Below are 288,358 nucleotides of genomic sequence, written 5' to 3'. Positions count from 1 at the left end.
CTCTGTGTGGGGCCTAAAATAGACAGGAGCCACTATCACAGATAATGGCAGCCTGTAGCCACACGAAGGGAGAAACTAAAATCCATTTCACTTAGACAAGAAACTGCAGTCTGATATTTACCTGTGTCCATCACTTGTGAAAAGTGTTTACTGTGAATTATCCAAGAGAAAAGTGCAGGTTGAGGGGTTTCATTACCTATCTGAGAGTAGTTCAGATCACACATTAAACACAAGAAATCACAGGTAAATCTTGGATTGGTGTCTTGGGTAGTCAAATGGATTCCTGCTATTCATCTGAGTATCTGCCTCCTACAATTGCTGGAGGCCAATGAACAGAGCACTGAAAACATGTGCAGACAAAGAAAATGTGGAAGTAAAACAAACAGAGCGAACTTCATGTTATTTTTGAAAACAAAGATGACTTTAAAAATAAAGCTCATTCTAATGTCAAGGAAAGAGACTGCACCTTTCACCACCAAAAAGCACAATGTACAGATAGATGTGTTAATGGCTGCTCTACAGCCTTCCTGAATCTGGTAGAAGTAGTAAGAAAGAACCCTTTCTAGCAATAGTTGGAATTCCTTCCAGGTATATTGTCATATTTTCACCTTTTCCTCATCAGAAGAGATAATAAAATAAATATGTTTCTTAGCATCACTTTTGCATCTATGACAACATCTTGTAAGTGAAGCACAAGAGACTCTTTAGAGATTTAGTAATAAAAACTTCTAAGTTTGTAAGTTTGCCCAGACTTTGAATATGTGTGAGAGAGATTCTTAAGTCACAGGTTTCACCAAACGAAATGCTGACCTCCCAAGCACTCTCAGGTTCCATGATTCAAAGCTAAAGCACCTGAGAAAATCACAGCCAACTGAATGTCATATTATTGTTTCAATGTTTGCTACTAAAAGTAAATGGTAAGCTTTAAGTAAATGTATTGTGTTACCAAATCTTTCCTTTCAAACAAGCACTTCTGTCAGAAGTGTCTTAATTTCTTATCACAGAATTTCATCCGCACAAGAAGCAATAAATAATTCATGTTCCTAGCTCTTTGTTGTGTGTCCCTGAACTGCACAGAGCTGGAAGGCTGACAGCTGTGTCAGGACAAGCACCAAAGATCTGACATGACAAGTGACTAACAAGTTTCTTTCAGTCTATAGTGAAAGAAGACAATGGCATAAAGTGCAAAAACGAAATCCTGAAACAAAATGAAACTGTTTCTTTCTCTTTACCTAAGTGTTTGCTATGAGCTTATTTCCGACCCATAACCTCTGGTCATTTTATAGTACTGCCCAACCCCCTTTACTCCTCACATTCGCCTGGCCATTTACGCCTGTCCACGGATCAATATGAGCAATTCTTGGAGAAATACGATGTCTCCATGACAACCAAGCCACAAATTCTCAGTGGAAAGCAGTGAGACCAGTAGTGAAATCTCCTGAGGTTTTCAGACCTATAAGACAAGATGTCTTAAAATGCAGGAATGGACAGAAACAAAAGCCAGAGTAATTCATTGTTTATTACTAGTTTAATGATGTCAGATGGACCGATTGGAACTCAGTTTTTAAGTTTGGATGCTTTATCAACATGTATTTTTGCCAGTCAATATTCACCTCCTGAAAGGCTTTTATTCTTTTCATTACTTCATATAGATATGCAGAGTGAGGAATTGGATCTGTAAGTTCCCATCCAAACAGGTACACTTTGCCAGAGAGAATTAATTTAAGGTTAAAATTAGTGTTATCTTTAAGGTACATTATTTCTCCCCTGAACACTGTAGTGCCACCTTGCTTTAATCCTTTCTCACTTCAAAACTGATCAAATCTTGGACAATCCATATTTCGGCCCATAATTGTTGAAATGACTACAGATGGTTTCTTAAGGAGATACTAAACACCACAGATTGTCAAACCTGGCTCCTTTCTGAGTAGATTACCTATTTCTTTCTTAATCTCATGCTGGTTTCTGCAGGACAACAATGAGTCCAAGTCTATGTGGTTTTAAAATGAATAGAGATTTACAATTCATTGGTTTCAATTATTGTAACATATACTGGTGTTCATTTCTCTGGAAAAGATGAAAAGGGAATGTAGTTCAAATCAGGTGTATGACAGTAGTTGAACTCCCAAGGAATCTTGGAAGAGTGGAGTGTGCTGAAATATAATCCCCCAGACATGGGTCCTATCCGGGTTCTGAGATGACTTAGGGGACCTGACATGGATTTCAGACTGCACCCTTTGACTGAAAATTAAATCTCAGCAGTGTTCCTTGGGGAAGGATCAGGGGACTGTTGGCAGCTGCCCCCTGTCAGCACAGGCTGCAAGATTTGGAAATCTCTTAACTAAGCTGACAGGCCGCAGAGACGATGAATCAAAAATATGATACACGGATCAGCACACAAAGATGCAGGAGGGTACAGAGAAACCAGATAAAACAGGAAGGAAAATACCAAGTGAAGAAAGACGTTTAACTCTTTCACTAATGAGGACTGTGTGCAGGTTATGTGTGTGCTGTATATGGGTCAAGCTCACAGTTTGCTTAAAAGATCTTGGTATTTAGTCGCACAGAATGTTTTTAATCAGCTGTGACTCGATACAATTTATATTTAATTGTTTCCTTTTGGGATTCATTTAATAAATTTCGTAGATGTTCCATAACGAGAAAGATAATGAAACTACATGAAGATAAATCTTTCGGTTACCAAAAAGGATGCACTTTATGGATGCTCCTGTATTTAGCTGAATCAATGTTAAGAGTCATTAAAATGAAATAATGATTGTGAGCTGATTTAAAGGAAAGAATCAAGCTATTTAATGCCACCAATTTGCTTTCCTCCAGAGATACGGTGTTTGAGTGTCCACTGCTGCATTCAGCTGCAGTATATACAGTACTTCTAATTTTTCATAATCTCACGCTACCTTCAAAGGGTCAGACATTGTACATATATTAAGTAAGCAGTGTAGTCCAAAAGTAATTATAATGAACTAGTAGTGTCAGCTTTCTTTTTGGTCATAAAGCCTTTATCCTTTTTCAGACGTGAACTCCTGATGAAAGAGGAAAGGATAACAGCTCCACACTGTGACCCCTGGAGGTGACCATTAATTTGACATTGCAGCTGCTAAAAAGGAAACAGCATTACAATCTGCTTTTTTTACAGACCCAAAAGCTGTGTCAGATTTATCACTTGATACTTGGTGGTTGTCTTTAAATGCCTCTCACCTGGACTCTCAGGCTCTTCCAAGACATATCTGTCAGACGTATCCTCCACATCTTGGAAGTTTGCCGACTTGGAGCTCTTGTCATGCTTCAGCACACTGACTGCAGCAATAAGAATAAAATACAGGGAGAAATGTAATGTATGCAGAAATCAACACTTCCTGCTTTTCTGCAGAGCCTTCAGTGCTGAAGATATAATTTGTAAACACAAATAACACGTTGAAAAAAAACCCCAGAAACACAAACTACTTATATGTAACCACAGGACAGTTGAAAAATCTAGAGACAAGAATGAATGCAGGGTGAAGTTTAAAGCATCAGCTTAAATGAGGTCCCTTTGAAGTAGTAAACCACTTTTTTCTTACAGAATTCTAAAATAATAAAATAATTAAGAAGTCATAAAAAATGATAGTCTGTGTCACCAAAGAAGCCAGTAAACAACATAAAGGATCAATCAGATGGTTTTGTAATTATTGGAACCATTCAGCAGGGAGCAAAATGGTGTATGTTTTAAAATGAAAATATGTTGTATACAACAAGCTGGAATGTGCAAGAAAATTACTCAAAATTCCAAAATGCAGTGAAACCCAGACTGAGTTGCAGTTTAAGGATTACCAAATTTGGTTATCTGTTTTACTTAACTGCTAAAAACATTTCCATTTCTGAGCATTCAAATATCTTCAGGGCAACATTTACCAGTTTATATATGACTTTTTAATTCACTTGGCTTTTGAACAAAATCCCACGTAACTTTTCTTGAGGAGAGGTGCTTCCCTTGTCAAAGTCCATTTCCCTCTATTCTGCTTAATACCACTACACGGAGCCGCAAATACAGCTTGAAGATGAAGTACAATTATAAGTAGTATATTATAGAATAATAGAACAGTAAGGACTAGATCTCGATTTTTCTGTCCTGTTAAAACTCTTAGCTGATCCTATTTCCTAAGATAATAGCAGTGGCTAGAAAACACTTCTTTTTTTTTGTAATATCTAGAAAACGAAGCAAAGTTCGAAACTTTTGGGGGATGGGGATACCAATGGCTATGCACAATCTCCATGTTCTTCTGTCTTCTTTTCAAAAGAGAAATTCCTTCTCCTTTAAATTTTGAAAGATTTTTTTTTTAGACCAAATGAATATTTGCTGAAGGATTATGTAATTTGAACACCTATTTAAATTTTCCAGGATTATGAGTGAATCAACAAGGCCTCAGGGCAGTATGCAGACATGAGGAACTCAAAAGACACATATTCCACTTCAGTGCTCTGTGCTTTCCATTGGTTTGCAGCTATTGATCCCAGGTCACCAAAAGGTTCCATCATTCTTGACTCTTGCAACTACACAGAGTCTGTTCGAAGCAATCAGGGCTTCAATACTATTGTGGAATTAGAGCCTTGAAAATGTAATATTAAAACATAATATATAATAAAATCTATTATAGTGATACCATGCATTTCACCTGAAAAAACCAAAAAACCAGTAAATTTTGCTTAAAAGGTTTGCCTTGGATAGCAACAAATCAGTATGTAAAACCCTGCCCAGGTAAAGCATGAAGTGTTGATAAGGTAATCTGCATGGGCTGAGTTGACACTGAAGAACGATTACAATAACAAATAACAAATGTTCTTTTTCGCACATAAAAAACCTATCATACGTAAAGGAAGAAATGTCTTTAAAGATATCTGTGCTTTTCTCTTTTTACAACATTTAAATAATTTTCAAATACACTAAGTGAATATTCCCCCTTCAAAAGAAAAATTGGAATATACAAGTATTCATATTATATTTAAAATCAAAACAATTTTATGCCAAATTTTTAGAGCACTTTTTTCTAAAACAGCTCTTCATACAGTGGAGTCAGCTGCACTTTGCTAAGTGACAGATTGAATCATTACAGTTGCATGAATTTAAAAGTCAGAACTACTCTGAAGTAGAACAATAGGAAAATTTCCAACAGAGTACCCTGTGATGAGAGAGAGAAAACAAAAAGTACAGCAATGCCTTTGGAAAGAAAGCAAAAAAATCACAAGACCTGTCTGTTTTGGTCTAATAGTAGTCACCAAAAATTCAGAATCAGCCTTTCAAAATGAGTTGTGTATTTTTACCCAGTCAAGAACTCTCATCGTGAACCAAAGAGGGAAGACAGTTCCACAGCACCAGAATCAGTCCCAGGTAGGAGCTGGGAGGTTTCCCTTACTGGAAGTCTGTGCTGCAACTGCCTTGCATGGGACTATAACAAACCTGCTCAAGTGCTCTGCTCCTTCCCAGGCCATGTCAGCACAAGTCAGATAATTTCAACTGACCAGCTGGAATTTACAACAGTACTGAACAGTGTTCTTACAGAAGATACCAGATACAGCCGAGTGATAACTCAGAGCATAACAAATAAAACCTAGTCAGAAGCAGGTCCATACACAGATGAGGTACCTCACAAGGAAGGTGTGAAATGAACAAGAAAGAAACCAAGACAGGACAGCAAGATGCTTGGACAAAGCAGGAGGATTTTCAGTTGGTGTATCTGAGAGATACTGCAGAGATTTGGGGAAATCTGGGAGAGGATGGAGTCATTAAAAGCCAATAAATATATAAATAAGAAAAGGAATGACAGGCAGTGCTGACAGAGCTGAAAAATGCCAAAAAGCATGAAACGCTTGCAGTAATAGCTGGTCATAGGAGCAGTTTAAAGGGAGTGGACAGCAGGGATAGAAAGGGTTTTCATGAGGACAGACAGATAGAACTCTGGACAACTTGTGCAAAAACAGCTGCCAAAGAAGGTAGTTCAGCAAGTGTGAGTGAAAGGAGGGAAGTGCTTGTTTCAGAAAACCAGGAGACAGGCTGGGATGGGGTCACTGGTGCAAGTAAGGGAAGTCTCCCTCAGCACTGTCACCTGCTCACAAGCACACCCACCTCCCCAGGCAAAACCAGGCAAATAAACTTCACAAGACCCTGGTTTATGAAGTTACATAATAAGTGCATGCAGTGAGCAAGAAAGGGACCAAGGCAGGGACCTTCAGATCTTTCTTTTCTGAAACATCACGTTATATGCTCAACTGGAAAAAAAAGGTTTCTTAAAAATACCATAGAAGAACAAAGGGAATTGAAAAGTTAAAAATAAGGAAAGTACAGTCTGGCCCAAATAAAGAGTGAAAGTAAAAATGGCATTATATAATAAAGGAAAAATAAAATAAAAAAAATCTCAGCACTAACACCTATTTTTCTGCATGTTCTCTTAGGGGAAGAGGATTTTATGTACAAATATCAGTCAGAGAAAGAGTGTTCTGAACTGCTTATACTGAAGATGCTGATGGAATTTAAGTTATTTAAACATAAACAGTGTCATCTTTATTCAGAAGATACTCTGTCCTACTTTGGGTTTAAATGGACCTTAAAATTACTTTTGCTTCCCTCTGAAAGGTAATCTCTGTACTCAAAGTGACATAAAAAGAGTATAAATGAGCCCCAAATCAACGAGTCCTAAGCAAGTTAAAAATTATATCTGATAAGTCCAATAACATTTTCTTTCTATTCAGTGCAGTGTCATTTCCATTGTTACATGGACAGTAGCTTTGTTAGCATGGAAATAAGGTAAAAGCACATATTTCATTGAAGCAAATGACCTTGAACTTAGCATACAAAGATGACATAAATCTTAATTGCACAGGATCAATCTTGAGAATTGTAGTATTTCTTTCTGATGCTTCTTATTGAGCTCCTAAGATTTGTTTACTGAATTTGATACCCATTTTCTTACATTACTGAAATAGAAAAAGTCATTAACACAGATATGGGATTTAGAATAGTAAAGTAATGTCATAAGATAGTAGCATTTAATGAAATATATATGTATCTAGTTTCAAAATATTTAAAACTATTCCACATCATAAAAGCAAATAATTTCCAAAAAGATACCAGTGATCAGTCTTTAAAGAACAGCCTCTGAACAAACTGTTGAAGCTGTTCTTTGTGAACACAACCTAATCACGAAATACAGCAACAATTCACCATGGTCATTTATTTCTACACATTTGGTTGAAACTCTGAAAAGCCTTGTTCCACTCTGTAAATATCCTACACTAAAGTTTAAAAAACATGCTCTGCATACCAATTTTTAGAGGGCAGACACACTGGAGAAAGAAGTTTGCATAACTCAGGCAAATAAAACATTTAGCATTTTTCTGATAAGATGCCTGTGTTATTGATAAGGTGGATTAGAGACTTAAAGACAGTCTGTCTGCAGGGAAAAAAAGAAATTATTTGTCATTCAAAATGACTGGATAGGGCAACAAAAATTATTTTTCATTCGAAGATGTTAGGCAAGAGAGCATTCAGGTGATAAATATATTTAAGGTTCAATATGGAATACAAAGCAACCTAAATCTAAATAAAACTGCATGGGAAAAAAAAAGCTGTAAAAGGGAAACAAAATGGTGGCATTTTTTTGTTTTTGTAAATGGATAAAACAATTGTGCTGCAATGTGACTTCTGAGCTGTTTGGCTTCTAAAGGCACTTACTGTATTATACCTAAGAAGCTTGATGGAGCAATAAATGCTTTGAGTACTATTTTAAAAGCACACTTCATAGATATCATAAAAATATAATGTAAAGTTTAAGAACAGCCATATTTGCTGAGACTAAAAATTATCAGTTTAAGAGTCCAACAACCATAAAAAAATACTTCATCAGAAATTTCCCACTCTGAAACTCAAGGAATTACAAAGAATTTATGCCCCTCCTGTAATACCTCACATTAGTTACCTGTTTAACAAATTTCTCCAGTTTCTCCTTAAATGTGCAATTTTTGCAACCCTTAACCCCTATACCCTCACTCACTTTGAAATGGCAAACTCCATAGTTTACTCACACAGAGAGGCACCTCATTTTGTCTGTCTGCTTATTCCCTGTTGGCTTAATGTGCAACTTCTTGTTTGAGAAAAGGCACAGGTATGAGCCCAGCACACTCTCTCCATACCCCTTGTGGCTGAAATCTTGAATTTTCTCTCTTTTCCAGACTGATAGTTCCTAATCCACTTTGCTTTCTCCGTGTATTTCCAGCCAAACTAAAAGGGTAAGATTATTTCACAAATATTACAAGAAAAGCAGAACACATTCAGGAGCTGCCAAGAGAACTATCAGCAGAAGCTCTGCAGTCCAGAGGCACAGGCGAGGCAGACACGGAGGTGACACGGCTCAGATGGAGCTCCCAGCCCGCCCAGCAGGGTCCCAGCAAGCAGGAGTCTACCCGGGTGGGGCTGGGCCCCTGGTGGCACCAGTGCTGAGCATAGCTCAAGGATCACTCACAGGTTTTCCAGGTGACACTCCCCGGTGTGGTGCTTGCCTTTGTTGCCACGCCAGGAATGCTGTTGACTCATGCTCAGCTTGTGATCCAGATTCTTTCCTGAGAAATTGTTATCTTGCTTTTTCTTCCCCATCCTGTCTCTTTGCAGAAGATTAATCCTACCTCAATCTAGATCCCTGTCCTCATCCTTATTGAATTAAACCATATTTTCTTCCTAGGCCATTTCTCAGGCTCTACAAACCAAAAATTCATTTCACTGACAGAAGACATCAGATGCTGGTCATTTCATTAATTTTAGTGTAATTTGAAAAAATCTGCACAGATGTATGTAGTTGTCATTTAATTGAGAATGGCTGGTTTTTATCTTCTGATGATTAAATACCACATTGGCCCAATTTCGATTACATTTTAATGAAAAAAAAAGGAATATATTAACCTAAAGAAACATATTATTATTCTGAAGTGAATGCTGCAGTACATGGAAGCTGAAATGAGCCAGTAGGGAACCAGCCTAACTGGAAGGTCCTGGACTTGAATCCATTACAATGAATGCAGAAGTAGGCCCTGATGGCAGAGCTCAGTTTGCAGAACCACCAACCCACGTACCTGGGAAGCCTGAGATGGCTCTTGCACTTCAAAGGCACCTGCAAACAGCTCGTGCCACTCGCCAAGTGAATTGCAACTAAAGTACATTTTTCCTTCTGTATGTGAGAGAAGTTTTAATATATCAAAAAAAACCTCAAAAGTCCATTTCCCTTTCTCCCTATGTCTGTGAGGGCAGCATTCATCCAAACAGAAAAATTGAAATTTTCAGCGATTCTTTTCCCAATATACCTTGAAGTTTTATTCACCCAGAGGGACTTCTCTACTTCTCTCAACTAAAATATAATGGCATGTAACAAATTATGCTCTCAAAGGACATCCCATTTTTGTTTCATTAGTGCAATGAAACATTCACTCAATTTTAAAGCAGTTGTCTTGATCTTAGTTGTGATTTATAGCAGATTCTGTCCATGTATTCTGTGTAGTATATATTATAAAACACCTAACTAGTTAAATTTGTCTCTGTGGGTTCTGCTGCAAGAAATAAAATACTTTCCCATAAAATTCCACACAGCATCTACTGCACAGCTCTGAAGAACAAGCTTCTGTAAAACTTGGGAGGATTTTAAAAAGGAAACTGCAAGCCCAAACTGCTTTTTATTAATTCTTCTATTGTTATATACTGTTTCTTCTTCTCAAAGTCCTCTCCGGATAGAAAGACTAAAATTCTCTTTTCCAATTTCCCTAAGTGTGTCATTTAATCAAACATGATGTAAGACTGAATTATTTGATTAACATTGTTTATCCCTCTCTCATTTTTTCCAACCAGTAATTGGGAGACAATAGGGAAGAAAAATTTGATTACAGAATTAGTAAAGAAAGCCAAAATCTGCTAGTTACTAGATAATCAGCTCCTTTTTAATTAAAGTATATAGTATTTCCTCACCTATCCAAATTTCTAAAAATATCACAGAATATGCTGAGATGGAAGGGACCCACAAGGGTCATCAAGTCCAACACCGGTCCTGCGCAGCTCCATGCCCAAGAATCCCACCCTGTGCCTGAGAGCATTATTCAAACTCTTCTTGAGCTGTTTGGTGCAGTGCCCACTTCCCTGGGGAGTCTGTTCCAGTGCCTGGCCACCAATTACCAAGGATGAAGAACCTTTTTCTACAGAAATACAGCAAAATTCCCCCTGGTTTCTGTACTTTAGACCAATAGTGCTGCAGAGCACACAGTGCAGATTTGAATCCTAGCAATGTGTCAGTAGCACCTACAAAACCAACAAAGAAATACTTCCTATTTTTAAAATTGCATACTTGACAGCATTGATATTATTATTTTCATGATAGTAGATTGATTTGGTATTCAAATATAAAATCATAAATCAGGAAGCTTGCAGAGTATTCTGGTTTAGTTCCTTTCTACAGAGAAATTCTTGTTACAGATTGCATCAATTTGCTTTTAAAACCAAAACTAAATGAATGTGTGCAGCACAGTTATGACACTGACACATCCCTGTGCATAATATGAGTGTTACAGCTTTTATAGTTTTCCCATCTCTCGATCAAAGCTGTCCAAATAGCTTAATCCATGGGAAAAAAAAATACACAGAGCCTCTTTATTAACCTCTTCTGGCCAGATTATTGTTATTCTTTTGCATTATGGTCTTGGAGATGTATTACTGATAGGGAGGTAAAGCCAACTGCAGCACAGCATGACTCTGCTGAATGGCTGCTGTAGGAAAGTGGAAGTACTTATTTCCAAGACATTTCTGTGATGCTCCCTACTGTTAAAATGTTATCTGACTTTAAAAGATTTTCAGTTCAATTGTAAGCAATAAGTAAACTCAAGCAGTACAGAACCGTATACTGAAGAGTTTCACTAGCTGGTCAAACAGGCATTATTCCAAGACACTAATGTTGTATAGGACTGCTTCCTGGTGGCTGAGACCTCTGATTGGCAAAAGACAGTGGACTTTTCAGTCAGCAAGCTAGTTACCCATGGATGTGGCTCAAGGCTGACACACAGATTGACTGGTTCACACTAATTTACTTCACACAGATTCCATTTATCTCCTAGAAGATCCCCTGGCAGCAGCTTATAATGGCATATCCTAGGATGCCTGCCTGCATGAGTTTTTAAAGCGGCAGAGCTTGATGAATCTAAGTTCAGAAAACAGTTCACAGATTGAGGACTAGGTGCAATCAAAAAACATCAAGTAGCACAGCTGGGACTTGCTAGCTTGCTTGACTGGTTTGAGCAGCTGAGCATTAACTACGCTTGCTTTCCTGCTGGCAGCCCTGTGTCACTAGGACAAATCGGAGCACTACCCGACAGAGGAGCAGAAAAGAGATGGAAAGGAAAGGAAAGGAAAGGAAAGGAAAGGAAAGGAAAGGAAAGGAAAGGAAAGGAAAGGAAAGGAAAGGAAAGGAAAGGAAAGGAAAGGAAAGGAAAGGAAAGGAAAGGAAAGGAAAGGAAAGGAAAGGAAAGGAAAGGAAAGGAAAGGAAAGGAAAGGAAAGGAAAGGAAAGGAAAGGAAAGGAAAGGAAAGGAACACAGATTATCGCATTGCTTGGCTACTATTTATAGATGCAGGAATAACTCATTAGTAGATTTAATTTTTTTCCAACCCTAGGATTATTAAAGTAAATAATGCACTGTTACAAAATAATGCATATTTTGAGGCTGTAAATTTGGAAAATTTCCTTTTGGTCATTGTGACAGTTCCTAGGAAAAAGACCTGAATGAAACTAAAGTTGTTCTCATTTCTTTCTTATTGCAAACAAAATATATTCAACGTACAATTCATGTACACTGAAAATTAGTTACCAATATAGCGAATTATTCATTACAGCACTGTGAGCTACATGCCAATGCATTGCCTTGCCTTGATGGAGAACAACAGACGTTAATAAATGCAAGTTTGTAAACAGTATTTTTAAAAGGACTAAAAATAAAAGGACTGAAAATACAGTCTTACACTCTAGCTCTCCAAACTCAGATCAACAGAGCCTATTCTAAAAGTACTTTTTAGAAAGGAAGCAAAAATTAATATTATCAGAGAATAACATTTGACAGCAAATGTATTGTGAGAGATCCAAAGCACATTTAGTACTTAGAAGGTTAAAGACTCAGCTGTAGTGCTAGTTGATGAAAAAGTAGGATTAAGGCTTTAGTATGAGTCTTGACATGATCATGTTGTCTGCCTGCTGTCTTAAGCTTTGAAAAACAGCTGGGATCATCTTCTTATAAGCTCCAACTCAAAGATGTTTAAGCAGTTCCAAATCCAATTAAACAGAGGTAAATATAAGGAAGGGCCCTACTGAGCCAAATAATCTTATTTTTTTAATGAAAACCAGCATAATTGCAGGTTACACAACTCCTTAATCTCACTTTAAACCTAACAGACTGCTGCCTTGCAGTGCACGTGGCAAGTCCAGTTAACCCAAGCATTCTGTATTGGTGCGCTTAATTTTTGATCATTATCCTTTATTATGTTACCTGTAATCCTAAAAGCCTATGACTGTGTCCAGATATTTGGCAAGGATTGTACCTGGATATACAGGGATTCCTCTTCTAAGAGTAATGGATTAATTGGATAGCACGGTATGACTAGTAGATGGTTTGCAGTGAAACTGCTGTGCAGTTTTTAATTTGTGAACTCCACTTCCTTCTCCTTCTGTGCCCAACCCTTAAACAAATTGCCTTTTTGAACATTAGCAGTGTTGCTGGAGTAGCCTATCTATTCTCACCCCTAAGGTGACAATGGATTAGCAATAACACTGCCTTTTGGAGTGGGCTGCTTACTAAAATCCTCTTCATAAAAATTAATGGAAGATATGGAAATGGTATTTTTCACAGGGAATTGCATATTCAATTTAAAAGTAGCTATCTTATGAACATGACCCAATCAGAGTATGAGCATTAGACCCTTTATTTTCCATAGAGTCAAAAGATTTTTGAAATGACCATACTGTACCAAGGTATGTATTTCTTACATTAATACATTTAATACCCTAAAAGCAAAAAACACACACAGGTAATCCTTCTACTTTGTCCTATAAATATGTACAAGGACATTCTCCAAGGATGAAAAGGCAAAATCTCATCAGGGACTACTTCAAATACAAGCTCCTCATGTCGGTAAGAGCAAGAAGGAAATTTAAATGATCAGGAGCGGACTGTTTGCAGTAGTTGTGTTACATTATGCATGATTCTTGGCTGCACAGGATTTAATTAATGATTTCCAGTTACATGGCTAGGATTTGTAGCGAATTAGTGTTTAGGGCAGCAAACTAACATCTCACACCATAATTTTGTGATTTTTCCCAAACACCAGTTACTAGGTATTGCCGTCCCCTTTGTTATTTTGTAGCTGAAAATCAGTTTTGTATATATGGGCAATAATTGCGGGCTCTGTTACAGAAGCATGAGTTTAGATTTAGATCAAAGCAGTTATTCTCCTGATGCAACTTAGAACAAAATCTGGACTTTGCTATTTTCTGAATTAATGAGCAATATCCGTTGCTATGTGTAAATATCAGAAAGGTGCTTGTTGAACTGTCAGGTGATACATAGTTATACTGGTAATGAACGTGGATCATCTGCTGCAGTTACCACAAAGCAGACAGGTTTGGGAAACAGGCTGTCCACTTTAAGCACCACTGGATGTATCTCCAGAAAATGAATACGGCACTCCCTCAAATGAATAGATAGCAAGAATCTGTGAAGTACTTAATGGGTAAAAGATGACTGCTGCCAAATACTGCACCTTCACCTGCACTCAGCCCTATTCTTCAGGCCATCGGCAAGACTAGCTGTAAGTGAACAAAAGAGCCAGGAGCATCTCCTTTGAGACAGGTAATAAAGAGGCAAGACAGACACCACAGGCACTTTCAAGAAGATGGACATCTAATGAGGTGACTGACAACTGTCTCTGTGCTCCAGAGGCTGTGTGAGACCACATGTGCAAAGAACTAAAAAGCATGGGTCCAAAAAGGGTGGCTGATCTGCCTTGCCAGGTAAGACTTTGTACAAGATCACATTCTTATTGGAGCTAAGGACCATGGTGGGATTAAGAGCCAAGGAGTAACCCAAGTGTGAGAAGTGGCAGAATATTTTAAATATTTTAAAATGTCAAACTCACTGCACTTTGCTTAAATAACGTTGGTCTAATGTAACAGGTAGATTCTGCTCAATGCTGCCAAACTGAAAAGTCTGTAATCAGTTTTGGGATTGCTCACTTTCAGTGTAGGACTCAAGCCTCCAGAGGTATTAGGTTAAGAAAAAAAAAAAAAAGAGAGAAAAAGAAGAAAAGTTTTTTTAGCTTCTGTTTTCACTTGTTTTTTAAGTATTAGCCTTTTTGGGTGTTGAGCCTTTATTCCTCAGGAAGAATAATTTCCATAGAGCAATAATTGCATACTATCACTTTGCCATATGAACTGGGACTTTTGGGAAAGAAACACACAAGATACCATAAGATTTACCATAAAATTATGAGGGCTGGTGAAATATTACATTCACTGGCTGCATTTATATTACCATGGTAGCCAAATCACCAATTAGAATTTTTTTTCATTAATGTCTGATCATTACCTTTTGTTAGTTCTGAAAATAAACATTTCTATCGCTTTTTTTATTACACCTTGTCAAAAGTATCTGGAATATCTTTATTTAGGTGTTCTGGAACTTAAGTTTACTAGGGTGTTGTTTATTTATGCACATCTATATTCCAATTCACACATAGAAAAGGTAGGTATACATTGATAATTGGGAAATTATCCAGTCCTCCATAAGAAATTCCACATGGAAGTGTCATACCAGTCTGCTGCAGATACTTCCAATTGTATTGCTGGAATTTTTCTCTTTTACTGGTTGATTTGTTTCTATTTCCTTTCAAGTACCAACTTGTCTGCACATTCAGAGGTGAATCAAGGGACAGTCATATATATCCTTGTTCATATGGAAGGATAAAAACAAATTTAGTGTTTCAGGACACAAAACTGCCAGTTCAGGAGATCACTAAAGGTTGCACTCCAGCTTGTAAGATGAGTGAAGTGGAAATGCCAAAAGGGCTCCTGCACAAAAAAGGTACAAATGTGCAGCAGGACCTTGACTGCAGTTTCAAAAGCACTGTGCAATTGCTGTAGCATAATTAACAGAAAGCACAGCAGTCTTGTAAAATAAATCACAGAATGCTCACTCCCTTCTTCACCTCTGTGTTGACTAGGTGCACTTTTATAAAAAGCAATAGAGCTGCTCTTGATTTAGCACAATCTGAGTTTGGCCAAGGTGACCGAGATGAAGCAAGCAGTGTAGAAATTCTAAGGGATATGTGAAAAGGACAAAAACAGGTACTGTAAGTGTAAGATGACTTTTCATAAGTACATTCAGAAGAACAGAAGACAAGTTCACTTGCAACTGGCTGCTTAAGGAATCTGCTTAATCATTTCCAAAACAACCTAAGTAAATTCTAAGCTTCAAAATAGAACTTCAGACTTCTTATTCCATTGATTTGAGACTGCACAGCTGTAGCACCACAGTGTAACTGCTTTCAATTGTTAATTAAATACACAGAGCCCACTGAAACTCACAGGCACCCCAGTCTTTGCACATCTTTTATCACAAATGACAAATGCAGGTGAACCTCTAGCCATATACTGCTCCCACAACCCAAAGCTTTTTCCAAAGGAGAATAGCCTTCCTCTGGCAAGAGAGCTCCACATTTTTACATTGCTACAGAATTGCAAGAACTCTTGAGGCAGTCTGTGAAAAAAAACCTACAGTGCATGTGGCCTGTTATACTTCAAGAGGGTGCAAACAGATCTACAGCTGCGTAAGGCATCAGTACCTAGGAGTATTAACTTACTTAGAGACATTATTTTTCCTAGAAAATATGAAAGGCTAAAAACAGATTTAAATAATTCTTACAATGGGAAATAGTAAATTCAGTATTAAAAAATTGGGATCAGAAGTATTTACCATACTGTATTGTTATAAAAAACATTACCTTTATCTACCTGACACTTGTATAGTTGTACACACCTGCTGCCACCTCAGGTTCCAGTCCCAGGGAATTGCTCATTCAGAGCTAAAGGAAAGTGAAAATGTGGTTTAGAGGAACAAATTACTTGATTTGTTTCAGCTCATGAAGACAGCTACAGAGTGTAAATGAATAGGTAGGGCTCACTTTCCTTCTTGTCTTATTTTTTATTCTAACAGCGTCACCTCCTAAAAAGCAGATTTTTTAATTGGTTTCTTTTAGACTACACCCTCTTTTACATACATATGTTCTGCATGATAGTAAAGGCTGGAATAGAATCCAGGGTTAACTCACATACGGCAGCACATGGCCATGTTTCTAGAAGATTCAGAGGGAACACTGAGAACTCTCCACACAGCTCACCTGTACTAAAAATAGGTTACTTGTTTGGGAGCACAGTGTGCAGGTAAAAGCAAACAAATATGATATATAAAATTACAGAATACTTGCAAGATACAGACATTACTTATGAACAAGAGAAACTCTGCACTTCAGAAAGTCACAGGGCAAAATTCTGCATTTCATTAATACCAAATGGCTTTAACTCTCAGTTTAAAACAATCCAACCACAAAAACCCTAAATGTGCAATCAAAACTGTAATGAGTACAAGACTGTTCTTAAAGCTAAGGAATTTGTCAAAAGGACTCCTGCACCCTGTTACAACTCTCCCCACAACAAGCAGACTTTCAGCTCACCATAGTTAGAAGAAATAACTTCATTCCAACCAAACGTTATGCACACCTTGACATCTCACTAGTATACATTTTTTCTCTCCTACAAGAAATATCAAAAGAGGAGGGCTGATAACCTAACTGAATACTAATGAGTGACAGAGCTGCATTTACAAAGGTGATTGACTACAGGTATTTGAAACACTAGAAACATCATATTTGCAACAATTCGAGTACCTACACAAATACAGATGTTCAGGGGTTTTTTAATATAAATCTATCACTACTTTTTCATAGCAATTTTCTTCATTTATATGCATATGATTGGTCATATTTAAGATAGGTACAAATACTATTATTTAAAAAATTTATTTTACAGCAACATCTAAGAAACCATAAATTTATGTCAGTATTACTAGAGGAAACCCATTTCTATGAAAGCTGTATATTTGCAATACATTGTTGAAGTATATATTGCATTAATACTTCACTGTGCTTCTAAGCGTTAATATAGGTTATTTGTTTATTACTACGTCAAGGTTATTCATCATATGCAGTGTCAGAAAGCACAAGCTGACATCTCATATTGTCTGCTTCAAGGGCAAGACCAATGTGACCTTTGGCTCCTTCTTTTAAAAAGGATGAAATCATTCCAGAGGGATAATGCTGAACTGCACAGCTCCCTTTAAGAATCAATCTGCCATTTATGGTTTCCAATTTTCCATACTGTAGTATGGCTTGTTAAGATCTCATGGCTAATTTTCTCTTCAAAGTTTAGTGTTCTACAATTCCTCAAATATCTTTCTTACTGCAATGTCACTTATGCTTCCTATTTTAATCATCACAGAATTAAAATTTCAGATCATCAGTTCTTTTTAATTTTGCTAGGATACTTCTGGATTCTGTCTGGACTAAAATCATGCTGGTCAGTGACTTCCTAGATCTAGATCACACCTTGAATCAAAAAATATTTTAGACTCAATGTTTCTTCTTTCCAGAATCTGCTAAAATCTCAAAGAAAGTCTTCATATTTATTGACTTTTCTTGCTTTACCCTGCTTCTAAGCTCTCCTATATTCAGCTGACACAGGTGTGCAACTGATGGTAGAAGATACATTTACCAGTGAAAATACGTCAGAAATAGAAATAGTTAATAGGTAACTGTGCAAAAATACGGGAGTGATAAAAATGAGAGGTCATCTGTTAACTATGGAGCTCTGCCTTCAGCTGCCTCTGTACTATGCCAGGGGAAAGCAGATGCACAATCAAATCATGAGCTAGATGTGAAGCTACGTGTGTTATTTCACAAGGATGACAAGGTGCCTCCAGGATCTTGAAACATATTTGTACAGGCAACTCTTCCAACTTCATCAACCTCAAAGTGAGTACATTTTTGGAGAGAGAGGGATGAGATTAACATGTATTGGTAATTTTATTATCTGTGCGTGATACTGATTTCACTATAAAATTCAACCAAGGAGAATGCAGCATTCTTTGACCTAGCTGATAAAAGGTCAGAAAGCAATTTTGAATAATAAATGAGACCTGCTGACCTCATGACCCAAGTCTGGCAGGGTCAGCAGCAGCCCTCTCACCAGATGCTGATGGCAGATATACAAACGCAGACAGCTCAACTAATGAGCTTCCCGGATAAAGGTTTTAGATCCAGTGACATTTAAGTGCAATGCAGTATATAAAATAAACTTACAAATAATCTGTGCCATAAAAAATTAAAGTGATATTTACAGTGAGGTGCAATATGACATACTTTGTAATCTTCACTACAATGATTATTTTACTGCTTCTCCTAGGTGGCCATTAACCAGAAAATATAATACCTGACTAACATTTCCTCTAAGGTCTTTTCACGCTTATATGGTTCCCATTCAGTGGATGTACTTTGAAAAGATAGACTTTGATAGTACATTTTCTTGTCACCTCATTCAATAAAAGTCAACAAAAATTACTTTTAAGACAAGTTTGAATTTATTTTATTTAAATTCAAACCAACATATTTCTTCCTAGTGAGTAAAAGACAGTCTTAGGGTATTGCAAGACCAAGAACTATTTTCTTCTCATTGCTTTATGAACACTTCCACACAGAAATGAGTTACACAGTACATGGTTCATGGAGAGGGAAGTGTGATAAAATTCATTCTCTCCCCTACCTTGTATTTCACTCTGCAAATGTCTTATTCCATTTCAGACCTCAGAAATCCCAAGTTTCAACATCACCCTGGGTGCTGGGTCTGAGTTCCACAAGCTATCATCTCATTCCTCAGGTATATTACCACTGCTTGTTTGAATTTGTAGGAATATAGCTATATATTTATGTTCTGCATGAATTAGCAGTATAAGGCCAAATTTCTAAATATCATTTTTGAGAACTGATTTGTAAGGAAAGATAATTAATTAGGTTCTCTTCATCTGCAAATAATTCACCGTGAATACAATTAACTACACCAACCACAAAAATTAGCTTTTCTGTCTTTTTAAAGTCACTATTATTAATTCTATGGAAGATGTCTTTTAGCCACTTACTGAAGTCTAGAGACTATATTAAAAATGCTACAGAAAAATTATTGTGCTCTATTCAATTCTGTGTTCCTTTGCATAACTAGTTTTAACTTATACCACTGGTGTTTAAGAACTCAGAAAAATTAAAATACTAGCTGGAAATTGAGGAAAAATACTGTCCCATTTCAATGAAGGGGAATCTGAGACACTAGGTTACATGAAGAAATATTTTCTTTTAAACTTTCTAAAGTTTCAGCCTTTCAATTTAATTGCATTCCTGCATGGTCTTGAATTGTGAAAAAGGATAAAGAATGATTAGTTGATTTAATTTTGTCAAACAATATGTATACTTCTACAATATTATTTCCCATTTATCTCCTCTTTCAGCTAACCGGCTTATAAAATTACATTTATATTGTTAATTTTTCTTGCCTATCTCTAAGGTGTCCTCTATTTAGGCCATAGCTTTTCAGAGTCATTAAAAAAGAACACGACCTCTCAAAAAGGCCTCTTAATCAATGCACACAATAAATCTGTAATATTTGCAGTATTATTTACATTCTTCTTATATCTTCACAGTACATCAGCTCTTCTGAGTGCCACTGTATAACTTTTGACTGAAACGTTACCCCTGACATTTATAGATGGAATTTACCTACCCAGTGGTGACTGGCATACCACTAGGGAGAGAGCATCTGTATCCTTCTGATCCAGGCGCTGCCAGGAGCCATTTAGATCTTTTAAATCAGTGCTGATTAAAGCAAGTCAGATGACTACCCTCAAATTTATCACTGCTTCTAAAGACCTTGTAGCTGCCAGTAGCTTGGGTAGCTTGCGCAAGGAATTGTCTTGGCCACTCGCCTTCCCTCTGCACTTGTGAGGACTTTGCAAGGGGAATTACACACTGTCTCTACATAATCTATCCCAATTTTTCACTGAGTCAAGTGTGTGCCCAGAATGCAATTTTGGGACTTCAGTACTGTGTGTAGACACCAATTAAACTCATTGTTAGTGAACCCAGCTTCTAAATCTTAGTGCATTCATTTAGGGGACCAGTAACAGTAACCAGCTCCTGCACTCTCAGCCTGCATGCAATTGAAATAGAATTTGATTATAAACATATTAAATTATAAAAGTTGCTCAAAAATCTGCCTGTAGCTTTGCCTCATGTATTTCAAACAGCAGTAGCTTCCACTACCAAGAAAGATTTTCTTATTGTATCTAGTGCATCAGTAAAATGTACTCAGTCTTGATGCTTTGATTTCTGTCTTGCCACTAGACAATTATGTGTATTGTAAGTCTGCTAGATTTCCTTCAAATATTACATTCAGTCTGCCTTAAAACGGCTTCTCCATTTCATAACTGTGAGAGTACAAGGAATTTTGGAAGTCAAGAATTGTTCACAGTAGCTTCATACCAATTTTCCCAGAACAAGACACTACAAAGCTGTGCATCAGCAGAACCTTCTGCCCAGCAGAGTAAATTTTTCATTACATAAATCAGCTGGACTTATGTTAATTATTTACTGGTGAAATAGTGCAAAGCAGAACAGTGCAATCTGGAATTAGATTCAGGGTTTGGAGATACATCTCTTAATGAACACCTAAAAATGTAATCAAAGAGAGAGAGGAGGACTCATGAGATCCATCCAGTGGGATCATCTATGAGCAGAAATTCCATTTAGCTTTGCTCAGCAAGAGAAAACAAATTCAAATAAGAGTTGATCTAACTATAGGCTTGCAAGGATATATGTATGCAAAGGAGAATCAGAAAAATTACTGTACCCAACTAGTACTGTAATAACAGGAAACTGTTCTCTTACAGAAAACCATCCTAGATAGGTAACACACACTAAAATTGTTAAACAAATCTAGCTGTGTTTTGATGTACCCTCTGCCCCTGCACCATTGTAGTGACAGCTAATGCATGATGGGCAGCTCTTTTCCACTGCTTGTTCTTCTCTTCATGCAATACAACACCACCATCCCATTTCATTTTTTATTCTGCACATTTATGCTGTGACTACATCCACCAAAGGATCCATTTTACCTCTGTACTCTAAATGAAGAATGTGTAAATTAGTTCTGTCCACTAAAAATCAACACACTTTTCAGAGTGTACAATATTTATTCTTTTTAACCTGGAATAGCTTATTCCCAAAAGCAATTAACATGCCTTATGCTCTTTCCTCTCCTCCTCCTAAAATCACTACAAAGAAAACTAGAAATTAGATTTTCACCTTGGTATGTTTTTTCCAAATACAGGCCAAAAATCAAAGCCCTGGTTGCTGGAGTTGTAGCAAAATTATGCTTGAGAGGAGCCAGGTTCACTTATACCAGAACAGCTTCTGCTGTGGCTTTCATTTTCTTTTAAGTAATTACATATGCCACTTTTCCTTGAAAAGATTATTTTATTCTGATTCTGAATGTGTACTGCAGTTTTGCAACTTGAATGAACTAATCAGTTGTGAATTTTCAAAGTAGAACTTGTACATTATCACAGTAATAAACATACTGTAATAATTTTTCTTTTTTTAATTTCAAAGAAACAGTTTCTCTGCATATAGGTTCCAAGATATCTAACAACCCAAAACATAAAGCTTTTACTTGTATTCTTGTTTAGGACATTAATTACTATGACAGATTTTATAAACATTTTGTCATAAGTCATCATATTTTCTCAATCCTTAAACTGCACTTAATTTTTAGTCTTCTCTTTTGAATTTCACTTAGGACTGACTCACATACATACTGGTCTTCATACATCTAAAAAGAGATTGATACTTCCTGTTCATACAGATTCCCTTTAATTTTATTCTTTATACTAGGCAGCTTATTCACTGAGTAAAATCTAGTTTTCTTGGAGTCCATTGTATGTAGGGAAGCTTTCAAATATTACCATGGCCATAGGATAATTAAAAAAAAAAAAAGATAATCAGAGCCTCTAGAATAATAATGTAAAAAAAATGTTTCTGATGAAAACAATTAGTTACAAGCACTACGAGTTGAAATTCAGTTCAGTGTTAAAGAGACAGTTGAGAAGCACATGGTACATTTATCACAGCTCCACAGACAAGTTATTGAGCTGTCTGTGAAAAACAGAGCCAAACAGGAAAGCTTTCAGCAGAAAGCAGTGGTTGAGGTCCTTGATTGATAGAGTTAGATGATGCAAAGCTGTCTGATGGCCTTTCTGCAAAATAAAGTGAAGGAACTCAAGGTCTTTCATGACGATCTCTGACCACAGATGAACAGCTACTTTATTACAGCACAGATTGAGGTTGCACCTTAGTCCATAGTCTGCCACTTTTGGATGCACACGGTTAACTTTACCAACAATCCACTGTGTTTAACATAAGTGTCTGCCATCTTTATACCATTTTAAAAGGGCAGCAGATTGCAGTAGTTAGAAGCTTAACCTCTTTTCTTTTTAACTGTGGTGATTGAAAAAATATAATCAGTTTTATCACAGGGTTCTTATTGCAGTGATATGGCTGATTGTTCAGAGGGAAGTGCCTCATCTAAAAGGTAAAGATAAATCCCTGCTATGTGTAAGAGCCAAAATCTACTGGTGCTTCCTCCCTCAGAAAGGAACTAATTTAGTTTTTCCAAAATGTAAATCCTATCTTCCTAATGACTTGGGGGTGATTCCAATCTTCACTGATGTGATGCTACAGATATCATAGAATACATCTTTGCAAAGCCTGAGAACAATTATAGCACATTTGTTTTCAGCAGAAATTGAATACTTATCTCCATGATTGTGATGTTTAACAAAAATTTTTTTAGGAAAAGATACTACACTACCTGACCAATATAAAGTACTTACAGTCACCCAAACAACTCTGACTTGGGGGGCACAGTTCAGACAAGAGCAGTGACTTCTATTCACAGTACAAATTGAGGATATTTTGTCTGGGGTTCTCACATCTGCCTGTGATTCACACTAGTTAAGGCTGCACTGACTCTTTCATTTCGAAGTACAACCTGGAGACAAATACTATGACCCAGTCACTTCTACACTTACCACATTGACTGACACTTCTGATTTTAGAAAAGCAAAAAATTCCACAAAGAATTTTTGAGTACATGAGTTTGACTCTAGGCTATATTTTAGTTAAAGTTTCTATTAGCTTAATTAGCTAATGGGGTCGCTAAAGCAACTTTCCAGAAGTTAGTCTCCTTCACTCTCTTCAAATGTCCTTTGAAGAAAAATGTTTTCAGATATTTAAAGTCCTTTCTCCTTAATTATAGGTCTCTTTCCCTCATTGACAAGGCCAAAGTAGTGTCCTGAACTAAACAATTGCTGTAGGCTTGTTCCAAATGAACTATTCCAGTCTAGTGCAATTTATATTTGAAATGCTTCAATTCATCCTCGCATGCATTTGTAACTTTGTTCTGGGTTCACTCTCTCAGCTCTAGTGCTCCACTGTGAGCATCCTCAGAGCAGAACAAGCTACAGTAAAGCAGTAAACATCTCTCCCCAGGAAGTGTCTCAATAAGGAACCAAAGTGTCATTGACAGCAAAAACCTCAGTTCTAACAAGGACAGGTTCATATATTCAGACATTGTCTACAAGAATTATTCAGCTTTCTAACATTTTCTGTCCTGCAGTGATGAGTCTTGCTAATACCAACACATCTACTCCCCATGTGTTTGACATCCTTGGTTTTAAAGTCAGTGTTAATCACTACTCCCCAAACTCTTTTCCTCAGAATAGCTTTTTTTCCATTACCTTAGTTTAATATTTACTTTGGAGGCTGCTGCCTAAATTGTCTGGTTATGGAATTCAGTGTGTCATCTATCAAAGGACTGACAAGAGGAAGTCTGCCCTGAAATTCTGACTTTTGAATTCACAGAACTGCCTAGCTCCTTTTTCATGGTTGAAGTGGTATACAGATACTATGACCTATGTACCTAGCTTTCAACTCAGTTATTTTACCATTTTTACAGTAACATACACCAGTAGTAGTTTTAAATTTTAACATTTTAAACACCTCGCTTGATGTTATTTGGTTGGATCTATTCTGACTGCTGAAACAAATGCTGCAAGTCTTACAGGATTTTTATGCAAAGTGAGAGAGTATTATCCAGGCTTTTCCTCCTGTATCATATAAAAGACTCCTGAGCACAGTGCCACCTAAAACTTCCTAAAAAGGAAGACGCTCTCAATTTCCTAGGTTTGATACTGGTCCAGCAGAGTTGAGGAAAATAAAAACAACAGTGAGTGCTGTCAGTAGAGACAGGCACTGGGAAATAAAAAAATATTTCAGTCTTAAACTTTAAACTGATACATGTTTCTACCCACAAAACTGTAAACAACTTCTAAAGCATTTAAGACAATCTCAGAGTAGTCTTTCTCTCTGATTAACATTAAACACAATGTTTTGACATACTAGAGGCTGAACTATGAAAAGGATTGCTTTATTACACCTTGGTTGCAGAAGTTCAATCTTGAAATAAAAAACCCTTTAAAAACAAAACACCATGTCTGGTTCATATAAATAAAGGTGTTTTAAAAACATGTATTGACTTTTCCATGTTATTAAGCTTTTTAGATGAATCAGTTGTTAAATGGTTGTTCTAGTAACTGGCCTGTCATCTGGAAATGTTCTTAGATTGTTTTTTTGACACAATGTCCCTGCAGAAAGTTGGGCAGTGTGACACAGAGAGCACAGGTTTGCCTATCACACTGATTACTTGATGTAATAGTAAGCAAGCTTAAGTGAACTGTGTGTCTTCAATCTTTCCAATCACTTAGGGATGGGCACCAGAGGATACCATCCATCATCCATGGCCTGAAACATATGGTGCATCAGCAATCTTAGGCTGACCTAAATGATAGTAAAAGCTGCTATGCTGTTCACAATACGGAATTGTTGTCCACTGAATTACAGGATTGTGATTAGATTGCTAACATGGCCAACTTGATGTATAAGTGAAGTGTCCAGGAAAGATATTCCCTAGGATCCTTTGAAGATTAATTTATATCCTTGAAATGTGCACCAATCACAGAATGAAAAAATATGTCAAGGTATTTTTCTTGTGAACAAAAAAAGCACTGCAGTGGTAACAGCTATTAATTTATTTTTGGCAGTTTTAGCCAACAGAATTCAATAAACAAGGTTCTTAAAGGTTTTTGTTTTGTTGCAAGGTTTTTACTGCTTGACTCCTAAAAGCATGGAGTTCTACAACAATATCTTTTATAAGGGGGTCACAGTTCCCCTCACATTCTATTCTAAAATCTCATAAAGAATTCTAAGTATTACACAAAGGCAGCAAGAAAAAGACTGAAAATTCTTCATTTTGTATTATTGTATTACTACGTAATGGGCATGTAAATACACTGCAATATTATGTACCTATTTTATGATAAAAAACATACACACTTGACCACTGATCCCAAAATTATCAATTTTGTCTCTCCATAAATTAGATTATGCTTGTCATGTTACTCATTCATCAATTTAGGAAAAAATAACCCACATCACAGAGCTAAGGCTTTAACTGCAGTATCAACTTTGGTGTGACTCGGGGCAGGGGGCAACAAGGAAAGGGGGGAGTTATTATTCTAGAGTAGCTCTATCCCTTAAATCCTCTTTAGGTAGTAAAACAGAGATACTGAAAAGCACATTTTAGGAAGCACAGGTAAAGAGTGAAGAAGAACATTATCTTATAACAGCTATGAGCTGTATTAGAACATAACTAAAAACCAGCATACATTTGTGCTGACCATCCAAGACCATTCAAAAACCAGCTTAGTCCAGGCTGAAGTAAATTACTCCCTTATAAGATATAGAACTTTAAAGAAATTGTTTTGCAAATATGTCTACTATATGCAATTATCATGAGAAGACTGGAAACAATGTTCTTTTCTGTCCTATCTTCCAGTCTATTTTCTTTTTTTGGTGACTTGCTTTGCTTTTCCTGGAACGCGTGAGGCAGGTGTGCCTGCTGTGCCTGTTAGCTCAGACCTTCTGCTGGTGTTTTTACTTTATTTCTAATGTACTTGTAACCAGTGTAAGTCCTTAACCATGTACAAGTTCTATTTTAAAACATTCCTAACCATACAACTAAACCATTAAATTTCATTACATAAAAGCACAGGTTTAAAGTCATGGACATTTTTTTTTTACTATTCCCCAATATAATCTGCTGACAGAAGCATAATTCATATAATACACTATATATCACACCTTGACACAGATAACAATGGTCACTAGTGAAAGGGGGCCCTATTGAACCTTTCAAGGGGACATACTAATTAAATAATAAATTCCTTCCTGTGCATTGAGAATGGCCTTAATCTGCTAAAAATATCTGAGACACACCTATTAGAACAATTTGCCTAAAATACCAAAATGCTACTTTTTACTGAAAACACAAGCTAGGACCAGTGTCTGCTTAACTTACATTTTAAAAAAAAATGTCTTTTCGGTCAAGACAAAGACTTATGTTCATTTCCAGCATTAAACTCGACAATTTGGTGAGATGCAAAACCCTGACAGCACTTAACGTCCAAAAGAAACAATAATTTTTAGCATTACCATATTATTAGTACATTAAATTGAGTTTGCATGCTTTAATTATGTCAGATAGGTTTTGCTTCTCTCTTTTTACACTTCTGAAGAGAAAAAGAAAGGAAAAAAAGAAATCCAAAACCTATTCAGATAAATGAGTGGTAGAGAGGAAAGAATACACAGACGAGGTACTAATTATTCTACAGGAAATACTTCCTGGATTCAGGTTCCTGCTTCACCCTCTTCACTAGGCTATCTGAGCATCTCCTAGTAGTGCAGCAGGTGATGTGACTAACATCCATCATAGGAGAACAATACTGGCACCTGGTCTTTAGGGAATTAGTGATACATATCTTCAGTGTGATATAAGTTGGATTTTTCCAAGAGTAGGGAGAAAAAATTCTTCTGCTGAAACACTTGGAATTTGACAAAAAATTTCCTCAAATACACCAGAAAGCTTTCTGTATTCTTTAATTCTTACTTCATTTGAATAGTCATCTTTACCAACAATGCAACTGAAGAACTAAAACATGATGCTAAAGCAAGATAGGACACTTGGTGGACATAACTTTGGTCCTTAAAATAAAGCATACAGGGAAACATTAAATAAGAACCAGCCATGAGAGAATGCTGAACAATTAAAGTTTCAAAATCTGGAATTCATTGTGTGCTGATTGGTTCCGTGCACCATGCAAATATGAAATATTATTTCTCTTAATGATGCTCATTTGTTTTGAAACAACACTGAGTTTACTTTTATATAACAAAGAGAAACAGATTCTGTCCACATAAGACAGGAAATACAAAGAGATGCATTAAGCCTTCTAAAAATGTGTACAGGTGCAGAAGTGCACCCAGAGATGAACACATGGTCCATCCTGAAATTTAACAGCTCTGTTGAGATACATAGTGGTGATGGATATATGTACCTCCAACTGGTTCAATATTTCCTTGATAAAGAATACTTTTCTTGGTAGGAAAGAAAGGCTTATTTTGAACTATTTCCATTTTTTGTTTGCTGAGACAGATGCCTTGATCTCATTATTAGAGACAAGCACTGTTCAGTTGTGTCAATCTGCTGTGTGTTAGCTGGGAATCTCTACTTCCATACTAATAATGACTTGTATAAATAAAGCAGTTTTACCTTTCAGCATGTTTTTCACAAAACACATAATGAAAAATTTCCATCTTACTGAAAACTATTAGGAGCAGCTTGAAGTAATTTCTCTTTCTGCAAGGTTTTTTTAAAAACAAACAAAACTATTAAAACGTTTAACTTTTCTTACTGCCAGATAATATTAGTAATTCTGTTGGTTCAATATTTGCATGATTAATTCTTATAATTTCATTCCAAATATTGTCTGTTATTCTGGAATTCAAGGACAAAAACATTTCAAATATATGTAGTTATAGACCAAGTTCAGGAACTCATTCTCTATCTCCTAAAATTTAAAAAATATAAGATGCAAAATTCAAAGGTACCTTGCTTCATATATCTTCAAAAAGAATCCCTTCAATAAATTGTATTCCAATTACATGACAGAAAACTAACTAAAGCATGACAAAAATTGTTAACTGCACACTGCAGATTGTTCTGCCTTCACTGCTGCCCAGTAGAAGCCATAGGTAACTGCAGTCAAAATGTCTCAGAAAGACTTTATTCCCCATAATAAGGAAAATTCAGACAACAGAGCCCAAAGAAATCATTGCCAAACTCTTGCAAACATGTTTGCAAACATGGCAGCAATATAATAACATATTGTTGAGAAGAGAACTTCTGCCTGGGGGTCATCCCTTTATCCATGCTGTTCTGAACCACTCCTCTCTCAGAAAGACATCCAGCTCTACAATTCTTCTAGGGTAGAACCTGTTGAAGTCTTTCCTGCCCTATGTGTTCCCATAGTATCATACATGAATATCGAACAGCAAAGAAATTAATAAAAATAGTATCAGGAGATTACAAAACATCAATACAGCACAGAAAAACCCTAGAGGGTGTCTTATAAATATGAACAAGGTATTCTAATACTGTGTTACCTATGGCTGTTAGCACAGAGCTCAGTTTCAGTGTTAATTATAGACTATACACAGTACTACTTTTTCTCCCACCTCTGCCTGCCTCTCATATTAGACCCATCTAGAAAATCTCCAGCTTTGCAAGAACTATTTGTACAAAAAATTCTAGGGGAAGTGCTAGAATTTAAGTAATCTATTTTTGCTATTTTATTCACAAGATTTTACAGAGGTTGGGTGAGCAAAAAAGCACAGAGAAATAGGGAAACATCACTAAGGCCATCACTCTGTCCTCTTTATTGTCTACACTCCTCAACAGTGTAGACAATAAAGAGGACAGAGTCTGAGCAGTTAGAGATGGATTATTACAAATTAAAATAGTAGATGAACAAACTTCAAAATATAACCTAACCAAGGTGAAAACCTCCAGGTTTTGTTCTTTCTACCTTTGTGAATAAAATTAACACTGTGTTATACAGACACAAATGGATTAAAAAGGAGAGTATGACACATAAGAAATGAAAACATTACTTTGTAGCTTATACACTTATTTCTTATGCTATGTTCAGATGTCTTCCAGTTGTAAGGGTTTATTGGACCTTTGGCTCTGTGACAAGAAATCCAAGACTCCAACAAGGATTTCAGGTTATATACTCTTGGCAAGTCTGAACACTGTGTTCAAGTAAGAACAACTATATAGGCAAGAAGACATTCAGACTAAGGAAACAAGATGTGACAAGGAGTGGCTCCTCAAAAAAACCCCAAACTAAACAAACCCCTAATGCAACAAAAGAACAAAAACAAACCAAAAACAACCAGTAGAAGACAGTCTTAGAGGAGACTAAGTAACAGGGACTATTTGCAGTTCCTTCACTCATTACTTTGAAGCCCGAAGTCAGAACTGTGAAATCTTTCTAAGATGAGTATTGCACTTCACCAAATGAACTTCTAAATAAACAGAAGAGACTAAAAATGAACCAATGATAATTTTATATGTCTGTATTAATAGCTCCTCCCCTCCCAAAGTATTTACCTTTAAAGATTTAAATAGAGCCTTAGAGATACTTTGCATTCAGTAAACACTGAAAAAGCACATAGAAACCAAAACTGACTAAAGTTTATTCCGCATTTGAATTTAGAATATATGTGATCCTTATGCCTCCTTGACCAGTGAATCCTATCTATCCTAATGTTTCGTAGGAGTCTGAGATGGCGCCTTTTGAATTTGATTTTGTGTAAAAATACACACCAAATCTGATTTCTGCTACATTAAGGAGTCCTCTGGTAAAATATATGACGCATGGAATGAAATAAGCTGTAGTTCTAGAATGAGTCTTTAAGCCTACTTCCTTTAGTACCTGACCACTAATATTAAAGACTACTGGATCAAACTACAGTTTTAATTCGATATATAGGACATGATACAGTGGTACAGTTAAACTGCAAGTTAGATGCTAAAATACCGCATTGATTTGTATTCTTTTACTGGAAATATTTGTAATATGAAACTAGGATACAATATACTCATTTTTAATGCATATTCCGTACAGAGGAAAGCTACTGCTGTCACCAGGTTATGCCCAAAGTACGTTCTTCAAATAAATGTTAGATGAATTGGTTTGCTGTTTCTCAATCTAAAATGAGATTACAGATGAATCTAATTCACATTAATAGTGATGAAATGTTGATTACACAATTCCTACACTGCTTATTGCTAATGCACACACAAAAAACTGGCCTGCACATCGTTTTTTAAAATAGCCTGATGTCCAATAATTTAATGAATTGTTACATAGAGGAACTTGCCCAAGAGCACAAAATACCAGTTCCACCTAAAAACTTTGTCTTATTGGATGAAATGTTTGTGCGAATAAGAAGACCAGATTGGATAAAGAAATTTCATTTTGGAGATAATTTACTGATTCCCGAGATTCTGTTGGAGTTTTCTGGACATTTAGTATCTCACCAGAACACAAACAATATTAATTATATAAATGTGTTTATAGTTAAAATGTGTCAATGCATTTACCCCCCAAAAAGTTACTTCCTCAGCAGCCAGGCAACAGAAGTTTTCATTAAAATCTTGTGTAACTTTTGTTGGCAACAGTGATCCAAATAGGCTAATGCTCCAAGTCAGGATTATCTTTTGGGTCTTGGATTGTTCAAATACAGAGTCAGAATGCATATCTGGACTAATATGAAAAGACAGTAGGTTATAACAAGATGACAATGTGAAAGAATATATCAGAGACCAAGCAACCCTCCTCTTTCACTGCACTTCCTTGACAAAACCTTCAGACAGCAAGCAGGCAAGGAGTTTCATTTGCTATGTAGAAAGACAGACACAGAATTACTTCCTAAGAGCTGCCATAAAAAAGTCATCTGCAACTGGACAGATTTCTGAAAGGCTGACAATGGAAGTGTTTAAAGCCCTGTGCCGCAGGTCACTATTCCTCTCTAGTGAGCAGGAGCTGTTATATCCCGCCCTGCATTGATTTACCATTACTGAACTGATTCCTCATTTTAACAAAACATATCGTTAGATTCTAGGTAAGTCTTTGACAATTCTTTTCACTGGCCTATGGAATTCAATTGCCACGATTAATTTCACTCTGGTATTTATCAGCAGAAGCTTTTTTCCTGCATGAACCAATTTATTTAATTGAATAGTTTAAAGGGCTCCAAAACCACATACAAAAGATGAGGTTATAGCTAACAGCTTTCAAATATACTTAAAAGCTTGAATCATTAGCAGTTGCTTAAACTAGGAATTTTTAAGGGCAAGGCAGAATTTATTGCCAACTAGTCTCAGTGCTGTGATTTTTTCACATTTCATTTTTTCACAAGTACAGGAGGCAGTTAAAATATTAAGCTGTATTTAGGAATAACGCCTGTACTTTGCTGTCCTTCCATTTTTCCAGTTTTTGGCATTCCAGGAGTATCACATGCATCCTTTCCTCAATTTATTATCTGAGTATTAAGTTCTTAAACACATTTATCCCCACATTTTTTTTTTAATGGTAAATAAATCCAGTTCATCAAATTTCACAAAAAACTGAGGCACACAATTCCAGAAAAACTGGAATGCTGTAATGCTGTTCCAGATAAGAAATTTTGGCTCCCTGTGTATTAGAAGAAACAGGCATCAAAGGATAGCACATGAGAAACTGTTTCAGTGCAGTAGCTATTGGGAAATTGCAGTCCTACACACAAAATGCACCTGGAGGTGAGAGAATCTCATTTCTAGCTCTTAACTGTGCAAATATTTTGATATTTCCACAAAAAAAAGGAAAAAAAGTCTGTAGATGACTCATTGCTGAATGCCCTAAGGATAAGCAATGAGTTACCACTGAGAAAGATACAGGTTCAGATCTACTCCAGGAGGGAATATCCAATTTCTTTGTGTCCAATCAGTGGGCTAGGGAATGACAACAGTGGTATTATCCCCACACTTCCTCTGATCAAAGAAGTTCTGCACGTGACCTGGTATGGATTAGGTATGTACGTCATAAGATCAAACACTACAAATGAAAAATGAATGCCAGCATAGTTCCCCTTAGCTTTATGTTATGTGGATATAAAAGTGGATAAATAAATTTTTAAGACCTGAAAATCACTGCCTGTGACTCACATGAGAGTAGAAAACAACCATACTGACAACCTGTTAAATAGTACTATTAACCTGAGATTATTGCTGTGTAGAAAAAGGCACAAAGGGATAAAGTCCAATATACATTTTCAGAATTATGATGCATGTCAAAAAAATTAGGGAAAACCTAAGCTTCTTTAAAGAACTGAAGAAAATCCTGCAGAAATCAATAGTAAGATTGCTATCAATATGTTTGGAACAGGTCCAAAATTATTATCTCTGACATTAACATAAAGAAATTGCAGCTGTTTGCATTTATAATTCCTTTTAGCAACAATGGAAGAATGTACTAGGACAGAATAGAGTTAACCCTTTCTCTGGTATGCTTTACATGCACAGTTTGGGTTTTTTAAATTCCTTATCTTGGTTTCTGGAGAAATATAAGTTTGGTGACTTGGGTTTTTTCTTTTGTTGTCGTTTTTGTTTGTCTGGAGTTTTTTATTCAAATAAGCAATTCTGTCTGTATGGAACCACAGAAAAATATGGCATTTTAAATTATTCATCAAGTGAAGCTGTTGTCTACATTTGATCACCCTTAACCATGAAGTAAGGATGTAGGAACTTCAAAGGAATAAGTACCTTCCTGAAAAAAAAAAGCCCCAATTATATAATATACTATGAACTTCAAAGATTAAAAGAGAATGGCAAATTCTGAAAGTTTGTATTTTAAAAAACCAAAAAAACTTCTATTCACTTCCGTGGAAATTTGTTGAGTTAAATAAGATTAAACTTCTCTAGATCTAACTTAATTCCAAGTAAAGCAAAATGCAATGCAATACAAAACAGTGATGATGGCAGCCAAGATTCAGATTCTTTTACTTTGGATCAGAGGGCACAAAGCCAGTCTTGAACTATAACTTAAAAACCCAAAACAATATTTAATCTTTACCTTGATATTGCACAAGATGTCAACTACTGTACAGCTCATAAATACAGAATATTTAGTAAATTATGACATGCCTATTAGATAAATTACTAAATCCAGATAAACTTACCTGTCTGAACAATTACACTGGTCATGGACTTACTCCTGCTTGGGTTTGTAATAATTTCTGCATATCATTTCAAGACACAAATAGTTATACTCTTTCATATATTAGAAATCATAAAATTATTTTTTCAATTCCCTATGAACTCATCAAGTTTTACAATACATATGACAAAGCCTTACAAGCCAAAACAAGAATACATCTGCTATTACATATTGTGATAAATAATGCAACAAACAGAAGTGGAAATGAGAACAAAAAGAAGTCTAATATAATATTAAATACAGTACAAAATCCCTTTTCCAATCATTCTGTATGTTTTCTGCCTCTTTCAGACTACATTAAATTCTGAATATGTAAAAACATCCACTCTACTTTGCAGCATGTATTTATGTAGTTCAGATCATGGAGCATGAAAAAGTCATAGCCAGTACAAATGCTTATGCATGTTGTTCTCCTAGCAAAGCAACTTTCTAGATGTTTTTTGAATAACCATCTTAGGTTAAGAACAAAACTACAGTAAAAACTATCTGTTACTACACATACAAAAAAATTCCCTTTTCTGAGAGTGGAAGTAACTCCCCATAATTCATAACTTGGTTGAGACTTAATTAGAATTAAACATCAATTGACTACTAGAATCATACCAGCACTTTTTATGTAACAGAAATGTTTTTTTCATCTAGTACAGAAAGTTTTGAAATAAACCCAAAGATCTAAACACATTTGGACTTTGAAGACACCTGCATTTGCAACTTTCAATTAGTTCCATTTTAGCTGTAAATCTCTGTAAAAATACATCATTGAAATATGCCCAGAAAATTCAGGAAATTGGAAATTAGGTCCATACATGAACTTTACAGCTGGGGCTGCTTTAGTTACAATGCAGGTTGAGCCAAACCACATCAACAAAATGATTTGAAACAACATTAATTGTAAGCAAAGTATAAACTCATATATGACAATCACTGAAAGTGTTTTTCATTTCAAAATTATAGAGACACCTCTTTGTATTGTGGCCTGAAGCAAGTATCACTGATCATTTTTAGTATGCTGGAACAAGATATTGGTAACAAATTTTCATGACAGACACACACACTCAATGAGATAATAAATTAGTTTCCCAAGTGAAGGCTCACTAATAAGATTGGATCTAAAATTTAGGTCACTTAATTTTAAGACTCAGCTAATGGGCTAAAAAAAAAAAGAGTATAACTTCATAACATAAATTCAGGTTCAATCTTTTTTACCATAAACATTAGCACCATGGTAAAGTTGCAAAGAGTAAGCTTCTTGAAAAATGAAATGATCTAATTGTAAAATGCATTTGATATCTCCTTGCATGGAGGTTATTTCTAAAAGAAAAATAAAATATTCTGTATTACATTATGAAGTTATAAAATTTAAGCAATTAATTTTTAGTGCTGTGTAAGGTCTGATGTCACTGGAAAGATAAATTTGTAAAACTTCTTTCCAATATGATTTATTGATTCTATTTCAAATACAGTGCTTCTTTTATTTGCAAATACCAGACCTATTATACAATCAAAGAAACTTTACCTTTTCTTCTTTAGTATTCAGAGATGATGAGAGAGTGTGAAAATCCTTTAACTCCTTAACAATCATACAAGAAAACTCCTAGCCTTATAAAGTCAGAAATAGGCCATTTGGCTTATCTCACACAGAAATACAGTATTGTGAGCTCTACTCCCAGCTTGCTCTGCTTTCTAGAGGAAGTCCTTTTAAAATTATATACCAACAAATTTTCCACTTACAAAGAAAAGAAAATTTTCTGAGAAGGATGTTTTACAAGGTTGTGTAGTGATAGAAAAGGGGCAGTATTTAAAGTGAAAGAGGACAGATTTAGCTTAAACATAAGGAAGAAATTCTTTATTGTAAAGTTTGAGGCACTGGAGCAGGTTGCCTGAAATTGTGGACGGCCCATCCCTGGGAGTGTTCAAGGCCAGGCAGAACAAAGCCTTAAGCATCCTGGTCAAGAGGAAGGTGGCCCTGCCCATGTCAGGCAGTTGGAACTGGATGATTTCTATAAGGTCCTTTCGAACCCAAACCACTCTATTATTTTTAATGTATTGCAAATCCCTCTCCTCAGTCTTTGAGAGTGTCCAAAACTTACCATTTCCATTCTCTACTATGGCCGATGGCTCTCTGCAAATTGCTGTCTTTCTCAAGGGATTAATAGTCCTCTGAACTTCTGCCAGCAACACTGCTTGCATTGCTTCAACAATCTGTCATAAATGCAAAGTATTATTGGATGATATCAGTACCTCAAGTATTTATCAAAGTATTTGACAATTTTAACCAACTTGCACAAACTCTGGAGACTGTCCTGGTGAATGTTATTAGAAAAATAAGTCTTTCAGACAGTGATAATCATGTGTCTCTACATGCACACTGAGGAAAAAAAAGGTTAACTAGATGGCAATAAAATAGTGTAAGTTGTCAGTCAAGACTGCTTCCCAATAAACATTAATTTTCTTTAATGTGAAATCTAGAATCAGTCACCTACTGCCTCCTTGATTTCAAGGATAAACAATTACTAACAAAATATGCTAATAAAACACAAGGTGATAACAGCTAATAAGTATCTTCATTCTTTTTTTCTGATGTGTGCAAAAGTGCTTGATAGACTGAATAATGATCTTGTTATCTTGGGGGGACTTGGTTTTGACTATTTTAGAATTTCTGGCATCTAATGTCTCTGATAAAATTAAAGAATGTTTTGTTGTTAGGAGTGATGCTCTATTCCTCTAGCTCAAACATAATACCCCCAAATTTTTTGTCTAACACAGAGAAATATCATTCCTCAAACCCGTCTTACGGAAAAGAAACATCCACTGGAGTTGTGAGCAGCCTGTAAATGGCACTTGCAGTAGCTGATGTACCTCATGTGGGCATTAGGACAATGCAGTGTGGACACTGTCTGACTGAATTAATACTTCCCTTCTCTTTAGCAAAAGGGTGCCATAGGAACTAAGGACATTTTAAGATGTAAAGACACTTATAAAGCACATGAAGACCTTAGACAAAAGACTCCAAACCTTTGTAATTTTTAGTCTAAATTTCAGCGTGGTGTACCTTCTCTGCATTTGGTATTTTCTTCAGAAAAGGAATACAGTTTTTCCCATTTGGGAAGGTATTAATTCTCAAGTACAAGAAATTTCCTGAAAAACGGGGTGAATCTAAGGTTTCAACCTCAACTTAAATATGAATTTAAATGGAATACAAAAACTTTAAGTTTAATATATGTTATTATAAACATTTTCAGATTATACACTATTTAAATTATTAAAAAGCTATTAAAATTATTTAAGTTTCACATGGCTAAAAGTTGATATGCAGAATCCTTCAAACTGCCTGGAAGAGAGATCGTTTCAACTCACTAATGAAGTACTTGTCCTCAAAAATACCTATAACTGCCCTTGTAAATTCAAATCATTAAGTGGAACAAAGGCTGTGGGAGTCCTTTGTGGCAAAATCCTTTATTGTAGACAAATACACCATAGTCAGGTCCACAATGTAAAAGTTCACTGCAAGTGAACCCAGCCCTATGTGATTCAATATAGCACAAACCTTCATCTTGTTATAATAGAACTTTATTTTACAGGGGACACCAAAGGCAGTTTCCAGTTCCTCACATCTATACAGCCCTGAGCTTTGGGGATTGCAGATCCTGACTTTGCAGCAGACTCTTACAATATATCTATAATAATTAAGAAAGAGAAAGAAACACGGACACATTTTCATTGTCCTGGGGAAATTTTTGACAAAACAATTCTTACAGAGTAACACAAAAGAGATCTGCTAAGAACCTGTCACTAATCTGGATCAGATGCTCTTTACTTGTATCACAGCTGTGCATGCCAGGCAGCCTCTTAAAGCAAAAAACTAACAAATGGCACAACAAAATCTTATTGTAGAGGCACCTGTAGATGTCTCTGCATGTTACTTGACTGTGTCTGTATCTGCATTTCCACACTGCTTGGTGTGGTTTCATGTTTAGTTTTGTCTTCTCATGAAATCTTACTCCAAAATTTATATACCTCATCTACCCTTATCACCAAGTTTAATGATCTCCAGTATTTTCCTGTTTCTAACATGTAACAAATCTACATGAGCACCTTTCATTTTCTCTGATCACTTTCACTTTATCTTTAGCGTCCTTCTAGATATAAATTTGCTACCTTATTGACTACATATGCTTTCATTATTTCCCCTATAATCGTAATTGCTGTTGAAAATACAATGTGTTTTTTAGTTTGGATTATTAAATGTGACAAATGATACTGCTTCTTTGACTGAGGACGTATAAATAACATATGTCGACCTATAAATACTGATATTAAAAGTGAAAGATAATTGGTAGACTCTGAAGCAGCAATAATACAGAGTAATGCAAAAAGACAAGTGAACAAAAGTCGACATAAGTTGTACTGTTACATCCATACTAAGTTATCCTGGCTTTCCTTTCTACACTTTATCAATTACTTCCAAGGATTAATATTCTCTTTCTGATGAGTGTGTTTAAGGAGAGAAGTCAATAGATATCACTCCTGGTTACTGCTCAGGCCATAACCTCTACAGGTGTGAGCATTGCAGAAACTGCCTCCCAGGTGCCTCCGTAACAGTCACATCATGGGGCAAAAATGCACATCAAAACATCAACTGCAATGATCCAATCTGCTTCACTCTAGTTCTGCACAGTAATTGTCAGGACAGTTGTCTAGATACTTCTACTGAACTATATATTTTTCTCCATATACCTCTCTGGAAACATGAACACACAAGTCATTTCTGGGTGGGATGGGAATGTGGCAAGGAATGGCTCTATTTTATCTGAAAGAACAATAAAACAGATGAAGATGATCCTTCCTTTCAAATCATCCAGGAAAAAGAAAATACAAAAAAATATTTTAAAAACATACACATTTTTGAAATTCCATTCAGAAAATGACCTCCCTACAGTCTTCAACTTCCAGAAGTCAGTAGACCCTAGAAAAAAAATTAGCAGCAGGTTTTTTCATCTCCTTTGTTTGCACAGAATCTGTTACAGTGCTGTAAGGAGATGAGGAACCAGTAACCGGTAACTCCTTTGTGTCATGCTTGAGAGTCAGTATCCTTCACAGAAGATCACAATAGAAAAAGTTTTTAAAAACAGCCTAAATAGGGATGGTTTTGGTAAATGTACATGAGTGCTTAATCAGGCTGCTCAGGATTAATAAATTGGGCATTAAACTGTGATTACATAAGTAAGGTTTCAACAAAACCATCTTATTGTCAACAAAAACTATAGTTTCATATAAACTAGTGGTCATTAAATATCATACCTACTGCCAATAATTTTTTTTTTTAATCTTAAAAGTTTTATAGCACTTTGGTGGCAAGCAATCTAAAATCTGTGCTACTAAGTGGGTTATCAAAGCTTAGTACAGCTAGAATGCTGTACCTGAGTAATGTTAAAATTTGAGAAGCATTAAGAGCGTGATATTTGCAGTACTTGACAATTTCAGTGTCTTACATTTAAAGTCTCTTCAGGTGAAAAATTGTGAGGCAGCTTATTCCATATCTTATCTTTCAGCACACTAACCTCCTGTGCTAGATGAGACCAGTATCATTGCATACACTGGTCATTTGCTAAATACACTCAAAAATATAAATACATAATCTCACATAATCAGTTATGCTACAAACACAACTTCATAAATATATTAACTACTCTCTGAAGAGTTCCAGTGGCTGACCAGGTCAGCAAGAGATTTTATGCATTCCACATGACAATTGCAATTACTGAAGTTTGAAAAGGAAAGGAAAAAACTCTTTTTGTAAGAGAAAGGGGAGAGAAAAAGAATTCAGAAGTAATATGGAAGATGTGCAGACAGCAGGAATATAATAAACAACTGATAAGCTCAAGATGAAATGCTGGAATCAATTGAATGTGAATATTTGCAGAAACTATTTTTGTCTAACAGAACAGGGGACTATTACTGGAGCACCCCTGCAAAACTCAGCTCTGGAAAATATTCTTTGCATTTGAAGTAGCAGAGAGTTGCATTCAATTTCAAAAGTAATATCATAAACTAGATTTGTAGCAGGTATTTGCCTTTTCTGGAATAAAATCCATTGTTGTCAGAGTATAACATCTTGAGTTTTGGATCCCTGAATATTAACTCACTCAAACAACAACACAACTTTATTTAAATGCATATTTCTAAAATGAAAAATGGTCTCTAGATTTCACTGCTTAGATTGTTTCACTGCTGCCTGTCAACTCCCAAAAAGTAATTTATCTCTCAAGAGTTCAGATTCTTCACTAATAATAGGGATGAGCATCATCTGACCTGAAGAACTCATAATTACATAACTTGCAAGTTGTTCTTAAAGACTGTTGTAATAATTAAAGACTCAGGATTTTTGCTCTTCACTAAGGCATTTTCAGTCTCTTCTATAATAATACATTAATAAAGGACACTGTTCCTATTTTGGCCTTTTGTTTTCCTGGAGCCAAAACTGGCATTTTTGATGTAAGTTACATGTGGTTGTTAGGGAAAAAACTCATTCCTTAAATAAATGCTATGAATAGGAGCACTTAGATGAAAGATTAGTAGGAGAGTTACTTTGTCACATCTAAACATTTACTTTAAGGCATACTTCATACTGTAATACTAATCTGCTTTCCACAGACCTGAATGGCATGACTTATGTAATCGTTTCCCCATAAATTATAGCTATTAGGTCACATTACTGATCCCAAATACTAAATTACAGCAAACGGCACTTAAGGATAACATTGCTACAACTGACACAGGCTATTTCCCACCTTTACAGATTGGTCGTTCCAACAACAAATGAGTTTCAGCAATGAAATGCTCCCAAAGTCTGGGGAATGATATTTACTCTTACCTGAAAAACACAGATAGTTTATGAATTGACAATATATAGAGAAGCACACAAACAGAAAAACATTTTAACATCTTTAAATTTTCAGCAACATACCTGAAAAGATCTGAAAAAATGTGATTTCTTAGAACATGCTCTCATCCAATATAATAAACACAGAGTGTTCAGACAATCTATTGCTTTAACATTTATTCTCATCCCAAATTAAATTAGTGTTGGGTTTTGGGGGGATTTTTTCTGGGTTTTTTGTTTGTTTGTTTGTTTGTTTTTGGGTGGGTTTTTTGGGTGGGGTTTTTTTTTGTTGTTTTTTTTAAAACAGAACTGATATCCCATGGAGTATTCTTTCACCACAACTTTCTAAATACATTAAGAATACTTTCTGTTTTGGACTACTTACCTATGCATTCCCTGTTCTGCTGTCCAGTCTGTCCTTGATGCTAAAGAACAGGCTGTTCCTAAAATCTCTGCTATCTACAAGTCTCAGATCAGATTTTAATTTGTGAATCTGAACAACTGTATGAACTAGGAGATATGGCATATAAATTAGATTACCTTAGAATTTTTAGGTCACTCAGTAAATCTATTTTTATGTTCATTAACATTTTAGTCACCATTTCCATGCATTTCCCCTACTTATTTTCTACTGTCATTTGATTTTATGTTCCATCTCTTTTTTCCAATAGATATTTCTGCTGTCATTGTAAGTTCGACAGCTGGGGTGCATATAAGACTCAGAGAAGGAAAGGTAATTAGTTTTTGATGAAGATATTAAGGTTTACCTACACAGCACAGCATCAAGATTTGATGTCAAAGAATTTGCATTTTCAGTCTAGACATAGCTTATTCCATAAGAGGAACATTGTATTTTTCAGGTAATATGTACTGAAAAAATGTCCATATTCTGTTTAGGTTTTTATTTAAATGTTCTTTGGTTAGTTACGTACTGCAAACAAACCAAGGCTGGCTTGCAAAGCCAAGATTGACGAGCGATGGCCTGTGGGACATCAACAGGAACAGATTACTTTATTCTGCCCTGAGCCAGAAGTCTAAAGGCATTATTGAACAGTCAGGATGGCTCTTGTATTACTAAGGCAACAGTTTGCTTGAAGGGCTGTATATATTATTGGGTGGGCACGTAATGGTGATGAGGGAGGTGGGGGAAGGGGTTGAAGTCAGTGTTTATCTTATTACACTGCTGTTTTTCTGATTGCTGGAAAGTGTCTTTAGAAACTCAACTAAATGTCTTATCATAACAGGAAAAATATCATTGATTCCAGTTAACACTTTGTTTACACATTCTTCATGATATTCACAAAAGAAACAGTAATTCAGTTTCTCTGTTCGCAGACTGGACAGCATAAAGAGCAGCATTTTTTATCATTGTTGAGATTCAATTCTATATTTTAGCAACAAAAAGCATGCAAAACCAGAACACTTAAAAGTTAATACTTCCAATTCACATACTTACTGCTTGGTAATTCTGCATAAAAATTGGGGCATGAAAGTGTTATGGCTTCTACATTTCGCCATTTGTCATGTACAGATTCTGGTTTCTGTGGACTTAAAGAATATGAAACCATTAAACAAAACCTGAACATACATACAAGAAATCTTATGTATTAAGGTAGGGTTGGGGTTTTTTTACAGTAGGTACTCTGATATCAATTACTATCAATGCCAATTAAGTTTCTCCTCAGAAGCCACTCACATTCTTTTGTCTACAACTTGGCATTGAAACATTCACAAATATACAACACTGAAAAGTCTGATCCAAGTGCAGGAACTTAAGCCTAATAAACTTTGAGCCAAATGTGAAGCTGTATTTTGCAACAAAGAAAGAAATTCATATGTAAAGAACTGAATTAAAATAACATTTTCACAAAAGAATTTGTCTGGGTTTTTTCCTAATACACAGGACAAAAGTTCAAGGGAAACTAAAAGTCTTTTTTTATAGGTTTCCCTTTTTTCCACAGTGGTAAATAATTCAGAGTATCATTACAATACCTGGGATTTCAGTGGATGGCTAGCATGTACATATGCTTGCTCTTTCTGAGTCAATAACTCAGCAACCTAACCCTTGAAAACAAAGGATATGGATGGCAGAGAAAGTAAGTAAAAAACACACTCAAAATCCTTGCACAATTTAGAACTATTTCTTTTAAATAAATCACTATAGTAACCTGCATAAACTACATTTGTGTCATTTTAAAAATAATATATTTGCCTTTCAAATTCACTACAATGAACAGTGAGTTGTAACATTTCAAAAGACTTTACAATACCAAACCACTCTGAAAGCTTTCAGTTTGAGAGCTGTAAGTTGGAGACACAAATGTTAAAAAGCAGGAGAAAACAAATTCATTGAAGATCTTTTCTTCCCAGCTTCTTCCTGTCTCTGTCCCACTTTTATGATCTGACACATTTTGCTGCAGGTTCCTTTATTTTCACAGGCTGTGTCAAGTTGCAAAAAACCAACAGATAGACAAACATCATGCAAGCTGTGAGAGCTGTCCTACTAACTGCTTCTGCAAATACTGTGGTGAATTAGAAATCAGTATCTAGGTTTCTTTTCCCTTGAGCATTCTGCAGTTTTGGATAAAGCAACTGTCCAGAGATTTGGCTGCATACTGTATTTTTTGAAGGAAAACTCACCAAAATAACATTTATTAAAGATGGCAGGATTTATATCTTCACATATCCTAGAGAAAACTTAAAAGAATATAGCATTGTTCTGGGGGGAAAAACAAAAAAACAAACAAAAAAAAAAGGGATTTTTTTTTTCCTTGCAGCAGGATGTCCATGTCTGGCAAAAATGCTTGATTTTGGTATCCTAATTCATTTCAATTACACAATGTCTTTCCAAAAGAGTGCTTTCCAAAAGGCAAGCATAAAGTACTTTTTTGCATGGAAAGGAATTCATGCTCAAGCTGGAATCCTGAAACAAGTATTAATGTAGGTGTTCGTATTGAATATGGACCAATAGGCAACACGATTAGCAGCAAAAGTAAATGAGAAATGTGCATTTGTCCTGCAGGATGGTGCACATGTCTTGAGAGAGGCTGAGTGCCTGGAGCTTTGTGGGAGATGCAGATATGTGCTGCAAGATCAATATTTTCTGTCCCCCCTTCTTGCCTTGGGGCCATAGCATCACCAACACTAAAGTTAATTGTCCCTAAAAAACTAAATACAGACCAACACTATGTTTGCCAAACAAAAAATTCGTGGACAATATCCATTGCCTGATTAGCATGCTCTATTTGGCTTGGTGAAATAACGTTGAGCGTGTTATTTTTCCTTTAATGCTGAAAAAGCATTTAGTCAATAAATTTGCTTTGAGTAACATAAATGCTATTGGAGATGGTTTTCACAACATAAGGGCTGATGAGGCATTCACTCCCAGGAGCTGCCATCATTACTGGGGGCATTGTACTTCAGACAGTATAACTAGGGCAGACTATTCTTCTCTCTTACGTTTTATTTATCTGTGAAGTCAAGGCTTCCATGGCAAAGGAAGTATATTGCTTATAGGGAGTGGAAGTTTAAACAGCACAAATGTGCTTAATGCACATCTCGCTATGTGCCTAAAGAGACCTCATTATTCTACTTAGTTTGAACTGTAAGGAAAAGAGTGATCTCTGAAAAAACTAGGTGTAAAGCCAGATAATTCAAGCTCTTGCTCTTATGAAAAAAAAATCTTGCATCAGTTCTCATTTAAACAGAAAAATGTAAAAATTTCATCCTGATCTCCTTTTCTTCAAAGAACATCTGTCAAAGAGCTCTAGAGAAAGAACACAAGCTCCATTAAAGTACATATTTAAGAAAAGTTTGTTTCATTTTTCATCGCTACAAAGGAAGAGAAGACTCAGACTATTCTTAGCTGTAAGGGACACAGAAGGACCACCAAGCCCACCTCTTAAGTGAATGGTCTATGGAGAGATTGGACCCACGACCTCAGTGATATCAGCACTATACTTTAACCAACAGAGTTAACCTCAAGAGTCCTACAGAAGGAGTGCAGAAGCTGAAAGTATGGAGACTTTGTTGAAGATCCTCTTCCCAAAAAGTATGTGACTGTGTGTGTTACCTAATAAGCTTTTCAGAGATAAGGTTTGGGGTAGGAATAATACCAATTCAATAATTTATGCTTAGAGATTACTCTGCTGTGTTTGATTACTCTGTGTTTTTGGAACAGAAAAGTATAACCAAGTGCATTAGTGTGACTAGGAGGAATTAGATTTGGATGTAGAGGCATTAGAAAATATAATCCACTCATAATGAAGAAGTATCTTACCTTTCAATTTCATCTGTAACTGCTGAAGGTGTGTTAATTATCCTGTAGATTAAAGCTATTCTGCTAAATAAGAAAAACACTGTTTCCAAGTCCCTTGTCCCATAATCATTATTCTCATGTCCATCCTTCTGTCCAAATTGTCCTTCAGTTGCAGCAAGGTACTTGTTTGATAAATCAAGGACTCTTTTTGAAAACAAGTTGAAAACTCCATGTTCTCCTAGCACACCACAATCAGTACATTTCCATCCTGGCAACATCAGTGAGAGGTGGTTTTCATCTGACACAAGTCCAAAAGAAACAGGACACTGAAGCCTCAAGATGTTCAGGTGTCTTGCACAGAGATTGTCTATCTCTTTATCTACACCCCATGGTAGGAGACATGACAAAAGCAGTTTGGCTGTATCAGTTGCCATGTTCACATCAATGTTTCCTGATGGCTGCATTCTGATCTTTCTTGAACTCTTCATTTTTTTCCATCTTTTTATGCCACCACCTTCTTCCATAGGCCTAGCTGCATTATTATCCCTGTGAACTTGGTCTGAACAAACAGTCTCTGCCTGCCCATCTGCTTGAGGTACAAAGGCAGCAGTTTTATTTCTTTTTAATGTCAGTGCCCTTTTCTCAGTAGTACTTTTAGCTCTTTCTAGAGTGTATTGGCCGTGGAATGATTTTGATGACTTTAATCCATTGAGTTGAGATGAGAGAAGTTCCTCAAGTTTTTCCAGGTCAAATAAGAGAATATGAAAGTTTGCATTATTCCATTTTGTCTTAGCTGGTAAAATAGCAAAGGGCTGTTGGATGCAGCTGGTATCAGTCAACTGAAAGAAAAATATTAAAAGTCTAAACAGTTCTTTGTAATTTTCAAGATATCAGCATAGAATTGCCTATGGAATAGAGAAAATCTATTAACTCCATTAAGTTCAATTAAATTATATTTACTCAGTTTTGATTAAGTAAAAAAGATTTGCTTCCAAATAGCTTAAGACACCCAGAGGCATCTGTGTGTAAATACTATAAAGCAGGCTCCTTCAATTACACAGCCATACTGTAGGTAGCACATATCTTTGCAAAAACTCTAGGCTGGTATTTCTTCCGCTAAGTCTCATTTCAAGTTAAAAGGATTTTTGGAAAACTTTAAAGCATGAAACCTTTTTTTTCAAAATAAAGCTAGAGAAGCAAATTCTACAATGCTGCAGGATTTTTGCAAACCCTGAGTGTCTATGCCTTTTTATAATTTGCTACATATATATATATATATAGAGAGAGAGAGAGAGAGAGAGAGAGAGAGAGAGAGAGAGAGAGAGAGGGGATGTGTATGGAATAAAGACTACGCTTTTGCTATTTCAAAACATGCAAAGCTACCTCCTTCTGAGATAAATCACAAAGCAAGGACAATAAGAGACCTAGGTAAATAAATCTACACACAATTAATTCACCTTAGCTCCTCAGCTAAAAATAATTAAGAGAAAAAGTTTAATAAAATGTTTGTGAACATCTAACTTTATCTTGTGCCACCCTATTTCCTACCTGCATCTTTTCTAGAATTCTCCATACTTTTCCCCCAACTTTGAAGCCCATTCACAGCAATGGCAATTCATAAAGCATAATTTCAATTCTACATACTAACATAATAAACACACATGGCTAACTGCTGTTGTTAATAAATGACCAAAGAACATAGTTTTTGAAACCAGAAGATTTGAGACGAGCTACAGCTTCTCTCAACTTTAGAATCACATGTTAAACTGTAGAAGTAACTTGATGATGATGAACTGTCAGCTGAACATAAGGAAATGTTCAAACATCCTCACAAAAAAAATTAAAACTTACTCCATTTTAGCCTTGCAGTTTCATTATTTAAATGATAAATTGTCATTAAGAAGAAAACTTTACATCTTTTCTTTTACCAGTGCCCTTGGCACAAGGTGGACACTATGCTGTGACAAACTCCAGTGGAAGGGATGTCTCCAGGCAATTTGAAAATGACCTGATGAGTTCAGAGTGACACAACATCTTATATCATAATCCTGCAGCATCTACCAAAGTATGTTTTACCTTCAGGGAAACACCAGAAGTGAGGGAAAATAAACTCCTTGTTGACACTTCTGCCCTTTTCTTTAAGCATTTACGACTGGTATGTTTTTATTGTCCTGCACAAGCTTATGCTCTGAGCACCATGCTCAGCCTATTTCACCTTCACAAGCAGAAAGACACATCAAGAAGCAACTTTTCACCTCAGTAATACTTCTGCAAACCATCATGCCAGCTTCCATATGCCAAATGATACAGAATTTTCCAGATCACTCTTAGTTTTAATTTTTCTCTGATAATTTGAAGCATTCCACTAATGCAAAGAACTTTCTGTTGAACATAGTTAAATCTCAAAATAAACCATCACGTGTTAGTAAACAGAGCAGCAACCAGCTCTTGCTGGAACACAACGTTGTTTACCTCATCTTTCTCATGACCACCTTACCCAACTTCTTTTACATTACAAACTATGATTTTATAGGATTAGCTATTTTTAAACTGTTAATATTTTAGTACAAATAACACAAGGAAAAAATTGACTGCATAAACTCTATGACATGCGACTATTTAGTTTTGGGCAATAATATAATTTGGCTTTTTGTTATTTAGGGAATGATGCTCCCAACCAGATGAGAATGTACTCTAAATACATAATCTCATTTAAAGATCTCCATAGGGAGTCATAAGTAAGAGATTATAAGTGCTTGTTCAGTTTTTTTACCCTTTTCCTTTTTTAAAAAATAATACATTGCAGTTAAGTACTAGGATTATTTTAATCTTTAATTACGCTGTTTCCTAATAGATAGGGAGAACCCCATGGAATGTAAATACTGGAATTCACAGGCTAGCTTTGACATTAATTGAAGCTATTATTATTTAGCTTATCATTTTCTACACACTTATATTTGCTTGTTTAACATTTGGAAACCTTTAGTGAAATCAGCATCCAAACAAAGGAAAACACAGTGACAATGGCAATCCATTGAGACATCTGGCGATGCTACTACATGTGAAGTCACAATCAACATTCATGTTTTATTGGCAATATGAAAGCTTATTGGCATTAATCCTAAAACTGTCTGCCAAGTTATCTTAGCTCTCTGCCACAGGCATTTCATTCCAGTGCAAGAAGGTGGGCATCTAAAGCTTTAGACATAAAATGCCATTTAGGACACATAGGCAAGCTATTCTCTGTAATAGAAGATTACAGAGAATGGAAAGACACCCATAAACCTAAATACAAACCAGAGAGCTGGAAACTGCGTTTTTTGAATATTGAAAATCAGATGAACAGATATTTGCATTATATATTGTACCTTTCCTTTCCTAGTTTAACCATTTCTAGTTTTTAAGTTTATTTTTGACATGAACAGCCTACTGTTGGCTTTAAAGAAGCAAAAAAGGCTGACTACAGACTAAAATTACATCCTGACACTTGTGAACCTCTTGTACATCAGTGACCCACAGCAGAAAATGCTTTCTATGTCCAGGAAGGAGCAAGATTCAGGGAGGCTTTGAAAAGCCAAGCTATTTTCCATGTATGGCCAGTATCCCCTAACATCTCTCCAGCTTGCCACTAAAGATGTTTGAGCCAGGATCAGACAAGAGCTAGAATAAACTACTTCATTTGGAAGGGAACTACAAGGATCATTTAGTCCAACTAGGCTCTCCAAATGCCCCTTAAACACTCACTGGCTTGGGGCATTATACACATCTCTCAGAAGCCTGTTCCAATTTTTTAGCATGCAATTCATCACTGCTCCACAAGTTACAACCCTGTTCCTCTACATCTTTTCCCCTTTACTCATTCTTAGCACCCAAGGAAAAGTTTTCCTTTGACTATGGGGAGGGGGCAGCAGGGGGCTGTGCTTCCTGTGGCCCCCAACTGCATCAAGACATGCCATTATCTTTAACAGACACATCACATAAAAATTTTATGGGAAGTACAATTCAAGTGTTATTTTACCTAGCTGCCTTCTCATCTCTAAAGGCCTTTTTCCACCGGGATCCAACTTGTTCTGGGAATGGTATTCCACTTAAAATATACACTTCCATTAGCTGACAGGGATTCCCATACTTTTTCAGCTCCTAATATGTATGCACTTTCTCCACATATCTGCTTTCTTTACCAGAAGTATTCTATTGTGGGTTTTGTACTAAAAGCAGATTTGACAGGAATGATCTTGACATTCATTTTAAATAAAGGAAACAAAGTGGTAAAAAAATCACAAGGCAGAAATTTGAGAAGGCAAAATACCAGCACCAGCATTCAAAATATACTTAGAAGCTGCTTTGATACCACTGAATAGAAATTGCTCAGTTCTCACAGCACAAGTAGTACCAACTCCCATGCCAAGCAAGTCCTGAAGTATTAAATGTGTCTTTTCTTCTAGACTTACAGACTTCCTTATTCATTGCACTCTTGCTTTATCCCAAAACATAACAGGATAGAAGCGACAGAAAATTCGTCCCAAAGTTCCCAGTGCCTGCAGAAGGAATCATGATGTACAACCCTAAGTGGGAGCTATCCTGTTGATAGCTCATATGCTGATTCTAAATAAGTTTTCTTAAATTATGTAATATTTAAGGGGTTTAATTCTGTTCCTTTGAGCTTTCCCCTTTGAAAGAACATCTTTTGATTCATAAACATTGAACAGGTTCAGTCCCCTCCTTTATCCATATCTTGCCACCTACAAAGGCTTAGAAAAATATTAGACAGAAGTTGAACAACTTTAATGGGAATTTTTAGGTAGATTAGGCAGGGGGAGACTGTAGTGATGTGTGGAGCTTACATGAAATAATGCCAAAGAGACTGGAAGGTTGTTTCATTCACAGAAGGTGCACCGCTGTTTTATTTTTCTTGAGGCCAGGGATTTTCTACTTCTGATTTGCTTGAGAGGTTTTTTTTAAGATATATACCTTTATATTTTGACAGCAATTAGGCCATTGGCTTTTAATACAGATACAACAGCTCACTGAAGGACATGATAAAAGAGTAAGTCTTACCCAATGGACTTTTAGAGTGTTTCATTATTAAATATATTTACTATCAATAAATTAATGCCAACTTAATCATTAAAATACCGGCATCCAATTGTTTGCTCAGTGGAGCTATTCTGTGAATATCCAATTGTGTGAGTGTCAAATTGACATATTTTCAAACAAGATTTTTTAAACAAAACCCAACATGGAAGCATCAAAACCACCATATCTTATAGACTCTAGGAAGTTTTTTGACACGATAATTTTGGAAATATCACAATGATGTTTGATAATATCAATATGTTTATTTCAATGAAATTAACAATTGTTTTTGTTATCTGTCTTCACTGTGGTCTTTTTATGACACTAAAAAGAAAATAGAAACTGTAAAAACATATATAATGTCTGAATCAGTTTCATTAACAGTACACATTTTGATTTTAAGAAACTGAATTAAGGAGAACCTGCTATAGAAATGAAAGAGGAGGGTAGTAGAATTTGTCAAACAAAATTTATTGATGGGTGAGAATTTTTTGTGTCTTGATCAGGGCAATCACTGGATTGTCAACAGAAGTTCAGCAGTCATAACTTCTCAGAATCCCATCTCATCACTGATCTGGCTCTGGGCTCACAAAAAATAAGTACAATCACACATCTGCTTGTAAAAGCTACTTAGGTACTCCTACCCTCCTGTTACATTTGCACTTTGGGGAGATTGAAGAACTGTTAACTGAAGCATGGTTACCACACCTAAGGGTCTTATACATGATATTGCCAATGACAGCTCTATTTTATTCTACATAATGTTTTATCCTTGATGGTGGGAAGGAATATGTGTGTTAGTTTTTGCTGGATTTGAATTTGCATTTTTCAACTGTTTTTAACTACTGAATGGGTTAAAAAAATCATCTTTTCTTGCAAAAATTTTTCTCTTCAACCTTTTTAATGGAAATAGTAGCATAAGAGTACCTGCAAATGTGTCCCCAAAACATAAATCTATCTCAAGCATAGTTTTGCAAAATAGGAAACTTGTAACTGTCTCTTGAATTGTCACAGAAAACAAATACATAAACAATGCACAAAATGGCTGGCACAGTGTAAATTAAAGCATTAAATTTATTTCTAAATCCTCTGAGCCCTCAGTTGCTAGAGATGGTAGTCAATAGGAGTAAAAAAAAATTGCCTCCTTGAAATGTGCTTGGTGAACAGCAGCTTGATGATTGGCAGCACAAATAGAAGACAAACGAGAAAGCCTTCAATCTGCAGCTGATGCACAGGAAGAACATGGGGAGCTGAGTTTACAATAGAGAAAACATTACCAAGCTAATGGCACAGGCAATCGTTTGACCACCATGCATCTCTGATAGCAGCAGGGCATCCATTTTCAGTTAAGTGTTAGAGTACCTTTTTGCTTTCTCTGACCACTGCAGGGGTAAAACAACCCAGTGCGTGAAACCCACTGACTGGTAATAAATTACTATATTGGATACTTTTTGTTTTCTTTCAGCAATGACTTTACTGTGTGTTCTTGCTATCATTACCAATTAAAGTGGAGCCCACGTTAGCAAGCTGTATCTAACTGTATATCAGTCCTACGCTCCAATTGCCTTGGCAAGAACCACAGGGTCAAGAGACTCCTTTGACCTTTATCAGCTACGTCTCTCTGACCACTCACTATTTCAAGCAATCTCGACTGAACAGATGGACACTTTTGCAGACTCTATAAAGCTTAGAATATAAAGATAAACGGAATTGTGTTTGGGGCTTCAAACTGGTTTATGAGCATAAAATACAGTTAGCAAGTTCCACAAAAACCTCAGATTTCAAATAGCACATCTTAAACCTATGCCATGAATGGAACACCTCTTTATCTACTGGGAAATTGTATCTTTTGGATGTGTCTTCTACATATAAAATGAAAAGCTTGATGTAACTTATGTGTTTACTTAGCATTAAGTCACTTCCAAATTTAGGAAGCCTAATTTACTTTGATACTAAAAGACAAGCAAGAAGAAAAGCTACTATAACCTTTTCCCATGACAGCACAGCATACAGCACATGATCAAACATCATTCAGTGGAACAGTACTAAGAGAGTGAACACCACTCATCTATTTTATGACTAGAATTTTGATGCAATAATTTAAAAAGCAAGTTCTTTAAGAAATGTAAGATAGAGAAATCTGAAATGGGGCTCCAAGTTTTCCCTAAAAGAAACTTCAAATTCTCAAGGTCATGCTTGAAGAACTGTTAACACTTAGATAGAAATATGGTATTTCAATCCTATTTAGATATTTGTAACATAAAAATAATCTAAGCATTGAATGATGTCTTATTTCAGGTAAATCCCATCAGCAGACCTGCTTTCTTGAGTTCATAATCTTTTTGCAAATACACAGCTATCTTATTTTCTTGCTCTTTTGAAAGGACAAGCAATCTAGGATATGTGCAAAGATGCATTTATTCAAAAATAGTTACAAGCAGCAGGTATATAATGGAAATAGCACTTAAACATACAACATACACCATCTCTAAAATAACCTGCTGAGGAAGAAAGGATGCAAATTATTGGCTACACTTTCATCTCCCCATAAAAACCATATCCACTTCCTAATCCAATATTAGCTCCTATCAGCAGCCCGCATATCACACCCCTGCCTAACCCTGCTCACCTCCCGAGCTTCCAATTTAGGGAGCACGTGATGAGTTTCTGTCAGTAAGAGTATCAATGGTCTCCCAAAGGGTACAAAGAGGCCAGCCTACCTGCCAGAAAGCAACACTGGCTTCTTGCACAGGGTGAGCATCACACAGTTACAGTGTCACTATCCCAAAGTCATTCATATTCCTTAAGACACCTCACCTAGTCACAGGACAGAGGATCCTTTGATGGGGGCATTCAGAACTTTTTTCTTAATCATTTACCCTTTTATAGCTCAGTACTCACATATAAAGGACTATCTGTAAAAAGCCTGGAGTCAGTAGTAGTGTCCCAGTTTGCTTTCACATGCAATTTATGCTCGAACTGAGGCTTCATCATTTGGACAATGCAGTCTTGAACAAATGTGTCAATTCATGATGAATTTTCCTATATGAACTAGTATAACAAGCTGTTTTGAACTTACCTCACATTACTTTTATTATGGTATTCATTACAAGTCTGGTCATATTACTGAGGATACCCAGATCCTCCTAAGAATCCAGCTCCCATGAAGAAAAGGCTACATTATTTTTTGAGTTTGCACCAGTGTTTATCTATCAACTTAATTGCAACATAAGCAGAGTCACCCTCTTTCCTCCCAACTCTGTAATCTTTCTTTTTTCTTTTGTTAAGTCCCAGTGGAAGGCTTTGCTACCCTCACAGCACTTTGAACAGTAACTGTAGCATCACTGCTGATGCATCTGTGGCACAATGTAAGTAATTAAGCCAAGGAGTCTTCAGACTCAAGCTGTGTGATGAATAGTCTAAGCAACTGAATAAACCCTCTTTTTATCATGTATGGAAGGCCACTGTCAGGCAGATTGTAGTCCAGATGGATCTACTGGGCACAAAAATTTCAATTGTTCAGGAAGAATTGCTAACACATCTATTGAATTGCTCAGTGTGGAGGTCTGGTATCAAAATTTAGTGTTTCGCATATTTAGTTTTCAAGCTAACATCCTCTCTCTCTGTAACACTCATCTTAGAGTTTTCTACTGGATTTAATTAAAGTGTATATATAAAAGTGATTCTGGAGACAAATCTTTAAAAGATATCAAAGAATAACAGGCAAGTAAAACTAATACCCTGAATATCCTTCACAACTTTTCAACACTAGGAAACAAATCTATCCTTTATTTTTCAGAAAAAAAATTGAAGAAATGTATGACTTTTTTACGGACAACTTTTGCTTTGCTCTGGAATTCACATCTCTGGCTGTCTGGGCAAAATATCAGGCAATTCTAAACACAACACTTTTGACAAAGTCTTGTCTAATAATTTTATCATAGAAAGAATATAAAAGTAAACTGTAAATCCACTCATCTCTAACATCCATTTCTGGCATGAACAGTCTTGGCTGTGAAAAGTTTAGATAAAATGAAGGAATAAGATGGTGTTTAAAATTAAGTATTATTTATACATTCAATATTCAAATACTCTGCCTACATCTTAATATATTTCCTAACCATATCTTTAGAAATATTTACAGCCCAGTGCTGCGTGGTAGTGAAAAATTTCTATCCTCACTCAGCACTTTAGAAAAAAAGATAGAACATCTCCAAAGTTGTCTTGATCATCAACTAGATAAGAAATGCTACAGCAGTCCAAAGCCACAGACTGCTGGCTCAGGATTTAGGAATTATCATATTGAACAAGTTACTGGATGAATGAACATTCTAATATCTGTGAGATATAATGCTGAACATAGAGACACTGCCAACAGGACCTTTGCAGGAGCTTGAGAATATTGCTTTGTCCTAAGGACAACTGATGTATATAAAAATTAAGTTGGCAATATATGTCTGAGTGCTGACTCCAACTGAAACAACATATTTACCCTGGGCTGTTCTGAGTGCATTTCCCATCTTGAATTATAAGAGTCCCACCCAGAAAATTTATCTACATAAAAGTTCTAGATCAATTCATAAGCAAGTGACTTTCTACTAAAGAAAAATAACCAAAACCCAAAAAAACCTGTGTATTCTAGAAAGTGTCATTTTTGAGATTTTAAGAATAGGCAAGCTGGACTTTCCTCAGATCCTACAGCATTCTGAGATATATCAGGATGGCAGCTAAGTTTCTGTACTCATAGATTTCATGCTGTTCTTTCCTTGCAAGCTGTTCAGTCTTACTGCAGAGGCTTCCAAAAGGACAGGTTTTGGAAACAAACATTCTCAGGTGTCTGCTTGGATGATTCATCCTTTCCCATAAGTACTGCAAGAACCAAACCTGACTACTGGAACAAATTAAAGTTTGAGTATTAATATACAAAAATAGATATCAAGAGAATGGATGTATAACCACTGCTGTTGCTCTGTTTGTTTGAAATCAAACCAAACGTTAGCCAAGGATTTTATTTGTGGTCTATAACTAAGAGTTTCAATTAGCTATCAGAAGGAAGCCAGCAGATAACAAGTCTTTCTTTTGTGTGAAAGGTTTGCTTGCTACAATTTCTTTTTCTAAGTTGCATGTAAGATGATGTGCTTCTGAAAAAGTCACTGCTTTTTTTTTTTTTTTAATAGATGTGTGAGGCAGAAACCTAGGAAAAAGTCTCACACTGAATTCACTCTGAATTCTTGCTAATAGTTTTCTTCACTAAAACAATACTAATTAAACTATAAGAGGCCAGGGAATTAATATTTAGAATAGAAAAGTGATTATCAGACCTGCAAAGATTACACCATATCACTATAACAAATAGTGAAGAATTTAAAGAACACCATTGAACAACATGAAAATATAAAGGTTAAAACAAAGATGTGATTTATTCTAGAATTAGGCAGAGCACTTGGAAGGAAAATCAGTAAGGCTGATCTACAGAACAAGTCACACCTTCTAGACTACAAAAGTAGTAAAGGTAAAATCCAAGACAGGAAAACAAACTGTGCCCAGTTCCACAAACAGACCTAAAAGAAACAGTCCTAAGTGGCAAATGTGATATAATGAACACCACTTCCATAAGAGAGAAACTGTATGTTTTTAACTATAAATCCCTAACCAAAATGCAAACTTTGCAAAAGATTCCAAGAGACAGAAGGGAATTCTAGCATGACAGAGGGATGGGAAAAGACAAAGACATCAATAGCTAGGTTAGCTTCAATAAATCATCCTTCAACATGAAATACTTCACAAGGACTGTTGATATTGACCTTAGATTTATTTCTAGTAGGATACTACAGCAGCCTCTTTAGCTTTATCACACAGTCCAATTAGCTGTCTAGGAAGGGAAAGAAATTTTAAGTCAATCACCTCCAGTATAGTCGCAGAGTAGAAAAGAATCAGTGTCAGAAGTGCTGAAATAAGTAGTTAAGACATAAGATTTCTGACACCCTGTGTTAATTGCTATCCATGTGTGTAAGATTAAAATGCGCTACAATATCACAAAGGCTTGGTTTTGGTTTCATTTTGCTTTGAGGCAATCAGTGGAGAAAACACAAATCATCAAATTCTTGACTTGGTGTGCCAATTCAAAAACTACACTAACTTCCATAAAAGATGGCATGTGGTCAAAGCTATCAATATCTCTCAGGATCATGGTTCTTTCTAACTGCTCCCAATTTAATCTCATAACTCCCAAGTTATTACTTCACTGTAGTTATGTTGCTACCTTGGTCCCTTGATAAAATACTTAATTGTAAAATTTCACAGGAAATGTAGTACTAAAATGTTTTGTAACTGAATTACAGAGAAAAAAACCCCTGCATATATTGAGCCCTTTTTCTTCACTCATTTTCCTACTACACTTAATAAACTACTAAATATAGCCACAGAACACTAGTTCCAGAAAAAAAAACAAAACAAAACCCTTGCAGCAGCAATATGACGTTACCAACTTTAAAGATAAATACTCTACTACTTTCTATTTTGCTTTGTCCTTAATAATCCATTCCACATAAATCACCAAGATCTGTAATTCCCCATAATAATGCTCTAAATATTATAAAAGGAAAGAAATTAAAGGAATCCATGCCTGTGACACCATTGTTAATGGTACTGCTCCTGATTTCCTATTTGCTAAGTATTATTTTGTATTTGTGCTTGTATCTTATTTCCATTTTTCTATCAATTTTGCCATCAGTAAGATTCAACTAGCAGTGATTTTCCAGACTTCCAATAACAATTTTCAAACTGGTTTCCTTGCTATACTAAAACAAATAGCTGCTATTATCCTACAGTCTTCATTTGCCTCTTACTTATTCTATGCAGCAAAGTAGATCTTTCTTTTATTATTTACAACTTCCGGACATTCTTCCCTTTATATATTTTTGCTCAGAGCAGAATATGTATACTATTATGTAAGTGAATATCAAGTTCTAAAGGACTCCTATTACAACAGATTTTAAGAAATTGCTGAGTTAATATATCAAAAAATACATATAACAAGTCCACATATAAATGAATGTTTCTCTGCCCCATCTTTGTCTTGTCTTCTATACACAGTAAAAAAATCTCTCTGATCTAGATTTTCAGTAGTATAATTTAAGAGTTCAAGCTTCAGCAACCATTGCACAGATTTTATAATCTTCCCTCCAGTGTTTTTACCCAGACCATTCTGATTACTGAAATCACTAGAAATGTTAGTGCATGATAAACACAGGCTTATATCCAAAATATTGAAGCTGAAAAGGTAGGAAACTTTCCAACATGAAGAGTTTCTGGAACATCAGGAAAACAATTCCCAGACACATCCAGCTTTTTATGTGCATCAATGAAATCTTCATATGATGCACTGGAGCATTTCAATTCTTTTTTTTTTAATCAGTTTTTCACAGAGCTTCAATTTTCAAGCAGGACTATGACTTAAAGCTATAATGAGAGCTAGTTCCATATGAACACCATGAGCACAGTCTAGTGTGTATTCTATTGTAATTAAGAGCAGTGATTCAATACCTATTGCTACTGGCTGGGTATCATAGCAACCTCGTGTCACTGAATACTGCTGGAAAACTGTTCAGCACTAGCAAGACCATGCTTCAGGAAAATCTACAATGGCACTACAGATTGTCAACATCTGTGGGGGTTGTTACAGGGAGAGCAACAAAGAAACCTGCTTTAAAAAAAACCCCTATACTTAGAAAATTGACAGGGATTCTACAGTAGCACTACAAAAAGAAAAAAAACACAGAGGAAGGAAAGAACATTTTTTGTCATTAGTTACACAACTTATGCGCCCACATCCTAACATCTACCCCTATAAATAGAGTTGGAATAATGCTGCATCATCACATTGTTTATGTATATCCCCAAAGCACTGCCTTTTACTTTTTAACTAAACACAGGCATCATTCACCACCAACATTAACCTGGAAATAAAACAGCCTCACTTTCAAAATAATATTTAAACTTTCACAAATGAACTCTAGATAGTCTTGTATAAATCTGCAAAAAAAAAAAAAGAGAAAACAGGTTACTATGAACAAGAACCCAATATTGATTTTTCTGCGGTGCAGTAAAGCATCTCCATTCTATTTGGCTGCTGTCAAAGCCACTCTTTAACAGCTGGAGTCAAATTGCACTATTTACAGCAAGAGCCCTTGTCAAGTGGACCATAAGTATTCTAACAATACACTATTCAAATGGCACTTTGCCACACAAATTGCTGACTTGATGAATACCCTATGTCAATGACTAAGGCCAATATAAAAGTTTCATTTTTATGAGAGGTTTTACATTCACATATTAAGTAAAGCTTCCTTGAAGAACTATAAAGCTATATATTTTGGGTCTTTTGGCATTAAAAATAATTAAAATCTGTTTAAATATATCAAGGGGATTTGACAACATTAATATGGATCTTGTGTTAACTGCATTTGTCACAGTCATCTGTTATTGGTACTCCCACTGGCACGTGCAGCACAATAAAAGAATTAAAATGGTCAAAACACCATGAAATCAAAACATTCTGCTTTTGTATCCATGATTTACATGATGGCAAAAGTTTTGAAAGAAAGCCTTTGGAGCTGGATTACTATGTGAGGATATTTATCTTTTTTTAGAATGGAGGAAAGAGACCATTATTTTGAAAACATTCTTTCATCTTAACTATAATAGGAAGGGTAAAACTATTTAAACATGGCAAGAACAAATGCTGAATTTTACTTGCAATCTTCATGTGGATCACTCATTGTACAAAAGGATCAGTCATTTACAATACCAACAGGACAGAATAGCCACTCATTTTTCCTGTCAGATACATCTTCTGAAATTGAGTTCCTTAATATATACTAAAATTGATGATAGGTTTTTTTGATAGAAAAGTTATTAAAAATTTAGTATGTTGTTAAATTTCTAATACACAATTTGCCAAAGAAGGAATTTGATAACAAAACACTCATTCTATATTAAAACCCTCTGATAATCTGAAAGTTTTTTGATATTTTTACGTGTGTAGTAGTTATATGCTTTAATTAATAGGGGATGGAACATTGAAGTCTGATAGCCACAGTCCAGTCACTAATTAAATGGGATCTGAATTTCTAGACTATTTCAATATGCTAAAATACAATGATGTAAAAGACTCAATAGAGCCCTTTTTGTAAAACCTAATAAAATATTTTCTACACAAAACTTAAGAAAAAAACCAGACTTCATAACAAGCCTTCAATTTAGCAATAACAGACCAGTGCTAAAAAAGCTGCAGAGTTCCACGCTCCTTTTGTGTAGCCAGCACTGGGCTTCTGCAATAGCACTAAGGGGACTTCCATTATATTTTTTCCTGGTTCAGCTACACTAAATACATTTAGGCTCCAACATCTCCCACAGCAATCTACAGAACCCTCTCCAATGCCGATGCAAGTGGGAAGAATCTCTGAATGTACTGGATGACACACGCTTGATGAAAGAAAATTGCTTTCCCAAACACAAAACCTAATTTATTATGAATTTAGACAAACCTAACAGGTCTGTAGTGACAAAAAAGAACATGAAACAAAAAAAAGAGATTTTGACATAAAAATTCTAAGAGACGTCAATAGTATTCTTAATAAGTTTGCATTTGGACAAGGCAACTAAGAAGAAATATTTAAACACAACGATAGAATATTATTTTGCTAAATCAGAGCAGACAAGATGTATATCAAATCAAAAAAAGCACTACAAATTACTACATTTCCACAGTTTCCTGTTGTGATATTTCTCCCAATTTAAGATCATAATTCACAAAGCATGTTAAACTCCACATTTTAAAGTCTACAAAAAACTCTTTTCCCATATTCCATAATCAGCATATTTTCATTCCTCCCACCTTGTTAAATCCATGCAATTTTCAATTTAATAGACATACCTAAAACTACTTACCAAAGAACTACCAAAACTTTTTTCTTTTGTTCCTATTTAAGAAGGCAAGAAGAAACTATTCCTTTTAACAAACTAACAGGGAGATCAGATTCTGTGTCAATGGCCAACTAGTGCACCATCTGCCCCACAACATGCTCAGCAGGATTACACGCTAATAAGACTTTTCAGAAAATGAGATCAAAAAGAACTTTAGAAATCAGACTAAGGTTAGTAAAAGGTCAAAAAAAAATTAAGAGTTAAACTACAATCATTAGAAACTCAATGTAATATGTAAATTTGATGATACAATGAAGAAAACTTAAAATTCCAGAGTAAGGACTTGGATCAAGCTTTATCAGTTTTGCAATACCTGCTACTTCATCTCCTATAATTAATAAAGCTGCAATAAAGGCCAGAGACCATTCTGAAGGCTGTTTCTATGTGTGACTGAGGGAAAGCATTTTTTTCTCTCAATACTTGTGATAAAATACCTTCTATGTACACTGAGGCTTGAGGAATAGCAGACATGACTTCTGATTGTTGCAGAGAACGGAATTCCCAAGACCCATTAATTAAAAAGTGGTAAGCAAGAACAAACCACAGAAAAGCTGTATTCTTAAGATACACTCTAATCAAGGGTTCAGTGAATATACTACCTCCTGATGCATATAGAGGGTTTAAGAAAATAAGTTTGTACTATTTTTTCCCTATATCCATCTCATTGAATTTGAGATTATAGTAAATTAGAGACAGTTAAAATAATCAGTTTTAAAATTAGCAAATACTACATTAAATTTTAAATATCTACAAATAACTGATAAAAGTATAGATTTATCTAGGCCACAAGAAAATAGAGTGACTATTACATTTTTAATCTTCTCATGATTTGATGTCTCAGTACTCATTTTCTCAGTTTTAACATCACATTAACACCCCTTTAAGCACGTTATTTCCTTCTATTACTTATTCAAAACAAAAAGGAGCGCATCTTCTCCATCAGTCTCAATTAGTTGGTTTAATGATTTTGGTAGGAAAGTATTTCTAGATAAAGCTAAACACAAGCCTCTCCCTGGCAAAATCTTTCCTGAAAATGATCATATCCATTTGCAGCCCAGTACCACACATGAGCACTAATTTAATCACACTAATAAAAACATAAGGCACTTGTAGTGTATTCTGTGATGATGCCAAGAGAAAAAACACACCCAATAAAAACTATCTCTAAATGACAAGAGGGATCTGTGGTCTCATTAGAAGAGCAATAAGAGAAAGTCCAACAGCATGGGATCTCTATATGCTTGTTCTCAAGACATACTCATTTGAATGGGCACAATTGTGGTGTATTCAGTTGCTCTCAGAGTACTACTGACAGGTGCTGTCACTGCCAGAGGCATGAGGAAATAGGATCTAACTACAGGTAATAAGGTCTGAGAAAATCCGTTTGAGATCAGCTACTAATGACCTTGCATAAGGTCCTCTGCCAATTTTCCTCATTTATCTGTGAAATGGGGTTGAAGGCATAAAAACTGGGCCAGCCAGAAGAGGCCTTTATAAACTTAAAACCAAGCCACCATCCCATTTACTCATCAGTGGGTGATAGGGTAAAGAACTGGAATCACCACTAATTGCTCTGAAAAACGCTCTACTCTTCACTCTTACCTTATCTGAAGATTTCTCTGCATGAGCTGGATAAGGGCCCATGCCATGCTTATATGAGCTGGAGTGTTTGTATCCAGAATTCTTGTTCCGTTTTGAGTCCTGAGACACAGGAAGCAGAGCACCTGCCACTAAGTATTCTGAATCTTCAACGGCAGTAAGAATTGCTCTTGCTGTGTCACCAGTTTCGTGTCGTTCCAGTGTGCCTAGAAAAACACAACAGAAGTCATAACTTTTTCAATGAGCTATCCTATCATATCTCTATCTGAGTATTAATATAGTACACTACATGTAAGCAAATAAATCACAAAATATTTACAGATGAGGCAAATAACACCTCTTTTTAAAATTAAAAATGTATTATACACTATTACTACTATTAAAAAAATGAAGCTTAATTTCTAAAGAAATCACTGCAGCAAATAACTTTGTATCAGACCACAGGCAGCTCCAGATATTTTATACATTTGGAGTGAGATGCAGTTTTCAAAGAGAGCCAAAGACATTCACAAAAATATCACCTGCCCAAACTGTTCAAAACAAATTTGTTTTCTCCTAACAAACCCCTCCCAGAGCATCTATATCATTAACAGTCCAAACAACAACATATTTATGTAATATTTTAGTGCTGTCCTCTAGTGTTCTGGATAACAAATAGCAAGAGATAGCTCAATTTTCTTTTCATTCCATTCCTAAAAATTGTCAGACATAAAGAAGGTTTATACTTAATATACATGTAGCTTAGTCATCAGGGATATGTGCGATGTTTCAGAGACTAAGTCATCACTTGTGTGATTGTCTGGAACCTAAATCCTCCAGATGTTATAGCCAGTTATATTACTTTAGTAAAAATTTTATCTAGCAATAATTTTAGTAATACTATTTTAATTATAACTAACATTAAAAACATCAAAACTGAGCTTAAATATATTTGAAATGAGCTACTATTACATACTACACATTTCCTATAGGAATTAAAAGAAATTGCTGAAATAGCATGTTTCCTATAAATATCAGAGATAAAATACATCTGAAGGGTTTTTCAAGTATTAAATATCAGCTATAAAATGAAATGTTTTTCCCTTAAGTTTGAATTCTTTCTACCCTCAAGTAATACAACATGAATTTTCCCTTTCACTGCTACAAGAAAAAAATGTGTAACATTGAAGTTCTATCAGTAACACCTGCTAAAAATATTGGACTGGGATTGAGGGATCTCATACAATAAGTGTTTGTGTGTATATGTGTGTATAAAATCTCTTTATCTGAAATTATTTCTCTGAAACCCATCCATTTCTTTTCACTGCAGTATCACCTCTACTACTCATATGACAAAGTCTTTGAATTCAGAGCAGAAGAAAACAGAGCACCTGATTTTTTCCCCCTATAAAAATCAGTTGAACACCACAGATGACTGTAATATTACACTGAAAGAAATAAGAATCAGCCCCAATTGTTTTTAATGTGCCATTTTCTTAAATTCGTCCCCAGGACTTGCAGCCAGTGCCAGGGACCACTACAGAGCAGGATGGTTACTGAAAGGAAAGTAAGTTGCCCAAAAGGTCTTCACAGTTAGACTGTCTAGAGAGCTCCCAAGCACTGACACATTCCAGGAACACGAAGACCATGTTTATAGATGCCTACAAGGGATGATTGTACAGTTCACGCCAGACATGAACAAACATTCTTAAAAGTACAACAGCATTGGCAAAGTGAAGAAGTTTGGAAATAATACAGTCACTCAGCTAATATTATTTTGGCTTCTTTATGCATATAAAGTAGCCTTTCAAGCTATAAACATGCCACAGAACTATGTGGATTATTCAGAGTTCAATATGAACAAAATTCAAATAAATCATTTTTCTTCTTACTTTTAAGTGTAGGGGCCAAAGCTTTCTCTATCCCCTTCTGTGGCAAATCCACTACACAGTGAATATTTGTATGCGTGTATGCACACACATTTATCAAACCTTGTTTTCTGTAACGCTTTTTTCAGTGCAATTCACTGCTGGAGTCCTCAAGACTATCATAATATCTCTGTGAAATTACCAGGTCTCATGTTCCTTTTAAGAGAAATTACAGTAAGTTTTTAATAAATCCAAGACTTTTGGGGGCATGGTATGAAATTTCAACAACCTGACTATGTATAGTCTTTGGTATTAGACAGAACTTCCAAACACATCTTGGTAGCACCAGATGCATATGAGTGCTTCAGCAGCAGTCATTCCCCAGAGTCAGACCATTCTGTGAGATAATCTAGTGGATATATAATAGAATATAATTTAGTTAATGCTATAATACTACAGACAGACTTGGGTTATTTTCCATATATCAGAGCTTTTCTCTGGCAACAGCTTCAAAGCCAATTTTTCAACTTCTGGTTGAAGAAAATAATTTCAGTTGACAGAAAAAGAAACATACCAGAAGTAGTAAAAGGTACAGAAAATCTGACAACAGAATTTAACCTTGGGAGGCAATGTCCTGAAGAGAATATAAAGGTATTCTCAATGTACATTAAAAGTGTATATTTAACACACATCTTATTTCAAACAGATGACAGATATGCTTCTATATATTATAGACTTAGCAGATGCAAAGTGAGACGCTACCAAAAGGTTGTTGGGTTACTGAACATTTCTGCTGCTAACAAACTCTTCTCTAAGTGCATCAGAACAATGCCATTGAAAGTATGTAATTTTTGAGTAGTTTGGAGAAGAGAAAATTAACATATTATCAAGTGAAAAAAAGCCCTTCTGGGTTTTCACTAAGCAAGAAACAGGGCTTGGCTTCTCACATAGAGAACTTACAATTGGTTTGTTTTTTAGATTTTTAATGCACATTTATAGAGAGGAACACTGAATAGCAAATGCCCTGGACAACCAGTTTATTTTCTTAGTAATAGAACATTATGACACCCTAAAATCAATTTGAAAAACTCCTGTTACATCTTTAAATCAGTTATATATATCTCATAACAGATATCTGAAATGCCTTTTAAGTAGCACCTTCCAGAAGATGTCTAGTTTCTTTAAAAAACCCCATCCTTTCTTGCATATACTGCCCAATCCTGTTCCCTATTATGAACACCTGTATATACAGGTTTATGTGTACAGCTGGAGCTGCAATAAAATGGCACAAAGTGCATAGGAAAACGTGTGATCATGAAAGTGTTATTTATATTATATGCTTAACTTTACTCTTCTGAATAGCCCAAAATACTCATTTACACAGCAAATAGTTGGCAGAGACAAAATAAAGAGATCTGTATTCTGTGGTGCCTGAACACATCTGAGAACCAAACAGGGAGGAGGAGGGGAAAGGATTTAGAAACCTGTATATATGACAAAGACTTTCTGACTACTGCAAACAGGCAAAATAATACTGAGGCAGGGTGCTTATTGTTCAGAAACTGTTATTTGTTAGGAATATGCTTAAAAGAAAATAAAAATAAGGAGTAAGAAAACACAAAGGTTGTAGATGAGAGTACAAGAAAGAGGACAGAAACAAAATTCACTCTCAAACCTGAAGTATTTAAATACAAAAAAGTCTAAAAGATTTTGACTGAAGAGCATAAAATAACAATGGATGAACAGGAAGAGACAGGGGTGTCTACACAGCAGCAACACCACTGCTATGACCCCCTACTATACATACAAAATACAGGAAAAGAAAGTCTTTATCTCTCTAAAGCTGTGACCATGGCAACCAAGTCTCAGGAACAGACAAGAGTGGAGTATTTCACTCTCCTGGGCAGCTCTGGACCACCAGATGTGACTGGCTAGAGACTGCTACAACATCTTATTCTTCCTGTGGACCAAGTACTACAAATTGTGTCTCTTGGTGTTAGCGCTGTCCACACAGTTCTCTGGGTTCTGCATACTGAAGGATGCATTTTTGCTGGAGAGGTCACACAAATCTTCCTGCCTGAGATGAGGCATTCACTGCCATCACATGACCAGTCACATAATCAGGCTCCAGTGCTCTGTGTTTGCTGTCACAGCTAAAGTATGGAAAATCCTCAATATTGCACTGCTGCTGTGACCTACTAACTCAGATGACTCTTACAGCATAACAGTGCTCTGTGAATGAGAAATTATTTCAGAATTGATTGTATTTAAAAACAGCACATGCTTGAGAACAAATCCTTTTCTTTACTAGTAGTCAAAACAGAAAACTCAGCATTCAGACCAAGTACCATCTGTAACATTAGTTGGTTTATTTTCTGTTAAGATCGTCTCTATAAATACAAATTTCACCTGAAAAAACCTCTCCCAACACACTTTCTTCTATGATGGTAGAGTAAGGCATACAGAAATGTTATGTTCCTTGCTACAAAAATGCTTGAATTTTACAATACTACAATCTTGCTCCAAGACAGTTGGCAAGCACTTTGTTTGAAAAATTTCTCCTTATTGCTAGTGCTACCATTCCAATTGGCCCAAAACAGATGGAACAAACGTTGCTTTAAGAGTATATGCTCTAAACAATACTAAGACAAAAGCAAATGCCATCTAGCAAATAGAAATGGGATAGATTACACATAATCCAGCCTATTAAAATACTCTAATAATATTTTAAAAGCTATTTTACTTTGAGGATGAGATTAAAAATGTAGATGCCCTGTGATGTGTCTTTGCAGCCCCTCCTTACTCATTTGTGCGTTTGGAAGATTTCTGTCATGTCCAACTCTGTGTGTTATTGACATTCTTCAGAATACACACTTTCAGAAGAGCATTAGCAAACTACTGTCAATACCCTTTGGCTGAAAAAAAGCAATGAACATCAACACAAAGAAAACCACGGATATGTAATTTATAATGTTAGTTTATATATGTGGGTAAAAAGAGCAATTCCCCAACACAGCCAGTCCTTACAGCAGGATTTCTGATGGAGGCACAAGACGCCAAAAGAAAGGACACTCCCCTGTTCTCTCCCTGACTCCATCTAAACTATTGCAAACAGTAACGGACAACAATACCTTGAATGAATTGTTAAGACATAATAAATGTACTAAACTGGGCTGAATGGAAGAAGTTACCAGCTCTGAACTTTGAAGATATGCAAGTAGTTTCTATTTCCTCATTTATCACAACCTGAAAGATGGAATGAGACTCTATCCCTTACTGTCTGGAATGAAATGCCTCCCTGTCATGCACTCTTGTGACTGCACTGGATCATAGCAGTTTTCAGTTACACTATATATATGTACATACATATACACACATGCAAAAAATCTTATTAAGAATAAAGATCAATTGCCAAGTGGAAGGAACAGATACAGCTAAATCCCACACATGTTCCACCAAGTACACATAAAGTACATAAACGTACATGTGTGTATGCATACATAAAAATATAATGGTACACTCTTGTATACTGGCAAGAGTGATATCCTCAGCTTCTGCAAACTGGGGAGAAGATGACACTGTCTTTTTTTTTACCCTGAGACATACTTTCCCAAGCTCCACTACCTTTTATTATTCTACATCAATAAGTATTTACTGAACAATGACTCAAATTTAGAGAGCTATGAAATATTCAAGTACAAGCTACAGACTGACCTGAGGCTTACACATATAAAATATAAGATGCAATAAAAAAAGGCAAAACATTAGTTAAGTTTTACCTTAAGACTGACAAATTAAAGCAAACGAAAAAAGGCCCCAAACCCAAATGCTAAGTTCCACAAGGCATATATATTCATTTTTAAATCTTATTTTGAGATTTGCAGATCTTGAGGCTATGCAAAACTCATTAAAAAAGAAACAAGAAGGTAGTGACTGCTATGACTTTGACCCTACATCATGGCCTCCAGCAGATGAAACACAACCATGGGATTTATCAGTTAGGCCACAATCACCCACTGAGATCTAATTCTGACCAATGACCTGAAGAGAAAAAGAGAACAATGGAGGGACAGGGAAAATGAAAAAGAAATCAAGAGAGACTGTAAATCACGAAATTTTACAAGGACAAAAAGTCACAAAAAACAATTATTCTTGGTTCTACAATTATCTAGGCATAAATCTTAAAGTAGTGACCAAATTTACTCCGAGTTCAATGTTTCATTAAAACTATACAACTTATTTTCTCACAGCCACCTGATGAAATCTAAGCCTTAACTTTCTAAACAGTTTAATCCCTAATTTCTGTGCAGGATGAGAAAAGCTGTCAGATGTATTAAATAAAGGCCTACTTAGGAAAAAAAAAAAGCCAGCCAAACAACCCAAATGCTGACCCTCACATTCTTCAACTCATGTGATACTTGCTGTTTACTACAGGTTTAGAAGTCTATAATTGTTGGCAGCAATTATAAAAATATTGGAGCATATATAACTACATAAAAATATCTTTAAATAGTGTTTGAAAACCTTCCAGCATGTTTTATCATCAATATGATCAACGGCTTGATCCATTATATCACTATCTGCAGAATAATTTCATTTTCTCTATGGCAGGTGCAATTCTGAAGCAGCAGAGGTTTTATGTAACATTTAAGCTTATCAATGTGGTGTTAACACAACAAGAATTACTTTCAGAGTATTTCTGAACTCTCTTCTACTTTTCATAAGGTTTTTTATGATCAGACAGATGGATTTGACCAATTTTAGACACTGCATATTTTATTAGGGCTGGAAAACTCATTAAAAGGCTGGTTTATTTTATTGATACCTCTGTAGCTTTTAAACACTTGAGGTAAAATTTTCCATGATTGACAGCTATCTTAAGGTGGTATGATTTTCTTTTCTTTCTCAGCAGAAGTGTCTCAAGCCATTAATCATTCTTAAAAGTGTTAAAGTCACGAAACACAAGTGTTTCAGAAAAACTTCATGCCTTCAAGTATGGACTCAAAGCTGAACATTCACCTTCTGTGAACTGAGCCTGCAAGCTGACACCTTGCTCCCACCACAGTGACAGCACTGCTTGAAGCACTGTTGCTTTTCCTGCTTGCTCAAGCATGAGAGGTCCATACAGACCATTCCACACGGTGACAAAATCTCCTTACAGTGAACAGACTTACCTCTACTGAAAACCCTGAGATAAATACATCAGTATCATCCTGATGCTAAATTTGCAAAAACAGGTGGAAATAGCAAAGAAAACCTCTGAATTGAGGTAGCAGGTACTTCTATGTACACTCTCTGGTATACTCAATACATCAAAATATAGGGGGTTTAAAACTACATACCAGCTAGAGTGTTCTCAGAGTAATTCTGTATATAACTGTCATTCTTAGAATTTCTGGTTTATTTAGATGCAGACGTAAGAAGCCAAGACAACTGTAACGCTTCTGCACTTATAAAAATGGCAGAACTATTGTTACTAAGCACTCAGATACTGTGATAACAAACGTGTCAAAATACAAGGAAAAGTATTCTATTCAGAAAAGGATTTAGGTACAGCAAAAATAGGGAAAGTGATACATGAACAGTGTGGATAAAACAAAATACTGTATATTTAATTATTGTCTATCATTTATTGATGATTTTTGACCTTTTCTAGCAAGGATTGTAAGCAGAGTTAGTTTTGACTAGTCAGGAGATCTGACCTCATAAAAATATTTTTAGGCATATGTTTCAATTTTTTTTTCATGTTGGAGCTAGTAGCATGTAAGATAGCTCTGAAAATTTGCACTCCCTGGGGGAGTGTGAAAAAAACACAGCATAGCCAGTGTAAAGCTAAATATGTAGCATGAGAATTGAACAATAAATTGAAGTTTTATTAAGTGATGCTATTCTATCTTTAAACCCAAACTAAACATAGCATTAATAAAACAGAGCAAGGCTTGCAAGGCAAAATAAAGTAACAGGAAATTACTAAATGATTCATTCTGCAAGTATTATGAACTTCAAGGAATAAATTCACTTCAAACTCATACTAATTGAAAAACAATTTATCACTGAAAAATGAAGATTATTAACTCTGAGCAAGGAAGATTGCTATTTAAAGCCCACCCATTCATTCCGCACTCTTAATACATATTGGATCTAAAGGCAGCTTGGTAGACATATTCCCATATGCTGTACACAGCAAGCAAAAATCCTTTGATCCTTTTATTACTGTATCTTATTGTAATAATATTTACTTTTCTAAAAAAGCAAAGATACCAAATGGTTAGGAAAATGTAAAAGCAATTCAGATAACAGCTAATTTCCTTATTGAGGGGGTTGGAAGAAATTGGAAGAAATATTCTGCACTTTAATTAGAATAAAATTTGTTATTGATTTTCATATTTGTCTTCTAGAACACAAGTTTGGAGAATATCCTGTACACATACTATATTAATATTCCAAATGTATGATTAGATCAATATTCATTGTCATGGAAAGATATTCCACTGTAATGGAAAGTTGCCGTATCCATATATTAAAATTTAGGTAAAACGCATTAAACTACACAGATGATATTTCATGGCCTCTGTGTTGTTTTCTATATCACTACCCACAGGCAGATGCAATATCAACATTTAAACTTAGAATAACTTCACTTTGCTCTGTAAATCAAGGGAATAAAGGATATAAATAAATTTATCTAATTCTAGACCTGTAAGAGCAACAGGCAGTTATCTTTTTCCTTTTTATCCCCCACCTTTTTTACACTTGTCTTGTAGTCAGTGGAGAAGAGATACAGACTTAAATTACACTTGACATCAACTATACTCCTAGTATTTAACATTTCAGCATGAGCTATGCTGAAATCCTATTTTAGAATATGTGTAGACAACCAGAAAACCTTCCAGTGGTCACATAAAATAAGGCCATCTTTGTAAATCTCATGGAAAGAGGGTACAAAGTTGTATACAAAGTAACACTGGTTTAGAGTTTAACCTAGGACACAAAGTTTCTTCTGCCTCAAAGTGATCATTATGAAAGCTTGTTGAGACAAACATTTTTAGGTCTTTTGGAATGCTTTCTGTACAAATGTGTCAACCTCTGTCACAGGAAACTGGACAATGAAATGCATAGCAAAATCTTCCATCTGCTCTAGCGGTTACCCTATTAATTACCTGATGGAAGAACCATTCTAGAGTCAAAGTGGTACTAAGTCTCTAAACTTTCCTAAAGTCACCAGTCAAATTCAACAGAATTATTGCTGACTCTACAACAGTGTAAATACTGAAATATTCATAGAAATTTTTTAATCCACAGCCTGAAATTCTAAACAGACTGGCTGTTTTCCCAGCTATCCATTACCTTTTGCACAGGAACACTGTTCAGATCCCTGTTTTTAACTGCAAACAGTGGTATATGAGTCTGGCACAACACTGCACTGACTTTAACTTAGAGGAAAAGCCTACATCATGAAACTAGCTGCATAGCCAGAAGAAATATAAACACTTTTTGAGTGCAGAAGCAATAAAAGCTATCTTATGTCCTTTCCCATAACAGAATTCAAGCACAAGGCTACCACCCAGATTTTATCCTATTTAACTGAGATAGGGAACATGTTCAGAGGAAACTGTGTAGGCAAGTGGGACTATGTGTGGTTGCCCATTTACTTGCCAACAGACGAAATCCTAATGAAAGGCGCTGTGCTCCTGCAGAAGTACCTCAGTGATGCTGTGGCATCTCTGTCACACATCTGAACAATGCTTTGTCTGCCTGAGTGCCACTGAAGTATCTACATAGCTCTTGATCTAGGTCAGGCCAATTTCAAGGATCAACGCCATGACCTCTTGGGTTCTGCTGCAATACAGATGTAATTCAACATTAAAGCAGCTACAGTATATCCTACTAGGCTTTCTCAGGTATTGACCCTAGATGGCACCTTTTAGTCAGCAATGTATAACAGGAGCAACAGCAAAAAAGATTTGTTAATTGCTACTGTAGAGCAAATAAAAGCATCTCTTCCTGTGTGAGGTGGTGACTGTGGCACTCATGCTTCCTTGATACTCATAAAGACACACTTTTAGTCATCTGTACCCTGTCTGAATATGTAATATGCATGAGCAGTGGTATCAATGTTATTTCCTCTTGAATCTTGAAATAGGCAATGGTTTTATGAGTAAAGGAGGGACAGTTCAAATATACTCTGATTTTTCCTGTTTTGTCTAAAGCAAACAGTGTAGATAGTACTTTGAAATAACCTGTAAAATAAATTGTGATCTCAGGGGTCAGTTAGTAGAATTGCATTTTGATACAGTTTTAACATGCTGTGCATTTCAGTGGCTCTGGACTCAATGCACCTCCCTCCTCTCAAGACACACAGATCTGAATTGCCTGGACACTCACAGTGTCTAATACCATTATAACACCTGACAGTCCTGTCTGTCCAAGCTCAAGTAAGTACATTTATTACCCATATGAATCAGCATTTCATTCTCAAATCACCTGGGAATCTACCATTTAACCTGAAAACACTAACCTTTAGTTTTGCTGTCTACACAGTTATGAGCTTTGCAATTATGTTCCACTATTAACTGATCATCAATTAAATCGAAAGATCTCAGATCATGCATTTTTGGAAGAAAGCATAACTTTGTGCTCCAACCTGGGACAGTTTAGACTGAAAACAGTCTTTTTAATAAATTTGATTTTTATTTATAGCTCCCAGGAGTATTCTACTCCATTCACTGCCACATCAGCTAAACTTCTGATTATCAGGATAAGACTTAAGACATTCTATTTTACTAGTGGCATACCTTGAACTGTAAGAAAATTCTTTTTTTCTTGCTTATATAAACATTGAAACTCTCCCATTCATATAATCAATGTGTTAGCATTTCTACTAATGTTTTGGCCTTCTATAAATAACACCATGGGACAGAAAAACCTTCAGGAAAGTGACCAAAACATCAAAACAAATAGGATGACCCCTTTGCGTTATTACCTGTTTCAATTTCCCAAATATAAACTGAATTGTCTTCACATCCAACAATTAGCACGTTCTCAAGAGGGTCAAATTTTATCTTCTTCACAGGAAACAGATGCTTTCTAGCATGTAAGAGACATTGTCTCTTCTGGAGGTGTAGAATTGCTACTGAGTGGTCACTGCACACACAGTACACTATACTCTGGTCTTTTAACTGCAAAACAGAAAACTCCAGTTTCAACACGGCAATCACTATAATTCATAACAACATCATTTAAAAAGGCCGAGGAAGAGTATTCCAGTGGTTTTCTTCCCAGAACATACTCATTTTACAAAATTATGTTTTATGTCAGCCAACATCTTCAACTTGTTGTCAGCAGGCTGGCTATACAACTAATTTCCTCACAGGAAAACATACCTTCACCTTTGTTTTCCCAGTATTTTAACTATAATAATTTAAATTGCATTTATTCACACTATTTAGCATATCAAAGCAGTGATTATATAACCAGCTATACAGTAGCAGTTTTCCTAGAAGTAGTAAAAAAATTACCTTAAACCAAACTGGTGTTCATGTGATATAAAATTATGTCAGGTCTAAAAAGCCAAGAGTAATGTATTTCTAAGAAAAAAATGAAGTTACAAATTCCTTTCATACTGTATGGATCTGATACTGCAAAACTTTTCTTTCCTGCAAGTAATTTTTGGTGACACACAGAGGAATTGCCCCACAGACCAATTCAGTTCTTTAAACAAGACTGAAACACAAGCCAGGCAGGCATTAAATCCTCTTCAGTTTTCAGAAAAAAAGATGAAAAGGAGCTTTACAAATACTAAAAACTTTGTTATTGCAAACAATTTTTTGCCTACTTTATTTTGGCATGTAAGTGAACTGTGAGTCATTCCTAAGTAATCAAATCTGTCTTTGCAGGCTTTGTAAGAGGAAAAATGGAAATCCCAGCCCCACAGAATACATAGTTCAAAAGTTACATAGAACATTCAGTACAGTACACTTTCACCTAAATTTAACTTCAAAATTTAATTAATTAGAACACAACTTTAAATTATTCTAAATATCATAAAATGCAAAAATATAACACAACAAGGACCAAAAAGATGTGTCAGGAACCAAAATGAAGTGTATATATTTTGAACCAACAGAGAAGATTAAAATACTCTGTTCAAGCTCCTAGCCTCACTGAGTAACTCCTCCTGAAATTTAAAAAACTTAATCAGATTGACATATAAGTCAATAATCATGATAATAAAAATGGTGAATAGAATGCTAAGAGCTTCAATTTAATATGTTACAAACTCAAAAACTCAAATCCCTGCAATTAAAAGCAACTTTCAAAGACAACAATTAAGTGAATGTAAATTAAACAAAGTAGTGTGGCTAAAGTACTGCCAGATAGTGTTTTATTTTCTCTTGTATATAAATATATACACACACACAGATAGGTATACAGAGGGTTTTTTGAGACATCATTTTCTATGCTTTTACTTACCCTGTAGTGCTCTGGAGATTGCAAGAGCTCTGTCACTGCAGCAGACTGCAGATCAAACTGCTGTAGGATGCCTCCAGTAAATATATCCCAGCAGATCACAACAGAATCCTGCCCCCCTGATAACAGCCAGCTGGGATCAAATCTTACTGATTTGTCATGTGGATAAAGTAAGCAAGTGACTCTGCTACTGTGACCATTCAGAACCTTATAAGGTAGATTATCTGAAACAAGATGACACGTTATTTTTGCTCTTTAAGGATAGGAGTTCCATATTTTACAGCACATTTCCTGAAAGTCAGGATAAATATAACCAGCCTTTACATGTTGTCAAAGAATTTTGGACCTGTTCCTAAAAGGGACAACAAAGGCCTGCACTCAGAGCTTCACTACTGAGATGTACCCTTTATGTTCCATTCAGTGGAATGATATTTTAGAGAGCAAATGAAATAGAAAACTGCCAATACAGTGACATGCCACATATCTCACTTCTAGGGGCTATCCAATCCCACAGCCATTCCCAGATTCCTACTACTGGAAAGCACCTTGGTAGTACTAAGCTGTACTAATAGATCAGTTATGGAAGGAGAAAGATCATCATAACCTTCCATTTTCCTCATTCCATTCCTGACTGCCAGCCCTACTTTTCAGAGAATTTTTGCAAGGATCACTGGAAGTGATGCCAGAATTATGAAGTCTCCTGTGTTTGAGATGAATCTGAACAAATTGTTAAAACTTACCTTTAAGAAAAGATATGTTTTCTAAAAGTCTTGCTCTTGCAGTTTCTAAACCTAACGTTACAAAGATTTTTCCATTGTCACATCCACATACAAGCTTATCAAGACCAGGTATGTACACAGAGGAACTGACAACTGCACTTCCAAATCCATCTTCAGATCCACAAAGTTGATCAATAATGCCCTCTGACATGGAATGATGTTTATCAAAATTATCCTGAAGAGTCCACATGGTTGTAATTGGGATCTCTAGAGGGTAAGGCAAGAAAGGATTTTTTTATTTATGCAAAACAAAATTTAAAAAGTCAAACTAAACAAAGTACACCCTTTCATCTCTTGATCACTTCCCTTAACTTATCCTTTCTGCAGTCTAGGGTTGGAAAGCCAGCAGCTGCTACTCTTCCTAACTTCAAGCAATCACTATACAATGAATAAATGAGCATCACTTTCTGGTGTAAAAATTTTTTTATGAGAAGTTTGATTTTCATGAAAATTGACTCCAAGACATAATGAAATAGATGGTAGTAAGGAGCCAGAAGTGTCAAACCTTTTGGAGAACCATCAAATGTTGACACAGGAACATCAGGAATGTGCCACAAAGTGATCCGTCCTGAAACTTCACCAGAAAAAAGAACCTTGTAGAAAGGCTCCTTTCTTTCATTCACAAAGCCCATGACAGAAGGAAGACTCTGTCAAAAACAACAGTAACTCAATATTTGGAAAGAAAACAGATAAAATAATATAATAATTGTAAATGTGAAGGGGGTTTCTTTCATCAAAAGCTGTAAAAATACAGAACAAACCACAGCTGATTGCTTATCTGCCACTAAATCCTGCTCAGACCAAGTCTACTCTGCCTGGTATAAACACCTCAAGGATCACCCCTGCTTTGAAAATATGCTTGGCTAAACCCCTATCCTAAATGGAAAAGTAGACTGGGAGGTCTCTCCAGGTTTACAGTTTCACCAGCATAAGGACCAAGGGCAGGCTGAAAAAACAATGCAGTGAAATATTGATAATCTTTGCATCAAAACAAATTCAGTAAGGCTTCAGTCATCACAGGTTGCATGACTACAAATAATGAAAGGTAAGAATTATACTTTTACACAGGTAATAACCTACAACACCATCATTCAGTCATCAGGTGGAGCATTCCCAAAGAGCAATGAAGCTGCTGAAGGGTGTGGAGCGTAATCCTGATGGGGAGCAGCTGGGGGAGCTGGGGTTGTTTACTCTGGAAAAAAGGCTCAGAAGAAAGCTTATCACTCTCTACAATTACCTCATATGTCAACAAACTTATTTACAGTTTTACAGATTTATTTTTTTACAGATTTTTGATAATCAGTTCCAAAATAATTAACTGCCCTATAAAATAGTTTGGTTTATAGTCTCAAAATGGAGTTCAAAACAGATCACACAGATGATTTGGGTGTCTCACAAATCTGCTATAAAAACTATTCAGGCAGTAAGACAAGTATTAAAGCAGAAATATTAAAAAAGAGCAGGTCATTATTTTTTAAAAAGCATATATTTGAGGGGAAGCATATCTGAACTTTGTACCACCACCATAACCCTATTATTTGCTAAGCCATGTGTTTTGGCTACTTCTTTTCCCTCACCTTTCCTGACCTTTTGGCATCCTTCAGCAGTTATCCTGATTTTTAGATCACAGCATTTGGGGAAAAGCTGAATGGCTTATGCTATTTCCCTTCAACTGAAAATTAAATCTGCCAGGCTTCACAGGATAATGCAACAAGCATGCTTTCTAAAAGCCTGCATTTGTCAACAGAAAATGCTAGAAAACCTCATACAGGTATATATTTAGCAATGTTTCTAGTCAGCTACAAGTAAAAATCTGTTTCTGTGGAATATTTTCAGAAACTGCTTAACAACCTGCTTGAGCTGTCACACAAACACTCAAACGAAAGCAATTTCAGCAGGAATTAAATCCACATCTTCCAACAATTGCAACTTCATTAACAGCATTAGCAAAAAAAAATAAAAATAAACCAGAACCAAAGCTACACAGAATAATCTGTTCTATTTGCTCTGGTTCATTTTTTGCCCAAATAAGAAGGCCTCCCACATATCCTTCCTGCCCTGCATTCCCCAGCTTCCTAATTATAATGAATTTTCTTCTTTCCAAACTATCGGGGTTTCCTTATTTATTTGTGATCACACAAAACACAACATAAAAAGTGAGTGAAGATGTAGGTTTTCCAACACAGCTGTGTCCATTTGAGATACCTGTCTACACAGTTACTTCAAATTTGAAATTGGTGCGACATGCTCTGCTAAATATAAATTCTCAAACAAAAGCTGATCTCTATCAGCTACTTTTTCATCTTCCTCTTTTCTTAACATTAGAGGCTTCTTCAAGCCAAGACCATATGAAGAGAGTCATATGTGTCTCATTTTATGCACTCTGAGTACATCAGTCTGCTCACAGTCCAAGAAAGTTCTGCATGTGATTATGCCTCTGAAGGCTGCAGCCAGCAGTATTCTGGATAAAATGCCACAGATTCAGACCCCTTCAATTTCAGGTGGATACACAACCTATTTATATAGTTACTTGAAATATGTATACATTCCTTAATAAGAACTAAGTAACGTGCTCATATTTTGCTCATGGGTAATCTTTTTTGATTTTGGTTTTATGGTATAGTGGTATTTGTTGGGAGATTTTATTTATTTTATTTTTATTAATTTTTATAGATTTGAAAGTAGAAGCTTCTAAAACTATTTTAGACCACATCTTTGTTTAAAAATACTTTTCGCCAAAATTAAAGAAAAGAAACAAGAACCAGTCTATATACAGTCAAAGATAAAGGCATCTTTCCACTGTGAAAAAAACCTAAATATAGCCAAAAATCAGGCAAAATATGTTATGAGCCTCTTCAAGTTTCTAAGCAACAATTTTAAAATGAAGGAATAAATATTACTCCCTGTTTTTATGGAATAATTAAATCTGTTGATGAATTCATATATTCTTTTGGGATTATTCAGGTTATGGCAAACAGACAATAAATAAACTTTCAAACAATTATGAATTTACCTTATTTTCCTTCATACCAGTAAAGCTGAGTAAATGAGGATAAACTGTTTCCTTCAGTGCCTTCCCATCAGCAGGGTACATGCTTTTAGAAAGGCCACTATATAATAAAACAAGAAATTTTAAACATACAAGCTTTAGAAAGTAATTTTTTAGAAAGCGGAACAGTAACATCCAAGATTCACAAGTTCAATTAAAGGTAACCAAATAAGTAATTACAGGAGACTTTTTGAAATCACAGCACCAGCTGCCCAAGTTCTACATGGCTAATCTTATTCCTATGTCCCCTGCTGTGTCAAACAAAGACTGAGGGCTGTCAAACTCAGGGTAAATCTTTGAGTGCCAGAGTGGTTTTGTTCTGGTTTTTGATCATTTGCAACATGCAGAGATTTTCCATAGTAACCCTTGCAAAGTTCATCTTGTACCTGAACTTTTTGTGTGAATTTCCCATCTGAGCCCACCTGTTTAGCAGCTGGTAGATGTAACTGTGGCCATCTTCGGTCCAGATGATAAGTCTGTAAGCTGCCAGCACTTCCCCACCAGCAAAGCACTGACCACTCTTACAGAATTCAGTACAAAGCAAGGAGAAATCACAATAATCATAGACCTAATTCAGAAAAAGAACAAAACATAAACAAATAGCATTGGCAATTTCATTTTAACCTAAACTGGGTTTGGGCAGTGAATCAGGAAGTAGAACATGAGTTCAACTCTTCATAGTTGAACTATTTTTAAAGCCTAATATGTTTTGATAAACTACTGCAAAGTCAGAGTCAAACCATACAGTTCAAAGTTAAAGAAACTGACAGTTAAAAAAAAACCCAAAAAGTAGCACTAGGGTCTTGTAGTCTCATTATAGAAATTAATAGAAAACAATGCATGTTACAGATATTTTTCCATTAAAAGCGGAAAATCCATTCTACACATGAAATTTCTCTATAAATGTTTTTGTTTAGAATTTAAGTAGCCCAAGAGACATGTCAAGGATAGTCTACAACTACATTATTTGAAGTTGACCCAGGTATATGTGAATTTTTTTGACCCATTCCTGTCCCCACAGGGATGATGTAATCAGGTATACATGTTAAAATAAACCTGAGCGATTAATGCAAGTGAAATTTTGTAGCACTGCAAAAGAAAAATACAGATTTTTTCAGTAAGTTTCAGTTTAAACACATTATGTTTTCTCTAAAACTGTTATTAAATTTTTTAAAATTTTAGTTACTTTATTATAGCTTCAAGAAAAAGCAATATAGCCTGGGGTCTTTAGTTTTGCTGCTATCAACAAACAAAGGTCCCAGACTACTGAGGACTTGCCAACTGTGAGTACTTCTGTCATACTTAAACAGGGATTTTTATTCTTTGTCTCCCTTTCAAATGCACTGTGGAGGGGACTATAATGCACTCAGTGCTCTAAAACTGTCCCTTACTTAAATCCCCCCTCTAGCCAGCCAATTTGGAGTTAAACTTTTAAAGCAGAAATACATTCATAAAAAATAAAAGCTTCATCTCTTTCACACAGTAAAGATAAGCCAAGAAGTGTTGCAGGCATAATTATATTTGACAATTTGTGAATGCTTTCTTTAACCTAAGGAGATAAACAAGTATCTGCATGTAAAAATCATATTAGCTTTTCAAAATTAACAACATTAACAAGAAAGTGTAATTCTCAATAATGTACCTGCCAGCACATGGAGGACACAACAAGAAGGAGCCTTTCTGTGTAAGTACAAAATCTTACTGCTTGACAGTTTATACAGTCCAGAGATTTTGATTCCTTCTCGCACACACTTTGTTTCTCCTTTACAGCACAGAGGGGAAAAAAAGCTATGAAATTTGTTTCAGATATCTGAGTGAGCTTTTAGTATAGAAACAACCCACTGAAAATAATTTTCTGTTAAGAGACTTTCAAAATTCAAAGCAAGGTATAATTCTCAATTAACAATAAAAAGACAACAGGTTCACAACTAAAATGTAAACAGAAGAATGTTAACATTTGTGTGGCTCAGACTGTGATCTCACTTAAAGAAATGATAATGAATGTGGAGAAGGACCAAAGGCAGGCCATAAATAGAAACTGCTGTAATGAGTATCTGCCAGGTATTCTTCAGTCAAAAAAACCAGTTACAACACCTATAAAACAGAGGATCAGATTCAGAAAAGCTGATGAGTATTTTACTTTCCCACCCATTCTCATTGGAACCAGGACAGTCTGAGATGCTGGTGTTGCCATATGCCCTGTTTGCTCTTAACACCTTTAAAAGGCAGTGTAAAAGTAATTCATTTTCTTAGCTTTGTATTGCTAAATGTACTGTTAAAAACAATGTATGTATTTTCACACTTTTTGTGGGAATATCAGACATATTAAAGTCATCACACTCAAAATTATTCTATTGGAATTATATTTATTAATTATTGATTAAATCACTTAAATTGGATGTTTTCTGTTTTTTAAGACACCAACAGTCTCAAAACCTCTCAGAGAAGGGCTACGTATGCTTGGAGTCATGGCTATAAAACTGAAAGCCATTTTCTTATGACATCTTGCAGCTTCACTTAATTCCAAGTAAATCCAACAATATTTATTAAAATGCTGCTCTTTAGAATTTAGCTGGATTGTTACGAACTCTGCAGCAGTCCCTCCACAAAAGGTGCCCCCAGGCAGTAAAAAGACTGCACCACACCATATGTTCCTCTGACATCTGTAATCAGTTGTTAGAATCCTCAGAATTTTTACAACACAGCAGTGGGGTTTGCTCTAGGAATGTTGAAAAGATGCACCCCAAAACACCACAGATAAATCAAAAACACCAGGATGGTATCAAACTTGACAGACTCTCCTCAGGGGCCTGATTTGACCTATAAACAAGTAGTGCTGCCTACACCCTGCAGTTTGTCCAGGCAGTGGGTGAGTTACCAACATCCAGAGAAGTCTGTTGATATTTTGCCATTTCTGTCTCACTGTAGAAGCCCCTTCGTGAATCTAGCTTTTAGAGTATAACTAGAACACAAAAATTGCATCCCAATTCTAACACTTGCTCATGGAAGGTGACAGCTGCTGAGAATATTAACCCAAAAAAGAGTGAGCTTGAAGGTAGAAAAATAGGACACTTGACACAGCAAGAGACTTGCTGCGAAGACAGCATTGTGAAAAGCAGACCGAGGAAAACAAAATCTAAAGGACCATTTTGAAGAGAGTAACAAGGGTGAAGAGGGAGTACAAAGGCCAATATTGAAGAGCTTTGAGTTTAAAGGACAGAGTGAAGGGGTTCAAAGACATTATCAGGATAGCAGGAAAGCATTGCAACTTAAGCATCCTGGAATATGAAAAGACAAGAAGCCTGGCCTAAAGGTAATGCAGCTGTCAAGGCAAGAGCTGTCCAATGGGCCAATTTTAAATAATGCTATGAAGATATGCTTTCAGAATTTTCTAACAAAAGTAATAAAATCTATTTAATACACATCCAGAAGATGGAAATTTATTCATATTCTGCTTCAATGTAGCCTTTACTTGAGAACATTCATGTTAACACTGACCTGAATGCTATTCAGAGATGAAGAAAGGTCCCATACTTTGAGAACTCCAGCTACAGACACTGCAACTAAAGAGTCCTCTGTGAAAAGTTAACAGTGAGATAGTCAACATGAAGCCAAGTTCAAACAGCCCCTATCTGTTCAGCACTAAAACAAGGATTCTGCAGGGCACTGCTTAGATGAAATATCAGTTTTACACACAAAAGTAAATTATATATAGAAATACAAAATATGTAAGCAAGTAGTGAATAATGTATTAACAGAAGGCACAGAACTGTGGTATTGTGCCTTTAATTTATCTGATATTACACAACTTATTTATACTTAAATCCAAGAACTGAGCTGCTTACAGCCAGTATAGGTGTTTTTTTCCTCTAAAAACATATTAAATAAAACAGGAGCCTTAGAAACACCTCTTGTGCTATCAATGAAACCTTAACATCTTCTATATAACAGCTCTGTGAAATAATTCGATATTAAATAAAACAGGAATATACCATCTATACATAAATATTTTATCACAATTTAATGTGGCTATATAAATACATGTGAAACATATACCTTGAATTCTTGCAGAGTGTACAATACACATACATTTTATCCAATCAGAAGACTGAGATGATGATAAAGTGTGAAGAACACCCAAAGTTTTAGCATCAATAATAAGAACATCTTGATATTCTCCACAACAAAGAAGCCAGCCTTCACCTGTCATTCGGAATGAGCAATGGTAATACTGTCCAAGTGGAAAGCAGAGAGTCAGCACACAGATACACAAATGGCATGAAGATTTTTCACACTGAACATGTCATAATCAACACTTGAAGCATCACTAAAAAAATCTAAGGTATGTGAAACCATATCCAATATTACTAGTAACAGTAGAAAGGCACACAGCTTAGTAAAAGGTGCTTCAGACTGAAAGCAGCATCTGTCCTTCCTAAATATTAGGGTTTTTCTAATTTTTGAAATAAAGTCAGGTGTTAATTTTCCCTATAAATTGCTAAAGAGTGTGAGACTTGTTTCTCTGAGAGGCCTCTCTCCAAACACTTCATAAACCTCCTGTCATCAAGGGTTGTATGAAAAGGAAGAATCAGATGCAAAATATTCTTAATTAAATTTTTCATAATTACTGATTGCCTTCCAGGAAGAACTTCTACTCCATAGGATAATCTTCATTCTGACATGAAACACCCTAGTGGTTCAGAAGATTCTTTCTCAGCAATCACAAAGGGAAAAAAACCAAAAGACAAAGCAAACAGAGTGACTATGAGGATTTTTTTTTTGCTAGGTGTTCTGTATGTGCAAAGACATCTGCATTGTATGTCCAGCTGTAATCGCAAACAATTTCTACAAACGAGTAAGCAGCCACCTCAAAGCCAATTTACATTTATTGCTAACCTTAAAGGGAACAATCATCTAGTCAGACAAAAATATCAGACAACCCAAAAAGCCGCACCTCATTTAAAAATTTTCTGTACAATTTTGGTTATATAATAATTCTTGTTTTTTTAGTAAACTAACTGAAGTGAGTAATAAAAATAACTGGAAATAGGATAAATAGTACTACAGATATTATGAATAAACATAGGCAGAAAATGTTAGAATTTACAATTACTGTTACCATTAAATTAGGCTTGAAATAGAGGATTTGTATAGTCAGTAATTCCTCTGAAAAAATTCCACACTGGTTAAGAGACACAAATGTTTAAGTGTTGACCCTGGTGTTGAATTTCATTTCAAATGGCAAATATTCAGTTTGCACTACTTGACATCTGCCATTCATAGTTAAATCATCTACACTGAACAAAAGGAACCTACTAGAGCAGATAGGTTAGCAGTTCAATTAAAACCAAACATTAACTACAGCACAAGCAACTGTTCCCCATGGAACAGCAAGGAAAAAATCTAAAACAAAACACAACAGGAAATCTACAACAGAAAAACACAATTTATTATAGTTATCAGAAGGCTTCATTTTAAGAATAGTTTCCCCTCCCAGCAACACCTACTTTTCCCTAAGCTTTCCTGTTAGGTGTTCCTGTTTTCTATCTTGCCCAAGTTATTAACCAAATATAATTATTAGCCACAATTAGGTTTAGCACATTTCTAATAGAGACAAACTACCAATTTTCTGCAAGTATTTGCTACACCTACTTGAAGGGTAAGAATGAATATTCTCCCCCTGATCTCCACAAAAAAATGTACAGATTGTCAGCTAGGACAGATTTGCCTACTTCCCTGCAGAACTTATCTGAAACTTCATCTATTAAAATCTAATTAAGCATTAGAACATAGCAGGTCAAATTATAATTTGAGGAGCAATATAAGTATTTTTTTGTTCATGTACATACACCCATTTAAGGAATATAAACACTTTAAGCATATGCACAAATAAAAGTGTAGAATAATTCTTAGCTTATACAATTTTTATACACATACATATATGTAAAAAAAAAGTTAATCTTCCATAATTTTTGTTGGCAATATATCCAAGCTTTTCCCTCCTCCCTTTACAATGAACAACTATTTGAACAACTATTTTGTATTTGAACTCCTCATATCAACCAAAGCAGTGTCAAGAAAAAGATCTGGAAGGGTTAAAAATCTTTGATTCCAAATTGGCTGTGCTTTGCATTTACATGAAGTCTCAGATACCCATCATTTGGAGCCTTAGTTCCACCTTAGACTTCCTCACTGAAGAAAACCAGCATTTTAACTAACACAGGAACCCTGAGCTTCTCCTCTACTAACATATCCAGAAATAAGCCATGTCCCAAAATCAAACCCATAGATGCTGGGGCCCTCAATCTCACTCACATGTGTATTTCAAATTCTCCCAGACTCCAAAATCTAGATACTTATTTTACCTGGACACAGTTTCAACCAGAGAAACCAAATTATCTGAAGCAATATTGAAAGTCTCTGAAAATAAGGGATTTGTCCTAAAATTCTGCAGCGAATGAAAGTGTATTTTTGAAAACGGGGTGAACTCTTTTGGAGGTCAGGAGCTCAGCACCAAAACCATTCAAAAGCTTAAAAATAAGTCTTTCAGCAGACTGTCTCACAATGTTTGGTCAGATTACTTGTACTTTTTTAAAATGTCACAAAAAAGCCAACATCAAACTTGAAGCTTCCTTGCAATTGTAACAAGACAAGAGCAAAGATTAAGACCATTTCACTTGGCTACCTGATACACAAACAGTAAGTTAATCAATACTGCATTTCAAATATTTGCAGCTTAAAGTAATCAGTCTGATTTGATTAAGGAATGCAGAGGAACGTAGAAGTCTCAATTCTTTTCTTAGAAGAAAAAAAACTGAAAAAGATAAAAAATACTTATTTTATGACAGGGTCTTTTTTTCCTACGTTACAAGCTATACATTTAAAACTGTTTCTTAAAAATATCATGTTAATAAAGCAAAACTCTTGTAATGAACAGAGACCCCATGAAAAGCTGCTATACTTACATGGATTGCTGTATGCCTATAAGGAAGCTTTGCGTTCTCAATGCACTGTCCACTAGTGACATTCCAAACACACATCTCCCTGCCAAAGATAACTTCATATTATTCTCTGTCGTTTCCACTCAATTGGCTGGAATAATTTTGTGCCCCCAAGTTTTTCTCTAGTGCTGTATTTAAGTGTAGTCTGGTCATTTATAAAGCTTTTTGTTACAGATTGCTGGGTAAGAAAATGTAGTCATTAGCAGGGGATGACATACAGTATCTGTTTCTTTTTGTTTTGGTAATTACACCCTGTTGCCTTGCAACCAACCTCACTTTAAGACCAAGTCTGGTCTACAACAAATTGTAGGTATACTGCCATTACAGCTCGTCAACATGTCACTGTAACTATCTGTCACTGGAACTACATCCTCCTGAAAATGATTCATTTCACTGAACTTAAACCAGACATTTCGAAAAGCATCATGCATCTTCTCCCACATCAGACTTCAGTTCTTGAGAGGAACAACGTTTGTTAAGAAGAAACAGTGCCATCATGAGGCTGTTCCCAAAATCTGCTCTCAATACACTCAACCACCTGAGTACCTGTGCAACACCACAGCCACACTTGGACACACTTAAGGTTGTTTGAGGAGACTTTGGCACATATTCCTTATCTACACATTATTCAACATGCAGTGGGACTAGATTACAAGAGAAAATCAAATTAAATGTTGTAAATGAGGCTGTATGAGATATCATAGCTCAGCAACTGAATGGTAAACTTTGATGCATTTAGATTTTATTAAAAAACAAACATTACTTCCAGAACTGAAACACTCATGTCATTATTTCTCATATTACATTGTAAGAAATTTTCTGTATCTAGACCTAAAGAATGCACTGCAGACAGCATTTTATTATATAAGAAATACTACTTAGTGATTTACATTTTAACCTACCTACTTTCCCATTTGATGCTAAACTCAAAGCATTCCTTCTTAGTATTTTTCAGCTGAGCAATAGCAGCATCAAAGTTGATAGATCCAAAGTCAGAAATTAAGCGAAAGCTTTATACTGTTTGTGAAACCTTTCAGAGCAATGCTTTTCTCCTTGTTTATATCAGAACTTTACTGCTTTAGCTACATTACTGTGACACATACATACCTACAAACATGCACAAATGAGACCAGAATGTCAGAATGTAACTTCAGCTTCTGGATGATGTATTCAGTTTACTGTGTGTACTAATAAGGAGTGAGCAATATCAAACATTCCACACATTATGTGCAGTACGACAGGTTTGTCACTCATAGGACATCACTGAACTCATGAATCATTAGAGATTCTTTTATGAACTTTCATATTAGAAGCACAAAAAATAACATTCAATGCTCGTTCTTCTGGGCTTAGTCAGTTATAGAAACTCTGAAAATAATCTGAAGTGGAACAGTGAAGCTTATCATAGAATCATCTTCCATAAGATTTCTTCCATCCTCACTACAAGGAAATGGAAGCTTGAAAATGGCAGAAGTGAATTATTCACAAGCCAGAAAATGCATTTTGGCAAAACCTCCATCTCCTGAAGACAAGGATTCCTATTTGTAATTACCTCAACTTCATGTTGCAACCTTGCAGGGATCAGTGATGGATGCTTTGCACTTATGTAATACAGATGGGAAGTCAGGAGTAATTTGGCAAAAATGAACATTTAAAGGGGCCAGAAGACAGTTCAATCCTACCTATACACATTCCAAACAAGTCTAATGATCCCTTCAGAGGTATAATCTTTAGGATGTGAACATCCCTGTGTGGTATATCTACAGCAATATCCTCATTTATTTCTTAACACTTTCCATCCCAGTTTTTTTTTGGAAACACAGCATCTTTGCTCCCAGTATGATCTGGAAGCAGTATTGCACTAACAGAACTTCAGAACAGAGAAGAAAAGCAGCTTCTTCTCAGAACCCATGAATAGAACTGTAGAAGGGCAATACAAAACTGGTTGTAGATTTCTCACCCTCTCTGCACATGAACAGTAATGCTTACCACCACCTGTCCAGTGAGGCTGTCTAATCTTTCAAGGTTAAGAAGCCTGAAATAGTTTTTTTGCAGGTTATCCCTTTGTAGTACACTCATGATTGAATGAGAGAATCAGCCAGGGATCCTAGCAGCCAGAAAGGATAAATAAGCAACTCAGTGAGAAGATGCTGGAAGGTACAGCTTGAAGGACAATTGATAGCTACTCTTCATGGAAAGCCATTTTAACAGCGCTGTCCTGTTAATTAGAAACCATGAACTCAAAAAAAAAGGGGGGGGAATATAATTAAGCAGCGAGACAAAATTGCTTAAGAAAAACCTTAAGGAAGCAAGCAGCTAGCCCCAACTGTTTCCAACAGATGAAATCCTAACAGGTCTTCAAATCCTAACAGGTCTTCAAATCCCAGCTGAAAATGTTATCAAATATTCTTAAGTGTAACCTAGCAGAAATGCAGGAAGTAGTTTGACTCAAGTGACAGGCTATGTCATAACACCCACATAGCAGACAAAGTGCAAGATCAAGGCCCTCTGAAAGGATATTCTCCAAAACAGCACATCAGATGTAAATACAGAAAAGGAGCACATATGCCTTTAATTCATGCCCATTCTGTTTCCATAGGTACTGACTGAGGAACCATAAACCTGGATCAGGGTACATTAGCTTCTTCTACTGGTTCAGTTCTCAAGTCTGAGCTCAGGAAGAAACAGAGAAAAACACCATGATAGTCAAATGCTGTTGAATTGCTGATGCCCCCCAATAACCCATTAATTTCTCTTTGAATAGGGTTTAGTCAACCCCTTGGACTAATTCCTTTTTTCTGAATACTAAGTGGATATGTGAATCTGCCAAACCTTTCTGTTGTCCGTGGGCCAAGCTCTTAGTTGGACCATTGTATATTAACAATGTAGTCACTACCCTAAGTAGCTGCTATCATTTTAATATCATGGAAGTGGATTGAAACATTTCTGCAAATGCATAATCTGACCTACACTTGACACACATTTCATAATTTAAGAAATGAATAATTGAATATTCAGTTACCTACCCATTTTCAGTAGCACTTACTACATATGGCTGTTTCTCAAACTCTCTTGCTTTTGCCAAACAAGTTACAGAAGCAGTATGGCCAAAGAGCATTTCTTTAGATGAAATCTAGGAGAATAATATAATGATTTATCTTAAACAATTTCTATATAAACTAAAGATATCTAAAACCAAGAGAATATTACTTGTCAATCTATATAATTGTCAATCTGCTTCATATTCTTATGTTCTTCCATCATGTTTCTGGAATGCAGAAAGATGTGGAAGAATTCTTATGGAGTTTGCATAAAAGCTAAGTTTTTGTATTCACTGCATTCATCATCTGAATAATGTATGGAACATCAAATGTTATAAAACAGGCAAAGTGCAGGACATCTCTGGCCTTCACCCTACAGCATGCACCAAAAGTGGCACAGTGAAGTAGAAACTGATAAACCAAAGCTCTTAAGCACATGTTTCATACCACACATTTAAATAACCTAATTATCATCACTGCATGCAAAGGTCTTAATTGGAAAAGGTAGCCTCATAAAAGGGCAAACTTTCAGACTGTGTTTGAGTCCAAATGGGGCAACTAAATATAAAAAATATAAACATAGTTCTAGAAACACAGAATAAAAAAAACAAAACAGGAAGTGTTTTGACTCTGCTCCATTGTGAAGAAAATAAATAAAGCAATAATTTGCATCTTGGTTACATCAAAAATAAAAGTTCATTCTTGCTGCTTCCATCTTAGTAGACAGATTTGGTTCTATAAATATTTTTTCTTTAAATGACAGGTCATGCTTAGCAATTGATTTACAAAAGAAAAAAAACCTTCACAAGACACAAATCATGATAATTGTATATATTTACTTGCTGTCACTGCTCAGAGCACAAAGTCTCAACTTATAATCCACTAGGCATGCTAATCTGTGAAAAATTCTCTAAAGTCTGCAAATTACAGGTTGCTTTTACAAGCATTTCACTTTCTGCTTCGTGAGATTCCTATAACAAATATCACACTATCTTTTAAAATTCATCTAAATAAGCACAAGTCTGGGTAATCCTATTGCCAATACTAAAAGATAAAATGCCAGTCTATATAGCAAACTGTAGCACAGTGGACACAAACCTGTAAGTCTGATGAAAGATCCCAGAGACATATTTGTCCTTCCTGGCTCCCTGTAACTATGGTCTGCTGGTCATCTGTGATCATCACAGCGGTGACGCTGTGAGAGGGAGCTGTTCTCCCCCACACAGCCACAGCTGGTACTGATGCCTTCATGGTCAGCGCCTGAAAACAAACAAGTCATGATGATCCTGAGTAGGATTAAACATAAGGAAAAAATCACCTAAAAAAAGGGGGAAGGTAATCAACAGCTGGAAAGGGAAGATATAAAATATTGCTGTAAGACACTGATAAGGCATTGAAACATTTTCTTGCTATTGCCAACATCACACTAACAATTTCAGGGACCAGTACTAAGAGAATACTGAATCATCAGCAGCAAGAGTTGTGTGCTGCTCCACACAGCCTGGCTTAGCTCTGATAGGCTCACGTTGTTCTCCCCAAATGTGGCTGGTGGAAGACACAACACTTCCCCTGTTCCCTCCAACCAGCAGCTCTGCTCACTGGCAACAGCAGGAGCCAACTGCTGGAGCAGAGGTGGCATAAGAGCAGGGTGCCAATAAAGACTCTGATTTCAAAGAGGGAAAGACAAGAGAAAGATAATATGGCCAAAAGGGGAGAATGGGTGGTGGTGGGTCAGGGAGGAAAAGAAAAATGAGGCCCAAGATGGCAAAGCTATATACCTAACCATATAACCAATCATTCTGTGGCACATCCTAGAGACAAGAACAAAAAGTAAGGTGGCAGCAGAGTTGCAAGTTGAGAAACAGAGAATGAATAGAATCTGTTGCTCAAGACATGAGTTCTTTGCCCCAAAAAAATTATCTAATAGATTTGTCCCTATTGAAAAAAATTGATTTAATGGGGTTGTCCATCTGGCTGAGAGCAGTTTTGACTCCCATCAGCTGGGCAATAGACAGACAGATTGACAACAGCTAACAGACTGAACAACATCAAAATTGTTTGTATACATCAATCACGCCGTGTCAGTGAACAAGAAAGGACAGATTTTAAGCTATTTCAGATTCACCATTATCTAAGGTCACTTAAATAAACCAATATTTTAATTTTTCTTTTCAAAAGTACTGTACGTCACCTATGTCATCTTTCTTTTAATCCAGACAGCAATAATACGATTGAAGGCATATTTCAGAGCAACCACTTTGTAGCCACCAAGCAAAATTCAGCTTTCAGAGGAGGTGTGCTCCAATTTGTCCTGGACAAAGAAGAGACACCAGAGTCCTTTGCACATCCTTAGGAAAGAGGTTCAAAATTAAACAAGATGATACAGTAATGCAACTGGGAGAACTCAGTCAAAAAACATGACAGCAAAGCTGAGCTTTTCTGAGGAGACAGGAAGTGGGCAGGACAAAATCCATGACAGCCAGTGAGGCAAAGGAAGGAACACACGAATGATGAGACGTGACATGAAGAGCAGTTCCTGTGATAATTCAGAAAAGACCACAGAACAAAAACGGAGCACAGAAGCAGCCTTTTAAATTATGCTTAAGGAAACTGTAACCCAGCACAACCGCAGTTGAAAGCAGGGACACGGACAAGAGCTATCTACATGACTACTACTAAAAGCCTAAAGTGACACAGAACTAAAGGAACGGTCTTGCTTCCTGACAAGAAAATGAGATAAAGGGCACAGCTACTGAGAAAAAAAGGCTGAAAAGACTGGTATGGCAGACTATTGAGGTCCTGTCATATAACCTTGACAGAATGCTGAGGGCAGAGGAAGAAGAATCTAAGAAAAAAATTGAGGTCATGAGTTCATTAGGCTAAATCCCACTTAGTTCCATATAAAAACTCCTTGTGGATATATAAAAATACTGAGACATTTTATTGTTCCCAGCATTAGAATCTGACTTTTCTAAAACTTTTTTTTTTAAATCTCTAGTCATATGAAGCTAATGGTGAATACTGAAATCCCTTTATCCTGCAGTTTATGTCCTGAAATAAAAGCTGTTCTGGACAATCTTTAATGACACGTTTTTAGTTATCAGGTAAGCTAATAAAGGTTGCCATTGTCATAGGGCTTATAAAGGGATGGCTGCCAAAAGAGTTTGACAAGCCAAATCCTGCATCTTTAAAATGCATTTGCTTGCATATCACGTAGTCTTTTATACTTGTACCATGGGAGTGTTCAATTAGTGTAAAACAACACAAGGAAGCACAATTCAGGTTTGTTCAGCATTGAATATTGAGTCATAAATTATATTTTCTTATAAGGGGAACATAGAACCAAGCTCAATATTCTTAGCCAAAGACCTACTGCCGAGCAAGTGATTTGAGAGAACTCAAATCAGCAGATGTTAAAAAGAAAACAAGCTGATAGAATTTGCTAATGTGGAGATGATTTATCTGCAGACTGTTTAGTTGCTCATGAGTAACATGAATAAAAAACTACTGCTACTGACAAAACACTGGTTGTAAGAGAACTAATTTAGACTGAATGTTACAGGAATATTTTGTATGCTTTCCTTTACATTATGACTGAAGCCCAAGAGAAGGAAAGCAGAAATTATATGAATTTTTGCATTAATAAAGTCCTTAACTTTTTTCTCCACTTGCTTCTTGGTTTTTTGGATTATGATATTGTGATGCACAAGCAGTTTGAATGAAACCTTTGCTTCTCAGTGTAGCATGACTTCACTAGAAATACAGCATATCTACATGGACATTTGACAATACTTAGCTTTACCAAATATTTTAGTGATCCTGATGGCACCTAAAGCAAACTTTTTTGAAACAAAATCAACAGATATTTATCAGACTGTTCCTTCTAAAAAGGTAAAAGCTGTTTTCACAAAGTCAAATATTGCCCAAGGCATATCAGAGCTGCATGTAGCTTATCAGCACGTGTCAAATTCCTCCAGCTCTGCCCACTCAAGCATGTCTGATTTGCAGTATTAACCCATAATTCAACTAGAAATCACATTTCTCAGACCTACTGCCCATTTCTCCCTGCTTACAGCCTAACAAGCTTAGTTGTGCTGCCCTTATAAGCATACAGTGCTCTCTCATTACTGAAAAGCTCTGGTTTTAGTTAAAACCATGCCAGCCCATCTCACCAGTAACTTTTTCCATCTCTACTACTCTGTCTCTAGTTCCTTTCACTCTGAAACCACACCACAAACCATTGTTAACTTGCAAAATCATCCAAATTCTCACAGCTTCAAGGACTTTGGTTGTACTACTTTAGTAACTTTGGACCATTTGCGTAGTATTAAATCTTAATTTGGAAAGCTGAGTACACCATCTCTTATTCTACAGGAGCCATGAGATATTTAAAAGTCTAATCAAAAGCTTTAAGAGGCCAGAAAGCTGAAGGTCTGACCTTGAATGCCTTACTAAGCACATAATTATGCAAGGTCTTTTCCTCATCACTCAGCTTTTTTGACTAGGACTGGTCATGAACTGATGAGAATGAAAAAGGTCAGATTATACCACAAAGAATCAGTGCCATCATAACTTAACATACACTTTCCCCATATACACTAAGTGTATCTTGACTTTGACTCCTCTACTGACCTTAAAACAAAATGAAAGAATTGTTAGCGTCTCTATTGGGCTCATCTCAGACCTTCCAACCACTGCTACATAATTAGTGCTTAACCTCAGGCACACATCCCTTCCCTGAGCTGCATTTTCTTAAAATAAAAATTATAACCTTGAAGCCAGTGGCCTGGGAACATAAAGGGTTAGAAGGGCAGAGTGGCTGAGGTCTCAGGAGCATGCACACCCAGGCACTCAGTGGTCTGAAGTGAGAAATCTGGGGTCTGTTTTGCCCCACTGAAGACTGCAGCACACATTCCCTATTGGTCCCTTGCATTCCCAGCACTTGCTCAAGAGCCTAAAGGAAGCTTTACTGAATGACACATCCTTTAGATGTTAAACTATTAGCTACAGTTGTAAGAATGACACTTCTTGATAAAGAAAAATACCCTGATGTTTCAATGAATTCAGAAATAACACTTCTGATAAATAATATAATAACACTTCTCATAAATATATATACACCAAGGTCCTTAATATGAGGAGCTAAACTCTCCCCAGGGACCAAATCTCAAACAGTTCACCTTATAAAATGCTGGTTGTGACAAACTCCTTTCTCATCACTATAACCCATAAAAAACCTACCAAATGCGAATTTATAGTTTATTTATACAAGGAGAAAGGCTTCTTGCAACACAATATCCCTTTACAGGTAACAGTTAACCTGTCAAAATAACATTTTTTAATTTATAGCCATACTCATTTCATGTCTCCTACACCTTCCAAGCTGTCAACAGAAGGTCACTTTCTTAAAAGCCCAGTTAAATGTCTGGCAATCAACACAGGCACTAAACAAAACCGTGCAGAAATTTGCTTATAGTCCTGAAAATATTAAGATAATAGCAGAATTTGGCTGTTTGCATTAGATTCAATAAGTTTCCCCCCTTGCACACCTCATTATATTCATCTTTGTTGTAAAAGAAATCTTAGGAAGTAAAATTTAGGTGGAGCCTAAATTTTTTAATGAGCAGTTCCTATGGTTTTTGTGCTTTTAATCTATCTCATTCTCCTGTTCCTGTCTGTTCTTTCATTTAATCTGACACATTCTTTGTTTCTACACAAGAAAATAAATATTGGTTTTAATCTTAGTAAAAAATTAATAATTTTTTTTAAAAGTAGCTTTGCAGTCTGCTAGTCCATCCTACACTGCTTTCACAACCTTCTATATTTTGTGATGTAAATGCTGCACTCTCCTTAAGGCTGTTGCACACCATCTCTGGTAATCCATTTTAGGATATGATAGGACTTTCCTCAAGACCTGTTGGACTACACCCTAGAGGGCTGGAGTCACTGCTGAGTGACACCCACAGCTCCCAGGGGATGGGGATGTCCTGCTCCTGCAGTCTGAGGGAGCAGGGCACTGGGACCAGCAATCGATACAACCCATTTTAACTAGCAAGAAGCACCTGGTAATACCTTGTTTGTATTTCTTGAACGAGTGACACAAGAAACACTTATTTCATTCCACACAATAATTCACCACAATCAGAAGGAGCACAGTAAGGGCAACACCATCTCCCAGCTGCTGATTACATCAAAGGTTTGCAGCACAAATTCAATTTTATGATGTTAATCTCAACCTGCCACTCAGAAATTTTCTCTGAGGGATATGACTTTTTTTCTCTGGATTTCATTTTAAGAATGATTTTCTTCTTCTACAATCAATAAAGATATGTTTTCATCAAAAGATTCTATCTTGGCAGAATTCAATTGGCCGTCTCAAAACCTTTTGGTGACACAATATTAATTAAGATAGTTTATGTTGCACCTAAGCTGGAAAATGGGGCAGTTGAAAACACAGCAACTCAACATTTCTGCTTTTCACACTGTCATAAGATACAGTAAAACCATCTTCATTTCCTTGAAGTTCTTTTTTTACCTCATAAACAGTTACATTATATTAAGCTCCCCAGGTAAATATCACCACATGCTTTTTTTACTAAGTAGATAAATCAAAGTGTGTCCAAAATGATAATTTTCCACTTTCCTCAATGGTCATTAAAGGTTTCAGCAACATAATAGCTGTTTAAACACGTTAAACAAAAATTAATGCGTGTGAGCAAACTTGGTTTTAAATCACATATATCAAGGATATAAACTAAGTTTAATAAAGAAATATATATAATGCAAATATGTGTGTGGATCTGTAAAAGACATCTTCTCTTAAAGAAAAAAAAAAAACACATTTACTGTCTGAAATATGGTGTCTGAATGTCCTATCAACTACAAGAATGGCTATGTCCAGGAAGTTAAACCTTGCTTAGGCACTATGCAGAACCACACACATGTGAGTTATCTGTCACTCCTAAAGCATCAAGCACTGAGAAAGTATCACCTTAAGTCATCTCCAGTGGAGTTACATCCAAATGGTGAAATGCTTTGCAGCAGCAGACTTTCCATCAGGTTTTAGGGCAATCACACATCAATTCTCACAGGAAAGCACACGTGACAGGAGAGGCCATCAGTGTCTGCAGAATGTAAGCTTTGATTTCTATGAAATTGCATCTTATTCAAAGATTTTACCCTCAGTTCTATACACATTCAGTCATGCCTGGGTTTATTGAAAATAACAATTTTCCCTGCAAGAAAGTGCTCCATCTTATGCTAGTAAAGGAACAGCTCCTTACATTTTCTTACTTATAAAGTGCTTTTTGAGCAGAAATGCATTTATGCCCTTTAAAGAGTCAATGATCCCTACATAATCCCATGTGAATACAAAGATCTACTATGGTAATGTCATCTCCAAGTTTATGGCCTCCAAAACTTCAAAAGCATAGAGAGTGATAAACTTTGAGTCTGTGTCAAAATATCCCACAGATGTAAGCAAATTCAGTTGTAAATGACAAAAGCTTGATTGACTTGCATTTTTAATGGAATATCACAAATTATGGCTAGTTCATTACAGAACAAGCCACAATGACAAAATTCATTTTTATTTACACTGTTATAACACAAAAAAACCATGCAATCTGGCAGTCAAGACACATGAAAGCTAAAACCAAAATTTACAAAGATCTCAAATTGACAGGCAGGGAATATGAATCAAAGTTTTAAGTCAAAAATTTCTTCTTCCATAAGTGACCTTGAATTCATTTAAGATAAAAAACCCTGTTGATCATAGAAAGGTGATGTTTTTGGTTCAGCTACAGTGTACTGCAGGATGTTTAAATAACAAACAAAATTGGAATCAGATGGCTAAAATAAAACAACCAGAACATTTCTCCAGCCCTTGCTTTTTCAATTATCATGTAATAATCATTAATCAGTGGTGTAAGCAATTGCATAACAGTGAGGATTTCTAAACTCTGACATGTTACTTTTTTGTCAGTTTTACTCTTTGGATACTCTCAATTAACAAACAGATCTCTCTACAGTGTTCTTTGCTACAGGTCATGCAGCTGTTTAGTGTAAACAACTACGAATGACTTGTTATAGACACAGTCTAACCTGCTCTAGTAAAAAGACACTGTTTATTAGGAAGCAGGATTGAAGTCCAAAACTTACTCAATGTAATGCAATGCATGGATTGCAGTTTTCTTGACTGTGAACTTCAAACTCTAGCACTGAAAAGTCTTGAAACAACAAAAACCCCTTAATGTCATGTAATCAATCCTACTGACACAAACCTTTTGAGCAGACCTACCTCAACAGAAGAGCCACTTTTGCAATGAGTAATCCCAAAAAGACCATAGTTCTGTGCCAGGGACATCACTGACATTTTAAAATTTCATTATATATTAAGACAACTACTACTATTTCTGGCACCAACTAGGAAAGTAATCATCACAGAAATGCCCCAAGACTTTAAGTGAGCCATCCTAATTAATTTTTAATTGAGCAAGTCTCAAAAAAATACCACCCTTCAACCAGAACTATTTTGCAAGAGCAAATGAGACTGTTGGAAAAAAAAAATTTGTACACTAATGCTTTGCATATACCCAGTAAGAAATACTCAAAAAATTAATCACCAAAATAGTATAAAAGCCGTTTCACACTTCAAGGAGCTAACATTTTGCACTGTATATGACCTAACAGTACTAGCTTTCTCCAATAAACTCAGTGAACAGATACATGCCGAGGCAACGGATGGAATCTGTGAAATTCACAAAACTACCCTGAAAACAGAAGTAACTGACATCTTACCTGACATAACAGAGCTGAAAGTTACAAAGCCGATGCTCCACGTGCAGCAGGCCAACAAACCTCCCAGAAACAATGAAATTTACTCAAATAAGAAAGAATAAACACTGCACCGGCTAAAAAGGCTTCCCACCCACTAAAACAGCTCTGGGGAACTTAGTATTTCCAAACCTGACCTGAGGAAGTGGAGCCTTACGGCCACACAGGGCACCCCTAGAGAGATGAGGGGCTGAGGGGCTGCAGCCCCCGGCAGGAAAGAGAGGGGATGAGGGGGGATGAGGGGCAGCTATCCCGGCAGGAGAGAGAGGGGATGAGGGGCTGCAGCCCGCGGCAGGAAAGAGGGGATGAGGGGCTGCAGCCCCCGGCAGGAAAGAGAGGATGAGGGGCTGCAGCCCCCGGCAGGAAAGAGAGGGGATGAGGGGGGATGAGGGGCAGCTATCCCGGCAGGAGAGAGAGGGGCTGAGGGGCTGCAGCCCGCGGCAGGAAAGAGGGGATGAGGGGCTGCAGCCCCCGGCAGGAAAGAGAGGGGATGAGGGGCAGCTATCCCGGCAGGAGAGAGAGGGGATGAGGGGCTGCAGCCCGCGGCAGGAAAGAGGGGGGAAAGAGGGGCAGCTGCCGGGACCTGCCCTTACCTCCAGCGGCTCCCAGGCACCGCGCACGGGGCAGCGAGGGTGCTGAAGGGACGAGGAAACAGCCGGGACAGGTTTTATCCCGCTCAGGAGCGGCAACACCCGGCACAGGCGGCGCGGGCCGGATCCGGCTGGCGCTACCCAGCGGCACCGCCACCCTCAGCCCGGCGAGCGAAGGAGCTGCCGCGACTATTCCCTGCCCCGGCTGCTCGGGGCGAAACACGGGCTGGAGTAAAACTGTGCAGGGAAAAGCCGGGCTGCAGCCACTGCGCTCCCCTCACGGGGCCGCACCCAGCGGGGACCGGCAGAGCGGCCCAGCCTGCCCCCTCAAAGCTACCCTACAGGGCCATGAGGCACAAGAAACTTCTCCTTTGCCCGCCCTGCCTTAAATACCGTGGAAAAGAACATTGCCGCTGGGAGGAGGCGGGTGAGGTGTGATTTCCCGCAGGTGTGGGAGCAGCAGCAGCTGAGGGAGCTCGAGGGCCGTCACCCAGCGCGCTGTGTGCGCACCTGGCTGCGTGAGGGCTGTGTATGGGCCAGAATGTGTCTTGTAAGTTTCTCTTTGAAAATAATTCACAAACTGCACCGAATTAATTCCGTGAGAATGTGAAACGTGATGTGTGTTCAGTCTTTTTCCTTTTTGTTCAAAGGTCAGTCCCAGAGAAGCTCGGGTTTGCAGGAGATTTTTGTGAGGAGCAGAGCTGAACGGGCTGTGTGGTGCACAGGTGAGCGCATCTTAACCACAGAATTATTTATTCACAGTCTCATCTCGGGCTGCAAACAACATAATGAGACTCATTATAAAAAAAAAAAAAACCAATCTATTCTCTAAAATCATGTCTGTGTACATTTCTTTGCCTAAAATCCACAGGGAGTTGGATGTCAGGAGATTTAACTATATTTTTATTGCCTATAGTTTTCCTATTTTAATATAATAAATGTAGTAGCTAAAGTATGCAATATAGGCTTTTTAGTATTATTGAATTCAGATTTACACCAAGACTATTTCCTCTAGATATCTGCCTTGACTTAAATAGTAATGTTCTCAAATATGCTAATGTGATTACAGTCTGCATCAATAGGTTATGTTTTACAGGTAAGAGAATGCAATAAATAAAGACAAAAGCATGTAAAGTTTGTAATTTGTTGAAACATATTTCTTGCAAACTTTTTTCTTAGCACTTCTGGAGTTTGGATTTCAAAATATTTTTAGTACAATAAAATAAAAAAAATTCAAGATTAGACTTCTTAAATCACTTCACCATATGAATCATTTATGTAGACAAGTTATAAGTTATGAAAATAGAGCTTTAATGTAAAGGGTGATATTTGATTAAACTGCATCAGGCCAAGTGCTGAACACTAAAATGTGGTATGCCCTTTGAAAACTTACAAAGGTACCTCTTTTTGTGGGCTTGCTTATGGAAATTTTAGTAACAATCATATTGAAAGCAAAATGAGATGGTACAAGTCAACTTCCTTTAGGAATCTTAATACTATTTTTCTCAGGAAAAGTGAACACTAGCCCTTTAAAGTCAATAGTGGTAACTGGAACCTCAGCTAGTTTTTGTAGTCAAAAAATGCTATCAAGAAAGTGAAACAATTGTACAAGACCAAGTAACCTAACGGATAAACTAGATATTGCTTGTGCTTTTTGACACTTCATGTGAGTCATGAATTCTGCCTGTGAACCTAAATAAATTATTTTGACAGCTTCTCCTTAATCATTGATACATGGAGGTTTCTATAACAGAAACTGTCACATATGTTTTAGCACAATTTGACACAAAGGGAAGGTCACACCAAAGACCTTAATTGCATCTTCTGCTCAGACAGGGTCACAAAACTGTGTGATTTCTATTTTGTCTTTCAGTATGGTAATAGTTGTCTTGGGAAAACAACTCCCTCCATAACAGTAGCACACATTAATACCATAGAAATGTATTTCACACAATCCTAGAATGGTTGGGATTGGAAGGAGCCCTAAAGACCATCTAGTTCCAAGCCCCTGTCATGGGCAAGGATGACTTCCAATAGACCAGGCTTCTCAGAGCTCCTTTCAACTGGGCCTTGAATCCTTTCAGGGATTGGGGATCCACAACTTCTCTGGGCAGCCTCTTCCAGTGTTTCACCACCCTCATAGAAAAGAATTCTAGTTCTTTTCTTAATTTTTAGTCTGCACACCACTTCATCTCGTTTTATCCAAACATAATTCTTCATAACAGAATGTGTAAAATGAAGTTTTGGTTTGGAAAAGTATTTTTCAGATTCTTTTGTTGAAGAATTTTTATTTTGGCTTGATGACCTACTGCTTGATTCAGAAATGCAATGTTGCACTGCAGACTTGAGTATTCTTATATTTGGGAAACACCGTGCAGCATTTGCACATTTGCCCATCAGTGGTCTACTTTCCCCATCTCTAATTTAATAAAACATTACATTTACTTCCATTGCGTGTAGGGGGATAGAATATAAGAAAATAAAGATAGTGTAGAAAGGAGTTGCAGCTGGGCCAATTATCAAAGATTAGGAGCAGGCCTGACTTTAACAGGCCACAGCTGTGACCAATGAGAAGAAGATGCTATAAGAGAGTGGGGTGGCTGGGTGAGAGGGGAACTGGGGTCAGTTGGCTGCTTTGTGAAGAAGAAAGAGTCAGTGCTCTGTGGAGTTGCCCATGAGAAACACCAAGAAGGTATGAAACTTCTGTGATAAGGAGACAATAGTGTGGAACCCCTGCAATAAGATAACAACAATTGTGGAAAGCTTTGGTAACTATTAAGGAAAAGCACTTTAAACCTTTGAAAAAATCTGATACAAATATGAAAAACTGAGCTTGTTTCTTATGATTTGTGGTTCTATAGGTACCTGTACATTCATACTTCTCACAAAAAATAACACTTACTATTTTATTAATCATTCAGACAATATATTTATTTCGACCTCTGTTTTTATTGTTATAATCACCCAATAATTTATTTCTCTAGTTTTCTTCTCTTCATCTTCTTTTAAACGTTTTTCTCTTTATCTGATTGGGTGCCAAAACAATTTCAATGAAGTGAAATATTTATCTGGCCTCAATTAGCAATTAAGGCATGTTTCTGAGATGAATAAAAGCAATTAGTGGTTAACAACATTGTTGACATATATCACATACTGAAATATGAAACAGCATTAGTTTAGATTGCATTACAGGATAGTTGTCAAGTAGTGAGAATTTATTGTATTATCTTATGTATAATGTGATGAAATATTGATGAAAAAATGTCACGTTTCATGTCAATGGAGGTATTGTTTTGCAAAGATAAGCTATGTGTGTGTTCACCGTGGGCTAGTCTTCTGGAGAATGCTGTTGATTAAATCAGCAAACCTTTATGAGAATAAACGTAATTTCACAAATTGCTGTCAGATAAAAGGGTGAGATTAGCCTGTACTTGTTATATTGAGGAAATAAAGCCAGGCAATATTATGTAATACAGAATTTAACATCTTAATAATTTTCTTATTGCGTTTACAAACTTTAGTTTTCGTTTGAATTTTTCCCTGAAAATGGCAAAACTGCAGACGCTAGATACGTCAAAGGGGTAGGTTCACAACGTTATTAATTTTAAAATATGCGTAATAAATACGGGTTTGTTTATTTATTGTAATTACCAAGGACTGTCATACTCAGTTTTAGCCACGAGAGGGAGCCAAGTGCAAACAGGGAGGAAGGTAAAACCCTCATTAATTCTTTCTGTTCGCCTGCATAACGTGATCGGCTATTGTGGAATTGCAGTGTAACGGCATTCGGAGCTCGTAGAAGTGACTTCCTTGCTTTGTCCTTCTCGTAAATATTTTTGAGCGCTTTTTCCTTGCTATAATTCCTCACTTCACACTTTTGCCTTGCAATACTGTATGTGTGAAATTGATTTATTATTCATTCTTTGTGCTTTTCTGAGGAAAAGTGTGGAAAGGGGGAAAATATAAGGGAATTTTTGTAACAACTTTTCCCAATTTTGAAAATGTCTCATTATAAGGATCATGATCATACCTTTTCTAGTACTCTTGATCCTGTAAGGCCACATGTATTTGTTTCTAAGAATTCCTTTCTTAATACTTTTGTGGGACATGAGAATCCAAGAGAAAGATATTATCTATTGGTTTTCTACAGAAATGGGATGGGAAATATTTGGAATTTTTGTAAGAATGTATTTAAGGTGGCTTTAGGGTATAAAGTATTTTTTTTTAAATAAAAGGCTGGAAAAGCTGAGCTATTATGGGCACTTAAAAATATTAATTTAAATATTTCCTGTGTATTTATTTAACAGATACAGTAAATAATGACATCCCAGTTTATTATTTTTGCTATGGTTTAATGGCTTCTTTTTAATGTAAATATTTTAAAGTAAGCTGAAGAGAGCATTATGATAATAAAAGTATGGGTACAGAGCTGATGTAGATTAAAAGCATACATTGAGTGTCCCAGTAATTGAACATTTTTGAAAGCATTAAGAAAAGGTTTGTTAAATTTGAAGCAGATGTAACAAATAGTAGACTCATAAGATTAGGTGGGTTAATTGGGTTTGAAAAAATTCTGCTAAGTATCTGAGTAATCAACCTCAAACGGTTTGTTTGCTTAGGGACTTTTTTTTTTCATTTATGATTGGAAAGGAAGTAATTACTGAGCCTTACCTAACTTTTTGGTAGGGGCTTTTTTCTGCTGACTTTTTTCACATACAGAGCAATACTACTGACACCAAGAGAACTTGTTAGTTACAAGCACTCCATTAAATCAAAAGTTCAAAGCAATGTTATGTGCAAACATGCGTTTGAGATGATTAGGACAAGATACAGAGGCCAAAGTAATCAATCTAGTGCGCAGGATGAATAATTTTGAAGTTTCTGGAGAAAAATAATTAAGGTACGTTTCCTATGGTATTAAAACAAAATAGACATGTTTATTCCCGTATGAATTTCAAAAAGAATTAAAAAAGGGGTAATTTATGTTTTTGTTGTCTCAAACTTTTCATATATGCTATGAAATACAGTTCTGTGTTTTAGTAATTTCTTCTGTGAAGTTAACTGTTTACTATGCTATGGTTGGATAGATAAGATCTGGAAACCCAAAAAGTTGATTTGGAAATATGACGTCATTGCTGCTTTCCAGAGCAAGTCAGACACAAGCCACTAGGTGTCCCTAAATGTAAAATAAAAGCAGTCAAGAAGGTAGGTGAGGCCCTGTAAGGGCACATGGAGCAACAATGAAAGAGACTGACAAACATTTCCTTTCATAGGGAACAAACTGACCATCAGTTACTGAGCACAAATGTTTGGTTTGGCCTCTGATAAGCTAAGTTTCTTTTGAAACTTATTCCTTCTTTATTAATACAAGTACAGTTTAATTTTTGTGTGACAGCAAGCAATTATACATAAATCATACCAATGAGTAGCAATGCTAACAACTCTCGAAAAAAACTTCAGAAAATCTTGATTAACTTAAAATAGGTTGTAAAAAAGAAAATACCTATTTTTACAAGATTTCTATTTCCTTGCATTATTTAAGGTCACTTTTTCTGAGCTGTCTTGCTGCACAAAGGGGTCAATGCTTTCTGGGCCATGTGAGGTCAGTGGTCCCAATGACTGCATCATTGAGGAGACAGAGGTCGCAGTGGGGGCAGAACTGTCCCCAAATGTAAGGACCATGATCACATACTGTATGAGTAGGTGATCCTCTGCCTGGTTAGCGTAGTGGTACAATGACAGGTTTGTACATATTCAGTTTCTATTTATGCAAAATATTAAACATGCTTTTCTTTCTTTTCAATGCATTCTTGATTAGAAGATCCAAAACCACTGTACAGATAGTAATTGCAACACTATTTGTAAAAGACAGATAAGTGGTGGTTTTCTGAGTATTTTTCAAATTTAAGTCAAGGAAGGAGAGATGTGAAGTGACATGCAAAATTTGTACCCAAAGCCCCTAAGGTTAATGAATGAATAATCTATTTATTTCTAAAGTTTAGGAATAAAATAAAAATTATATGGTCTTCTCAATGCCTCTAAGTATTCAATTATACAAAATTCTAAATTTGAGGCACTTATTTTTAGTTTGAATACCACTTTTCTGAAATATAGTGACAAACTTGTGAGAAGTCTATTTGTAGTCTAACAGCCTATTATCCCCTATTTGTGACTATCACAAATATGACAGGTAGAATATCAATCTATGACAAGTTCTTGTATTTTTGTTTGTGTTAAAAGTTTAGAATTTTTTATTGCTGTGGCTTGACTTCACTACAGTTTTGGAGATTAATAACAGATGCTTAAATAAAGTTTATATTCTTGATGTTTAATAACACATAATATTTTGAAGGAGGGCCCTTCACCTATTTCCTCTTGGAAAAGGGTCAATGGAGGGCTTTAAACTTATTTATCAAGGTGATTCTTGTGAAGCCCAGAATACATAGTTGTGCCTATCTTTTAGAGGCAAGGACAAAACTGGTCTAATTTGTAGTTCCTATCTTCAATATTGCTCATGGTATTTTAGGGTCAGAAATCAACTGATTGATTTTTCTGCTTATCCTGTCACTTTGATGATGCATCTCTTGATAGCATATTTTGTTACAGAGTTCATTATTTCTATCTTTTATCACTTATGAAGTCTACTGAAAATTATAGTATACACCTGGGAATGCAGAATCTATATCTCTGAAAGGTAGAAATGAACTGCCTGGGAAAAGTGATTTTTTTTTTCTTGCTTTGCTGGTTGAATTCCTGTTCATGGGTTTCAGGTTTCTGTGTCATAAGGGTCACATAATGATAATATAGCTATTTATCTTTGAATTTGATCGGAAGAGTGTGTCATTTTTTTATTCATACTAGACAAAAATCTTCTCCCGCTAGTTCTTATTTTAAGCCAGTAACTGGCTTCAAGGGGAATGCAAAAACCACTTCATGACCCACTCTCCTCAGGTGACTGGCATATTTCTTCATGGGCAAGTGTTAAGGAGGTTCTGATGAATTTTGGTCAGCTGAAAAATTCACTCTCTGAATTAATTTGCAAAGGAGCAAATTTGCTTTTTCCTCAAGGGAAGAATTTCAGAAAAAAGATAGTTAAAATATTGGTGTTCCAAGGCCATAAATTCTTTAAAACCAAACATGGGTCAGCATAAACTTAGCCAAGAAAAGAGAGCTTCATGATGGTCTCAGACAAAAATGTAAGGGATGCAAGGAGACTATTCCTAACATTCAGTATTTGTAGTAACAATTGAAATTTGGAAATTTTTTTCTCACCAGGGTTTTTTAAAATATTCTGTTCTATGACTGAAATATCTCTAAACAACAATAAGCTAGGTTTTCCTTTTCCTGTGAAAACTGGGAGATTGTCTTCCACATTTTTTTTGCAATCAGTATTCAACTGTGCTCTGTTTTCCTTTTGCAAAATAGCATATTAGAATCTATGACTTCATGACTTAATTATTGCATTACAAGTATCCTGTAGAGGAGAAGCTTCCTGAAAAGAACAATATGTAGTTTTAATGCCAAATAGGTGAATCATCAGAGTTGAAACACCCTAATAACAGACGTCGTTAAAAACAGCATTGTACCTAATTACTCTCTTCTGTGGAATAGTGAACTGAAACTACAAGCAGTTTTGAGGTAGTTTAGTTAAAAATGCAATGTAAACAATTAATTTCACTTTTTTAAAAATTTTTTTTCTAAATTCTTGATTCTGCATATAGGTCTGTAATGTTGGGACCTTTTAACTGAAGTCAACATGTGGGACTGAAGTGTTACATCAGGCATTAAATAATAACTGTAATATTGAAAGGGGAAAACCTTGGGGAAGGCATGGCAGAGTGATAGGGTAAGTACTTGAGGTACTGAAGCATGGATTTTGTCCTGCAGCTTCTACTCTTATGCCCTTTAGCCAAACACTATCTTGACAGCTTGTTCCAGCACAGTGCTCCTCACTATTCTTTTGTTAAATATAATAAATGCTTTTTCCAAATGAAAGAACATTTGTGCCTGCCCTGTTCCCAGTCCACAGTGACCTTCTGCCTGTGTTCAGGTATTCTCTTCCAATTTCTTACCATAAAATCATAACATCTTTCTTAATTGCTTATGTAAAAAATAATCATGGCATCCCAGTAAAGTAAATGAACAATAATGGCCACAGTTGCAGCTGCAATCCAAGGATTCAAGGAAGAAATGAGCATTCCATATGATGGGCCCTGGTATCTGAGAATGGGCATGGAAGAAAAGAAGAGCCAGGTTTGCACAGTACCAGATGGATACAGACATGCACCTGTGTAAGTCTGATTCCTGCTAAGGCTCACTGTGAACTCTACTTACCTAAGCTTACTAAGCAGGGATTAGGGTTTTGTTCCAAGTAAATATTGTTTTTCATGGGATCCAAATGCAGCCTTGGCATCAGTGCCTCATCCTGTGTGTACCAGACTAGCTTTGGTAACTTCACTAGAGCTCCATTGTTTGTGTAAAGTGCAAACCGGTCTCTAAGATTATCAGTCTGCTGTGGGAGACTTGTTCAGAACAGAACTCAGAAGAAAGATATACAAATATATTAAAGCACAAGACCAAAATGTAACAGGTTAATAAATTCATATTATGGCATAGTAGCATGACCCTGAAACAATATAAGTGCTTCTTATGGCATTTCAATAGAGGGAAAAAACCTACACACATTATGTATAGAGTCTGTAGGCTTTCATGATCTCCCAAATTAAATTTACTTCAGTGTCACTCTTAACAATTTGACCTTGTGGACTATCACAGAATCCCAAGTAAGGAAACTCTCAATATCATCTAGTCCAGCATCCCTGCTTAAAACAGGGTCAGCAAGAGCAGGTTGCTCAGGATTGGGTTCAGTCATGTCTGGGATATTTCCAAGGGCAAAAAAAACTCCACAGCCTTTCCAGGCAACCTATTTTAGTGTAAAACTACTCTCACAGGAAAAAAAAAAGGTTTCTGTGAGTTTCAGTCTGTGTCTCTGGCCTGTTCACCTGTTATTAGATAATAATCAGAAGAGTCAGTCTTGTTTACACCTCTCATCAGGTTTTTATAAACATTGATTAAACTCACCCCACCTCCCCAAGCTTTCTCATAGCCTGGCTAAACCATCTCAGCTCTTACCTGTATTTTGGGGTGGGACATCTTCCAGACCCAGTTTCATCGAACTGCAGACAGCCCCTCCTGAACTCCCTCTGATCTAAGGACACTCCCCTACATGAATTCAAGACCTCAGCCTTCAATTATAATATGATGGAGACTCAAAAATTTACAAAGGAAAATATTCTGTGTCTGTGGAAATGTATATGCTGTTACCCACAATTAGAAACAAAAAACAAAAACGGACAAAAAAAACCCCAACACAATATAATGTGAACAAGTAGTCATGAACGCCATGGTTTTTTTTGAGTGCAATAATTTGATATTGTTGTAAAATGTTTTAGCATTTCATGAGAATGTTTATGAAGTGCTGCAATAGAATGAGCCATTCATTAAGGATAATAAAATTCAATTTTTTGTGCAATACTTATACTATTTCATAAAATTTACTTATACTATTTTATAAAATTACTTACATTTAGCTATACCATAAAAAGTGTTCTCTGTAGCTCTGCAGTAAAAGAAAAAAGCCTTAAACTTTGTGTGTTCCAAATTGGTCACTTTGCAAGTATCAAAATCAAAGCTTAAGTGCTCCAAGAGTGTGTTCTTAATAAAATAGTTGCACTGAGTTTGTTACTTCTGGAAAAGATGCCATTTGGAAATGTGTTTAGACTAGAGACAGCTGCATACAGCAGATAGAAGCTGAGGAAATGAGGGTAAGGAAGCAGTTGTAATATTTCTCCTTTCCTCTTCCATGTCTGTGTGTAAAGAGGGAGAAGCAATTTGTCATTTCTGCTCCATCAGTTGGTTGGCTTCCCTCCATGTGAGCCATGGGAGGAGCATACTGCAAAAGTGAAACACATGCAGGGAGGGAGCAGCACCAGAAGAGTAACTTAATTCAAGCCAAACTATTTCTTTTCCTTTTGTATTAAAAAACCCTGAATTTCAATGTTCGGTCGTTAAAATATTTTTTCTATTGGAATGGAACTTCTCTCTGTAAAAGGTAGGTTTTTCTTATCAAGCTCCTTCATCCATGTGACAAGTATTTAGTACGTAGCTATAATAAGTAACTTGAGAGAGTGGAGTTGTGTGTTGCTAATTTATATGAGAATAGTTCTTGCAGTACTTCCTCCAAGGGAAGTGTGTAAATTGTGCTCTCTCATAGAGCAGTTGAATTGCTGAAGTGTTTGGCCTCTGTAGCTCAGCAACTCTTAGGCCCCTCAGCATTTGTGTTGAAAGTTTCCTGAGCGTGAGACATGATGGAATTATTCAGGCTGACAGATATTCTGCCAAATATGGTGCAGTTCCATAGAGTTCTTAGGGATATTTAGGGAGAGATGAAAGCAAGAATAAGTAATAGAAAGTACACGTGATTAAATAAATGGAAAGGATATTGGAAAACAATGGCAATCTCTTAGGAACCTTTACATTGTAGAGTAGAGGACTCATAGTTATGCTTTATTAGCAATTACTAGGTCCTAAGTATAGCAATAAAGTATATGATGTATATATGAATACATTCATAGAGCAAGTTTAATTATTGTAGGACTACAGTGATGTTTCATTCAGATTAAACTGAACTGTGGTACATGTATTGACACAGCAGGGAAATGGAAAGAATATTTAGTATTGTTTAAAAGACTAAATTTACTGAACTTTATTAGTCAGATATTTGATACAAAATTTTAACCTGGTTAAATTTTCATACCTATGACTACCTGAATCACAATCCTGTTAGGTTCAGAGCATTTTTCATTAATGGAAGAAATATTGTAATGTGGAACTTTAAGTTGTTGAGCAAAATCAGAATTTGAAGTGTTCACTTTTTATTTGGTAAGGTGTTTACACAAGTATGTCCTCTCTAATGGGCAGAATAAATACACTGTAATAAAGGATTCATTGTAAACTTATAGAAGTTATTTTAGATTATATATAGTCTTCTGGGATTATTATAGGGAAGAATTAAGAACTGGCATTATGAGGTGATGAATAATAAGCATAATACCCTTCCTGGACACCTGACCTCCACTCTGCCCTCTGTGTTTATTAAGTTCCTGTGAAGTACAAAGAGTTTTCACACGTCTTCTTTCCCAAAGAATTCCAAGCAGTCATATTATCTTCCAACAGTGATGCTTTTTTTTAAGATTGCTTGTTTTCATTTTTGGTTTAGTTTTTTTATACCACATAAATCCCTTAGATTTTATTTTTCATAAACTTGTTGGAAAACAGTGTTAAGGTATTATCTGAAGCTAATAACGTGGTCTATTTGGTTTTTTTTTTGATACAGTGAAAAAAGGAAGGTTGGATAAAACAACTGGTGAGTCTGATTCCCTCTTCAATTTCTGCTTTATGTTTTTCTTTCTTAGGCATGGGGTTCTGTATTACGCTGAAGAATCATTTAAGGTTGGGACTACTTTGGCATGTTGGATCAATAGTACTGTACAAAACAAATGTGTAAAGAATTATGCATATATTTTAAAGATCAAATTATCAACCAAAGTTGTGACCTCAGACAATTTTTAATTCCAAATTATGAAATGTTATTGTCTTGCAAGCTAGTGATATTTAAAATATATTTCAACTACAGGAAATTTTTACATAATTTGATTACCTAAATTGGTCAATAGAAACTTTTTTTAAATAAGGAGAGTACAATATTTTAGCTTGGCCAGAGTGGGGAGGAGAAGGTGTCTGAATTTTCCAGATGAGAAAACACAGACAGGAGACACTGATGGACAGTTATAGTAATCAAGTATTACCCTAGGCAATAAATATGACCAAAACCAAGCTGCCCAGGACTACATAAGTCTGTCTCCAGGACCAAGACAGCTGTGGTGGAAAAGAAACCCTGTTTTGGGTGGAAAGCTGAAGATATAAGCAGGTGGATATCCTGCCCTATTTCTTTTCACAAAAATTGCATTATGTGCCTCCAGTTTTTGACAGGTAAGGGGTTGGAAGTTGCAATAATGGCTTTGTGGAAACAGCACTTCTTATCATGTAGCAAAATTAACATCTCCTCTCCAGTGCCAGGGTATTGTAATGATATTCACCCTTGATAGTGTTATTCTTCAAGGAGGTTACATATTCAGTTATTTAAAAGGTAGAATATCTACATTTTCTTATTTGACATAATTCACAGCATTTAAAAAGAGTGAATTAGTCAAAAAGTACTGAATGGTAAGATTTAGATCCAGAGAAGAGCCAAAGAGGCTAAGGAACTACTGGAGAAGTAGCTATTTTAAAAAGGAGATGACAGGGTTTCAGGCAACACTATAATGCAGGCAGTCCAAGATATTTTTTTTTTTCGTGCTAGAAAAGGAGCTGCAAAAGGATACCAGGTGATTATATTTGATCATCTAGTGTGGCACAGAGTAACGTGAAACTTACAAATGGAAAATTAGAGTTGAATATGAAATAATGCAACAATGAAGCAGATTACCACTAAAATTGTGAGTGTAAGTTTCTGTCTTGTAATTTATGGCTTCATTTAAAGGAGATTCCTTTTATTTATGAGGGAAGCTGGTATTGTAGTTTTAATTTACATGGGTGCTCTAAATGGCTGAAGTTAAACATTGTAGGTTGCTGTTTTTCAGCCAAGCACTTTAGAGTTCTTCGGAAAATTTCTCAAACTTTGAGTTGCAAGTTCTCCCAACCATAAAAAAGTTTTGCAACTAAAAAATAGTTTGCAAATTTTTTGTTTGTTTGCCTCAGTTACGCAGAATGGTGGTGTGTGAACCATGCCTTGTTGATGCCATTTCTCACACTTAAGTCACCAGACTCCTAAATTCATATTGACTTTGTCACGTTCTTTTCAGTAGAAAAACAAAGTTGTGTTTGAGAAGACTTGTCCACTGAGTTATAGAAAATAAATAGATAACATTGGGCACTGTTGACTTTTTTTATTAAAAAAATCATTTCCGTTACATGATATCTTTAGTTCTTTGGTCAAATATTATAATCGGTCCTGATAATAAGATCTACATCCAGGATGTACACAGCCTAACGCCTCTCCTTCACATCTTTTGTTAAGTGCAGTGTAATTTAATACAACCTATTCAGCGATCTATTGTAGACACTGACAGCTTCCCTCCAGCTCTGAGTGTTTGATTGACCTCTGGTAATACAGACAGTTCACAAATTCTGTTCTTGGCTATGTCTTGTTTATATGTATTTTGGCAGTGCTTGCATTAGAAGTCTTTTTTTTCAGCCATGTGTCAATGTTAATCCTTGCCTAGGATGCTGGAGGGTAGTGAAGGATGCATGCAAACTAAAAAGCCATGTTCATTGAGATGATAGAATGTGCCTTTGCAGCCTTAGATTCCTGTGTCAAGTCCTATAGGATATGGTTTTCCCTCAGTTCTGCTTTTTTCTGTCAGTTATATTTTCAAACACTTTGGAATTTTGAAAATTTTATACTTTTTGCTTATTAGGTCTGATTTTATAAATACTCACACTGTGCCTTTACAAAGGCATGAGTTCATTTGGGACTGCACCTGAAACCCATTTTGCTGCTACATCTATACACAGAACTCAATTCATGCACAAAGACTGAATTACATGTTACAAGTCTATGGCCTTGCTATAATTGGACATAAAAACCTGTTAGCTGTCCCCAGTATAATCGTATTGATTAAAAGGCAAAAAAAAATCCTAATTTGCAGAAAAGGAGTGTGCGCTGGTTTCTTGTGAGAGCTGCCAGAGAGATTCATGAACAGTAAAAAGCTGCATCTGGAAGCTGATCTTTAAAATACTCACATTTAGGATTATGTTCTCTCCCACCTATCATGGGCAGAGATTTTCCTGTCATAGTCCTACTAAAACTAATAAGAATTTCCTTGTTCACATCCACGTATTTGACCCACACCAGTGGAGGTGTGTATGAGGGATGAGTTAAACCCTTGCTGCCATATGATTGTATTTTCATCCTCTTGAAAGAACTAAAGTGGGGTTTAACGTGCTGGTTATTTGTTTTTCAGACACATCCAAAACATACGTTGTTTTAAAAGTCCAAAATTTAAAAAGCACTACAGTAGATCGAAGAGGAAGGGAGCCTTGCTGGGAACAAGACTTCATGTTGTAAGTAAAAAGGAATTCTTATCAATTGATTTTATTGTATCTTTGCTGTATTTGTATAGTGTAAAACAATTTAGTGCATGTGAGGTCATGTACAGAGCACAAAAGCAGGGAAAAAGTATCCAGCTCAGAGAAAAGGTGCCAGACTAATTCTGGGGAACACAACTAAAGTTAGTTTTGAGGGTGTGTAACGTAACCTCTAAGTTTTCCTGAGGAATGTGTTATATTGTTATTTAAAATATTTTATTTGCTCTTGTTAAATGCTTTTGTTCATATGATATGTAAATGAGTGTCCCATGCCATCATTAAAAATGACCAATTTATAAGGATTATTTTCTTAATTTGTAGTGTATTAATTACCAAAGAATACTAAACCACCTTTGTAGCAATTGCATTATGAAGTTGCTGTAGCTCCATCTGCTGCCTACTCATCTGTACAACACAGCAGACTTTGAAAAGGGATTATAAACAAGCATTTACAAATATATTTATCTAGATTTTAGTAAGTATGCTATAGTTCATTATCTTAAGGACTCTCACTTCATGTCTGCCAGTAAAAACTGTTCCATTACTTGCAGACATTACCTGCTTGCATTTTAAAAGTTGCATATTGCCTAACCTTTCAATCTGCAGTTTCACTATTCAGTTGTCAGTTTAAAGGTTGTGGTCTAAAAATACTAGAGCATAAAAATGTGCAATTGGTCTTTGGTAACATATTTATAAAGAAAAAGCTGAATAAAACAAAAATTCAATATATCTGTTCAATTGTGTGAAGCAAGTACAGCAGAAAATTAGAACTTGATGCAGGATAGTTTTTGAGAGCAATGTGATGATTTAAGTAGCTGTCTCAGAGGTGGCACCTGCCATTCTCTGATATCATTTGTTCTTTTCCTGATGACTTTAAGTACACAGTAATGCTTTGTGGTACCCCACACAAATAAGTTGAAGATGAGTTTTGCTACTTAAAATTAACAGAGATTATGTAAAGTTAGTCCAGCAGAGACACCAATACCTACTTTATTATATTCTTCATATTTACAGAACGGGTCTGTAATGGGGTGCATTCCCTGAGGAAATGACCTCTCTCTTAATATTAGTTCACTGTCATGAGGGAGTGATAAGGCCTGGTAAAAGCTGATTTTGAATTCTTGCAAAATATGGTTGTGGTATGGTATTTTTTTTGTCAAAACCAGCGAGTAATAAAATGCATGTATCCTTTAATTATAACTAAAATACTGTCTGGATCTGCAGCTTTTGAAGTTGAGAGATGTCTTCTGATTGCTCCAGCAGAACTGTCCTCATCATTTCATAAGGGCAATCCTGAACAATGAGACTTGAGATTTGACTTGTTCAGTCTCACATTTGTGTTCATCCTGCTAGTTTGTATTTTACAAGTATACTGAAAAACCCCCACCTCTGTATCTCCTGTAAGATAAGAATAAATTGCTATGATAGATTGCTGAGCAGTTGAGATTACATTTTCATTTTAATGATCTCTGTATTCATTCTTTATAGTGAAATCAGTGCTGGTGGAAAGGGCTTCATTGTAGAGCTATGGAAGAAAGGCTTGCTCTGGGATAGCATTTTAGGAGTTTTATGGATTCCCCTTGCCACTGTGGAATATGCAACAGATGTAAGTTGACTTTCTGTGGAAATATAAAGCGCTGAGTAAAATCCAATAAATTTCCCATTCTTGGACTCCCTGGATAGCAACATTTGTGATCAATGTGTACTTCTAACTCTTTTGCTTCAGTTGTAATATTAAGGCATAATGTACATGTGGCTCTCAAAGTGACAACTGGTGTGCATCAGCTGTATGCCCTGGAGAAATGGCTCAGATCCCAGGCCAGGTATAACACAGAAGGTAAGTTAGGGTTCAGCAGAAGTTAGGAACGATTAGAGAGGCAGGCATGTTTGGTTTATATGATTAGAGTGAAAGAATTTTAGATCAAGTTCCATGGTCTGCTCTTCATTTTGTGACCTTGGGTAAATCTCTATTAAAATGGGCAAAATATTGTTGTTCTCTTTCTCATGGGAATTGACCATGGTCTCAGAGAGGAAAACAGAAATGTGCCCTGTGGTGCTACAGAAGAAATTAATAGTACAGTGAGGACAAAGGAAAGGGTGAGTGAGGAAACTGGGTCAATACAGGAGTTACATATCCACCATAGTCACTTGGCCACCAGAATGACTATACTTGCTTTCAGTAGGGAGTTCCTATTTTATAAAATAAAAACAAAGATTTCTAGGAGTGTGAAATACTGAAGCAATCTGCAATTGCTGCAAAATTTTAAAAATTTGGAAAAGGTGAGAGGCAGTCTATTCTGATAATCCACAATTCTCCCAATCATAAATATGCTTTCATATGCATAGTCCCTGGGGGCTGTTTTTAAAGAAGTAACTGTGAATTAGAGAAGATTAAATTAATCCTTGCAAATATGTTTGCCTTCTTTAGAAAACATAAAAAAGGCAATTGAAGATAGGGTAAAGGTAAGGAAATCAGGGAGGTAACTTCATGCAGTATCTCTTATCAGACTCTATAGCCATTTCTTTACAGGAACTAATAAATATTAATATATACATTGAACTGACATTTCAATGATTCTTCTCAGAAAATGGAAGCAGAGGAAGAAAGTAATTCCTGCTTAAATTAGAAGAGACTATCACAGCTGCCAAGTGCTATTTCAAGCCCCAGGGCAAGTTGTTCTGCTCTGCTGCCCAAGCTGTTGCTGAGTTACAACTTGCTGACACAGAGGTTGTGGCTTGCTTGTAAATACTGAAACTTTAAACAAACAAAGATGCAAGATAAGAGATTGTTTCTTAATTTCTTCAGATCCTCTAAACCTTCATTTATAATTAGTCCACTGTGGAACATTGCTAGTTATTTATCTTCCTGGTCTTAACCCTGCAGTTCTGTTCTGGGCTTTATAACTCAGAAATAACCTGCAAGGGAGTGTTACTTAAGAAGCTCTTTTTTGGCTTGGTTATTTACTTAGATAGATTGTTTCGGTCTTGCTAGTGTGTACTTGTTTGGCACCAGTTCAAAGGGAAACTGGAAAACTCTGTTGATAAGAGTAATTTTCAATATTCATATTTGTTGTGTCTTAATCATCTGACAATCTTAATGTCTATCTGTCTGTATTGTTATGCAAATGTTATATTTTGAATTTGATGACTGAGAAAACTTGAAGTCCTGACTAGTACATCAACAAAAGCTGGAAAATACTAAAATGGTGTTATAAAGGACCTCATACTGACGTAGGGGAAACGTCATTAGTAAAAAGTGGGTAATGCTATAAATCCTGCCCAGGTAATTTCTGTAACCTGTTTTTCCTAGGAAGGCCCGGGTTCCTGGTGGAGATTGCATTCTGAAGTAATAAAAAATGGAAGTGAGATTCAAGGCACAAAAACACCAACTTCTCATGAGATCTTACTAGATATCTACTTTGCATTACCATTTGGTGAGTTACAGATTAAGGTCCAGCATTCCAGCCATTCTGTTTCTCTCTAAGTTCCTGTCATTTCACCCGAGTTCCTGAAATACACCAAAAAATAGCAATTTTTCTATAGAATCCTAAATGCCTCTTCATCACTAGAGTATTTTCCCAGTCAGTACTGGTCATTGTTACTGGTAAGTAAGAGCCACATCCCACAGAGAGCTGGATGAGCAGTTTCAGTAGCTAGTGGAGATCCACATGTGGATTCAGAGCTAAAGAAGAAAGTACCTCCTTCAGGGTCAATGCTAGAGCCTGTGTGTTACAGCTCTGCAGCACATCAGCTTTGACCAATGCACAGTGCGAGTTTTAATAAAATCCAGGCCTTCACAGCATTTTTTACTTTCCTAGCAAAGGTTGTCTGCCCTTATTTTTAGTGCATATGAAGATGGAAACTATTTATATTTCTATATATATGATTGTGGTGTAAATGAGGGTAGAAATTGAAACTGAACTTCAAATAATACATCACCACGCAATACTTCCAGCTATAATACAATGAGATTGATTTTACTAAGATTATCAGTCCATCCATATAACTTGGTCTATCTCCAGTTAAGGTCACAAACATAATTTAGCTTAACATTTTACTCTTTAAATAGTTTAATGAACTGTGTCTGAAAAGATTAATCCTAAAATTTATGTAAGAATAAAGTAAAAAAGTGAAGAAGTGTGAATAATAAACTATATGAAAAGGAGGTCTAGAAGTTATACCAATAATATACTCTTTGATTGCCTAATTTATTTTTAAAATGCATTGCCTTTGATTAACCTTGGTAAATTGTTTTTTGGTGTAGTCTGCATGACTTCACTCCTGTTAATACATCAGGTGGAATACATATCTTTTTACCAAGTGCCTGTGCAATATTTTTTAGTTTCTTACAAGCTACAACATACTCTACCTTTTTTATTTCCCTTTCCTTTTCTTTTTTTTTTTTTTAACAAAATTTACTACTTTGCTACTTGGCCAAAAATTTTTGAACTATAACCTTTTTCTTAGTTGCATTCAGGTTTTTGTTTGCTTTGGTTTTTTGATATGTTGAATTAGCAGAATGTTTTATGTCCTTACATCATTCTCGTATCTAGAAACCTAGTGTAAATCTGGAACAAAAGCTCTGATTGTGTGTTTGCAATATGTAAATTCAGACTTTTGGTTATTTCAGGCTGCTGCTTGGAGACAACGTTGGTTTGTATGTTGAAGCTTGTATTCTGATTTGAAACAAATGTATTTTAAAAAGTTCCCAAGGCAGGCCCTGGGACGGTAGCCACAGAGTGCTGTCAAGATCCTGTAGAGGTCACTCTTACGCTGTAGTTTTCTTCATAGAGGCAAGAGCTCAAAAGCATTATGTCTTCGTTATTGAGAAAGCCAGGATTATCATCCACCTGGGGTTTGGTGAGGGCATTTTCATTGCTTGTCCTATTGAATGACTCAGCTCAGTTATGAGCACCTGAGAATCTCTCATTGACTCTTGGAGTCAGTGCAGCCTCTTTATTATAACAAATTACACTGGAAAGGTAGAAGACTGCTGTTACTTTTGACAGTTCCTGGAAGATGTTCATTTGAGAATGCCTGATAATGGGCAGAAATATAAGAGCCTCCCATGCTCCTTTAATAGTGTGACTTCATTTGGACTTGAAATCCTGCATGAAGTACCATGGAAATGTGTTCTCATCAGTAGTTCAGTGCCTTTTCTAGAAGTATCATTTAATGTCAGTTATGGTAGCAATAAAGTTGACATTTCACTGTTGCCAGCTAGACTGAGCTGCATTAAAAGGCTGTTAAGTAAAATGAATACCTACTATATTTAAAATTTTGCAAGTCACAGTAATAAAGTACTGACTTTAGATAAACACTACAGTTGAATTACAAACATTTTACATGTCTCTAAAAGTCAAATTTTTTACAGGGTAATCAGGGGTTTGTGAAATAAGATAATTGCCCTTCAAATTTTTTAGGTCTTTCTTTGTATGTACGCAGTTTTTGGTAATTGGGAATGGGGCTGTGGCCCAGCCTCATCCCTAATGAGCTACAGCTGTGAAAAGCAGGTGAGCAGCATTGCCAGCAATGAGCCATAGAGTGCCCAGGGGCACTGACCAACCACCAAAGGGAACAGAGGGCACACAGGTGCAGTGCATCAGCGTGAGGGGTATAAAAGGTTGGGCTAAAGAACAAGGGCAGAGGCTTGCAGCCTTCTGAAGTGGCATGGAGTTACTCTGTATGGGCAGAGGCCTGAAGCCTTCTGATGAGATATGGTGTTACTCTGTATGGGTGAATGCTTTAAGCCTGCTGAAATTCTATGGTGATATTTTGTGTATCGTGCTGTCTCAACTGTGGCATTTCTTAGAAGAGAATTTAAAGGACAGGTCTTTTTTTCTTGAATTCAGCATTAGAAACAGGTAACTTGCTCCTTAACATTTTTATACCTTACATAAAGAGTAAAATCTAAAGAAATTCAAGGTAATTTTATTGAAGTAATTGATAATAGCTTTAATTTGGAAAATCATTCATGTGTCTTGGGAGCTAAGACGTCACTTTGCCAAGTAGCCTACTAAAAGTTGACAGAAATTTTACTTCATTAATAATTTTGGAAAATACCATGCAGAACTCACATCTTAGCCTTGCTTTTAATTCAGCTCATTGTCACAAATTTTGTATACATTAATTAGCAAGTGAAGTAACAAGAACAAAGTAGCAATTATGAGATTTAATCCCTGTTTCTGCATTAGTCACCATACTAATGCACTGATATGCCAAGGGATTAGCAAGTGAGAAAATTAATTGTTTTAATACACCTTTGATCAGCAAAAACCAAAGTCCTGAAAAATCATAATATACTGACTGTGAAAACTCATGCATCACTGTATAGAATTCTAAGCACAGACCACTTTAGTTAGTATAGTAGTTCACATATACTTACAATTTAAAAGTCTGCATTAACATATGCAGTAGGAAAACTGAAAGATTGTTTTCCAAAGTGTTGTCTTTATTTTTTGCATGTTTTGCAACAGTGTTGTGTTCACTTTGAGCAAAAGATGTGACATAAGTTTCTGGCAGCTTACCTAGTGATGGTAAATAAAACATCGTTCCCAATCTGTAAGCAAAACTTTAAAAATGGAAAAAAGAGGTGGGCACACAAATTTTTATCATCATCGTGGAAGAAAACTTCTTCACAATCAGGGTCAGATCATGAACCCTTTCCTCTCAGTAAAGCAAATAGGATGATTTATAGAGCAAAATGTTCTGTAGGGAATCAGTTTGTACCTCCAGTTGCAGGCTTGTCATGTTTCTCCCAAGAGCCTAGAGCTGGGAGGAAAAAAAAAGCCCTCAGTTCTAGACCAATAGCATATGGAATTAAAGTAGAGCCTGATTCCCTCCATAAAGCAAATACACAAAAACTCCCACAGAACCGAAATCCAATCAAACAAAAAAACCTAGATCTCAGAATGCTGTGCGTGGAGCCATAAAAAATACATGTTAAGTTGAACTGGAAAATTTGAAAATATCATTTCATTTTCTTCCTAATCAGCAATAGGTAATTTTTTAAGATGTAAAATTAACTTTGTATAACAAGAAAGTAACTGGTCTAGGTCTCTCAAAGTTTTTAGAGTGCCAATCAGAAGATCATCTTAAAACTCTTTCTGCTGTCCTTGTAACAAGTGATTTCATCATTACAATGTTCGCAATTGATTTGATAATTCCCTGTTACTATAGATTTAATGAATTAAGATAATTTTATATATTGCTTCCTGTTTTAGAAGTAAAATGGGCTGAAAGATTTCTAGCAGCTTTTTCCCTCTCTACAGATACCCACAGAGATCTAGATTGCAGAGACTGGCACAGAGAGACAGCCTTCCAACGTACAAGATATTCACATCAAGATGCAAATGACAGTCAGACGTTCATGGAAAGTGGGCTCAGCATACAAGAAAGCAAACTCAGGTATTTTACCTTGTCACATCAGACCTGTGTGATATTTGTTGATTTTAATTTTTTTGAAATATCTGAATGTCAGCATGATACATACAAAACTATTTTAAGCAGGAATATGCAAGTCTCTTAAACTTGTAAAGAAAATGCAGGTATTTATTAGCTTTTCTATGTTCTTTTATGGCAAATACATACGCACCTCTCCTGTTCTTATCCCTGGGCATATGTCTACATAGGGTTCAGCGACTCCATAGTGACTTCTTGGAATACTTAGAAAGGAAGGGAAGCAACTCCTGACATGATTTGGGTATTGTAACTACTCTATTTCATCTGGAAAGCAGGAAAGACATTTGATTCCATTTTTGAAGCTAATGTATTTTACCTAGACAGGCTGCCTGCATTTCTGGAAGTTTTCTAGAAGAGAATTAATATTTCCTATCTCTTTCTTCTGAACGACCAAGAATGCAGTGGAAAAAAAGAAAGGTGGGGAGAAGAGAATTGCTGTCTTTCTACTTCTGTGAATGTGCAAAATGATGATCCATAATGGTGGAAGGGGCAAGGAATAAGATGGCAACAACTGCGTTATTTCTCTGCCATCACCTTCTGCTCAGTGGAGTTGAGTGCTCAGGAGGGAGCCCTGCCAGCCTCTAAGAACGCTCAGCAGTGGTCTCTGAGCAGGGAGAGCTTTCTCTGTGTTGGAATAATCACTTCACTTCTTTTGAAAGGCAAACTGGTGAGAAAAAAATTCCCTCTACTGCTCATTTTGGCTTTCATAGCACCTGTCACAGACTGTATTACATTTCATTCATGGTGTCTTTTATCCATAGCAGTGCAGGAAAGGCACTGTGAGCAGCTGACACTCCAAAAGGTGTTCTGCCTTGATGAGGGGTAGAAAAGGCTCTTGGGAAAGGCAGCAGGAATATTTGGTGTGGCAGGCACTTTGCTCCTGTTTAAATTATATCTAACAGCAGTGGTACTAGAAAATTAACTCAAACATGAGAGAAAATACAATAAAAACTAATACATTATTAAGTTATGTATTCTCTGAGGCAATAACATCTTGATGCCCTTAAACCACCTTTTCATGTACTTTTAAAAAAGCAGGCAGGGTCCTGGTGCATGTAACTTCTACACAAAATTAGGAAATAAATGAGTCTACAAAAAGCTCAAGCTCAGGGATGCAGTTAGGGACCGCATGTGGACAGGGTGCCACAGCATTGCTTGGGTGCCTGTCAGCCTCACCGTTTACATTTCCCAGACAGCCCTTGCAGGGTATTTACAGAGAAGTACAAGTGCTTCCTCAGGGTGAGAGCTGTCAGTAATGGCAGCACTCAAGAGCTGTTTCTCTGTGTTGTTCTAAGCACATGTCCAGTCATTAGCATATCATCTGTGCTGACGTGTCATTTTCAACAGAGATCTGAGCCTCTGAGCAGGTTAAGCTAAACCAGAAGAAGCTAACCCAGTCTGACTATGGAATTCTTTACCCTCCTTGTACCAAATAATTTTATTGAAATTCAATGAGCTCTTATAGTACTAAATTGAGGGTCAGCACTAAACTATTCTTTTTAGATTAAAAGTTCCTTTATCTATATTTATAGGTATTTATAGCTGTATTTATATAGGTATAAATATAGATACTTACCTATATTTATAGGTATTTTATCTTATATTTATAGGTATTTTCAAAGATTCTGAGCAGAAATATGATTGTTTTAAAACTTAGAGATGTGCATTTATTCCAAATAACTGCATTTATACTAAAAATCTGGGATGTGGATGGGGCTATTTCTTTTGAATAACTGCATTAAACACCAAAATTAACTGTCCTGTAAACATTTAAGTATTAATATGTTCCAAATTTCTTCCCTACGTGTTTTTTTTAGACTGATATTATTCATAAATTCTTTGGTTATGTACATAAATCATATTTATAGCTGCTGACTTTAGATGTAGACTAATGACTAATTAAGTGTAACTGAGTAACATTTTCCCATAAAGCAAAAGGTCACTAAATCAAAATTTGAAGGATGTGGTAAGTTAAGTAACCTCTTATTGGAACAAAATTTTTTTCCTAGTGGCTTAAAAGAACAGACTGAAAGAGAAGGGTAAATATTAGTAAAAAATACTCCAAAACCCATAAATCATCTGAGTTTTTCTATAATGTAATTAATGAGTTGAATCACTGTGAATTTTTAAAAATCCGCAATCAAGTATTTATTGTATACTTCATTGCACCTCCCCATAGTAGCCATAGGATAAATCTGTTGGTTCACTCTTTATGCATTATTACTATCCAGTGCTGAATGCTACTACTTGTAGGAAAAATCATTTCATGGTTAATCTCTGGTACCACTGAGGTAGAAATAATGTTGCTGTATATCCAGGATAGCCAAAAATGTACAGATATACCTGTTAAGCATAAACTAAAGTGAATGGCATAAATTTGATTAGGGGCATTTCCAAAACAAGCAAAGTGGAGCAAATATTTCTTTTAAAAGCAACCTACTAACCCCAAAACCTAAGGAAGTACAGCAACAGGTACAAGGATCTTTCTTTTTAAAAAAATATTGATTTGTCCTGTGATACTTGTTTTCTCTGTAGAACTGTAAAACAATCATTGAACAAAGAGAAAAAATATTGCATTAAAAACAAGGCAACTAAAAATCCATTATTTAGATGTATAATAAACCATATATGTTTATTTCTTTCTACCTTCACAGGCAAGCAAATAGATGTCATGTATACCTACACAGGAAGGGATATGCTGGCCACAAAACTATGCTAGACATACATAGATTGTATTGACAAATTTGGGGTTAAATATCTTGTTCTTAAGTGTTTGGCTTTAACAGTGCTTCCTCTTTTCCAGTGGCTTGGGTGCTGTAACTGCTGTGTTAAAAGGAGATATATTACTAAAACTGGACTTCATGGCCTGCAGCCACTAGCAAAGTTGATTTTTATGTAATCATTAAACTGATATTAACTAAAACAGTGATTTGTGGCAGTAAAATGCGTATTTATTTTCAAATGGATGAAAATAGAAAAGAAAGTTTCAATGTGATAGTATTAGAAGTTTCTTAATGCTTGAAACATCATGGGCATTCAATGGCCTCTTAAAAATGTAATTAATCTTTCCTGGTTTTCCATAGAGAGAGAAGAAAACAATTGCTGAGGTCTAAATTAATTTGAGGTGATCAGTTTACAGCCATTTTTCCAGGGATCTGTTTCATTATTCATGCCTAGATAACAGAAAAAATGATAGACAAGCATAAAATTATTTCTAAACCATGAAAATTTCTGCCTCCACCTCTTGGCTACAGGTTATGAACTCCTTAAACTAAAGCCATATTTCCATGCATAGCCATCTATTTAAGCAGATAGTTTTTTAGTGTATATACATTTGTTTTCTGTTGTGATCATTCACTAAGAGAGTCCTCAAATTTAAATTACAAAATAGGTAAGCATAACTGATTTTCTATAACATGTTATTGCTTCTTATTTACTGCCAAAACAAATAAGGTCCAAAAGAAAAAAAAAAAAGGCATTTAATAAAAGATGTCTATCACATGCAAGGCTTTTGGCTATGAATATCCCCTGGCTCCCAGCTTTCAGAACTGGCAGATTATTTTCAAAATATAAAAAGACATTGACATTATAATTGGTGATTGGTGGTTTTGCATTTAATTATTATTCATAGGCTGTTCTCTAAACTGAAGGTGGTTTAAGTCATATAAACGCTTGTGTGTTCCAAAGGCAAGGTAAAAGGATTTTTTATATCAAAACCCATGAACCGAGGCTTCCCTGAGTCTGAGCTATTTTCACATATTAAAGAGCATTCCTCTGAGCTCTTTGGCCTCCTGGACAGCTTTGTTCTGCTTGAGTTACAGAAAGCAGTGTGGGTAGGAAGGTATTCAGCTTGAGGTGATGTTTACTCTTGTATAATAGAGCAGTCATTTAAAATTGTAAGTAAATGTTGTTATTAATTTATATAATTACAGTAAGGCAGACCTTTTCAGTGAGAGTCTTATGTAAAATTAAACCCTTTGTGTACCAGCACAGTGCTGAGTTCACTCCACTGTACCCCAGGCTTAATTCTCATCTGTCACTCAAACTCACATGCTCACTGATAAGCCTTCTTGCTCTGCTGCCCTTTCCTATTTCAGTTCCACCCTCTTGCCTTTCTCAAATGTGTTTCCTTCAGACCTTCTGTGGCCTAAAACTATTGCCCTTAATTCCATTAAAAGTAGTACTTTAAAAGACTATTTAAAAAAAAAAGTTTCTAAATAACTGTAAAGACTGTTACAGTAGCTCTGTACAGCAGAGGACATAGAAAAAAATTTAAAAATCAGAGATGGAGAATGCTAAATCTCATCCATACAGTGAATTTGAAGTTTAACCAATTTTTATGGAATTTTTTATGTCTCTATAACTATGACAACTTTACAATTGTTACCCACTTAATTAGTATATTTTAAAATTTTTTGAGTAAAGTGGTAAAGGAGGTAAGTTAGCAGTTAACAATATGGAGAGAAAACATTTTACTTGAAAGAGATTGAGAGAAAGGACACTGAGATAACTGAGCAAAATTTAGGGAATTGAAGATTGTGTCAAAAAAAACCCCAATTAATTACATATGAAATTGTTAGGAAGTGTAGTATGGAACCAAACAGATTTATTTTGCAAGGCAATTTTCAGTTTAGCACAAGTGATGGTGAGCTAATGTGATGTGTTGATGTACATTTTCTTTCCTGAAGTTATCCCAAATAGATTTTGGTAAGTTATTTTTGTTTGACTGGTTTGGAAGTCAAATGCTTTAACAGACATCCTGAAGTTCTCAGTAGAATTTGTTTCAAGTTTTCTGGTAACTGTGAAGTATGCAGCTATGAATGCAATCTTTGTGGCACATCTAAAAGCCAGACTCCTCATACCTAGCTGGGTTTGTGCAGATGTGCAGGATTGAGGCTGTAGGTAAGTGAGGATGAGCTGCTGCTCCCAAGGGAGAGGCAGTGAGGCAGGATAGCACAGCAGGGCAGGGCCAGGGCAGGCAGTGCTCCAGCCCAGTACCCCAGGCAAGCCTGGGAATAGCAGCAAGGGTCAAAGAACAGTGCAGAAGCCTGTGCTGATGGAACAGCTCTGAGGCCAAACTGGCAACTCCTGGAGCTCAGAGTCAGAGCCGGGGGTGCAGCCAGGACAGGGCACAGCAGTGAGCACCAGGCAGGTACATAACAGCACAGCAGGGTCAGAGTCAGGTCTGTAGTGAGTCCAGGACTGGGGGTCCTGCTCAGTGGGTACATAGGCTGTGCTCTGCTTGAGCAAGTATTCCAATCTAGGAATGAGACCATCTTGGAAAAACTCCCAATTAAGGAGGGATAGTATCTAGCTCTAGCTCAAAACATACAGCCAAATTTTATGTCCTGCTGTATATATGAAATAACCTACAAAACCCAATTATAAAATGGATTACACATTAAAATAAAATGTAAATATCTTTGGCACATAGCAGAAATTACTTTTGGTTACTTCTAGTATCCATCCCCACCAGTCCATACTGTTTAGCTCGTTCCAGTAATCAGATCTTATGAGGTTCTTTACCTTCAGTCTTTTCACAAGTGTCTGTTTTGTTTGTGGTTATTGGGAGTCTTCTGATGATTGTTTAGCATCCTGATATGAGCTGATACTAAGCTTTAATTGACTCTTTTATTAATATTCATAGTTTTATACTGTCTGCTATGTTGACAACTTTTCATAATAAATGAGAAGTCATTATGATGCTCCCTGAGTTTCTGTGTAATGTAACATTATTCATGATAAACTCTTTAGGCTTGAAAGGAACAGAAAAGGCTTTTGAAGTTTTCTTTTACCTAGATTAATTAAGTTCTATGCCTTCTTAGAGGTTTCTGATATCGTGTAACTGTATGAAGTCTATTACTGTTATGCAGTTATCTTGGGTTCCCAAAAGGTTTACTTGCTATAAAGGTTAACACATTTTTCTTAGACCTTACATAATAGTAAATTTTTAAGGTAACTTTGTTGGCTTCTGGGAACTAGTTTATCTAATTAATGCTTATAGCTGTGTGTAAAAGATTGAAAAGATTCAATCTCTGTGAAAGTATTCCCTTGAAACTACTAGAAAATTTTTTCATTTACAGAAAAGCTAAAATAGTTGTCAGGCATCAATTCTTCTGCAGAGAAATTCCCTTTCTCTGTATGACTTAAAGTCAAAAAAAACCCAGCAGCCATTTTAGGTGGAAGCATGAGAACTCTACATAAAGAGCTACACAAAGAGAGAAAAGAGAGTTGCTGTGGGAAAAGCAGCAAATGTTTACGAAAAGTTTGATTGGGCTCCTACTGCTGTATCATATTTCATCTATGCACTGCTACCCTGAAAGATACCATTCTATTCAGGAGCAGGGTGAACTTCACTGGAATTAGTTTATTATACTTGCATAGCAATTTATTTTGTTTGTTGCATGCATATTAAATCAAATACTTTTATAATACTGATTTTAATGGCTTTTTAATAAAATTGAAATATTAGGCATTGGTTATAAATAGAGAGATTCTGTAGGAGAAAATTGAGTTTAGTTGATTGAAGAAATATGCCTTTTCTGTATATATTGGGGGACAAAATACAGATGCTTTTATTTTTTGAGTTGGGTATATTAGAAGAAAAACAAAAATTAATTAATTAACAGTATTGAAATAAGTGAGAAATTGGAGACTAACAAATAGCTGCGTAGTGGCAAATCCAGGCAAAACCTGGAGAAATTCACAAAGTTTCTCTTAGTGTCAGATAGACATTGTTGCTTTCTGGGTACAATCCAAGATGACACTTTGACAGATTCAAGATTGATTAAAAGCTGCAACTTTAGTGGACAGCAGAACAATGTCTTGATAATGTCTTATTCACATCAACATGTGTTTCCTTGTGTCACCTGTCTCCTGCCATAGCCTTTGGTCTTGTCAATCAGTTTCAGTCCTAATTGCATGTTCCTTTTGTTCAGATAAACATCTTGTAGTTTGGAAATCACTAATGTAGCTACTGCAGCCCTGAGGAGATAATGTATCTTGCAGGGGTTTGTCAGGTAGCAGCATCACATTGTAATACCTCTAAATCCATCAGAAAAACCTGGAAGTTACTTTGTAAAATGTTGATTTACAGTCTTGGCAGGCCTTAAAAAATAGAATCTTTCTCCAAAGCTTCTGTTCTATGGCGACATAGAACATAGAAAGATGAGTTATTATCTACTGGCACTGCATTAGGTGTACGAGATGAGTATCACAAGCTGTAGTTTTGATAGATCTGAATGACAGTTTACAATCCAGTTCAGAGCTGAGTGGTAAGAATTGCAATTTTAAAAGTTTAGGTATGGATTACTGTAGTTGTGGTGGTTCTTTAGAAGACTGTTTAATAGAAGTGAATAGATTCCTCCAATCATAATGGAAACAGGATATCACCCTATCTTACAAACTAAATCTTTCAAGAAAGGGATATATTAAGGTTTGGGAATAATAGTTAATCAGATAACAAGAAAATCCCACAGTGTTAAATCCAAAATGCCTCTACATATTTTGAAGTTGAAACATTTGAAGTGGCCTAAAATAGAGTAGATATTAGTTCCTTTTCCCAGTACTCATTCTCAGCTACACAGAAGAGTTTCCTATTTCTCCATCTGTGATGGAAAAGAATATTTTTTAAGGTGATATTGTAAGTCAGAACACTAAATTAATATTACTGCAAAGTAACTGTTAAAGCAAGCTGGGACTTTGTGAATAAGTTTTAGCAGAGACAGCAGCCTCCCTTCAAGTCATGCTATGGTCAGACTTCAGACCCATCTAAGGAGTCAAAAGACACGAGGGAGACGAAGGTACTTTCCTTGCACCAAATTTTTAATTGTGCCCAGGGAGGGGAGTGGTGGTCAAGCTGCAGTAATTGATGGCTTATCTTTAGCAGCTGTGCAAACTTGGCTCAGGGGTATTTCTAAAAGCAGGCAGGGACAGATCTTTTTCTTCAGGAAGACATGAAGATCAACATCAATGTGGATTATGCCTATGAAAATATTGTGAACAACTGGAGAAAAAATTTGAAATGGGAAAAAATATGAGTCCTGTTATGAGGGTTTATGCATACCTTCAGGCTTTTTTAATTTGCTCTATAGGTGAGTCAAAAGTTGTAGCTCTTATAAAAGACTTAAATTCTTAATAATTAGGTAAGTAACCTGTAAAAGAGGGCTGGAAGAAAATATGCTTACATATCTCCTTTACTTCAGTTTTATTTTCTGTTCATGCATTGCTAAATTTTTGAATCTGAATGGCTAGAAAACAGATGTTATTGCTGTATTATGTGTTTTAGACACTTAAACAAGGTTATCTCTAAGAAATCAGAAAGTGTTATTTTGTTACAGTAGTAATGTTGTTCTCAAAATTCAGGCTTATAAAATTTAGTACCTTGTCCCAAAGAAACTAGGAATTTGTAATTTTAGTTTCAAGAACCACCAAGAACTCAGAACTGTAAACTATTTTAAGTGAAAGCAGTAATATAAATGTGTGATTGAAGATGATAATATAGCTATGGAAACTTACTATTTTAGACAATAAGAAAGCAAAATGAAAAGAAAAATGTGTGCCCAGATTTAAAACTAAAATTTTACTGTAGGGATGTGTGACTGGTTGCTGACCTATAATAAGTTTTGTTATCTGTACTGTTAGTTTAAAAAATAAATTTTCAAAAGCAACTTGAACTTCTGTAAAAGGGAACCTGTGTAGGGGTATAGATTTAGTGCTACCAGAAGAAATATCTTGGAGGAAACTTTGCTTTCTTTTGCCACTAGCACACAAAAATAGCTATATGAGGCAGTTGGATAATACTCAATCGTATTAATCTATGTAAGACTTAAAAAAAGTCTTACTGTCGCCTCGTTAACTGTGGAATGCCTAGATCACTTAATTTTGCTTTGCAATTTTACCACATCATTAATTTCCTTTAAATGTGATTATAGCGAAGATGGACGAGTACTGCCTATAATTCTTAGTGTTTTACTAAACTGCTACTTATTGCACAGCTTTTAAGTGTTATAATTATTCTTTTTTCTATACTGTATAATTGAGGCCTATAAAAATTTAAAATTGAATTACAGTTTTATAGTCTAATAGTCCTTGATGGGATACCATTTCTATAGTTCCATATCCCCCAGACATATTTTCTAATAAGAATAGTGTGTCCTTCTACCAAGTGCATGAATTGAGCTGAAAGCCTAGGGTTGTAAAGCACCTTGTTTTAAGCTGGAAACTATTTCAGAGCAATCAGCTTCAGCTGATGACCAGTGCTGGAACAAGGACAGGCTTTTGTAGCTCAGGTGTATGGAAGATTGCTCACATGGCTTTGGCCTGGTGTGCAAGACTGTGATAGCAACCACACCAACAGATATTTCCAAAGAACTTGTGCTGCTGCAGTCTAAATTAGGAACAAGTGTGTAAATCCTCACAGAAATGTTTGGGGGTATGTTACAGACTTACTTCCAATGCATGCTAAATTGTGCATGTTGCAAAAGTTACAGTACTGGAAATGATACACTTGAAAGTACCATTCTTGTATTCTAAAAATCAGAGAAGCTGATATTCATCTTTCTGTATTCTTTTCTATCCCCCTCTTGAGCTATAAAAGAATGCAGAATAAAACTCAAAATTATCAGCCTTATCACATATTTGTACAAGAATGACCATTACTGGAATATTCTGAAAAGGACATTTAAAGGAGAAAAAACCCAAACTTTTTTTGTGGCAGTATACTATCCAAGTGTAAGTCTGCTTGGTATGTCTATTGGAGATTAATTTAAGCACACAATTTTAGTTTCAGCCTGACTGTTGCCAATGGGGAGTGAAAATTGCCAAATAAAAATGTCATAATAGAGTGTAATTATTTCAGTTTTTCTTCCACAGTTTGTTTCAGTTATATTCAAAGCTGATGAAATTAACTTTAGTGATGAATGCATAGAAATTAATGCAGATGTTCAGGATTGCCTATTACAAACAAATAAGCATTCAGAACATGTCATTTTTTGTCTGTGTGTGGCCACACTACAACTGCTCTATAATTAACTGCCTTTACACTGAAGTCTGTAGTGAGATTAATTTTACAGGAGGTGCCATGAAAATGCAAATCATCGCTGAAATGCTAGAGCAATTTTAATGTATTTGGCCAGCAAAATTAAGAGGGAAAGCATTTATTAAATAAAAGTGTCAGTGTAACTTTTGCTTTCTATTAAAAATCCTTAGCTTTTGACAAACCAGACTGAAAAGCCCTTGTGTTTATGCAGCCTGTGCATTCCTTTGCACATACCTGTCATTTGTTGGCAAACCACTGTAACAACATTGGTTATTTTGATCCTTCTGGCTAAGAGATGTGAAAGCCTGCCGAGTTTGATGCACAGTGCATCAAAACTTTGACCTGGGCTGCTTGCTGAGCTGACCAGCTCTGAATATTGCTGTACTGCTCCTGAGGTGTCTCTTGTAGTTCTCCTCATCTTGTTGTTCTTGTGGCCTGCACAGCATCAGGGAGCACAGCTGGGCATTATGTTGTAGGGGTGGTGAATCAGTATGATTTTCAGGCACTCTTAAGGCATTTCTCATTTGTTTTTAAACTTTTTGTTGTTCAATCACTGGGAATATTATGCTTTTCTAGTTATCAGATATGATAATACAATGGATAGGATGGCCTTGTTTTTCACCTTAATGCTTGTGTAAAGTTCCCAAATCTGCTGTTTATGTTGTTTCAAAAAATTATAGCGATGTATTTGCCTGGCACATATGTTCCTTGTGACAGTTCAGATAGCAGGACAGGTGATTCCCAGCAGTGTCTGGTGGCCTTTGTTACCTGGAATTCCTGTAAAGCACATGTCATCAGAAGCTTTGCTCAGTATTGATAAAGCATCTTCTGCCAGGTAACTAATTAGTTTCACTAAATCTGAATAGAGTATTAACAGCCATTTGTCCAAACTGGACTCATCACTGTGTCAGCAGGAAGTGGACAGGTGGAAACTGCTCTTTGCTGTGTCTGTCTGTGCTGAGTTTCTAAGTGGCATAAGAAGCGTATTCAACTGCCTGATCTGACTGCTCAGAGATTGGTGACTTCCTAAAAGTACTGCAAACCAGTTAAACCAGTTTTTGTCCCCCTCTCTACATTATGCCTCAAAACTTAATACTCTTTTCCCTACTTACTTTTAGGGAAGGCAGAGAAAGCTGTTTCTCTCTGTTCCCTCTGAATCAGCACTGACAACCCAATCTCCAGCTGAAGTTAATTACCTTGGTAATCCCTAAGGTTAATTATTACCCAGTATTTCCAGTCTAGTTAACAACTGCAGGGTGGGGCAGACCGATTACTAGTATCACTTAGTTGATTTACCTGAAAACAAAAAGCCAGTTGTGGAGAGGGAAAAGGCTGGGCCAGCAAACATGCAGCCTCAGAGATGAGGGCAGAGGAAGGCAAGCCTCTTCATACTTAGTTTGCATCATGTGCACTCAGCTGTGCATATCAGAGGGAACATTTTTCTCCTCAAATAGAAGAGCACTGTTCCAAAAGTCCAAGATAATTAAATAGTAATGTGTTAGACCAAGGGATGGCACCGATGTATAATATAAATATAGTGCAAAAACTTCGCTTAGTAAACAGGCTTCTACTGTCCTCTGTAAGTTTTATGTGTAGAATTTTACTGTATAATTTTTATATACAACTGCAACTTTACTGGTATTGTACAAGGTGGTGGCTTTTGAATTACTTAGTATCTTGCAGGAGTGGTGGAGTCCACACTAATTATTTTAACCTGTGCTAAACAGCCATTAATGGAATTAGTATTTTTCAGTTTAAACCAACATTCTTCACAGGTGTGTGAAATAGCTGAATAATGAGCCCTAATTACAATTGGCCTGTGCAAGTGTGCAGCTTCTGTGTGAGGGCAGCCAAATATGCAACAGATTGTATTACTAAGATTGGTTGGAGTAAATGTTAGTTTTTGTCCTGTGGTACTTTTTGGGGTAGAGGGAATATTGTTTTTATGTTATTTGGCTTCTCAATAACTCCTTAAGTCCACTAGGCAAAGTCTTGGTGACGGTGTCTCTGCCTCACAAGGATAGGCAATAGGCCTTTACTGAGGAAATTCAGAGGTTTCCTTTTTATTCCACTGTCTTGGTGGTTTGGATTTTGTTGTTGTTTTCTGCCTCTCCTCCCTGCTATTTGATGTTAAAGACTTTGTAATCCTGATTTATGCGCCACTGTAACTGGGAAATACATTCCTTTGCTAATGTTCTTTTACACCTTGATAATATGAGGAGCAGGGGTTGTGTCTTTTCAAGCCACTAAACTCTTAGCTTTAATGGAAACCCCTGTAATCCAAAGGTGATATTGTGAGTTAGTGATGGATCTGACTTTGATCCACTCATCCATAGATTTATCAGATTTATTTTAATTATTTATTTTCTTACTTTTCTGTTCTGAGTACTTCTTTTTTTTCCCTCCTTCAGGAGAAATACCGACCAAGGTAATGGAGGTAATTTTGCAAAAGCAAGATGGGCCAGGGCTATCCAGAAGGTAAGAATGACCCTTAAGACTACTGATGTATCACTGTAATTTAAAAATTTTTCTCAGTGTCAAGGAGAATTTGAATTCATGTAAGCAGGGCCTGAGGATGTGACTGCCAAGTTTCTGGTAGCTGAGACAATTTCTTCCATTGGTTCTTAAATCTGTGCCATTCCATCACCTCTGGATTTTTTTTATTCTGGAGCACAAAAAGGATGAGAGTTCGAGACTTTCTTTAGTCTCAGAGGAGTGATTGCAGTTTGGCCATCTTACAGGTATTGCATATTAATCCAGATACCGTAACATCACACATCTTTGTCTAAATAATTTTTGATACTTAGGAAGATCAGTACTTCATTGATAATTAATAAAAATTGTTTGAAGAACATTTTCTCCCAGAAAAAAACCTTGTAACTTCTACTGATGATATCACTGCCTCAACTTGGACTTTTTATTAGGTGTGATAATTAAGGGAAATTAATATGAGCACTTGGTATCATTATTGACCATATAAAAGACCAAGTATTTTCTTTCTCACTGTTGCTGTTAAACTGCAAACCACTACCTCGCATCAGTTGTTGGGAATTCACGTGTTGTTAGTTTTTGCCCAGTCTTCCTGCATAGACTGTAGTGCAAAACTATTGTTGATAATTTCTGAGAATCACAGCAATTGTCTTTGGTGTGTACCTGTGAGAAACTGAAGAATCACAGACTTCCTGTTTCATTTGTGTGTAGGCCTTTTGGAAACACTGCTTATTCTCAAGTGATGTGCTGTAAAATATCTCTTCTGCACTTTAATGGCACAGCCAAACTAGTTTAGTGTAAATATGAGTCAAACTCCATCTAAAATACACCTTCGTCAGTTCATTTTGAGCTGGTTTTTTTCCTGCTCTTTGGAGACAGAGTCCTATTTCTTTTTTACTGAATTCTCTTGTCTTTATGATAATCCATAGACTGTGCCTGTGTGAAAAGAGTGGTGGGGGAAATCTGTTTATACTGGGATGTGGTGGGAAGAGTACTTACCTGATTCACATGATCTCAATTCACATGCATCCAATTCTGTCACTGGTTTGATGTTTTCCTTTTTTCTGCCAATGGTAGCTCACTGAAGGAGACAGGCAGGAAGAATACTGGTGTCTAACCAAACATAATGGTCAGGCAAGTCAAATAGTCCAGTTTTTTCTTGCAGACAGAGGTTGCAATAGCCTTAAGATAAATTCTTCTATGAGGAGTTTTCCTTCAGTGTGTGCTTAATTGCCTAGTCAGTGGGTTAAAGTTATTTCTGAGTTTAAAACCAAATAACTAATGCCATACAGTCAGCAACTTTGACTTGATGAATCAGATGAATTTTGTTCAGATGTTAAAAAAGTATTGGAATAAAGCAATAGTAGAATTGCATTTCTTCCCACTGCTGTTCTTCAAAGTAATTTTGAGGTCAGGAATTAAAAGATGGTAAAGTAAGCGAGTTAATATGCATTAGCTGGCATCTTGGGCTGTCACTGTGCCATTAAGTCGTTTTGTGTAACAAAGTAGTCAAAATATCTTGGTGCACTGAAATAAGAGCAGATTGCTCAGCAGATAATCCAGCATCAGTATGGGGCTGAAAGGTGTTGGCAAAGTTATTGTGCGACTTTTAAGAATTTGAAGATCAGGTGGATGGGAGATGTAAACACATACCTCATGTGAAACTCTTTTTGAAGAGGAAAATTTCTAGAAGTATTTAAAAGGCTAATTTAATTCCTGAATAATTATTTCATTTTATTTCATAAGAAATTAATTTAGATAAGGTTTTTCTTCTGATAAAGTTATTGTCCCTGAAATACAGTTATGTCTTTAGTTCTTTACGCTTCAACCTTGTGGGTTGCCTTGGACTTTTTGCTTTGTCTTTTCTCTCTGAAGATAAACTGGTTTTCAGAAACAGTACATTGGTATTATCTCAGCATTGATTTAGCGCAATTGATGTGATATTAAGTGCCATTGTTTGCCCAGAAACTCTGAGATGTATGAAGGATGAATCTCTGCCAATGCCTAATCAAAATAAACTCCACACTTGCAAATATTGTTGGGGCTTTAAAAGGCCATCAGTAAAAAGAAATCCTATGCAGCACAACAAGATCAAAAGACTAAAAAATCCTGACATATTTTGAAGAAGATACATTACTCACATAGCCTCATAATGGAGGCATGCAAACAGATAAATTAAGTAGTATTCCACAAAAAGCAATCTCTTTATTTAGGTAACTGCTGTAAGATACAACCACATGGACAGAACTGTCTCCATCCATAAGGAGCTGGAAAAATAAATAACAACCTTTAGTAACCATGAGGGAGATTTTTAGGCGTCAAAGCAGGCTTAGATAGGGAACCAGTCCCTGGAGGCTTTTAAGAACAGAGGAGTAACAATTTGTGGGTTTTTTTAAACTATTCTTGGAGGTTTAGGGAAGTGGCTTTAGCTTGGAACAGGGGCAGGGAGAGTGTAGTTTGTTCAGGTTGATGGCCTTCAGGTATTTCCTCACAGGTGAAACAAACATGAATTCTTACTGTGATAGAAAATATATTTGTGGCTGGGGTTCCAGTAATAATATTTGGAATGTATGCTTTTAATGATAATCTATGGAAATATTAAATTGAAATAAGCTATTCTGATCAAATATGAGATGACAGCCCAGTGGTTTACCAGAGGCATTGTAGCTGATGAATATTTACTAAACATTGACTAGATAGGAAAAGTGCCAAACTGTTTTGGAGACTGTTTCCTTTTAGATAATGAATTGCCTTGGTGCATATTTGAAATAGTAATAGTTAAGCCTTCTTCAATACATAAGATTTAAGAGTGCTAAAATAAAAGCTTTAGGGAAATCCTTCCTCTCTTTGAGAGGGGGGAGAAATTGAGAATTTGAGGTAAAATTTAATATAAATAAAACTTAATATAAATATAAAACTTAATAGCTTTTTAAAAGACAGTGCAAAACTAGATAGGGTCCTCTAATTGTGCTTCTGCTGATTGATTTAAAAAAATCCAAACCACAATTCTTTTAAAATAATCCCCTCCCACTGTCTGGTTTTCAGTTTCATATTCACTGTTTCCCAGGAACAGTGAAGCTTTTATTATTTGCCTTAGTTTTCTAACAGCTTTAAAATAAATGCTATGAAGTACTGACAATAATTATGAAAAGATGCACTGGGAGAGTTTTTTTTCTTGTAACTCAGTGTCAGCCATGAGTACAATCAAATGGGTTTTCCCCTCTCTCCCCTCCTACCCCAGCTGTATGTGTCACTTTGATTATATCTTTAGCTACTAATCCTTAGTGAAGTAGAGACTGTTTTGCTGCTGAAATATATTGGAATAAATAAATGTCACCTCTCTGAGATGGATATGCTTTTTTAATCAAATACAAAGCATAGTAATTCATTCCTAAGGCTAACATTAAGCAGGATACTACTCATGTAAGTTACCCTTTGTATCATTCCACAACTGTATTTATTGACAACAGTGAGTGTTGGAGACAAAAAAACCAGTGACATAGTGGCACTATATTGACTGGTTTTATAATTTGGAGATCAGCAGTGAGAGTGGCACAGATCTGCCTTGGTAAATCTTCCCAACATACATTATTCCTGACTGCACAATGAGCACAACACATCCATAGCTCACTAATTATTCAATAAATTAAATATATTGGTGAGTTCCAAAATTTAAAAAATATTAGGTAGAATTAAATAGTCTCTGTGGGTTGTTGTAATGCTGTTCTTTGTGATTTGTGGTGAATTACATGATGGATGCAGTGGTGATGCTCAGTGTGAGAACGCTCACTAATAGAAAAGTTATCAGCAGCTTCATTTTGTCAGCTCTATTGATTTACTGTCTTATTCAGAAACAGAACTTGATAAACTAATACTAAAGCAGATATTACACAATGACAGCAGTGGGAATTTAGGGCTGGGAAAGCAGAAATCATTCTTTGTTTAGAAGCCACAGGGCTATGAGATTAATGCCAAACTTCTCTTTAAAAGATATCAATAGACCCAAAGAATTTTTTTTTTCTTTTAAAAAGCAATCTTTCAGTTGAAAAAATTTTTGTATTCCAAGTAATGCAAGCATGTCTTGGAATGGAAACAAACAAGTATTTTCTTTTCATAAAGTATTAATAATAGATTATTTTGCATCTTGATTCAACTAAAAAGTAATTACTATGTTCAAGTGGCAATCAGCATTTTTATTGGGTGAAATGACTGTCAGCAAAGAAGCTGCTTTTTGTAGTTTTCTAGATTTATTTCAAGGATTAAATATTTAAACAAAAAGTGATAAACTGACAATTGTTAAACAGAAATGAAGTGCACTTTTCAATTAAATGAGTTCATCATCAGTGCAAATTCGCCAAGCTGCAGATATTTTGACAATGATTTGAATGTTAATTGGTGCATGAGGAAGCTCAAAATATACCTGATAAGTTAAAGGAATTTTTTGGGATGTTTTTGATTTATAAATCACATTTTTAATATATATAGTATGTGAAGAAAATTACTAATGGGTTACATCAAGCTGTCCTACTTCTATAATACAAAGAATTTTGACTATCTTGTGTCTGAACTCTGAGTTTAAATGAAGAAGGTACAAAGGTCAGTGTGGGGCAATTAGACCAGCAGTCCCAAGATCACTTCATAGTTGCCTTTAAGGCTTTCAGAAAGTGGTGTTTAGAAAGTTTACTTCAACAAAAGGATAAAGGCAGAAGTTCAAGACTGTGTTACACATCAGTTCTGAACAAATTGATTTTTGTTTCCTCTATTTCCTATCATTTTAGGTTAATTTTGTTTTTCCTTTGCCCTCTGAAATGACAGCCTCAAAGTTTCTCAGGGAGAAAATATTTCAAAATTTTATATAATTGCGATGAAAGCAAAACAGATATCTTTTTATCTGACCAGAGTTACAGTTAATTTACTTGAAGACTTATTTTAACTTAGATCTTCCTACAGTATTGTGAGTTTAGATATTCTGTGTTTTACTCCCTGCCCTTCCTGCCTTAAATCAATGTGAAAGTTCAAAATTGCTTTCTTCAATTAATTGAAGGCATTAAGTCTTATGGACCCTGGGAGAAATCTTTGTGAGCTGCTGTATCATTGTTTGAGGATTCTGTTAGGCAAGCTCAGAAAAAGAATTATCACTGTTTTTCCCTTTGAAAGGTGAGATATAATGACTCACAATAGAGGATAAAAAATCTAAGCTTTTACTTTTGACCGTTATTATAGGAAATCAACAAACAGAAATGTAATGTGCTCTCTTCCACAATTAAACTTCAGTTGTCTCCTTTGCTTCAGAGCTCAAAAGGGCACCATGGTAACATTTTTTCTCTTCTGGCTGTTTCAAGTAACCATGTTTTAGCATTTTGCATGTTGTATTTGGACTGATGTTAAATTATTTATTACTGGTTTCATTGGTAACCTGTGTCTAATTCAATGTGTTATAGAATTAAACAGCTCCTGGTGCACATTTGTGATTGAATTATCGAGTGTTTTGTAAGCATTTGAGGGAATGCTTAAAAAAAATGTTTCCAAAGACTGAAACTCAACGGGGTTCTCATCAGAGAAAGTTTACAAGGGACAGTGGATATTTCACATGAAGCAGGAAAAATAAGCCAGTTAGTATGAATGAGCTGGACTGATCTTCATGGGCACCCTTCTGTGGAGGCAAAAGCTGCCTTTTAGAATGTAGTGAAGATAAATAGGATTGTGAAGGCAAGAATGCATTCCATTAGAGAGAATTAGGATTGTTAGTTATGAGGACTGGCAGAGAACCTCTCGCAGTGCAAGAAAGGCAAGCAGGCCCTAGGGTGAGGAGAGAGAAATACTGGGATAACCAGCAATCATTTCAGTGGGAGATGTAGGATAGGGGAGAGAGCTGAGAGCAGCCAAGAATGGAGCACTGATGAACTCTGAATCCTAGCACAAAGAGTGACAGGTCATACACGGAAAAACTAATGAATTCTATTGATGGAATCCAAGCAGTAGCTGGAGGGAGAAGCCTAGGGGAAAAAATATCCAGGAGAGTAAATTGCCTTGCTTCCCAATGCATTATAAAAGATGTGACTTCACAATTGTTGCAATCACTCGTTTTCTTGAATCCTTACAGCATCTGCCTTAGAGTTCCTATTTCATCACTATGGATCTTTCTTGTCATCTACCTCTCTTTACCTATTTTCAAATTTGCAGGGTAGAATGTTTTAATTCACTACCAAATAATCTTTTTTTTCATGTTTGGAGGTGTGCTCTTTTTCTAAATCTTCCTATACTGCTGCCACTCTTGACAAGTCTTAAGATGGCTCTTAATTAGCACCTTTAGTAGCACTGTTAAATACATACTTAAGTATATGACTGAGTGTTGTATTGAATGGAGATGCTGTAACTCTTCCACTCTGTCACTTCTGTTTCAATAAACTTTACCCTATTATTGTGGTTTAACCCCAGCCAGCAACTAAACCCCACAGAGTTGCTCATTTGTTCTCCCCCAGTGGGATGGGGCAGAGAACCAGAGAGTAAGAGTGAGGACTTGAGATAGAGGCAGCTTAAAATGACTTCCCCACATGAAAAGTGGCAACTGAGTCAGATTCTTCTTTTAAAAAAAGTTTTAGCAAGGATTCTTCTTTCCTAGACAAAAAAAAACTGGAACAGTTTATAGAGTGAACACATTCCTAGAGAATAACAATGAATAAAATAGTCATAGGGAAAGAACGCAATGGGGAATTAAATTTCAGAGTTAAGGTATATTGTTCTTAAGTTACCACTTCAAATACATTACACTTCTATAAGTGCTTGATAAATCTGAATGGGAAGGAAACTCACTTTTCCCTCCTGCATAAAAAAAATTATTGGTGTTTCTTGATATGTTCTTCAGTTATTGTTGGGCTTTTGCCCTGTATTTGCTTTTCAGCTATGATCCCATTTTATGATTCTGTCTGAAATCAGGGCCAAATTTTTATTAAATTGCAGCTGGAAAGAAGACATTTTTATATTGGTTGCCTGTTAATTGCTATTTTAAAAAAATCTTAAATGTGATTTATTTCACTTAATAGAATTCAAACTGCATAATTTTATAAACTTAGCAATTGGTTTTTAAAAAGTCTGGAAAAGTTTTCATGTGGAATAAGAAGTAGCTTTAGCCTCTGAACTTCAGAATCTTCAAAGCATTTTTCACAGTCATCTGAAGTACAATTTAAACCAGCTCACAGGTGCATTATGAAATACAAGGGCAGTTATTTTCTCTTTCCCCTTCTTATTGCAAACCCTCCTTTCTAGAAGGAGACATTGAGCTTGACAGTAAAGAAAAATAGTCGATATAGAGAAAACAGAACCCCTGATGGAGAAGAGCACCTGCAGAACCCAGTGCGTGCCTCCCAGCGGAGCGGGAGCGGCCGGCAGGGGGCGCGCAGGGAGCGGCCAGCCCGCCCGGGGCTCGGCGGGGCCCGGGCGCGGCCCTGCGGCTGCTCCGCTTCCCGAGGGCGCGGCAGCGTGACTCGAGAGCTGCCCCGCGAGACGGCTTTCTAATTGACGGATGGGATTCCGGAATTGACAGTTATTGCCTTTCTTTGATAAACGGCCAGATATAACCATCCCTTAAGCAAACTGGCAAGGTGATGTGCAGGAGGAAGATAGATTAGTTGTGTGACAGCTTTTCCAACTTTCAGGCTGAAATCCATCATGAAATACAAACTACTTAAAAGTCGTTCTATCATTTTACATCTGTCACCGTTCAATATAAGTATTACACAGTAGAAATAGTCAAATAATATCTAAAATATGCTAGGTAATGCATTACACAAAAGTAATGATGGAAATTTCTGAAATATTTTCAGTGGACAGATTTTATTTCTAAGAATTCAGAGAATCATCTATGAAAGTCATGATCAAGTAATCCTGGAAATGGGCACAAAGAATAGCTGCTTTTTCCATGCAGGCTTATAGCTGCCCAGTGGGGTTTAGGTTTTTTTGTTTGCGGTGTGGTTTGGGGTTGGTGGTGACAGTGTTTTCTTTGTGTGGGTTTTCATTGTTTTCTCCATTTAGCTACAGGGTTTGGCTGTGAATGTTTAACAAGTTGCAACAACTCTATGCATATTGTATACGTACACGTATTTCTTCTCTTCCTTCTGTGTGTGGAAGTTACTTCTTTAACACTCTGTTTGGCAAATAGAGTAAACCAGTGTGAATCCTGAGTTCTTCAAGGCCAGCTTCATCAATGTGTCAGGTTACTGCCAAGTAACCCCTAAAATGCATAGGGCCCACACACACAAATTGCTCTTTTGTTTCACTTTTTCAAAAACTGGTGTGGATGTTTTCTCAAGATGCACAGGAGTTTCATTCCAGTCACTGACTTACAACTATCTGGGCTTCCAAACCTGTGAGAACTTCAGCTGTAACTCAGAATAAAACATCTGCTCATAGAATTACTCTAGAAAGTCATCAACCTCTTATCTATGTGAGGTGCGTGTGAACAGAAGTACAATGTAACTTTGTTATGAATTTGGGTAGCTTCACTTGTGAGTAATTGGTATGTATTTATACATGAAATTTCATTCTTAATTGGTATCATTACAAACAAAGTCACCATATCTCTGGCTTGGAGAAGTTCCACACAGAACTTTAACTCCAGGGAAGACAAGCCATGATGGGTTCTGAAGGTCTTTGGATTCATGTTTGCTTTTTTATTTCCTTCTGAAATATCAATTGAATAATGCATCTGGTAGAGTAAAATGTCCTACTTATGATGGATTATCAAATTAGTTGAATAAGTTCACCTTTCAGCTGAAATATTCAGCATGTGGTAACACAATACATGAGCATAAACAGAGTCAACACTTAGGAGCTTCCTCGAAGATGGCAACATTAATCCAAGCATTCTGAGTTAATGTTATTGGTAAACACTTTTATTAAATGATGAAACCTTATATTTTTGGGAAACAGTTCCAATATTTACTTGTTTTATTGTCTGTCGTCTTAAGGCCATTTGTTTCATCTTACTGAAAAGGATAGTTATTTCTGAGTGTGTGACTACTACAGGTGGGCATGCTTGACTAGGCAGCCTGGTTTCTCCTTTTTTCATCCTTATATAAGCAGTCCTGTTGATGTTGAGAGGATATATTACTGCATCTTGTGTAATTAGGACTATAGCACTGAGTATTGATATGAGTGGAATATTTCGTATTGTGCACCTACAAGAAAGTTTTATTATATATATTTTTTGGCATGTAATATGGCAGTTTTAAAGAATAAGTTTGATTCAGTTTAGAGTATTGAGTAATGGCTGCAGGCTAATAACTACAGTAAGATTTGAATAATCAAATATTCATTTATCTGTTTTTAACTATAAATCTAATTAATGGTTTGTTTATAGGTTGCCTTTATGTCAGCAAGACATAATAAATATAATGATCCATAATTATTTTTATAATGATATGCAAAAAATCAAATTATTAATTAACAACTTTACATAAGAGATCTAATTCTACTATTTTTTCATTTATAAATTGTACATAAAACGGAGTCCCAGGATGACAGTACTAACAACAGTACAGGGATTGCAGAAAGCGAAAGCTACAACCAATAATTTTAACTATTACTAGAAACTGTTAAACACTCTTAAGTGCTGCCTTTTACTCAACATATTCAAAGAAAGTAACTGAATTGCAAACTTCTGTTACAAATGTCAGTTCTTACAGACTATCCAAAGTTTGAGGGTTTAATTTTTATACAGAAAAAATACATACTTTAATATTCACTATGGCATTCCAGTCATGCTGTCTCCCAAGATTAAAGAGGATAATCACATACCTGAGAGTTTATGCCTATACACATGTTTTGTGAAACATTTACATTCTGGCTGTGTGTAGTCTCTGTAGAATGGTTTTATATACGCTCATTCTGGCTGCATTTTTGTAGTCCTTCATGTGTCAGTTTTAAATATATTTTCAATACGCGTAAGGCTGCATGTGGCCTTACACTACTAAACCTGTTAAGATTTGGAAAAACACCTGATGTGTTCTGTGCAGGATAATTTAGTAACTGCATGCACAATAGTAATCCGTTCTGCTATTTGAATTGCAGTAAATAAAAGGCTGATTCCTACTACCTAGGTATTCTCTGGGGACATGTAAGTGCTTTTCAGGGAAAGTGAGTGATGTATTTCTTGTTAAGTGGAGCACCCTTCAATCATCATGGAATGATAGTAGTTATGTAGGGTATTTAGCAGATTCATTACAAATCAGCTGTTGATGAAAGCAGTGCTGTAAGAAACAGCTACACAATCGTTTCTGCGGGTCATGTCAGACTGATAAATAAAAGGTTAGGGTGGAACACGGCCCTGGCGAGCAAGAGCCGCTGTGTCCCGCTGTTCCCCTTGCGGGCACGGATGCGCACCTGGCAGCTCCCCCGACGCACTGCATGTGTTGTTCCTGCGAGCGAGGCTGCTCCGGGAGCCTGAGTGGCTCTGCGAGCAGAGGGGCTGCCTGCCACGCAGGAGGGCCGTGCCTATTGCAGCGGGTGCTGCATTCGGGAGCAGCGGCAGGAGAAAACAGCAGCGGGGGAAGTTCCCGGCACATAAAGCCCCAGGATGATTACTGTTCTCTCGTGTTGATGATGTTTTTGAACCGGAGTAGGACGTTGACTCCTGCTCTGCTATTACAGAGGAGAAACAATCCTGAGCTGCAGAATGAATTAGTAGCTAACATCACGATTACTCTTAGCGGTTAGCACAAGTTGTAGGAGGGGGAAAAAATGGGAGAGGAAGGAAAAAAAATCCCCATTTAATGCTGCCTAGGGAATACCGTGGAATTTAGAACAGATACCGTTGCAGACTAGCAGCATGCCTGACTGCACTTGACTTGAATCACTGGGAAGCAGCCTCATGTTGTATCATTCAAGGCTGAAGGAAGAACGGCAAAATAGTAATGGATTTGTGTACAGTGTTTCTGCATAAATGGAAAATAATATAAAGATGGTGGTATGTAATTTGTGTTTTATTTTTAAGAAGAATTTCATCCAGGTATGTATGCTCTTTGTATTTTTGTCTAGTCTGCATAGTTTTCTCTTTCCTTTGTTTCCTTTGCTTATTTTCATTCTGAATGTACCTCCTGCTGTTTTTGCTAATGCAATGCATTGATTTGTAACTGATTTGCTTTCTAATGCTATAATGTTGATGAAACTGTTTGGACTTCTGGAATTAACACTTCATTAAAAACTGGGGGAGGTTATTTTGTAAGGTTGGTAACTTCACAGTATAAGTTGAGTAAGACAGTATGGTGTTGGATTTTTCAATGAGTTGGTATGTTTAAATTGATATTAAAATATAAACAAAATAATTATATGAATACTCAGTGAAAATACAGTATGTTTTGCTTATTTATGTCAGTGCCTTTCTCCTAATTTGTGACAGGATTAGTAATAAATTGAGCTTTACGGATGCTTATGTATTTCTGGGTCTTGATTAATCTCCAAGATGAACACCCTGCAGCTTTCTTTTGAAGAGGCAGCTTCCTTAGACTATGTGTTTGATTCTGTTCCACAGCTAAATCTGTCTTAGAATACCCTCTATTACGTACCTTCTCCAAGCCACAACCTAAAAACCACCATAACTATTTCATACATTTTTGTCCATCATTTTAACTTCAAGAAGATAACATTAGTATTTCCCTTCTGCAATTTCAGAGGCCAATAGCAGCTGAAACGAATTTCTTACTATGAGGTTGATGGTTCATTTTGCTTTAAGAGGAAGAATTATGCAGATATAAAAATATGACTGCATTCTTTAGCTCTCACTTTTCTTCAGTCACCTGCCTCCTTTTGCACTTTCTTATTAATATATTCTTTCAGCTGACATGTAATAAGTGAAATAGAACACAAAGCTATGTGCTCTTAAACTAAGGACACTGGTAGTTGTCTTATGTCTAGTAAAAATGTATTAAAACACTTAATGCTTATTTGATTTTTCATTAGTCTTGAAATATCTTAAAACATTCTGTTGCATTTGTAATTTCAATGCAGCCCAGTTAGAAGTAAGATTTTTTTTTTATAACATGTTGATCCAAAAAGGTTTAATATTAGTTCCAGCATCATAATACTGTTGTTAACCCCTGGCTAGCAGGAACTCTTACGCCTTAAAAACATTCATTGGTGTAATATCAATTGCTTTCTGATGTGAGAATAAACTGTCTGTAAAGTTGTAGCTATTTTTCACAGAGAGGGTGACACTATACTTGTTTCCTGTTGGTGATTATATAAAATAGATGCCTTTCTTTAGCATAATACACAACTATGATTTGGTAATTGAAAGTGTAAGGTTACTTGACACATACAAATGCTCCAAAAGTCAGTGCTTAATCATCTAAATCAACAAACATAGTGAGAAAAGCAGTGAGAGAATGCTGTTAAGTCTAAAAGCACTAAGATGAATGAAAAGTAGAATTTAAGGTTTAAAGCATGTTTCATTCATCACAAATTCCTTTTGTAAAGGATGTAATGTTAGGAATTATGATTATGAATTAAGATTAGCTGTCATCTCAAAGAAAAAAGCCATGATGCAAGATAAATGACAATTCTTTAAGGTGAATATGCACAACTTGGAGACTTGCATAAAGGTTTTCTGTCACTGTACCATTTGCTTGATCCTGCAGTGATGTCAGCACATTACCATAATGACTATATTTTGCTGTGAAAACTCTTAGGAAATCTCAGGTAAAGTACTGGGATTCCAGAGTGTTACACAGTAGGAGAATACTCATAGCTCAGAACATCTCCCAGTTCACTAAAGCATCAATGAGGACTGAAAATTCCAAATTTTAATTTAACAGTAGTGTTGTGAAAATCCTGGAAGAATGTACTATAATAGCTTCTGCCTTGTGAGACCATTACAGCTCTGAAGCTCTGCAGCCTAAAAATTCTTTGGCACCTAAGAAGGTTGTTACATTGGTTTTATTTTTATCATTTTGTCATTCACTTAGGTTGGTAGCAGAGGTTCTTGCTTTCAGGTACAAATCCCAGTATCACACTTGTCAGTAAATTGAAGCAAAGACAGCAGAGGGGTTTTTTACTAAAGTTTTTGCAGCAAATTTAGAAACATGTTTATTGTGTACCATCCTTATCATTGAATGTCATTTCAGGTGGTAAGCATGGTTTCTATGGTGTCTGCCTACTCCTAGTGTATGTTGTAGTCAACAGTACTTGTAGTCATTTTTGCTTGTGGTATTTTTCAAACCAAATAGCACAGACAATTGATACCATTTTTCGAATGAAAGACCACTTCATCAAAAAATTTCCTTTTCATAACTTTTTGTTCTAAAAGTTTGACGCAAGTATTCATTTACTAGATTTTAGAAAAATATGTAAAATCTCTATGTGCAGAGGAATGGAATCCAGAGGGCTTACTTTTCCCATATAAAGTTGTTCTCTTACTTATAAGTAGTTAAAAAAATGCCCCCAAACCCTAAAGAAAGAAAAAAATCAAAGCTGTAGAGTGATGTAGTGCACATGTGGTCACTGAGTTAATGGTAAACTGTCCAACAGAAACCTAATTCAGGGCAGTGAATTGCCTATTCCAAGGCTCCGGCAAGTACAGTTGGAAGATTAAAATTCTTACCTGAAAGAAAATGGGATGGGGTCTTTTTGTTTGGGTTTTTTTTTAATTATCTTTTCTGATGGAATTACTATCCTGAAAAGTTGCTGAAATTTTTGAAATATTAGTATTAGAAGAAACTTTGAGTACACTAAGTATACTGTAAATACAGTCTCTGCATATATGCTATGCTTCAGTGTAAATTAAATCAAAATTAAACCTTGGGTTCTCAGGGTGTAATGTTTAAAACACAGGCAAAACTAGGGACAGAACTGAGATTAAGTAAAAATTTATGTTGATACTTTCTGGTTTTTAATAGGCACTAAATAGGTTCTGATTATTATATAGTAGCTCTTTTATTTATGGTAATCTGACAAATAGCAAACTGGTAATTGTCTAACAAAGCTAATATGTCTGGTACTGGCTTAGTTATACAGTAATCTCCATATAGTCAGCAAATTAACTTTTCCCTCCCCGTGTTTTCCATTCCTTTAGTAGTCTGCATTTAAATAGAAATTAATTATTTGGTGAAATTGTCTCAATCTTAGCAGGTTTTGAACTGAGTATTGACTAAAAACAAGTTTTTGTATGGGACAGCATATATCATGTATACAGCTGTAAGAGGGGGAAAAGGTCATTATTACTGCCTGGTTATACACTACAGTGTAATTATTTTTTTTTTTTAGTTGAGAAGGTCAAGGAAACAACTAGAAAGATTAAAGAGAAAGAAGTCAGTACATTTAGTCAAATAATATTGGAGCTGTTATCCAAATCATCTGCAGTCACTTATTCTTGTGTGCACATTCAGCTAGCCTGCATTGTCTATGGGCTCTCCAGATGGGTCACAATTTACCTTTAGAATCTGTTCTGTAGCTTTTCACGTCTCAGTATTAATCTACTGTATTTGGCATATTTCTTCCTGTTTTTAGTCTAGTCAAGGCCATTGACCTTTTAGTACAGTTGCTTCAATTACTAGTCTTCATGTTTGTAATGTAAATACCACACTATAGATTTGTTTCTAAAGAAACAGCATTCTAAATGCTTTCAACAATTTTATAACAAGTTACTGAATTGCAATAGCCTCAGTTGCCTTAACAAAACTTTGTAGAGAAAAATGCAAATATTACAAATATGAAGATGTAGAGAATAGTGTAACTAAAAATGTAGTTCTGCAAGTTATTATAAAATAGTGGGGTTTTCTTCAATTTGTCTGTCTTCAACAGTAATTGCAAAAAACCCCTCCATTTTTTTACTGAACAAAAAAAAATCCTCTCTTTTCCCTTAGTGGTCATAGTCATAGGGAAGCAGTGAAGATGACTTTTCTCTCCAGAAAAATTAGTCATCCAAACTTGCTAGGAATTTACATTTTCTTCTAAGCTAATCTGAAGACAATGTTCTTCTATACATTATAAAGTAGTTTAATTACAACTGGTTAACTACTGAGTTAGTTCACTAATGCAGAAAGTTCTCTATATGATTTCTAGGTTAGATGTTCTAAATCACAATGAGCCAGTCAGGTTTAAGCATGTGCTGTTTCCATCTTTTTTCCTTAAACTCTATTAAGTTGTATGCTGACAGAAGAGATACATAATAGACATGAATGACCAGTCTTGCAGTATGATTGTTAAGTTTTTAGATTGGAAGAAACTGTAGTGTGCCCCATGAATATATGTGCAGCCTCCTCAGGACAGCAGTAGGCCTTGTGGGTTAAAAAATAAGCAGATTGTAGGCTCTTAAGACTGGGATTTGAATCAGCAGTTTGGTGCTTTTTACTTTTCATAAATAGAGAAGGCAGCACATTCTGAGAGTGGTTAGATATGCATAAATAGCAGGATCCATAAAGAGATATTATCAGGTAAATAAGCAGATATAGTAAACTTTCCAAGTAATTTTGAAGAACAATAAGAACAGCTTCCTAGCCAAAGGGTGAGAGTGCTGATAGCACTCCATGCTCTTGTGTGAATGTTGGAGGGACTGGAGGGATAGGCAAAAGTCTGCTGCTGTGAAAACCTGAGGAATTCTTGGAACAAAGAGTAATTACCCAAAAGAGAAAGCGGATCTCTTCATTGCTCTTGGCCCTGCCTCTGCCAGGGTCTTCAGGCAGGTCATCCACATAGCATATGCAGTGTTAAGAAAAATGTCATTTTACCTTGAGACTCACAAATTACACAGATTAAAGATGTCAGTAGTTAAGGCTACAAGGAGAATTTAGGAAGAATATAGAGGAGCAGATAAGTGCTCTAAATTAAGTTCTTCTGAATTAGATCATTTGAGATGATTGTCAGTCTAGTGCTCCTGTTATAGTAAATTAATGAAGCAATGTGAAGTGTACACTGTAACGCTTGTCAAAAGGAAGGGAGCATAGGTTTCACCCAGCAGACCTGAACTGAGGGCAAGTACACTTATGTCAAGATAACCTTATCCCCAGGCAAGCATAAGACAAGTAAAAACCATAATTAATAAATCTGTATATCTGAATTCTGTTATTGTTTCCTTATGTACCTGATGGCTAGAGAACCTCTCTTAGCCTCAGTTTCTGTAGATGCAGGGTAGACTACGCTTTTTTTTTGTTAAGTTTAATTAATTAATTTCTGGGGAGTATTTTGCATATCACAAAAATATATTTCTGTCTATAGACTCTAGTCAGTATTTTGGCACAAATACAGGTTGGTATTGCTCCAGATGAAGACTTCTTGGTTTTGTTTTGGTTCCCCCTACCATCTTGGTGTTGTGAACATGAACTGTCACAGGGTATTTTTTATAGAGAGAAAATGCACTTCAGTCTCATCTTCCTGCCTGCCCCCTTTCCATACACACAGACCCCTTGTAGTTGATTAATAGTGTGAAGGTTAAGCAAGGCTATGGTTCTGCCTGGCTCTTGCTTTATAAGAGGACAGTCTGTATCCATGAAGCTACCTCTTACTGGAGAGAGCTGCTGCTCTGCAGCTTCATTTACTAGGGTCTGAACAGAAGCTGAGCAGTGATCTAGCTATTCTATTTAAATACTGAAATTATATTTTAAGATGATTCACTTGTCTTTTTTTTTTTTAATAAAGGGCTGGATTTGTTAAAATAATTTTTTGAAATGGGGGTCTGGTGTTCAGATATGTAACTAAAACACTCTGTTTGCATTATTTAAAAAGCTATCATTTTAAACTCTGCCCACTCCTCCCCCCTTCTACCTGACACATCAGTTTTAGACTTGGAATAAGATCCTTTATAAATGATGCTTCCAACTGACATTTTTATTTTGACAATGCTTTGTTATCAACAAATCCAATTGAATATGCTTGAAGCCGGTCTACATTATCTGTTCACCATCAAGCTGATTAACAAAGCTATTTTCAGATTTGCTATTGGTCAAAAGTTGATGGGCATGTCAGTTTGTCCTTTCTTTATAGAAGAACCCCATTAAGAATTTATTTTAGTTCTAGTCTCCCAATCCATAACATTTTCCCGTTTCCTCCTCTATTACCATCTAGCATGAAGTCCATACCTCACTGCTGTAACATTTCAACATGAATCCTTATGCTTAGAATGGATTAACCCAGTAATGTTGAATTTCATCATAAAAACTGTTTTCATTCAATAAACAAGCAAAGTGAGAATTTTAAAAATTGGGTCATAATGGTTTATTGGGAGACCTGGATAAAACAAGAAAGTCTCCAAATGACAACTTGCAGCTCATTCAAATAATTGACTTAGTTCTTTGTGCTTCTGGAGAGACTTCCTTATCTTATGGAGTTTTAAATTTACATTGATTTTAAATGTTAAGAACAACCTGTGAAAATCTTTACAGAAAGAAATGGATGAAACCTGTAATGACTCAAACTTGATTCCATGTGTAGATATACTATTGTAGAAAAAGAGTTTTTGACAGAGCAATGGTAGGCTGTAAACTGATTAACAGATCATATGACTAATACAGCTGAGATGGAATAGAACTCGCATGAGAGAACATAAATCTGCTCCATTTAGCAGATCTCCCTGTGTTTGTAACAGTACAGCTTTTAATTCACTATGGCATTGTCAGAAACTGGGTTTAAATAAATTCAGTTCTGAATGTTCAGCTATTTGTAATAATTTCAGTTACCTCTGATAAAATCATTGGTTAGACACTGGATAAAACACGCACACACATATATATATGTATATGGCTTGCTATGAAATCAAGATTCTTCTACAGAGAAGCATTAAACCTTACTGAAAGTGAATGGAAATGGTCCAGATTCCAGTGATAACTTCATAATTTCTTGATGCTTTTTAGACTGAGACAGGAAACAAGCCTTCTGGCTTGTTTATACATTCTTGATTTGAAGTCATTTGAAGAATGTCCAAGTCATATAAGTGAAGTTTATAAAAGAAGGCACTTAAAAATCTGTGGCTATGTGGGCAAAGGAGGTAGGCAATCACACTTCAAATCTTGTTCAATAAATGGTTACAAGCATTCGGTGTAAGAGCTAATTGGTTAACAAGTGTTTCTACATCCAGAAACATGCCTTTGACGTTGAAAAGTGTCCCAAGATGGTTCCTTTCTCTACTAATAATATATGAAAAGAAGGCAGCCTTGGCTCTAGTGAAAACTTCTCAATATTCTGAGATGTCATTTGCATTCCTTGCAAATTGCATGCATTGACCATTCTTTTGCTTCCAAATATTGCTTGCTCTTAATTCACTCTTGATGCTTTAGGCATAAGCCTATAAGAAAAAGTGGCAAGGACTATGCTGAAGCATATATGTTAAAAATGTGATTCATGTCCCACAGATATTTCATCTTTTTGTAGAATAATAAATAGCCACTTTGGGAAGAGTGAAGAATGTTTTCTATTCTTCGGCTCACTGTGCATCCCAGTTTTGTTATAACTGGAAAGGAAATGAGTCTGTTTACATTCTCTGTTCCAGGATTCCAGAAGCCAACAGGCTTTTAGCAGCTTTGCCTGTGCTCTGTGCAGCACAGTGCATTTTGCTGCTGCAGTATTTATCAGGGGTTAGTGTTTATTATTTACCATTACATGTGTGTGTATATGTAATGAATAAATATATAGAGTATAATAGTAAGGTCAATGAAGACAAATTATGCAATGCAAAGACCATTTCTTGGGGGATGTCAGTGGACCATCATGTTTCATAGAGTGCCAGGATGTTTGCAGACAAAGACAGTTCATATTCTCAACTCCTCTTAGGACATCACAGAGCAATTTTTAACCCTTTATATACCCTTTATCTAAACAGACTTCTTATTCTGCCAAAGAATTTTTATCTGCTTTAGATACCAAAATGGCCATTTTAAGAACTTCTTCTTTGATGGATTTTTCAGAGCTTGTTGCCTTGTTTTTATTCCACAGCTTTGGAATTGGGAGGTGAATGGTATGCTGTGCAGAAGAATACATTGACCTTGACATGTTTAAAATGTATTGACTACGTTTCTATGGAATACAAGCTTTTGTAGTATGGAATAGAAACTTCCAGATACCTCATGGAAGCTTTTTAGACTTCTTTTAGATCAAATAGCTTTCCTGTTGTAATGGCACCTGTTTATGTCCTGCAATTTGTAAAATACGTTTTCTGTAGGTTTGCCAGGGAAGGGGAGGGTGGTTTCTGTTACCAGAAAAATGTCAAATTTAATAAGCTGGATGAGAATTTCCATTAGTTGTCATTATTTTCTGTTATGCTCTAAATATTTTATTTTACTTCTTAAAGAAGAGATATCAAGAAGATAAGCCCACTTTTGAGTCCTGGCTTATCATAGCATATTAAAGTCTCGTGTCAAAGCAACTATTTCACAAACTATAGTCATGTACATAATTCAATCTCAAGATAGAGCAGCACTTCATATATACAATATTCACTTGTACCTGAACCCTACCTTGTTCCAAAAGGTGAAGCAAGAGAAAACTTTCTACTTTAGTTTTATTAACTAGTAATCATTTATTACCCTGTCCGTTTTTTTGATAACTGCCGCGTATCATATGGATCTAAATTGAAATGTTGGTGCTCTGAAAGCAAGCAGAGAGCATTTTAAACTGAATATCTCTGTTAAAGTCAGAGAATTAAACTGGATGAAGAAGCCTGGAAAAAAGTATAGCTTATTAATTGTTGTTAACAATATTGCCTGAAACTGTTTTCAGCTTCAATTATTCATGAAAAAAATCTATTCAGACAATTATGGGGAATCATCTGTGTTTTCATTGTAACCTACTTAAAACATCATCAGTATTATTGAATGATAAGTTTGCTTGACAGCCATTGTAATGTCATTCCCTCCTTTTTAGATACTTCAAGAAGCCATGTGCAACACAGTGAGATTTTGCAAGACATACAAAACCTCTTCAGGATTTTATTTCGAACAAGCAGATATGTGATTCTTTTTTTAATTTTTCTGTCACATTATTCCAGAGCATCAGTAGTTTTTATGGCTATAGTCTCCATTGAAACATTTGCCAATGATCCTCTTGGAGATACAAATACTTCTCTGGATTAAAAATTGTGTTTTATGGAAACAGCTTAACGTAAATTGCGCTCCATGGTTTCTGCTCTCTTCAAGAGCCTGATCTCATCTTATATATATAAGATTTGCAAAGGAATGTTTACAAAGAAATCGGGAAATAGTACAAAAAGGAAAGAGAGTTGTCAGAGCAAAAAGGAACAAGACTTAAGTCAGATTGGACAAACAAAAAATCCAAAATTTTCCAATACTTTAAAAAGCACCGTTAAAAAGATTGCCAAGTGCCCATCTGCCCGCAACTTATCAACTGAAGAAGAGGAAAGCAGTAGAGAATTTTCACTTTCTCCAACATTCAGTTACAGAGTTGCTATTGCCAATGGACTGCAGAGGCATATTTTTGTAGCAAACACTAATAATGAAGATATAGTTCAAGACCTGTCTTCAAATGATAGCTCTTGTTCTGAGTCATTAAGTGAAGTAAAAACCAATAGCAAGAAAAGCGAATACTTATCCCACACAATGCCTGTGCGACGCAACAGGAAAAGCTTGAGCAGCCTTGCAGCCTCTGATGGAAGTTCGGATGGAGAGCGCACTTTGCACACACTGAAGCTGGGAGCCTTACGAAAACTAAGGAAATGGAAGAAGAGCCAAGAGTGTGTCTCATCAGACTCAGAGCTAAGTTCGTGGAGGAAAACATGGGGGTTAAGAAGTAAATCTCTGGACAGAACTGGCCGTCACCAGAAATCAAACACTCTTGAACCTGGCTTTAGTTCAACGGGTTGTATTAGCCAAACCCACGATGTTATGGAAATGATCTTTAAAGAGCTTCAGGGAATAAGTCAAATTGAAACAGAACTCTCTGAATTAAGAGGGCATGTTAATGCTCTGAAACAATCAATTGATGAAATTTCTAGTAGTGTAGAAGTTGTGCAAAATGAAATTGAGCAATTGCGAACTGGATTTGTACAGTCCAGAAGAGAAACTCGGGACATCCATGACTACATTAAGCAGATAGGCCACCCAGGAAACAAAGCAAGTCTTAGGTTTCTAAATGTGCCTGAAGAGCAGCTTGAAAAAGCTGAAAACATAGTTTACAAAATATTAATAGAAAAAATGGGATTCTCAGAGGCACAAAACACCATTAAAATTGAGTTTGCCCAAAGGCTTGGGCAGCAAAGAGACTGTCCAAATGCAAAGCCAAGACCCATTCTTGTTTACTTTGAGTCATCACAACAGAGAGATTTGATTTTAAAAAAGTCTTATAAACTTAAGGGAACTGGCATTGGAATTTCTACAGATATATTTTCCCATGAAATAAAAGATAAGAAAGAAAGAGGACTTCCTTCTTCTCAGACATATGAAAGCATGGATATGAAACATTTAACTGTGGAAACCAAATCTAAAATGCATGACTGGGAGTCACCTGACAGTGATAAAGACTTGGAATCAGATATAAATAAGAACAGTTATGCAAAAATATCTAAATCAGCAATTCACATAAAAACAAGCACTACAAAGGGGACTACTGAGTCCCCAAACACTAAAGACCTTGACAGAACTGCTGAAAATAGCACCTTTTCACACAGAAGTTATGACAATCAGTCACCAGAATTTGACACTATGGAAAAACAAGCAAAGGCCTATTATTCAGATGTGACTCCTTTATGGCATTTACAGAATGACTTTGCAACACCAAAGCTTAGCCGTTCAGAATCAGATTTCTCAAAATTGTGTCAGTCTTACTCTGAGGATTTTTCAGAAAATCAGTATTTTAGCAGAACAAATGGCAGTTCATTGTTGTCTTCCTCTGATCGAGAACTTTGGCAGCGAAGGCAAGATGATTCTCTAAACTGGTATGGCAGTTCCCAGGAGCAGACTTTTGCCCAAGACATGCAGCAGTATCCAGAGCAAAATGAAACAGGGAACATAGAAACTGTTGATAGTGGAGTAAGCAATGGAATAATCCATGTATCTGGAGATATAAACCATTACGATGATAGTCAGCTTTCTTTACAAGATGATCTTTCCCCATGGCAAAACTGGAATCAGTTGGAACAAGGGGCAGATTTGGGCCTAGACTCATCCACGCAGGAGGTTTTTGTGTATGATATGAGCAGCCCTTCAGACCAACAGACAGATTTTGGAAAGGGCCAAAGTTCTGACCTCCAGTATGATACTGAAAGCTATGATTTCACTCTGGATGGTACTTCTCCATCTTGTCCGGGCCTTGACAGTGAAACACAGAGTCAGTGGACTGGTCAATATGATGATTATCAGGAAACAAATTCTATCTCCTCTTATCAGAATCAAAACAAATTGCCTATGATGTACCGAAGTCAAAGTGAACTACCAAGTGACGACTCGGAGGAAACTGCCCCTAAATCATGGCACAGCCGATTAAGCATAGATCTTTCTGATAAGACTTTCAGCTTTCCTAAATTTGGATCTACGCTTCAGCGTGCTAAGTCAGCTTTAGAAGTAGTCTGGAATAAAAGTACACAAAGTTTAAGTGGGTATGAAGACAGTGGATCATCTTTTATGGGAAGGTTTAGAACACTGTCTCAGTCTACTGCAAATGAATCAAGTACAACTCTCGATTCTGATGTTTATGCTGAGCCTTACTGCTACAAAGCAGAGTATGAGGAAGAATTGATTGAACCATCTGGTGAGAATGAAACGGACTATGTAGAAGTAATGGAACAAGTCCTTGCTAAACTAGAAAATAGAACTAATAGTAGTGAAACTAGTGAGCAGGTCCAAGAGTATGAACTGGACCAGTCTTTGTATGAAACTCCATATGCAATGCTACCAGAGGAACAATATGACACACAGTTTGACAGTGTCATCAGTGAAGAGATATTAGAAGTTGAAAGTGATGTGGTTCCTGAAGTAGAAATAAGGGAGGATGAAAATCAGAATGTCCCAGAGGTGGTTACTGAAGTCACTGAAATTCCAAAGAAAAAAAGAATACGACCATCATTTAAAGAAGCTGCTTTAAAAGCATACAAGAAACAAATGAATGATTTGGAGGAGAAGATCCTTGCTGGAGGTAACAGTGTTTTAATACTGTCTTTTAAGTAAAACATTGTTGTCATTAGAATTGGACGTTGATTTTTGTATGGTACCTTTTCATGCTCCCATTGAATTCAGCAGAAAAAAATCTGCTTATGTCTGGTTTTGTTTAGAGGGTAAAATAGTTCCATAGAAATCAAAAGATTAAATTTTCAACGTCTCTCTGAATACGTTTAGTCAGACATGCTTGTAAGTAACTATATTTCTTTGAATTTCGGTAACTTTAAAATTAAATTTCACAAGGTTTAAGTCTTAAAAAGAACTAAGTAGTACACTGTTCTTGGTTTCCTCATAGTTTTATAAATGTGTTTATAGGAGTAATACAGAGTTTTCAGATGATACACTCTTGCTTTTTTCTATAGTTTCCAAGGTATGGTTGATTCTGTATTCATCCTGATGGGCAGTGTTCTCTACCCCATATGCAACCCATACCTGCTTACATACTTACAAGAGTAAAAGTTTAAACTGATTCTATATGTGTTCTTACTTTGATTCTGTCCTTATTTGTACTCCCAACAAGCTCTCAAGAGTAGTTAGTCCCCAAAATGGTGTGAGAAGAGTGTAGAAGAAAGACAAGAGTGCAAATGGTAGCACCCATGTATGAAGTTACTTTAGGAAGGAACTAAATTCACAGGAGGGTTTCACACTGATTTTTTCATTATTTCTATCTTCCATATTATCAGACTTCAAAGCAGACAGCCATATATATAACTTTAATAATATACAAAGTAATTACTAGTAATAGACAAAGTAATATACTAATAATATACAAATATGGTGATATTCAATGTAAACATTAACTGTAACTCTAATAACATTCAGTATAATATTGCATGTGCATTTAATTGGAAGCATTATAATGACTGTAGCTAGCCAGATGGTAATTGTCACCTTGACTGAATCTTTCCTTTATCTGCCTGGGAAAAATAATCATCTGATACATTCATTTTAAAGATGAAAATCTGTGCCTTTAGCCAAAGATTGTATTTAGTAGTAATGAGCTTGAGCTACTATGGTGTTTCTTTTTATACATGAACTACTTTTACAATAAATCTAAAGTCAACTTGGAAGTCAATTACAAATGCATATAAATTTTGATAGTAGTAGAGCTTACTTTAAAGTCTATTTTACATTTAAATAATGACACTCAATTTTATACTTGCATTTTGCAGCCATTTTTCCACAGTACTCAGTTACATACTAGGTGGTGTGTATATGAATGAACAGCTATCAATAACTAGGATTTTCATTACTTTTTCCTTAATTTGTGATGTATGGGAGAAGGGAACAGCATTCATTTTACCTAGTCATGGTATAGTAGGAATATAATGGTCTCAGGACTTAATTACAGAAACCACACAAGGAAGACCCCAAATTTTGACACTCAAATTGGTTCTACTATTTAAAGTCTGTGTGTTTGTGTATATTGGTAGATACCAGTTGTTAGAAAATGAGAACTAATTTTGATACATCCCATGCAATCCTTCCTAGGAATTAAATGTATGTTCCTCTTTTAACCCAGCAGGTGAAAGACTTCTTTCAGTCTCTTAATCTATTGACATTTTTTCTTCTGAATAACTGAAACATTTCTTATATTTACGGAGAATCCATTTGCCACCAAGACCAGTTTATGAAAATGTGATATTGGGTGTAGTCTATGGGGCAAAGTGTCTGCATAGTTACTAGATGTCATACTAGGACCTCAACTTATATTTCCGAAAATAAAATAATATAGAATATTATAAATGAGGAAGGAAATAAAGGAGAAAGGGAATACATCAGGAGCTTAAGGAGAATTTACAAATGAACTGCTACAACACATTACTTCTCAGTTTATTCTGAGAACAATGTGCATTCACTCTTGAGCAGCAGCTCTGTTTCCTCTTCACACTGTATTTCCCATGCCAACAAGGAAGAGGACACATGTTTCAGTCAGGAATTTTGTTGCAGCAGCCACCAATTGGTTTGTTATAAATGGGTCTTCAAGTCCTGTAGCACACCTAGCAATACCTATTAGCAATACCTATCATCCTTCATGTTTTTATATCTAATGGATGAATATGATATTCTTACCTCTATGTCTGTCCAGAGAACATGTAACAGTTCTTCAGAATTTAAAACTTGCAAAATACATTTCCTAGCTGTAGTAGTCTACTCAAAGAATATATTACCTGAAAACTATTTCTGCTGAGTAACAGGTAGTATTGTTGGAGCAAAATCTTTCTCATTTTATTTTCAGCTAACTCTCAGTGAGCTGGATAATGCATATTATCTATTCACGGATAATGAAATCCACAGGTGGGATGTCTGTCCTTGAAGATAGTCAAAATCCATCTGAACATGGTCCTGGACAGCCTGCTCTGGGTGGCCTGATTTGAGCAGGGTTCTTAGACAAGGCCTCCAGAGTTCCCTCCCAGCCTCAGCTGTTCAGTGATATGGAAATGCATTTTTGAATACTTTGTATGCAGCCTTTGAAGAGGGATGTCTTCTTAATGTCAGTTTGGCTGCTAAGACAAAACGCCTTCAATTTCTGTTTATTACTTGAATGGCACAGTCTAGGAAAAACGTTTTATAAATCAGTTCTTAAAGGAGTTCTTCACAACTCCCAAAACATATTTTTTAACTTCTCGTTTTTGACAACCTGCCTTCTTTTCTTTATGTATGTAATTAGGCATGTCCAGAGAATACTTAGTTTGTCATTTAAGCAAATAGTTTTTTGAGGTATTCAATCTTCATTTTAATATTTGCAGGAGCAATAATAACTTTTTTTAAAAGTGACTAATAGCTGTTCTAGGGTTTGCATTACTTTTATGAATGTTTCTTAGGTTTTATTACTCTCTTACCCCTGTAACTGATTCACAGTCAGCTTCAGATTTCTTACTTTTAGATGGAAAAGCACTAGAAAGAGAAAAATTTCTTTGAATTAATCTTCATTATATAACCAAACACAACCTGTTCTTCAATGAATTGTTTCATCCTTCCATGTTAGCAAGAGTTGTTAGACAACAATCTGTCCAAGCAGAGATAGAACTGTATAATATAGTAGTTTTAGTTCTCTAATTTAATGCAAAAGAAAGTTTTAGAATGATACAGTTTTCATTCTAGTAATGCATAAGATAAGGTCAATAAATCTTTAGTACATGAATAATTTGTTAGTGTACAAGAACGCCATAAGATATTCCTATTCTCTGTCATTGTCTGGAGGAAAAATATACTCTGGGCTGATTGCTTATGTATTATTTATTAAAAAATGTTTTTCGAGGCATACTGAAATGACTAGGTTATACGAATGAGAGGAGACATGAGCAGTACATGAGTAATTCTCAGATTTAAAGTTCTGTAAGGATATAGAGACGTTGCTTGGATGGATGTGTATCAATGGAGGGATTTGAAAAATTGGTGGCTTGAAAAAATCAAAGAAATGCCACCCAGTTGTTTGTTTGTTTCTTTGTACACTGTAATTGAGAATGACTAACACTTTTATTCATTATTCTAGTCCTCACATATCATTTTGTAGCTTTCTTTTTCCCTAATGGTTTCTTCCATTCTGTCCCTGTCTTATCTTTTACAGGTCCTTTTTAATCAGTTTGCTTTTGTTACAATGAAAGCACAGTTTTTCATGTTTTGGGAATTCTTTGAAATCTAAGCACATTCTGTTCTCGTTACACCTTATTTCTTCAAGTATTTTGTTGCTAAAAATTAAATATTAATTTTATAAAATAAATAAAAATTCAGTCTAAACTGTCTTGAACTAATGCAGCTTTCAGTTGATACTGTATGGACTTACTTTATACTGTTGAGGTGTGCGTTAATGTAAACCCAGAATCCCCTAAAAAGGCTTGAACCTGAGTTGTGGCCACACTCTTAAGTTGCCTGGAAGTTTAGCCTCACCTTGTTCAAAGTAATGAATTAAACACTATTTTATGCGATCTCTTTGAGAAGCTTTTCTTGCACTCAGCCCAATAGCATTTTGCATCTTTCTAATCTCAGGCACAGTCTGATGGGGGGAAAAAAAAAGTGACAGAATGAACGCAATTAATCTTTGCATCATTGAGAAAGAATAGTCCAGACAGAAAGGTGACGGTGGTTACAGGGGTCTTATGTTGAAGGAAGAGACGAGAATGTTGACTCCATGTTCAGAAGGCTTGATTTATTATTTTATTATATACATTACATTAAAACTATACTAAAAAGAATAGAAGGAAAAGTTTCATCTCAGAGGGCTAGCTAAGCTAAGAATAGAATAGAAAGAATGATAACAAAGGTCTGTGGCTCGAACAGAGAGAGAGAGCGAGCTCTGCTGTAATTGGTCACTAATTCCAGACATCCACACAAGACCAATCAAGGATCCACGTGTTGCATTCCACAGCAGCAGATAGCCATTGTTTACATTTTGTTTCTGAGGCCTCTCAACTTCTCAGAAGGAAAAATCCTAAAGAAGGATTTTTAATGAAAAGATGTCTGCGACATAGAAACACTCAGAGTTAGTAAAAAGTAGCAGCAGTATCAAGCCTCAAGATTTTTTGTTCTGTTTCAAAACATTGGAGCCACAGTGATACAAGGTTTTGTTTGATTTCCCACATCTCATTTATTTATGGTTTGTTTGGGTTTTTTTTCATAAGAGTGATAAATTACTTCATTAATATAAGGACTGATTGTGCATTCCATGTGGCTGATATAGTTCATCTGCAATGTTTAAGGAAAATGAATATATAGTCGCTTAATGTATCATCTATAAAGAGATGGATTTGGGGACAGAATACTTTTGAACAGAAGGTGATTAATCTGTTGCTCTTCTCTTCATGTGTAAATAATGTAAAAAGGCAGATTTCTGAGAGTTTTCATCTGTGTAACTTCCTTTCTCTGTTTACATCAGAAGATGGTCACAATGGAGCAGATGTATTGTGTAAGCAGGCTGGGGAAGAAATGGTTACTCTTACTATACATTTTAATAGATGTGTGGTACTGGGGAAACAAGATTACTGCAAGTTAAGGAATCTATTTTGGCGCTGTACTGAGAATGATAATGAACCACAGAAATGTAATAATCCATTTTTTTCTGGATTATTTGGTTTTCTTTCTCAATACCATGTTTGTCTCTGTCTTGTCATCAGGTAAACAAAGTCATGGATAGCTTTAACTCTTTTTTGGGGGGGATGGGGACGAGGTCCAATAAGAAGCTGTAGTTGTGTAGAATGGGAGGACACAAAATACATTTTCAGATGATATGGATAGAAACTGATAAATACAATATTCCTGCACCCAAACTGGTTAGCCACATTTCCTTTTTCACATGTGTATGTGTGCACTCTGAAAATCCTCTACTAATATTACAGGAGGTAAAATAATGTTCTAAAGAATTATTAACCACTCTATGAATTCAATCAGGATGGTGCTGATGAACCAAGGTATATTGATTTGACTCAGCTTCATGTGCTTGTTTCGTGCACAGCAGAGTGAATGCATTATTTTCTTGCTACTGGTTTCCCTGGAGTCAGGCATAAGTCTTTATACCTTTCCCTTCCTATTTCTCTACTGTCCTTCGATGGAGAAAAGAGATATCAGAGACTTAAAACAGAAAATGGCAGTCTGACCAGCTTGAGATTAATGGATTTGTAGAAAGGTTGCTTTTGAAAAATTATGGCAGGAAATATAATCAGTTAGTGATGAAGATGATACATCCATCTTTTTGTCTGTGAAGAAAAAGCAAGTACTTACATTCACCAGTTACTCCAAAGCTAGGGCTTCCTGAAAGGATGCTTTGTATCAGTTGCTTGCTACACATTCAGTCTGTACTTTTTCCTCACTAGTTAAGTGAGTGAAAGAAGGATTTAAAAACCTGTTTAATATATCTTCCAGAAAACATAATAGTGTTCTTCTGGCTTATTGTGTTTTAATTTTGTGGTTACAGCATTTATTTTTGTCAGGAAATCTTAGATTATAATACTGGGTCTCTTTGTAAACAGGATAGTAACCAAATAGATTGTAGAGCAGCAGTTTAATTTAGCATAGTAACTCCTGCTAAATCAGTGTGCATTACATCAGAGAAATGTATGTCACAACAACATTTGTGTAACAGTCTCAGATTTTAAAAATTCTATTGTTACCAGATGCCTTCTCCTAGAATAGCTGCACCTATTCTTTAAGCATAAAAGACAAATAAACCAACCAGGCAAACAAACCCAGACACCCCAAACAAAACCAAAAACCCAACCAAACAACAACAAACCAAAAACAAACCACGACATCCTTAATCAGTAATGTTTGGCAGAAATCCATATTTTGGCTGTTTAATAAAAACAAGTAGACAAACAAAAAAAAAACCTCAACAAAGCAGAGTGCCCCAAACCTCTTCTGTTAGAGAACGACTTCTGTTTTTAAGAAAAGGGATTTGTTAAAACTGCTAGCCTCCTCCGTAAAAGTCTCTGCTACTCTCCTCTTCATGATAGCAGGAGGCCATTTAACACTATTTTAACTGACTTTGGAATTCATGTCTATTGATAAATATTCATGTAGTTTATCTGCTCTTTTTGAGCTTAAAGAGATTTAAAGCTGCTAGAGCTAAGAGGAAAGCTGACCATGAATGTCAGTTCCAAGGGGTTTTTATACTGGTTTTGCTGGGAAAATGAATGCAATATTATATAATCAAAAATGAAAAATATTTTTATTTCCAAAATATTTAAGCATTTTCTTTAGATCGTTGTGTTTTACAAGTGGAAGTAATACTGCATAATTTTTGAATGCAGCTTTGGGATAAAGGAATCTTGTTAAAGCATCAGGCTGAAAAAATATCTAGACACGCATTTAAAAAAATTAATGACTTGGAAAATGTGAATTCATAAATAGGCTCGAGTCTTCCTCTCATGTATTAGTGAAGTAGAATATTACAGCAGTGTGTATAAGAGATTCTCTGTTTTGCTGTCAAAGGGAAATTCTGACTACTCCCATGGGACAGGTAGCAGGTTTTTTTCTTTGTGCACATTTTCCAGGTGATCAGTGGAACACCTAGACAGTTGTCTCTCAGGAACTCTCAATAGAAGGAAACACCCATAACCTCTGCAGTTATTGATGATGCAAAATTATTGTTGATACTGCCAGAACTTTGCTAATCATGAGGATTGTTTCCTTGAGGACCTGGGAGTATTCTTCAGATGGCTTGCAAGATAAGTTTTAGTAAATCTGAAAATCAAGACCTATGGTTGTGTTGATGACAAAGCCATTTAAAAACGTCTTGGATGCTATGATAAAGGATATGGTGTGCAAAACACACAAGGATACAAGTTAGCTAGAAAAAATACCACAGAAAATACTGTAATCTGTTTTTGCTAAATTAGTAGTGGCAAAGAGCAGTCTGCTGACTGACACTCAAGTAGCTTCTCTGGAGTAGATTATTGGAGCAGCAGCGAGTGATTTGTCAATGCTGTCAGAGGCCCATAAACTATGGATAGCTCTGGGTATCACCAGAGCAGCTGCAGCGTCACCAAAGGAATTCTTGTCCTTCAGCTGCATATATACCAAGATGGAATAAGGACAGACAGATGTGATGGATGTACTACTATTGAATATAAAAATGAACCAGGAGAGAGGAATATTTATAAAATGCACTTTTAAATCTTATCCTGTAGCTCTTCCTGTTTCATTTTGTACAAACAGGATGGAACTGGTGCTCCTCTGAATCCATAAGACAAGGAGGGTACTGCAAACATAAAGTAGGGGAATTTTCCTTAGGAACTTTTAAAAACATGTTGGGTGAAATTTTCTTTTTCTAAAAAACCGTGAATGTAAAGGACAAGGAGACATTCCTTTTTCTATTAGCTATAAAAAGGGATTGAGGGTTTCAGAAGGATTTATACGTGTCCTATCAAGCAAAAAAAGTCCAAAAGTACCAAAAGCCATCCTTTGAATTCCAGTGTACCAGTCTATAGTTCTTAACATCTGTGTCTCTCTTTGGTGTTTAGGCATAATTATTTCAACTTATTATTTCAAGCAGAGCCAAAACTGTAATTTGATTTTGAGATTACCTATAACATAAAAGATGACAGTAAATAACAATTTTTAAGTGTTTAATGCTAATCATATTATTTCAAATATTGTTCTTCTCTTGTATCTGTTAAGCTAGTTTCTTATCAACAGAAGAAAATCTGATAACTTTGTCTTATCTCAGTAAATGTTATTAGCTTGATGTCATCTTTTTATTTTGTATGTGATTATACATTGACTCATTTTTTCTTTCATTGCCGTAAGTCTTGAAATTAGCTTAGCTAATCTAAATTTTTTAGCCTTCTAGTTTGGGGGTTCTGAATGTTTGTAATGTTTGAAGTGTTAGAGATTGTTTTAAATAGTTCCTAAACCTTATCTCAGAAGTGGAAACAACTCCACAGAAGAAGAAGCAACTTCATGCCAAGAGCAGCTATGGATATTATACCCTGTGAAATATGTGACTGTTGCTCAGACACTACATTCTGATCCTAGCTGTACATGTTATTCTTGCTCTTTAAGAGTACTATATTTATATGACTTATGAATGTGTCACCATTAGCATTTTATTTTACAACAGGGGTACACTTTTGAAGCAAGTCTTTGTCTTCCCAATTCACCACATTTGCTTTGATCACTGGAATGGCTGAGTGGGATCTATGTGTTTTACTGATGCAACCAAGCCAGATGTTGCTCTTCAAGATCACATCTGATGTGCTCAGCAGCTCAGCAGCTAATGGGCTTTCAGTCATCAGGGCCAAAAATAGAAGCAGTATGAAGTAAATGCCCCAAAACATTTTTGCTGTGAGCACTTGTGTCTTTGTCACCAACTGCTTTGACCTTCTGATCCGCTCTTATGGCACTCAGCTCTTTGCTACTGCCCTCGTGTTCTCTGTGGCCCAGGGTGGACAGCAGCTCACCCCTCTGTCCCAGGCTGCCACCGAACATCCCAGCCCTGCTGTCCCTTCTGTCTAAGCTGTCAGGATAAACCAGATTGCTTGTCTCAGTGCAGTCCTCGTGTTCAATGCAAGGAACATGGTATTTGTTTGTTAGAGTCCAGAGGAACTACTCTCACATTTGTTCTCCAACCACTGGGCTGTTTGCTTGGATTTCTTTGGAAGTAATTGACTTCAGCTTGCAACTCAGACCATGATTCATTTGTGGCATTGTTAGCTTTGTGATGCCGAAAGATTTGCAATAATCAATTATCTATTTGTTTTCACAGCAAATAATTGATTACTTGGTTGCATGTACTGTTATCACATGTATTGAGGGAAATGAAATATATCTTTTCATCCTTTTTGGATAATGTATGCCTTATCATTTTAATGCTTTCTGGGGTGAGAAGCGAGTGCTTAAAATGCATGCTGACTTTTTACTTCCTACCATCACTCTAACAAGCCAGAGATTGTCAAGAGAGCCCAGTCTTTAAGAGAATGGTAGTTTTTTGAGCTCACCACATTCTGTAATCAAACAATTCTCATGAGAGCCTATAACTTACTGTTTTAGAGATAAGTTCTAGAATTTGGTAGAAGCATCTACTAGCTGTTGAAAAACAGTAGAAAACAAAGCCATTAGAAGTCTAATGGGACTCAATTTCTAAACACCAGAGATGTTTTTAAAGCATGTCCTTTTGTTTCAGATTTGCAGACCACTTTATTAATAGAGACACAAATGCAGTTTTCATCCTCACCAAACTGACCTCCTGTTTTGACTCTCCATGTATCCGCTAGTAATTTTTCTACATCACTGCTAGTAAAATGCTAGCAGCAATTCTTGTATTTCTCCTGTCAACCAAGCTTTATTCAAGTTTGACCTTCTCTTTGTCAGACAAGCATCACTCATCTCTTATGATGTGCTAGCTTTAATATTATCTTTCAAGCGTTATACGCAATCTCCCTAGAATAAGCTTCAGCAATACAATATCCTCTGGGCTTACACAGTGTAATGTTCTGTTCTCTAGTGGCAACAATAGCTTCTGGGTGCAGGATTTATTATTTTAGCATGGCTTAATTTGTGTCATTGTTTTGGCCAATCTACTTCTTTAATGTCCTGCTTCTATTCAAACCTGGTTTTCATCTTTTATTTCCCTTTCTTGGTAATAGATGCTAATTAAAATTGTCCATCTCAGACTTGAAACTACTTCTGACTGTGGGTACTTTACACATGTTATTTTCATGGAACAGTTGTATTGTTATCTAATTCCAGCAAGTATTTTGTCTGAAGGCTTTGCTTCCAGGAACAACATAATTATCAGTCAGTTTGACATTCTTGCAGACATTTTTCAGAATTAAATATTGAAATGGTACTTTGAGAGAATAATGACCTTAAATCTTTTTCCTATTTGGTGTTGTGCCATAATGCACTCTTACAAGAGTGGAAAATCAATGTTTTGATTAATTTTGATCCTAGAATTTCCTAACAGTTTAGATTTTTAGAACCTTATTACAGTTCTTGTGCTATGGCGTGGAGTGGAGAACTGAATTTTTGCAGTCATTAAAGAAAGGGGAGAGTGTTGGGACATTGTTCTGCTGCTCAGGAAAGTGCAGAAGTGAAATAATGACACAAGACTTTTGAAGGAGGGTTATGGCTGGGGAGCAGAATCCCCTGAACCTCTTTGATGGAAATACCTCTGCTGACTGATAGAGCCAGTTGTATTTCTGATGGTGTCACAAGCTAAAAAAGCAAAGGTCTGTCCTGACTTCCATATCTTAATTACTAATATACCTTTCATGCTTGGAAACTGTCTTTTCAGCATCCTTTATAGATTTGTTTTTTCCTCACAAAATTGGGTATAGAAGCTGGTTGTCTTGCATGATTAATTTCTATTTTGTGTACGAAGTTACAGGTGACAACATTGCTAATAGAATGAATAAACTGGACCGTGGCTGAAAACTGAAAACAGTTGATAAAAATGTTAAGTTAAACTTTTCTCAGATCTGTTAATTTTAATTCCAAGATTGAATAGCTATTTTGCAGTATTAATAAACACTTGTTGGAAATTTTACTTAGCCTACATTTAAACTGGTAGGTGGATAGAAAATAACCAGGGGCCTTTTTTGAGGGTATCAAAAAAATGACAAGACCCTCTCACTTCATTCCCCAGCCATATGTAAACTATTTTCAACAGGAGCCAAGATTTAGTGGCTATGCTGAGAATTATACAGCTTTTTAATACCTAGAACTTATTAAAGTAAATTTAAAGACTAATTTTATCTAATTTCCTGCTTAGTTATCTAATTAAATGTAATTGACTGCCTTAAAAAATAAAAAGGGCTTGTGCGCACTTTCCTTTTGCCTTCAATATTTGACATCAGTAAAAATAATTTTCAGTAGTATGCAGATAGATGACCACCCTGCTCTTCATCATTCTACTACACAGGTTTGTAAATATCAATGTGGACTGCACTGAGCTGAAATAGCACAATTAAGGAGCAAAAGGATTTTTCCTATAATCCTAGTAAAAATACCTTCCTCTTATGTACAATGGCCTGTGGTATAAAGGCACAATCTGAAGGCTATTACTGGTATTTCATAATGTAATGAATTTTCAATTAAAATGTAAGGAGAAACAACTAATTAAAATAAGAAGGGTTAACTATAAGAACCAGTATTTCCACTGCTCCTAGGTGCACTCATTACTTTTTTAGGTTAGTATTTTGACTGTGTGGATGACAGAAGTGAGTTACATGAAGATAAACTCTTTTAAGTAAATCATTGTCATTCAGCAGTATAATCTGAGATGTCTAGCCTTGAATCCCTGATTTGAAAATACATTCAGTGGTCTCTTACATAATCACAGTTCATTTCTTATCTACATCAAGGAATGTTGCTGTCTGTTCTGGTAGCCTAACGACTACTAAAGTGAATTGCTTGGTGACTCTGTACACTTCTCAATTTGGTGCTCTCATACATGCAGAAAACACTTCCAGTTCAGATTATTTCACTCATGGTGAGTTCAGAAGAAGCAGTAAACAATGAAGTTTTCAAACTAATTTTGTCTCTGAAGATGCATTCATTTGTTACAAAGAAGAGATGTTCTTAAGATCTCTTTTTTGGGAAATTTGCGTCACTTGTCTGCTTTATGCAATTTCTATTGAGAAAAGAGACCATTAGATGGGTGCATTTTTCTTTGTATGTAGTGACTGCCAAGAAAAGCAAGTTAAACCAAAAACATACCTTTCCTTCTTCCTAATTTTGATTGTCACTCCTTACTAAATTTAGGCAAAATTAGGTCCCAGTAAAGGAAATGTAGTGAAATTAGAGTAAGTTGGCTGAAACCAAGACAGGGAAAGAAAATTTTACATATCTGTCTATCTCTCATGCTCTGAAAAAATCCATTTTATGTAGAAGACAAGTCTCAACAATTTTTAATATAAATTTTTTTAAAGTGAATTAAACATATAATGCATGTGATTCTTTAGGCATCTGATATCAAAGTGTCTGCCAACTGTTTAAGAATTGCATTCCACATAAATAAGACAGATTTGTTCTGTGCCTTTGTATGTCAGTATTACCAGTTTTGCTATGATGAGATATTCTAAAAGAAGGTGCAGGTTGCATGAAAAGATTGTGTGAGGCTTCTAAAATTACAAGTAGCGTCTTGCTTAAAACTTCCCTCAGTCCCCAGATTTTTCTTTGCCTTTGGACTCTTCCTTTTTTACAAGTTGGAGAATGGATGCCTCTGTCTCTCCTACCCTGTTGCTAAGTGCTGTCATGACTTTCCTCTCATTGATGTCCAGATGCTGCTCCAGCCCTCTGGGTTTAATTCCTCTTTTCTTTAGGCCTCAGAAAAGCACACCCCACCCTGTTGCCATGGCCAGCCCAGCTTACAGTCACCTATTTCCTCTTGGTTCTGCTTTCACCCTGCTTATGAAGTGCTATAATAATATTGGAGTTGGGAAGTTAGATCTTATGGTTGTCCAGATATTCTTTATATGCTTGAAAGTGTAGCCAATACTATCTGATATTGTGAGACAAATCCATTTCACAAATAATTTTTTTTAAAAAATAGAATATTTCAGGAGTAAGCTCATTTTCATAAATCTAGTCAGTCAAATGCTTTGATCATGTAAGCTGCCTCTAACATTAGTGGCAGAATAGAGCATTTTAGTTCCCTGATTGTCACTTCTGTACTCTATGCAATTTACAGTTGCCAGTATATTTTGGATATATGTGTTTGAATGTCATTTTTCCTGTATATAAACTGGTTTAAAAATTAAATGTGGCACATGTTTAAGGTGTAAATTGTTATTTTGTGATGTACATAACCTGAGATATCTCTGAACATCTCAAGAATATCCAAACGATTTAAAGGGTCCTTGAGCACTCCCTCTGGGGAGGTGGGAAGATCAGTAAGGTGACAATTAAAACAATGCTGTTTCATGTATGCACTGTACTATAAAGTGCAAATGTGACAAGACAATAAAATGAGGGTAGTTTTTTCTGTCAGCAAATATTTTCTGTCTGATTGTAAATTTTCACTTTGTGCGCTTGCATTAAGCAATTTAGAATGATATATATATATGAAATAGCTTTCACAATTGTAGTTCTGTTAGTATTTGGGGAGTAATTTCTGTCATTTTATGAGTAGCTGTGATAGAATAGTTACAGTCCAGGAGCTGGGCTGCGGAGTGTGGTCTTTATATCCTTAGAAAGACTTGTCTTTTCCTTGAAAATAGAGCATTATTTATTTGAACATTGCAATTATATTAAATACATATTCATTATTATTAAAAGTACATTTTTAAAAAAGCAATAAAATTTAAAATCGCATGGAGATGGGGTATAGTATGTGAAATATATGCTGTCCACACTGTCCTTCATGAGTGGAAGGTCTTCTTATCTACCAAGAACATCTTTTTGTTTAAAATGTGGTGACAGTGATCTCACCCCAGTTATATGGCTAAGCACAGGTGTTATTTGGATTCTGGTCTACATTAACAGATTAAAACACTGACAGATTTTATAGCATGATATTTTTTTCATAGACTGGTTTTTCTAACCTATATTCACCTTCTTCCCAATTCTCTTTCAGATAGCGGTTCTGTGGATGAAAAGGTTTAAAATCACCTATTTGCTATAGGGATCATGTATTTTGTTGATGTTTGTTTGTGACTTATTTGACCTGTTTTGTTCCATCATTTTAGTTGTGAAATCTGCATGGTTTTTCCCAGCTTTCCACTCTTTTGTTCTCCTTTGACTGTATTGCAAATGTGTTGCATTTATATACAGGGTAACCCTCACTGTTGTGCTTACCATAACTGCCAACACAGGGGTCTGCTACTGTCAAACGTGATTCTGATTTTTGCCTCTAATTATCACCTACCCTGCATTCACTATAGGATTTAAAGGGCAACAGTATTTGGGAAGCAATATCTTACCTTCCCATTGGTTCTTCCACTGTGTGTCACTAAATGCTGAATGCTATCAAAATGTTTCCCAAAGGAACAATTAGTCTAGCTTTGGCCTGGAGCTGACCCTGCTGAACATTTTCATATGTCTTACATGTTTGATGCAGTTAAATTCTGTCCAAAACTTACTAAAAGCAACCAAGTAACTGTACTTTTTTTGATCTCTATTAAAGGCTCGGTTAGTAAGTGCAGGTTCCTTGGATGCTTCCAAGCTTTATGCAGTCCAAGCATTCGCTGGGTAAGTAAAAATATAATTGAGAATTTTTTTATTTGTATCTGCAGATTATTCTTACAGCATTATTGTATTTTTCCTAAGCTTTCTGTTTTAAGAAATTGTATTATTAAAAGGATGATAGTTTCATTATGTATGTCTTCCCCTTTTAATTTTTAAAAATTCATTATTTTCTGAGAAATTAATAGGACAATTCCAATGGTGAGATCAGTTAGATAAGAGATTTTACCTCTTTGCATATAAAATAAGTGTCCTTTAAAGCTATATTCCAATTTTGTCTTTGTTCTGGTAGATGCATAGTACTGCAATTCTAGCAATATAATATCACTCTAGTACTTGAAATTAAAAAGTCAAGGGAAAAGATCTTGCAGTGGCTGAGAGTGAATATGGAAGAAACTGGTACATTTTGTTTTGTTGTCTCCAAACAAAGTTATTGTGCATCCAGTTCAAGAGTTTCCTTCCTATTTTGAATACTTCCTTATTATTCAATCTGGAAAGGTAAAGAAATAAATGCCTTTGGTAAAATTTATCAGTTATATTAATTACCTAATTAAAAGAGGTGTTATCCTCTTGCTGGTGCACTCTGTAAGTGCTTTTTAACGGTAATTACAATTTATTACAAAGACAAGGTGATGAGATTAAATTAATCATTAATCTTCAGCTTTTATGTCTGAAATTATATACAATTGACACTATGAAGTTTTTCCTGTTTAGATTCCTATTTTGAGCAGAGGTGGGTGTCACTAAAAGGTAGTTATGGCATTAATTTGCTTAATATTATGCACATGCTTCTATGGGAAATGTACTTAGGGTAACATTTGTACTTATTGCTAAGCTTTAAACAAATTTATTATGAGTAAGTGATCTACAGCTCTTTAGTAGTGTAGGTAGTTCCCATATAGTTTGTCATACCTCAAAGTGTTGTATTCCTGCCCTTTGCAACTCCTAGAACCTTCAGAGCTGCTGTAAGAGTGTGAGGACATTGTGCAGGATTAGTCACCAAATGCAAAACAGAGGAGAAACAGTTTAACACCTGGTTATTGTGTAGTTTAGGACAGAATTTTGTAAGCAGACTCTGAATGCAGGTACTGACAGTCAGGTATTGTATCTGTGCCTGTAGGAAGCTGCACATGACCATACTGTTTTGCTGTATGTACTACTTTCCCTAACCAGTTGCTTAATTACAGTTTCTTAATAAATGTAGACCTTTAAAAGGTAATGTGGAATTCCTAATATTTTGTGGTTTTCACACCAAAAGCAATCTCATAGGTGTAAGGAGAATTTTTGCCACTGACAAGGACTATACAGACTGAAGCTGCTCTTTTTATGCCCTCTGTTCCATTCACAAGTGAATAAATTCAAATATTGAATCCTCTGAGAATAACCTGTGTCAATCCCTTGTGCAGACACCCTGTTACCACTGCATAGGACTACCTTAAATGACAGTAGCTCAATAACAGCTCATGTTTTTAGATGAAACCTTACTTCTTTTGCTGACAAAGTTTAGACCTGTCCTTTCCTTGTTTTGCTGTCCACAGTATCTTTATTCAAGCCTCTGTTTTTCTAGGCGTCCTTAAAAACAGTTATGCAATTTTCATTTAACTTCTCATTCAGGCAAAGAATGCTATCATTTCAAAGACATTTGTGGCTCTGTTTTAATCACACTTCCCACTCTACTCCTTCATGCAAAAACTAATGCTAATTTCTAGGATCCCTCAGTCTTTTTACTGCCAGCACAACTGACTGCAGTTAGCTCTGACTCCTTCTTCCTTACTCTCTCCAAAAGATTTTGCTATTTGAAGTGAGGGAGAAGATTTCTTCCCTCACAACCGTTGTTACCACGCTTTATCTCTGCAAAAATACCCCAGCTCTTAGCTCTCTGTCATAGCACAGTGCTGTGACCCCACTTCATGCACCAGCACCTCCAAGTCCACGGCAGGGACTGCAGCTCTCCATTCTCTGCAATAATCTTCCCTTGGTCACATGAAATGAGACAGCAGCCATGACAAGAAGGTAAAGGCAAAGACCAAAGACAGTATTTCTGGGGCTTCTCATGCAACTTCTCTGTTAAGAGACAGAAACACCACCTTTCCTGGTTTTTCCATACCAGTATCACATAATAACATCTTCCTTTTATTTTTCTTCACTTTCTTGAAGATGAGGCACTTTAGAGCTCATTATTGCCATATTTTTAAAAGTGAAAGTAGGTCAGCTGGAGTTCTCATCATGTATATGGATCCTGGGTAGTTTTACTGTTTTACTGTTTTACTTTTTCCAGAGACTTGCTCTTGTATTAATTTACTGCTTCCTAATGAGCAGTCAGAGACTGATAATTTTACCACATGGCCTAATCCCTTCTGAAATTCACTAACGATACACAGATGGTGCTGCATGCAGATGATTACTCCTTCAGTGGCATCATCTCTATGGTAAATCAAATTTATTTTTGTTGAATTCTCTGACAAATTCAAATAGATTACTGTTAGGCAGAATATTTCCAGAAGCACCAAAAAATAGTCAGTATGATGGGGTTTTTTTCCATGCCTTTAATGATAACTTTTATCAAATTATTATGATTACACTTCATCATCTTCTATGTCAAGTTATTGTTGGGTTATAATTGGAAGTAGGGAGGGGAGTAGACAATTCAATGTATAACCTACATTAACATGAAAATTTTTTCCCTTGCTATGTTATTTCTTAATGATGACTAAAAGGAGTTTAGTAAGAGCCTCTATTTTAGTCATATTTTTATGTTATAGAGCAGAATAATTGATGGAAATCCTTTTACAGATATTGCCTCTGTGTGAGCATAAGAATGCCTTATACACGATAAGTTTTATTTACTGCTGATGGAACTGCTCCTGAGTAGCAAAAAGCCCTGAGTTTATTTCTTGGTCTCTGTACATTTACTTTTCACAACCTCAGAAATGTTATTTTATTTCTATCACACTTTTGCTGGGTTTGTAAGTATGTCTGGAAGCTGCAATTTGGGTCTACTTTGATCTTTATGTTATTGAAAAAAAATTCTAGTATCACAACCTGGCACAGAAAAATGGTTGTGGGAAAATATAAAGGAATTGCATAAAGAGACTATATGAATTCTTTCCTTTTCTTAGAGAATGGTGTGAGTGCATCAGAAGGAACTGAAAAATTCTTCACTGATTTTAGTTATATCTCTTTTCACATAATAATTATAATAGGTGTAAATAAACTTAGGGCTTTCAGATAATAAACTCTTTGTAGTGAATGCAGTTTTTATATACACAGAGATAGAAATATAAGAACTGAAAAAGTATCTGAGGCAGTGCCAACAAAGGACCTTGCAGAGGAACATGTTAGGTCTTGAAAAATCTGATATCCTAGCTTCTCTGAGAATTTCCAAGTATCTCTGAATTAGAACTGACAAGGTATATGGAGATCTTCCAAAACCCTCTGTGGAAAAAGTTCAGGAAGATACCTGTGTTAATTGTTTGGAAAAGTCAGAGAGAATGAGGCCAATTTGTTATCCAGATCAATATGTATTCTTTTAAATTCTGTTGGTGTGTCAGCCTTTTATTCTTTGAAGTGACTCTAAGTTGCCCTTTGTTGTTGTTTCCAAGTTCTGTGTGAGATATAACTGGGGTTTAATTGTGTGCTCAATTATAAAGCTCAAACTAGGCAAGAGTAAAATAATGATGGTCACCATGGAATTATTTTAAAATGTGAGAAGTTCTGTTTTCCACAGTTGCATGGAGTTATTTGAGATGTGATTATGTATTTAGCTAGATATTTTAAACTTTGTATCAAATTTAATACAACAATAGTCATTGACACCAATGATGTTCAATATGTAATGTTAGGCTGCATCTGAACTACCAGATATACAAGAACTTATGATGGAAAGCTTTTCTTATAATTTCTAACTCAATGGTAAAGAAGTTTTAGGAGGTATTAAGCAACATTTTAGCTACTCTGCTTTGGGTGAATGCCAGAAGAAAAAGCACCAAGAAGACTTGCACTGGTTATTCAGTTGGAGCACATGCCTTTGGCTGATAACTGCTAATTTTGATTTTTAACTGTAAATAGAGATACTATAGGCAGTTCTTAAGGATGTAGTCTTATAAGCTCCATGTTTTTATTTTCTTCTTTGCTTTTTTATTTTTCAGTCGTGGACTGTATGGAATTGACAGCATGCCAGACCTACGAAGAAAGAAATCTTTTCCCATTGTTCGAGATGTGGTGAGTAACTTCTGAAATTGTTGATTCATTTGCCAGTTGTGCAGGTCTTTCTTGTAATTACTATTGTGCATCAGAATGCCAGTTTGCAACAATTGTTTTATGGAAAAAAGGAGTCTTGAGAGAATGGATTGAGGGCAGTAAAAGTCAATGAGGCAGTTGTTACAATATACTAGATAAGTCTGAATATCTCATTGGATATTTAGGTATTACTGGTGTAATCAAGAAATGTGCATTTCATGCAATAAAAAGCTACTCATTTTCACAAAGATGTTATTGTTTGGGGTATTGTTTCACTTGATATATTTTGATACTGAAAGAGAGAGAAAGTTCCTTTTTAAAAAGCAGCCCTTTTCACTGTTAATATTTTAAAGATTTATACATACTTTAGTTACAAGGTGAGGTAATCAGGATTTTTAACAGTCATTGTAAACAATAATTTAAGAAAAGAAATTTCAGTGGAAAAGAATGGCAGTTCCTTTGAGAATGGCAGCTCCTCTGACTTCCAGTCTAAACAAGATTAAGAAGAGTCTCTCTGCCCCAAAGAATTTCAAGTGCTATTCACATTTCTCTTTTTCTGTAGTATAGAATTCATAATTCAATAAAATACATATTTAGTCTCTGATGATGGTGAGCTCCCAAACCAATTTCTCACTACAAAGAAGTGATTGGGTGTTAGATTAAGTAAATGATTGCTGTTATTGTCATTAAAAGATCAGCCTTTGTCTATTATTGCTCAATGTTTTCTCAATTTCTGTGTTCAGTTACTCTGTGCTGATCTGCCACACTGTCTGAGCAGTCAAAAAGAAAAAGCACAGCAACCATTTTAGAGTAGAATTGCTTCTGAAATTGATGAGAAATTACACTGCACAGCATAGTAGAGCCTGCATTCATTAAACCATCTTTTTGACAGCAGCCAGTCTGCTATTATTTGTATTAAATGAGTATAATCTATTGTCCTGCTATGATTCTTTAAGGCATGTTAAATGGCACTCTGCTTTGTTCTTAATTGTTGGAAGTGCTTACAGAAAGGTATAGCTCAGTATCCATTAAGACATGAAAATAAATGTAAATGATCCTTTCTTATGCTTACTTATGACTGTTTCAGAAAAACAGAAATAATACTGTTAGAAATGAGTGCTGGACTTTTTTGATGCTGACTAAAATAAATATAATTTATTTTCTTCATTGTGCAATGAATCTGACAAATTAATACTCTCTATAATTTCTTTCCTATCTTGTCTGGATTTTTAAGGCTATGGTAAGTACTTCTATATTTATAAATGTTCTGAAATGACCATAGTAGCTGTTACAGATTGCATTAATATCGTGTTTTATTATGACCTTCTATTGGAAAGTTAAAATTATTTTACGACCAAGAATTTAATCATAAGGAAAGTGATGCCTTATGTGAATGTGTTCTCCTCTGCATCATGTATACCAAAATTGATGGAAGAAGTTTATGTTAAAAAGTTGTCAGTATATTCCAAATATCTTTCCTGATGATAGAAGCACAAAGTTTAGGTCTCAATCATGAAGCTTCCCCTGTGGTATTAGAAAGTCTTAGACACCTAGAGAAAGAGAAGTTCGAAGTGTTCCCTACTTTTAAATTCTCTTGTATCAATCAGTTTTATTTTTTCTTATTTTCCTAGTCCCTCTGCACTTCCAGTTTCACTCCATGATTTTCATGCTTTCAGCATTGTATCTCAATACAATGTTTGTCAAAATTCCGTATGTTTTCTTAAGATGGTATCTATAACTCCCATTTGTTTTCATGAATTCACATTTTGAAAAAATCCAGTTTTCAACACAGAAGCATAGAATATGTTGAGGTGAAAGAGACCCACAAGGATCATCAAGTCCATCTCCCAGGCCTGCATAGGACCATCAGGCTGATACTGTGACCACTGCCCTGGGGAGCAGTTCTGGTACCCAACCACCCTCTGGAGGAAAAACCTTTCCCTGATACCCAGCCGAAACCACGCCCCTGACACAACTTTAGGGCTTTCCCTTGTGTCCTGTCACTGTCACCAAGGATCAGAGATCAGTTCCTGTCCCTCCCCTTCCCCTCACAAGGAAGCTGTACCTACAGTGAGGTCTCCCCTCAATCTCCTCCAGGCTGAACAAACCCAGTGCCCTCAGCTGCTCCTCACAGGGCTTCACCTCCAGACCCTCCACCACCTTCACTGCCCTCCTTTGGATGCATTCTTCCTCCTAAACCAATGAAAAGTTTTTGTATGCTAATGCATTGGGAGTCTCTGCTTATTTTAGATTCAGTCATTAGAGAGGATAAGGCAGTGAAAATCCACCTGCAGGAATAGTTCTGTTTGCTGCAGTCATGGGTCATTATTAGACTTCTGGCAGAGCGTATCTGGTACAGGAGAGAGAGAGAGAGAGTGCAAGGAGAAGTGATGGTTCAAGTGCAGTAACAATACAGAGAGCATGAACAGATCTGTTTACTGTGGAGCCAGGAAAACGAGTCCAGTACACTTGCTGATGGAACTGCTATAACTTCTGCTTTTGAAAAAATGTATTCTCTTTTGGATTCTTTAGAGCTTGAGTTGAGATGAGAACAACCAGGGAGAAAAATAATAATTATAGTGGAGGTTAGAAGTTTTTATCTCAGTGGCCAAATAGGTGTGGTGATCTGCCCAGCCGCAGAGAAAGGTAGCTCTATTTTACTGCCTTTGCTTCTGTTAATGCTAGTCATCATTTTGAATGTTATGAAGGTTCTAGAAAATTCTTGTGTTTATTAAATTTAAAGGTGATTTTATACTGTGTAATCACTGTAATCAGGCAGTTTCTTCTTTTGATCAATCAAGACTGTATTGCTCCCTAACTTTATTATTTGATTATAAGAACATAAGAATAATTTGTGAATCTTTGCTGCTGTTGTAAAGCAGTCTGTTGAAGTGAACACACCAGATGAAACAACCGCTTGTTTCAGCTAAAATGATAATGCACTGAAAAATTTTCTGTAAGTGTCTCCGTGATAAAAACATTTATAGAGGCTGGAATTCAAATACGGTAATTTAAAGATTCATATAAAGAAGATATTCATTTAAATTGCAGATGTCATATTCTCTAGTTTTGTCTGTTGTCAGCTAAATACCTGGACTGTTTTACATTATTTCTGCTATCAGCAGTCCATTTTCTTAACTCCTTTAATCACTGATAGGCAAATTCAGTTATATTCCTAATAAAAATATTCATACATTAAATAGATAAATCATAACATAGTAAGTATTTGTATATTTGTGAGGGCTTTTTTAAGTCTACTAAATGGAAATCATAACAATATAATTATCTTTGAGGCTGGACAGATCATGCTTTTTTGTCTTTGCTACAGATATGAAGAAAAAGCAGATGATGACTGTTATGTCCAGTAATGATTGTGTAGTGGAGCTGAATTGTCTTTTTTTCTTAATCTTCTTTCTGGGCTCAATACTGCAGTTCTATTAAGTATTTGAGTATTAGACATCAACCTTTTTGACAGAAAAATTGTGGGGCAGGGCTAAGTAATTTCCCTCACTACCTTACTTCCTCTCCAGTTATTTTGTCTTCCTTCCTACCCCCTCCACCCCAGCACCCCAAGAAATGGTACAAATCTGTCTTCCAAAATAATAAAGTTGATATCCTTAGAGTGATATACCTGTAGTTGCTCAAAAAGAAATAGTTCTGAAACTGTGCATATTTTAAATGCTGTAAACAGTGAAATTTTTGTCACATTCATCTCTAATGAGTAACTTTTACATCATATAAAATATAATATCAGCATTTCTAAAGTGATGAAAAATGGTTTGTCTGCAACTTTTTTTTTCCTGCTGATAGCAGTGTGTAGGTTTTTTTTAAAGGAAAAAAGGAAATATGATGAAGAAAATTGAAACCCTCTGTAAAACCAGACAAATGAGGACTGCATGGCACAGCCAGCAGTCATGAACAGTTACATGAGCCTGACTGTTTGCTCCTCTGGCTGTTTCAGCTGTGCAAGACACAGTTTGCCTATTCCATTGTGATAGGAGACTTCTTCTCTTTTTTTTCCCCTCAACAAAATTGATCATTTAACATGTAATTGTAGCTTGAATCCAATTTGCTTTTACTTACAGTTACCATTTTTCAATGTTTTTGCTAGAACGACTTCTAATTATATTAATTTATTTATTTAAGCTGCTAAGGCAAATTTGGAGATAATAAATTAGACAGTGTAGATACAAGTTATTAGGTAGTCTAGAAGGCCTTGAGCATAAAGGGGACTAATTTGTTTTAAATCCTGTATTAGAGAGTTTCAAAACAAATTAAAAATTAAATAGACAATGGTCTGCTTTATAATCTCTTATTGTTTGGAGGTTTTGCTAGGATTTTTGTTGTGACAATTTTTTTCATATATGCATAATTCAGCAACACATAAAGTCCTTATGCTCTGAAAGTCAAATTTTTACCTAAGGAAAGACATGAAGTAGAATCTGGACATCAGTTTGAGAGGGTACACAAGTATAAACTGCTGACCAGTTCTGTGTCCTGTTAAGGGAGAGGTGTGAAACACTGCAGGATCCTGTTGCTCTCCATATTCTTTTGATGCTCTGACGTTTGGGACTTGCTGGAAGTTCCAGCTGATGAGCTGCACTTCCCTTTCTTTCTTGCTGCTGCTTGAAAACAGAGAGGCAATAGGGGAAGAAGTTTTCTTGTTGTGTTCATAACCTGTCACCTTGTTTCCCATAGATAAATCTGGCAGCTTTTCCCCCTTTCTCTTTCCAAAATGCTCACTCCTCCTTGTTTCATTCCATACTTAAGAAGTGACACTGCTATGTGTTCAATGCTTCATGATGTTGAATTACCACCAACTTCAGTGTTTTAGAGCAGAAGCATTTTATGGGCTTTTTCTTCTAGATGTAGCTTGTTCTGACAGTGATACGTAAATGGAAATAATCCTTGTGGGTTTTTTCACTAAAATCTCTGTAAATTTAATCCATATGACTTTTAAATTTACAGTTTTATCACAAATCCCTCTAGATATCACTCTCGTCCAACATGACAAACACTTTATTGAGAACACCCTAATTATCTGTTTCCTATTAGGTTTTGTTATTTTATATAGGGCACTGTGCTATAATTTTGGACACATTTCTGATTAAGAAGAAAATAGTAAAGATCCATGATGCCAAGGGCACCCCTTGGGAGAACTGGGCTTGAAGGACACATGACAGGGTCAAAATTGCTTCCCCATTTTTTTCCTCACAGGAAATAGTATCTGTTTATTGACTTACAAGGATAGCATGAAACTGCAGTTCTGCTGGCTCATGTTTTTTGATATTGTTGGAGGACAGAACACAGCAGCAGTCATTGCCCTATATTTGAGGTTAATGTTCTTATGCCCTTTGTGCTCCTGTCCTGACAAGTTGCTCACATTCCTCTATTGCTTGGCATGGCCAGGATTGTGCAACTGAGACCTAGAAGGGTCTTCCTAAGACCCTTCCTAAGTGTAGGGAACATGGAAACTATAAAACAGGCATAATGCAGGCAAGTAAATCTACATGGCTACTTGTCAAGACTTTGAGCAAAAACCTGTGCTTCAAGAAGGATCAAAAAGTTGATGCTTTTACAGTACAATATTTTAAAACCCAGAACTCTACTGATTATGAAAATTGTTTCTTTTCGTCTTAATGATCCAAAAGCATTTTCACTTGCCATTTTTAGCTTTGATATGTGGGTCTTGTAGCATTGTGTTTGATACAAAAAGTGTGAAAAAACAAAGCCTGAACACTAATCTTTCCTTGGGCTGTCAATCTCACTAACACATACCCGTGGCATCTCCCACATTCATAGAATTAAAGGATGGTCATAGAGAAGTAAACAGGATTATTTACTTAATAATAAGGAATGGAGAATCTGATAGCAAATTAATGGCATAGAGTTGGTAAATTGCTGAGTTTAAAAGAGAAAAAAAAGGGAAGGTAATAGGAGATGAATCGAATACTACTAAGCCAAGGATGATTTCTTACCCTCTAATTGGTTTCACAAGATTAATAATTCTGTGTCAGTCTGCAAGTTTAATTATCATCAAGAGAAACTTATTGAAAATTGAATTAGGGAAAGTGAACATTTAAAATTAAAATTGAACAATCTTATAAATAAATAAATAGAAATCCATTTTAAATATAGCAGTGTTTAAAAGTATATAATTGGAAAAAATTGGACTTGTCTCTTCATCCAGAGACTAATGATGCAGTTCCTTCACTGATGTAAGCCTAAATTGCTTCTGGCCCAGTATGCATTTCACAAAAATAAGAATGTCACATACAAAGTATCATTTGAACTTTTGCTGTAATAGTTCTGTAATTATGGACTACAGAGACCCACTTCACAGTTAGGTGAAAATCTGTATCCTCACAACAAAGGCAACAACAGACTTGTGGTTAGTGGGTGGTATAATTGATCAACCCACTGCTAGACCGTGAGGGCAGCAAAGCATGACAAAGCAGATAGTGGATGACAGAAGAACAGAGATAAGGCACAAGTGTACAAACACACTTGGAATGATTTAGATTAAGAGAAAGGAGGAATGAAAACAACACTCCTGGTGCAGTCCAGTAATATAACAGTGTTATTGTTGATATTGTGCACAGTGGAATAAACCTTATCTGTTTCTGTCAGGGCAAAAGGATTATTGATAGCAGAAATGATGTTCAGATTTGAAATATTATTTGTAATACACACAGAATTCATTGCCCCAGGCTCCTTTCTGATCATTATACTCCCTAGTTAATTCTCAAGGACCCATTTAAATTTCTGGGGTATTGCAATAAAGAATATAATTTTTTTTTTGTTTATTGTATATTAAAATTACTTCTTTTTCAGTCCCTTTGTATGTACCATTCTAGCTCAAAAGAGTTCATCTCTACAACCAAATGAATTGTCCTCAGAACTAGAAGTTTTCCATATACCAATAACATCATGTGGCCAAATGAAGACAGATTGACACAGAGTTCTGTTCTCTTTTCCTGTCTCAAATAACCAGAGTATTTCTCTGTACAGCTATCCATAGTATTGAATTAATATTTTCTTTAAGGAAAATAACACTTTAAGATTTCTTGAGGTCTTTTTATTGAAGTAGCATTTTATATACATACAAACCATTTAAAAATGCTCAGTGGGTTACAAAAAATTATCCAGACTGACAACTTGAACCATAAGACTACTGCAAAATGATCTCCCAAGTTGCTGCAGGCACAGTCGGCTTCCAAATTAGGGCAGGATGCCTATCCTTGTACCACATTAATTTGGTTGGCAAAGCAGAAAAACAGTGACAGCCTGTGGTTTAAAAAAACTGAGTCACAAACCTCTGAATTACAGGTTTTGTATTAGAAATGGCAATTCAGCTGGGCACTGCTGAAAGAAACAGTAATGATGATGGGAAGTGTACTTCCATTATGTACTGAAACCCTGAAAATTGTGAGCTGCAAACATTAACTAAAAGGTTTTGTATCTTCTACAGTTTTGTTTACATCCAGTAGTATAATCAAGTAATATTTGCCTTCCATTAGATTCAACAGCTGCTGTTACTTGTATAATTGGTGACTCTTTGACTCTTTTGCATTTGCCCTAAACAGACCCTTGCAGCTCGGAAATCTGGTATTTCCATGGCCATGCTCATCCGGACCTCCATAAACACTGAAGAAATGGTAAGTGTTTTCAGTGACAGGTTTAAGATGCTCAGGTAACAGAAATTTTTGTTCAAAGATCTCTAAAAATTATTTCAGTGTTACACACTCCAAACTGGATGAAATGGAATGTATTCCATTTATTGTGTAGAAACTTTCAGGGAACTTGAGCAGAATTTTCTGCCTGATCCACAGTAGCAAGACCAGGTTTGCTTCTGCTGACTCACATCCATGATGGTCACAGAGGGGACTAACCAAGAAAACCTTTGATTTACAAAACAGCTATCTGGGGAAGCCTTTTGTTTTAAATTGTCCAGCTGTGCCGTGTTTACCTGCAGTCTTTCATCATCTTTCTATCTTCATCATACTGTGAGTGCAATCAGTATGACAGGGGTCTGCAAGATGGGTTTTTATGATCATTTTTCCCAGTCCTTGGGAAACTATTTGGGTTTTTTTTAATGTAACTCATGCTAATAACATATGTGATTCTAGAAGAAATATATAATTCGTACAAGAAGTAACCACAAGAGTCTTTTGAAAACACATACTGTAATATCTAGTAAAATACATGAGCTGTGCAGTCCATTACTGATTTCTTAGATTTGACAAAAGACATTTTTTCGAACAAAAACACAACAGGTGCCATTTTCTTCAGGAATACTTAAAGTGTGACACAAGATTTATATATGAACTAAGCAAAAGCAATAATTTGAAGGAATACAGGCTCATTTTGTGTTCCTCAAATTGCTAGTGCATACATAGCCTTCTAAAATACATCCTATTCTGAAGAAAATTGAAGAGTTGAATTTTTCTTACATTGTTGTCGAGGTGCATAGTAGAAGAATGGGAGAACAAAAAATGCTGACAGGTGTTCTGGGAACTGGAACATGTAGCACAAATATTGATATCCATCATTCTTACCTGGTTTATTGTGAACTTTCTGTGCTTATATGGTAATAAGGAAGTTATAATATGGTGGTGCTCAGGGATGGATTGCTGAGGTGGAAAACAGATGGTGTTTGAAATATTCTTCCAGTAGGGGCAGTAGTTATTTTATTCTGCTATCTCAAAATAGCAGCAAAGGTTGATAAAATGGAGAACTGTGGGATCTTAACTACTGAACTATGATTCAGGAGAAATGGAAAAGGAAAATTCATTTGAATGTATTTTTATACCTCTATATTCTTTGTCTTCCATTTGAACCATGCCATTTGAAAAACTGTGTACCAGAAATAGTTATTTCTTAAGCAATCTTGAAATAAAAATATAAGTCCAAAGGCAGGTAGCAAATGTAATTTAGACACATGAAAGTTCATTTGATGAGAAAATGTAAAAAGGTGAATAAAAGAAACCAGTCCTACACCACCTTCACTACACAGACCAAGGGCCAGGGAGTGTCTTTCCCAGACAAATCTAAGGATACAGCCAGTAAAACCTCTTGCAAGATATTTAAAACAAGATAAAAGCGTTACTTTTCTACTTCTCTAAGTAGCCAGCCAAACTTAATAACCTAGGGCATCATTACACTGAGTAGAGCAAGATTTGAAAACAAAAAGGACAGACATCTTCAGGCATAAAAGAATTCTCCAGATACTCTCCACAAAATGAAGATGTGAAATGCAGATGAAGAAATGGAGTCACCAATGAAATTTAAGGAAAAAACTTCCCTTTGGGCAAGTTATTCCTCTGATTAGGGCTTTTCTAGTTTTTACCTTCCCCAAGTTTTTTTCTGGAGGGAATATTAATGACTCTGGTGGGTGTGGGTTATTTGGCTGATTAAATTCAGTATGAAAATTCTTTGAACTAATGCCTTTATTAAAACTCAAGTGCCACCTACTCAAAAAATTACACCCTGAGGTTAAGGCTTTGAGCTTTGCCACCTGTCACTGCTATCTTTTTGGTGCAACACACTCATGACACACTAAGTTTGTGTGTTCTCAAGCACAGACCCAAAGACATTTTAAACAGTGTAATACTTAGACATATGCTTTCATTTGAGCACCCATTTAATTGCTTTGTTGAACAAAGACAGAGCTGCACACTTTTGAAAATTATACATCAATGACATCATCAAGTATTTCAGGTAGAATATGACAGAAGTAAATTTCCCCTTAGAGGATAAGCAGATAACTAAATAATTCTCCTATATATTAGTGGTGCTAAATGTTGCCAAACCAGTTATTAGTTATATAGTCATACTGGAAGTTATTAGTGCCATGTTGTCATGCTCTGTAATTCACATAACAAAAACATTTAAACAGAGAAGAGTAATAGGAATGAAAGCCTCTAGATAGTAAGAGAAATAAAATTATTCTTTGCAATTTGCTTTATTAACAACAGGGGAAAGAACATGTTCAGCAGCAAAATTGTATCTTTCAGCTGAGAACTTCATTTACCCTCAAAGGTTTATTTTAAGGCCTGTTGAGGGTAAATTTCATTACTTACTGACATTTCAGAAAAATGTAAAAGTTACTGGCAAAATTCTGGAAGTATTTATAATGTGAAAAACATTGAAGATTAACAGGGTGAAAGGGCAGCAAGCTGTATAAATTCACTAGGTTATTTTAAAGTTTCCTTTCTGGTCCCTGAAACACAGAAGGCAAAAGTGGAGTGATATACAAAAATTAGTTCTCCAGAGTTAGGTGGTCATTACTATCACAGTTCTTAGGTTCTGCCAAATCAAACTGGTGCACACCTTTGCTTGCTTTCAGGGAAATTATTATGATAGGCTGAGAAGCACCCTGGAGGGCAATTCAGTTTTTTTTTGGGGGGTCTTTTCTGCGGTATCAGGCTTTTTTCTTAGTTCAGTTCTTCATTGTTCTCAGTTGTGCTCAGATCAGATGTCCATGAAATGTCTCACCATATATCTTTGGCCAGGCTCCACAGGATGGATATTGTTTTCAGCAGTAACTACTAGTTTCAGTAAGTGCTGCTGCAGCCTAAGCTACCTAATATTTGGTTTTATTATTTTTAGTGCTTGATCCTATGAGTCAATGGCTACCCTGTGGCTACATGGTACTGGTTTCCCCATGGTAGCAAAAGTCCTTTGATTGATGACTTTGTGCAACATTATGCAGATGTGCACACAAAAAGAATATATGACTTTTATCAGACAATCTATTATTAGCAGAATATCTCACAAGTTTGAGTAGAGATGCAGGTACATAAAACCAAGAATATGTCAGCATATTTTTAGACAGGTTAATATCTTTCATTTGGCATACATTTACCACAGCTGAATATGAAAGATAAGGGAGTGTTAACAAATGTTTAACTGAATAAGTTTGCCTTACTTCCTGTATTGTCAGAACTGTGGCAGTGATATTAAAAAAAAATAGACAAACCACACAAATTCCAAAATCTTATTCCCTTGCCACAGCTTTATAGCCAGCATTAGACCTACCTTGCATAATATCCACAGCAGAGGAGGACAAGGTGGGACAGGGAGACTTTCAGAAATAACCCACTGTGATATGTTTTATAATATGGTTTCTTCTTTCTAAAATAAGAAATATCGTGACATTCTGGTGACAGGATTATTATTTTATTCTAAAATAATAATATGGTGATATGTTTTATAATACAGTTTCTTCTTTCTAAACAAAACACTTATTCCTTTATAAGGGAATCTAGAACTTGTAATACATTCATGGCAGTCACGTGTGCATTTAGTGAACACCCACGCCCTAAAAAAGGCACAAACAACCTAAGCTTGGTGCCAAGTTCTGACTACAGGCTGCTGAGCTCTTCTTACTCCAAATAAATTGTCTGGACCTAGAAGATCAGGGTGCCTGAAAAAAAGGTGAAATAAACCAGAGCATTGTGCCCATACAAGCCAAGGTCTTGTGTGCAAAACTACAGGGACTCCTTTTTTTCATCTTATTAAGTACTAAGGAGCTGAGACTGAAGTTGTTATGGTACTAATCAGTAAATAGCCAATAACTGTTCTTGTAGTACAGCTAGTCATGGGTTTTAACCCAAAACAGTCCAAGAAATGGGTCTGGATTTTTCAGAGTATGGATCATTCTTGTCTATAGTGAAAAGCAACTTGATGCTTAAAAATGAAGTAGTAAGTATGCTGTCATAGGAATACAGATAAAATGGAACCCTGCAATTGGCTTGCTTTTATTTGATGAGATTATATAGACACTTGGTTTTAGAGGGTAGTGCTTTATATAATCAAAAGGCATTTTGTGCAGTATGTCTAAGTCCCTATAGGAAATATTTAAATATTCAGAATTAATTTTAGGTAGCTACTTAATATGCCCAAATGAATGCAATGCTGCTTTTTTTTTATTTCTGCCTCAAAATATAAAAATATATATATATGACTTTGTGTTAATTGAGTAACTTTATTCCAACTTAACTCTGCTATTTGTGTAATCAGACAAAACAGTCAAGCAGAGTTCTTTTCAAAGTGTAAAGCAAAATATGTAAATCAGTATTTTACCAATTATTTTATACTTCTATGTATATTCTGGTATTTTGTAACATTTTAAGTGTAAATGGCATACAGTTTAGAAATAGTTCACTTGTGTTATACAATACACCTGAAATATTTCTTTTCTTACCCAACAGAAAATCCATGTCTTCAAGAAGACCCTGCAGGCTTTGATCTATCCAATATCATCAACTACACCTCATAACTTTGAAATCTGGACAGCTACAACTCCCACATACTGTTATGAATGTGAAGGCCTCCTTTGGGGCATAGCCAGACAAGGCATGAGATGCACTGAATGTGGTGTCAAATGCCACGAGAAGTGCCAAGACCTCCTAAATGCTGACTGTTTGCAGAGTGAGTATTTCATTATAGCTGAAGTCTTGTATGAATTCACACCTTTTGATTTTGTGTGTATGCTCAGCAATACCTTGAAATGGGGGACCAGATCACCCAAAATCAGTGAAGGTGTGTTGATGGTCCTCAGGTGAGAAGCTAGCCAGAAGCTTTAGGGAAAACCTGCTGTTAGTTTTGTTTTTGTCCTTGAAATCTGTCAAATGCTACTGGGCTTTTACAAAATAATGCTTGCTAACATCAGTGAATTATTTACTTTCCACTGTCTATGGCAATATCTGGAGCAATTTATTACTTGACATGAACCCTCTTTGTTTTACTTAACTTAAAACACAAAAAATGTCAAAGGAAATATTTTTAAAATATTCCTGCTGCTTACTGTAGTCATATTGATGTGCTATATATTAGTCAAAAATATGAAACAGTAAGGACGATCTTGTCCCTTCAAAGTACTAAATACTGTATGTGCAAGGGAAAAAAATTTAGTCAGTAAACCATTTGGCGCTAGAATTAAAGCAAAACAAACTTTGCTTCACTTTTTGCTTGCCTAGCTTGTTTCTAGCCACCACACATTCTTCTGTGAAAATATATCAGGTGTATTGAAACTATTTTTAAATTACAACACAATTACTACACAAGATTCTAAGCAATAGAAAATCAAGACCTGGAAGTTTTCTGGTTTTGGAATGGAATGGGCTTCCATACTCTGGAGTTATTCAACACTGTTCACTGTTGTTATGTTCCAGAGCTTCTACATGCAGGAAAACTATATACATATTTCACTCAGTTCTTCCTTCTTTTCACTGTGTTCTCTGTGTGAGGAGGTGCCATGCAGGATGGATGCTCAAGGTTTGCACTGCTCAGGAATCAATTAAAATTTCCCAGAGCAACTGACCCCATGGACAATAAATCAGTGATCAATGTCTAAATCAAGCTTCCTAATCATACTAATTGTGATTCTGCACTGTGGTTGAAACTGGGCTGCTGTCCCCTGGCCCATATCACCAGCCCAAACAACTGAGTCTTAAAAGAACAAAACCTCTACAAGGCAAATTGCAGATAAAATATTTAACAAGCCTAAGGGATCCCACTCTTCTCATTAGTATGCAAATGTTTCTGAGCATCCTATCATATTTTTTGCAACAGATTAATTGTTCAGCGTTCATAGTATATTGCTTTGAAAATTTCGTGTTCCTTGTTCTCCATTGAAAAAATGAATTGACCAATTGGTGAAATCTCTGTTCCTGAGAAAGCTGATGCTAACAGTGTCATAAAGTGAAATGTAGTTATTTTTATCATAGTTGTTCTTTTGCCCACCTTGTAATCAGTAGGATGTATTCACCTTCAAACTTCTGTGATTTTTTTTTAATATATAATGATTGCTAATGTAGGCTGTAGAAATTCACATCTCAAGATCTTTGGGGTCAATATATAAACTTGTTCTAAATTAGATTTAGAAAGAGAACAGTAGCACTTTCATTAGCTCTCTCATCTTCAATAAGACATCCTTTCTAGTACTAGGTGCAATATTAAATTAGAATTTATTTCAATCATGTTGAGTTTGTATCAGTCCCTAGGGTGAAAGGAGCTTGTTAACTTGCTGTGCAATGTAAGTTACACTATTGTCTTAATTAGTTTGATCAATACTGCATGAAAAGAGTTGTTGATAGACAGTAGTAGAGATTGTTAGCAATAGGAGATGTAAAACTAGTTGCAATAAATGAGTATAAAGAGAAAGATATTTACTTAAAGTTGTGTTTTAACACATATTTCAGTGTTATCTGTACTGTCTCAAAAATCAACAAGGTTTCTAACAGGAATATGTTATTGCCATTCAGATTGTGCCCAGGGTTTATCATTCAGTTATGTTGTTGCATTTCTGCTTTTTAAGGGCAGAAAATAAGAGAAAATGAAAAAAAGTCCCCTCCTGCATCTTCTGAAAATGACCTGTCATGTTTTCCAGACAGCTCAGCAATCATCTCTTTTATAATAAAATCACTGGAGAATTTTTTAACTGGTGTTTTGTTTTATGGTAGCACATAATTCTATTTCTACTAATTCCTAATTTTTCAGTCTGGATAATCTTTAATCGCTAGAATTTTAGTCTTCCACATTCAAAAAGATTAGGTACTCTGACCAAGAGATTTTCAAGATTTCTCAAGATTTAGTAGCCACCAAAAACTCCTTGAAGAAGCCATATAATTCAGCCTTTTGGCAGTCTGAGATCACTTGTATCTGATATTTCAACCCACACTTTTTCCACAGTAGTGATTGACACTGAATAGTATTGGTTTAATAAATAATTTTATGTATAACACATAACACTGATGGAAGATGACTATTAACCCCTTCCTTGTGTTAAAATAAATCAACTGATAATTTTAGATATCACAAAGAATATATATGAGGTATTATTCAGGTGAAAGAAAGATCTCCTTCAGGTACTGCTGCACCAAGAGTTAACTGGAGACCTTAGAGAAGAAAAAGAACAAAGTTAATTTTCCATAACAATGGTGACCTTTTCTCTCATTTCAGGAGCAGCTGAGAAAAGTTCCAAACATGGTGCAGAAGACAAAACACAGAATATTATTAGTGCTATGAAGGAAAGAATGAAGATTAGAGAGAAAAATAGACCAGAGGTGTTTGAAGTGATCCAGGAAATGTTTAATATTTCTAAAGAAGATTTTGCACAATATACAAAAGCAGCAAAACAAAGTGTTTTGGATGGAACATCCAAATGGTCAGCAAAAATAACTATCACAGGTAATTTTCTTCTGTTCTAAGAGCTCTTTCTTTCCTACTTTCCTGATTCAGGAGCAAGACTTTTTTATAAGTAGAGACAGACTGTGTGTTCAATTGCATACTTGGTGCATATAAAAACAGTGGAATTTATAGGATGCCAACTGCAAGAGTTGAGTTTTAAGTTGCCAAAACCACTTTATATTCTATTGCTATAGGAAGGAAGACAAGTAAAAATAATGTATCTCCTTTACCTCCTACCAATATCTTCTGTGATAAGGATGAGATTTTTGCCACCAACTGCAAGAGTTTAAGTTCACAAAAAAAAAGGCTTGGAGTGATTAAAAAAACCTTTGAGCTTGTAATTCCAGATCCCATTGGTTTTGAAACTTATTATCCATTCATGTTGCTTGACTAAGGTGCTGATTTTAGACATGCTGATGTTGCATAATTCTGCTCACTCCAAACATATTCCAGATGGCTTCCAATTGCATTAGCCTGGTTGCTCATGAAGATTTCCAGGTCCTCTGACTTGAACATTTCAGTTTTTGGACTAAAACCTCAGCATAAATGGAGGCTATTCTGAAGGGTGAGAGGTGGTGCATGAAACTCAAAAGAATAATTATGGAATTTTGGGACTGTCACCAAGCACTAGGGACATATTTAATTCATGTATTTATTTTTAGTTTTACCTCTAAAGGATACTGAAGGCTGTCTAGTGTTCAGGGCACTATGCACATACAGTTTGATCATTGAAGACTTTTGCTAGACTGTCCCTTCATTCTACTACATAAGTAGGAGAGGGGATACTTCCTTGCCTTCTAAAAGTTTCCCTGTGGATTTTGAGTGAATGGGGAAGACAAAATATGCTATTTTATTCCTAAGAGTGTTTTCAGAAATTGAATGTGTTAAAGAATAGCAGAATTTTACTTCTTTCACTAAAGTCAGCACATATGACTAAACCTACACCAAGAGCTGATCTGCTGAGCAAGGTGCCATTTTTAGGTAATTGTTTTCTGAGCATGCCAAGGGAGCTTCATTATCCAAGATGATTGACATTAGAGAATGTTAACTCAATGTTACCACTGAGATGATTTTAAAAATGTGTGCAAAATAACAAAGCCAACTGCTGCTGAATGGTAAGAGCCAAGAGCAAGTGCTTTAGCTGCAGTTCTCTGGTTTGGTAGGCTGCTCTTTGAGAGTTCTGCTTTCTCCTGAGGTTTCCACTTTTATGAATTATGATGGAAAATTGAATTGTATGTATTTATTTTTGCCACTAAATTCATATCTATTAACTCTACACCCACACTAACTGTCAGAAAGGATAGCAAATACATAAACAGTTGATGATAATTGATCTGAACTATCACCTTCTCTGCGATAGCATAGAAAGTATTCTAAAAGTCATGGTTCATCTCTTAAGAGAACAAATGGCAGCAATGTCCCTCATGTTTAGTTCCATAAGCCACAGGGAACTGTGGAATATATATTTTTTTATATTATTGGAGGTTTTACCTTGGAAATGTTAGTTTGGCTCTTTGGAGAAATTTTGGAATTTTTTATTTATTTATTTACTGGAGGCAGGGAACTTTAGGGAACTATCAGACTCAAGACAAGTTATGCAACATTATATTCCTTGCCATTTTGACTGAACCAAAGTTTGAGAAAAGTATGTGAATTATGTGTGAAAAGTATTTGTTTGGTGCTCAGTAGTGAATCTTTTTAATTATTACTCCATTAAACTATATTTTTAAATATTATACAATCCAGAAGGGTAATTTAGACAAACCTTGTCAGTCTCCAGAGTTACAGACATTGGGAAAATAATCCAGAAACCTTTTCTTCAGGATCCCTCACAGTGAGGCCTTTGTTTCCTGTTGCTGGTGTCATTCTCATTTACTTCTTGGCAATAAAGGCTATGGGGGCTAAAGCACATTTCTCTCCTTTGTTGCAGTTCTTTGTGCTCAGGGCTTACAGGCCAAGGACAAAACTGGCTCGAGTGACCCATATGTTACTGTGCAAGTTGGCAAAAACAAGCGAAGAACAAAAACTATTTTTGGGAATTTGAATCCAGTATGGGATGAAAAATTCTATTTGTGAGTAGAGAAATGCTGTTGATATTGCTTTTTTTAATCTACATTGAGATAATATAACTCTACCAAGTGAAATGTTGGCTTAATTTGAAAACATGTTTTGTCTGCACTATACATATTTATAGCATTATGAAATTAGCAAGTTCTGAATGGAGAAAGCATCAAAACTTATTGTGTCTTTATCTTACAGTGATCATGCAGCTTATAATTAAGTCTTTTTTGGGATCTGTTGGTGGTGTCTAATTATTCTAGTCTTTAAGGGAACTTAAGTAACAGTTTTTATACTTCAACCTTACATACCAAGTATTGTATTAGAAATGCTTTCTTATATGCCAGATACTGACCATGCAAGGTAAATGTGTTTTTATTTGACACTGTGATTCTCTGAGGTGTAACTAGGGAATTTGGTAGTAACTGTTGTGCTCCAGGCTCAGGGTTGGTATGTTTGTAATGTCCATACTTTTAGAGAGCATTGTCTGAGAGTCAATTATAGAGAGTACCATATGATGACATTGTTTAGTTTATTGTCATATTTCTTTCCTCCTATAAAGAGGGAAGGAGTTGTCACTATTCCTATCTACATAAACTGTGCAGACAGTTTCTGTGAAGGTTCAGGCATTTGAAATAGAGCCCTGCTTTCTTTGAGAAGATGCAATGTCAAAACATGACACGTTAACTTCTTACAATCTGGTACTTCCCTGGTTTTTGGGCAAAATCTGCTACTTTATTGAGGAGGAGGTTATTGTTTCGGTTGAGTGTGAAAGAGTTGTGGTCCAAGATGCTGCTTCTATTTGTCTGTAAAAGGAACTAGAGAATGCCAGCTGAATTAAACAATGTATGCCATTCCTTTGACAGTTTCTAACACTTGTTTAGAAATGAATAGGTACTTCAGAGAAAAGACACCTAGAAACTTTTTACAAGCTACTTCTATCCAGAAAGCATTTTCTTTTTAAGTTAGCTGCATTACTGTGGTAACAGTTGGTGTCATACCTCACTGAATGGCTTTGAGTGTCCAAAAGCAGGAGATAATTACTTTCTGGCACTTTAACTGTAGGAATTGCATAATGTCAAAAATTGGATGAGCAATTCAGAAAATTTCATAGAAAGTTTGTTGAATGTAGTTTCTCGAAGATGAGAGCCAGGCTACAATAAAGTCCCTGGAAACTTGAAAATATTCAAGTTTTTTCCCCAGCACTAAGTATTATTATCATCTACTGCCCTAGGAATAATATTTATACCCCACTCCCAAACCTTACTATAGCATGTACCTCCTGAGCAGCTGCTATGCACTGAATACATTTTCCAACATTTTAAAAGCACATGTGTTTTCTGAAATAATCTCCCTGACTTATTTAATGCTTTCGATTTCAGCTGAAAGTATATGAGAATTTCTAAATTGTATTAAATAAACTATAAATGTTTAACCAGAAGATTAAATCTAAAGTAAATCAATATAACTATTTAATTGACTCAGGAAATGTTTAAATGTTATTTAAATTAGGCTCTATTAGTGGCAATTGATATTTAAATCCTGTTGAAAATCTAATATTAACCATCACTATAACTTTTAAATTATAAAATTTAGAAATAAGATGTCTCAAAAATCTTACAATCTTATGCATACTTATCATACCAAAACATGTTTTCAAATCTTCCCATCTGTTCCAAAATAAGGACTTGGAAAAAACATTGGCTCCCCACTGTGCATTTGCTCTGTCATAGCACATGGAGTGAGGGCAGTGTTCCTGTTCTTAGAACCACACATGACCCAGATATGATTGCATGGCAACAGTGAGAGAATGTTTATGCCAAAATGCAGTCTGACCCCCTGCTAAATGACCATGGGACACTGGCATAGATTTGAGCAGGGGACCTCATAAAGCATAACTAAAATAGAGCTTTCTGGTGCACAAGGTAGAGAAGTAAATAGGCCAGCAGATTTTCATGTAATGAATGTAACATAGGTGCTAAGGGCTTTGATTCTTTCTCCTGGCATTATTAGAAATGAGATAACAGAGAAGTTTGGGGGCTTTTTCAATGAGACATCAGTGATAGGAGAGTTTCTTTCAATGCCAGAGCAAAGGAAGGGTCCTGCAGCTGTCACCTTCTCTTTCTGGTTGAGTGTGGCATTTGATACAGGAAAAGGGACTGCATTTTCTTTTTTTTTTTTTTAATTACAGGAAGAAATATTTTGGCTGTATAGTTTCCAGCTTTGTAGAAACCTTTTTCTTGATACATATTGATATAATAAAAGCCTACTCTTGTTCTTTTCTTGACTATTTTCAATAGCTGGGTCCTGACATACAGAAATCAGTTTTTTCTGACAGTGTTGTCTAGGCTAGCACACATCTCCAAATTACCCTGCTCACTTGGCAGGTACCACGTTTCTTCTGACCATTCATAAATACCTCAGATACAATTGTGTAATATAGACATCTTTCAAATAACTGGATGATTATTTTACATTATTTATTTTTCCTAATTTGGCTGTCACTAAGACAGCATAAGGGCTCTAATAAATATCTTCATTGGATTTATATTGCTACCCTTCAGTGCATGAAAACATTTGCTCAAACTGATTTCAGTCATCCAGCTGTAGATGTTCCTTCTTCAGAGTTACTGTAAAGCATGGCACTTGCACACTATTAATTCTGAAATAAATTATTAGTGGATTCATTTTAAGCAATATTTACTGTCAGTGGCCAAAAGAACTTCACCAAAGTCCCTTTCAACTGTTATTTTGTACATTCTTGATCAGCTGAACTGACTTTTAAAAAATATTATCTTCACAGCACCTGAAGATGAGTGGTTAACTGCTTAAATGGTGCTCCAGTTTCTAGTAATATCTAAACACAGTTTTGCCAAAATTGTTGAAATAGCTCAAGGATTGCCTCCTAGGCAAGAGTATATAACAGAGAATTGTATTACATAAAACCAATTGAGTAATAAAACCTTCACATTAGTTTACTTGATTCATCTATTCCAAAAGTTCTTCAATAATCAGCCTGAAACATTCTGCTAATTAAAATAACTGTATCTCACAGCCTCAGCCCAAATCAAGAGAGCAGAACACCTCTAAGAAGCAATTCCAATGATAAATTGTTTGTTCAGTGATTATATTTTTCAGGTTTAGAGTACAGCGTACATGGTCTGAGTCTTTTTTTCAAATTGCTGTCAGTCGAGATTAATTATACAACTCTCTTTTTGTTATGACAGAGTAAAATAATGCAAGAAAAAGCATAATTAGTCTCATTCTACTTTATCAGAAAGCATGCCCGTGACAACACTGCTAAAGAATTGGGACTGTCCAGACTAGAGAAGAGACAAGTAGTGGAGGTAAGGATGTCTTTAAACACATCCTTTCTCCTGCAAAGAGGAAAGGAATAATCTATTTTCCATGCTTACTGTTATAGTAGAACAAGAATTATAGAACTAGTAATAGTATAATAGAACAAGTAATAGCCACAAATTACATTTAGAGAGGTTTAAATCAGACTTCAGAAAAAGTTTGCCAACAGTGGGGCTAATGAAATTCTGGGAGACATACCCTGAGGGACCATGGAACTGTCTCTGAACACCTTAAGAACAAAGTGGACATAGCAATGGCGTGGATCTGGTCCTGGATTGCAGTAATGGCAATAATAATAAACATGAGGGTAATAATAGCAATAAGTGGCTTCCTGAACTTACTGAGGGTAGCACAGTACGACTTAGTTGTCATTTTAACACTGGGCGCAGATCTCTTAGAGGATATGTACAATAAAATCATGCCAGTGCATCAAATAGTAAATTTACATTGGGGTACTGTTGTAAAGATACTTTTTTATTCCATTTTTATTACTCTAACCATTAGAATAAGCTGGAATTCTCTGAGGATTATTTCATGTCTGTGTGGCATGCTGGAAATGCAGAAGTAATGTAGTGTCACCAGATTGTTGGCAAATTATTAAAACTGTCTCTTCTGTCTTGCATCTCTCAATAGACTGCGTATACTCTAGTTTTCAGAAACATCAGTACCCTCTATTCTCTGTGTGCTAGAGAAAATTCATTTCTTGTCTTCCTCTATCACACTTCTGTGAATGCTTTTACTGAGCACATAAAGCAGAGTGGCTAGAAGAGGAGCACTGAAACAAGCATATGTTGTCAAGCCTTTAATTCCCTGGGCTGATTTTCCTAGAGTAAACAGAAGTAGGAATTCCACGCAGAGCTTCTGGACAGATGTTAGCAGTGACTAAAGCAGAACATGCATGTCGTTCCAGAGGACTGTTTCTGAGTCTGGGCAGGTGAGCAGGATCATTCAGAGACAGCTCTGGAACTTTAGCAGTAGCTCCCGGCAGTCACACTGCCACAGGGCAGGCCAGGAGGAAATATTTGCTCATCCACTCTTCAGTTTTTAAACACAAATCCATGCTATTTTTGTGGTCCTGAACAGGAACATTACAAAAGTAGCAGAGCTGACTCTCTGCTGAAGTTTTGACACAAAGATGAGCACGAGTTAACACATTGGTTGGGCCAGGTCTCACCACGTTTCACTAACCTAAGATTAAAGGAGAAAAGGATGCTGAGGACAACGGAGGAGATCAGGGAATCCTGACCATCTAAATAAATATTTCTTTATCAACTAAGTGTGTATCAGAGGGAAATTTATGTCGTCTCAGAAGAATAGAAATATGATGTTGTGCTGAAGTACACAATGACTTTTTATATGCAGCATCTGCCAGAGAATCAAAGCAGGAATAAGATTCTGTTAAAAGCACAGGTATGGTGATGAGGGTGACATAAATGCCTCACCAGTGACAGATCTCCCTATGTCACTATAGAAATCCCCTGTCAATTATTTCTGTTGGGTGCACAGCTAAATGCAATGCAGGACTTTAGCAATGTTAAGTAGTAACTTAGAGCTACATTTTGGGAGAATTAAATAGCCTAGTTTCTTAAGGCAGCAATGCTTATCTGGTTCACCTCTATCTTCTTATATTTTGTATGTTCTTGCAAGTAGCTTTTGAATTTTGTGATTAGTTAGAGAAATTTCCCAGATTGCCAAATAGTATGTCTGTCATGTTCTATGAAAATATGTGGTTAGAGAGAGATGAGATACTAACTGTCCTCAGTATGAGTTCATCCCATAACAGATACCAGGAGTTCACATAAAGGGGTAATTTATGAAAACCCCAGCTATGGGAGAAGATTCAGTTAGGTGATTGTAGTTGGTTGGATGTCAGGGAAGCCAGTAATAAGACAAAAGGAAACTGCACTCTATTAGTTTTGCTAATCACAGAGCAGTGTGCATTTTAATTACCAGAATTATCTGCAGAGTTCAAATCTGGAATACAGACAGACACAAGGATTTCTGTGATACTGAATGGTGTCACAGTGTGGCAGAGTAAAAGCTGTGCATGCCATTTTTAGTGTCTGATTGGCCTTGAAAATAATAATACCATTTACAGCACTTTATACTTCCAAAGCCCATTACCACCACTAATTAATTCTTAGAATACCCCTGAGGGGTTCTGCTTGGAAGATAAGTTGTAGTATTACTGTTTTAACACTGAAAACAGAGACAGATCGCTAAGTAATGATAGTGCTTGGAATAGAATTCGAGTCAAAACTCTTAATCAGCTGTGAAAGTAATGCCCTGCTGAAGATGAAAATTTGCAGCTATGCTTCAAAGTCGTATTTAAAGATAAACAGATGTATGTAATATAAAAAATATTTCTGTAGCACTAGTGAATGATTAAAAACAATACTTCATATGCATGTGTATAGTATGGATTTATTTAACTGATGCCAGCTCTGTACTAGTCAAACTTCAGCAGAAATTTTTTCACTAACCCAAACCTCTGCAGTCAGTGTTGGGATATTCCAATCAAGTCATCAAAAGCCATCACCAACAAATAGTAAACAGTCCTCATTGTGCCTTATGGGAATAAGTAGTAATAGAGTTTATTTTCCATTTCTGTGCAAATAAATGCAGGGTGCAGCTGGGAGTAAAAATGTTTTTCCTCTGTGAACTCTGTAGATTGAAAGTGAAGCCGCCTCATTCCCTCTCACATCCAGCACTTCCTCAAATCCGCTCAACCCAGAAGGTGTTAGTAAGCCACCTAAATTTACAAGAAATTTTTTAGAACATGGCATGGTCCCTACTCTTTCTCCTTCCCAGGGAACGGAGGTCTTGAAGAACATTAATGTATCTTTTTAAAAAAGCAGCTCCTTATTTTCCTGGGTTTTTCTGATTGCCTTTCTTTCCTTGCTGGGATGTTTGTGCATACTTTTTGGTTTTTAACAAAAGCTTCCTGACACACACTGGAAATATTCTTTAATTTTTTTCTTCCTTTTTGTATTACTCCAAAGTACTACTTGGCATTGCTAAACAAATAAGCCTGACCTAACTGTATCTTTCCTAAGGTATTCGTTACATAATAGCATAAAGAGGTATGAATTTCAAATAAAAAATTTTAATGAGCAGTTATTGACATTCCTAAATACAATCTTTATGTATATATGATTAAATCAATTTATTGTCTTTATATGTAATAATTCTCATATATATAGATTTTTTTTGTCCCTGGCAGTCTGGGTTGGCCTTTTTTTCCTCTGGATATTGCAGATTGTTTATGCTTTGACATTTGATGCAGTTAAGCAAGTGTGTGGAGACTGAGTTTAATGAATTAGACAGCAGTACAGAGTAATATAGTTCATATATCACACACATTTTGTGTTTTATTTTTGTTTTTCCAGTGAATGTCATAACTCTACAGATAGAATAAAAGTAAGAGTATGGGATGAAGATGATGATATCAAATCTAGAGTAAAACAGCATTTCAAAAAGGAATCAGATGATTTCCTTGGGCAAACAATCATTGAAGTAAGAACACTGAGTGGAGAAATGGATGTATGGTATAATTTAGGTATGATTCTTACTGATTTTTTTAAAACAAATTTAGGTAGAGTACTGTCTTTAGCTTTGTGACTTCAAAATTGGTAGCTTTGGTACCAATGTATGACTTTTAAAGTATTACAGGTTGATTTGAAAATGAAAGATAGAACCCACACTGCCCCATGCCACTGTGCCACTGGCAGGGAGGGGTAGAGAAAATCAGGAATCAAGTAAACCTGTGAAGAAGGGATAGGTGAGGGGAAGGTGTGTTTTAAGATCTGGGTTTATTTTTCATTATCCTCCTCTGATTTCACTGGTAACAAATTGATTTTCCCCCAAGTCAAGTCTGGTTTGGTCATGGAAGTAGTTGGTGAGTGATCTGTTCCCCATCCTTCTCTCGACCCATGGGGCTTTCATTAGATTTTCTATGCCCTGTCCAGCAGAGGAAGGGAGCTGATAGAGCAGCTTTGGTGGGCACTTACCAGAATCAACCCATCACACTCAGAGTAGTCCAGCTTGTTGGTAAAGTCTTCATAACTAAAGGAAAATACTAATAATTAGTACAGATGTCAGGTAGAAAATTACAGTAATTTCAGTTGAGAAGGGGAAAGTGGTAAATAAATAGCTGTGCAACCTTGTTTGAGTGTGGGAGATAAAATAAGAGATTCTTTACTTCATAGTTAGATATTCCATTTTGTGGCCTGAACCATGTCTGAGGTATTAAAAGACATTCTTGTTTGCAACAGCAGGACTCCCTAGCTTTAAAAGATTAAACTAGAATGATTTATGAAAGCTTTTCATATGACATACATGTGTTCTTGGTAGTTACTAATGTATTATTTTTCCACTCTTCAGAAAAGCGAACAGATAAATCGGCTGTCTCTGGGGCCATTAGACTGAAAATCAATGTTGAAATTGAAGGAGAGGAGAAAGTTGCTCCTTATCATGTGCAGTACACCTGTCTACATGAGGTATGTTGGAGAAGTTATAATATACAGTATAGAAATTACTGTTCAGTTGTTGCATGGATAAAGAAATAAGGCTACAGAACATTAGAGCACTGTAACAAATAGCTGCTGCTGTACTTGAGGATGAGTTTTTTTTAGACTTCCCATTCTGTATTGCTCAGGAAGTATCGGGTTCAGAGGCAAGGGTAGAACAACATAAGACCAACAAACAGATCATTCCTGCCAGGTGGTGTTAGAAAAAGAGGTTGAGCCAGATAAACTCTACCTGTACTGTTTTTTGATTTAGCCCTTTGATACATCATTGTTAACATCAGGAATATACAAACATTTCTATATATTACAGAAGTATACTGTAAAGGATTTCTTTTGTTCTACAGTAATACATATTTTGGAGAGTGAGAAAAAGGAGAAACATAAACTCTATAAAATCTAATTTTCCTTTCGTCTAGTTTGCTTTTGTCAACATTGAAAAAAATCATCACTGATAAATAGGTGTGTCTTCTGAAAGATTTTCTTTGTAGTTGATTACTCTTCCTTCAAATCGAGATCCATGTAGAAATTCTATTCTGGAAATACAAGTAGTTTCTGAAAGCTGATAGCTAATACATGGCTGAAGGTTCACCATGAGCATGTAGCCACAAAATCCCATTGTTCCCCATTTGTAAAATCAGATATTTAGGGCATCTGTGCTGATTGATTTTGACCTGAAATTGCAAACGTTGGACTTTTGAAGTAAATGACGATATTCAAATGCTTTAACAGAATCCAAGAGAAAGTTATGGGCTAATCAGTAAAACTGAAAGTATTTTGAGGTTTTAGGGTTTTTTTTTTTCCAATCACTGAAAATAGGAAATAAAATCTGTTGGATTTTGTGGATACATATGAAGTCGTAAAATTTGTGAATACATAAGGAGCTAGGCAATCTGAGAAGAATTCTATGCCATGAATGTCAAATCCCAGCTTTGCTCCCAAGGGTACTAAACCTGAGCTTTGTTGCACACCTTGCACAATGAGAGAGGCACCTGCAGTATTTCTGTTGGCTCCCTGTAACTGAAGGGCTTAAATAATGAATTTGAAATTTATTGGTCACAGATACAATTGAAATTGAAACACTCTGTAATAAGTATTACAACATCATGATTTCATTCATTAACAAGGGCATATAAAAGAGAAGTTTCTGCTCTATTTTATGTTGCAGTCTTTCTGTGCCAGTTAACAGGCAGGACTTTATATCAAGAAGATAAAATGTGCTGAATCACAAGCTTGCTGACTAGTTTGAGCCAATCTTTGGAAAAACAAATAATTCAAAAATTGCCTAACAACATATTGAACACAATATATAGGAAATATTTTCAAAATGCTTCTTAAAAGCCAAACTTTCATTTTTGAAACATTTCTTACCTTTAGAATCTGTTCCATTACCTGACGGAAGTGAAGTCAAACGGTGTGGTGAAAATCCCCGAGGTGAAAGGTGATGAGGCCTGGAAGGTTTACTTTGATGATGCTGCTCAGGAAATTGTGGATGAATTTGCAATGCGCTATGGAATTGAATACATTTATCAAGCTATGACGTAAGTATCATCATGGCTGGCTTTCTGCTTTGCAGTCAGCTATGTGTTTGAGGAAAGTAACAAGTCTCAAACCTTTGTGAATTCATTCACTGTTTCTCTTCCATTCCTGACTTCAAATTCTTATAATTTTGTCCATCTGATTCTCATTAAAGTGCTTCTCATCTGCAGTGGCTTTAAGATATAAGCATTTTATAAGCTGTTACTGGTATTACTGCTAATGCATTCCATAATCCTTATGTTACTGATATATAGCACAGTTCAGAAAGGCGTCCAGTGTTCCAGATGCAACTGGAACAGGGTTTCACAAGCTCTGTACTCTTTTCTACTACTATGGAAGCTCACTAGTGGCTACAGTGAGCTTCCATAATATATGTAAATAATTTGTGCAAACCATTTTTAACAGTACTGAACCCTATTACTGTGTCATCCATTCTGAAGGAGCTGCCTGAACACCTTAGAACACAGCACCATAAAACTCAGAGGTGTGGGATCCATTGTGTGTTCTCAATTTATCCAGCAAAAAGTTTTCTGGTGAAAAGGACTATATTCTGCTAGAGCCGTAGAAAAGCAGGAGATTGAAATGAGTCCTATAAATAAAAAATACAGGCTTTTCTCTCACAGAAACCTGGTATTGTGGGATTTTTAATCAGAACATCTCTCATATTTTTGCATCTCTTTACCTCCTAAAAAGAAGAGTCTTATAATAAGTAAGAAGGGACCTAAAAATCTCAAGTTTTCTTTTCTTTGCAGAATATATTGACAACACCTACTATTGCAATGAGCTTGTCTTTCACTTTATGTAGCTGTCTGTGAATTCTTGTATTGTTCATCTAATAGAAGTTCAGGGAATATATTTTGTAATATACATGTTTATAATGATCTTCCATCAAGGAACTTACACAGTATTGCAGAGAATAATTAATGATTATATGATTAATAATAATTAATTCTAACCAAGCCATTTTAAGTTAATTGACCTATTTTGCTTTGTCCTCTTTTTGTTCTTGCTTTCTTCTATACCTTTCCCACAAATTTCCTTGATGTTGTTGACTGCAAACCAGATATCTAAGGGCAGATGTAATGAGAAGTTAATTTAATATTAGATAGTCACAAGAAATAAAAACTAAGATTTCATTGTCCCCATACCCACATCCTTTTATATTTTAAAATGTTTCATGTCAGTAATAAGCGCTGCCTTTTAGAGGGAATGGCCCCAGCCTGTTTAAGTTGGGAATAAAATCAGTGATGCATGTAATCTCAAGTAATACTTGGAGAAAAATATATATTCATATATGTTGTTTTGCTGAATCATCTGCAGACACATCTCCGAGCATTCAGACTTCGGGAAGAGGAGTAGTGAAGACACTAAGTCTATTTGTCATGAGGAATTTTCTTTTGGACTATTATCTCCTGGTTTTATTTCTTTTTATGAGATTACCTTTTTCTTCTGGAACATTTTTAGTGGCTGGAAGAAAATGTACAGCTTCTTGATTTGGAAAATAGAATTATCAGATTGCATTTTGTAACAAAGATCTTCTACTAAAAGAAAAGTAATTTTCTACTATACGACAGAGAGAGAATTTGAATGTAATCACTTTGCCCAGACGAATATTGTGTAAGAATTTTTTGCTTGAGAATCTAGTTGCAGAATACTTCTACTGCATGTCTCATGGTAACATTGGAAATTAAAATGTTTGTGTTTGTAAATGCAAAACTGATTAAGCTTTAATACCCCGGGATCCAGACTCCAGAGAGCATCTGCATTTTATCAGGCTACGTGAGTTTTAGGATGCTGTATTCATATTTGTTTTAAAGTTAGCTATTATAAAAAGTTCCGTGGCCACTAAATGATAGTCAGTCTTGACCCTTTTAAGTATAGATAAATGCCATATGCTGGAGTAGGAACATATGCCTTTCTGCATTTCTACACAACATAAATCTGATTAAGCTTCTCTAAAGTACCCCTGTCTAAAGTGATTTGGCATCCTGTTCCACTACAGCAATAAACAATCCCACTTGTCTATTATTTCTGGTTCATCATAGTGGCTTTGTAATCTATGATCACTTAATAAACCCTGAAGATTTCCTTCTGGCCCTCAGTAGTTATATCTGTCTTCTCCTTTAGAGCACAGAAATAATATTTCAAAAATTTAGTCCTGATTTTCTAAACACAGTGAATATACTCATATGAAATGTGAATCAGACCAGGAGATACCACACAGGTTACCTGTCTGCTCTAATCATTGTCCCTACATAGCCCTTTCTCACCAAACTTAGAAGGATAATGAATTCAGGAGTGGTTGCACCTCTTGCTGGAGATAGGAACATCTCCACATTTTTATGAGATAAATGGAGACACTTTTTCCCTAAAGATGCTGACTTAGATGGAGTGTTTTACTCTCAAGATATGGATTACAGCTGTAAAGTTCCTGAGCAAGGAAATCTGCTTTAAGGTACAAATGTGGAATTCATGTGAATAGAAAAACAGCCATTGACCCAAAGTAAAATACAACAGAAAGACTGATTCTGTTGCAGTAATTGCAGCTCTTTGAAGTCTTGACTGTATAGGTTACATAATCCACTCTTCTTTCTTATGACTATTTTATACTGCCATTTCTCATGGAGTCTGTACTAGGAAAAGAAAAGCGAGACCATTTCAGCCATTCTTACACGGTTCAGATGAGAATTTTTTGTTGTTGTTGTTTTTTTGATGGGTAACAGCCAGACACTGTTAGCCACACAACTGGTATGTGTAACTCCCAGAAGTACAAGCAGGGATGTGTGAGACAATAGGGAGGAAAAGAAGTATCACAAAAAGCAGGAAGAAAAAGTAGAAAAACAGCGCAGTGATCCAGCTGCCCTTTATTTTGATGACTGTGGTGACTGATGGCAGTTTATGCTGTAAATTCAATGTCTAGAAGGAATCAAACTGAATTTTTTTTTACCTACATATATTAAGCCACACTCTGCAGTGAAGAAAAAGTAACTTTTTTCCTGTCATTCATCTTTCAACTTAATTTACTTCTCTTTAGAAGGCAAAAATCTGAGCACGTATTGCAACAGTGTTTGACTAGACGCTGAAATTACACATAATATCAGCAGCCTGAATTTACTGTGTAATAGAGTCAAGTGCAATAAAAGCTCTATTAAGATCTTTACTTCTTACTGGCAAGAGTCACCACAGGTAGAACCTAATGATTCTCAATCAGCAACATAGCTCTCATTCCAGCAGGTTAATGGGCACTAACTATGTCATCTTGTTCTCCTGCTAGTTTTCAATTAATGTGGCAGCATTACAGAAAGCACACACATTGCCCATTAAACTAATTTTTTATTGATAGCATTTGCTTGCTGATGAGTACAGCACATCAATTAGACTCCTTTCTTCACTAATTCATGCTAACAGAAATATTGGAAGAATCCCAGGCACTGTCTATTGGTCAGAAAATTGCATAGTAAGAAAGTTGGAGCAAGCTGGCCTGGTTTCAGCTTATGCAGTGCAGCCTTGCTCTAAAATGTGTGAGATCTAGCAGTGGTTGCTATGACATCATGTGCCCGCTAGAAATTGTTAATAACTGATGCTACTGGCTACTGTTTTCAAAGCCCTGCAAAAACAAGGATAGGAGTTTACTTTGATTTATTCATTTTAGCAAGCAGAAGGAAACCAGGTATCTCGCAGGTAGCTGATAACCTGAGTTATCAGCACTCTGAGTCATGACCCATATTGTGTACTTAATAGGGTCTGTGAACATTAGAGATTTTAATTAAATGATGGAGAGAAGCAGAAATCTGGCATACATGCTTTATCATAATTTTCACTAAGCACATTACAGGTGAAACAGCACAGTGATACAGTAAGGACATAAATTACAGCAATTGCTTTAAATTTTCCTTGTGAAAAATTTGTAGAATTAGGGTCTATTCTTAGTATTAAGAATTCAGTACAGGTAGCTCATTAAGGGAACCTTCAAAAGACACCCTAAAATTTTGACCCAGACAATATTCCCATGGTCTGTAATGTTCCCTGAAGGCAATTGAGACAATCTCAGTGATTTTTTTTTGCTGCTGACTGCTCCTTTGCCTGCCTCCTCCCTCAGCAGAGCATGTGTTACAGATATGACTCTAAGGCCAGTGGGGTTATTAGTGCCTTTTTATCTCCAGATTGATGTTACTCGTGCACTAACGACTTTTAAGTCCACTAAAAGACTTCTGGAAAATAAAGGTCATCAATATTAAAAGTATTAATTATTTTGTCAATTTTTTGATAATTGGTTCTGATTATCCCTACCTATATTTCCCAAACTTACTCATAGATAAGGAGATATTTCTATTAGCTTTAAAGGTTGCCTTTATTGGTGAGAACCACCTGACATCACTATTGTATTTTATTAAAAAGGAAAGTATTATTCTTCTACTTGACAGAAACATGTGACATATGTTTTGAAAGATTTTTCTGAGGGGTAGAGAACTGTGTTTTTCTTTTGTTGAATTCACATTTCAGTCTTCAAAAGCACTCCTTGAAATTACTGGCTATGAATTAAAGTTTTGGTAACACCATTCCATGAGCACATAGCTGGGAATGCTGGGCTCTAGTCCTGGCCCATGTGGTTGGTTTCTGAGTAGTTTTGAGCCATTTCTCTCAGTTATGTAAAATGCAGATAATAGCACTTAATAATTGCCCCTACAGGAAAACAATCTTGAATTATGCCTTGAAAGATGATTTGGGCAGTGACAACAGTTAAGGGTGTTTGGCGTAAGTTCAGCAGGAGAGTTCCATTGTACCTTGTGTTAATTTTTTCTTGGAAGGGCATTAGTGCCCAGGTGGTTCAGGCCCAGCACACTGCTCTGCCTTATGCTCCTGAGGAGGAACAGGAGAGAGGAGCCAGAGACTCCAGCTAAGAGGAGCATGTGCCCAAATCAGGACCTTCAGTCATACAGAGCCTTATTGGAATTTCTTCATCCTCTTCTGTTTGTACACCCATTTTTACCACCATCTTTTCCTAATCCCCCTCATTCTCTTCCCAGTTTGTGTACATTTAGTCTTTATCCATTTCTCTCTCCCAGTCCTGCCTAAATATAGATCTTGAAATAAGGAATTTATGTTTACAATTATAATGTTCACTCTCCTCATGTGTCAGATCTTTCATTCATTTGTATGTTTCAGGGGGTTTTTTGTGTTATAAGCTCTTTGTATGCTTCCAGCAGGCATCTCTTGTTTCATTAAACAACTAAACAGTGCTGCTACATTGCACCTCTGGTTTTGGCTGCTTTGGGTTTAACAGACTGATTACCTAAATTTTACTGGCCTGGATCAAAGTGGAAGAGTTTCAATTATGGCCTAATTCAAATCAAGGTGAACCCAGAAGCTGCTTGAAGCACCTTTCATTAATAATGGAGGGTAAAATAAAAGCCACACTAAAATGCTGTTTTGAGTCTTTTAGTTGGCAACAATTAAATATTTTCTACTATAGATCTCTGTGACTTTCCATTATGATGAGTTAGAGTTTGCTTTTTAGGTTTTCTTTAATATTTAATGTTTTGTTTAATAGCAATTAAAATCATTAAGTCATGTTTTTGTGTTTAGGATTAACAGGGTAAGAACTGAATGTGAATCTAATGTGGCCAGTTTGAAAATATCAGTGTGAAACAAGTGGCAACTGTGTCAAACATGTCTGGATTTTCCTCATATACGTCTGTACGATTTTCCACGAGGTAGCCTGAAAGTTACGTCATTAGAGTTAGAAAGAAATTATAATGGGAGAAGAAACAGATTCCGTGCCATCTTTAATAACTGTTGGTTTGTTTGAATTTCAGGCACTTTTCCTGTCTCTCTTCTAAATACATGTGCCCTGGTGTTCCAGCAGTTATGAGTACATTGTTGGCCAATATAAATGCTTTCTATGCTCACACAACAGCAGCAACTAATGTCTCTGCCTCAGATCGCTTTGCTGCTACTAACTTTGGGGTAAGTAGATTTTCTTTTTTAATAGAGTTCTGGTTCTCTTTTTTCCTAGTATATTCCATATTAACTTCTACATTGATTTTTTTTAATTGCTCCTTTTGGAGAGTAAATGTTGCTGTTAGCTTTTGAAAATTTTACCCTGAGTCTTTAAAATCAATCATCATAAAAGCCAGAGAAGATGCTGCTGAGCTCATTGTGAGGCGTAGAAGGTAGAAAGCCCTGGCACACATTCACAGCGCTAAAATCTATAACAAACAGGTTTTTGTTTTATTGCAGTGGGCCTTGCAAACTGCTAACTGCAGAAGAATAAGTATTGGATGCAATTCCTTTCTTGGGCTGTGTCATCAGTGAACTCATGTTAACCTAATGGATGTAGCCATAAATGCTGCTCTTCTCATAAGGATCCATAATAATAGACTCTCCCTGATTTTTGCTGAAATTTTTGCTGGTGAATTGTCCAAGTCCTGGATTTAGGTATCAGGAATTTTAGGAGGAATAGTAGCATTTCAGGATGTGGTAATACTTCTTTTATTATTGCTAAATTTAATTCTGTGGATAAGTATCTCACAGCGTGGACTTCCTAGTTTTGAACATGATAATAAATAAAGATCCATCCTCTCCTTATTCTGATTTCTTCACCAACTCTCAGAGGAATTGAGAGCAGTAAGGCAGAGCAATAATTCAAAGAGGTTGCCATCAAAGCTCTGGTATTACACATGATACAGAGGGTATATACACAATCTTATGCTGCAAATGCGTTTATTCTTTCCTCTTTTCTCTTTTTTTAGTAAGGTTTTTATTTGTAGGGTTGATATTAAATATATATTTGGTGTAACAGTTTTCATAAAATACCATTTATTGACATGAAATAAAATATTAATCGTAATTAAAATTCATTAAATACACATTAAAAATTTCAAATTTAAATTTTGATTTGAAGTAGCGTTAGAGGTACTAGTACTCTTCTCCAGTATTAGAATAATAGAGGAATTATGAATTTGAGATTTTCAAGATAAAATTATGAAATCATACATTTGGATGTGTAAGCCAAGAATTACTTGTTGAAACAAGTCTCCTCTTTCAATGTTCAAGCTTTAGTAGACCTTTGACTTTGATGCAGCTTTTGAAATTTAGAATGGTTTTGCTGGATTTTTATCCTTTTTTCCCCATTTTCTAATGATCAGAACTACTTTTGTCCTCAGACTGGGCAGAGATTAAGTCCTTTCTCTGATGGTAATGCCAGTTTGCCTCTGACGCAATTCCAATCCAATTCATAGTTCAACAGATGGATGGAAAAAGAGTAGTAGGAATCACTAAAAGAGATTTGGAGCTGTTCTTTCAAACAATTGACTTATAGGCAAAATATGAGATTATTCTTCTCTCCTGGGTCAAAAGGCATTTGTTAGTGAATAGCAGCACATCATTCATCAAAAAGAACATCTCAAATTCAAGTCCTCAGGCTACAGCAGGGAATGATTTGGCTGACTGAATATTTCAGTAGAGCTTTATAACATGACAAAAAAGTTCTCTTTTGATTGATCCCTTAAGGGAATTGTGCCAAATTAGTGGGGTTTGGTGTAGGCTAGAACTCCACGGATGAGAGACCGTGCACAGACTCTATTTTCAAATTCCTGATCATCACATTTGTATTGTACAGATACATTCAGTGCACTCTGAGAGCTATCAGCTCCTGCTTCTTCCAGAAGTCTGCTGCTTTCACATAGGCTGAGATTTCACAGTTTTGTGCAGTAGACTATGGAATATGTTCTAACATGGTAATTAGAAACTCATTAGTATTACTTGAGAATGGCACAACTCAGCTGGAAATCTCACAGCAAAATACTTTCACTGCTCCTTCATCTATCAAGATAACAAGTTAATCTTCACATTTGAAAGGAAAAAATGTAATTTCATTGTATTAGTATTACTTACCTTATTCCTACAAAAGCCACTGTTTCAGAAGTATAATTTTCAGTCATACTTTTGCACCAAATTCTGTAGTAAATGAGCATCATTTCTTACTTATTAAAGAAAGGGAGAGGTGCTTTCTTCAAGAATTTAATCAGTTGCAAGGCAAATATAAAACAGGAAAATGTTGCATTGCAAAATCTTTGTGACCTCCCTAACGTATTGCACAGCTGCACAGTGTTTAATGCATACCAGGTATACAACATAGAAAGGGAAAATAAAGTGAATGAAGTGCATCACCTGGCCTTGAAACACAGGTGTTTCAAACCATTGCTTGTGTATGAAATAATGGAAAACAAATTATTTTCAAATAAGTTAAGAGTGGAAAGAAGCTTTCTAAAACCCCAACAATTACAGGAACCTGCAAATTCTAGTGCAACATGTTCTTCTTTTCTTTTTACAGAGAGAAAAGTTCATAAAGCTGCTGGATCAATTGCACAATTCTCTGAGGATTGATTTATCTAAATACAGGGTATGTGCAACATTTTCTATTTGAGTCAACATGAGACCCCCAAATCCTTTGCAACAAAAATTTACAGAATTTAAGCTGTTTAACACCAATATTATTCCAATTTGACAAAAAGAAAAAAACTTAGTCTTTTCTTTCCCAAAGCTAAGAACGGGTCAAGGGGTTATCACATATTGAAGAAAGAGTAGTATTTAACAACTTTGATTAAATTGGTCTATAACTAGTCTTAAGTTGATTAAGTTAATTCATCTGGGAATTACCTTCACTGACTCAGGTAGTGCAAAGTGCAGTTACTGCTGGATTTTTTCTGGGAGCCTGACATCTTTGCTACAACTTGCATGCTAAGATCCAGGAAATGTTGAAAGAGTCTTGTCTCCTTGTTTTTCTATTTGCTAGGAATTAGTTTCATTTCTGCCTCATGGAATCTCCTTCCACTGAGCTTTGCTCCAAAGCCAGCCTTTCAGGAAAGCAGACCCTGGGTACCTGTCAGTTACCATTTGGTTCTGAACTCTCTCTCCTTCTCCAGTCCACTGGATCATGAAACTTTTGGAGAATACCTAAGTTAGGGCTTCATCACATGTGGCTCTCCTTTCAACTTCTAGGAGTGGCAGCCTCCAGGTCAAGGATTTGTCTGTTCATGTGGCCTACTCTCCAAAACTGGAGGAGAAGGGGAATATTTAAAAGAACCCCAAGGCATTAGAGAGAATGGAAATTGCACATACTTAGTTTTTAAGACTATATCCTTCATGAAAGAGATATGTTCATGCTAAAATCTTTTCATTTTGAAGAATGCTGTCCAGACAGTATTGTAGCATGAGGCTGATATTTCATTAGTACAAAGTAGGAAGTTATTTAAATAACACTACTTCACATCACTCTGTTAACCCAGAGATCATAGCAAAAATTTATTATATTATTTCTACATTAAGATTACTACTGCATTTATGCCTACAAATTATGTTTGTGCCATGTAAAACCCATAAATTATTTTCATTAGCAACAGTTCCCAGACTTCTTGTAACATTTTTTATTCTGTCCATGTTTTGGAAATATCACAATATTTTGAATTATTCATATCACAAGTGCGGGAGAATTATCAAAGGTGTTCCTACTCATGTCCAAGGGATGCTCATCATTAACTACCTCACAGGCAGGATTTGGGTAACATGAACATCTCTAATCCTTCCAAGCAGCACTTTATGTTTTCTTTGAGGGTTTTTAACTAGTTGTTCAAGGATTTTACCTCTAACTTAAATTTTGCATGATTCCTCTTTCCCTGGTTTACCAGGATAATTTTCCTGCCAGCAATTCCGAAAGACTCCAGGATCTGAAATCAACTGTGGACCTGCTTACCAGCATTACTTTTTTCCGGATGAAGGTATTGTCCTTTATTTGCACAAATAAGTTTCCTGACAGAAACAAAAAATTTACTTTTTTAATTAAAGTCACATAAAGCATACTTAGCTGAACTCCTTAGGAGTCATATAGAATGAAGGTTTTCAACTGATATAATAAAAACACAAGTCAAACAGTAAAATAGATCTGATAACTATTTGCCTTAGTCTCTCCAAAGGTTGAGATCTAAGTGGTCAAGCATGGAAATATTTTTGGAATGGAATGATATACATTAATATTAATGAATGAAAAAAGAAAATCACAAAGCAACCTTTAGCATGTGATTCCATTGCATTAGGCAACTACATAAGCAGAATTAAAATAATCCATTAAGTTAAAGTTTGGATTAATGTATCCTGAAATGGAGTAAAAAGATTAACCCTTTGCTTTAAATAAATAACTTTTATTTGGCTTGATATTGTAATTCAAAGGAAAGCACATATTATACAGTTTAATTATTTCCTAAATAATAAAAAAGCTGATAAAATGTAAAACCTAAGATTCAAAGATGTAAACTCTTGGGCACACATCCCTCTTTCATCATATAAGTATTTAATTTAAATAAAACTTAGCGATAAAATCTAATTGCATGTGTTTTAATATATCTTTGAACTAAATCAACCTTAATTCAACACAATTTTAATTATTTTTATCATTGCTTTATTTGAACACTTTTCATCCTGTATAACAGAGCTCCATTCAACACTTGGATATTTATGTTCAATCTAATTCTGACATTCTCCCATTTATAAAATATTTAATTAGGTCCTGGAATTGCAGAGCCCCCCTCGAGCCAGTACTGTGGTGAAAGACTGTGTAAAAGCCTGCCTGGATTCAACTTACAAATACATTTTTGACAATTGCTATGATCTCTACTCCCAATTAGTGGATCAGGTAAGGTCAAAATGAACTTGTTCTGTGCTATTGCTCAATCATTATTTTTAGTTTGCCTTTAGTAAACAGAAAGTCATCTGGTGTTCCTTCATATCAAAGCACTCAGATTTTTCACTTTATGCATGGAGGAGCAACATACCATAAATATACCCACAGACAGCTACGAACTCTAAAATATTTAACATGAGTTTCAAAATGGACACATTACCTCATAATGTAGTCACTAAGTTGGACATGACTGTGAAATTGTCCAGTGGTTTTGGGTAAGATGACATTTGATTGGTTACTGTTCATTTAAGATCTGTAACAGGAAAATAGTTATTTAAAATCTAACATTTCAATTCTGTAGCTCTAGGGAAAAAAATTTAATTTGCTGAAAATGGTATAGTCTTGCCAGCCTTATATTTTAGTATCTATGATGCATGCTTGGATCCAAGCTTTAGTGACTGCTTTAAGAAAGAAGAGGATTTCTTAATATTAGTCTGTCAGGTTGAGCTATCAATGCAAAATAATTATAGCACTTGTTGTGTTCCAAATGTCATGCAAAATCCTTGAGAATACTCTTTAGTTTTAATATAATATGGCCATTCCATAAGTAATGTTAGAATTAATTACTGTCTTAAAGGAGCATCACTTCTTTATCATATTATCACCTGTACCTTGTATTTGCTTTCTGGATGGTACACTGAAAAAATGGTAGTTCTGTGATTATTCCAGCCTTGAACAGAATTAACTAAGTTCTTTGGCAAAGACACTTTTTTTTGTGTGTGTATAATTAGTAGGAACACTCATACTAATGATATAAGACGTCAAATGAAAATTATTTGAATTTATTTATTTATTTATTTAAGTGAAAGATATTTCTCTTAAATCCAGAATATGAATTCCTGTGTTTTAGGAAAGGTAATATTTGCTGTTCAGCATTTCTGAAATGAGAATTTATTTTCTCATGTTCAATTCCTTTTTCTGAAAAAACTTAACTGTAGCTTTGAATGTAAGAATTTCTCACCAGCACCAATAAGCACTCCACACTTACTGCTGATGTGTGTTTATCCTACAACAGATTACATTGTAAGCTGAGTAGGAGTATAAATTAGTGGAAGGAGCAGCTTCAGGCATCACATCTATTTACGTCATAAACTGTTCTGTTTTCTCGCTAATGTTTACTCTGCAGCAATTTGATCTTGTCTGGTAAATATAATATGAAGTGCTGCTAGACTGGGTATTACATAAGCCTGCAGTTTATCAGTCAATTCTAGTACTCAGTAAACAGCTAAAAGTGATGAAGCCTTACCTCTGCAAAGCATTGTGACAACTGCAAAAGCTTCTCTGTACTCAGAAAATTCACAACTTTTTAATGTGAATCCATACAGTAATTTAGCCTGTCTATTTTAAAATATTGTTTTAAAGTGCAGAGATATTACAGCTTTTCTGCTTGGTAGAGAATGTAAAACTTGCTTAGGTAAGGGTTCTCTCCCTCAAAATATATTTGAGGCAAAACAGGCAATGTTGTTATTACATTTTTCTCTCACACAACTCTACTTAATGGTGGAAAAATAAGAAGTCCTGAAATAAATTTTTAAAATCCACAAGTATTCACTCTGTTGGAAAACTGAGTTAACTGCATTTCACTGTATTTCTGCACCTTCTGAGTTCTCGTTCACAAGATTTCCAACAGGGGCAGTTTTATATGGAAACTTTAGCAGACAATTTTCTGTACAGTTACAATCACAAAGCAGTGCAAGAAACTTTAGTGAAGAAGTGTAAAACACAAAATTTAAAATAACTAGATTGCATTCAAAATAATTTATTTCTAACAGCAAATCACATTAAAAAAATCCAAGCAAAAGTCGCATATAATCTTGATGCCAGACAGTAAAACTTTCTTTCCCAGAGGGTGGGAGACAATTCTGAGAAATATAACTGGTCTAACTTTAATAGAGAGATAAGTAAAATTAATTCAAAAGACTACCTGAATTCTGCATCAGCTCTTGAGTTGTACAAGGAGACTTTGTTCAGCATGATCCTCTTATGGTTTCCTATCAGTATGTCCAAAAGTGCATTTTCTTTTAGGAACACTTGAATATGCAGCTTGTTTGAACCTATAGGTCTGGAGGCCTTCCAGTGAATCCAGGTGACTGGTTTGTGGTACCACTGTTATAATAATGAAGCAGTAACCAGTATTGTAATTAAAATTCATTAGCATTGTGTCTAAGCCCCTTAGATTAGACCAGATTCCACCATTAAGCCTTCCTCAGTACCCTTCCCTTATCTCTGCTCTCTCCCCATCAGGTGAGGTTCCCTCCCCTCAGAAGGAGGGAGCTCATCCTAGCATGGTTCTGCACACAGGAGGTTCATGTTTTAGCTGAGCTCTGAGCTGTGAGACTGGGAACTGAGCCCCAAAGCAACAAGGAATGGTTCTTATGTAGGTTAGCACCTGCTCTCACTCAGGGGAAGGACTGGCAGATGTTGTCCTGCTCAGGGTGTATCTGTGTAACTCAGGGTAACCACCTTCTGCAATTGCTTTTGGCTGCAACCTACAATTCTCAGATATGCCTACCACAGTATTTCAAGAAAATATGCTTCAGGTCTGATTGTGTGGGATTGTTTAATTTTGGGGTGAAAATTTAGCAATGACTGTTAAAATGGAGGGGCTTGAACTGGAGTTTTTGGATATTTGCCCCTGTGAACACAAAAAATTAAATCACAAAATATGCTCAGCAGTCTCCAATTCCTCTTTTTATTACTCTCTACCTTTGTGTCAGACAGGCAATCACCATTAAAAAGCTAATGTCTTGCAGCAAAATATCACCCCTGAGGATATTTCCTGGGGTGAAGCATTGCAAATGCTAACAGCATGCAAAAATGTCATACTACAGTTCCACACCAGAATACAAAGAACAGCTGATGGCAAAAAACCAATGACTACCAGAGGCAGTAAAACATGATAGCTTGACAGTCTTACTGCCATGTATATTGCTATCCTCATTATTTGAGACAAAGCCCTCTGATGGACTATCTAGCTCCTTATGCAGCACATGCAGTATTTTCTCTTTTTAATTATTAGTTATCTGAGTGAAGTGCTTAGCTACCCTATGTTAAAAAGACATATCCTGGAGAAGTAGTTTAGGAAGCACTTTGCTAGCTTTCTGACTCAATTTAAAGATATGTCACTCTTTCTGTTTTCTTGAGAAAACAAATTTTGAAATCCTGGCTGGTGCTCACAGTGACTGAAGTCCCTTCAATAATTCTTTTTGCAGTCTTCTCCACTGAGTGACACCAATGAAATGCAGACCATACCCTTCATGTTATCTGAAGAGCTCTCGATCATTACAAATAATTTCATGACTGATAGCACCAATATATTGGAATAAAACACTGAACTACTTTATATTTGACAGCAGCTCATCAGAATAGGCCTGATACTCTACCTGATGTTAGGGACCTTTCTTTGAGTCTTATCTCAGCTCTGCATGTTGTCACAGCGCAGCTTGGTGCAGACAGGAGGTAGCAATGAGCAATTGACTCCTTCAGGAGCCAGGGGTGGTACAGCTGCAGCAGCACAGTACTCTGCCCTTGCCATTCACCTCTCACAGGGGTACAGCATCTTCGGCTGGGTTGATAATGAGCTAAAAACATTCCAGATCTGTGAATCAGAGCTGTGCATGAGCACATGGTTGGGCCTATGCTTTGGGAGCTGATTCAGTTTTGCTTTACTCAGTTGTGAGTCCCTGGTCACTTTTACATTTGGGATTTGGGAATCCAAGCCTCATAGTTGTTTTTGGAGGTGTACTTTATTCTGTTTAGTATAAATGACCAAAAAAAAAAGGTTAGATTATTTATTTCTTATAGAAATACTGCAAGAATTGAAGCATGACTGTGATCTGTGGTTTTCAAACACATTCAGAAAAATGAAGTGGGAAATAAAGTGCAGCAGCAAAAGCTGTTTACTACAGAGAGTTCTGTTTTTCAGACGTGCAAATTTCAGTGTCAAGTAATAATTCTTGAGAGGCCCTTTGTTATATTTATGTATGGCTTTAGATTCACTGAAAAGGTTCTGACTTCAAATCTGGCGTGCAGAGGGTACTTAGAGATCTGTCCGTGTGTTGCAGCATTGTGTTTGATAGGCAGCATGTTAACCACAGTAACAGAAAAACATTTGGTAAATTACCTCAGAACAGAAGGATGCATTTTGTGCTATGGTATTTCCAACTCCATTCTGAGAACTCTCTGTCAGAAGAAGAGCAGATCGTACAGATCTAATTTCTTCTTAGCAGTTTGTCTGAAAACACTGGTTAGAAAATCAAAGAGCTTGAAATAAGTGAGGGGCTCACTTTGGTCTTCCTCCACCTTTTCCCTGCAAAAGCAGAACGTGTCTGGGTGGGTGGGTCAGATCAAAACCACAGTATCACTTGGCTGGCCACTGCAGAGAGCTATGCATGTTGCACTGCCCTAAACAGATAGACCAGTTAAACCAACTCCTTTCACCTGCCAGTCCTTGAAGAAAAAGGCTGACAATTCTTGATGAGAATTAATCCAAAAGGATTCTGTTCCACTTCAGTTGGTACTGGAGAATACATAAAGTAAGGTTGCCTGGGGTTGGTGTGGGTGCCCCATCCCTGGAAGTATTCAAGGCCAGTTTGAATGGGACTATGAGCAACGTGGTCTAGTGGAAGGTGTCCCTGCCCAAAACAAGAGGAATGAAGAATATGATCTTTGACATCACTTCCAACCCAAACCATTCTGTGATTCTATGGTGATTCTTTAAATAAGGTTTCAGTTTTGAATAAGTTAACAGTTTAGGAGTTAGTTACAGTGTGACAGCACTGCACAGGGAAATCCCTCACAGGTTTTGAATGCATGTCTGCAAGTGGTTTCTGGCTTTAGGCTCTCTTGAGTAAACTCTGTAAGGCCAAATTTTCGTTTTTTTAGATATTAAAAATATCACTTAAAATTATATAAAATCCTAAAAATCGGTAGGCGTTATATGTGAATGTCTACATATGTGTATATTTTATATATAGTGCATATTATATATTTGCTGGTGATTCTACATTAAGTAATATTCTATGTAATGTAAGCAATAAATATACAGTTTAAAATATGGAAGAATTGTTAAAATTAATATTTCATTATATAAGATTGATCTATAAAATTGCCCTCTGCAGCCTTGTGCTGATCAAGGCTACTGTGTTGGTTTCCATTGAATTTCCACTGTATCATTATTTATATAGAAAATTTTGTATTCTGAAACCTAGCTTGGGGCTTGCAGCAGACAGCAATACATAACTTTCTGATATCACAGGATTCAATTTATCAGTCACACAGATAATGTGTATTGATTGCACAGAACATTACAAATAAAAACAAAGAAAATTAAACCAGACATTCATTCTATGATCTGGTAAAATCAGTGATGGGAGAAGTTGAAAGCCCTCTGTTTCTCAGACCAGGCTTTACAGATTTGTCTCAGGGTCATAGAGATGTAGATTTTAATCTTGCTTCACACTGGATCTGAGATTGCTTTTTCCAGTCTCAGCCACTTTTCTAGAGTACAAAGTGTTTGTTTGTCAACAGTTCAGCTTTTTTTTTTCCCATTAAACTCAGAAAACTCCCTCTACATTTTATTTTTCTCTTTAAGAGAGTATCCATACACCAGTAATGATTTTGGAGGCTCTGTGCTGCATGATCCATTGCTTGAATACGAATTTGGTGACTAGGAAATTGACATTAAAAGGGAAGTGAGTAAAACGTGATTCCATGCAAATAATTTATTTTTAATCATATCCTATGAAAAATTGTTTTTACACACTTCCTCTTTCTGATTTTGATGTCACCTGTGGCAAAAAACAAAGAGTTATCACCTAGTTTGGATGTTGCATTAAAAAACCCACAGAGAATCTCCTGTACTTAGTGTATTTGTGAATCTTAAGTGAATAATATGACTTCTCTTTAAAGACTCTTTTCTTATAAGGTGTTTGCTACCACTCTAGGGTTATCCTAAAGACAAGAAATACCCAAGTCCATTAATATGAGAGTATAAAAACCTGTCTTGTTGGTGAGATATCATCTGCTCTTATTGCTTGTGTGATCTGCCAGCAGAAGCCCCTTAGGAATATCATTGTTGTGCCTTTGGCCAGTCACTCATTGAGCTTTTAAGCACGGAACATCTTATGGCATTTCATTTCATGGTTCTGTGCATGTGGGCAGCATTACCATCCAAAGTGATGCTACAGGAGGTCAAGATATTTTAAATTACCTTTCCTATGTGAAAAAGCTCATGAAAAAGAAAGTGATTCTGTTAATTGGCAAACTTCGTTCATATCAGTATTTGGAAAGGTCTCTTGGTTACTGGAAGAGCAGTCTGTGACTTGAGCTTGTTCAGTGCTGTATCAAACAAAAAAAGAAGACAGGAAACTTCAAAAACTCATTTATGTTAAAATTAAGAACCACTAATAGCATCAGTTTAATTAATGATTTTGTCATCTTGCTATACCAAGAATTTATGTTCCTCTTGACCTTTTCAGTTGTGTTTTAAAAATTCTCACTGTTATTATCCTCTACAATAATAAGCAGTATTTAGGGTCTATATATTTAGGGTCCTATAACTTTTCACTGTATTGGTTCCAGTGTGGCACTAATTAGGTATATCAGCTATTTAGTTCATGCTTTTACACGGACAGTTTCTTTCAAATGGGTATAATGAGAGTGAAAAGAAAATCTAAATTGAAATCAAATTTCCACCACTGTTTTACCTCATTCTAACAGCACTGCTCCAAGCCAGAGCTGGGGTAGCACTGTCAAACATGCAGTGTGCTTTTGGGCATTGCCCTCTGCAGGAATTCAAGAGCTGGACTCTGGTCCTTGTGGGCCTCTTCCAACTCAGAGTATTCCATAATTCTACAAAGGCATCTGCTATACATAAAGCAAATAATAGTGCTGACAATAACAAGGTAAAAAGAGCTTTAATGGTTCTGAGCATTTCCAACACACTAGGTAGATTTTAGGATAAAGAATGGAAATCACAACTAGGGATGGCCAGAGTATGCACTTTCTGTTCAGGACATAAAACTACATCTATAATCTGAGACTATTTTAGAAATGCCTTCTCTGGGACTTTTGAAAAGGTCATACAGATTTTAAAGAGATTTCTTTTCCAGAGAATTATGGTAGAAAGGACCTTCTTGTGCTACTATTACATTGTAAATCAGTTACTTTTTGCTATCTCTGTTAAAGAACAGAATTTTGCATTCCGTGATTCACATTCACAGCCATGAAAAGCTGTCTCAGCTACATGTCACTTACTGCGAAATAGAGTTCTTGGGTAAGATGCTGTGCTACATATAAGGTGGCTTTGTCTTCTACAGCTGCCTTTCAATTGGTTTGATTTAACAAGCTTCTGAGAAAAAAAATGGTCTATTAGGCATACATCTTTGATGTAGAAACAAGCCTTTTTTAGTAAAAAGCTAATGTATACCAGGGAAAGCCCTTAAGAGTGACATTAATGCTCTAATGTTCATTTCTGCTTTGCAAAGCTCTCTCATTTGCATGCACAGTTGTTGATTGTTGGTGACACCAGACCCACCATCCTTTGACATCCTTCTGAGCTTTATTTCTGTTGCTTTAGACACTGAGGTGGTACCCTTTGTAGCTCGTCTGAGTATGTAGCAGTGTGATTAATGATACATGTCTAAAATATTCCACAGTGGCCACAAAAACAGTTTCAAATAGGTGTTGTTGAAATTCTCTTTCTGCCATTCTAAATGCTGTTCATAGATAAAAGTTAATTGGGGTTAAATTAACATTTAATTAATTCACTGTGACACTAATATAGTGTTAGGCATATTCAAAAAGATACCAAGTCCATTGAAGTGGTCATAGTTGGACTAGGAATGAGAAGTACAGGGAATATGTGTTTAAACTTGCAGGATCACAGGCATGTTTCTCTTCTGACTTACTAGTTGAGACCCCTTTCAATCTCACACAGCAGTGTAGAAGAGCATGTGTAGATCTAGCATGTGCAGACATGACTCTGTGTAGCAGAAATTATTCATGTATGTGGCCATACAGAATTAAAATATTTCTTTTCATATTTGGGTCCCTAGAATGAAGTTATTTATTGGACATTGATAAGGAATCTGATCCTTCTGCCAAGAAAAGGAATGCAAAATACTTGTGCCTAGGAAATTTTAGGTTAAGAGTTCAGAAAGAAAATTGTAGAGACAAAGTCTGTCTGTAAATGCACATTTTAGTAAAATTAAAGAATATAAAATTCTCAATAAAATAAAGGGAAATTCAGCTGCTTCTTCATTTAGACCATACATCATAAAGAGCTGTTAGGCTGAATACCTGCAGCATATAATTCAAAACAAAACATTAAATACTCCTCAGCATTGATTTTTTTCAGTCTTTATTGTGTTGGGTATAAAAGTTCTGCCTCAACAGGCAATTCTACCTGTGCTGAGTCTCAGCACAGCAAAGAATTTAATATATCTAATTACAGCGTGAGCATGCAGTTAAAACCAAGTCTCTATTGATCTCCTTTGCTGACATAACAATCTTTGCACTATGGTTCTTTGTATTTGTGCACAGCTAAGTACAGTTTTTCATATGTTCTGCTCTGTTGGTTAGTCTTGGTCCAAAATTTCTAAAGATTCATAATATGTCACTCTTCACAACCAAGGAATAATCTATAGGTGGGACTTCCATAGTATTTTCTCTAATAAAAATATATTCGATCTTGTTTTAACAGAGTAAGAAACAAGAAGTTCCTAAAGAAGAACAGGGACCAACAACAAAGAATTTGGATTTCTGGGCACAGCTGATTACTCTGATGGTCACCATTATAGATGAAGATAAAACAGCATATACACCAATCTTGAACCAGTAAGTAATTACTTTCCCCAAAAAAATTAAGAATCATGGATTTATTAAAATAAGTATAAGAAATACACCTGAATTAGAAGTTGTATTTTAAATAGATTCTAGGTAGAGATGTTTATACAGAATATTGTATTGACATAGTTTGATAAAAACTTAGTGCTCTGATAATGGAAATAAAATCTTTTGGTTTAGGAACATTAAGGACAGGTGATATATGAGTCATCTCAAAACTTTAGGTAACAAACTATGCTACGTGAGATACAAATGGAGAGAAGGGAAATGTCAGTGGCATTTCAGTGAAAGGCATTTTCAGTGTGATGATATTGATAGTATGAGAGCATCATGGCACACATGGTGTTCAAATCATGCTGAAACTCATTTAGGTATGGTTTCCAGGCATGTAATTGTAAAAAAAAAAATGAACTTCACAAAAAGACCCTATCTGAATTTATAATTGCCTGGCCAGACTGACTTGAAAATGTATGAAGTGGAGAGCAGTACCCCAGAAATGGAATTTCACTTCTCAGAATTGAAGATGTAGCAGATGAGAGAGGTAAAATCAATAACCAAGACAAATGAAATAATTTAAGGTTGATACATGAGTAGAAAACTGAGAAACAATTGATAAAGACGGGAAAAGAAGGCAGTGCTGGGCTTTGAACATGAAATATATAGAAAGAGTGCAAAGCAACATGTTTCACATATTACAGCTGGAGAAATGGGCCTTGCACCAATTGAAATGTGACGTGATAAAGCCCTGGAAAAATTTATTAGCTCTTTGGAGCCATTTTACAGAGAGATTGCAGAAAATCTGGGCATAGTCTGGCTGTGATGACTTCTGCAAAAGTTAACGTTGAAACCTACATCTGTATTATGGCTAAACAATTAATAGAGGTTTCTGCAATTGCATTTAATTGAATGCTCTGAAGGGGAGCAGGAACAATCTGGTTTTTTCAGCCAAAATAGGGTAGGTACTAAAAGGCACTCTATACATTGAGATGTGCTTGTCTGTTGATAAAAGGTACCATTCTATTTATGGCCCCACAGTAAAAGTGACAAAGAAACCTCCTGGTGATAACCAAAAGCTGAAAGACTTTGAAAGTCATTGACTTCTGACTCCTTCCTTTACTTGAAATAAATAGATTATCACTTCAGTACTGGATAGTAAACATTTCTTTGTTAATTATTTGTAGCACTGACCTTATTAAGGAATAAGTTCTTACCCTATAGAGGAAAGAAAACACTTTTCCTGTTTACTCCAGTTTTATGTCGCAGTGCCAAGTTTCTCCATTAATGAAAGCTCAACCTTTTGTCAGACAGGCTGTACAAATAATACAGTAAAATATATAATTGAGACCAATACATATATGTGATTCATTTCAGTCTCTTCCTTGAAATGAAACAAGTGCAATTGCGGGTTAATTATCCTAAACATTGTTTTAGCTCTATTTTTATACAAATGTGAGAGAGAAAGTAAAGTCATAAAGAACAGAGTTCCTCTAAGGGGATTAGTAGGCTCCCTGAAGTACAGATGCATGATTGTGTAAGATGTGAAGAGAGAATCAGGAGTGGACGGAATTGGGACAGATTAAGGGAGAGAGCTTGTGTCTCTGACTTCTCTCTGTTTTTTGCTGTTGTTTTGTAAGTGAAAGAGTGAACACAGGGAATAGCATGTCTTTTAGAAGTAGAGACATCAGAAGTAAAAGATGAAGAGGCTCTAGGTGGAAAAAACTTGAAAAACTGTTCAGAGTTGCTTTAGATACATTTTCTTTTTAAAGAAAAGCTTCTCCTAACACAAAAGCAGCATGTAAAAACTGTTGAGACAGTAAGGCAGCTTCTTTCCCCCTGCTTACACCAGAAAAGGAAATGGGTTAAAATAGATGAATGAGAAATATAACTTGAATACACAGGAATCCTGCAAAAATATGAGTCCTTATTAGAAATATATGGCCATGCAGTGTCTCAGTGGAGCATTCAGGCCTGCATCCATTTGAATCCTATTTTAGAAATGAGGTAACCGAAGATCCCCAGGAGAGCATTCTGATAAAGTTTTCACAATTGTATAATATTGCTCAGAATTCTATTCCTCAGCCAGTTTTGGAAACCCTATTTTTATATCCACCTTGGAGGCAAAAATTACACTGTGATAGAGTAGTTTGAACTGTATCAGGTTATGAATCCAGATGAAACATGACATGATGGCCTCAGCAAGCACTGCAGCCACTGACAGACCACACCAGACCACCCAGTGGGAGTGTGGGGGCAACCTGCAGTTCTTACATGACATGAGAAACTTGACAAGTTTGAGGGAAAAACATGGCCTGGTATTTATTCAAGTTATAAAATCCTCATTCTAGTAGTTAAACAATGTAAATTGTGTTAGAAACCTGAATCACAGGCAAATCCAGGGCTTCCTGGCACTTCTAAATATCCTGTGAGACAGGAGAAATTTCTATCGAAATAAAATATCTATTCTAGTGAAAGGAACATCAAATCAAGGACAAAACCTTCAAGTCAAATATGCTTCTGTGTTTTGAAAGCAAAATCTAAACTTCAAGCCCCTGCCTTTTTTTTATTTTTTTTTTGCACATAGAACAGTCCAGTTGTCACTGTAGTCATAGGTTTAAGAAACAAGACAATTCTAATGGGACTTTTAAATTTGTTCTTTACTGATCCTCAGATCTTTGCAGTGTTAGGATCTGTTTTCTCTGTGATCACATTGTGTTCCACACAGTATGGAAAGGACTGACACATGAAATCTGCAGGAGCAGATCTCCTCATGCTTCAGGAGCTAGGATGTTTAACACTTCTGAGAAGCTGGGCATAGTAACTTACATTGTAGAAACAGCATAATTGTAACCTACATGTCAGTGAGTTATGAAATATAGGCCAGTGGAAAAAAAATTATGGAAGGAAGTGAAAAAAATCAGAGTACATTTTATTATGAATTGGGCTACATCAGGCCAACTTTAGAATGTTTCTTTCATGATAGAAAGTGTATCTGATGTGGTTTGTGTCTTGATGCAGTGATATTCCTCATTACCAATTACACTTTATTCTGTGGTAGCATGTGAATATCACTTCTTTCATTGAATTTGTGAACATTATCCTGTGAGCAGAGCTGTTCTCATTCTTTCACCATACCCACTGTAGCTTCTCATGTAAGAATGTAACACTGACAGACCAGGTTAGTTATATAGACTATATACAGCACCTGTCTTGCCCATTATTTTTCCTTCAGAGAAAGGAGTGTTAAAGTTTTAGCTAGATGGAGGATAGAGCACAAAATGTAAGAATAAATGAGCTCTTTGCTCACATTTAAATGGAATACATCTTTTCTAAAATCAAATAGAACTTTTGTCTTAAGAGTTAGTGAAGCAGAGGCCATGGCCAGCCCTCCACAGATGGTGTGTGCAGGATCTATCTTCCTGCTGCATGCACAGCACAAAACTGAATGTATTCACCCCCTAGGAGTGGTGAGATTTAGCACCTGGATGAGTCTGTAGCCACCAAGTATGGAATATGAGCTTTTCTGGGAAAGTTCATCTGAGGTTCAGAGGCTTTGATATTCTCAAGATGTAGCAAACTGGAGATCTGGCAGCGCAAATTATGAAAAAGCATTTTTAATTGTCATGATAGAATTTTCTGACTTTAGGGTTGAACTAGAGACATGCAGGAGTGTCTGGGATAAATGCTTTGGGGGTTATGTATGTTTCACTTATACATTGATTATTTTCATTTTTTTAAGCTGAGTTCAATTTCATTCCATTGATCTGTGGTTTTATATACTGCCCTTCATTAGAACTAGCCAATGAGAACTGTTTTCACTAAATTTTTCCTTAATTAAACTCGAGTGAAGATATAAGTGGGTGTCTTGTATATGCAATTTAGTATTTTTGCAAATACATAGATATGGTAATGTACAGGCAACATAACTCTTCTGGATAAACTGAGATTTTATGTAGTTCCAAGAATGACATAGAAATTGGCAAAATTATGGCCTATGGGGCAGAAATAACTGTAGCAAGAGCCAGCTAAATGACTGACAGAGAACTCTGCTGGTTGTCCTTTTGCTTCACTGAAAAATGTGAAAATACATGGCTTTTACAAAGAATAGAAAATGTAATGTGTAGAGACTTGCATGAGAGATTTCTCTGATATTTTGCTCCTTATGGATCAAAATTTGAAGTAGTTTGAAAAGGTTTTCTTACCTAAAAATAAAGTGATAAAATACAAATAATACAAAATCCCATACTTATATAGATGCTTTAGTATTTGACTTTTGATTATCCCTTCCCTTTAATAAGACAGCTGCTTCTGTTACCATTTCTCTTTAGCATGTGGAATGTTCTGTGCACTTCTGTTGTGCATTGGCTTTGTCACTTCTCACATGCAGTAAACTGCAAGGACCCCTCTGGTAGTTCCCTCATGCCCATGACTGGCAGCTGTGCAATGCCCACCAGTCTGTTAGAAGCATAAAAACTGGCACCAGTTTTAGACTTCACCTAACTGAAGCCAGGTGGGATGTGTTGAACTAATTTAATCAACATTGATAATTGCAGTTTGTGTGTGTATATGTGCTTTCACAAGTTAAAATGCATGGACAAATCTATTTATCACTAATCAAACAAGTGCATTTTTATCAGGCCCAGCCTTGCCTTATGGCCAGCCTTGCAATATGCTGAAAAGACAGTGTCAATATTAAATCAGCTGTTAAATACTTCCTCAGAGCCACACCATCAAAGTTCAAGTCTGGTGCTAAGAGAGAACTCAGAGTGGATTGGAGGTAAAGAAGTTAAGACAGCTGAAATACATTTCAGTTTTTGAACAGAAATTAATTTTGTGGTAATGGAATTAATATGAAGTTCTTTAATTGAGCAGTCATTAGCATAAAGAGGGCTCAGTGAACTGAGCTAGCAACTGCTTCCTATTAAAGTGGCAGAGCTAATGAGCTGTTTAAGTACTTTTTCATTGCAGATATGATCAGGGTCAAATAGGTCTCTAAAATGAATACATTACTTAGATCCTACTGCTACCACTTTAAAGTTGCACATAATTCTCATTCTTTCTATGTCAACAAGCCCTTTAAAAATTCTTACATTTTTACAGAAATTATTATGGAATATTTTCTGAATTTGATTAGTGCTTTACAAAAAGGTCAAAATACTTTGGATCCAATTCTCTGCTAGTATATAGTGTAATAACCTCAACACAAAAGCCACACAGCTCTGTGTATTTCCTCATTAATACATTCCCTTATTTTATGTTTCCTGGTGACCTGTGGGTGATTTGTGTGGCTCTCACTGCACCCTTGTACCATAAACAACTGCTTTACCCCACTGGGACATTCTGTGTTCTACTTTCTGCTCTTCATCTGCCTGACCTGCCTGGCTCTGCCTCTGTGCCCTGAGAATGGCTCATTTTAATGTCAGTTCCACACCTGCATTAAAGATAGCCCTTTTTTTAAGTCAAAAATATGCCAAAAACACAGTGTTGATCACTAAAATGCCAGCTTTTGCTAGTTGCTAACAGAGAAAATGATAACTCAAAGATCAAGGCCTTTCTTTTGCATTGAATAAGAAGCAGCTGGGATCTATGAAAAATTTGTGTAAAAATACTTAACTGATAACAGCAGAAAGTATCTAAAAAGGATTTCTCAATGACATGAAGCATGAGACTAAAACTAAAATTTTGAATCTAAGTCTGCATTTCACTACTTCTTATATTCTTTGTTATTTTATCTATACATCAAGGTGGAAGTCTTCAGTGAATTGGATTCTATGAGTATATAAACCAATATAGCTTCACAGACAGCTTCACTCTTTTCCAGTGTCAGAAGGGAATTAAGGAAAACCTGTGGGTGCTAAACATCTGAGCCAACTGTTTCATGTTCTTCATAAGCCATCTGATTTAACAAAAGTTGAGGAATCATCTGCAAGATAGATGAATGTTTCTTGATTTAAAATGTCATATGAGGGAAGTTTTTATTTTAAGGTTGGATGGTTTATATAATTGTTACAAAACATAAGATACATTAAGTGCATACTAGGGGAATTATTTTGTGGAAATATTTGCCTTTTTGTTGTGCAGCTGTAAGCATCATTCCTAGCAGCAGGTGAAGTGATGTAATGTGATTGATTGCAGGTTCCCTCAAGAGCTGAACATGGGAAAAATCAGTGCTGAAATCATGTGGACTCTGTTTGCCCAGGACATGAAATATGCTCTGGAAGGTAATTAGAACAAATTATTAATTACACTAGTAAGTTCAGCAAGACTGATTTCCACTGCAAGTGATACCTGGCATCAGTTTTCTGTGTGTGATTAGAGCTTTCTGGTGTTCTTGTTTAAGATGTTTTGTAAGTTAGTGAAAAAGAAGGGTTATAAGGAATCAAGTCATTTCACTGTGAATATATGAAGTTATCTGTGAAAGAAGAACACAAAAGAATTGTGACTTGAAATGCTGCTTCTTAGATCTGATAAAAACCTTCAGTGTCCAAAGAGACCCACCTGTGTTTGCTATAGAGCACTGTAGATATTCCGATTTTTCTCACTAGCTGAAAATTGCTAACTTGCCCGTAAGGAACATTTGTGGAATGAAATTATGGAGGAAACACACACTTATAATTAAATCTTTTTTGTGTTCAAAAGGCAGGATGTATTCATTCTAGTTCCAGCAGAATCAACTGCAGTTTCATTTTGTCTCTTAAGATATTGTGGTTAACCATTGTTAAAGTATATGGGGTTTTGCTATATAGCAGATTGTCTCCAACTAATGGCTTCAAACACACAATAAAATATGGTTATTGCAGCAAACCGAGTAAAAATACCTGCATGAAACTGGCATTGTCTTTAGTCAAGTCTGCTACTAACTACAGAGTAAGTATAAAAAGGGTGAGAAAAAACATGTGAGGTTAAATTTAAAAAACAATGTGATTCAACAGACATAAAGGATTAAAAACCCCAAATATTTGAAGATACACTTCTATATTATTCTCTCCAGAATGTCTAATGCAATAATATCAGTGCAATGGTGCTTTGATGACATGGCAGATTTTCATGATGATAAAGAAAGTGAAAAGATGAGTGGCTAGAATGACTATTAGTGGAAGAACTGTTTTGTTCATCTGCTGTTGTGTTACTTTATTTTGTTAATTATGTTATTTGGATGTGGAACTTCCATACTAAGCACAGCAGAGGAGAAAGGAAGGAAGGTAATTAAAATATATACAAAAACAACAGAAGACATGAGGCATCTTTGATGTGGGTAGGAGATGTTCAAACTATTGTTTCAAAGTGCTGTTCTATAGTCATGTCAGAGTGAATCAGAAATGCAAGTTCGAGAAGGGATGTCAGGCAGATCATCCTTTAAGTTTGATCAGTGAAGGCGAAAGCTTCCAAGAGCTGAGAAATGTGAAGACCAAGTGAAAGCCACTGGTTTCACTTAAAGCATAATCCTGGTTCCATCAGGGAATCTTCTATCTGGAGAGGCTGTCAGTCAGGAGCAGCTATCAGAAAACTGCTGTTCAGTAACTCAGTGTTGTGATTCCCTTAGAGATAACACAGATTACTGAGGATTTCTAATAGTCACCAACTGCCACAACTTCATGACCTTGGGGGTGTAGTTATACTGTGCACATGGACATCCATCCACATGAGCACCCAGAGCTTGTACTGCTTTAGCCATTGAACTATAAACATTCTGCACTGCAAGGAAATAATCCACAAAACATCACTCCCTCTATTTGTTCATTAAAGCACACTGATCACTCAAAAGGCAGCTTCAGAACAAGTCATGGCTTGTTTCTTGGTTGTAAAGAATAGAACAAGAAGCTCAGAAGAAAGACTTAATTATACAATATATAAAGTGTGGATGTTAGGACTGAATCAGGACTTTAAAATAAATTTTAATGTTAATATTAATCCTTATTCTGCAGAGGGAGATGTAGAAGGCATTTGACTTTTTATGTTCCAGACCAGCCCCTGAATATGGTCTCATTTCTGTGTTGCTGTGGATACTGACTTTCTGAGGAGACTAAATGCCATTGTTGGCATTAGGAATTCTAAACTGCTCCCAGAATCATTAGTGAAACAGTTCCTGCGTATAAATAATAATTAAAGGAAAATGAAATTAGTATAAGTTATTATTTTGAAATTAGTATAAATTATTATAAATACACAAAATTTCACCTTCTATGATTTCATTCCTAAGCAGGAACCTCAATAAATCTAGTAAAAAAATATAGATCAGTATACTGATCCTCTACCCAGCTTTGCTGGGATTTGAATTATTAATTCTTTCAATAGATATTCTGCAAACGGGGTTTAACTCAGTTGTTGAGGGCAATAATATTTTTTACTTTAGATTCTATAAGATTAGAAGCAAGCTCTTAAATATGTTCACAGTTGGTCCTCATGGTTTTAATGGAGTTCATTAAAATGCATTGCATTCTGCTATGCCACTCTCGCCTTCCAAGTTATTAACATAGGCTACCATCTGTTCATACCTAGTGTCCAGGGCTGTGATTGCAATCTTTCCCTACTCTAATTTAGTATTAATCTCCTGAAGCAGCATCTTTTGTGCTACGAAGTTGATTCCTTTCTGCATCCAATCAAGAAGCAATGAACTGGTCCAGCATTGTTTGCAAAAGGATTGCTCATGTGATAAAAAAGATTGGATTAGCTCATCCAAGATCCTGTTTCTGGTTTTACCCACTTTTTGTATTCACAAATACGTCCAGCCGCACCCATCATTTTAAATTCAGGAACCAGCAAGACAGCAGACACTGGAGCATCCACTTCCCATTCTTTTTCCCTTTTTCCTGAGTGCAGTTCAGAATGGCTGTTCAGGCTCTCTCCTCTCCCTGTAGAGCTGAATCCCTCCTGGATCTGCTCAGGGGATGTGTGCACTGCAGATCTGCTGCTCTCCAGCAGTGCCCTCTGCCCCACCTCCTCTTGTAGAACAACCCAGCAGCCCAGTGAGGGGCACCAGCTGGCACCACACACCCTCTGCCTTCTCTCCTCCCTTGGTCCTTGGAGGACACTCCAGCAAGGAGGCTGCTGCTGTGGCAGGGAGAAGTCAGGGGAGAGCAGCTGCCATGGCAGAGGCCTTTGGCTAGGGAAGAGCAAAGCCATGTCTCTGCAAGTACCTAGGCACTAAATTGGCACTGGGGAAACAGCTCGGGTTTTGGTGAGGGAGGAAAGGCCATCCCAAAGCACAGTTCAGCCTGCACAGCTGCCAAGATCAGGACTACACTGTGCCAAGCTGACATATCTTGGAAACAAAACTGTACTAAAATCTGGTATTGAGTTCATAATTCCATTCTAGATTTTCTTCCAATTGAAGTTAATTAAAATGTTTAGCCTTTGGATAGTGTTAAAAGTTTTATGCAAACTTTAACAAATTGAGTTCATACTAGTTATATTTCTTTTCTCTGGTCTAATGGATTATTTTCATGTGTAGATTTTACGTGAAAAAGGTATCACATGTTTCTCTTTGAGAATTGTCTTCATTAGATTTGATCTCTTTGGGTTTTTTTTTCTTTGCAGGCTGTCCATGAAGCATCAGTGGTTTGCATGATACACTATAGATTATTATTTGGCAATTAGTTTACACAAACATCTGATCTTATAGGATGGTAATATTTTTGTACTCTCTGATCCCCCAATTATTCCATATTTATGCTGCCAAAAAATGAGAACAGAGAGAGAGTTTTACCAACAGTGTATATGATTTGTTACTGATTTCATGTGGTAAGAAATCTTTTCCTTTACAAGGATGAAGATGCAAAGGTTAAAAGATGATGAGAGAGTAGTAAGCTGAAATTAGACATGCAATTGCAAAGTATCTTTTTTTAATTTTTTGTCCTCAGAAATTTCTTTGTTCAGATCTTTCAGATCTCTAACTTTTGAATAGGTCAGATCAAATGTCTGAAACTATCCAGTCTTTTAGAAAGAGAACATCCTAATTGCTGTTATTATGATAATCTAATTCTGGTAGTGGCCAGAAGTCAAGACCAGAATTAGGCGAGAAATTAGATGGCTGCTGTGTAAATAACAGCAACAGACAGTCTCCATCCTGTAGAACTAAGATGCTGAAGGCCTTATAAAAATAGGAAAAGGAGATAGTCATTCCACCATTTTATGCATTTAATGTAGGTTTGCTTTTCAAGCTTGCTGTTGTCTTCAGTGCTTAAGAAGAAACTATTATCCTGTTTCTCTGACAGATACTTCATCCATGACAGAAACTGATTAAGTGATTTGAAAGAGAAGAGGCAGGTCCAGGAGTTGATGCTGAGCACAGAGACAGCATAGAAAAAATCCAAAAAGGCTAATGCTGACCAGAGAAAGTTCACGCCATTTGGTGGCAGATTTCAAGTCTATTTTCACTCTAAATTTACAATTTACAAAGTTCTCCTTAAGATGGAATATAGTCTTGGTTTAGAGGGAGGCTACAGAGGTGGGGGAAGATGAGACTAGGTTTTGTAAAGGACAAGAAGGCAGCATCCACAAGAATGCAGGATGTCATCACTATCAATTTTTTATTTTAGTCAGTCTCATTTCTGCATTGGCACTTTTCAACAAATGTATTGCATGCTTATCTTTTCAGACACCTGAGGAATTAAGAGTCCTCTATGGCGACTCAGAGACTCTTTGAAGGCAAAGTCAAGGAGATTACAGCTGGAGTTAAACCTTCCTTTGGCAGATAAGCTAGCATGTTGCTGTGATTAGAGGAAGAGGGGAGTTAGAGATGTTCTTTACTTACCATAACAGGCAAGGATGTTGTTAACAGCAGGTACACTCTGTACATCCTGAGGGGCTGAGCTTCCTAAGTATGAGAATCCACCTGTTGAGGGCAAAGCAGAGCTCTCCAGGCTTGCCCAAAAAGCACCACAGCCATGCCAAATGGCACTATTTTTTTGGCATTTATTAGACCCAGTAATTAAGACAGATGAAATGGACAAAACTGCTCCCAGGGGCTGAGTTAATACTTCATATTGTGCTGTAGCACTGTATCATCTTGCTTGGAACTACCTCAGAGATCTCTGATATGGCACAACCTTGCAATTGGGACTGTTATGTCTATAATTTCCTTGTTCTCTAACCCATTTTCTTGGATTTTACACATTGAACCACCATCAGAACAATGAGTAGTACCACAGTACAAGTCTACAGTAATCTTAGTAAGTTCAAGCTTCTCTGTGTCTGACTGTAGGTGTATTGATGGTGCCAGATTTACTAGAAAAAATGTAGTGCATCAGTGAATGCCTGTCTTCATTGCTCAGTCTAAGACGTGTCACACAATAATAGCAGTGTATATTGTCCTTTATATTTAATAATGATAGCTGTGTCCCTATTTATTCTTTTTCTAACCAATGACTATTACTCTTGTTCTCAAACACTGTTATTAGCTCTTACCCTAGTAATCACTTATTGTAAAAAAATGTATATAAACTTTTCCTGAACATTGCCTAATTCTGACAAAGGCAATTTTTGTTAGTCAGCTTATGCTAGTACCAGCATGCTGGATAGGTTATGACTGATTAATAATTACACGTTATTTATAGCTCACATGACCCTGCCTTTTCCACAAATGAGTGAGCTGAAGGGAGAAGTGTTCTGTTCAGCTGAATGGGCTGTATATGACCTGTAGCAGCAGGGGCAGGCAAGACCTCCTCCAGAGTTTGTAGATATCTCAACCCAGAAGAACATGTTGCTGCTTCTTCCTTCTTGTCCTTGGTTACAGTTCTTTATCACTAAGATGATATACTTTATTCCGTCTCATGTTTTTACAAAAGCTAGACTTATATCTTTTGTCTGAACTAATTTTATGGCTGGGGAAGAAAAACAAAAACCCCAAACACACAAAACCTCTAAGCAAAACTGTGACTTTGTCCCCTTAAAGGACCAGCATTGTTTAGTGCAGTGCTGCATCTGCTGGTAGGGGAAAACTTTCATCCTTTTGTTTTCTTGAGGAGTTTCTTCCCCTTATCTCTGTCAGAGTGGAGCTGCATAATTCTCACACTGCAGCAGTGGAATGCAGATGCTGCACCTCCTCCTGCATTCTGTGAGCTAATCACATAATGAATCCCCTTGTATTTTGGACTTCCTTCATTGAGAAACAGTAACTAATATCAGCTTTCTGGAAAAGAAATACCTTTCTTTATCAACTAGAATACAATATTTGAGTTAAAGAAAATCAAAAATAACAAGGAACCTCTGCTATCTTTAATCTTGCCCATTTTTACTAAGACACTGCTTTAAAGCTTTCCTCACACAGCAGCTGTTCTTCTCCTAGTCTCTGTTTTCTTAGATTGAAGATTCAGTCTTTTACTTTCAGGACTGTTCCATAGAGTTTTACTTGTGTCTTTTTCTCCTATAGAATCTGAGGTCAATTTTCTCTTATGGGCAAGTGCATTAGTTCTAAACTAAACGTTTGATACTGCTTCACCCCCAGGAGAATAGGATAAATCTGTTAAAACTGCTTGTTTCCACATTATCTTTTAATAATCCTTAAGTGCAATTTGCTGGGTGAGAATTAGATAACACCTCTCTGGTTTTGCCTTTGCAGGCAGAGCCAGATTGAACACAGGTAATTATTTAAGTGCAGCCTCACATTTATCTTCCTGCTGGATTCTTCCTGGTTTGTACTTCATTTTACTAATTGCTTGTAAAATGCAAGCATGCCTGTTTGATAAGGTTTTATGCTCACTTTCCCTACTAGTGATGAGGCAAAGAGCACAGAATCAGATCTTTTTGGAAAGACACTTTTTTTTTTAAATTAAGCAATAAGTAGACAGAAGAAATCTATCACAAAAATTACATTGAAGATGCAAAGCTGAGTATTCAATAGTTAAGTTCCAATGCTATTGCAGTGCTCTTTGTTACCTTTATTCTGTTTTCCATCCCAGATTCAAGCATTATACTATCAAATCACAAAAACATGGAATGGTTTGGGTTCAAGGGGACCTTAAAGATCATCCACTTCCAACCCCCATGCCATGGGCATGGATGCCATCCACTAGACCAGGTTGCTCAGGGCCCAATCTAACCTGGCTTGAGCACTTCCAAGGTTGGGGCATATATTCTCTGTTTTGCAATTTTTCTACATATTAGAGTTTTATGAAAGCTTATTCAATATAAATTGGATTCCTATATTAGGATTACTTTTCTTCTTTTATTACTTTTATTACTTTCATTACTTTCTTTTTTTATTACTTTGAATAGATGTTGAAATGTCAGTACGAAGTATTTGAAATTTCAGTCATATTCTTCAGAAGTAGGACTTTAATTATCATCATATCAGATAGGATGGACTATTTCTTCTGCTTCATTTATAGCTTCCATTTCCTTATGCATTCCATGGTCAATAAATATACAAAGCAAGAATTCCATCAGCTGTAAAAAAGCACAGTTCAGATTATTCTGCTCACTGGAAGTAAGTGCTTTTTTCTGTTTGTATTCAATACAGAATTTTGTCTCCAGATGTTTATTCTTTGAATATTATCTGTTTAGTAACATGGTATGTAAATTTCAATCTGATAGAATATTGAAGGGTGAAATTTATACTGAGGTTGATCTTATTCATTTACTTGTATTCCTGGCATTTGTCTTTTCTTGTCAGCAAGCAAAACAGAGAAAGTGTATGCGTAATCATGCTGCACATCTTGCATTGCCCTTTTGGTGTTAACCCATCCACTTTTCTGGAACTTTTGTGGAAGTATTTGGCTTTGGAAGTCGTAATTAATTGATGAGACTAATAGAAGTAATAAGGACTAAAAAGAAGCAGTAAAAAAATCAACCGATTATTGTTAATAAAATATCAAAGTTAATTTGCCTAAGTAATCTGAAACACTTAGGCAATATAACACGGTGGGTAAAAAATGGCAAATGCAATGTTTAGAGTAGAAGATATGGTAGTTTGTAGCAGGTTCATACGTCCCTCGTGATATTACATGTTGCATCTCTTAAGTGGTATATGACATTGGTGTTTGATGCCCTTGAAGTTCCCATGAGACATTTGTCTCTTCCAAGGAAACATGTACATCTCTGCCTTTTCTGACACCAAGCAGGTGCCCCTGAGCTCTGCTGCACCTGCTGTGAAATGTCAGGCAAAGCAGAGCACTGAGCACGCGGCCTCCTGCTTGGAGAGCTTCTCCTTGAATGTAAAGGGCAACGTCACATCAGCTTTTACAGTGCACTGCATTAAGGCAGGGATTGATTAGCAGCTTCCACTGCAGGCAAGAAGACAAAAAAAGATCAGTGAACATTCTTCCTCACCTTTCAGAATATGACAGGCTGTCTTCCTTCCCTGATCTCTGTCACAGAATCACAGAATTGCCAGGGTTGGCCAGCACCTGTGGAGATCATCCAGTCTAACCCCTCTGTCAAGGCAGGGTCACCTGGGGCAGGTGACAACAGGAATGTGTCCAGGAGGGTTTGCAATGTCTCCAGAGAGGGAGGCTCCATGACCTGCCTGGGCAGCTGTTCCAGTGCTCTGCTACCTTCAGTGGAAAGGTCTTCCTCACACTGAGATGAAACTTCTCGTGTTTTATGGCCATTGCTTCTTGTTCTTTCACTGGGCACCACCACAAAGAGTCTGGCACCCTTCTCTTGGCACCCTCCTTGAGACATTTATATGCATTAATGAGATCCCCCCTGAGTCTTTCCTTCTCCAGACTAAACAGGCCCAGCTCCTCTCCTAAATCTCTCCTCATGAGAGAGATGTTCCAGACCCCTCATCATCTTTGTGGCCTCCACTGGACCCTCTCCAGTAGCTCCTCTGTCCAGGGAAGAAATAGGACTCCATAGTAAGGAAATCTTCGAAGAAGATCTACAATGCCTTTCTTAATTTATGCATCTTGCCTTAATAAGTGTACTTGGTCTCTTTTTTCTTCATTTTCCCAGTTGCACAGCTTCCTCAGCCCCCAGATATGTTCCAGGGGCAGTCCATTATGTTTGTGAACTGTCCAAAGATATTTTGATGAAAATTTTCAAGTAAATGCAGAGAAAAGATTGTCTGTTGTGAAAGATACAATATATTTTTTTAAAGGAGCATTAGAGGGGGAGTTAGAGATAAATGTTATCGAAAAGGGAGGGAATGACAGAAGTTTTTCAGGTTTTGGTTTATTATATTCATCTTGACACAAAGAGCCCTTTCAGAAAGGTCAGTACTATTTCACATTATAAAAATTAATGTAAATTATACATAATTATCAATTAGTTGTGTTCTACTGTCTATTTCAGTTAATAACCAGTGACTTTCATTGCCTTTAGCAAAGTACAAGAATCCTGGGATGAGATTCTAGTGGAATGTAATGTTTTCTTCTAAATCAGTGACAAACTTTGAGTTAAATTTTTTCTTCATTTGTGGCCTGTATGCTGTTACATTCATATAATCAGAGGCTTCAGGTTTCTTTCAGCAGTATAGAGATTAAATCTAGAGCACTATAAGCATAAAAGAGGCTGTGGCATAGCAACTGCTCCTGTATTGTGGGGAAATTGCACTGGGATCAGGTGCATTGAACATTAACTTCTGCTTTTGTCCAAAACAGAGGTGCATCATTTGGTGTAACATTTCCACAGTGATTCAGAGGGAGGAATACCAATGCATACCCCATCCATATCATTCCTTAATGGAGCTTTGCTTCCTCTAGCTGTACTCAGTTTTGTGTTGCCAATTACCCTTCCCAATTATATGACTGCAAGCTTGGAAATAGGAGGTTTTCTGAAACAGCAGTTCTGGAAGAAATAGATAGCAGCTGGAAGTCTCTAGAAAGATTGGTAGGTAATTATTGCAAATAATATGGAATTATGTCACAGTGGTTGAGAATAACAGCTGAACTTTGATGGGAAAATTTGCAGCTAATCCAAACACAAATCCTATATGCTTAGTCTCAACCATTTCTGTTTAATAAACTGTAGAACAGTAGAATGTATGTCAGTCAAACAAGCTGGTTGTGATGTAATTAATTTGCTACACATAGATATTTTTATAGTAGTTATTAATCCCTGAAACATTATTTATAAAGCCTGAAAACTGTACAAGTTTGTTTTTTTTAGAAAAATCTATTTATGTGTATGTAGTCAATTTGTTAAATTTTACAGACTAATTTCCTTGAAGTTCTTGTTCATAAAGATTTGAAATATACTTTAAAACCATATTATTAGAATCTTTCAGGCAGCTTAACTATATGTTTTTACAAAAATATTGGCTTGGAAACTGCTGTAGAAAAAAAATTGCTCTGAGTTTTTGTACCCAAATAAGGAAAATCAGAGTTGAACAAAATATCAATTTGATTATCTGAATATTTAACATGTTCATTTTTTATGAAGGTTTTTAGATTACCCTTTTTCCTTTTTTAGCAACTAATACATATCAAAAATTACGTGGAAACTCAGAGTGATGTTATTACCTCAAGGTTAAAAAGAAAAAAGGATTCTGCAGTGAACAAGATTCTAGTCCAGTTTGTTAAATGATATTGTCCTTAGTGTCATGTAGATATTTCTGCTTAGTGAGTCATCATTATGACTTTTATTTGTTGTTTTAAGAGAATCTTCTCAGCCTTCTTCAGCAATTGCTGGAAGAATGAACAAGAACTCAAACATGATTCCAAAGTACTGTTGTTTGGTTAAGGCCTGTGAGGAAAGTACCTTGGATTATAGTCCTTCCTGTTATGTTTCTTTATAAAATTTTTTCTAAAATAGCTGCTGCCTGCAATTAAATTACGTGCCAGATACAGCATCACCAGGGTTGTGCTGATTTCATCACACACCAAGTTCTCTTCCATATATTAATGCATTCCCTGTAATAGCTTTTGAAAACAATCTCTCTTCATTCTTGAGTATACAAATAACATTGGAGCAGATTTTATCTCTTTTCCTTCAGTGCTGTTGCTTACTGGAGGTCTCCTAAAGGGGGTTCCCATCTCTGTGATTGGTAGCAGTGAGATGGAACAATTCCATGCAGTTTTCAGTGTGGTTGCAGTTACAGTGGCTGTTGTGGAAGCACATGTGCATTACAGCATCACCCCTAAGGAGATATTCCCCCCACCCCAAGTGGCATCAACAATGTAAAAAAGTTACACTTGCTGGATCTGCAATTCCTAAAAGCAGCTAAAGTGCCCCATACACAAAACTAAATTTACAGATGTTACAGTTTACAAGAATCTTATCAGTATTTTCTCATTGATGCATGACACAGTGATATACAATATGCCAGCATGGGAACTGAACATGACCTCTTTATGAAACTTACTTGATAAGTAGGTGTTTATAAAAATATGCTGCATTATAAGGAATGTGTCAGAAAAGGAGCAGCACAAAATAAAAAACATTATCAGCATTAGGTTTGCTGTATTGGAGATTTCCTTACCTAAAATCAGTTATGAGAATGGTCAGGTATTTCTGCCATCATCTCTCCAGAGAGCACATTTGCACACAACTGGCAGGTTTAGTTCCAGACTGACTCTGTAGGATAATAATTTTGCAAAGCAAGAGTGGAGTTTTTCAAAAAAGTTATATTGTGCAGCTACTACATCTGTCTTCCAGAAAGCCCAAAATGGATGTGTTTGTATAGGGAAACATGGCACTAGCTTTCTCTCAAGGAAAATAGACACAGATTTCCAAAATGCATCCAGGTATCCTGTACTGGCTCACATTTACATTAGCTTGTGCAAGATGTTCAGAAATTAAGGAAGCAATCTATTGGTCCTAATCTAAATTCAGAACACCTACAGTGATGTTGCTGCACTTTGCAACCAAAATCCATGGTTGCCATGGATAAACCCGTCTATTATCCAGTTAAATCTGTCACTCCTGACTCATGTGGGCACCTGTTTGCTCCATTCTTTGGTTTATATGAACTGAAGAGGTAAAATGCATGGATACACAGGATGCATGGATATGTCCTGTGAAGTGTTTGCTGATTATGGAAAATAGATTTGTAGAAAAATTTTAAAACTTGACAGAAGGCTCACGTAGTGTATATTTGTATGTAAATTTTGAGATAAGAAATGTTGACTTAGAAATCCTATGAAATAGGTCAGACATTGTTGAAAGAGAGCAACTGATGTTCTCATACATTAATGTCAGGGATTCTGGATGCATTTTTCACTTATATGTAACTAAAAGTAATATCCTTGGAGACTTCAAATATTCTCTACAAGGCATAAAAGCCTGCAGAAAAAAGTTCAGGTATTCCTGAATTACTTTTGTGCTCATTTTTAATGTGTTATAAATCTTAACCTTAAAAAGAAAATATTGGTGAATGGTATGTGTAAGTTGCACCCTCCTTGACAAGTTTGCCAATTAGTGGCAGTAGCTCATTTCTAAATTTGAAATAAGCATTTCTTTGGTTTGTGATACTATAGCAAACATTCTCAAGTTACATTGTATAATCTAACAACCCATTTATTAAAAGTGCTATTCATTTCTGAAATTCGATTCTTTCGGGATGCAGTCTAGGACAGATTTTTAACAATGACTTAAGCAGCAGATGTGCAATGAATTTCATAGCAATAGCATCATTTTTGTCAGTGAAAGGCTGGTCTAGCTTGTAAGAATACCTTTTATAGAGCAAATCTCATCTAGCTTTCTGTACTAGTTTGTGAAAAACCTGCTACCTAAAAAAAGAAAGGTTCCTCAGAACCATGACAGAAGGCAACATCTTTCTCTCTGTGTTTAATGCTAGTAACAATGATACTGTTCTAGGGAGAGTTTGCAGTACTCTCAAGTAGCGTGAAGATGAATAAATGTAATATTTAGACAGAAACTGATTTATTGATTTTTCTTGAGTGTGACGGAAAGGCAGTGAAGGTGAAAATGCTACTGCAATGCTAAAAAGGCAATAAAAGCCCACAGGGGCACTTCATAAGCCAATTTGCACACAACTTAGTAACTCACTGCATGATAAAATACGTCTGAAACACTTGTTGGATGGCATGGTGTGCTACTGGAGTGCTGATTTGGCATAATAATAAAACTAAACATTTCCTTCTAATGTAACTGGCTAGATCTGAAAACACAGAATGTGTCATTCACAGTGCATTTTCACTGACAGACAATCCAATGCTACATTCAAGTGTATGACAGAGGATGGGATGCTCCTGCTGTTACAGAAAATTAGGTTCCCATCCAAATATATGAGATTTGTATAATGCTGTGTTTCAAAGGAAGCAGAAGTAAGGAGCAAAAAGGAGGTTTGAAACTGGTATGTTCTTAGTACCTAATATTTACAGAAGAACATCATTCCTGCTGAGTGCCTGTATTAGGTCGTTTTTAAGGGAGCTGGGAAAAGAAATTACTCTTTTGCTTAGGGAAGAATGTGCAAGTGACATGACATCTCAAACAGATGAGATCTGTGGAGATTTTAGGAAGCTTTGAGCAGTAAACAAAGGTATGATTATTCTGCCCAAAACTTCTGGATCCCTGGTTTCATGCTGAGGGAGAAGGAAATGAAAGATTTGAGCAAGGATAAAGAGAGAAGGAATGTAGCTGTCCAGCTCTGCAGTGGCTGGGTGACGAATGCAGAGCATAGTGTACAAGCTAAAACAAGGATCAAAATCCTGGAAGAAAGATGGATGTTTGTTCCAAACAAATTAAACCAGACTTCAAAAATGCAGAAAGTGGTTACAGGTGGCTGCATGATTTCTGCTGCCCACCTCCATCTGCATATTCAGTATGTGGAAAACATGAGGACACTGCAAAGGTGAAGTCCATTTGAAAAATTTCAAAAACACTTTATTAAACTATCTTTTCAACTTGTGCCATAAATCAGATGGCTGTAGAGCTGTAGAGTTTTCTCCTCTTTCTTAGCTCTGATAAATGCAGCTTTCACAGATTCCTGTAGGACTGGCATTTATAGCTGTTACTTCCTCTGGCTACTGCACAGCTATGGTTGTCTTTTCTAGCTTGACACACAAAAGCTTCTTAACCATTTTGTAGTAGCCAAAGAAGGATCTAAGGAAGGAGAAGTCATCAAATTTGTGGGTTTTTTCTCACTGTAGTGAAGAGAGAGGAGAAGCCTCATTTGTGGACTGGTCTTTAGTTTGTTGTTTTGTTTTTCCTAAGGGTACTCAGATCCTGAAAATTGAAACGGTGGGTATTACTACATCGAGAAAAATCAAACCAAGTATGCTTTAAAATGCAAGTCCTGTATTATTATGTCACCACTGCACTGAGGCTCAAGAATGTTATTTACTGTTAGATGCTATTAAGTGCTTTTATTTCCACTCCTTCTATTACAGAACATGAAAAGCAGCGATTATGCAAAAGCACAGATTATATGAATTTGCACTTCAAAGTGAAATGGTTTTATAATGAATATGTGCGAGAGCTCTCTGCTTTCAAGGATGCAGTGCCTGAATACTCTCTGTAAGTGCTGTTTTGGGGAGGCTTCCATGAGGCTGGGCTTCATGCAAGGTTTATTTTGGTCAAATATTTATGCTCAGGTTTGTGCAAGATCTCAAGCGTGTAGCAGTGTGTGTAGCAGCGACTACTTTTTGCACTTCCTTCTCTTTAATTCTGCATTCTATCAAGTAAAATAGTTCCAGGTATTAATGTACAATTAGCTATTTCATAGGTTTCTACAGTTGTTTTAACGCTAGGTCTTCAGAGATGACAAAATGCTTTGCTCAGAAAACGTCTGAGGAAGGTATGAGATGTGGGAACAGCAGCACTATTAGTTGTAGGTCCTTGCATTTGTTTTATAACCAAATTTGGATAAAGCTGTAATGCTAACAGGATATACTACTGAAATAATTCTTAATGAATCAGGTTATACTCAGCTACTGGTTTTGTGTTCACCTGTCCCCCTGCAATAAATATATTCAGTCCTGTCTTTGTATAGGAGCTATCCTTGATCTTCTGCAAGTCTGCTAGTTTGCAGAGATGGTTTAAACAGCTGATTTTTACTAAAACAAAGTTATATACAAGTTATTTTCTATAAAAATAAAATTAAACATTACCAAACAGCCAATATTGATACCTACCATGCGTCACTGGTAGAGAATTGGCTACTGCTAATTTTATATCACCAGGGTACACCAGAGAGAGTATTCTGAAACTGAAGCCTGAAAAGCCTTTTGGTAGCTGCAGCATTTTGGTGACAAAAATTTTTCCAGAGTTGTTGAAATCTTTAGCAATTCCAACATACCTGAAAACAAAAGCTGCCAAACTGCTGGGTATTATAACATTTCTCCTCTTTATGAAATCTACCTACTTTACTTTACAAAATTGCTTTTAATTTTTAGGTGGTTTGAACCATTTGTCATACAGTGGCTGGATGAAAATGAGGATGTCTCAATGGAATTTCTCCATGGAGCACTGGAAAGAGACAAAAAAGATGGGGTGAGCCCTTTTTAAAGAAAAGAATAAGTAAAGTATCAATACATGTATTATTACAAAAGCAGAAGTACATTTGGTCCCACAACATCCTTCTTAGTCTTCAAGAGATAACAGCTTTGGGAAGATACCTTATAGAGAAATTCCTGTTCTAATTCCCTCTGCCTAAATCCCCACAGAATTCATTCTATGGTATCATTTCATTAACCTATGATGTGATAATGTCATGAAAGAAAATTCTGGTTCTATTTTTAAAAGATTCAAAAGTATCAGAAAAGTGATAAAACACATTTCTTAGTATCACCAGGGAGACTTCTTTTTTCCTTTATTATTTTTTATGACCCTAGGATGAATTTCAAGTATATGAATCAATGAATGCATTTTTGATCTCTGAACAAATATTAACATTTGATGTTCCTCTCTAGTTTCAGCAAACATCAGATCATGCCCTTTTCTCCTGCTCTGTCGTTGATGTCTTCACACAGCTCAATCAAAGCTTTGAGATTATTAGGAAATTGGAGTGTCCTAATCCAGAAGCACTATCTCATTTAATGAGAAGATTTGCAAAGGTAAATTAAAGTCAATGCATCTCAACTAAGCTTCAGAGAGAATGGCACTGTATTGCCATGTACTTAAAAGCTAAGTGATTCCAATGCTTTTTAGAATCAGTGTTTTCTATCTGATTGGGATCCTAAGACATGCTGTCTGTGGCTTAAGGCTGGGTTTTGTCTACTTTGTCAAAATGGTTTACCGCTTTGAAAAGTTCTATTCTTTCTGAGATTTCACATTTATGTATTTTATACACATATGTATGCATCAATTGTTATCTTGCTAAGAACCAATTGCAGTTCCATTCAGTGAAATGCAATTAACTAATTAGGCAGTGCAAGTGAAGGAAAAAGTCAAGGTATGGCAATAAAGTATTTTTGTTTGAAGTCTTGAGGTGGTAGGTATTCACCTGCTGTTTGATAAACTCAACTCTGCCAGCTTTCTATTTGGATAGTTACATTTCCTCACAAGCTCTGAATTTCCATTATATTCCTGCTGGCTTTAGAAAAGTTCACATTTACATTTAATTCTGTTCTTTCATTGCAGCAATTCTCCATTTGCAGGGTTCTTATTTACATGATTATTTTAAGGTAACTCATGTAACACTGTTCAGGCTCTGAACAGTGCTCCTTTTGTCTTATATTTCCATTATATTTCTAGTCTACGTATTGTCAGCCTGGAGGATTTTTTGAGCTTGCTACTCTTCCATTAATTATGTAGTACATTGCAAGGAGTGGAGTTCTCAGTGCTTCTCAAAAACAGTACTGCTAAAATTAAACTATCTCTGCTGTTGAAGATTGCTTTACAATTAGATCTACCCACCATCTGCTGTGCAGGGATTTGAAAATGTGCTCACAGGATTGTTTATATTATACCTAAAAAATATAATACACTATGTGTGCAAGCACCTGTAAAACCTATCATTTATACAAACCTTTTCTTTTATTATTTTCGGTTTACATTATGAAATTCACCATTGAAAAGAGTCTCTTCTCTTCTAGACTATCAACAAAGTACTTGTTCAGTATGCTGCAATTATTTCAAGTTACTTCAGCTCCTATTGTGATAAAGAAAATGTGGTGAGTAAGAAGCTGTGGTTTTTTCCTGCCTTAGAAATTGCCTTTAAATTACTTACTGTACTTTTTGAAAATTAAATCACTTCTTTATATGAAAAAACATGAATGGAGGGAGGTCAGCATGTTTTCCTAGCTGCTTACAGTGATGTATAAAAAGCTGCAATAAGTGAAATTAGTTAAGAATCCTAGTTAATAATTTCAGTATTAAAGTTATAAAATAATTACAAGATGGCTACAAACATGCAGTTGATAGCAGCCTAATACTATGGTGAACATGATGAATGTATCTTCATCTTGTTTCTCAAACAGAAGTCAAGGTCTTTGTTTAGGGTTTTCACTTGGCGTTGCCTCTCTGTATCAGTTTGTGCACTGGAGAGTTTCTAAGCTCCCTGTTCCCTGTGTGCAGAGGTTTCTGCTGCTGCTCTCTCTGCTTTACCCCTGCAGAGGGGAGGAGAAAATTACACTGTTTTGATGCCTCACTGCTTACAAGGGAGTCCCTAATGAAGAACCAGATTGCCATGGTCTCAGAATCAAATGAGAAATGGACACTAAAGATGTAGTTGAGCAAATGGAAACATTTTCAATACTTAACAAGACCAAGGAAAAGTATTCGTGGGAACTGGCTTTTCAATAGTATTGATATTCAATCAAAGCTAGTTGTCCCATGGCAGGCAGCTTTTAGCAGCATGTCTGTTGTATTTGGTAGTGTTTTGTTCAGCTGTACCAGTTTGCAGTTGGATCAATAACTGCAGCCCCATCCTCACACTGTTCACCTCCAATGGTACAGCCCTCATCCCATCACAGATCTCCTTGTCCTTGTGTCACATCCTGGACGTGACATCTGCCAGTGTTCTATATAGTTAGGGCCAGTGTCATGGTCTACAGGTCACCAACAAAAACACAATAATAGAATTTAGAAAGACATCTATTGCAGCTAAATATCAAATATTGGGAGTTCTTATGAATTTAATATTAATATTAAATAAAGCTCACTGCTTTCTTGAAGAAATGAGTTCTAATAAAGCATTGAATCGTCAAGTCTAACTGTTTGTGTAGTCTTTTGGCCTATCCAGTGGGAGATTTTAATTGTTGGAGTGAATAATTTCTGAAGTCATTCCCAAATACCTATCTTTATTAAGGCTTTAGATGAAATTAATCTCATTATTAATTAAAGAGGGGCTTGGGTTGGAAGGGAGCTTAAAGATCATCTCCTTCCACCCCCCTGCTGTGAGTAGAGACACCTTCCACTAGACCAGGTATAAAGTATTGTATCAAATGCCTTTGATGGACATAACTTTTTTTAACAGAATTTGCCTTACGTACTTTTATCTTAATAAAAGTCCATTTGATCTGGTAATTTCAGGTGCACTAAAGTTAATAGAAGATATTAAAATGAATACTTTTTATTATTCAAATTAGAATTTGGCATTCTTTTTCTATTCAATACTTACAGTAATCTTACTAAACACTACAAAATGTGCATTTAAACCGTTCAAATAAAAGCATATCAAAGATGCTTTTCATAAAGGTGTTTATCTAATGTAAAAACAGCCTCTTATCTTCCACCTCCTTTCAGCATTTACAAACAAATGTGGGTTCTGGTATTGTAGCTGCCACCCTGTTTTACCTATTGTTGCATCTGTCTGATTCCTGTAAACTGCTGCACAGACTATTCTGAAGGGTAGGAGATAATGAAATACAATGAGAATGTTTTTATGGTCTGTGCCTGACAACAATAGCAAAGTTTTCATTGAGCCAAGGTAGACTTAGGCTCTGAAAGAGCCACCTGAGCCAGCCTCAAAGCAAACTTTGAAACTGCTTTTGTGTGAAGTGTTTCTCTCATAGCTCCAGTGTATTGCCAAAGGTGTTTGAATTTGTTTGGAACAAAAGGGAGAAGATGTTATATTCAGCTACTTTTACCCCATCACAAATCATAATTCTCATAATTACTGATTTGTGATATTGCAGATAATTTCCAAAATAATTCCTTTGTTAGAAGTCAGGAGATAGTACAGGAAAGGAGGATACAATCTTAGTGACTGTAAATTAAGAGAAGGTAGATAGACAAATAGAAGTGGGGTTTGTGGATTTTTCAAGAGATGAGCAAAGAGGTGACATTTCAGCTACACAAAGCCAGCTGCATTCTGTAGGAGGAGGAGCAGCACGCTTCGCTGGGAAGGAATAATCTAAGTAGTAAGAAAAATCTCTTTTTTCTTCTTCTTCTTCAGTTGAGAAGAACTCTGACACCAAATTCCTTTGAGAGTAATGTATTAATAATTAAAGCTAAATCGTGTTATTGAGCCCATCATGCTTCAGCTCTACATTGGAACATGCTATTAACTAGAAAGGTTAAAATGAGTATCAATCATTGTAATACTTCCATCACCACCATGTTGTCTGAAAAAAAGTTTAGACATCTAATTGAAATGCATTTCCTCAGTGTCTAAATTAATCCAGTCACACACTAGAACACACTGGCCTTGGCCAGCTACAATTCTTTTGGTAAGTATTGTCTGATTGCTTCATCTGCACCATAACAAACCAGCATATAAAGTCATCTAAGTACACAAGAGTCTAGTAATAGATTCTTTCTTGCATGATTTTTGTAGCTAGCTCCTTATTTTTATTAATGTTTTACTTTTAACCTTATATGAACACAGAAATTGCTGTCGTTTGCACAGTGGCTCTTTTGCACAGTGTTCTGCCTTCGAAAATTTAGCTTAAACAGCAACACTTCTAGACTAAAATAATATGATTACAGAGTTCTATTGCCTAATTTATTCATCAGATTTTCAAGTAATGCAAAAATGCATATTTCTAAAATATCATTCTGTTATTAACAGAACTGTCTCTTGATTTATGCAAATACTTCAGCGTCAGCCATTAGCTGGGTTACAGTGTTGTCACAGTTTTCTGCAGAGACTGGGTCTAGCAAGCAGTGTGGCAGCCCCTTTCCTGCAGCCTACTGTCCCTGCCAAAGCACTTTGAGCATTGCTGTCTCTGCTCTCCACGGGATGATGATGTGCTATTGCATTAATCCACCAGATGTAACTGTATTAGGTATGACTAGAAATTACCTGGGATTGCACAGGATGTGAAATTCTGGGATCTGGAACCTGTCCAGGTGACTGGGAGATGGAATCCAGTTCCCTGTGGGGCAGCAGTGCCCTTAGTGGACAGTCACAGGCTGAGCAGGCAAAGAGTAGGGTCAGTTAAAGGGGAAGGAGAGGCAGCAGTGGACAGAAGTTCCTCTAAAAAACACAGCTGTATCAGTGAAGATGGTCTTAAAGTCTTTTCCAACCTTAATGTTTCTTTAATTCTATGAATGTAGGGCTGCTGAAGCATTGGTTGTGCACAGTCTCACATTTGATCTCTCTCTGTAGGCCTGTATCTTGATGAACAACATTCAGCAACTAAGAGTCCAGCTTGAGAAAATGTTTGAGTCCATGGGAGGGAAGGAGGTGAGTCATATCTGTTTCCTGGTTCTTTCAAAGTTCCTTAGAGATCATTAGCACCATGTTTGCAACCTAGTCAAAGTTTTCACTTCTACTTGCAAAGAAAATCAAAATGCTTTAAAAAAAGACTACAAGATCTATTTACTGTCCTGACAATACTGGAATGACATAACTATTCCACAGACACATGCTAATGATCTGTAATGTTTTATCAGCACTGGGTGTTTTGTGTTGCAATCTGTAGTGCCAGCTTTATTTCAATGTTTGTATTGGATTATACTTTGCTTTTTATGTATTGGTACGTTTTGTCTGTAATGTGTCATTGTCTTTGTCTAATGCCTTTGACTTGCAATCCACTGAGCAGAAGAAAGAAGGAGAGAGATTCTCTTATGAGGTTTGTGATAGTAAGCATCTTTATTATTCCTGACCATATTTTCTAAGGCTAAAAACAGTCACATTTTCTACTTATTTCCATTGATGCATCTGTGTAATTCCCTATGATCTAAAATCAAAAAGAGCTATGCTTGGGCATTGAGTTGACACTAAACGGAAAAGTTTTACTATGCAGATAGTACCATACCCTTTCAGAGTTTTTAAAAATCTATAAAACATTTTAAGTGCACTTTTCAGTATCTGAGGGCCTGGTTGTATTCAAGATACCATTTCACCAAGATCTGTTACTCAACAGCTCAAAACATCCTCAGCTTTACCCCCGCTTTCATTTCAGAAGATTTAAAAGAGTCTGAAGTCCTGTCCATCAGCTAAAGGACATAGATAGTGCTTCAGTACCTTCCAGACTGTAGTCTTTCACTGTTCTGAAACATTATGAAGAAATTAACATATCTTCATAGCCATAGAAAAAATCCTGTCTACTTGTTGAGAAGCAGTGTTCAGAATATGAATATCCTACCCATATTATCAGTAGCTGGCTTTAAAAAATAAGTTATGCATACATCATCCTTTTTCTTCTTGAGGCTGTAGCTAGATAGATTCCCAAAACTTTGATCTAATGTGGCCACACTATATGGAGAAAACTGGAAAACACAGCATTTCATATTTCCACATCCACAGTGGGACCCTGCAGAGGTGAGATGGGTCCCCTGTGCCACACAAGGAACTGAAGCCTCCAGATGCACCTAGAGAGTCACTTCAGGGTGTGGAGGGTCTGCTGAGCCAGGAACAGCTCCTTGAAGCTGCTACAGCAGAAATACCTCCTGCTCCAGATAACAGGGAATAAACTTCTGCAGCCTTGTCACTGCAAATTTCCTACCAAACTTTGAAAAGAGATATTAATCATCCAGAAGTGACTGGTTTTGTGGTTCCTATTATACCCTTTTCCCTCTCTGAATATTACAAGTAATCTTGTCCTCCATGCTTTTATGTTGTGTACAAAGTACTTTTGTATTAGGTCTCAGATCCAAACTTAATTTTTAATGTCATGATTCATGAAAACAGGTAAATGACTATAAATTGGGATAATGACAAGGGCAGAGGAAAGCTGAGTCACATTTTATATCTATTTCTATCAAATTATTTTCAACCAGAATATTTGCTTGAATCTCTAAAATGTCCCCTTTTCCCCAAGAAAATATTAGTTTTTCATTTGCTCCTAATGCCTTATATAATAATATTTTAAAAATAGGAATTTTTCATAGCAATTTTCTTTCAAAACTTCTTATGACTTATCCTTTTTGGTTTCCTTTTGATGTTAATGAGGATGAATTATTAAGGTTGTTATAGTATCAAAGCAGAATTTCCTACAAATATGGTGCAACATGCAACCCACTGAGACAATTTGGATATATTTTCTATAATCCCTTTTTTAGGTGTCTTAAGTGTATCTCTGATTCACAATCTAAGACAAAAGATTTCAAAAATACATTCAGACTTCTAAGGCAATTTCTTGAAGAAAGCACATTCATATTCAATTTTTTTTCACCCATATCAAGATGGCACTAAAATGTTTGTCCTCCAGTTTGAATACTTATCCCCTCACTATTCCAAAGGCACAACTGCTAATGGCCAATTTGGCTTATTGAACTGGTACTTAAAGAAACAAAGCCAGCAATAAAATCTGTAAGCAGTTTCCTTGAAGGGAAAAAACAGTTTAATATTTCACTTGTGGAGGGCATAAAAGTCAGATGATTTTCAGCAAAATAATGAGACCTATTTCAGTAGAAGCAAAACTAATTCTAAGAAAAATTAAATGCTGTTAATCTCCTCAGTGTCACACTGTGAGCAGTATGTCTTTCAAACTGTGCAGTCAAAATAACCACAATCAAGCAGCAGTCCCCCTGTTCAGAGTAGGCTTATTGCACATTGCAGGCAGGGAGCTCTATAAATAGAGAAAAAACTGGTTTCTCAGATCCCCCACCATTAAAATAAAATAGTCTGAACAAGATGAGCTTCTTTATTAACTGTCCTCCTCTGCTGCAGCAAAGCAGGGAAGGTACTTACAAATCATATCAACAAATCTGCCATAAGAAAGAGTAGTAAAGTGCATCCAATGCACTGTTTGTTTGGTTTTTTGTAAATCAAGTCAAAAACATGGGAACAGATCATCATCGTAGAATTTTGGTTTAGATCCTGTTTGTTTCATCCAAAAAGGAATGCATATATTTGCACTAAATATTTTTTCATGTCTGACAAGTTGGAAACTGATAAAAGAGAAAGAGAAGCCAATGCTTGTGTTGCTTTACACCAGATGACAGAACATGGCAGAAATGAGTTACAGTAATTAGGATCAAAAAAAAAAGGTGTAAAGCAAAAGGAGGTTGTTTATGTATGACAGTATTATATTAACTGTAGATAAATCATTTTCCCACTTCAGTAAATTCAGTTCCAACTTTACATATAAAGCTTAGGAATTCCTGTAGGAATCTAAATGTGGCCTTAAAGACATTGATGGGGTGACAGAGGACCAGACTTCAGCAGAATTGTTCTGAAGTGTGCACCTTTACATCTTGTACAGAGGCCCAGGTGCTTTCCAGTGCACTCAGAGCAGTTGCAGCCAAACATCTCACATCTCAGTCCCTAGGCTGTGGGTGGAGGAAGGGAGATGTCTATCAGAGAGAGAAGGAGCCCCTAAAGCGATGGGGCTGATAAATACCTTTGCTGTATCTTTGCCAGATATACAGAAAATATGTAAAACTATTTTCTGAACAGAAGTAACCAGGTTGTCCCATTAGGAAACTATAAGTAATTAGACCTGTGAAATTGCAGATAAATGGGATTCCGATTAGAGAGGTTCCATTTAACTCGTGCAAAAGTAATTTACATCTCTGTAGTTTCCTGCAGAAACACCACCAAATTTGCAGTTAACAAGATTATGTCCATACTAGCACACATTAAATTACAGCAGGAAATACCTCAATCTAACACATTGAAAGCAGCCAAACTCATCAGATTTTTAACTCTTTTCCAAGGCTTATCTGTATAAAAAATTTCACAGTTTTAGACAGGCAGAATTTGGAAACTATTATGTTCAGCTATTTCTTCTTTTTTCAGCTGTTCAGCAAATGTGTTGTCAGTTTTTATGTAGCATTCAGAAAAAGTCAAATTTCTAATTATCTCTTTCATAATGCATAATCAATAAATGTGCCAACAAAATAACGAGTATATTCCCTTGTGGGTAAACTTAATTCTGCTATTTAAGAACATGGTAAAATAACAGAAATATGAGCCTAGAAAAGCCAAGAATATTAAGAATTTATTAAAAAGAATGATTTACACATTATTAATGAAATAAGCTTTCTCCTTTAAAAAAATCCAATTTTGAAATCTGAGCAACCTACCCCAATGTATTTTAAAGCTATTCCAGGCTGGAAACTGTAAATGGAATCCAGAATACAATTGTCCAAGTGATAAATGTGTTGTCTTTTGTCTTTTGTTTTTAAATTGGATATGGTACACTAATGACACTCATAGCTGGGATTTACTGTTGGTTTGTTGTTTTTTCTTCCCAAAATAATCAGGCTCAAGTAAAGCCTTTTCCTTTTATTTTCCTGAAATGTGTTCAAGGACTTTTGTTAATTTTCATTCCTTCTTCACCAAACTCTATGAAGCAAATGAGACTCAAAGAGAAAAAGAGAAGTCCCCAATACCATAAATACTTCATTTTCATGTCTATATCCCTCTCTATGACATCATCTCAGATGCTGATCAGCATTGCCTCGCTTCCATGCTTCCACCTTAGCTCTGCCATATCAGGAAAAATAAGAGATCATGCTCTGGCACATTTGGATGATGCCTGAGGACAATCATTAGCACATAGAAGGCACATGATTAAAAAAATGAAAAGTGCACATTTTAGTTCTGGTGAGACACCCAAATCACCATATTTTCCAGTACCTAGAGAGAAATATCAATTAAAACTCTTGCTGACATCTTGTCAGTGATGCCAGCATGGCCAGGTGTGGCACACCTGCCCGGGCAGCCCGCATACCTCTTTGTGTCACTCACACTCCTCCCTGTGCCACCTCATCCACGGGCATGAGCATGTGGGCACACAGGCCTGGGGGGCCTGCCAGATGCCTCCAGCTGTGCACACACAAACTTGTTCATGCAATTTGTGAGCACAAAGCCTCTAAAATGTTTAACAGTTGCATGCACCCTTCTATAATGTGTATAATGTCCACAATCTGGCATTAGCGTTCAGTCCAATTTTGGCTGGACAAAGTTCAATTCCGGGTGAATTTAGCAGATATATTGTGTTTTCTGGTTTCCACCACAACCTCTGATAGAAAGTAACTACATTGACCTCTATAGGCCCAGTTACAAGGTGATTCTCTAGTTTTTGCATGATCTGCTAAGAAATTTTGAGTCTTCTGCTTGCCTGGTATTTTGTTTTCCTTGATGTGTATCATGTTCAGTGTGAATGCTTGTATGTTCAGTGTTTGTTAAATGTTTATATTCTAGTGATCTTAAACTTGGGGTTTGTATGTATCCCTCCAAAGGAGACAGTATAATTCCCTAGTGAAATCCGTTTCCTGGAAAAATCTTTGCCTTTGATAGCAAAGTCTTAATTTGTTTACTGGTATAGACATTGCAATAAAATTAGCTTGTTAATTCCTGCTCTTCATATGAAGGAAAGCAATCATTTAAGTGTACGAATTGTGAAAGTGTATCTGCCAGGGACACTAGTAAGAGATACAGAAGCTACAGAAGTTCTCTCAATGCAAGGTAATTCAAAGCTAAAGCAGTAAGTAGTCACAGTAAGTACTTACAGTAATAAGTAAAGTATGAGCTTCTCAGATTAGAACTGCATGACACCAAGTATCTTCTAAAGGATGTGTGGTAATTCCCCCTTGCCACCTATTTCAGGTTCTTGTCAAAACCTGAAGTGAAAATCTCAGATTTTCTATTATTTTAACCCACACATAACCTCTGAGGAGATAAAGGATGGTCTAAGATTAAAACACAGTAGATCATCGGATCTATTTCAGCTTGTTTTGCTGTAGAATTCCTGTGTAGTCTCAAGTAAATTACCCAGTGTGCTGCAACAACTTCCCCTTTTCTCTGAAGTGTGGTTAAAAGAACTGACCTGCTGTACCACAGTGCTCTGAAGCACCAGAGGAAAAATAAGCACCAAACACTACTCATGCAGTTGAAAGACAGAAAATAGAATCAGCCCTGATTATGTATTCTAAATGTGCAGTGTCCTTTGAAATTGTAAGAAGGTCTGTACCTGACCTTGCTGCAGAACAGAGTCCACAAATTAAGGGATATCATTGGAAATCATTCCTTAACACTGTGATGTAGGCAGCTGAAAGACCTGGAACATCAGCTATTAATTCACATTCAGTTGTTGATCCTGATGATCATTTATCATATCCCAGAATGGGCTGTAAATATTTTTTCTGAGTGCTAAAGATCAGGGAGATTAAAAAAACTATTCTTTTTTACTGCAAAAAGAATCCATAGCAAATAAACAAGTTTGTTGATCAATATCAATAGGGTAACTTTTTGATTAAATACCTATGCATGTATCCTCATCTCTGTAAATGTAAAAATATATTTCTCCCCTGCATTAACTTTTTCCCTATGTTTAGAAAACCTGTATCAGAGTATCAGAATGTGTTGCTCTGTGCTTGAATTCTGTTTGCCCTAATGGCTTTTAGAAACAGCAGTACTGAAATTTGGTAGAGTCCCTTCCCACATCCTCTGTCAGTAGAATGGGCATGGATATTCTTCAAGCCATCTTTTTCAGTGCTGGCTGTTCTAATTTTACACTGCATTATGGAAACATATGAAATATAGAAACAACTTCAATGCAGTTACCAAACAAAATACCAACAGCAGTGAAATGTACAAAAATAATAAAAATAATAGTAATGCAGAAAGCATATGCATTACTGTTAACACAAGCACTGACTTTTCCTGCATCCTTCTCTTGGTGTGCCTTGTTGAATACCACTGGCCTCGTAATGGTAGTTCTCTCCTTTGTGACTGCCTACACAGTTACCACAATCCCACAGAAACTAATTTTTCAATGGCACAGTTATGATTTCTAATATAAATATTCCCTGCTGTAATCAAAGATTTTTTCATTTTTTTAATAGTAATTGTATTTCAATATTATTACTAAAGCAATTCAGTGTCACAACAGATGTTTCCACATTTGGTTTTCTATAGTGCAGTGTATCTTTGCACATAATTCCTAATTCATTGATTGTAATGGAAACCCCAGAAACCTAGTGTATAAATAAAATATAATGTTATTTATCTCTTTGCAGCTGGATCCTGAAGCTAGTGTTGTTCTCAAAGAACTTCAGGTGAAACTTAGCAATGTATTGGATGAACTCAGTGTAACGTATGCTGCAAGGTAACAAACCCATTTTACTGCAAACCTTAGAGGAATATTCCTGCTCAAAAATCTCCCTCGTTGATGAAGTCTGGGTGGTTATTTGGATGTCCTGAGGCATGGCTTGCTTCTGCCCTGATGGAGTGGTGTGAATTTGTGTGTGTATGTGTTTAGACTCTGAAACAAATAAAAGCAACCTCGCTTTAAAGACAACTGAACATCATCTGTGAGCGTGAACATGTTACAGAGGTGAGGCTGATGGCTTTTGTTCTGCTTTTTGGGAAGCAAAGTCACTGGGGTTTTTTGCCTGATGCTATGTTAAACTTTCCTCTCTGACCATGTTTATGTTACTTCCTGAGACTGACAGCTTTTTCCAAGTGGCCTGCTTCAACCAGGGATGTCTGCCTGTGTTTAGTCTGCTTCAAGTGGTCATTGTGAATGGCCTTCTTGGGTCATTTGCTTGCCTGTGGCTCTTCAAAAATCGTCTACTGAGCCTTACTCTCAAAACCTTTCATTAATCAGAGTGCACACTGCAGTCCTGAATGTGTATGGTGCTGTGCCAGCAGTGCTTGTGGTATAAGAAGTAGCAAGTTACTTTTGCTTCAAATTAGAAAGAAATCTAAGAGAGAGGGATTAGTGCTATAGTGGTGCTCATTAAGCAAAGTCTGTAGTTGCTTATTTAATCCATTGATGGGCAGTCTGGGTGGACAGTCTGCTTTTTCCTGTGTGCTTACTTTGCTGTATTGTCTTGCTGTACTTTTGCTCCCAGGCTCTGCTTCTCGGATCATTGACAGTGCATGAATATTATTTCTTTCCAGGGCTTCTTTCTGAATGAGCCAACTAGGTTTCTGCAACAGCAAACCCAGAATAGCTCAGTGTAGGATATGCTCCAGCTAGCTAGAACATTCCTCATGGGTCAGTTTACTGCTTGGGTCTGTGAGGTTAACAATGTTGGAAAGATGTCTAACGTCAAGAAAGGCAATGCATTATTTTGGCTTTTGTTGGAGGGACTGGTCCAAAGAATTTCATGAGCAGTTTCTCTAGCTGCCTCATGTAGATTTTATCTAGGGCTTTAAAGCGTGTAGGTAAGTGTACTTCCAAGTGCATTTGGAAGAGTTTCTGATTTTTCCAGTGATTTCATATGGAGGTTTGTGTTCTCTTTTTACAATTAGTTATGTCACTGAACAACCAATTGTTTCTTTTCTCTCACAGTAAATTCTCTTCCACTTTCCTCAAGTTAATCTTTGCTATTTATCTTTTCAGCTTAACAGGCCCCATATATTTTTGGCCTCTGTTTTGCATTTCTGTTCATAAACTAATCCTAAACCATTTCAATCCAGCACAAATCAACCCATAAACCAAATTACTGTGTGTGCAGAGACTCTTCCTGCCTCTGAGCTGGTGACTGATTAAGTGCTGTTCTGCTTTGTGTCAATATGTTGTCCAAAGATTATCACATCAATAGCACTTTAAGACTGTCAGACGCTCAACCAGATCAGTTAGGAAACAGTTTTCAGAAAAGCTGAGCAGATACAAACTTGAGGAGGAAGAATGTGTTCACAGTCACCTTGAAGTGAAAAAGATTCCTCCCAGGAGGAAGAGTCTGAGTGCTTCAAAGCAAGGGGGCTTTTTGCAAAAGGATATTTTAAACAGTCCAAGTGTTTAGTTGCAAAGAAGTAACAATCCTTCTGAAGGCACTGACTGTGTGAAATCTGGAAAAAGTTAAATTGAGCCAAATAGGGCAGAATCAGTAGGAGTTTTTGATTTTACCTCTGGAAGAATATCAAAGCTTGGTTGCTATTAACCATCAAGAGAAAAATTATTTATCATCACCTGTTTGTATCATCCTTTTACACCAAAAATAAAATCGTGAGAAGTTGTTCCTAGCTGGCAGGCAATCACATCTAACCTATAGATTCTGATACATCTGTTGCTTTCAGAAGATAAATATTTGGCACATCTACAAGGCTATGAAAATTGTGGCAGGGAAAAGATCAAAACATGGCATCGATTATTTATATGAGCTATGATCCTCAATAGAACTTATTTTCAGACAGTAACACCACAGTACCTTCAATTCTGAACATTGCATCATTGCAGAAAATATTTAAGTCTTGTTGAGGAACCTGATGCAAAATCATCATTGTTGATTTCTCTCCCAGAATTCTTTCATTCTCCTTTTTTTTTCTCATCCTGTAGTTTCCAATTTGTTATTGAAGACTGTGTAAGACAAATGAGCAATGAACTGAATCAAATGAGAGGAAATGGGAATGCAGCAGCCAATAAGAACAGTGCAGCCATTGACGCTGAGATTGTGCTTCGGCCTCTCATGGATTCCCTGGACACAACGTGAGTGTGGCAGACTGGATTGGGTGCCAGGCTGGGAACTGGATGCTGCAGTTAGGCACACTTGGTTTTACTCTGAAACCTGGAAGCACTTTACAGATACCTGGAAGCACTCTGTAGTATTTTTATTATTTCTAGTATTCACTGTGTGCAGAATCCCATGCCTAACCTGTTTACTTACACTGAGCAATTTTTACATAAGCTCCAGGCTTGTCTTTCCATGTCTTGTCATGTTTTGAGTCATTGAAAATGAGCCAGTGCACGGTCTCTCCTCCACAGGCTGTTATGAAGACTATGCTGAAAAAAAAAGAACAAAAGTAATTCCTACACTGAATTATCTGGCATTTGTTCTAGGCTTGTACCCAATGTCCCACTGCTTATTGATATGCACTTCTGTGTCACCAAAAACCAGGTCATCATCTAAAAAGCAGCTTGATTTTTTTTTTCATTTGGTAAAATGCTAAGTTTTGAGAGGATCCTGCAAACCCATTCTGGCTTCTGTAAGTAAGCAGAACTTATGCTATCATCATTCAGCAGTGACACATTCTGAAAGGCCATGTCCAGCACAGGCACATCTGTAAGCACATTGGTGTCCTTGGTGCTTGTCAAACAGCAGTGGCCATTTGTTGGAAGTGGCTGTGAGGACAAGCAGCCTGGCACTAACCCTGTACTTGAGGTCTCCAGTCACAAGTTACACACCCCTTTGGTTCCTTAGGCAGGTTTTCCCCAGCCAAAAATTTTCAAAGTAAAGATGGAAAAGGTGCCCTAAAAATTTAATTTTACTGTAAGTAATAGATAGCAAGATTCCTCAGACATGTCAGTATATAGAAATAAATGCTTCCAAACAGTAGCTGTGAATTTGCATTAGCTGTCAGCAACCAGTTCCACATCCCAGTAGAAATACAAAGCAAGAGAGACAGTTGCTCTTATTTTTAAGACATAAACAAATTATATACTAAAACTTTAATTTAGGGGTGTGGGAGTGCTAAATTGTATCATCCATCAAACTTTTAACTCATCATGATTTTGCATTTTCAATAAATATGCATCAGTGATATACTAAGCATTAAATTAGATAGAGGAGATTTATATAAGTTTGTAATCTGCAAGTCTTTTTGCCAAAAATATTTACTGATAATATAGCAAAATAATTTAGCTACTAAGAAATTTTTATTACTAGAGAAAAGATAAACTTTAATGGCTATTAATGTGAGCATGATAGAACACCTCTGAAGCCATAATGCTGGTTTTGGTGACTGTTTTGTGGTTTTGTTTTATTCCAGTTTAAGTGTCTCTGCAAAAATCTGTGAGAAGACAGTTCTGAAACGGGTTTTGAAAGAGCTCTGGAAGTTAGTCTTAAACAAAATAGAAAAACAGATTGTGCTTCCACCACTGACAGACCAAACCGTAAGTGTTCCAGAGCAATTCTCAGTTGATACAAAGGACTGTAATAATTGCCTGAGCAGGTGTTGCCAAGGGGTCTGACACTATCCTGTTCTGTACCCTGCCCACAGGGAGTAACACCTGCTTTGCAGACAGTGTTGCTCTCTGGTGTCTCAGTCGTGGAGCCAGCTTGCTCTTAGCCAGTGAGGAAGACTTCACTCCTTCATTTACTGCCTCATCCAAATCAGAGCATTTTCTATGAATGCAGGCATGTAAAAGAATGCACTCTTGTGCTCTCATACAAGGGGTTTCGTTTAAATCCGATTTCTCTCTCGGCTTCACTGTGCACAGTAACATGAAGAGTGTTCCTTGCCCTTCCTAGTCACATCAGAAATTCCATCACTTCCATTTTTGTAGGTTTGAAAAAGCCAGGGATGCCTCATCCCATCCTCCAGCCCTGCCTGTTGTGCCATTCCTCATCTTGAGGCAGCACTTAATTAACATCAGGAAGCTTCAGCCAATTATAGCAGTAAAGATTTGGGGGACTTTAATTGCAGCCTTGAAAGGAGGTCCTCTTTGGGCAGAGCTGCATTTCCAGCCTGCTGAGAGGGAAGGGAGCTGTCCTTACAGAAAGTGGTGCTGCACTGGAGCCTCTTGTGGGCCATGGCCTGATGTGAACCCTGATGGCTGAGCCGAGGGAAACAGTGAAATCCTCCTGTCAAAGGATCACCAAAGAGAGCCTGGCTTCAGGGCCTTTTCATAACCGCTTTTTTTTTTTTTTTTTTTTTTTGAGGGGTTGGGATAATATAACTGTTAATTCTTCTTTTATTCAATCTTGTTTAAAATAAATTGACCATCTTATGACAAGTTAATTGTGCTGTTGCCACAGTGTGCCTTTGGCAACTTTGCTGTTGCACATCCTATGGTGCCACTTCAGCTGCTAAAAAGCTGTTGGTCAGGGTCCATAAGTTAAAGGCAAATCATTAAATCTTACTATAATGTATTGAAGATGCATGAAAGAATATTGCTGGACAGGCAGGAAAAGCTCTCATAGAAAATGTATAAATAGTGCAGAGATAAAAATGAAATTACCTGAACTATTGAAAATTCTAGAGTAGAGCTGATCTTGGTCAGGACTCCAGTCACTGAATTTGTTTATATTTACTGTCATGACCTTGTTAACTAGGTATAATTAAAAACAACCTCTCTTTCAATAAGTTTCAAATTTAGATTTCTGAGATCTTTAAATTGCTTTTCAAACTTTTCAGTACAAATTTTATCTGTAAATACATAGGTAGCATTTCAGTTGGGTAACTGTATTACCCAGCATTACATCATCTATTAGGAGCATTTATTAGCTTTATGCAGGATCAATTATTCATAGGACAATACATTCAGAGGGGAGTTTCTTAGTGGTACCCTCTATATAGAGTGTTTTTGGTAGGCATTGTGAACTATTCCATTTATTTTGATACTTTTGTTTACTATTGAACACATAATTAAAGAAAATCACTGAAAAGTAGGATACTGTGAGAGATTTTCTAGCCCTGAATATTTCTTTCTGTTTGAGGTTGAGAGGCACAGGCATTCAGAAACAGGGTTTATTTATTTCACAAATTATATATATATATACATACACGTATTTATCTTACCTTTCTTGCTACTAAAAATAATGAAGATTTAAACTGTAGTTCTATATTACATTTTCTTCAATTGAAGCATATAGAAAGCAAAATTATTTTTGGAAAATGAAACTCTTTGGAACAGAAAGTCTAATGAAAAATTAGTCCAGTCTAAGTTGGACCTTTTTTTATGAAATCCACATAATCAGAACTATGTCTTCCTGAGCTGCCATGTAACTGCAGTGGTAGTTATGTTGCTTGGAGTATTGTGATAAAGGATGTGAGCATGGAATTACAGTAGGATTCTGAATGTCTGAGACAAATATGTAGGCATTGGCCTTTGGTGTCATGCCAGGATTTGGCTATTGTAAAATTTTCAAAGTATGCTTTAACTTCATAACATTTCAATATCTTTTCTTTAGAAAAGGGCTCTGGCTCACAGTACACCATTGTGCTGTGCTTTACTCAGCTGAGGATTCCCCCTACACAGGCTTTTGCAGGTTCCTCCGGGCTGCTCCCTTCCCAGCATGATTGTTCACATTAGCACAGCACCTGAGAGCTGCACTTATGGACAAACATCTCACTGACACACACTGAGAACAATCACAGCCTTTGCTTTCAGTATTAAACACAAAATGAGACAGCAGGAAGGAGAACACAAAACCACTCTCAGCAGAAAGTGCAATATTTGTATCAGCTATAGAATACTGGAGGGAATCTTGCTGCAGGCATTCAAGCACTTGGCCTTATGAACTGAATGAAAATGTGTCTCCTGTGCAACTGAAACTTTTATTTAGCTTTGCAAAACGATGACTTTGGCCAGTGTCCTAGCAGAAAATAAGATTGTGTTGACATAAAAAGCAAACATGCTGTCGTGAGTCTGTTTCCTTAATTTTCAATGTGATTACAGGGGCCCCAGATGATATTCAGTGCAGCCAAAGATCTTGGACAACTGTCAAAACTCAAGGTAATGGAGCCAGATGAAGCTGTGACTGGCTTGCACTAACAAAAAAAGGAGGAAATATTAATGACTGTGAGACCAAACCTCATGCTCCTTCTTGTTCTTATGTAGTATAATAAGATTGAATATGACAGTAACTACTCAGAGGTGAATAATTATTGTACAGTTTCATCAAAACCAAGTTATGAATAGAAGACTCTATGCTTATATGGTAAGTGATCACTACATGAGTCAAGAAGCCATCAGTCCCATATTGCACAACCAGGCCTTCTGAGCATTACACATCACAAAAAAAAAAAAAAAAAAAAAAAAAAAAAAAAAAAAAACCACAAAAACCACTTTGCTTCTGGATAAGCCCTTGAGGTGAGAATACCAGCAATTTTCTTTCTGTGGACTGTTTATATGCATTGAAATATACTATGTACGTCTGCAGTACAGGGCTGCAGGGCTGGAGTCCACTTGATGGACAGCAGAGATGTTTGATAGTGATGTCAGTTGTTTGCCAGTCAATTCTGCAATCAGGATTTAAGATTTGTACAGAAATGTGGTATTTGGGGCCTCTATGAATGATTATTCAGTTTGCTAGAGGACTTAAAAATTACCTAAGTAAATCACTGACTGCTTATTTAGACAAAGATTTAACAGGAGTGTAGTCACTCTATGTCTAACATGTTCTAATAGGAATCCTTCTTTTTTTAAAACATAGGGCATTAACAAACATCTGTTAAACTGTCATGTTTATTATTAAATTACTTTATATCATCCAATATCATTATTTTAAGTTAAATTTTAACCTTTCCCCCATCCCCCAAAACAGAGAAATAATGCATCCTAGTAAAAGAAGTAATGCTCAGTATTAACCAGTGAATCTGGTTCTCTACAGTTTGTGATTTCAGGAAACAACACAATTGCTCTAGGTTATAATTTGTTGTGAAAGGCTTCTGAATTAATCCCTGTTAATCATAGTCCTTGGGGGGCATTTGGTGGATGTTTGTTTGTTTTGCAAAGAACAGATACTCACAGTATTATCTCTCTAAAACCAAGTGCACTCTTGTGTCGCTTGCAGGACCACGTGATCCGCGAGGAAGCCAAAAGCCTGACCCTGCGGCAGTGCGCAATAATGGACGTGGCCCTCGTTACCATCAAGGTACAGCTTCGTGTCTTTCCTGCTCTGTGCTGCAATGTCCAACAATCACTGATTGGTTTTAGATAAAAGACTGGAGATTTTCATACAGTCTTCATGGAGTTGGTTTCTGAAGTTAAAAGAAGTCATTAGGAATATTTATTATATTATTAATTAACATATTATTTAATTTGCTTATCAGTCTTTTTCACATTGGCCTGGATCATTAGTTGGTGTAAATAGCTTTAAAGCAATCAGTTTCAAGAATAACAGCATATTTTCCTGTCTGCTGGGAAGGGACAGCACATCAGGAAGGCAAGAAGGCAGCTACTGAAGTATAAAATTGAAGATATAAGTAAGAGGAAATACTTATGATCAAGTGTTTTGCAATAAAACAGTCTCTAAGGCAAGCAAAAAGTAACAGAGGGAGCTCCCAATTGCCATTTTTTGTATTTGTAGTGGAGACAATTAATTACAAATGTAATTTGACATTTCTTGCAGAAATAAAAATAATTGGGAGTTAGTAATGTTGTGGAAGCAAATTGAACAAATTGAAAAATGGAACAAATTGAAGTATGCTCCCAAAGTAAGCTGCATGAAGTATGTGAATCTAATAATTTTCTAAACACATAAAAGCTGGGAAAAACATAAACTCTAACTTTGCCTAAATTTCCAATGCTTAAACTCTTACAGATGGAGAGATAGATGTTGACCATTTTACTAAAAATGTCTAGATTTGGAGGGAAAAGATTAAATAGGGAAAATCTCTTTGTTAATTCAGGATCCTTGTGTCTGTGTGCTAAGTTATACGAGTTAATTCATAGCATTCATTAACTGAGCTAAAGAAAGCTTCCTGAGAAACCATTTTCAAATTGTAAGGCAATGACTGTGTTCATTATAACTGCCTGCTGTACTTGCAAGCTGATATGGCAAAATCATTTCCAAAATACTGAACAAATAACCTTGATCATGCAGAAATTGGGTTTACACTGGTAGAAAGTTAAAAAAGGAAAACTTTATGAGTTAACTCAAGAAAAAAAGGCTGCTAAGTTTGTTTTGGAATGCAGTTCATATGTTTAATGATCAAAATATAGATTTTTTTGGTAATGCTTAGTAAATACAGCTTATTTAAAAGCAAAAATCATGGCTGCTCAGATAAGAATAGGAGAAGTGTAAAAAAAGCATGTGGTGTGTGTTCAGAAATTGGGTAGCTGATTATGGTAAGGAAGGGTTTTGCAGGGAGGAGTATCTCCACTTACAGTCTTTATTTTTCCTTTCATTTAATTCACTGAGAATCAATCATAATTTAATAGTGGATGGTGTTATTAATCCTTTGACAAATATAAATTAAAGTAATATTTTTTAATCTTGAATATATATAGCATATCATCAATCTTCGTATTATGTAAAAAGAACCATAGCAATTTATATAACTATTTAATATTTTTCAGATTAATTTGCAATTTACAGTTATGAGAAGTGGCTTTCTGGCCTCATTTATCTGAGGCTGAGTTCTCTGCTACCTCATTATGCCAGCCCAGAGACAATGTCCATTGATAATACTGTCCCAGTTCTCTGTACACCCAGAGACCCTCTACAAAGAGAAAGCAGCACCCAAAGAGGCTTGTGTGGCACTTGGCAGCTTTGGGCTGACACTGCAGTGGCTCCAGCACTTGACATCTGCCCCTTTCATTTGTCAGTGTGACTTTGAAATCTCTTGTGCCACCTACAAACCTACAGAGAGGAGCAAGAGTAGCAGGGGAGTTATTTTAAGTTATACATCTCTAAGGAGCAGGGCAATAACTGACCCAGCTGAATCTGTAAAACCCTGTTTACTCATTATTTTTCTATATTCAGTTCCATACTGTAATGATAGGTTCACACTGCTGCTTTGCTTGCAAAATTTACCATTTATGGGAAAAACAAAAAAAATTAGTTAAAAACTCAGGACAATAAGGGTCAGGTGTCTTTGTTTCTTTATATGACTATTAGCTTTCATGGAGCTTCCAGCCATGTGCAGCTGCTGCTGCAGATAATATTTTACTGGGAGAGACAACTTCAAAAAAATCCCAGTAATTGTCAAACTAGCAGGAAATATTAACAGATTTTAACACTTGCTTATAAACTGATTATGACTCTTAGTGAAATCATGACTAAACTCAATTAAGATGAGAGGGTTTTTGGAACATATTGTATCAAATAATTTGCTTGGAAAGATAGATTTATTCAGAACCTTTTAAACTGACCCTAACTGTCCCCATAGTATTAAAACAATGTAAAATGTTGCAGCCTAATGACTTCAAATCCCCTGTTTTGCTCCGACAGATATTTTTTTCCCTTTAACAGTCAGTAGACAGCAATACAGAAATGTAAATAATTGTTATGAAACATTTATGTTTCATCTCCTGCAGAATCTTGAGAAGTGGAAGATGAAATGTGTGCACTAAATGCAAAGGGCATATGTGGACTGTAGGTCTGAGCTGTCCAGATAAGCTGGGATACAGCATTTAGTGGAGATGTGTGTATGTGAACTGGAATGTAGATATTGCATTTATTCCTTTGGCAACACTGCAAAAAGGCAGGGAGAGTAAATTCTGCTTACAGTCCCCAAGACTCCCTGTACAGAGTGGACCAATAGTGCATCTCATCAAGTAGTCATTATGTCCTGAAAAACATTGTTTATTTTTACTAATTAGCCATTAATGGGAGCTTTATTGATCTTGAGATCTAGAACTGTAATGGAGGTTGCAAAATGCTTTGCAAGGTGTTTGAACAAAATGAAAGTATGTAGCACATTTATCTTTTCATTGTGGCCAACATGTATTAATTCATCAAACACTGTCCTGTACAAAACTTCAGGAAAAATTCTTCTTTGTGGGAGGAAAAAGGGAAGAATCTGTCCCCTAATTTTTCTGAACTCAGCTTTGGGATTGAAAACATGACATATTTATACATATGTTTTATATATATATAGTTCACATAGTCAGCATGGCATCAAAGTCATAAGCATATTTGTTTTTCCAAATCTAGCTGTGCCCGTAGAACCAGAAGTCCTTTTCTCACACTGCTTCTCAGAAATCTTACACTCTGGAGTAGTCTCTCTAAAATATTTTAAACAGTTCCCTTTTCCCCCAAAAGTAATATATCCTTTATATTTTACAAGCACTGGCTGGTAAACATGTCTTCATTTGAGAGGGGTTTGTGATGTTTGGGGTTTTTAGATAAAGAATTAAAACTCATTCCACTCTCTGGAACCTAAAAAAATGCTTCAACTATTTCCCAGTTTGGCAAATTAATATTTCAGATCATGAAGACCAAAAGCAAAATTTTGTCTATTTCTTCCCTTTATGCTTAATTTTTTTACCTTTGTAAAGAAGCTTTGTACTAGAGATTATGACAGTTATCTGAAATGCTATAATAAATGTAGACATGCCTGTTGCTACTTCCAAACATTCATTTAAGAAATGTACTTGAAGTTGTATGTCTGTAACTGAGGCCTTTTTTTTTTTCCTCTGTGAACAACCATATTTGTTTTTCATTTTAGCAATACTTCCATGCTGGAGGAAGTGGGCTAAAAAAGAATTTCCTGGAGAAGAGCCCAGACCTGCAGTCCCTCAAATACGCTCTCAGCCTTTACACACAGACTACTGACGCCCTGATAAAGAAGTTTATAGCCACACAAACTTCTCAAAGTAAGTCATCTGCAAGGGACACAAATGCATCCTGTTATATTTTAAATGTTCTAAATTGTTGATTGCAGATTACATTCTCTACCCCCTGTGGTATTTTAGAGTTTATTGACACAAATTTGCCCATGTGATGTTATTGCTGTTATCCCTTCTCTAATGCTGTTGTTGGGGCTTACCTGAGGGCAGTTCCTTTAGGGGCTTGTGACTGCACAGGAAGAACAATCCCTGAGCTCTGGGGCCACACTGAGAACCAGGGTTATTTGTAGGAGAACTGCACACATCATATTCCAAGCTGAATGTTTTCTTCATTCTGAAAACTGCAAATTTTTGCATCATAGTAATCTTTACTAGATTTCTTCTGAATGTAATGAGCATTTGTAAAAAATGACCTGCCTGCCACTTCTTGTCTTTTGGAAAGAACACAATTTACTGATATAATGAATTATGCTGCTCCAGCTCATAAGAATCAGAAAGTTTTAATTGGACCGTAAAGCTGGAAATAAATTGCTTTTACTTCTGAAGTACAATATGTTACTCACAGTATAAAAAATATGAAACATGAGTTTTGCAGCTTGCCCCAAGATTATTTCTGAGGAATTCTTTCCTAAGCTGTTTCCATATTAAAACTGAGATCTGTCTTAGTAACTAATATATTAAAAATGCAAAAATAGCTATAAAACTCTTATATGTAGGCAGTAGAGTCCTTTTTTCCTTCCTCTCAAAAAATAAAAATTAGCAATATGGATTCAAGCAGAAAATATTTACTTACTTTTAGGTGCATTTTGCTTTTCTTTAACACATACCTTCATTGTAGCTTCAGGAGGAAAAAAATAGTTAAGGTGTAGCCATAAGTGATCTTTTATAAATCCTGAGCCACAAAATTGCATTTTCTTATTTTCATCATGATTTCAGCCTGAGGTCTGTGCTCATTTCTGTGCACACATTACCATGCCTATATTTGCACACCAGTATTGTTAGAAATGTAGCCACTGGGAATGAAACTTAAGTGACTCAAAACTTTTCATTATCCTTTAATGCCTCATTTAAAATAACTAAATCCTCATCTATTATGATTTCCAGCCTCACAGCTATAACTGTATTATTAGCTTTTAGTTAAAATGACTCTGTTTGCAAATCAGAAATCTTCTCTGGAATATAATTAGATACTTGGCCTATCTTTTTCACATTGCCAATCCATAATCAATAGACAGTTGGATATAATTTTAAGCTCAAAGCAACAGAAAGAAGAATTTTGTAAATGTAAAGAAAGTATCTATTGTATAATAACTATGACTGTAGATAGAATTGGATGCTTGGTTTTCCTGTAATGATTACAAGAATTAGACAGCAAACATCCTTCTTTAGGAACAGTGTGGATCATAATGTTGGATAATTTGGTTATTCCTACTGAATGTGATCCTGCACGAACAAAGGGAGTATCAAGGAGCATAACACACTTTTACAGAGCCATTGTCACAGAATCAGAGAATCATTGAAGTTGGAAGAGACCCCCAGATCTGCCACACAATTCCAATGTGTTTGTTTGGAGATTTAATCCTGTGGAAACTCTGATCATTACAGATTTTAACATTGGTATCAATAGGATAGTAAGGGGGACATAATCTATGACTGCTCCTTTGTATAAACATTTCCAGAAAATTGCTAAGCACTTGTCCTGTTTTATTCCCAACCCACCACTGTGTAAAACATGCAGAGCAGCATTTTCTTTTGCAAATAAATTATCAGTTTGATGGGAAAACATTTTATAATAAAACATAGAATGATTTATAAACTAGTAATGAAATTTAGTTCCACATATCTGAACTTCACATTTAATATTACCCAGACAGGATTCAGCTGATTCTGCAGTGCCTGTTGTAAGCACATTCATCTGGATCAGTTTTCTTATTCACTCATACACAAGTGCTGGCTCTGCCAAGAACCATTCCATGGAGCAGGTCACTGCTGTAGTCTCTAAAAAGGACATGGATACTGACCTAAAGGATTTTGCAAAACCTGAAGGCAGCTTAGTGAGGAGAACTGCATTACAAAGCCTGAGTGACCAGTATTTAACACTCTAGGTGGTCACTGATACCTTTGCAAAGAGCACATGAAACACAGCCAGATGAGAATAGCATGCCATCAGTGCACCATTAGACCTGAGGTCCAGATCTCAGATTGATTTTATTTACTCTGGACTTAATTGTCACTTTATTTGTACACTGATAATAATAATAATAGTAGTAAACATTAGTTCATGCTGTAAAAATGTGGGGTTTTTCCTCTAAATTCAACTACAGGATAACATTCTTGCATACATTCAGATTATTATATGGATTGCTTTCAAAATCTTTTGTAACCAAACCATTCTTTGTGCACTTGAGCCAGGCATGAATCAGTTGTAAAACAGCAGCAAAGGGCCAAGCCTGACCTGCAAAATCCAGCTCAGTTGCAGGAACTTGGGGGTTCAGTGCTGTAGGGCTGAGACCCCATGGTTGGTTCACAGCTGAAGGCAGGCAGCAGCCAGCCCAGAATTTCAAGGAACACTCCAAGACTTCTGAAAAGACCATATATTTCATACATTGACAAGAGCTCTAGACAAATTGGACAAATTTCAGGTCAAACAGGACAAGATAATTTTAACCTGAGCTAAATTCAACCGCATTTTCACAATCAAGACAGAGCTCTAAAAGCCAAAGGATAAACTCTCACTATACTTCTGCTGGCCTATTGCATGAACTTTCCCACTCCGTGGTACACTTGACTTACCCTTAGTCCGTGCTGAGACCAGTACTGGTGAAGCTTCTCTTAAGTCACACCTGAAAAAAGAGAGAAGCAGTCACCTTTTTAAGTTGCACCTTCCCCTTTTAAACTTCTTAAATTATATAAAAATTAAATGGCTATGGTTTAGTTTAGCAAATGCCTTGAATCTTCAGTAATTTCATAAACTGTAGCCAGTGCTGTGACTATTTACATTTGTTTAGCATTAACACTAATAACATTTGAACAAATATTATTTTAATTTTGGCAAACTACAGAAAAAGACAGTCTCAAATAGAGTTTGCTGAATTAGCTCTCATTTATTGCCACTAATTTCTCCAAAGTAAACACCACTCTTGCATCTAAAATGGTTATTTATTGGACATAGGGAAATATTTTTTCTTACAAATTTACAGCAGCTCCAGTTCACAAATGTTGTTAGAGAATAATAAATACATAATGGCAGGATTCTGCACTATGTTTTTTATCTTGACTTAAAGTAGTTTGTATCACTTAAGCAGAAAAATCAATACTCATCTCACAATACAGAGCTTATACTGCAAACCCTACCTGGGTTTTTACAAGGCTGCAGAAAAGGCTTTGCTTCAGCTGGTCTGATTCGGGTTTCTTCATTCTTATGCCAGAGAATTGAAAGCTAAGATGTACCTGAAAACAAGAAAATATAATACCCATTCTCATTAGGTATATATGCTTATCTCTAACAGTAACTCCATCCTTGTGTCTTGTGAAGTCACCAATGCAGGGAAGGAAGTCACACAATCAAAAATGAAGACAAATTATTTTCAATTGCCAAGCCAAAATTCAGTTCTGTGTTCCATTGCAACCTGTAATTGTACAAAGCAAAGCAGAACCTCAATATTTCATAAATAAATGAAATGACATTAAAACAATAATCTGATATTAACTATAGTTTAAGCAAGCAGGTAGATGACATCATGCTACAGAATATAAAAATTGCTTAAATTGTTTAGCAGCTTTTATAGGTGAAAAACAAAGACCTTTTCTTCGTTTGCTTGTCAAAACCATTGTATTATTAACTGTCATATTTTGAAAGCTATACCTGTATTCTAACAGGAAATTTAAGTCCTGCAGAGCATTTCCAGTTCTCTCATAACCCATACTTCAGACAGAATTTAACTCAAGAAATAATCCCTGCTTCATCCACTGTAGTTTCAAATTGAGGTCAGAACCATGTGTTACACAACCTTATTTCATGCAAAAAAATAAAAAAACCAACTGCATTACAAGCTGCAGAAATCAGCACACTATTGCAAGCAACAAACAGGAAAGTTAAGAACAAACAAAGAAGAAACTTGTTGAATTACAAGTAATAAAAGTATTCCAGCATGTGCTGATAGCAAAGCTAATGCACTCAGAATAGTGGCAGAAAAGTAAATATTTTTAAAGTACATATAGTTAAAACCAGACCACTGGTAAAGTAAAAGGTTTTTACAAAAATATTCACTTAAGAGGCTTTCACATTAGAAAATGTCTGGTTGTTTCTTAAATGAAACAGTAAAGAACCTAAATTAGAAAAAAAGTTGTGTATCAGTTTCCTCTAGGTCTTCAAGAAAATAAACACAAACTACAGGTATCCATCAGTTATATGATATCATTCTAGGTGCTAAATAAGGAGGGATAAAAGCCTGACTTCTAGGCCTTTCTAGTCCCTGAGGAGCAAGCATCTTTGAGGAGATCTCCAGAGCAGATATTTTTACTCTTTACAGTTTATTTACTGCAAAAGAATGACTGTACTTTAAATGCACGTGATCACTTTAACGCCCACCAGTAAGAGTATGCTGTATTTTGAATAATATAAATATACCACCAAATAAAATGTAAAGCAGATATTAGAGAGCAAGCAGTAATAATTAAACATCCATAAGGTTTTCAAACATGAGGCAGAATCATTTATAAGTTTGTTAGCCTTCAAATGAGTTATATTACAGTACTAAAGGAAGAAAAGTGCAATCATCCTCTGCAGTGCATGAAGAGATTTATTGTCAGCTAAATTGGCTTATTAAATGTAGTAGGATAAATGGACCTTTCTAAAGTGCAGTCAGAATCACTAATTCCTGCTGTGGCTGTTCAAGAAGTGGTAGCAAAAAAAAGAAAACAAAACAGCAGAACTAGACAGATCAGAGACTTCAAAATGAAGTACCCTAGTTCTTGAATGTCAGCAAGAGATGCTATAAGCAAATACTAAATGTCCTGGAATTGTATTTCTAGTTTGTTCAGCAGGTCAGAAAGAGAAAGATGGATGGGATGATTATTAAAAGAAACCAAGTTTATGTTCTAGACTCCACTAGAAATTGTCTATGCTCACTGAGATGTTCTGCAAAGGAGGTTTTCTCAGCAATACTGAATGTAGGGTCATTTCAATGTCAACTGCTTTTAGTATAAAACTGGGTGATGTTTTGCACAGATTTGTTTATAACTACATCAAGCAGCACTGTACACACAAGACTATTCATATATTTGCAGTGCTGCTTGGAGCACTGTTGTCAATTATGGACTACCAGGAGAAGGAAAGAGACACTGATTAGGAGACCTTTGCAAGAATATATTTTGCATAAGTTAATAAAAAAGTTGAAGAAAGAGAACAAGTCTAATCTTACAGATTTGTAGATTCTTGTCCTGATGAAATCCTACCTGACGTTATTAGAGGTTAACACTTTACAACTTCCACCCTCCTTAGGCTGCTCTCAAGGCCATCAAATAAAAATGATAATTGTCCTCTTTTAAAACTTTCCTGGGGTTTTAGGTTGGAGGTTTTTTTAAGCTAGAGGCTAAAACATGCAATTGACACCATCTGATCATTTCAGTGATATTCAGGATCAGTTTAACTCATCTTCCACTGCTGTCAGGGGTAAGTTATTATAAATTGTGATTGGGAGAGGGTTCAAGAACTTCTCAATCTCTCTCTCAGTACATTCCGTTTATGCTACCCATGCAGTGTCCCCAGGATTAGTGGTGCAAATTCCCTTCTCCTGTCTGGCTTGGCATTGAAAGCTTTTTAATTGGAACAGAGTTAGAGTATGCTCAACTCAAACTTCAGAGCTGAAGGAAGGCTAGAGGTGTAATCAACAGCGTCATTCGTAATGAAGTTCATCACCACAAAAAGTACCTGTGCTGAGGTTGAATTCCATGCATTATGGAGCAATGTGAAAGGGAGGAATTTCACAATATGAAAGGATGAGACAGATTAATGCTCTAGGACCTCCAGTCCCTGCTCTCTTTGATTTACTTTACAGTATGACAAAGCCCATGAGAATACACTATACATAAAAATATATATAATATTGGATTCCTATCCTGGGCAAGCTGCTTTCTGAATTACAGGCATTGTCTTCATTTAATCCAGGTAATTGACATAAATATAAGGGAAGGCTTTTTCACACAAGTCAGCACCCAGGGTTAAATGTACCTCCATTAAAAACCTGCTAGTCACTGATATATGGCCTAATGACACTGTGTTTGCAAGAGAAAAGAAAACCAGCTTTAACTTTATGACCTTCACCAAAAGAGAATTTCCCTTCTCTTCCCAAGGAAAAGCAAATTTTACTATAGTCAGATAATATTTCAATCTGGGATTCTAAATAAAGCCATTTTATTATTCTTACTATTTAGCTTTTCTGGTCCATTTGGTTCCTACCTTTTTATACAAATTCTTTTAAAAATTGTGTTATTTATTGTGAGCAAGCCATAGAATGATTCACCAACTCAGAGCTTCCATATAGCACAGCTTTAAGTAATTATCAAAATACAAAAAACTTAATTACTGCCACTGAAGCTAAACCTCTTGCCATTAAAAAACTGATGTCTTTATTGTCTGAATAAGTTTCTTATTTACATGTTAGTGGTGGTCCAAACCCTCTCACTGATAATGAAATACCTCTAACAGCAAAATTTGTACTGGTACCCTGCAATTGTTATGTTCCAAAAGTAGGTTCACAACAATTCCAAGCCAAACTCACTTGAAAGTTTGGACATGCACAATAATGTTTAAATATCCTGAGCCTGTTAAATGACCACTGAATCTCCACATTTTGATAGATCAGGTAACAAAAGGCTTGTTCTCTGAAGCAGTAACACTTGGGGTAAGAGTGATTGACCTTGCAGTGCTCATGCCATGTAGAGAACATAATTACAGATCAGGCCAAAGCAGTGATTAAACATCACTGTAAAGCTCATTTCTAGAAAGCCACTGGTGAGGAAATCCTGGAAAGAAAAGGACTATGCATGATAACAGAAAAAACTACTCTAGGTATAAACTAATTTAAGGAGGAAAATCACTTTCCCCATTATTATTACACGACATCCCTCCCTCTTCTCTGTGCACCTTCTCTAATTTCTACATGAACTGCTGGAAAAATTCTAAAGGAATGCTTGCTTCTCTTCTCATCTAGAGGGGTAAGAAACCAATGGGTAAGGAATTTTTGTATAAACAAGAGGAATATAAAATCTTTTCTCTGCTACCCACAGAAATAGCAGCCAGTTGAAAGGGGTAGAATTTTACTTTATTATGTGGTTCACAGGAGACTACACTGGGGGGCAAGTGCAGTTCACGGAATTCAACACTCACAGTCATCCAATCAAAGAACAAGTAAACATACTCAGTTTTATTTATCTTCTACTGTTACAATCTGATATATTGTGGTACATTTCAAGACAATATTTAAAGTCCTTTTAAAGATTCATTCTGTACAAACTGACATGCAACCTCCCCTGATTCTCAGAAGCAAAAACTTTAAAAAATAAGTTCCTGGTTCTCCTGCCAGCCCTCAACCTTCTTTCATTTTTAAGCCCCTCTGTCTGTGCCAGTGCAGAACTTCAGTAATTTGTTGAGACAAAACCTTCAGCAAAGGATTCATCAATAGAGATATAGAAGTAATTTTCCAAACACACATTTAGCAGTAAGATTTTTGGAAGGTACATGAAAAGCTTGACAAACCCACCAACTCTGGCATTTTAAGATGCAAACACATCTAATGACAGAGTGGAAAGTTCCAAATGAACAGGATTTTTTATTTCACTGAGGCACTTTCCACAGATATTTGCAATTATCCATTTTTTGTGGCAAAATCATTTATGAATCTGTAACTGATTCTCACTGAAATGTGAAACACACCAGAAATTTTGAAGTGTTTCTGAAGGAAAATACCACTCACCTTTGGCTGTCTATTTCTCCAGATGCATTGAGAAGCCAGATGTGCTAACCAGTAATTGTTGTTTCAGGTCAAACCGCTAATAATTCAGTGGGTGAGATATCTGTGCAGGTGGATGTCTCTACCCATCCTGGAACTGGTGAGCATAAAGTCACTGTGAAAGGTAAGTTCAAACAGCCAACTTTAAAAGAAAGCAACAACAAAGACCAAACCTCCAAGCACAACATCCTAAGTCAAACATACCAGTACTAAAATAAAAAATGATGGGTATTATAGTACTTGAGAAACTCTGACTACACTTCAGGTGATTAGGAGTGCATTTCTTCCTTGCTCAACATTAGCAGAAGCTCAGATTATGCAGGCAAGTACTGTCTATGCTTCTCTGTCTAGATAATTTAAAGTTATTATACTAAGTTTTAGAGTTATAAATTAAAATGTACCAAATTATACTTCTCAATTGCTTGTACATAATTCAGCGTTTGAAAACTACAGCAAAGCTGTGTGGTGAATGACTACACCAAGTCTTAAGAAGCCGCATTTTTAACAAAATCCCTTTATTCTGCACAATCTGAGTTTTAGAAACACAGAATCATTCAGATTAGTATAAACTGTTTTTTTTAATTGCAGTGAAGGTAGCAGGTAAAAAGAAGCTGCACATGTGAAGGATTTATAAAATACATGTTTATATTTGATACTTTTGAAAGTATCAAATACTAGAAGAAGTCAGACATCTTCACTTGGCAGGGAAGGGGCAAAGCATCTCCTAGGTTTATCAGGTATTCATATCCCATAGAAAAGCTCTCAGGTCACCTTTCACCGGCTATACCAAGTCATACAGGGTAATTAATTGGAACACTTCCAGTGGAATTGCATTTAACTTCTTTTTATTTTTTTTATCTCTTTATAGTTGTAGCAATTAATAACCTAAACTGGCAAACAACAGCTATGTTCCGGCCGTTCGTGGAAGTTTGCATACTGGGTCCTAAATTAAGTGACAAGAAAAGAAAACATGGAACCAAGACAAAGAGCAACACCTGGTCACCAAAGTACAATGAAACTTTCCAATTGTAAGTCTTTTATCTCTAGGAGTTGCATATTTTTTGAAAATTTCCCTAAAATACTTTTGCCTTTAAACCACTAATAACAAAAAAAGCCATCCTAACATAGATATATAGACACCATTTCAAAATTATTTACTAATTTGTATCTTTGTTGTATAGGAAGATGAATGGCAGACACCAAGCTTTCAGTCCTACAAAATCTGGTTAAAAAGTATAATTAATTTCCCTACAGAAAAATAATTATTTCTATCCCTAGGAATCTATTGGCCTAGGTATTTGTTTGGACAGAAGTATTGGTTATTATTTCTAGATAATGCCTGTAGAGATATCAAAATGTGTATTGGGTTGTGCATGTGTTAATAGTATTGTTTAATTTAATCCTTAAATCAGTAAGAAGCTCCCACCTAACCTAGAGTTTTAAATTTAGTACTTCTCTGCCCTTTCCTGAGACCAGTTTATTTTCTTCCCCTTACCCTCCAACCCTGACTAAAATGAGTTCATTGTGTCTTACTGCAAAGCTCCTTTTGATGCCTGCTACCAGGGATTTTCTGTATATTTTGAAGCTGATTTAAAGTAATGGTGCTGACAGCTAGGGAACCAGCTGAACATTTTTTGTCCTTTCCAGGGAAAGGTAACTGTCTGTTCCAGCTATTGAGGGAATTCTGTTTCTGTTCAGGCTGCTGAGAACAGAGGCTCCATCACCAATCCATCTGAAGGGTTACCTGTGTAGAAAGTTTAAAACTAGATAACTTGTTGTAACAAAATGGAACCACAAAACTTAAACTATCACTCTCACTTTTATTTGCCCAACATTTCTAGAGCAAATTAATACCTTGGGGGAAATTAAACTGAAGTCCTTGTTCTAAATTCCTATTGTTAATCCTCCCAGCCTGCTGGGTAACGAAGAGAAGCCAGGAGCCTACGAGGTGCACCTGTCAGTGAAGGATTACTGCTTTGCGCGGGAGGACCGCGTTATCGGCATGACCGTCATCCAGCTGCAGGCCATCGCCGACAGGGCCGGCTGCGCCGCCTGGTACCCCCTGCTCAGGAGCCTCTCCGTGGATGAGACTGGCCTGACAATCCTTAGAATACTCTCTCAGAGGAACAATGATGAAGTTGCTAAAGAATTTGTAAGACTTAAAACAGAAACGAGATCTGCTGAAGAAACGGCCTAAGATACCCAAGTAATGCAAGACTGTCACCGCCAAGAACATAAATACAACGCTGTTGTCTGACTAGTGCATGCATGTGCAAATCTGTGGGAATGTTTAACTATGTTTTCAGTGTTTGCCAGTACTTATGTACTATATTTGCAAGGTATGTCAAGGAGCTGTATATCTTTTATACATATTTTGGTCTTTGGTAAAGTAATTGTTCCAATGAAGTGCCAAAACTAAGATTAAGAGTAAATGTTTCATCATATCTTTTTAAATGTTGATTTCACCTCATCACAATTTGATTATTTTTTACCATTTATTAATAAGTAAGTAGCTTTTTTAATTGATAATAGGTTTTCGCAGTTAAACTGTGTTGCTGATTCTAAATTAAGTTACATCTCTTACTCTTCTTTTAAAAATGAGGTGTACCTACTTTTCTTCAAACTCTCATGTTATGCAAGCCTCATTTTAGGTGTCTTACTGATGACTTTTTCTATCATTACTACAGATGCAGTTACTTATAGAAAGTGTTTGTAATTTTATAATTACCAATATAAAGTAATGATTTTTGCATAAAAACTGAAAAGGATGGAAATATTTTATGCTAATCTCTTTTTCCAACCTTTCATAAATATCACTGTGAAGAAATGCTGTTAAAGCAGGTTCTCAAGAAGCTGTGCTTATCAGAGTTTGTTACTGATGTTTGATATCTTGCGATAACTTTGTTCTTCAAAACTGCCACGGTAATATCATATTTGTATTAAAAGAGTAAGTCAGTATCTGTAGAAACAGGTTGCTGTACAGTACAGTATATGTGCTTTTAAAAAGTGATTTTTTAAATGATATGGTACTGTACAAGGGGTAGTGGTTTGGAATATGTAATGCCGGTTTGTGGTTTGTTTCTAGAAATTGTTTATGAGAAGAAAAGATGCTGTTAGCATTTTCACTCAGAGTTATTAACGTTGCTTTACATACTTAGCTGTAACATCAGTTAAGTGCTTTATTTCTTTAATTTTTTTTAGAAAAGTTCAACAGTTTGTACTTATGCAACATTACTATGTATTGCACTAAAGCAAACTCTGTGTCCTGTAAATATATTTAGTGAGGAATTGTAAAATAAAGTATGCAGAAACTGCTTTCCAGTTTTGTCATTTGATATTATTTATGTAACTCTTGGTTTTATGTGCATGTGAAGCCCATGGAGTGGGCTTACTATATAGCTTTATAATATATTAAAGTATGATTTGCACTGTCTGGAATCTGGCTGTTTTATAAGTGTAAAATTTGATATCTCAGTGTCCTAAAAATATAATTAATTAGGTAGGTATATATATATACACACACACATATAAAAAAATGTTGTGTAATGCTACACATTTGTCACTGGTTTTGCTCACAAGTGTTTCTCATTACACAGGTTGGAGTTTTCAGCTTTGCTTAGGGAAAAAGTAGCTAAGGGAAGGGAGGACACATAGTTTGTTTGCTGATGTCAGCCTTCTAAAAACCTAACACATGACTCCGTGCACATAAACCAGATTCTTTCCAGGAGATATTGGTTAGATGTTTAGATGAGATTTTAAGGTGTTTAAATATCCTCAAATTTCTTCCTTGAATACTAAAAATTAGATTTGTCATAAGTATATTTAGACATTTAGAGAAGTTATGCACAGTCTTTAGAGAGTTAAGAACACTCCCCTAAGATCATAGATTTCAAATTGTGTTTCTGCCAGGTATAGCCCAAAGTGTGAACAGTAGGCAGACTCTGTTTACAGTTAACAAGATTTGATGTAAGAAAACATCAGCAGGCTCAGTTTCAAATACTAAAGGAAAATAATCAAGAGATGAGGTTGTTCCTGTACAGAACACTGTTGTGGACAAAATGCAAAAAGAATTACCGAATATGTCATTTGTGGCCCTGTGAACTAAACCAGAAAGGCTGGAGTAAACAGCTTCTGGTTTTTTTACCTGGAGCACTTTCATCATATTTTTCTGTGGTTGTTTATTTTACTGTAAAATGGCACACATTTTAGTGCATAATGTAATCACCACCACTTAACTGTTTATCCCCGAGACTGGGGATAAAGGAATAACAATGAAATCAGTCAAGGCAGGCAATTACTGCTTGTAGTGGTCTCCCTCAGCTGCACACAGCAGAAGCAATCAGGCAAACCATCCCTTATAATCCACAGCTTTATACAGTACACTTCAGTCTTTCACTGTTTCTGACAGAGAAATATTTATAGATCAAAAGTTGTCATGTGGAAGATAAGAGGAAAAAGCATTAACTCTACAGCACAGGACTGCTTTAAGCCTTGTTATGAATCAAAATACAAATAAAGGCAATAGCACAGGCAGTCGGACCTCACACATTTCATGAAGTCAAAATGATTGACATGGAAGAGTTTTCAGTGCTGTTTTAAAAGCTGTTATAATCTCTTTTAGGAAAATAAATATCCCATTAAAAAAAAATCAACTTGTGAGAATTTTCTTAATTCAGCTGAACTAACCTAAGCAAACTGACAGCTGTTCCTGCAGCTTCACTTCTCAGCAACAACTGATGCAATCAAAATCCTACATGGAACCATTTGCATTGGTTAGTTAAGATAGTAAATATACATATATGCTCTTAGGGAAATAAAGGAGAAAAAAAGACAGCAGAGAACAGCAAGATTAATTTGAGAACAAATTTTCCATTCTCCAAGGAACAGCTGCTACATGGAAACCATTTGATGTGCACCTGAAAAGACACGTTCAGAGAAGTCTGTCACATGACAGCTCTTCAAGTCAACTGACAGTTTTACATAAAACTGTTCAATAAAGACTGAGAAATATTTTTTCCCTTTTTATTTTGTTTTCTAGAGTGAAAATGTAAGAGCCAAATATAGAAACTGAATTAAATTTTCCTTAAAGCAATTTTAAGGTAGTATCTGACAAAATAAGCAAAGATGTAATGTATTAATTAAAATAATATAAGAAACTAAAACTAGCAGCCATTCTGAATCTCAAACACCTTACTTAAAATAGGGGTTTTTTTTCCCTAATGCCAATTGAGATGATACCTGAATTAAGAACACAGTGCTGGAACTGGCCTTTTCTTTGCATATGGACACTGAACTCAGGAAACTGCTAAAATACCAAAGGAAACATCTGGGAGATGTGCATAGTTCTTCATACCTTTTATGTCTTCTGGAGACTTAAATTTGCATCAAAATAATCAATTCATGGGTGTTGGGCTATCATCAAGAGGCTCAACCTGTCCCAGCAACAAAATATGAGACATTTTTTCAAATCATTTTGTCTGTATCCTGAAAGAATCAGGATTCTTTCATAAAGAATTCCTGGCATGTGCAAATGCCCCCATTTGGCTTAGGTAGACATGACTCTAGTGATTTACTTGAGAAGCTTACAGAAAAGAATAATAATAATAGACCAATAATTTCCATTCTTTTTCTTCCATTTGTTTGACTACTTTTCATTTATATTCTCATGCTAGTGACTGTAGAAATCAAATTTGTAGACAAATACTGTAAACAGAATAATAATTTACCATTACTGTATTAGTCTGAATTAAATACACATTTCTCACAAATCCCTTGAAATCTAAAGACCTGAACAAATATGGGGAGAATACTAAGTTATTGTATTAAATTAAATTCAGCTAGCAGACATAAAATCAACATAAATGGATTCAATGTTATTTGTAAAATACAGCTGGGCAAGAGTTGGAAAGCATTCAGCTGTTTACACATGCTTATTTTGATGGTATTCTCATATTATTTTGCATTTTGGCACCAGATTTGTGTGATTGACTTGTACTATGAAAAATTCATAGAAATAAATCTTCAGGAGATAAATTCTAAATTTTTTAAAGAAATTATAATCAAGACCTGATACAAACACAAGACTGAGACTAATAAGCAGAACTGGGATATTCTAAAGACGTGTCACTGTAAGTATTGGCTGAGAGAAAGAAAAATTACAGTTTGTGTATGGAAAATATCTGTTTCTCCTGGGTGTTCTATGCTGAATGAATGCACGCACACACACTTCAGGGTATAAATGCATTTCTAAATGATGAATCTATAAAAGCTAAATTGAAGATAAACCCAATAGGCAACCAAGTGAACAGAAGTATCTTTTCAAACAGAGTCTGTAGCTGACAGCTTACCTAAACAAACTTCCTAAATGTCTCAGCCTATGACCATTTCATTGTAAGAATTCAGTTTTATATTTCAAAGACTCCAGCAATTACCCCTGAAAGCCTTCACTATCAATTTAGCACAATGAATTATTCACTGCAGAATATGAAATAACAAGTGGGCATACTTTCACTTTGTAGTGAAAGCCATTAAAGCATCATAGATGAATTTTCAACTAAATAAATACAAGATAATCAGAAAAGTTAATCCAAGGAAGTGAAGTCTGCTCTTTAATATTTTTCTGTTATTTCTACACACTACAGTCCCAGGCTCCAACCTGCATTGCCTTGGGGTCTCACATAAGTTAGCACCCATTTCTCTAGGGGTTTTTTTGAGCAGTAATAGGAGTTCCAGGCAAAGAGGACAAACCAGAGAAGCTCAGGCCACAGAACAGCTTCCTGAGCTGTTCCCAGCTCTGCTCTGTAAACTGGACACACACTGTTGTCTGACCAAATACACCAAGGAAAAAACAAACCTACACTGGGGTAAGCACAAGTGGAGCAAGTAACAGGCCAGACTCAGGCAAAAATCAGAGATCTCCATCTTCACTTGCTCAAGATACACAAGAGCTGCTAACCATTACTGAGGCAGCTCTAACTTGCATTTCATTCAGTTCTAAGAGGGCCTACACATTTTGTTCAGTCATGTTTACCCATTTAAGCAAGAGGATTTTTCTTGCCAGTGACAGCACTGACTGCAATGTGAGTCAAGCCTCCAGGCCTGAGGTCATGACAGTAAGAAAACAAATGTCAATTACTGACTAGCAGAAACAAAAAACTGAAAAGGAATTGTGAAAATATGCAGTTTACAGTAGAACACTAATGGAAAACTACAGCAGAGTGAATCCATTCCCCTCCTCTAGATAACAGCCCCTGTATGATGCCTGCTAGATGGACTTGAACTTACAACACGTGGCAGGGCTTTGTCCATAGAAACCACCCAGGGTTTCTGGGCATTATACAGCAGTCAGACATAAAAACCAATTCACAAGCAAATTAGATACCCAGAATAGCTGGACTGTATGGGAATATACTCAGAGAAAAAGATGGAGAGGAAAACAAAAGAGGAATGGATATGGAAAAGGGTTGACAGGGAGTGTGGATTCCGACTGCATTCCTTTACTCCTGGCAGAACCAGAAAAGGCTCTGTGATACCAATGTGACACAGAAAGGTAGATTTGTCTGTATTTTTGTCATGTTCTAGCTCAAGAGTTACTTCTGTTGATTTTGATTTCAGTAGAAGTACAAGACAGGATTTGATCCCTGAGAGGGTCTCCCCCTTCTTTTTGTACTAAGTGGAGTCTGAATAAATGTGCTCTGCATGTCACTACCCTCTGTTACAAGAAGATAAATGTATTCCCAGCCCAGAAGCCACCATAAACAAGTTCAAGCTACAGAGCCTGCAGATATTATTTCCCTGAATAATAAATATCCAAGACACAACAACATCAATGAGGTGGGATATTCTCTTGAGGAGCTTGAGAAACAACAGCAATTTGGATCTAATGATGCATCAATGTATCAATATGTGAATTTGTACCCAGGAGACAAATCAATATGCCCTTAAAACACTATCTGCTTTTCCTGTGTAATTTACAGAGGAACTCCTGTGCCAGACTGAGCTTCCTCAGCACTGTGTCCACTCTGAAATTAGGTCAAGCCCTTCGTTCTCCCCTGCTCGGTAGAGACAAAGCATTGCAGGATCTCCTGAAGTAAGCTGGAGTCAGTAGCAGCAGTGAACTTAACTCCTACCAAATATGCTCTGTGATGCTCAACAGTCCATATAATCACAGCACATCTTCCCTTTACTATAGAGAATTTCATTTCTGATCAGGGAGAAGTTTCTCAGCAGAAAAAATAGAACCGAAGAATGCTGTTTACACTTAGCAATAACTTACTACACTTATTAGATGGAACAATGAAGAGTGTAACTCTAAGTACATATCCTTCACTGTCAGAAGGAAATAAACAAAACTTATACACAAAATTCATTGCATAAATTAAATCTCTTTAGAAAGAAAATACAATCGAAATAATTAATACATAGAAAAATACTCATAAACAGCTTGCAATTTTGGCAAATATTGTTATTTAGACTGGCTGTCTAAATAATCTGTGAGAAGGGGTTAAATCTTTGTCAAACACTCCAAGTGAGCTATTGAGGCTAGTGCCAGCTAAAAGAGTCCTGGCTGGCTAGATGCAATGCCTAGAATCAGCTTATTGAAACACAGACCAGGTTTAAAATCCAGCGTGTCAGACATTGCTAATGGAAACAAACACAGTCAACTGCAGTATTTAGAGAATAGCATCTGCTTTTGTGCAGAGAGCAAAGTGAACACCGAGCAGAAAGCAATTTGCCAGACAGAGGAGGAAAGTCTGGAACAGTATCATTACTTACAGCAGCACCTTGTGGATGACAGAGTTAAATAAAATATTGCTGAAAAAGAGATACCTAAAAACCAAAACAAGAGACATTGCAGTAAAGAGAAGGAAGGGCAGAGTTGAAAGAAAAGGGCCCATGTAACAAAGACTGCGCTATTCTAAATCAGACCTGCCACCTAGAGAGTCCTTTGAACTGTAAATTATTTAAACAGGCTGATAGAGGATGATTAGCACACATCCATATCCCAAGATGACTGTGAATAACAATAAGAAAGAAACAAAGGAAAAAACCAAAAAAACCTCTTCAGACCGTCCTAGAAAGGAGTTATAGCAGGAGGAACAAAGTTCTAGATTCATTTTGAAATTCCATTATAAGAACACTTTCAGTATATCTTTAGCCAATAAATAATAGGCAAGCAGTGCAAGAGACTTTCCCATTCTTTCTGCCCACACCCCAAGCTCATAAAAGGTTTGCTGTCAGAACACCTTTGTAGAAATTTAAAATGCCCTCTGAACTCACCAGTAGCAAACACAGCACAGCAACTTCTACTACATAAAACTATAGTCACACAATACTATAATACCTGAAAAAAAACCAAAATCAAATTACAGGGACATACACAGGTCCCCCCAAAACCACCCATATGAGTTGACTCTGTCCAATCAGAGGTAAGAGCAGAGTGAGTGAAGAGGGTGCAGAGGCACCTGGTCACAGCTTCCATGGTGCTCTGACCTTATGTGATTTACCCACAATCATCATCTTCTGAGGCAAGCAATGTCCCATCATTTGCACACAGAAGGACTGAGGGAATAAGATTAAATTTTTTTTAAAATTATAAAGGGCAGGCAACAGCATCAGAATTTAAATTCAGGCAGCCTTAGATTCCAAATTTATGCTCTAAGCATTGCACCTTGTTTTTCACTCAAGAAAAGAGAAAAAATTCTATTACCCCAAAAGGCTGAATACTCTCCAAAATTCACAGAACTATTTAAATTCATTAACCTAGAAGTGCAAATTGGCATCCAAATTTGAAATTAAAAACTGCCAAGATTTTAATTCAGATTTAACATGCTGTCTGATCTGTGATTATACTGAATTTTAAAGTAAGTTGCAAAGAGCTGTGTATAATATTTTCCTCAATTAAAAAAAAAAAACCAAGGAAGAAAGAGTTATGTGCTTGTGGTTTAGTGGAGGGGGGGATTGTTTATTTATCTTAGCATTTAACATATAGAACAACAAATAGCATATCTGGTACAGCTATACTTTGCATAGGTCAGCTATGATTTGTAGAAATGCAATCAGAGTTAGATATTTTTGTTGAAAAGGGATTCCCAAAGTAGATAACGCATCAGCCCTGGCTGCCAACATCAGCTCTGCTGGCTCATTCTCACTGACCACCCAGAAACTGAGGGGGCTTCTCTTCTCATCAATGCAAACTAGAACTAGGATGCTGCTAAAAATTATTTGGGAACATAAAACCCAGAGAACTCAGGGCCATTTGGAAATATCACTGAGCATTTTCACAAGCCCACACACACAATAATAAGGATTTGATAAATCTGTGTCAGCGTTCAAACTGGAACAAGAGAGCCTGCAAGTCTTATTAGCCCGAGCTCTTCACAAAGTAATTTTGTGTTTCTTAATGTAAGAAAACCAACTGGAAACCAGTCTTCCCTCCAACTCTAAAAGCCCCTAAGTCCAATTGAGAAAATTTTTATTGTTAATCTTGAATTTTTCCAGTAATTAAATTGTAATGAAATATTAAACATGATATGGTAAAGATGATCTATGAATTTTTGGAGAGCAGGAGGCAAGTCTGCTGGACACTGAGGACTCAAGGCAATTCTTTTCATTAAAAATATATCATTTTTAGTTATTACCCAGGAGGTGCTCTTACGTTATGAATTAAACTTCACAGAAAATTACTTAGATTAAAAATAAGATTTCTTCAATCATTGCTGAAGTAATGAATTCCCATTGGATGATCCTGGGATAGCAGAATAAATATGTATGAAAAAGAAGCAAAGGCTGCACTCTGGCAAGGTTATTCTGTCAGCTGGCAAGAGTTACACAGCAGAAAAAAAACCTTATCCAAAATGAGGTGCATTTGAGGTCTAGCTTTAACTATCGAAGTAGTCAACTCCGACACTTGAAAAACCGACATAAGTACTATTTAAGTCGTTTGGCTTTTTTCACAAAATATATCTGAAACATAACTTGTATTTACACAAAGTGGGTTAAGTCCATTTGGAGAAGGCTGCATGTATCATGTGGTGTCTGGGTAGAGATATCGTAGATTAAAAATTTGGAGAAGAAATAAACAAATTTCAAGCAGTGGTCAATCCAAGGACTTGAGAAAGAAAAAAGACCAAGGAAGAAAGTCCAGTTTGAAGCTCGTCTGCAAAGTTATATAGCAAACATATCCATTAAAGATTATTATTAACACAGGATTACATAGCATTATTTCCAACTGTATTTACTTAGTATAAAGCTAGCTTTAACATCTTGACTACTCCTCAATTTCTTCTCTAAATAATAACTCAAAGTACTCAGGGATACTATTCTACTGTTCCAAAATATGCTTAAGAATAACCCTGAAGGAATTGCATCTGCCTGAAAAGGACTATTTCTGACCAAAAAAAAAAAAAAGAACCAAAAAAACAACTCTGCTTTGAATGTGTTTGTATTATATTGAATTGTTTGTATTACTATTATATTGAATTGTTTGTATTACATTATATCTCTCCTTCACTAATTATGAAGAGTCAGAAACACACTGAGATGGCTCCTACCAGACACATAAGTCTGACAAATCTCATTTGATGGTGATGAAGGTAACAAGTGCCAGACTCCATTCCTGGACGAAGCCTCTCCTGCACTCCCAGCTACTCGTGCAGTTTGGCCAACACAGGGGAGCCCCAAGAGCTGAGCCTGCTGCACTGCCACGGATAACCCCAGAGCAACTAAAAGGGGGTACTGGATACATTCCTGAACACCCTTTGGACTTGAACATCCAAAATCACCATCACCTCAACTCAGAAAAATACATTCTGAAAACCAAAGAGAAACTCATACAATGTTCTAGGAAACAAAGAGAAAAAACAACAAAATTATCAGAAACACATGAAAAAAGTTAAAAGGAAAAAACCCAAGCACTCTCATTGCCTTGACATTTAATAATTCTATTTTAATCTATTTTAACAAAAGTTACCTATTCATACATAGATACTTGCTGAGTTTCCTACTAGATTCTAACAATACTAACTCAAAAGGGGAAAAAAAACAATTATCAACCTATAATTTTCAAATGGGCAACTCTTCTTCAAATTAGATATGAAATAACACAGGCTCTACATATAGAGCAATTTTTTCTTCTGTAAATATTATATTTAATTACTATTACTATAGAAAACCATGTTATAATTTCCCTGACCCTCTCTAAATCTACTGCAGCACAAACACTTCCTTTCTAATTGTTTAGAGAATACCTAATCCACACATCAACCACTATAGCCTCCAGCCACGAGGCCCTCCTTTTGTTGGATTTTTAAAAAAACAGTTTATCATTTCTTCTCCTCAGCTCAGCTGCCATTAAGTCACGCATCAATTTCCTTTAATCACAACAACACAGCATTCCCATGTCTTCACAAGGGTTTTAAATTCTGGCTCAGCTGTGCTACAGCACTTTACATACTCTTAAAAACTATAAATGAGGCAATACAGACCGTCAGTCTCACAAGTAATTGCAGATGCCATCCTGCTAACAGCTGGAATTAAGAGTTCAGCAGAGCTACCCAAGCCCCTGCCTACACCAGGAAACACATTCAACAATCATCTCACTACTGCTGACACCATTTCCCTCCAATGAGCCCGAGATCAATGCCTAGGTTTGCATTTCCAAGTATGAAGCAGGCATATGTGAAGTATTATTTTGCAGGCAATGCTCTGAATTCCTGCTTCCCAGAACAGATTTCACTGAGAAACATTCATACAAGACACAAACATAGCAGAATCAAGACACTCATCTTGGAATTTTTGCACCTGTAACAGGCAAAAGTGAAAAGGAAGGGACATTTATAAGTGAAGTTTACAGGCCATACAACCAAGCTGAAAAAACACCAAATGAGGAACTTTTTTTTTTTTAACACCACTGAGAGGTTGCTCTGAAACTGCATGGCAAATCTCTGAGGAGCACAGAGAAGCTCCTGTGCTCAGATACTCAATGTTCATGGCAATTTCTTAGTGAAGGTTGACTGGATGTCACAATCTCCATCTGGTAAGGGAAAACATCATACAGATAGAATTTCCTTTTTATATACAAGGCCTGACCTATTGCTAGCGATGCTTAATTTAATCTTTTTTCAATAAGCCTTTTTTCACTTGTATTTTGTTTGTCTGACTTTAAACTATTCACTCCAAGGAAAACCTTTGCCAAAATAAGCATTTTCAAAAGGAAAAAACAAAACATTTAGGAAACATTTAAGGCAATTTTTTTTAAACCGAAGACACTGATTTGTTCATCAAGTGGAAGACAGAAAGGTGATACTGGAAAGAAAAGACTGTCACCTTTCCTTTCTTCTGTTTACTGACTGAGGGTACAATGAATGGTGTTCAATTAAAACCACAGAATGAAGGATGCCTTTCTGGAAGTGCTAAAAGCATTAAGGAGAAGTTCTGCAAAGTCAAATCCTCCATAGTGGAAGCTTTAGAGAGAAGAACAGTTATTTATAGACAAAAATTGATCCAAAAAGGTGGATCAGCATCTGGCACAGAGCTTGGGGTCATGTAAGAAACCAACTCTTTCATTCAGGCTCCCTATAAGAAAACTACAACCCTGCCATCACAAACTCCTTTCCTGGTTGCTGGACCCACTGTCAGACTATTTCTAGACATCCAACACTTATCAAGACCTGATTCTTCCCTATTCTGAACTCTTCAGAGCAACATAAAAAAAGGTGAAAGAGAATCACTTAAATTTCTATACTCTGTTGTACTCTTCTGTGCTGGTATGGATAACTGTTTTGGTCCAAAGCAGCAGACAATTATATCCTCTTCACACTGATGGCAAAGGACAAAGGTGACTTTCCAACCTGGACTTCAGCAGCCACCTGTCAGCAAACCTGTCAGAGGCATGTCCTGTTTATTGCGTTTTGGACAAGTACTCTTACCCTTTCACTGTGCAAATGGAACTTTATCATTCCACAGACTCAAGGGATGCTGCCTCCTTTTTGAATGTGCCACTGACAGAGTTTCACTCCCCATGAGCAGATGCCATCACCAAGGAACAGCTCCTCAGGCTGAGCCAGGACCAGCATGTTCACAGTCCTGTTGTCAGCAGGCAAACCTTCAGGTGAAAATATGGGGCACTCCAACTGCTGCCAGAGGCCAAGGTCACATTCTGCCCACAAAAACATTGTTTGAAAGACAATACAAACCTGAGTTCAAATAATTAAAGCATCTGAAGATTAAAGGATCTCCTACAGATTTCAAAGCAGTGATCTTTGTCTGACTGAACCAATTCCAAGACATTTTCCAGCTGCCTGTCCTTGATTGTCTCCCTATGTGTGGCTGAAGTTTCCCATCAGAAAACAGAATGAATTTCAGCCCTGAGGTTAAAACACATTCTGAGACTGGGATTTCACATCACAAATGCTTCACTCTGAATGCTGTTGTGGAGTTCCTAGCTGGGAAAAGAAGGGGCTGTGTGACTGAGGAGAGATAGTGTGGGCATCTTGTTTTCAAGGAGTCACTCAGATCCATTTTGAGTTCATACAATCCAATCTTATCTTTTCATAACCAGGCCCATACCACTTCAGAACAGCCCTGAAATGTGGCCCAAAGCTTCTAGAGTCAATCAACCACCAGAAACTGAATGTGCAGCCACTGCCTTAGCTTCCTATCCTCAAGCAGCCACTATTTCAGGAAAATTAGGACGCTCTCCTCTGCAGCACAGGAGAAACACTGTGCAGTTATAAACAAGGTAATAATGCAGAGGTGATGGAGTTGGACACCATTGAGGAGATTAGCTCTAGTGCTGGTGGCAAAAGTAACATGCAGAAAATACTGCTGTGTTGCAACACAAAATCCCTGCAAAAGCAAGCTATATTCTGGCACACCAATGAAAAAGCACTCACAAACAGTGCTTAGGTTTGGGTTTTTATGATGCTGAACAATAACATAATTTGATTTCATTACCATTCATTGCTGTGTAATTGCCCTAATTTTCACAGAAGGTCTGGGGATGAACAGAAGACATTCTCATATTATCTGACTCAGTCCCCCTTTACTTTCTGATACTTTTCTCTCTTTTAAGACCTAAAAAACAGCTCCAGTCATTTACTGCACAGACAATTTGTCACTGCTGTGACAATAAACAATTCTTATCCTCCACAGACCCAGTTTGCTGTAGTAACATTCATTTGCAGAAGGAGGATTTCTGAACTGCATCAATCTGAAAATCTCCCAAGAAAAGGCACCTGCAAATCTTCCAAGGTTTATGATTCTCCTTGATGAAACAGTGGCTCAGGAACACAGCAGGATGAGCCATCCTGTGCCTTTTGAGGTATCTCATTACAATGTTTTAGATCTCAAGGACAAGCAAAACATATGCAAGAAGTTTTATTGTGCATTTTCCAACTCTAAATAAGAGAGACCACACACAAGGGAGGAAAAAAAAAAGGAAGAAGAAGAAGAAGAAGAAGAAGATCAAGAAATGAATTGTGGTAGATGTAGTTCCAAGGCCTGAACCTCTGAGTCAAGGCAAATAAAAGCTGGATTCAGCTGGATGCAGAAATCTATTATTGAAGATACCATCAACAAATTTGCTTTACAATTAGATCCCACAGCGAAGTCAAAGACTGGGACAAAGCACAAAAAACTGTTTGTGCTTTATATAATTCAATTTATGATGTAACCAATCCAGGCAAATTTTTGCCATTAGAGATTATATTAGTTGTTCTAGAAGTCATATTAATAGAACCAGTTCTTAATTAGGCTCACTACAACTTATGAATTTCACCATCATTTGATATTCTTGAAGCTTGCCCACAAAGAATTTAAGCATCAGGAAATGGCACCTGCTTGGAAAGACCCGGAATACACAGCAACGCTTCTTTCCCGCTTCTCCTTTCTTTCAATTTAATTTTACATGATTAATCAGATGCATGATTCCCAGCTTTCTACAAACAGCAAAGCAAAGGCATTGCTATCATAAAAAGCTACTTTTGCATAATCAGATAAGATTTAGCATGCCATTCATCTTCATTATACAGCTGATAAGCAATTCCCAAGTTGCATGGTTTACTTCTCCAGCATGCTGATTGGCTATTATAAAAATAAACATGTTTTGGAGCATCCCAATATGTCTATATAAATAAACAAGAGCTGAAATATAAAAAGACTGGTATATAACTATTTAAGTACAGTATGTACCCTGGAAGGATACGTATGTCAGAAGCAGCAGAAGTTTTCCTTTTTTTCCCCAAATATACCTTTATCCCCAAATATACCTTTATTTGAACTTCCCCTCACTTATACACAGAGCAGTTCATCTGACTAATGGGCGTTTCAGAAGATGAAATGTGCAGACAAACTTCACATACTTCCTGGAAAGATGTGGGGGAAAAAATGCAAAATTCACCATAAATATCTACAGAAAGAGAAGAGGCAACCTCAATGTCCTGAAACCTCTTGACCCCAACTCCTCTCCAAAGTCTGTCTCAGGGTGCAGAGGGAAGCATAAAACTGAATATTTCTGATAAACAGAACCTAACATATTAATTATTATGGAATCTATTCAATTTAATGTTACGACATCTGCTCCAGATGTAGCCAACATAAAGCTGGATATTGAAAACTCAAGGAAAACCAGAGCAATATTCAGCATAGCAGCACAGCAGAGGAAGAGTTAATTATTGCTATACATGTAACTTTGGGAAAACTATCACAAAATTATTC

General features: G+C 36.2%; 2 protein-coding genes across 2 annotated transcripts in view; one reads left to right on the top strand and one right to left on the bottom strand.

Annotated features, from left to right (window-relative positions):
• Window positions 1–97,078, bottom strand: part of WDR72 (WD repeat domain 72) — a 99,739-nt gene extending 2,661 nt beyond the window's left edge. Inside the window, exons 1-19 of the mRNA XM_030955426.1 lie at window positions 96,916–97,078; window positions 88,586–88,747; window positions 87,473–87,579; window positions 84,411–84,489; window positions 81,502–81,676; window positions 80,944–81,020; window positions 79,088–79,207; window positions 77,868–78,013; window positions 77,410–77,506; window positions 74,902–75,043; window positions 74,358–74,603; window positions 73,621–73,841; window positions 72,131–72,326; window positions 61,304–61,506; window positions 44,660–45,477; window positions 41,837–41,928; window positions 40,289–40,371; window positions 35,588–35,699; window positions 3,220–3,318 (exon numbers count right to left, since the gene is read on the bottom strand). Of these exons, the coding sequence (XP_030811286.1) occupies window positions 3,220–3,318; window positions 35,588–35,699; window positions 40,289–40,371; window positions 41,837–41,928; window positions 44,660–45,477; window positions 61,304–61,506; window positions 72,131–72,326; window positions 73,621–73,841; window positions 74,358–74,603; window positions 74,902–75,043; window positions 77,410–77,506; window positions 77,868–78,013; window positions 79,088–79,207; window positions 80,944–81,020; window positions 81,502–81,676; window positions 84,411–84,489; window positions 87,473–87,579; window positions 88,586–88,738 (3,166 nt within the window). The 5' untranslated portion in view covers window positions 88,739–88,747; window positions 96,916–97,078. The remainder of the gene's footprint in view (window positions 1–3,219; window positions 3,319–35,587; window positions 35,700–40,288; window positions 40,372–41,836; window positions 41,929–44,659; window positions 45,478–61,303; window positions 61,507–72,130; window positions 72,327–73,620; window positions 73,842–74,357; window positions 74,604–74,901; window positions 75,044–77,409; window positions 77,507–77,867; window positions 78,014–79,087; window positions 79,208–80,943; window positions 81,021–81,501; window positions 81,677–84,410; window positions 84,490–87,472; window positions 87,580–88,585; window positions 88,748–96,915) is intronic.
• Window positions 97,079–141,656: 44,578 nt separating this feature from the next.
• Window positions 141,657–274,957, top strand: UNC13C (unc-13 homolog C). The gene is made up of 33 exons (XM_030955466.1): window positions 141,657–142,115; window positions 150,953–154,174; window positions 168,212–168,234; window positions 168,761–168,825; window positions 172,968–173,040; window positions 174,293–174,298; window positions 180,645–180,716; window positions 185,274–185,493; window positions 188,026–188,253; window positions 190,184–190,325; window positions 197,061–197,230; window positions 198,055–198,170; window positions 199,575–199,738; window positions 205,553–205,703; window positions 208,072–208,140; window positions 209,426–209,515; window positions 210,298–210,426; window positions 219,179–219,312; window positions 225,454–225,539; window positions 239,553–239,679; window positions 240,558–240,654; window positions 241,074–241,217; window positions 242,199–242,276; window positions 245,657–245,734; window positions 252,463–252,551; window positions 254,730–254,879; window positions 256,160–256,283; window positions 258,792–258,848; window positions 259,909–259,989; window positions 263,510–263,657; window positions 271,674–271,766; window positions 272,511–272,670; window positions 273,554–274,957. Exons 2-33 carry the CDS (start codon window positions 151,204–151,206, stop codon window positions 273,837–273,839), a joined length of 6,621 nt encoding a protein of 2,206 aa, XP_030811326.1. The 5' UTR covers window positions 141,657–142,115; window positions 150,953–151,203; the 3' UTR covers window positions 273,840–274,957.
• The last annotated feature ends 13,401 nt before the right edge of the window (window positions 274,958–288,358 follow it).

The sequence above is a fragment of the Camarhynchus parvulus genome, chromosome 10, assembly GCF_901933205.1.
Source record: "Camarhynchus parvulus chromosome 10, STF_HiC, whole genome shotgun sequence".
NCBI lineage: Eukaryota > Metazoa > Chordata > Aves > Passeriformes > Thraupidae > Camarhynchus > Camarhynchus parvulus.
Note: the sequence above shows the minus strand (reverse complement) of the source record. Positions and strands in the feature narration are given on the sequence as shown.

Coding starts and splice junctions, on each gene's coding strand:
- UNC13C (XM_030955466.1), top strand. CDS start 151,204: ATGGTTTCTGCTCTCTTCAAGAGCCTGATCTCATCTTATATATATAAG. Junction 208,141..209,425: donor TTGATTTATCTAAATACAGG/GTATGTGCAACA, acceptor CTGGTTTACCAG/GATAATTTTCCTGCCAGCAA. Junction 252,552..254,729: donor AGTGTAACGTATGCTGCAAG/GTAACAAACCCA, acceptor CTCATCCTGTAG/TTTCCAATTTGTTATTGAAG.